Raw genomic sequence first — 274,449 nt, 5'->3', positions numbered from 1 at the left:
TTTGATTTGCATTTCTCTAATAATGAGCAATGTTGAGCATCTTTTCATGTGTTTGTTAGCCATCTGTATGTCTTCTTTGGAGAAATGTCTGTTTAGTGTTTTTCCCACTTTTTATTGGGTTGTTTGTTTTTCTGGTATTGAGGTGTATGAGTGGCTTGTATATTTTGGAAATTAATCCTTTGTTGTTTCATTTGCTATTCTTTTCTCCCATTCTGAGGGTTGTCTTTTCACCTTGCTTATAGTTTCCTTTGCTGTGCAAAAGCTTTTAAGTCTCATCAGGTCTACTTGCTTACTTTTGTTCTTGTTTCTGTTACTCTAGGATGTGGGTCATAGAGGATCCTGCTTTGATTTATGTCATTGATTCTTCTGCCTATGTTTTCCTCTAAGAGTTTTATAGTTTCTGGTCTTCTATTTAGATCTTTAATCCATTTTGAGTTAATCTTTGTGTATGGTGTTAGGAAGTGTTCTAATTTCATTCTTTTACATGTAGCTATCCAGTTTTCCCAGCACCATTTTTTGAAGAGGCTGTCTTTGCTCCATTGTATATTTTTGCCTCCTGTGTCAAAAATAAGGGACCCATAGGTGCATGGGTTTATTTCTGGGCTTTCTATCTTGTTCCATTGGTCTATATTTCTGTTTTTGTGCCAGTAGTATACTGTCTTGATGACTGTAGCTTTGTAGTATCATCTGAAGTCAGGAAGGCTGATTCCTCCAGCTCCATTGTCTTTCTCAAGACTGCTTTGGCTCTCTGGGGTCTTTTATGTTTCCATATGAATTCTGAAATTTTTGTTTTAGTTCTATGAAAAATGTCATTGGTAATTTGATAGGAATCACACTGAATATGTAGATTGCATTTGGTAGTATTGTCCTTTTCACAAATATTGATTCTTCCTATCCAGGAACATGGAATCTCTCTCCATCTGCTTGTGTCATCTTTGAGTTCTTTCATCAGTGCCTTATCATTTTCTGTGTATGGTTCTTTTCTCTCCTTAGGTAAGTTTATTCCTAAATATTTAATTCTTTATCTTACAATGGTGAATGGGATTGATTCCTTAATTTCCCTTTCTGATTTTTTAATTGTTAGTATATAGAAATGCAAGTGATTTCTGTTATTGATTTTATATCCTGGAACATTTCTAAATTCACTGATAGGCTCTAGTAATTTTCTGATACTATCTTTAGGGTTTTCTATGTCAACAATGGGTTTTTTTTTGTTTTTTTGTTTTTTTATTATTTGGAGGCTAATTACTTCACAACATTTCAGTGGGTTTTGTCATACATTGATATGAATCAGCCATAGATTTACACGTATTCCCCATCCCGATCCCCCCTCCCACCTCCCTCTCCACCCGATTCCTCTGGGTCTTCCCAGTGCACCAGGCCCGAGCACTTGTCTCATGCATCCCACCTGGGCTGGTGATCTGTTTCACCATAGATAGTATACATGCTGTTCTTTTGAAACATCCCACCCTCACCTTCTCCCACAGAGTCCAAAAGTCTGTTCTGTACATCTGTGTCTCTTTTTCTGTTTTGCATATAGGGTTATCGTTACCATCTTTCTAAATTCCATATATATGTGTTAGTATGCTGTAATGTTCTTTATCTTTCTGGCTTACTTCACTCTGTATAATGGGCTTCAGTTTCATCCATCTCAATAGGACTGATTCAAATGAATTCTTTTTAATGGCTGAGTAATATTCCATGGTGTATATGTACCACAGCTTCCTTATCCATTTATCTGCTGATGGGCATCTAGGTTGCTTCCATGTCCTGGCTATTATAAACAGTGCTGCAGTGAACATTGGGGTGCACGTGTCTCTTTCAGATCTCGTTTCCTTGGTGTGTATGCCCAGAAGTGGGATTGCTGGGTCATATGGCAGTTCTATTTCCAGTTTTTTAAGAAATCTCCACACTGTTCTCCATAGCGGCTGTACTAGTTTGCATTCCCACCAACAGTGTAAGAGGGTTCCCTTTTCTCCACACCCTCTCCAGCATTTATTGCTTGTAGACTTTTGGATAGCAGCCATCCTGACTGCCGTGTAATGGTACCTCATTGTGGTTTTGATTTGCATTTCTCTAATAATGAGTGATGTTGAGCATCTTTTCATGTGTTTGTTAGCCATCTGTGTGTCTTCTTTGGAGAAATGTCTGTTTAGTTCTTTGGCCCATTTTCTGATTGGGTCATTTATTTTTCTGGAATTGAACTGCAGGAGTTGCTTGTATATTTTTGAGATTAATCCTTTGTCTGTTGCTTCATTTGCTATTATTTTCTCCCAATCTGAGGGCTGTCTTTTCACCTTACTTATAGTTTCCTTTGTAGTACAAAAGCTTTTAAGTTTCATTAGGTCCAATTTGTTTAGTTTTGCTTTTATTTCCAATATTCTGGGAGGTGGGTCCTAGAGGATCTTGCTGTGATTTATGTCGGAGAGTGTTTTTGCCTATGTTCTCCTCTAGGAGTTTTATAGTTTCTGGTCTTACATTTAGATCTTTAATCCATTTTGAGTTTATTTTTGTGTATGGTGTTAGAAAGTGTTCTAGTTTCATTCTTTTACAAGTGGTTGACCAGTTTTCCCAGCACCACTTGTTAAAGAGGTGGTCTTTTTTCCATTGATTATCCTTGCCTCCTTTGTCAAAGATAAGGTGTCCATAGGTTCGTGGATTTATAACAATGGGTTTTTGAATCGCGTGTTGACTCTCTGTGGTGGGACGGCCATTGGCAGCACGCGCTGTATGAAAAGCAGGAGGGAGGCAGACAGAGAGGGTCTGCTCTGTGCTGTGGTGAGGAGACGGGTGTGCAGCCCAGGTGTTGGGGTCCTTTAATGGACCGGAACCTTGTGGTGCGGAGTCGACGATAAGAAAGTGAAAGAGAGAAAGAGAGAGAGAGAGAGACAAAAAGACCCGGGGACCTAAGCTCTGATGGAGCAAAGGTGCTTTAATGATTTTTCTATGAGTATATGTAGGCTGCAGTACAAGAAACTTCTTTCGGGAATGATGGAGATCAGAAAACCAAATGTACAGCAACTGTTACCACAAGGTCAGGAGACAATCCATATCTCAAGAAAGGGGAAGGAGATTAAGCTGTTTTGTCCTAAGGAGAATGTTTACTAAAGGAGACTCATGCTTGCCTCACGCAATGACCTCAGTCCCTGGGAGCAGCGTGCTGTTCCGCTTGAAGAGGGACAAAGGACTCATGAGAGATAGCATGTAGGAATCCTCCCGTCAAACATTCCCTGACAATTCCCCCTTATTTATTTATAATATTTGTAAGAAGAGTTCTGACCATCAGAGTTTGTTTAGTTTTGACAATCTTTGCATGAAGGCAACGGTAGACAACAAATATAATTGTTAAGACAATCACCAAAATTATGGTTCCAGATCCAATGCCATGAGTAAGACTTTGAAACCATCCACGTGGGTCTAGCCCAGATAATTGATCAGCTAATTGTTTAGCTAAAGTTTCCATATCAATGGAAGAGGGCAGATTATTAGAAAAGGTTTCAAATATTTCTTTTTGTAATAACTGTACATTCAGAGAGGCATTATCATGTATGTTTTGTAAATGATACTTGATTTGTTCCCAGTTGTAGGCACTATTATTAAAATGAACAGGAGTAACACAAAATTGAGTAGAATTCTAGTCACATTTTAGCATCACCTGTTTTTGTACATCTGTTAATTGATCTCCAACCCATTCGATGGCTGTTTTCAGTTCCTGTATTTCTTCTTGAATTTCCTCATCTATCTGAGTCTGAGTGGGCCATATAGTATGGGCATCTTTAGTCCAATTTTGGATAAAATTATGTGTTTGAATTGAGGTTTGTAAAGTAACGCTAGTCATGACAGCAATGGTGCAAATAGTTATTAATCTTATAATGCCAAAAATCAGCCATCCAATGAATCATTTACATCGCTAGAGCAATTTAGTAAGCAACCAGGAAGCAAGTCCAGCCATGGGACCTTCTTCCCAGGGCCGTTGGAGATTTATTGGTAACCATAGACTACGTTGAGATCGAAGAATTAAAAGAGAATCATATCTTAAGGAAATAGAGGAGTTAAGACAAGTACATAATCTGCAATTTATGCAAGTTACAGAACGTATAGTCTTATTGAATTGTAAGTTTCCTATAGCTGTAACAAAAGGAAATGGAACACAGGCTTGTATAAAATATGATTGATTATAGCAAAAGAAGTAATTGTTATAGCTATGATTGGTCCCTGTGGAATGTCTGGTCCAAGTCCTAAGTTCTTCGGTGTTTGCAGCAAATTTCCAGATGTCCCATTGTTTAGGCCCAATCTGTTTATCAAAGATGATTCGAGGATGAGGTGGGGGCCATTCCATCATCAAGCTAGCCAAGAAGTCCTCTGTCATGGTAATGTTCCATTGTAGTATTAGTAACCTTCCATGTTACTTGAGTAATATAATCATACATAGTATTGTTAATATCATCTGAGCAGTTCAATAACCACATACTATGGGTTCCTCAATTGACAATTGTATGATTAGCTATAAACATTAATTTTCCTGGTTTGGCCTGACATTTGTCCCAATGATCAGGAGTATATTTAAAGTTCTTATTAGTAAACCCTTGGCATGCTGTTCTTTGTTCTTTCCCTAATTCTTTCCCTAAAGTTTCAGTAGTATAAACATGGTTTACTGACAAAGAAAGGGCAGTAAATAATCCAAGTAGTGTCCGAAAATCCTTTTCTGGAGGCAGGACGAAAGCCCAAGTTTGTCGACTAATATTTATACATAATTCTGGGGCCCATACATAAAGGAAGGACTTCATAACCTAGAACGATATTAATTAGTTTTTCTTTTTCTTCAGGATGAGAGGGCCCCTCCAGTTCCAAGGAGGGGGCATATGTGTTGACTCATTAGTGGATGTGATTGGTTCTATATCTGTCCATTTTACAACCTACAATAAAAAAGGGGGGTTAGGTATATAAGCCCAGTAAGTGTGATCAATCAGGTCAGCCTGAGCGGGGGAAGCAAAAGCAAGCAAAGCAAGCATAGCGAAGAAAAATATTTTTAGGATTCTGAGGCATTCCCTGTTGAGAAATCAGGTTTTCAGTTTAATTAGTAAGGGTTTTTATCTGTCCCCAAGTAGGGAGATCATAAGGTCGATGACGTCGAGTGCGGCGTTTTTTGGAAATTTTTAATGTCGCCATGGCTTATATTGGAATTCTTTCTTCCTGGGTTTTTTGCTGTTTCATCTCTAGTCTGAATGCTGGGGGCCCCCTTAGGTTGAATCTTCTGAAGAGGAAATCATGTGAGCTCGTTGGATCTATCTGGAGAAATAGAAGCATATCCTTTCCCTGTAAGATTAGTTTCTTAGATTTCTATTGATTAGTTAACCCGTCTTGATATCAAATGGGCAAAGGAAAGGAGGTGTCCTATAATGTTTAAAAACTTCTTTTTTGGTTTGTTTTTTGCTTTTGTCAAAACATCTCTTTGTGGTAAGTTTAAAAACTTTAAAACAAATAAGGCTATATTAACAATAGTTATAAAAAGAGAGGAAAGCGATAATCATGAAAACATTCTTAGGAAATATTTCAGTCTAAAAGAGAAAAAAAAATCATTCAGAAATCTGTTTGGGACTGGTATTTGGCTGTGGTTTGTGTTATTTGGGGCAAAGGATTAGGAGTAACCATTCAAATATTTTTTCCTAAGTGAAATTATTGAAAAGGTGATGCAGAACAGCTTGACAAATGAAATGTTGCTCACATCCAAATATATTTGACCTTGTCCTTGAAAAAGAAATGCAGCTTAGCAAGTGTTGAATCTCACTGTTTAGTGTGTTAAAGAGGATGATTACACTTCCAAGACAGACCTGAAAAGAAGGCAAACATTCCACATTTCTGATATTCTTAGGAACAAATAATCCATTCGGGAAATGGTGTCTTTTTTTTTTTTTTTTTTTAATGCCGTTTTTGCCCTGCTTTAAGAATCTTACAGATTGGGAACAGAAATAAAGTCACACCAACAATAGTTATAGGCTTAAAGACTACACTACACCAGAATCTAGTAAAGTTTGCTCTGGACAAGGAAGACAAAAGTGTTCCTGTGTATTTTCTCTTATTTAATTTTTTATTTGCAGCTACAGTGTGTAATGTGTTTGTCCAATCATGTCTTGTGTTTGTGGACTATAAGGAATGTCTGCAATCTGTTTAATAGAGAATGAATGTAAAAATTGTTTGAACTGCTTAGAAATATAGGCAGAGTCATTGTCTGTTTTTATAGAATTAGGTGTTCTCATTATCGTGAAGTAAGTTGATAGGTGGGTTATAACATGTTGTGTAGTCTTACCTTAGAGAGGTGTTGCCCCTAGAAAAGAAGAATTTGTATTGATCGAGACATGTAAGAAGGAAGAGGAAGAAAGTTCAGGACAATGAGTTACATCAATTTGCCATAAAATTTTCCTTCATTTGTTATAAGCCTTTTTAAAATTTTAGCACTAAATATCTTTAAAAGTTAAAAGGCCAAAACAAAGTATGATAGCATAATAAACAAATGTAATGTTTATTTCAAATAAACATACCATACTTTGTGGTTTTCATTGTGATCCACCCAAGCATTTCAGCTGTATTTTTTAATATATTTGTAGTCTGAATGTATCTGTTGACCAAAGTTAATTTTGTTAAATATTGTTTTCTCAGAATTTTTCTCTTGTTTTTAATTTGGTTTAATTTGGAAAGAGAACATTTGCTGTAGCTAGAACAACAATGAAAAACTAGTCTAGTAAAGCTTATGTAAATACCACTTTATTTTATAATGTTTATAATGTTATAATGTTTCAACAATTAAAAAAAATATTTTTGTATTCATCATTTTATTTGCCATTTCTTATATCTTTCTATTAAAAGCATATATTTTACTTTTCTATAGCAACCATGAAATGTCTTGTATGTTAGCATTTTATAGACCGTTGAACATATTTCTCAAATCATATTATATTATATATATATCCATTCATATATAAATATATATTTATATTCATTAACAGCTCAAAATCTCTTCAGCTCTTCTGCAAGAAAAACCCCTTTTAAGAGTAAGCCAATGTTCAGCAATTAACGCTTCAAAATCCTACTTCATTTGGAAATGACCCAGCCATTCAACAAACTTCTACTACTTAGTTCAGCACAACTCTAGAAACCTAAGTTACTCCAATCCCAAGAGATGGCTCCAGATTATAGATAATAGATCATTCTATCAAAAATACAATTATTTCTAAGAGCTTATCTAAAAGTTTTTATCTCATCTATATATTTGTGTATATATATATATATAAAGAGTTACCTTTTTGTTGACAAACTTAGTTTACCTTAAACCAAGGCATAATAAAAGTATTATATAATGTTGATGACTCAAGACATGTCCAAACTAGATTAACAAATAATTATATTTAAATCACATTCACATTTAAATAAACATTATACCCAACATTGAACACCCTTTAGTTCATGTAAAGCTGAATCCAAATAGAGCTCATTAATTCCACACTATCCAAAAACAAAGACATACATTGAGACATAGATAATTTTAGATACATAGGCATAGTTCTCTGTTTGAAATTTAAAATATCCTTTTGTTTTATTTATTTTGAGCTCCACCAATTTGTTAATGGCTGGAGTCCTAGATAGAGTGGGCTGTGTATCCCAAGGACATGATAAGAGTTAACTTAAGGTTTTTTCTTAGGCCTATTTTTGTTTCCCAGGCAGAACTGGAGCTCAAAAAAAAAAAATTTTAACAAGTTAACCTTTTCTTAACTGCACGTGCAAGAAGAACCGGTTTTGCAATTTCAAAAAAGATTTTATTTTCATCAGGTTTCTCCGGAGTCTAAAGAATATCATAGCCATTCAGTGTCAAAAATATCATTTCTCTTTTTTGTAGCTATAGTATATTATTAATGATATATGCATGAGGGAATTGCTGTCACATAGAAAGTAAAGCCTTGGCTACAAAATTTTGACAAATACTAGGACTGTTATGGATACAGCGATGGCACCCTATTTTAGTACTCTTGTCTGGAGAATCCCAGGGATGGGGGAACCTGGCGGGCTGACATCCATGGGGTCGCATGGAGTAGGACACGACCGAAGTGACTTAGCAGCAGCAGTAGCAGGACTTTTAAGCATACCTTGAGGTAACATAGTCTATTGAGATCTTTTATGAGGCCCGATATGATTAGGATAAGGGAGAGAGAAAGTGAATCTCTCCCGGTCTAAAGGGTGTAAAGGTATATTTAAAAGGCAATCTTGTGAATCAGTAATAATAATGTGCCAATTTTGAGGAATAGTAATAGGTGATGGGATCTCTGGTTGCAATGTACCCATAGGTTTCATAAAAGAATTAACTTTTCTAAACTCTGTTAAGAGACACCATTTGTTATGTTTCCTTTTTATAACAAAAATAGAGTTCCAAAAAGAGCAAGATTTTTCAATATGTTTCAATTTTAATTGTGTGTTTATAAGTTTTTTAGTAGCTTGTAATTTTTCTTTCGTAAGGGGCCATTGCTTTGTCTAAATAGGCTCATAATTTTTTTTAAGTTATTTTAATAATTGTCTTGTTTGCTAAATGAGCAGTGGCCCCTAGGAAAAATGTGGAATGTATATCTGAGTTTGCCATTGTATAAGTAAGTTCCTTCCTATTAGATTAAAGGGTACATTTATCACATAAGGTTTTAATGTTGAAGGTTAGCCTTCTGGTCCCTCACATGAGTATATTTGAACACTTTGATAAACTTCTTGTACTTTAGTTTGAGAAATTCTTGCAATTTGGCAAGAGACCTTTTGTACAGGCCAGGATTTGGGCCATAAATGTTTGGAAATAATAGTGATATCAGATCCAGTGTCAAGGAGACCAGAAAATCTTTTACCATTAATTTTGATATTTATATTTGGTCGGGCATACTCAGATACTAATGATGTCCACAAAGATTGTTTTTGATCTGTACTTTCAAACCCATCTGTCCGTACATTATTAGAGGAATTAATAGAAATGTAAGGTAAAAGAAGTAATTGAGCAATTTTGTCCCCCTTTTTGAATTGCCATAGAATCTGAGATGACATCAGAATTTGAATCTCTCCTTTATAATCTGAATCAGTTATTCCAGGGTGAACAGTAATTCCTTTAGAAGTCAGACTAGATCAGCCAAGCAAAAGACCAAAAGTTTGTGGGGGCAGGGGTCCAAAAAGTCTGGTAGGCACTCTAGTAGGGACTGCTTGAGGGTAAAGGAAAAAATCATTTAGGGCTGGTATATCAACGGCAGTACTGCTGGATGTTGAGGGTTTGAGGGAAAAGATAGAATTTGCTCCTGTTTGGAGTTCCTTGGAATAGGTTTTCCATCAATATCAAATTTAAATTTACAACTTTTGGCCCAGTGCATTCTTCTATGGCAGCGAGGGCAAATTTTTTGGTATTTTATTAGCCTTCTTAGGGCAGTCCCTTTTTAAATGATTTTCATCTCCACAATTAAAGCATCCTTCATTTCCTTTTCTAAAGGTAGCAGCCATTGCCTCAACCAGCATTTGCATCTTTTGAGTTTCTGATCCTAGATTGCAACACGCTTTCAAATAATCAATAATAATTTTGGTCTCACAAATTGCAGCTATAGCTCTTTGACATTTCTGATTTGCATTCTCATAAGCAAGTAATTTCTCTAGCCATTTTTTGGTTTCTTCTCCGATTACAGCATGGGAAATAGCAGCTTCTAATCTAGTTTAAAAATTAGCATAACTTTTCATTAGGTTCCAACAAATGAGAGACTTGGAGTTGCGACTGTTGGCAGAGAAGAAGCATTTGGAGCAGCCGGGGCAGGGCTAATAAGAAAATTTTGAGATATTTTGTATTGTTTTAATTGGGCCTTTTGTAAAGTTTAATCATTTAATTTATATTTATGTAATAAGTGTTCTGTCGCTGAATATTGGAAGGGCTAGAATGTACCTTGAAATGGCAGAATTACAGCTTTAATAAGAGCCCATAGGGGCTAGAGATCAATTGGAATATTTTTTCCTTGTTTGGCTGCTCATTTAACATTTTCTTTGACCTGGAGCCAAATTTCTAAATCAAAACTGCATTTATCAGGAAACTAAGGATTATGTTCAACTACTGTTTAAAGGCAAGCCTCTATTCATTGCCGTGAAGCCAGAAGTCCCTGAAATTTAAACAAATGGTGAAGTAAAGTAGAAAAATAATGGGGCTGGCCAGCCGTTTAACCCATGCCTTAGTACTTACCGACCTCAATAGGTCCCTGAGTCACTCCGCCCGATATGCCACGTATACCAGTGTCCCTGTTCCTTGGCGCCATTTGTTGGGGTCCTTTAATGGACCGGAACCTTGTGGTGCGGAGTCGACGATAAGAAAGTGAAAGAGAGAAAGAGAGAGAGAGAGAGACAAAAAGACCCGGGGACCTAAGCTCTGATGGAGCAAAGGTGCTTTAATGATTTTTCTATGAGTATATGTAGGCTGCAGTACAAGAAACTTCTTTCGGGAATGATAGAGATCAGAAAACCAAAAGTACAGCAACTGTTACCACAAGGTCAGGAGACAATCCATATCTCAAGAAAGGGGAAGGAGATTAAGCTGTTTTGTCCTAAGGAGAATGTTTACTAAAGGAGACTCATGCTTGCCTCACGCAATGACCTCAGTCCCTGGGAGCAGCGTGCTGTTCCGCTTGAAGAGGGACAAAGGACTCATGAGAGACAGCATGTAGGAATTCTCCCATCAAACATTCCCTGACACCCAGGGACAGGGGGGATGGCCGAGGGCTGTGGGAGGAGAGGGGAGCAGGTGGGAGAAGAAGAGAGATGAACTGGGTTCTGAAGAGGAGGAAGCAAGGAAGGACATGCCTTCGAAAGGGAACTTCTTGGGCAAAGATGTAGCTCTGGGAAAGGGCATGGTTTATTCAGAAAAGCCTGGGCCCACGGGCCTATAGGAATGATAAATACAATTAGCAGGAGAATTCAGGGATATATCCAGCCCTGAGGGACAGACCGGGCTCTGATGTTTTCACAGGATACTGGCCTCAAGTCATCTAGGTGTGAGGGGATGGAGGGAAGTATAAATACATCTTCTGATAGGTTAAAATTCACCATCAGTTCCCATTCCTCCCTTAGAACAGGGATCACATGGGCTACAAGACAGCTTTCCATCTAACACTTGATACTTGTCTCCCTCCTGACACTGGCATTTCCCAAGGGGCTGAGACCAGCTCAGAAGAGACATGGAGGATCCTGGGCAAAGACTGTGGCCGCTTCCCACCCTCCCTTTATAGAGCTGGTCAGTGACCCAGGACACCTCTGCCAGATTAGAACCTGCCTTTCCCTCCTATGGAATATTATTGTCAATATCATTTATCCTAAAAACAGATCCCAAGAGGAGACTCACTTGGCCTTTAGGACCAGGGTTAAATGTTGTGACCAATGGCTCTACTGGGGTACATATATTCGTATATACTCTTGTAAAAATCAATGCATGGTCTCTGGTCTTAAGGACAGACACCTGAATAAGGCTTGTACGTCTTATGCAGTAGAAATGTTCAACCTTTATGCCCAAAGGAATGAGGTGACCATCACTCATCAGCCACCTGCCCTCCCAAGCTCATCCCACTTAATTTGAGAAAGAGGAGCAACCTTTGTTACAAATGTGGCATCTTTTTGTCCACGTAATTTTCTTTCTGCTATCACCGAGGACCTAAACACCCTGCACAGGGAAGGCACTCAACAAATCCTCAGTGAGTGATGCATCTGAAATCATATTGGCGTCATTAGCCACGAGGAGTCATAACCTAGGAAACGTGCTTCCTCTTAACAGCCAAGAAAACTGCAGATTCAAAAAGAGCTCAACATACATGAATTTTTTCTCTTGTCTCCCCTAGGTCAGCCTGGGGAGAAGAGAGAAGAGCCTAGGAGATTAGAATGGGCCACATTTCCTGTAAATTACACCAGAACTACAGAACTGAGGGGACTGGCTTGCAGACCTGAAGTCCCCTCTGTCTTTCTACCCATGGTGAAACTGAGCTGCAGACGCAAGGCTGACCCACCCCAGGTCACAATCCACGCTGCTTGGCTCCCAGGCCCACTGGTGCTTTACCCAACACGTTCATTGTGAAGATGGGAAAGGAGGGAGAATGAGATGGATGCAGACTGAGATGAATGGGGCAAACCAGACAGTCATGACAGAGTTTGTCCTGCTGGGGCTCCATGACCACCACAAGTTAGAGATGGTCCTGTTTGTGCTCTGCCTGGGCATCTACTCCATGAACGTGCTGGGGAATGCCCTCCTCATTGGGCTGAACATGCTGGATCCCCGCCTGCACACCCCCATGTACTTCTTCCTCAGCAACCTCGCCCTCATGGACATCTGTGGCACATCCTCCTTCGTGCCTCTCATGCTGGTCCACTTCCTGGAAACCCAGAGCACCATCTCCTTCCCTGGCTGTGCCCTGCAGATGTACCTGACCCTGGCGCTGGGCACCACGGAGTGCGTGCTCCTGGCCATGATGGCATGTGACCGGTACGTGGCCATCTGCCAGCCGCTTCGCTACTCGGAGCTCATGAACTGGCAGATGTGCATGTGGATGGCAGTGCTGAGCTGGGGGGCAGGCTTTGCCAACTCCCTTCTCCATTCCATTCTCACCTGGAGCCTCCCCTTCTGTGGCCACAATGTCATCAACCACTTCTGTGAGATCTTGGCAGTGCTGAAACTAGCCTGTGGGGACATCTCTCTCAATGCACTGCTATTAACGGTGGCTTCCGCTGTCGTGACACTGCCCCCATTGCTGCTCATCCTCCTGTCCTACGTGTTCATCCTCACTGCCATCCTGAGGGTGCCCTCTGCTGCCGGCCGGCACAAAGCCTTTTCTACCTGCTCTGCCCACCTCACAGTGGTGGTGATTTTCTATGGGACTATCTCCTTCATGTACTTCAAGCCCAAAGCCAAGGACCTCAACATGGATAAGCTTCTTGCATTGTTCTACGGGGTCGTGACCCCCTCGCTGAACCCCATCATCTACAGCCTGACGAACGCAGAGGTGAAAGCTGCCGCCATAGCTCTGCTGAGGGGAGATCTCTTCTCCAGGAAGATGTCCCGCTTTCCTGTTGTTCTCTAAGTCCATCAGGCAGGTGCGTGCGTGCTGAGTCGCGTTAGTCCTGTCCAAGTCTTTGGGAATCTATGGAATCTAGACTGCCAGGCTTCTTGGTCCATGGCATTCTCCAGGCAAGAATACTCAAGTGGGTTTCCATGTTCTCTTCCAGGGGATATTCCTGACCCAGGTATTGAACCAGAACTTCTTATGTCTCCTATATTGGCAGGGGGAATCTTTACCACTAGTGGCACCTGGGGAACTAGTTACACTGTGGTGAGACTTCATAACTGCAGAGGCTTCAAAAACAAAGTTCTGTTTCTTGCTTATGCTGCAGGTCCATCAGATATTGCATGGGGAATCAATTTCATCTTTTTCATCCTGTAGGCCTCAAGATGTCAAAGCATCTGCCATGTGGCACACTGCTGGTCAAATGGCAAAAGAAGAAGAAAAGATGACAAAGCCTGTGTGGATTCTTGCAGCTTCCACTCAGAAATGACCTCTTACGTCCACTTCCACTTCATTGCCCAATGTGAGGTATCGGCCAGAACTGACAGCAAGGGTTGGGCATGCCCACCGACCCCACATCTGGAAGGAGGAGGAGGACTGAGGAATTCCTGAAGAGCCTGGTGACAATGCCACTACTCTACACTCAACCCAGGAGCTACTAGAGAATTCTAGAGCTTCCATTTTCTGACCAGCTGTCCCTCACTAGCCGCTTCCAGGTTAATCACCCCGGGGAGCACTGGTTAGCTGACTTGTGTGTCTCTGGACTGGAGTATCCCGCTAGGTTAGAACCGGCCCTCCTAGCGCTTACGTTGCTCTCAGGTTCTGGGCTCGGGTTGAGCACGAGAGAGCCTGGAGGAGACGGGAAGTCCGAGGCCAGGCAGCCTGAGGCGGCGGGGCCTTGTCACTGCAGCCCCCGGGCTCCTGCCAGGCCGCCTGCAGCTGCTCCGAGCCCCGAGCGAGGGGCCCTCCAATGCAGCGAGTGCCAGCTCCTCCCGCACGTCACCAGTGTCGGGGAGTCCACGGCGGTGAGGCCAGACACGGGTTCCGTGTGTCCCCTGGTGCTGGCCTGTCCTCACCTCCCCCTTCACGCCACCGCGAGCAGCTTCAGCCCCGACCCCAGGTGCAGAGGCCGAGCCTGGCTCAGGCTTCTCCTGCAGCTCCACGGGCGGCGGCCCTGCTCTCCACAGCGAAGCCTTACGTCACTCACGCTGGGCCTGCTCCTTTGGCCAGACGCTGGCCGACTCACCGCTCCAGAACCTATGATGCCTCCACCTTACCACAGAAGGAAGACCACGATCTTCACCTGAGTCCTCGGGCCTCAGGAAAACAGCCCCCAGTGTGTGAGCCTAATGTTCTACCCAGCCCTGCACACCGCCAACCCCTCTCTACGCTGTCTGTACTGCCCCCATCTCTGTGTGCTGTTCATGCCGTTCTCAGGGGAGATCTGGGACTTGTTCTCAAGCCACCTCAGACACCATCACTTGCACACAACCTTTCCCAGCTCTTTAAAGGGGGTCTCTCCTTTCGGTACCTCCGCACTTTTTTGGGACATTTTGTTTGGTATCTAAGCCCTTCTGACTGATGTAGAAGCTGAAACTCCAATACTTTGGCTACCTGATGCACAGAACTGACTTTTGTAAAGACCCTGATGCTGGTAAAGATTGAAGGCAGGAGGAGAAAGGGACGACAGAGGATGAGATAGTTGGATGGCATGAGTTTGAGTAAACTCCGGGAGTTGGTGATGGACAGGGAGGCCTGGCATGCTGCAGTCCACGGGGTCACAAAGAGCCGGACACGACTGAGTGACTGAACTGAACTGAAGCCCTTCTGCTTTGTGGCCACAATATTTCATAACGCTATGGGTGCCTCAAGGGCAGGACTCTTTAGGGGCTTGTTTCTGGAGCTCCACAGAGCTTTCCCAACAGATGGTTATTGAACTGTCACTCAAATACACAGATGACACCACCCTATTGGCAGATAGTGAGGAGGAAATAAAGAGCCTCTTGATGAAGGTGAAAGAGGAGACTCAAAAAGCTGGTTTAAAAGTCAACATTCAAGAATCAAAGATCATGATATCCAGTCCAATCACTTGATGGCAAACAGACGAGGAAACAGTGGAAACAGTGACAGACTCTTTTCTTGGGCTCCAAAAATCACTGCATATGGTGACACAGCCATGAAATTAAAAGATGCTTGGCTACTTGGAAGAAAAGCTATGACAAACTTAGACAGCATATTAAAAAGCAGATACATTACTTTGCCAACAGAGGTCTGTGCAGTCAAAGCTGTGGTTTTTCCAGTAGTCATGTATGGATGTGGGAGTTGTACCATAAAGAAAGCTGAGCACCAAAGAATTGATGCTTTTGAACTGTGGTGTTGGAGAAGACTCTTGAGAGTCCCTTGGACAGCAAGGAGATCAAACCAGTCAATCCTAAAGGAAATCAATCTTGAATATTCATTGGGAAAATCTGATGCTGAAGCTGAAGCTCCAATATTTTGGCCACCTGATGCGAAGAACTCACTCATTGGAAAAGACATTGATGCTGGGAAAGTTTAAAGGCAGGAGGAGAAGGGGAAGACAGAGGATGAGATGGTTGGATGGCATTACCAACTCAATGGACATGAGTTTGAGTAAGCTCTGGGAGTTGGTGATGGACAGGGAAGCCTGGCATGCCGCAGTCCATGGAGTCACAAAGAGTTGGACACGACTGAGCAACTGAACTGAACTGAACTGAACTGTCACTCAGGAGCCGTCCCCTGTCACACCTGGGGACTGGATCCTGTGCTGCTCCAGGCAGTCAGGGGCTTAGTCTGAACGTGTGGAAAGACACGAGTGGGGAGCAGCAGGATCTCATGGCCATGGCGCTGCCTTCCTGAAGTCACCAAAACAAGTGAGGAGAGAGCAAAGGACCCCCATTTTTGGAGCCAGGAGACCAGGTTCCAGACCTGGTTCAGCTGCTCTGCCCGGGGTGGTCTTCCTGCTGGCCCTTCCCCTCCAGGAATCCCAAACGCCCCTCACACTTAAACTACCCACAGCTGAACTCACCCCTCTGCCCCCAAAGGGCTGTCACCCTCTCAGGGAACAGCACCCACACTCCCTAAGTCCCCAGCCAGAAACCGGGCAGTCATCAGGGGCGTCCTCTCACCCTCACCGCCCCACACAGCCAATCGCTCACCACGGCCCAGAGCGTCCACCTCACAGCAGCTCCTGGTCAGTCGTCTCCTTCCTCTGATGCTGCCAACACCTCCTCTCTCTCTCAGATACTGCAACAGCTATGCCAGACTCTAAAATCCGTCCTTGCACTAACTAAAAAAAAAGAAAAAAAAAAACCTGTCTGAGGAAAGAAAACAAGAAACGACACCAACCCAATATTACTACTCATCTGCTTAAATCCCTAAAGGTCACCATTGATCATCTCTCCTAGGATAAAACCAGATCCCATCCACCTGCCCAACCTTATCACTGGCTGCTTATCTCCACCCCACTCCACCCACAGACACCTTCCAGACCCAGTTCCCCGTGAATATCAGTCTTTCCTGCCCCTCTCTGTCCCCCTTGCTCTTGCCTCTTAAGTCCAAACACCTCTGGACCTTCAGCTAACATACATTGGACACTTATCACACACCAGGCCAGGCACTATACTAGAGTTCTGAGAGCTCTCCCGGCCGGGGATCAGATGGGGTGATGGAAATCACAGGTGAGGAATGCAATATGGACACTGGGGACCATAGACACCAGTCCCTCAGCATCTTAGCGCTGTGATAACTCATTCAATCCTCTCTCAATGCCTCCACCCAGCCCCCTTCCAGAAAGCCCCTTCTGACCCCTCCTTCCCGAGCAGGCTCTGTCTCAGCTCTGTCTCCCTCTTCAGGGCCTTCTGTGCTCAGCTGACTGGGTCCTGAATCCCAGCTATTTAGATTATGGGCATGAAGCAAGAGATTTTAAAGGTCATACCTTTTGACCCGACACCTTTACTTCTAGGAATTACTTTGACAAAATTACTAGAGGTGCAAAGATTTATGTAAAGTATATATATGGATGTTACTCACAGAGTTATCTGTGGTAACAAAAATTGGTAATTCTTAAAGGGAAACCATAGCAGAATGTTTAAATAAGTCCTGGTGGAACCCAATGATAGACTGTGACGCAGCCATTAGAAATCTTACTATTTGGAAGATGGCGGAGGAGTAGGACGGGGAGACCACTTTCTCTCCTACAAATTCATCAAAAGAATATCTGAACGCAGAGCAAACTTCACAAAACAACTTCTGATCGCTAGCTGAGGTCATCAGGCGCCCCGAAAAGCAGCCCATTGTCTTCGAAAGGAGGTAGGACAAAATAAAAAAGATAAAAAGTGAGACAAAAGAGCTAAGGACGCAGATCCGTCCCGGGAAGCGAGTCTTTAGAGGACGTTTCCAGACACCGGGAAACCCTCGCACTGGCGGGCCTGGGGGAAGTGTTTGAATCTAAGAGGACAACCTGACTGGGAGGGAAACAATAAATAAAACCCACAGATTACGTGCCTAAAAGCAACTCTCAGCAGAAAAGGGCCCCAGACACCTGCATCCGCCACCAGCAAGTGGGGGCAGCAGGGAGAGGAGCCGGCGGCATTGCTTGGGGTAGGGTCCGGGCCTGAGTGCCCTGAGGACAATCGGAGGGAGCTTTTGTGAGTTGCCAACTTGAATTGTGGGAGAGCAGGGAAGAGAGAGAAAATTGACCGGCCCGAACACACTGCCGGCCGTTCGCGGAACGGGGGGACCGAGAGAGTCTGGAGAGGGGCTCGCAGACTGCAGACCGGCCCGGACCTGCCGGAGGTGGGAGCAGGTCGCAGCGAGACACAGGGCGCAGGCACCCGACCGGCGCGGGCTGGGACTGGGGCTGGGGACGCAGAGGGCAGAAGGCGCACGCATCCGACTGGCGCCGGAAACCGAGATTGGGACCGCGGAAGGTAGTGGGTGCGCAGCACGCAGAGAGAGTGCGCCTGTCAAGCTCCTGGCTGCCTGGACCGCTCTGACGGGGAAGGCACAAGAGCGGACGCAGCCTTTTGTTCCGCGCTTTTGTGGAACACCCGAGGGCTGGAGCTGCGCACAGCGCGCGGCGCGCTCCATATAGAGCAGCCGGGATCCTGAGCAGCGCAGACCGAGAAAGTAGCGCCAGCCTCTCCAGCAGCGCCAGCCCATCCCCGCAGTGCCAGCCCCTCCCAGCAGGGTGACAGAACTAGCTACCTGAATAAGAGTCCACCTCCGCCCGCCTGTGTCAGGGCGGAAATGAGGCTCTGAAGAAACCGGCAAACAGAAGCCAAATAAACAAAGGGAACCGCTTCAGGAAAGAGCGGTGCAACAGATTAAAATTCCTGTAGAAAACACCGATTACACCGGAAGAGGCCTGTAGATATCAAGAAGTGTAAGCTGGAACGAGGAGCTATCTGAAACTGAGCTGAACCCACACTGACCGCCAACAGCTCCAGAGAAATTCCTAGATATATTTTTACTTTTTTTTTTTTTAATTAAAAAAAAAATTTTTTTTATTTTTTCTTTTTTATTTTTTCTCTTTTATTTTCCTTTAAAATTCCCTATTACTCCCCCATCACTCCTTAACTTTCATTTTCATAGATTTTTACGATTTTTTTAATTAGGGAAAAAATTTTTTTTCTTTTCTTTTTTTCTCCTTTTTCTCTTCTATTTTCTATTTTTCTTTTTCTCTTATTTCTTTTAAAGTCCTCTAGTACTCCTCTACTACTCCTTAATTTTCATTTTCAATACACTATAACCTTACCAAAAAAAAAAGAGAAGCCCTATTTTTTAAACTGAACTTCATATATATTAAAAAAAATTTTTTGTGTGTGTGTTTTGGTTTTTGTTTTTAATATAGTATTTTTAAGAGTCTAATCTCTACTCTAGATTTTTAATTTTTGTTTTTCAATATATGATATAAATTGTGAACATTTAAGAATCCAATATTCAGTTCCCATTTTTATTCAGGAGTGTGTTGATTATTCTCTCCCAATCTTGACTCTCTGTTTTCTACCTCAGAACACCTCTATTTCCTCCTTTCCCCTTCTCTTCCCAATCCAATTCTGTGAATCTTGGTGGGTGTCTGGGCTACGGAGAACACTCTGGGAACAGACAACTGCGTAGATCTGTCTCTCTCCTCTTGAGTCCCCCTTTTTCTCCTCCTGCTCAACACTATCTCCCTCCTCCCTCTCCTCTTCTTCATGTAACTCTGTGAACCTCTCTGGGTGTCCCTAACGGGGGAGAATCTTTTCGCCACTAACCTAGAAGTTTTATTATCAGTGCTGTGTAGTTGGAGAAGTCCTGAGACTACAGGAAGAATAAAACTGAAATCCAGAGGCAGGAGACTTAAGCCCAAAACCTGAGAACACCAGAAAACTCCTGACTACATGGAACTTTAAGTAATAAGTGACCGTCCAAAAGCCTCCATATCTACACTGAAACCAACCACCACCCAAGAGCCAATAAGTTTTAGAGCAAGACATACCAAGCAAATTCTCCAGCAACGCAGGAACATAGCCCTAAACGTCAACATACAGGCTGCCCAAGGTGACACCTAACACATAGACCCATCTCAAAACTCATTACTGAGCACTCCATTGCTCTCCAGAGAGAAGAAATCAAGTTCCACGCACGAGAACACCGACGCAAACTTTCCTAACCAGGAAACCTTGACAAGCCAATCGTCTAACCCCACCCACTGGGAAAAACCTCCACAATAAAAAGGAACCACAGACCTCCAGAATACAAAAAGCCCAGTCCAGACACAGCAATCTAAACAAGATGAAAAGGCAGAGAAATACCCAACAGGTAAAGGAACATGAAAAATGCCCACCAAGTCAAACAAAAGAGGAGGAGATAGGGAATCTACCTGAAAAAGAATTTAGAATAATGATAATAAAAATGATCCAAAATCTTGAAAACAAAATCGAGTTACAGATAAATAGCCTGGAGACAAAGATTGAAAAGATGCAAGAAATGTTTAATAAAGACCTAGAAGAAATAAAAAAGAGTCAATTAAAAATGAATAATGCAATGAATGAGATCAAAAACACTCTGGAGGGAACCAAGAGTAGAATAACGGAGACAGAAGATAGGATAAGTGAGGTAGAAGATAAAATGGTGGAAATAAATGAAGCAGAGAGGAAAAAAGAAAAAAGAATCAAAAGAAATGAGGACAACCTCAGGGACCTCTGGGACAATGTGAAACGCCCCAACATTCGAATCATAGGAATCCCAGAAGAAGAAGACAAAAAGAAAGGCCATGAGAAAATACTCGAGGAGATAATAGCTGAAAACTTCCCTAAAATGGGGAAGGAAATAGCCACCCAAGTCCAAGAAACCCAGAGAGTCCCAAACAGGATAAACTCAAGGCGAAACACCCCAAGACACATATTAATCAAATTAACAAAGATCAAACACAAAGAAAAAATATTAAAAGCAGCAAGGGAGAAACAACAAATAACACACAAAGGGATTCCCATAAGGATAACAGCTGATCTATCAATAGAAACCCTCCAGGCCAGAAGGGAATGGCAAGACATACTGAAAGTAATGAAAGAGAATAACCTACAACCTAGATTACTGTACCCAGCAAGGATCTCATTCAGATATGAAGGAGAATTCAAAAGCTTTACAGACAAGCAAAAGCTGAGAGAATTCAGCACCACCAAACCAGCTCTTCAACAAATGCTAAAGGATCTTCTCTAGACAGGAAATGCAGAAAGGTTGTATAAACGTGAACCCAAAACAACAAAGTAAATGGCAACGGGACCACACCTATCAATAATTACCTTAAATGTAAATGGGTTGAATGCCCCAACCAAAAGACAAAGATTGGCTGAATGGATACAAAAACAAGACCCCTATATATGCTGTCTACAAGAGACCCACCTCAAAGCAAGAGACACATACAGACTAAAAGTAAAGGGCTGGAAAAAAATATTTCACACAAACGGAGACCAAAAGAAAGCAGGAGTCGCAATACTCATATCAGATAAAATAGACTTTCAAATAAAGGATGTGAAAAGAGACAAAGAAGGACACTACATAATGATCAAAGGATTAATGCAAGAAGAAGATATAACAATTATAAATATACATGCACCCAACATAGGAGCACCGCAATATGTACGGCAAACGCTAACGAGTATGAAAGAGGAAATTAATAGTAACACAATAATAGTGGGAGACTTTAATACCCCACTCACAACTATGGATAGATCAACTAAACAGAAAATTAACAAGGAAACACAAACCTTGAATGACACAATAGACCAGCTAGACCTAATTGATATCTATAGGACATTTCACCCTAAAACAATCAACTTCACCTTTTTCTCAAGTGCACACGGAACCTTCTCCAGAATAGATCACATCCTGGGCCATAAATCTGGTCTTGGAAAATTCAAAAAAATTGAAATCATTCCAGTCATCTTTTCTGACCACAGTGCAGTAAGATTAGATCTCAATTACAGGAAAAAAATTGTTAAAAATTCAAACATATGGAGGCTAAATAACACGCTTCTGAATAACCAACAAATCATAGAAGAAATAAAAAAAATAAATCAAAATATGCATAGAAATGAATGAAAATGAAAACACAACAACCCAAAACCTATGGGATACTGTAAAAGCAGTGCTAAGGGGAAGGTTCATAGCATTACAGGCTCACATCAAGAAACAAGAAAAAAGCCAAATAAATAACCTAACTCTACACCTAAAGCAATTAGAGAAGGAAGAAATGAAGAACCCCAGGGTTAGCAGAAGGAAAGAAATCTTAAAAATTAGGGCAGAAATAAATGCAAAAGAAACTAAAGAGACCATAGCAAAAATCAACAAAGCTAAAAGCTGGTTTTTTGAAAAAATAAACAAAATTGACAAACCATTAGCAAGACTCATTAAGAAACAGAGAAGAACCAAATTAACAAAATTAGAAATGAAAATGGAGAGATCACAACAGACAACACTGAAATACAAAGGATCATAAGAGACTACTACCAGCAGCTCTATGCCAATAAAATGGACAACTTGGATGAAATGGACAAATTCTTAGAAAAGTATAACTTTCCAAAACTGAACCAGGAAGAAATAGAAGATCTCAACAGACCCATCACAAGCAAGGAAATCGAAACTGTAATCAAAAATCTTCCAGCAAACAAAAGCCCAGGACCAGATGGCTTCACAGCTGAATTCTACCAAAAATTTAGAGAAGAGCTAACACCTATCTTACTCAAACTCTTCCAGAAAATTGCAGAGGAAGGTAAGCTTCCAAACTCATTCTATGAGGCCACCATCACCCTAATTCCAAAACCAGACAAAGATGCCACAAAAAAAGAAAACTACAGGCCAATATCACTGATGAACATAGATGCAAAAATCCTTAACAAAATTCTAGCAAACAGAATCCAACAACATATTAAAAAAAATCATACACCACGACCAAGTGGGCTTTATCCCAGGAATGCAAGGATTCGTTAATATCCGCAAATCAATCAATGTAATACACCACATTAACAAATTGAAAGATAAAAACCATATGATTATCTCAATAGATGCAGAGAAAGCCTTTGACAAAATTCAACACCCATTCATGATTAAAACTCTCCAGAAAGCAAGAATAGAAGGAACATACCTCAACATAATAAAAGCTATATATGACAAACCCACAGCAAGTATCACCCTCAATGGCGAAAAATTGAAAGCATTTCCCCTGAAATCAGGAACAAGACAACGATGTCCACTCTCACCACTACTATTCAACATAGTGTTGGAAGTTTTGGCCACAGCAATCAGAGCAGAAAAAGAAGTAAAAGGAATCCAGATAGGAAAAGAAGAAGTGAAACTCTCGCTGTTCGCAGATGACATGATCCTCTACATAGAAAACCCTAAAGACTCTTCCAGAAAATTACTAGAGCTAATCAATGAATATAGTAAAGTTGCAGGATATAAAATTAACACACAAAAATCCCTTGCATTCCTATATACTAACAATGAAAAAACAGAAAGAGAAATTAAGGAAACAATACCATTCACCATTGCAACAAAAAGAATAAAATACTTAGGAATATATCTACCTAAAGAAACAAAACCTATACATAGAAAACTATAAAACACTGATGAAAGAAATCAAAGAGGACACAAACAGATGGAGAAACATACCATGCTCATGGATTGGAAGAATCAATATTGTCAAAATGGTTATACTACCCAAAGCAATTTATAGATTCAATGCAATCCCTATCAAGCTACCAACGGTATTTTTCACAGAACTAGAACAAATAATTTCACAATTTGTATGGAAATACAAAAAACCTCAAATAGCCAAAGTAATCTTGAGAAAGAAGAATGGAACTGGAGGAATCAACCTGCCTGACTTCAGACTATACTACAAAGCCACAGTCATCAAGACAGTATGGTACTGTCACAAAGACAGAAATATAGATCAATGGAACAGAATAGAAAGCCCAGAGATAAATCCACGAACTTATGGACACCTTACCTTTGACAAAGGAGGCAAGGATAATCAATGGAAAAAAGACAACCTCTTTAACAAGTGGTGCTGGGAAAGCTGGTCAACCACTTGTAAAAGAATGAAACTAGAACACTTTCTAACACCATACACAAAAATAAACTCAAAATGGATTAAAGATCTAAATGTAAGACCAGAAACTATAAAACTCCTAGAGGAGAACATAGGCAAAACACTCTCCGACATAAACCACAGCAAGATCCTCTATGACCCACCTCCCAGAATATTGGAAATAAAAGCAAAACTAAACAAATGGGACCTAATGACACTTAAAAGCTTTTGCACAACAAAGGAAACTATAAGTAAGGTGATAATACAGCCCTCAGATTGGGAGAAAATAATAGCAAATGAAGCAACAGACAAAGGATTAATCTCAAAAATATACAAGCAACTCCTGCAGCTCAATTCCAGAAAAATAAATGACCCAATCAGAAAATGGGCCAAAGAACTAAACAGACATTTCTCCAAAGAAGACATACAGATGGCTAACAAACACATGAAAAGATGCTCAACATCACTCATTATCAGAGAAATGCAAATCAAAACCACAATGAGGTACCATTACACGCCAGTCAGGATGGCTGCTGTCCAAAAGTCTACAAGCAATAAATACTGGAGAGGGTGTGGAGAAAAGGGAACCCTCTTACACTGTTGGTGGGAATGCAAACTAGTACAGCCACTATGGAAAACAGTGTGGAGATTTCTTAAAAAACTGGAAATAGAACTGCCATATGACCCAGCAATCCCACTTCTGGGCATACACACTGAGGAAACCAGATCTGAAAGAGACACATGCACCCCAATGTTCATCAAGCAGTGTTTATAATAGCCAGGACATGGAAGCAACCTAGATGCCCATCAGCAGATGAATGGATAAGGAAGCTGTGGTACCTATACACCATGGAATATTACTCAGCCATTAAAAAGAATTCATTTGAATCAGTCCTAATGAGATGGATGAAACTGGAGCCCATTATACAGAGTGAAGTAAGCCAGAAAGATAAAGAACATTACAGCATACTAACACATATATATGGAATTTAGAAAGATGGTAATGATAACCCTATATGCAAAACAGAAAAATAGACACAGACGTACAGAACAGACTTTTGGACTCTGTGGGAGAAGCTGAGGGTGGGATGTTGTGAAAGAACAGCATGTACATTATCTATGGTGAAACAGGTCACCAGCCCAGGTGGGATGCATGAGACAAGTGCTCGAGCCTGGTGCACTGGGAAGACCCAGAGGAATCGGGTGGAGAGGGAGGTGGGAGGGGGGATCGGGATGGGGAATACATGTAAATCTATTGCTGATTCATGTCAATGTATGACAAAACCCACTGAAAAAAATAAATAAATTTAAAAAAAAAAAAGAAAGAAATCTTACTATTTGAAGAATATTTGATAATTTGAAATGAACCCACTGTAATTAATAGAAAAAAGTAGTACATGTAACTTATACTCAGTATAATCCTAATTTTAAAGGTATTTTTCTTAGGATATTTGAATAAGTATGTATATAGAAAATCCTAAGACAAAGGATTAATCTTATAAATATACAAGCAACTCCTGCAGCTCAATTCCAGAAAAATAAATGACCCAATTGAAAAATGGACCAAAGATCTAAACAGATATTTCTCCAAAGAAGACATACAGATGGCTAACAAACACATGAAAAGATGCTCAACATCACTCATTAACAGAGAAATGCAAATCACAACCTCAATGAGGTACCATTACACGCCAGTCAGAATGGCTGCTATCCAAAAGTCTACAAGCAATAAATGCTGGAAAGGGTGTGGAGGAAAGGGAACCCTCTTACACTGTTGGTGGGAATGCAAACTAGTACAGCCACTATGGAGAACAGTGTGGAGATTCCTTAAAAAACTGGAAATAGAACTGCCATATGACCCAGCAATCCCACTCCTAGGCACACACACCAAGGAAACCAGATCTGAAAGAGACACGTGTACCCCAATGTTCATCGCAGCACTATTTATAATAGCCAGGACATGGAAGCAACCTAGATGCCCATCAGCAGACGAATGGATAAGGAAGCTGTGGTACATATACACCATGGAATATTACTCAGCCATTAAAAAGAATTCATTTGAATCAGTTCTAATGAGATGGATGAAACTGGAGCCCATTATACAGAGTGAAGTAAGCCAGAAAGATAAAGACCAATACAGTATACTAACGCATATATATGGAATTTAGAAAAATGGTAACGATAACCCCATATGCAAAACAGAAAAAGAGACACAGATGTACAGAACAGACTTTTAGACTCTATGGGAGAAGGCGAGGGTGTGATGTTCAGAGAGAACAGCACTGAAACAAGTATACTATCAAGGGTGAAACAGATCACCAGCCCACATTGGATGCATGAGACGGGTGCTCAGTGCTGGTGCACTGGGAAGACCCAGAGGGATGTGATGGAGAGGGAGGCGGGAGGGGGGATCCGGATGGGGAACACATGTAAATCAATGGCAGCTTCATATCTATGTATGGCAAAAACCACTACAATGCTGTAAAGTAATTAGCCTCCAACGAATACAAATAAATGGAAAAAATACAAAGAAAATTCTAGAAAAATAGGGCAAAATATTAGCTAACAATTATTTCCTCTGGGAGATGGGATTACAGATAAATACTGTTTTCTTAATTATTCTTTCCAACATTGTTCAATACTTCTGAATTGAACATGATTTTAAAGTTAAAAGATACTATTATTCTTGAGAACTAGAAGATCAGAGAGATCCAGATAGAGCACAGGGGAGAAGGGCCCCTGCCCAAGCAGGAAGTGAGGAAGCACAGATGGAGGCTGACCCAGATGGGTGGTCAGACAGAGAACGTGGAGCTGAGACCTCCTGGGGACATTGGGCAGATGGCAGAGATGGCTGCGGAAGGAGAAGACTGTGGTTTGGCACTTAAACTTCTGGGTTCTTTGGGTGGGTATCGCATCACCCTGAGAGCTGCCCTAAGAGATAGGGAAGAAAAGAGTAGGCTGGAGGTGGCGGGAGGGCGAGGGGGGAGCTTGTTTGTGGGCAAGACGGTCCTCAGCAGTCAGAAAACAAGTCACAATCTTCCAATGTTTTATTTTGACCTGTGTTCTTGACAAAAGGATATTCCAAGAGACATATCACAGTTTATTCAGAAAATTTGCAATTGCTGCTGCATTATTTAAGGCTGTTTTTAGTCCTTAAGCTCTGTCAAGTTGTCATTCTTTCTTGTGAAGGACGGAGAATGGCATGGGAAGGGAAACAGAAAAGGGGACCTGCAGACACTCACAGCCAGCTCAGCCCCTGACTTCACATCCGTCACGGGGGCCCAGGGCTCATCCTGTAGAGCAATCCCTTTCCTTAACCTCCCCTGCTGGCTCGGTGGTAAAGAACCCGCCTGCCAATGCAGGAGACACAGATTCGATCCTTGGGTTGGGAAGATCCCCTGCAGAAGGGAATGGCAACTCCAGTATTTCTTGGTAGGAAAACCCATGGACAGAGTAGCCTGGTGGGTACAGTCCACAGGGTCACACAACTCACAAAAAGAGTCAGATAGAACTTAGCGACTAAACTATAACAACAACCTTTCATGACGACAGGTTCCCACAGCACTCCTGCCAGGAGACACGCCATTTCATAGCCCCCAAGACTCAGGTCCAAGGGGCAGGGCTGCAGGGAGACCTGGTCTTCAGATTCCTATCCAGGGTCTCTCCTGTGCCCACCTCACCCAGCCGGGCCCTCCTGGGGCAGCACAGGGAACCGGGGGTCTCTGAAGCCCCATGGTGCCAAGACTACAGACTTGTGTCATTGCAGAGTCTGAACTTTAAATTGGACAGGGACTGTGAGGTCCCTGAGGGCAGGGAGCAGGAGAGATGTCTCCGTGGCAGGGGACCAGGAGGCTGGGCCTCAGGGGCTCGGGGCCTTGATCCTGGCCCACCCCAGCACAGCGTGTCTGCTGGGAATGCACTCAGCAGTGCCTCACTCTGCTCTCCCCAGCCTTGGGTCACCACACCTGTCATCTGCTCAGCCACTTGCTGACACCCAGCTCACTGGGCCAACAGGTAGGAGGCAAGGAGAATCCATCTGGCATGTTGACTAGTCTCCTGAAATCTTTCTAATCATACAGACACCAGAATACCTGCTTGGAGAAGGAAACAAAGTGATACTATATTACCCACTACCACTTACTGAATACTTATTCTGTGCAAACCTCAGTGCTAAGACCTTTCACTGAATCCTCAAAATTGCCCCACAAGGAAATATTATTCTTATCCCTACAGGTAAGGAGGCTGAGACTGAGAAAGCCATCAGCAAGTGGCAGGTCTCTGGCGGTCTGACTCCAAAGCCCACCCTCACCAGCTCTGCCATCACAGTGTGGACTGATGCAGGAATACAGATGCGGGAGCTTCTGGGTCATTCTAACAGGAACGTCTTCTTGTGCTCCTCAGCTTCCTTTTAAAATCATGTCTGAAGCTTAAAATAAGAATGAAATGGTTCAAACTAGATTTACCAGCCAATGAAACTGATATGATATTAACCTGTGTTGGAAGTTGCTAGAAAGATGAGGGAATATTTCAGGGATGGGACAGAGTATAAGAAATCACATATTGAATAATTCCATTTCACACAAGGAGAAACTCAATGAAGGTCATGGAGCAGAATGGGAACAAGGGCAAGAATCAAATCTGGACCCCTCACTCCCAGTCTAGGGCTCCTTCCAGGACATCACCTTGCCTCTCAGGAGGGCTAAAAGTGGGGAGAGAATTCGACAGTGATTCTCTGTAAACCTGACTTTCGAGGACATGATGGAATGAAAGACCTGTCAGACAGATGTTGGGGTGTTTTCCTGAGTCTACTGCAAAACACCATTGCAGCAAAATGCTCCGCAGCATGTCTGGTCCTCCTCCTCTGGGCATTTGTAGGATGACACAGGGCAGCAGGCTGTGGACAGATGGGACACATCTCACTTCTGAGTCGGAGCAGTGACCTGCTGGTGTGAGATGCTCTGCTGGGTTCTTCCCCAGCTGTGAGAACTGGTGACGTCCCAGATGGTGGAGCCAGGGTCTCTAAGGGTGACAACCTGGAACAGAGTCCCCTGAAAACCTGCCATGGATATGAAGGGTGAGAACTAAACCTCTGTCCTGGTAAGTCGCTAAAATCATGAACCCGTGTGTTACTGCAGCAAGGCTCTGCTCATCTTTCTTTTTCCACTGTAAGATCTTTTTCATTTGAAACTTTAAGCTTTTTATTTTGTCTTGGGGTATCGCTGATGAACAATATTGAGGTAGTTACATGTGAGCAGGGTAGGGACTCAGTCATTCAGATACAAGGATCCATTCTCCCCCTGCCCCTCCCCACCATCCAGGCTGGCACGTAACATGGAGTAGAGCTCCATGTGTTGTGCGATATGTCCTTGGTGGTTATCCATTTTGAGTGTAGCCAAAACTCAGCCCGTCTTGGTGGACCAAGAGAACTACAGCTGCTGTCTGTGGGACCAGCCTGAGCCCCTGTTGCAGTCCAAGCTGGTAGTAACCTGGCAACATGGTGTTTTCTAGACAGAGTCTTATTTCTTTGGGGTCACAAGCCTACAGCTTCATGGGCTTTCCTGATTCCCATGAATGTGTTCTGATCTGACTCTTAAATTGCAAGGAAACCCCCCTGTCTCCTCATTTAGCTCTTCAGAGAGAGCAGTTGTCCCTGCATGGAGGAACGGGCACCCCAGAGCTCTGGTCCTTGTAATCACATCCTGTGTGTGCACATTGGGGAAGGAGAAGGAGGGTGATCTCAAGGTCAGACATCTGGGATCAAGACTGTAGCAGAAGGAAAGCGCTGGATCTTAAACTGCAGTTCCTGGGTGGGGCGCTGGAGAGGCTGGGGGTAAACTGGACTCAGCCCTGTGATTTCCGTGGCTCACAGTCTCCTGGGTGAGAGGGAACGAACACACAACCAGGCGTGCTGACGACTGTGTGAGCGCCACGGTGTCAGGATGTCAGTGCTGTGGAGACGTCTCAGAAGGCAGCCCCAGGGAGGAGCGGGGTGTGAGCGGAGCCTGGGAGGATGAGTACAGAGAGAAAGGGGCTCCAGCCTGAGGAAAGCAGGAGAAGAGGGAGGGGACAGGAGCTGTGGGGTTCGTCCACCAGCGGGGACTGGTCTGCTGAGGTGGAGAGGCATGCCCAAAGGTACAGAAGGTGAGGCGGGGCTGGGGGGAGGCCAGAGCCTGATGACAAAGCCCTCCAATGTCCATGCCATTCCCACCTGGTCTCTCGGATGGAGACAAGGGTGGGAAAGAAATGCAGAGTTAGGTGGTTTCCTACCTTTTACTTGCCTGAAAACACCCCCACTCCTGTGTCTAGTGCCAGAATTGCAGGTTATCAGGACTCTTGGGCATAGACAAAGGCCTTATATTTGAGTCTGAAAAGAAGCGGTGGACTTAATCCAGCCTCATGAAGTCATAACCTAGGAGAGACCTGCCCTTTTAACTTCTGCTTTTTAGACCTCAAGTATTCCTCTGTCTTTACATTCCAGACTCAAAGAGAATCTAGATGTTTCTAAAGCCAAGTGAGAGGAAGGAATAGGCCAAGGTCACCAAGAGACAAGGGGATGACTGTAAACACCGCGAGGGAAGAAGGCACATGAGCCTCTGCTGTGTTGCCAGCATCAGTACATAGTAGGTGCTCAGTAATAACATCTTGGGTGTGTGAATTAATAAGACATCACACTCAGGCACTTATTTACCTTTTTGCCCAACTTCAGCAACAGAATCCCTACCTTAAAGTGTTTACGTGGGTAACATTTACGGTCAATGACGGACCCAGATTAATCACCTACCCGGTATGATCCAGAAACTTCCTTAACAATATCATCCTGATTTAGGCTGGAGGAGGAAAACCAGCAGAGGCTCTGGGGAGAGAGGGAGTCCTGACAGATGCTGGAGGTCCTGTCTGGGAGGAAGGGAGACGGATCCAACAGGTGCCTTGGCTGAAGGTGCAGTCTCTGACCTGAAGCCTTGCCGCTAGGTCATTTACTGGTACTTTTTTATGTGAGTCTCATCTGGACTACACAGAATCCCCATGTTTCAAAAGGAAATTGAGTCTCACAGGCCAAGAGACTTGGTCAATATTACACAGGTCCATTTAGTTATGAAGCTGTTCTGCAGAGCTGGGTTTTGAATTGACTGTCTGTTGACTGACTGGCCTTGGAAGCATTCGCAGGATGAGGTTCCTGGAGGAAGTAGACAGTTTGCTCTCAGGTGTAACAGAGGAGACCGGCGTGCGGCACAAGAAGAGGAAGGATGGCCAAGGGCTGCGGGAGGAAGGAGGGAGCAGGTCACTGCGCAGGGGGCAGGTGGGCGAGGAGGACAGATGAGCTGGGCTCTGCAGAGGAGAAGAGGGAGAGGACAAGGGGACTTCCCCCTACTGGGGAAGAGGGAGGACAAGCCTTCAGAAGGGAACTTCTTGGGCAAAGTTATAACTCTGGGGAAAGTAATGGTTTATTCAGGAAGAGTAAGCTTACCAGTTGATATGAATGATAGATGCAAATCTACAGGAAGAATGAGAGGGAGGGAACCATTGCTGAAGGACATAGAGGACTCTAGTGTTGTCATAGGACATTGGCTCCATGTCAGTCTAGGTGTGAAGAGATGGAGGGAGAGGTAATTTGATCTTCTGACAAGTTAAATTTCATTGTCAGCTCCTATTTATCCCTAAGAGCAGGGGGTCGCTTGGGCCACAAGACAGCTCTCCATCTAACACTTGACCCTTGTCTCCCTCCAGACACTGGCATTTCCCAAGGGGCTGAGACCAGCTCAGAAGAGACATGGAGACTCCTGGGCAAAGACTGTGGCTGCTTCCCACCCTCTCTTGATAGAGGGGGTCAGTGACCCAGGACACCTCTGCCAGATTAGAACCTGCCTTTCCCTCCTGTATAATATTATTGGCAATATCATTTATCCTAAAACGCTCTATGGAGGCCAAGAGGAGACTCAATTGGCTTTTATGACCAGAGGTAAATGGTGTGACAGTGGCTCTGTTGGGATAAGTATGTTCTTGTATATTCTTTTCAAAAGCAACGCATGGTCTCTGATCTTAAGTAGAGACACCGGAATAAGGCTTGTGCAGCTTATGCAGAAGAAATGTTCAACCTTTATGCCCAAAGGAATGAGGTGACCATCACATCACACACCTGCCTTCCCAAGCTCAACCACTTAATTAGAGAAAGAGGAATAGCACTGGTTACAAGTGTGGCATCTTTTTGTCCAGGTAGTTTTCTTTCTGCTATAGCCCAGCAGCTAAACACCCTACACAGGGTAGGAACTCAACAAATCCTCAGTAAGTGAATGAATCTGAAGTCCTATGGGCATCATTCAGCCACATGAAGTCATAATCTAGAAAATGTGCTTCCTCTTAATAGCCAAGAACACTGTAGATTGAAAAGGAGCTCGAGAAACATGAATTTATTCTCTTGTCTCCCATAGGCCAGCCGGGGGAGAAGACAGAAGGGCCTAGGTGAATAGAATGGACCCCATCTCCTGTAAATTACACCAGAACGACAGAACTGAGGGGGCTGGCTTGCAGACCTGAAGTCCCCTCTCTCACTGTACCCATGGTGAAACTGAGCTCCAGACGCAGGGCTGACTCACCCCAGGTAAAACATCCACGCTGCTTGGCTCCCAGGCCCACTGGTGCTTTATCCGAAACCTTCCTGGTGCAGGTGGGAAAAGAGGGAGAATGAGATGAATGGAGACTGAGATGAATGGGGCAAACCAGACGGTCGTGACAGAGTTTGTCCTGCTGGGGCTACACGACCACCACAACCTAGAGATGGTCCTGTTTGTGCTCTGCCTGGGCATCTACTCCATGAACGTGCTGGGGAACGCCCTCCTCATCGGGCTGAACATGCTGGACCCCCGCCTGCACATCCCCATGTACTTCTTCCTCAGCAACCTCGCCCTCATAGACATCTCTGCCACGTCCTCCATCGTGCCTCTCATGCTGGTCCACTTCCTGGAAACCCAGAGCACCATCTCCTTCCCTGGCTGTGCCCTGCAGATGTACCTGACCCTGGCACTGGGCTCCACGGAGTGCGTGCTCCTGGCCATGATGGCGTGTGACCGGTACGTGGCCATCTGCCAGCCGCTTCGCTACTCAGAGCTCATGAGCCGGCAGACCTGCATGTGGATGGCAGCGGTGACCTGGGGGGCAGGCTTTGCCAACTCCCTTCTCCAATCCATTCTCACCTGGAGCCTCCCCTTCTGTGGCCACAATGTCATCAACCACTTCTTCTGTGAGATCTTGGCAGTGCTGAAACTAGCCTGTGGGGACATCTCTCTCAATGCACTGCTAATAATGGCGGCTTCAACTGTCCTGACGCTGCCCCCTCTGCTGCTCATCTTCCTGTCCTACGTGTTCATCCTCACTGCCATCCTGAGGGTGCCCTCTGCTGCCGGCCGGCACAAAGCCTTCTCTACCTGCTCTGCCCACCTCACAGTGGTGGTGATTTTCTATGGGACTATCTCCTTCATGTACTTCAAGCCCAAAGCCAAGGACCTCAACCTGGATAAGTTTATTGCATTGTTCTATGGGGTCGTGACCCCCTCGCTGAACCCCATCATCTACAGCCTGAGGAATGCAGAGGTGAAAGCTGCCGCCATAGCTCTGCTGAGGGGAGATCTCCTCTCCAGGAAGATGTCCCGCTTTCCTGTTCTTCCCTAAGTCCGTCAGGCAGGTGCGTGCATGCTGAGTCGCTTTAGTCCTGTCCAAGTCTTTGGGAATCTATGGACTCTAGCCCTCCAGGCTTCTTTGTCCATGGCATTCTGAAGGCAAGAATACTCAAGTGTCTTTCCATGTCCTCTTCCATGGGATCATCCTGACCCAAGTATTGAACCAGGACTCTTATGTCTCCTGTATTGGCAGGGGTTTCTTTACCACTAGCGCCACCTGGGGAACTAGTTATCCTGTGGCGTGACTTCAAAATTTACTTCCCTGGTGTCTCAGATGGTGAAAGCACCTTCCTACAATGCAGGAGACCTGGGTTCGATCCCTGGGTTGGGCAGATCCCCTGGAGAAGGAAATGGCAACCCACTCCAGTATTCCTGCCTGGAAAATTCCTTGGACAGAGGAGCCTGGCATGCTGCAGTCCATGGGGTCACAAAGAGCCGGACATGACTGAGTGACTGAACTGAACTGAAGCCCTTCTGCTTTGTGGCCACAATATTTCACTACACTGGGGGTGCCTCGAGGGCAGGACTCTTTAGGGGCTTGTTTCTAGAGCTCCACAGAGCTTTCCCAAGAGATGGTTGTTGAACTGTCACTCAAATACCCAGATGACACCACCCTATTGGCAGACAGCGAGGAGGAAATAAAGAGCCTCTTGATGAAGGTGAAAGAGGAGACTAAAAAAGCTGGTTTAAATGTCAACATTCAAGAAAGAAAGATCATGGCATCCAGTCCGATCACTTGACGGCAATCCGATTAGCAAACAATGGAAACAGTGACAGACTTTATTTTCTTGGACTCCAAAAATCACTGTATATAGTGACCACAGCCATGAAATTAAAAGACACTTGTCTACTTGGGAGAGAAGCTATGACAAACCTAGACAGCGTATTAAAAAGCAGACACATTACTTTGCCAACAAAGCTCTGTCCAGTCAAAGTTGTGTTTTTTCCAGTGATCATGTATGGATGTGTGAGTTGTACCATAAAGAAAGCTGAGCACCAAAGAATTGATGCTTTTGAACTGTGGTGTTGGAGAAGACTCTTGAGAGTCCCTGGGACAGCAAGGAGATCAAACCAGTCAATCCTAAAGGAAATCAATCCTGAATATTCATTGGAAAAACTGATGCTGAAGCTAAAGCTCCAATATTTTCGCAACCTGATGTGAACAACTGATTCATTGGAAAAGACATTGATGCTGGCAAAGGTTGAAGGCAGGAGGAGAAGGGGAAGACAGAGGATGAGATGGTTGGATGGCATCACCAACTCAATGGACATGAGTTTGAGTAAGCTCTGGGAGTTGGTGATGGACAGGGAAGCCTGGTGTGCTGCAGTCCATGGAGTCACAAAGAGTTGGACACGACTAAGCAACTGAACTGAACTGAACTGTCACTCAGAAGCCCTCACATGTCACACCTGGGGACTGGATCCTGTGCTGCTCCAGGCAGTCAGGGGCTTAGTCTGAACATGTGGACAGACACGAGTGGGTCAGCTGGATCTTATGGCCAGAGCACTGCCTTCTAAGAAGTCACTGAAACAAATCAGGAGACACAAAGGACCACCATATGTGGAGCCAGGAGACCAGGGTTCCAGACCTGGTTCAGCTGCTCTGCCCGGCGAGATCTTCCTGCTGGCCCTTCCCCTCCAGGAATCCCAAAGGCCCCTCACATAATCTGCCCACAGCTGAACTCACCCCTCTGCCCCCAAAGGGCTGTCACCCTCTCAGGGAACAGCGCACACTCTCCCTAAGTCCCCCAGCCAGAAACCGGGCAGTCATCAGGGGCGTCCTCTCACCCTCACCGCCCCACACAGCCAATTGCTCACCACGGCCGAGAGCGTCCACCTCACAGCAGCTCCTGGTCAGTCGTCTCCTTCCTCTGATGCCGCCAACACCTCCTCTCTCTCTCAGATAGTGCAACAGCTCTGCCAGACTCTAAAATCCATCCTTGCACTAACTAAAACAAAACAAAACAAAACCTGTCTGAAAAAAAAAAAAAAACGAAAACCACACCAATCCGTTCATACTACTCACCTGCATAAATCCCTTAAGGTCACCATTGCTCATCTCTCCTAGGATAAAAGCCAGATCCCATCCACCTGCCCAACCTCATCACTGGCTGCTTATCTCCACCCCATTCCACCCACACACACATTCCAGACTCTCTGAACTCATCCCAGTTTCCCCATGAACATCAGTCTTCCTGCCCCTCTGTCTCCCCCTTGCTGTTGCCTCTCGTGTCCAAACACCTCTGGCCCTTTGGCTAACATGTACTGGACACTTATCACATACCATGCTAGGCACTATGCTAGACTTCTCAGGGCTTTCCTGGCTGGGAACCAGACGGATGATGCCAATCTCAGGTGAGGAATGCAATATGGACACCAGGGACCAGAGAGACCACCTCCCCAGCATCATGGCATTATGGAAATTCATTCAGTCCTCACTCAGTGCCCACACCCCACTTCCAGAAAGCCCCTTCTGATTCCCCCTTCCTGGGCGGGGTCTGTCTCAGCTCTGTCTCCCGCTTCAGGGCCTTCTGTGCTGGGCTGACTCTGTCCTGAATCCCAGCTCTCTAAGTTATGGGTATGAATCAAGAGATTTAGAAACATGAAACCTTCTGACCCAACCCTATACTTCTAGGAATTACTCTGAGAAAATTACTAGAGGTGCAGAGATTTATATATGGGTATTAATTCGAAGGTTACTTGTGGAAAAAAATATTGTAAGACTCTTCAAGTGCAACCATAGCAGAATGTTTAAATAAATCCTGGTGGAGCCCAATGACAGATTCTGACACAGCCATTAGAAATCTTAGCTTTTGAAGAACATTTGATGATTTGAAATGGTCACACTGTAATTAATAGGAAAAGACAGACAAATAAGTTTGTATTCAATATATTCCTAGTTTTTAAAGGTATTTTTCTTATGGATATATGAATAATTATGTATATAGAGAATTGTGGAAAACTATAAAAAATATTAGCTAACAATTGATTCCTCTGGGAGATGGGATTACTGATAAATACTGTTTTCTTGATTATTCTTCCCAATAATGGTCAATAGTTCTAAGATGAACATGGTTTTGAATTTTTAAAAATATTATTTTTGAGAAATGGAAGATCATGTGGCTTCAGATAGAGGAAAGAGGAGAAGGGCCCCCGCCCGAGGGCAGGAAGTGAGGAAGCCAGGATGGGGCGGGACCCAGGTGGGCGGTCAGGCAGAGACCCTGGAGCTGAGAATCTTGGGGACAGTCACCTGATGGCAGAGGTGGCTGAGGGAGGCAGGTACTGAGGGGCCGTGACAGGCTTCTGGCTGAGTTGGGTGAACAGCGCCCTACCCTGAGAGACACCCTGAGAGATTGGGAAGATCCGAGAAGGAGGCTGGGGGTGTGGGAGTGCTGTCAAGGAGCTTGTCTGGATGTTGGTGGGCATCCATGGGGTGCCAAGATGCGCCTGGTCCTAAGCAGCTGGAAAATAAGTGGTGAAAAATACCAATATTTTATTGGACCTGTGTTTTGACAAAAAAAAAAAAACATTCCAAGGGACAAATCACAGCAAATGTGGAGTTTACAAATGCTACAGTGTTACTTACGACTGCTCTTTAAGCCCTGGGCTGGGTCAAGGTCTCATTGTTTCAAGTGAAGGAGAGAGAACGGCAGGGGACAGGAGAAAGGCCAGGGGACCTGCAGAAACTCACCCATCCCTCATCCCTGACTTCACGTCCCCAGCAAGTATCCAGCGTGTCATCCTCTACAGCAATTCACTTTCCATAACCCTTCACGAGGGCAGGTGCCCACAGCACTCTTGCCAGGAGACACCCAGGACACCCAGGCCGAGGCCACGGAGTCACAACACTCGAGTCTCAGGTCCAGGGGGCAGGGCTGCAGGGAGACCCGGTCTTCAGATTCCTGTCCAGGGTCTCTCCTGTGCCCACCTCACCCAGCCAGGACCTTCTGGGGCAGCACAGGGAGCCTGGGGTCTCTGAATCTGTATCGTGCCAAGTCTGCAAACTTGTGTCTTTGCAGAGTCTGAACTTTAAATTGGACAGGGACTGCGAGGTCCCTGAAGGCAGGGAGCAGGAGAGATGTCTCCGTGGCAGGGGACCAGGAGGCTGGGCCTCGGGGGCTCGGGGCCTCGATCCTGGCCCACCCCAGCACAGCGTGTCTGCTGGGAATGCACTCAGCACTCCTCACTCTGCTCTCCCCAGCCTTGGGTCACCACACCTGTCATCTGCTCAGCCACCTGCTGACACCCAGGTCACTGGGCCAACAGGTAGGAGGCAAGGAGAATCCATCTGGCATGTTGACTCGTCTCATGATTTTTTAAACATACAGAAACCAGAATATCTGCTTGGAGAAGGGAACATAATGATATTAATAATATCAGTTACCACTTACTGAATATTCAACATGTGTCAAGATCTGTGCTCAGACTTTTCTCTGGATCCTCAAAATCATCCCATGAGGAGATGCTACTCTTATCTCTACAGGTAAAGAGGCTGAGGCTGAGAAAGCCATGAGCAAGTGGCAGGTCTCAGACCTGGGCTTGGTGGTCTGACTCCAAAGCCCACCCTCACAGGCTCTGCCATCACAATGAGTTCGAGTGACGTGGGTTGCGGATGTGGGCACGTCTGGGACATCGTAACAGGAGCTGCTTCTTCTTGTGCCCCTCACCTTCCTTTAAAATCATGTCTGAAGCTTAAATGAGTATTAAATTGTTCAAACTAGATTTACCAGAAAATAAAACTGACTTGATATTTACCTGGGTCGGATGTTCCTAGAAAGAGAGGGAATGTTTTGGAGATGGTCCAGAGTACCAGAGATCACATAATGAATGGCTCCATTTCACACAAGGAGAAACTCAACTAAGGTCATTCAGGAGAAAGGGAACAAGAGCAAGAATCAAACCTGGATCCTCATTCCCAGGTCGGGGCTCCTTCCATAGCATCACCCTGCCTCTCAGGAGGAGTAAAACTGGGGAGAGAATTAGACAGTGATTCTTAGAGACACAAAATCTCCTATCACTCTGTAAACCTGACTTTCCAGGACATGATGGAATGAGAGACCTGTCAGACAGATGCTAGAGTGTTTTCCTGAGTCTACTGCAAAACACCATTGCACCAAAATGCTCCTCAGCGTGTCTGGTCCTCCTCCTCTGGGCATACGGGAGGATTACACAGGGCAGCGGGCTGTGGACAGATGGGGCACACCTCACTTCTGGGTCAGAACAGTGACCTGTCAGTGTAAGATGTTCTGCTGGGTTCTTCCCCAGCTGTAAGAACTGTTGATGTACTAGAGGGTGGAGCCAGGGTCTCTGAGGATGACAACCTGGAACAGAGCCCCCTGCAATCCACAAGAAGGGGGAGAACTAAACCTCTGTCCTGGTAAGCTGCTAAAATCATGAGGTTGTGTGTTACTGCAGCAAGACTCTGCTCATCTCTTTTTTTTTCACTGTAAGATCTTTTTTATTTTCAAACTTTAAGCTCTTTATTTTGTCTTGGGGTATAACTGATAAACAATATTGAGGTAGTTTCAGGTGATCAGGGAAGGGACTCCGTCATACAGATGCATGAGCCCGTTCTCCTCCTACCCCTCCCCACCATCCAGGCTGGCACATAAGATTGGGTAGAGCTCCATGTGTTGTGCAATATTTCTTGTTGGTTATCCATTTTGAAAATAGACAAAACTCAGCTCATCTTAATCGATGGACCAAGAGAACCACAGCTGCTGTCTGTGGGGCCAGCCTGAGGCCGTGTTGCAGTCCCAGCTGTCAGTAACCTGGCATCATTGTATTTTGTAGACACAGCCTTATTTCTCTGAGGTCACAAGCCTACAGCTTCATAGACTCTTTCTGATTCCCATGAATGTGTTCTGATCAGATTTGCTTCATTGCAAGGAAACCCACCTGTCTCCTCATTCAGCTCTTGAGAGAGAGCAGTTGTTCTTGCATGGAGAAAATGGAACCCCCAAATCTCTCGTCCCTGTATCTCATCCTGTGTGTGCACACGGGGGAAAGAGGAAGGAGGGTGATTTCAAGGTAGGAAATCTGGGATCAGGATTTTAGCAGAAGGAAAGCACTGGATCTCAAATGGCAGCTCCTGTGTGGGGTGCTGGAGGGGCTGGGGGTAAATCACACACAGCCTGTGATTTCTGCAGCTCACAGTGACACGTCACACAAACACAGCAGATTGATCAAGCTCACAGTTGTGAGCATCGTGTATCAGGACGGTCAGTGCTGTGGGGACGTCTGAGAAGGTGACCCCGCAGCAGAGGTGGGTGTGAGCAGAGCCTTGGAGGATGGGTCGGAGAGAAAGGGTGCTCCAGTCTGAGGAAAGCAGGAGAAGAGGGAGGTAACAAGAGCTGTGGGGTTTGTCCACCAGCAGGGACTGGTGTGCTGGAGCAGCCCGCACAAAAGGATGTGTAAGAGGTGAGGGCAGGCACAGGCCAGAGGCTGATGACAAAGCCCTCCCATGTCCATGGCATTGCCAACTGGTCTCTCTGATGGAGACAAGGGTGGGGAAGAGAAAAGCAGAGTCAGGCTGTATCCCGTCTTTTATCTGCCTGGAAACTCCCCCACACCTGTATCCGGGGTCACTACTGGAGGTTACCAGTTCTTTATGCAGCAACACATCAAGAAAGACCAACTTCTGAGATTTGAATATTAAGTTGAAACATGAAGTCGCTCAGTCGGGTCTGACTCTTTGTAACCCCATGGACAGAAGCCTACTGGGCTTCTCCATCAATGGGATTTTCCAGGCAAGAGTAGCTGGAGTGGGCTGCCATTTCAAGAGGCAGGATTAATCTAGCCACATGAAGTCATGACCTAGGCTCCCTTTTTTTGTTTGTTTTATTATGCAGCATTTTATATTTTTTTAAAAATTATCTTCATGGAATACATTTTCACATCAGAAATTCCCAGTGGGAAAACAACAGCTTATCACTTATAATTTTATATTTGTGGACAGATTTTTTAGGACAAGTGAAATAAACACATTTGAGCATTAAGTCTTGGTTTAGAATCTGTAACAATTTGAAGCATCTATAAAGGGACCTCTTCCCTAAATGGAACTTCTATACATTCAGAAGCTCTCCAGGCTCTTCTTCCTAGGATTTAGAAATCAGTAATGTGAAATATCAGCATTTCTAATTTTCAAATTTCCCTAAGACATGTAACCCTCAGTAACTGGTATCAACTGAACAGAGGGGGAGGTTTACAAAAACTAAACACTGCCTAATTTTCTGCAGTCTTTACTTATGAATTAAGTCTTTCCCTTTCTCCATCATCCTAGGACAAATATAGATGTTTGATCAGATATTGAGGGTTATAAAGCTGAATTCCCTTTAAGAGTTTGATAAATTAAAAGACAAAAAGCTCATATATAATGTTCAGTTATACTATGAGACTTGTGAAAAGCTGAGACACTCCATTAGCTCCCCAGAATACAGAATTCAGTCTTATAATTTCTTAAGATCCAACTTCCCTCAATCTTTGTTCAAAGATTAAATGCTAAAAACAATCAGGTGATTGGGAGAAGAGGTTTGTCTCACCAATGTTTTTCCTTCTTATTGTGAGCTGTAATGGCATGACAGAGCAGAGGCAAGGAGGTGTACAATCAGTTCTCAAGGTATTAAGTCTAAAAGGTCAGAGTTTCCACAGCATAGCCACAGCTTTGCAGATGCCCACGTCATGATAGTTGACATAACAGAACATGCTGGACCCCCGCCTGCACACCCCCATGTACTTCTTCCTCAGCAACCTCGCCCTCATGGACATCTGTGGCACATCCTCCTTCGTGCCTCTCATGCTGGTCCACTTCCTGGAAACCCAGAGCACCATCTCCTTCCCTGGCTGTGCCCTGCAGATGTACCTGACCCTGGCGCTGGGCTCCACGGAGTACGTGCTCCTGGCCATGATGGCGTGTGACCGGTACGTGGCCATCTGCCAGCCGCTTCGCTACTCGGAGCTCATGAGTCGGCACACGAGCTTGTGGATGGCGGCGCTGAGCTGGGGGGCAGGCTTTGCCAACTCCCTTCTCCATTCCAGTCTCACCTGGAGCCTCCCCTTCTGTGGCCACAATATCATCAACCACTTCTTCTGTGAGATCTTGGCAGTGCTGAAACTAGCCTGTGGGGACATCTCTCTCAATGCACTGCTATTAATGGCGGCTTCAGCTGTCCTGACGCTGTCTCCGCTGCCGCTCATCTTCCTGTCCTACGTGTTCATCCTCACTGCCATCCTGAGGGTGCCCTCTGCTGCTGGCCGGCACAAAGCCTTCTCTACCTGCTCTGCCCACCTCTCAGTGGTGGTGATTTTCTATGGGACCCTCTCCTTCATGTACTTCAAGCCCAAGGCCAAGGACCTCAACTTGGATAAGCTTATTGCATTTTTCTATGGGATCGTGACCCCCTCGCTGAACCCCATCATCTACAGCCTGAGGAACGCGGAGGTGAAAGCTGCCACCATAGCTCTGCTGAGGGGAGATCTCCTCTCCAGGAAGATGTCTCGCTTTCCTGTTGTTCTCTAAGTCCGTCAGGCAGGTGCGTGCATGCTGAGTCGCTTTAGTCCTGTCCAAGTCTTTGGAAATCTATGGACTCTAGCGCGACAGGCTTCTTTGTCCATGGCACTCTCCAGGCAAGAATACTCAAATAGGTTGATGTGTCCTCCTCCAGAGGATCTTCCTGACCCAGGTATCGATCCAGGACCTCTTATATGTCCTGTATTGGCAGGGGTGTTCTTTACCACTAGCACCACCTGAGAAACTAGTTGTACAGTGCGTGACTTCAAAATTGGAGAGGCTTAAAAACACACAGGTTGTTTTTCTTGCTTATACTGCAGGTCCATCAGAGATTGGATGAGGGATCTACTTCATCTTTTCATCCTGTAGGCCTCAAGTTGATAAAGCATCTGCCGTATGGCACACTGCTGGTAAAATGGCAAAAGAAGAAGAGAAGATGACAAAGCCTGTTTGGATTCTTGCAGCTTCCACTCAGAAATGACCTCTTGCTTCCACTTCTACCTCCTTGGCCAATCATTCAGGGCACAGCCCAGAGCTGACACCAAGGTTTGGGCATGCCCACAGACCCCACATCTGAAGGGAGGGGTAAGACTGAGGATTTCCTCAAGAGCCTGGTGACAATGCCACTACCCTACAGTCAACCCAGGAGCTACTAGAGATTTCTAGAGCTTTAACTTTCTGGCCAGCCGTCCCTCACTGGCTGTGTCCAGGTTAATCACCCCGGGGAGCACTGGTTAGCAGGCTTGTGAGTCTCTGGACTGGAGTATCCCGCTAGGTTAGAACCGGCCCTCCTAGTGCTTACTTGCTGTCAGGTTTGGGGTTCGGGTTGAGCACGAGAGAGTCTGGAGGAGACGGGAAGTCCGAGGCCAGGCAGCGCTGAGGCTGCAGGGCCTCCCCCTTGTCAATGCAGCCCCCGGGCTCCTGCCAGGCCGCCTGCAGCTGCTCCGAGCCCCGAGCGAGGGGCCCTCCCACGCAGCGAGTGCCAGCTCCTCCCGCACGTCACCAGTGTCGGGGAGTCCACGGCGGTGAGGCCAGGCACGGGTTCCGTGTGTCCCCTGGTGCTGGCCTGTCCTCACCTCCCCCTTCACGCCACCGCGAGCAGCTTCAGCCCCGACCCCAGGTGCAGAGGCCGAGCCTGGCTCAGGCTTCTCCTGCAGCTCCACGGGCGGCAGCCCTGCTCTCCACAGCGAAGCCTTACGTCACTCACACTGGGCCTGCTCCTTTGGCCAGACACTGGCCGATTCACCGCTCCAGAACCTAGGTTTGCTCCCCATTATCAGAGCAGAAAGCCCAAATTCTTCAGCTGAGTCCTCAGAACTAGAAAACTGGGCTCTCTGCTTTCTCAGCCCGACATCCCTCTCACCTCTGCACGCAGTCGACCCCTCGCTCGTGTCTGACTGTGTGGCATCTTGGTTGGTTGCTCATGCTGTTCTCTGGTGAGACCTGGGACTTTGTTGTCAAGGCAGCTTAGACCCCGTCTCTCCCACACAGCCTTTCCTGGCCCTTTAAAGCGGATCTCTCCTTTGTGTCCCGCTGCACTTTGTTGGAAGCTTCCCCTCCGTATCTCTCCCTGTCTCCTTTGCATCCATGATATTTCACAACAATGTGGGTGCTTCGAGGGCAGGGCTCTGTAGGGGCCTGTCTCCTCGGCTTGCATAGAGCTTTCCCGAGAGAGGGTTACTGGACTGACTGTCACTCAAGAGCCGTCCCCTGTCACACCTGGGGACTGGATCCTCTGCTGCTCCAGGCAGTCAGGGGCTTAGTCTGAACATGTGGACAGACACGAGTGGGGAGCAGCAGGATCTCGTGGCCACGGCCCTGCCTTCCAGGAACTCACCGAAACAAGTGAGGAGACACAAAGGACCCTCATTTGTGTAGCCAGGAGACCAGGGTTCCAGACCTGGTTCAGCTGCTCTGCCCGGCGAGGTCTTCCTGCTGGCCCTTCCCCTCCAGGAATCCCAAAGGCCCCTCACATAATCTGCCCACAGCTGAACTCACCCCTCTGCCCCCAAAGGGCTGTCACCCTCTCAGGGAACAGCGCACACTCTCCCTAAGTCCCCAGCCAGAAACCGGGCAGTCATCAGGGTCGTCCTCTCACCCTCACCGCCCCACACAGCCAATCGCTCACCACGGCCCAGAGCATCCACCTCAAGCAGCTCCTGGTCAGTCGTCTCCTTCCTCTGATGCCGCCACAACCTCCTCTCTCTCTCCGATAGTGCAACAGCTATGCCAGACTCTAAAATCCATCCTCTGCACTAACTAAAAAAAGAGAAAAAGTAAATAAACCTGTCTGAGAAAAGAAAACAAAAAGCCACACCAATCCAATATTACTACTTATCTGCTTAAATCCCTAAAGGTCACCATTGATCATCTCTCCTAGGATAAAAGCCAGATCCCATCCACCTGCCCAGCCTCATCACTGGCTGCTTATCTCCACCCCATTCCACCCACAGACACCTTCCAGACCCAGTTCCCCGTGAATATCAGTCTTTCCCACCCCTCTGTCTCCCCCTTGCTCTTGCCTCTCAAATCCAAACACCTCTGGACCTTCAGCTAACATACACTGGACACTTATCTCACACCAGGCCAGGCACTATACTAGAGTTTTGAGAGCTTTCCCGGCTAGGAATCAGATGGGGTGATGGAAATACAGGTGAGGAATGCAATGTGGACACTGGGGACCATAGAGACCAGTCCCTCAGCATCGTAGGGTTCTGATAACTCATTCAATCCTCTCTCAATGCCTCCACCCAGCCCCCTTCCAGAAAGCCCCTTCTGACCCCTCCTTCCCGAGCAGGCTCTGTCTCAGCTCTGTCTCCCTCTTCAGGGCCTTCTGTGCTCAGCTAACTGGGTCCTGAATCCCAGCTATTTAGATTATGGGCATGAAGCAAGAGATTTTAAAGGTCATACCTTTTGACCCGACACCTTTACTTCTAAGGACAAAATTACTAGAGGTGCAAAGATGTATGTAAAGTATATATATGGATGTTACTCACAGAGTTATCTGTGGTAACAAAAATTGGTAATTCTTAAAGTGCAACCATAGCAGAATGTTTAAATAAGTCTTGGTGGAGACAATGATAGACTGTGACACAGCCATTAGAAATCTCACTTTTTGAAGAATATTTGATAATTTGAAATGCTCCCACTGTAATTAATAGAAAAAAGTAGTACATGTAACTTGTACTCAGTATAATCCTAATTTTAAAGGAATTATTCTTAGCATATTTGAATAAGTATGTATATAGAAAATCCTGAGACAAAGGATTAACCTCAAAAATATACAAGCAACTCCTGCAGCTCAATTCCAGAAAAATAAATGACCCAATCAAGAAATGGGCCAAAGATCTAAACAGACATTTCTCCAAAGAAGACACACAGATGGCTAACAAACACATGAAAAGATGCTCAACATCACTCATTATCAGAGAAATGCAAATCACAACCTCAATGAGGTACCATTACACGCCAGTCAGGATGGCTGCTATCCAAAAGCCTACAAGCAATAAATGCTGGAGAGGGTATGGAGAAAAGGGAACCCTCTTACACTGTTGGTGGGAATGCAAACTAGTACAGCCGCTATGGAAAACAGTGTGGAGATTCCTTAAAAAACTGGAAATAGAACTGCCATATGACCCAGCAATCCCACTCCTAGGCACACACACCAAGAAAACCAGATCTGAAAGAGACACGTGTACCCCGATGTTCATCACAGCACTGTTTATAATTGCCAGGACATGGAAGCAACCTAGATGCCCATCAGCAGACAAATGGATAAGAAAGCTGTGGTACATATACACCATGGAATATTACTCAGCCATTAAAAAGAATTCATTTGAATGAGTTCTAATGAGCCGGATGAAACTGGAGAGCATTATACAGAGTGAAGTAAGCCAGAAAGATAAAGACCAACACAGTATACTAACGCATATATATGGAATTTTTTAAAATGGTAACAAAAAATAAAAAATATAAAAAGATAGTAATGATAACCCTATATTCAAAACAGAAAAAGAGACACAGATAAACAGAACAGACTTTTGGACTCTCTGGGAGAAGGTGAGGGTGGGATGTTCAGAGAGAACAGCATTGAAACAAGTATACTATCAAGGGTGAAACAGATCACCAGCCCAGGTTGGATGCATGTGATGGGTGCTCAGGGCTGGTGCACTGGGAAGACCCAGAGGGATGGAATGGAGAGGGAGGCAGGAGAGGGGATCGAGATGGGGAACACATGTAAATCCAAGGCTGATTCATGTCTATGTATGGCAAAACCCACTACAATATTGTAAAGTAATTAGCCTCCAATGAATAAAAATAAATGGGGGGGAACAAAAAGAAAATCTTAGAAAAATAGGGCAAAATATTAGCTAACAATTATTTCCTCTGGGAGATGGGGTTCCAGATAAGTACTGTTTTCTCAATTATTCTTTCCAAAATTGTTCAATACTTCTAAAATGAACATGACTTTGAACTTAACAGTACTATTATTTTTGAGAAATGGAAGATCATGTGGTTCCAGATATAGCACAGAGGAGAAGGGCTCCTGCCCGAGCCCAGGAAGTGAGGCGGCCCGGATGGAGCCTGACCCAGATCGGCGGTCAGACAGAGAGGGTGGAGCTGAGAGCTCCTGGGGACATTGGGCTGACGGCAGAGATGGCGGAGGAAGGAGGAGACTGTGGTTTGCGCTTGAACTTCTGGGTTCTTTGGGTGGGTATCGCATCACCCTGAGAGACGCTCTGAGAGATGGGCAAGATGAGACAAGCAGGTTGGGGGAGGTGGGAGGGCTGGCTAGGAGCCTGTTTGGGGCATCCACAGGATGGCAAGACGGCCCCAGTCCTGAGCACCTGGAGAATGAGTGCTGACAATCCTCCAATATTTGATTCTGACCTGTGCTCCTGAGAAAATAAATGTTCCAAGAGACAAATCATAGTATAATGGGAGAATCTGCAACAGCTGCGGTGTTATTTGAGGCTGATCCTTAGTCCCCGAGCTGCCTCAGGTTGTCATGTTTCCTGTGAAGGAGAGAGAATGGCACGGGAAGGCAAACAGAAAGGGACCTGCAGACACTCACACGACCATAAACCCCCGACTTCACGCCGCCACAAGGGTCCAGGCCTCACCCTGACAGCAATCCCTTTTCTTAACCTTCGCTGCTGGCTCAGTGGTACAGAACCCGCCTGCCAATGCAGGAGACACAGATTCCATCCCTGGGTCGGGAAGAGCCCCTGAGAAGGGAATGGCAACTCAGTCCAGTATTTCTGTGTAGGAAATCCCGTGGACGGAGTAGCCTGTGGGCTACAGTCCATGGGTCCCTTAAGAGTCGGACACAACTTACAAATAAACTATAACAACAACCTTTCATGAGTGCAGGTTCCCACAGCACTCGTGTGAGGACACCCCATTCCATAGCCCAGGACGCCCACCTGAAGGACACAGGAGTCACAGCCCCTGAGCCTCAGGTCCAAGGGGCAGGGCTGCAGGGAGACCCGGTCTTCAGATTCCTGTCCAGGGTCTCTCCTGTGCCCACCTCACCCAGCCAAGCCCTTCTGGGGCAGCAAAAGAAACCTAGTCTCTCTGAAGACCCATCATGCCAAGTCTGCAAACTTGTGTCTTTGCAGAGTCTGAACTTTAAATTGGGCAGGGATTGCAAGGTCCCTGAGGGCAGGGAGCAGGAGAGATGTCTCCGTGGCAGGGGACCAGGAGGCTGGGCCTCAGGGGCTCGGGGCCTCGATCCTGGCCCACCCCAGCACAGCGCGTCTGCTGGGAATGCACTCAGCACTTCTCACTCTGCTCGTCCCAGCCTTGGGTCACCACACCTGTCATCTGCTCAGCCACCTGCTGACACCCAGGTCACTGGGCCAACAGGTAGGAGGCAAGGAGAATCCATCTGGCATGTTGACTCGTCTCATGAAATCTTTTTTAAACATACAGAAACCAGAGTATCTGCTTGGAGAAGGGAACATAATTATATTAATAATATCGGTTACCACTTACTGAATATTCACCCTGGGCCAAGCTCTGTGCCAAGACCTCTCACTGGATCCTCAAAATCATCCCATGAGGAAATGCTACTCTTATTGCTACAGGTAAGGAGGCTGAGGCTGAGAAAGCCATGAGCAAGTGGCAGGTCTCAGACCTGGACTTGGTGGTCTGACTCCAAAGCCCACCCTCACCGGCTCTGCCATCACAGTGAGGAGAAGTGATGGGGGAATGCAGATGCGGGCAATTCTGGGACATCGTAACAGGAGCTGCTTCTTCTTGTGCCCCTCACCTTCCTTTAAAATCATTTCTGAAGCTTAAATGAGTATTAAATTGTTCAAACTAGATTTACCAACCAATGAAACTGACATGATATTTACCTGGGTCCAAAGTTCCTAGAAAGAGAGGGAAAGTTTTGGAGATGGTCCAGAGTACCAGAGATCACATAATGAATGGCTCCATTTCACACAAGGAGAAACTCAACCAAGGTCATTCAGGAGAAAGGGAACAAGAGCAAGAATCAAACCTGGATCCTCATTCCCAGGTCGGGAGCCCTTCCATGGCATCACCCTGCCTCTCAGGAGGAGTAACACTGGGGAGAGAATTAGTGATTCTCAGAGACACGCAGGCTCCTATCACTCTGTAAACCTGATTATCCAGGCTATGATGGAGCGTGAGACCTGGCAGACAGATGTGAGAGTAGTCTCCCGAGTCTACTGCAAACTCCATCGTACCCACCGCCCTGCAGTGGGTCTGGTATGCCTCTGGGCGTGCGGTAGGATTACACAGGGCAGTGGGCTGTGGACAGAGGGGGCGCATCTCGCTTCTGGGTCGGCGCAGTGACCTGCTGGTGTGAGGTGTTCTGCTGTGTTCTTCCCCAGCTGTGAGAACTGGCGATGCCCCAGAGGGTGGAGCCAGCATCTCTGAGGGTGACAACCTGGAACAGAGCCCATGAAAACCTGCCATGCATATGAAGGGTGAGAGCTAAACCTCTGTCCTGGTAAGACACTAAAATCATGAGTTTGTGTGTTACTGTAGGAAAACTGTGCTCATCTTTTTTTGCTCCACTGTAAAATCTTTTTTTATTTTCAAACCTTAAACTTCTGTATTGGGGTATGGCCGATAATCAATATCGTGGTAGTCTCGGGTGAACAGGGAAGTGACTCAGCCATACACACACATGTAGCCATTCATCCCCAGCCCCTTCCTGTCATCCAGGCTGTCGCGTACCATTGAGGAGAGTTCCATGTCTTGCACAATCTGTCCTTGTTGGGTATCCGTTTTGAATATAGCCAAAACCCAGTTCATCCTCCCTGATGGACTGAATGAACTGCAGCTGCTGCCTCTGGTTCCAGACTGAGCCCGTGTTGCCGTCCGAGCTGTCAGTAACCTGGAAGCATGGCATTTCCTAAACACAGAATCTCATTTCTTTGGGGTCATAAGCCTATTGCCTCATGGGCTCTTCCTAATGTCTGAAAGAATGTGTTCTGATAAGACTCTTAAATTGCAAGGAAACCCACTGCTGTCCTCATCTAGCTCTTCAGAGAGAAGTTCTCACATGCAGGAGATGGCACCCCCAAGGTTGCACCCCCCATGCAGGGACCCTGTGAGCACAGGGGGGCATCCTGGGCCCTGAAATGGGGTGTATCCTGGCAATGGTGCCATGGGAACCTGCAGTCATGAGAGGTTGTTGTTTTAGTCCTCCCGGCAATCACATCCTGCGTGTGCCTGTGGGGAAAAGGAAAGGAGGGTGATTTTAAGGTCAGAAATCTGGGCTCAGGACTGTATCAGAAGGAAAGCACTGGGTCCCACACGGCAGCTCCTGGGTGGGGCACGGGAGAGGTTGGGGGTAAATGGGACACAGCCCTTTGGTTTCCGTGGCTCACAGTCTATCGTGTGAGAGGGAACGACAACACAAGAAACCAACTGTGCTAATGGCTGTGTGAGCGTCATGGTGTCAGGATGGTCAGTGCTGTGGAGACGTCTCAGAAAGCAGCTCCACGGAGGAGGTGTGTATGAGCTGAGCCTTGGAGGATGGGTGGGAGAGAAAGGGTGCTCCAGTCTGAGGAAAGCAGAAGAGGGAGGGAACAGGAGCTGTGGGGTTTGTCCACCAGCGGGGACTGGTCTGCTGAGGCTGGAGCAGGCCCGCACAAAGAGATGTGTAGGAGGTGAGGGCAGGCACAGGCCAGAGGCTGATGACAAAGCCCTCCCATGTCCATGCCATTCCCACCTGGTCTCTCTGATGGAGACAAGGGTGGGGCAGAGAAAAGCAGAGTTAGGTGGTATCCCATCTTTTATCTGCCTGAAAACTCTCCCCACACCTGTATCCAGGGTCACAATTGGAGGTTGCCAGTTCTTTCTGTAGCAACACACCCAATAAACACCAAGTTCTTATCATGAAATCTTAAATTAAACTGCAGGCTTAATCCAGCCACATGAAGTCATGAACTAGGAGAAATGCTTCCTTTTAAGTTCTGCTTTCCTGACCTCAAGTTGAATTTTGTCTTTATATGCCAGATTCAACAAAAATCTAGATGTTTCTAAAGCCCAGAGAGAGGGATATGACCAAGGTCACCAAGAGGCAAGGGGATGAGTGTAAAGACTGTGAGGGCAGAAGGCACATCTGCCTCTTCTATGTTCCCAGCACCCAGCACATAGTAGGGGCTCAATAATAATTTCCTGAATGAGTGAATGAAGAAGCCATCACACAGGCAGTTATTTACCTTTTTGCCAAATTTCAGCAAGAGAATCCCTACCTTAAAATGTTTACATGGATTAGATTTATGGTTAATGACTGACCCAGATTAAGCAACTACCCTTGTATGTTTCATGAACTCCCTTAACAATGATCTCGATTTAGGTTGGAGAGGAACAAACAGCATAGGCTCCAGGGAGAAGGGTGTCATGAGAGATGTTGGAGGTCTTGTCTCGGAGGTGGGGAGACAAATCCATCATGTGCCCATGGTTGAAGGTGTAGTCTCTGATTTGCAGCATTGCTAGGAGACTCCCCAGACCTTTTCTCTGTGTGTCTCATCTGGACTACACAGAATCCCCATTGCTCCAAAGGAAACTGAGTCTCAAAGCCCAGGTGACTTGGTCAGCATCACACGTCTGGTTAGTGGTGAAACTGTCATGCAATGCTGGGTTTGAATAGTGTGCTGACAATCTGTTGGGGGACTGCCCGTGGCAGCATCACTGTGTGAGATGCTGGAAGGAGGTGATGGAGTCAGTTCTCACGTGTGGCAGAGGAGACTGGTGTGCAGCCCAGGAACAGAGGATGGCCGAGGGCTGTGGGAGGAGGAAGGGAGAGGTAACTCGGCAGGGCTCAAGGGGAGAGGAGAAGAGATGCACCGCGCTCTGAAGAGGGGAAGCAGCCCCTTTGCTGGGTAAGAGACGGAGGACCGGCCTGCAGAAGGGAACTTCTTGCGCAAAGAGGCAGCTCTGGGAAAGGACGTGGTTTATTCAGAAGAGGGTGAGCCCATCGGCCCTACAGGGATAGATGCAATTGAGCAAGAGGAATGAAGGGGAGCTGGAGGGGGAAACGGCAGCCCGCTTCAGTTCTCTTGCCTGGAAAATGCCATGGACAGAGGGGCTTGGCGGGATACAGTCCATGGGGTCACAAGGAGTGGGACACGACTGGATGACTGAGCACGCACGTGGAGGACAGACACAGCCTGAGGACAGACGGGACTCTCAAGCGGACAGGACACTGGCCTCACAGGCGGGGTGGCTGTGAAGGGACGGAGGGAGGGGTCCTATGTGTCCCTCAGACCAGGGATCACAGGGGCCACAAGACAGCTTTCCATCTAACACTTGACACTTGGCTCCCTCCTGACACTGGCATTTCCCAATAGGCTGGGACCAGCTCAGAAGAGAGATGGAGGCTCCTGGGCAAAGTTGCGGCCTCTTCCCCTGCTCCCTTTATAGAGCTGGTCAGTGACCCAGGACACCTCTGCCAGATTACAACCTGCCTTTCCCTTCTGTGTAATATTACTGTCAATATCATTCATCCTAAAAAGCTATATGGAGGCCAAGAGGAGACTCACTTGGGTTTTAGGACCAGGGTTAAATGTTGTGACCTGTGGCTCTATTGGGATATGTATATTCTTGTATATTCTTTTAAAAATCAATGCATGGTCTCTGATCTTAAGGAGGGATACCAGAAATAAGGCTTGTGCATCCTATGCAATAGAAATGTTCAACCTTTATGCCCGAAGGAATGAGGTGACCATCACTAATCACCCACCTGCCTTCCCAAGTTCATCTCACTTAATTTGAGAAAGAGGAGCAGCCCTTCTCACAATTGTGGCCTCTTTTTGTCCATGTATTTCTCTTACTGCTATAGTCCAGCATCTAAAGAACACCCAGAAAAAGGCAGGTACTCATCAAATCCTCAGTGAGTGAATGCACCTGAAGTCCTATGGGCATCATTCAATCACATGAAGTCATAACCTAGTAAACATGATTCCTCTTAACTGCCAACAACACACACACAAAAAAAAAAGGAGTATGGGAAACGTGAATTCCACTCTATTGTCTCCACAGAACCCTCCTGGGGAAAAGAGAGAAGAGCCTAGGTGATTAGAATGGACCCCATCTCCTGTAAGTTACACCAGAACTATAGAACTGAGGGGGCTGGCTTGAAGACCTGAAGTCCCCTCTCTCATTGTTCCGATCGTGAACCTGAGTTCCAGATGCAAGGCTGACTGGCCCCAGGCCACACATCCACGCTGCTTGGCTCCCAGGCCCCCTGGTGCTTTACCCAACACCTTCCTGGTGCAGGTGGGAAAAGAGGGAGAATGAGATGAATGGAGACTGAGATGAATGGGGCGAACCAGTCGGTTGTGACAGAGTTTGTCCTGCTGGGGCTACATGACCACCACAACCTAGAGATGGTCCTGTTTGTGCTCTGCCTGGGCATCTACTCCATGAACGTGCTGGGGAACGCCCTCCTCATCGGGCTGAACATGCTGGACCCCCGCCTGCACACCCCCATGTACTTCTTCCTCAGCAACCTCGCCCTCATGGACATCTGTGGCACATCCTCCTTCGTGCCTCTCATGCTGGTCCACTTCCTGGAAACCCAGAGCACCATCTCCTTCCCTGGCTGTGCCCTGCAGATGTACCTGACCCTGGCACTGGGCTCCACGGAGTGCGTGCTCCTGGCCATGATGGCGTGTGACCGGTATGTGGCCATCTGCCAGCCGCTTCGCTACTCAGAGCTCATGAACCGGCAGACCTGCATGTGGATGGCAGCGCTGAGCTGGGGGACAGCCTTTGCCAACTCCCTTCTCCAATCCATTCTCACCTGGAGCCTCCCCTTCTGTGGCCACAATGTCATCAACCACTTTTTCTGTGAGATCTTGGCGGTGCTGAAACTAGCCTGTGGGGACATCTCTCTCAATGCACTGCTAATAATGGCGGCTTCAACTGTCCTGACGCTGGCCCCGCTGCTGCTCATCTTCCTGTCCTACGTGTTCATCCTCACTGCCATCCTGAGGGTGCCCTCTGCTGCCGGCCGGCACAAAGCCTTCTCTACCTGCTCTGCCCACCTCACAGTGGTGGTGATATTCTATGGGACTATCTCCTTCATGTACTTCAAGCCCAAAGCCAAGGACCTCAACTTGGATAAGCTTCTTGCATTGTTCTACGGGGTCGTGACCCCCTCGCTGAACCCCATCATCTACAGCCTGAGGAACGCAGAGGTGAAAGCTGCTGCCATAGCTCTGCTGAGGGGAGATCTCCTCTCCAGGAAGATGTCCCGCTTTCCTCTTGTTCTCTAAGTCCATCAGGCGGGACAGGCTAGTTACACTGTGGTCATGACTTCAAAATTTAAGTGGCTTAAAACCACAAAGATTTTTCTTCTCCCTTACGCTGCAGGTCCTCAGAGGTTGTTTGGGGCATGTACCTCATCATCTTCATCCTTTGGCCCTCAGGGTGATAAAGTAACTACCACATTAATGGTAAAAATGGCAAAAATGAAGGGAAAAATGACAAAGCCTGTGAGGATTCTTAAAGCTTCCACTCAGAAGTGACGTGTTACTTCCTCTTCCAGCACATACGCTAATGCAAGCACAGGCCAGGGAGGATCACGAGGGAGGGGATGCCCCCCACCCCACACATCTGGAAGGAGGGGAAAGACTGAGGAATCCTGAACGGGTTGGTGAGGACCCCAACCTTACAGTTCACCCAGGAGCTACTAGAGATTGCTAGAGCTTCCATTTTCTGATCAGTTGTCCCTCACTGGCTGCTGTCAAGTTAATCACCGCAGAGAGTGCTGGTAAGCAGGCGTGTGGAGGCTCTGGACTGGGGCGTTCCAACTAGGTCGGATCCAGGCCTCACAGAGCTCTCTTTGCTCTCAGGTTCTGGCTCGGGTTGAGCACGAGAGAGTCTGGAGGAGACGGGTAGGCCGAGGCCAGGCAGCGCTGAGGCGGCTGGGACTCCCCCATTGTCACTGCAGCCCCCGGGCTCCTGCCAGGCCGCCTGCAGCTGCTCCGAGCCCCGAGCGAGGGGCCCTCCAACGCAGCGAGTGCCAGCTCCTCCCGCACGTCACCAGTGTCGGGGAGTCCACAGCGGTGAGGCCAGACACGGGCTCCGTGTATCCCCTGGTGCTGGCCTGTCCTCACCTCCCCCTTCACGCCACCGCGAGCAGCTTCAGCCCCGACCCCAGGTGCAGAGGCCGAGCCTGGCTCAGGCTTCTCCTGCAGCTCCACAGGCGGCGGCCCTGCTCTCCACAGCGAAGCCTTACGTCACTCACGCTGGGCCTGCTCCTTTGGCCAGACCCTGGCCGATTCACCGCTCCAGAACCTAGGTTTGCTCCCCATTATCAGAGCAGAAAGCCCATATTCCTCAGCTGAGTCCTCAGAACTCAAAAACCGGGCTCTCTGCTTTCTCAGCCCGACATCCCACTCACCTCTGCACGCAGTCGACCCCTCGCTCGTGTCTGACTGTGTGGCATCTTGGTTGGTTGCTCATGCTGTTCTCTGGTGAGACCTGGGACTTTGTTTTCAAGGCAGCTTAGACCCCATCTCTCCCACACAGCCTTTCCTGGCCCTTTAAAGCAGTTCTCTCCTTTGCGTCCCACTGCACTTTTTTGGAACCTTTCCCTCGGTATCTATCCCTGTCTCCTTTGCATCCATGATATTTCACAACAATGTAGGCGCTTCGAGGGCAGGACTCCATGGGGGCCTGTCTCCTCAGCTCACACAGAGCTTTCTCGAGAGAGGGTTACTGACCTCAACTGTCACTCAGAAGCTGTCAGCTGTCACACCTGGGGACTGGATCCTGTGCTGCTCCAGGCAGTCAGGGGCTTAGTCTGAACGTGTAGACAGACACGAGTGGGTGCAGCAGGATCTCGTGGCCACGGCCCTGCCTTCCAGGACGTCACCGAAACAAGTGAGGAGACACAAAGGACCCCCATGTGTGCAGCCAGGAGACCAGGGTTCCAGACCTGGTTCTGCTGCTCTGCCCGGGGTGGTCTTCCTGCTGGCCCTTCCTCTGCAGGAAACTCGAAGTCACTTCACACTTAAGCTGCCCACAGCTGAACTCAGCCCTCTGCCCCCAAAGGGCTGTCACCCTCTCAGGAACAGCACCCACACTCCCTAAGTCCCCCAGCCAGAAACCGGGCAGTCATCAGGGGCGTCCTCTCACCCTCACCGCCCCACACAGCCAATCGCTCACCACGGCCGAGAGCGTCCACCTCACAGCAGCTCCTGGTCAGTCGTCTCCTTCCTCTGATGCTGCCACAACCTCCTCTCTCTCTCTCTCTCAGATAGTGCAACAGTTGTGCCAAACTCTAAAATCCATCCTCTATACTAACTTAAAAAAAAAAAAAAAAAAACCCTGTCTGAAAAAAAGAAAACAAAAAGCCACACCAATCTGATCATGATACTCATCTGCTTAAACCCCTCCAATGACACCATTACTCATCTCCCCTAGGATAAAAGCCAGATCCCATCCTCCTGCCCAACCTCATCACTGGCTGCTTATCTCCACCCCACTCCACCCACGGACACCTTCCAGACCCAGTTCCCCGTGAGTATCAGTCTTTCCCGCCCCTCTGCCTCCCCCTTGCTGTTGCCTCTCATTTTCAAACACCTCTGGATCTTTAGCTATCATATATTGGACACTTATCACACACCAGGCACTATACTAGAGTTCTGAGAGCTTTACCGGCGGGGGATCAGATGGGGTGATGAAATCTCAGGGGACGTATGGGATATGGACACTTCTGACCAGAGAGGACACCCTCTCCACAACTCAGCATTATACAAAACCCTTGGGACTTGGCTGTAACCTTTGTGGAAAGATAAGTATATCCAAAATGACAAAAGATCATGTTTCTGGCTCTGGGGCAAAATAGGGGCTGAAAAAGGATTTACAGTCTTGTGATATTTCTTGCACATCTGCGATTCGTACTAGCTCATCCCATCTCCTGAGCCCTCAGCTTCCCTCCCTGTGGAGTGAGGGCACCACAGAGGAGGTCTGTCTCACGGATTTGTACCATCTCATCACGTACACACACACACACTCCCAACTCTGTCCTCCAAGCTGCCGCAGCCTGACACAACAGGGCGACAGCCTCCGGCAGCTGCTCCAGAGGCTCACGCCAGCTGGCTGCCTCACCCGTTCCCGTCTCCTCAGTATCCACCTTCCCCTCCTCTTCCCCACACCCTTGCCCGCAGGAAGAAGGGCAGCACGGAACCAGGAAATTCTTCATTGGAGACACACCAGACTCCACTGTATCGCGTCAGGATCCCAGCGCCCCCAGCCCAGCCCCCGCCCTGTCGGTCCTGCACCCCCTCGCAGGGCCGCATGGCCCTGACCCTGCTCCCGGGAAGGAAGCTAAGGCCAGGGAGGCTGAGCGGCCAGGAGACGTGGGGACTCAGCTTCCCCAAGACGGACTCCATCTCCTTAGGGTCAAGGCTGTGTCCTGCCAGGGCTCTGTCTCCACGTCCTCAGCAGGTTCCACACCCTGGGCAGGACCCTCGGTCCTGAGGGGGCTCGGGGGCCCTGCACAGGCTCCAGTCCTGAAGATGCTGGAGGCCTCCTGGCCCTCAGGAGGTTGCCAGGTCCCCGGAAGAGTTCCACGTCCTTAAGAAAGACTCCATGTCCTCAAGAAACACAACTTGTCTCTTAGCCCTGAGCGGACTCCATGCTCCCAGGAGGAACCCCAGGAAGGGCTCTGTGCCCTGAGGAAGGGTTCCAGTCCTCCCAGGGCCGGCCCGAAGCCCCTCTCAGCTGGCACAGATGCTGCTGACAGTGGCCCCTCCCGGGCCCACAAGGCCCAGCTCCTCCTGCTCATTGATGCACAGCTGGTACCCGCAGCCCCGAGCCCGGGCTCCGGAGGGGACCCGGCGGTCAGTCTTGGCACGAGGGGGCAGCAGGAAGCCCACACTGCCGGCGATGAGCATGTGCCAGATGCTGTGAATGTAGAAGTAGTTGTCTCGGGTCTCCACGAAAGCATACAGCAGGATGGCACTGCCCGCGATGAGGCTGCCCGGGCACAGGCAGAACAGCCAGCGGCGCCACGTGGGCGGGTAGCAGTGCCGGCGGCGGACGCTACGCACTGTCTGGGGGAGGCAGAGGAGCGGGGCTCAGGAACGACCCCGGAACCCGGCCAGAGCCGGGCGCCCTCAGGTGTCCCCTGAGCCCTGGTGGTGACCCTCGGCATCTGCCGAGACTGGAGTTCGGCCCTGTGAGCAGCACAGTGATGACAACAAGGTCCGAGCCCACCGTAAACTGGAAAGCAGGTACCCACGTACCTGTCCCCAAGTCCTGCTGGGACCTCCCCTCCCCCAGCCCTCCCAGCCTTACCCAGGCTGTGGCCAAGATCCCCAGAGCAAAGAGACTCGGTCCAAGCAGGTTCCAGAGTCCATGCCGGTCAAGCTGCAGAGCCATGGACAGCAGCATCGCCCCCAGCAAGTATAGCACCTAGAGAAAGAGGTCTCCAGGGGCTGCGCCAGGGTGGTGAGGGTGCTTGGCCATGCCCCCGGGAGAGGTCGGGAAGTGAATTTAAGGTAGATCTGGGCGATGGTTGTTCCCCCGGGCCCTCTCCAGACTGACCTGCTTGACCACAGGCTGTAAGCGAGCCATGGCAATGACAGTGACCCACACGGACATGAGGGAGCCCAGGAAGTCACAGAACTGCAGCACGTCATAGTCCATGATGCAGAAAACCACAATGCCAGGCTGGTCACAGGCATGGTAGAACTGGAGGAAGAAAGGACAAGCATTGAGAGAACCCAGGGCAGAGGCCAGTCTGCAAAGCTGGAGAAGCAGGCCGTGGGGTGGGATGCTCTTGTCAGAAGAGCAGAGGGACAGGGTCCCAGCTGAGCAGCACTGGGAAATGCCTGACTCCCCCGCCCTGAGAGTGCAGTAAAGAGGCCCAGTCCGTGTTCTACTCTGCATGTACCTGGCAGCCCTGAACCTCGGCCTCACCTTCCTAATCTTCCTGCTTCCGGAATGTCCTGTGAGAGCACCAGGTCTGGGGGGGGGGGGGGGGGCGGGCAGGACTCTCAAGTTCAAGCCAGTCCTTGCCTCTATCTCTCCTTGTGCTCACATAGGGTCCCACATGTAATCCTCAGCCTGACCCAAGCTCTGGGGCTAGACTCTGACCTCTTGGCCAATCCAAACCCCAAGCCTCATTTGATAGCTCAGACTCTTGAGTTACGTTGCACCTTCAGATCTTGGACTAACTGGCCCTCTGCATCCCTTCCCACCCAATAACATGGAGGAGGAGGCAGTAATAAGAAGGGCAGTCTCTAAAGCCGTGGAGAAGGGCATGGCACTTTGCACCGTGGGGAAGGGGCAGTGTGCACCTACCCTACACTGTGGAAACAGCAGAGAATACAGTACTGAGGAGTTTGAGAGGAGAGCGTGCCGGGGACACAAGCAGAGCTGGAATGAGCTCTCTAGTATTCTAGGACTGACCTATGACTGATCCAAGTACACCAAAAAGTCAAAGAGATTGTTTAAGTTGCAGAAAACCCATAGGGCTAGAGTTACAGCTTCAGGGTGAGGTGAACAACATCATCTACATTTCACCAGGCCACTGTCACCTCTCAATGTCCAAAAGGCCATCAGTAAAGTCCACCACTGACTCCATCATGCAGCGCAATTTGTTAGAGGAACAAGCCAATAACTTGTGGCAGCTCACTTCATTAAAACTCAACCTGGAGAAGACAGCGTCTTGTCATCATATATTCTAGGCATATATCTGTCTCTTCTACCTGCAGTGCTTCAGCCTGCTTTGTTATGCATGGAGCAGAATCCATTATCGATTGCCATGGCACCCATTCATTGCCATCTCTAACCAGGAGACACAATTTATAGTAAATAAGGTTAAGCAAACTTCACTGGTGTAACCATTTACCCATCACCTAGAAGCAACTGGCTGTACCAAATATTGGAATGAGCTACAACATTCAAAAAACTAAGATCATAGCATTGGTCCCATCACTTCATGGCAAATAGATGGGGAAACAATGGAAACAGTGACAGACTCTATTTTCTTGGGCTCCAAAATCACTGCAGATGGTGACTGCAGCCATGAAATTAAAAGATGTTTGCTCCTTGGAAGAAAAGCTGTGGCCAATCTAGACAGCATATTAAAAAGCAGAGACATTACTTTGCCGACAAAGGTCCATCTAGTCAAAGCTATGGTTTTCCAGTAGTCATGTATGGATGTGAGAGTTGGACCATAAAGATAGTTGAGTCCCGAAGAATTGATGCTTTTGAACTGTGGTGTTGGAGAAGACTCTTGAGAGTCCCTTGGACAGCAGGAGATCAAACCAGTCAACACTAAAGATCAGTCCTGAATATTTGTGGGAAGGACTGATGCTAAAGCTGAAATGCCAATAGCCTGGCCACCTGATGCAAAGAACTGATTCATTGGAAAAGACCCTGATGCTGGGAAAGACTGAAGTCAGGAGGAGAAGGGGATGACAGAGGATGAGATGGTTGGATGGCATCACCGACTCAATGGACATGAGTTTGAGCAAGCTCTGGGAGTTGGTGATGGACAGGGAAGCCTGGTGTGCTGTAGTCCATGGGATCACAAAGAGTTGGACACAACTGAGCAACTGAACTGAACTGAATGCTGGGTTATGTATGGTGGCACCAAGGAGAGACTACCCTGAAAGTCTGGAATATTCTCCTATATGTTTGGCGCACAGTATGTGCTCAATAAATGTTAGTCATCTTATACTTTATATCACGTATATTCATGGGATAATATCCCCACACTAACAGACTTTCCCCTATACAAAAAATATATATATATTTATATAGTACTACTGTTGTCTCACAGAAAATTGTGGACTAATTTTTAGGTTAGTATTCCTTTTGCATTACCAATAAAAAGAAGTGGTAGAAATAACACAGAAAGACTGGGAGATTTAAGAAAACAAATTCAGACTATAAACTGGCTTCCATTAGCATAATCTAATTTGCCATCTTCCTCAATTTTGGCCATTTCTTTACTTATAAGGTAATTTTGGAAAATCATCCTAAATTGTTCTTTTCTGTGGAATTTTATATTTTTATAACATAACTATATAGCTCATCTAATGCTCCAAATAGAGTATCCTGGCACTACAGAATTTTAAATTGGAGATGCAAATATATTCAATCTGTACGAAGACTGGAATATTTGTACTCAGGATAGACTGAATCTTACTGCTCTTCTCTTATTTTCTGCTTGTTTCCTCTTGGAAACATCATGGCATTTTGCCAAGGGCCACTGAGAATGACTGTGCTGATGTGAGGAATAGAAGAGGGGGTGGAATAATGAGGAGGCGGGCTTTCAGCCAGGATCTCAGTCATCAGCAAGGAAGGCTGCGGGGACCCCAGAATGCCAGCTCTGTCTGGGTCTCACGGGATCCAGTTATGAGGTCTCTAGCACCGGAAAGGACACGTGGCTTGGGCTTGAGTGAGAGATGTACAACCTCCATGTCTGATACTTTCCCCTGTCCTTTCTGATACGAGGCTTGGTTATAATTTCTGACCTTTTGGCTGGCTCTCCTTCAATAAGAACTACTAACCTGAGGTCATTAGTATCTCCACATACTCCTGGACTTCTGAGAAGCTAAATTCAGGCTGGGAATGTATGCACGCATGCTCATTGCCTGGGGCAAGGAGAGCCCTACAGCTCAGTGATGACATGAGAGGGACCAGAAGGCAGGCTGAGTGACAAGTCCGGTTCCTCCGCTCAGCTCAGGCCTTAACCAGAGTATTTAAACTTTCCTCATCTGCAAAAAAGGGAGGATAATAATAATAGCAATACTTCTCCATTGTTACAGTGCTATGGGAAGGATTTGATGAGCAGTGTCTGACACACAGCATGTATCAGCAGATGCGGTTTTTCTGTTATCGTTATCTGAACTATCAGCTACATACAAAATCAAGTGCTGGGTTTGTAGGCTGTTTTTGTTGTTGTTGTTGTTTTAACACATTTACATTTTTCATTTTAAACTCCTGGATAACAAAGCTACTGTCTGCTCCCAGGCCCTGGACAGGAATCAACACACTACTCCCAGGTATAGACTGTCCTGGATTTAAAGACGGGCAAAGACTGCCGCCTCTGGTGCTGGTGCGGACACCTGCAGTAGGACCTTACACGGAGACTGCTGAGAAATGAATGACGTCTACACTAAATAAAGAACAGGAGAGAGGGACAACAAGGATCCTGCCTGGGAAAACAGAATCACAAGTAGCTCTACACTTTGGCACAAGTGGGAAAAGAACAGGACTTTAGGCAACCCCTGAGAGCCAGTATCTTCTCCGTGATCATTTGCTTACTGCCTCATTTACAAAAGTGGAGGCACTGTACGTGGGACCAGGCACTTTTGGCTCTGACAGTGTTCCTTCTGGGGGAAGGTCTTTTCTTTTCAGGATGATATGCCACCAAACCCAGATGATGAGGAGCCATCTGGTACTGAACGCCCTGGAGCCAGTTTTCAGGATGCCTTGTGAAGTGCAGGAGACTGGATAAACTCTCCTCACGTGCGCTAGGCTCCGGACTCACTTAGATGTTCTTACTACTTGTGAACCACACTATATCTGCACACAACTAAGAATATACTGGTGAAACTGCTGTTGCTAGAGGATTTGGTGAGCAACAGTATAAAGGGCATTTGGCAATAAAAAAAGAGAAAGGAGAATACTGAAAATAAAAGTATAATGGAGCACTGTCAGGACAGGTCTAAGGGGGGGCATTCAGACAAAACTGGGGTGCACTGTTCTCACGCAGCTTAAGGGGCCAAGGTCTCACTGCATGGCACCGTTACCACCACTGTTCCTCACCTGTGGAGACGTATCCGGGGCCTTAGAACACGACCCCGCCCCTCCCCCCCCCCCCCCCCCCCCGCCCCCCACCTGTCCCCACTTCCTCCTAAGATGACAGGTAGAATTCTTGTGATTTGGACAGAGGTCTGATCTATTAATCTCTAGAGAAGGGAATGGCAATCCACTCCAGTATTCTTGCCTGGAGAATTCCATGGACAGAGAAGCCCGGCAGGCTACAGACCATGGGGTCGCAAAGAATCAGACACGACTGAGTGATTAACACACTGATCTATTAATACTGGACAACAGGGAGGCATGGACTGGTTTCTGTGATATCCTTGTTCCTAAGAAATGTGGAAGTCTGAATCCATCTAAGACGTTTGCAGTGCTCATAGGCAGGCACTGACATCACAAGATGCCAAGAGCCCACAGCTGAGGTGAACAGATCCCGAGATGTAAGCACCTCAGGGGAACTGTGTAGACACAATTCCATATTGTAGGTCAGAGCTTCTTGGCCAGCGTGTTGAAGTAAAGGTCTCCTCAGCCCTTAGAGTGGACAGGTAGGGTGCGGGACGCTGAAGACCCCATGCTGCCTGCAGTGGCTGTTATCTTAAGTCGCAAACAGCCTTGTTCATTTATTCCCATGTGTCTTCTAAAAATTATCGTGTTCTATGCATGCCATGATAGGAAGCGGTGGGGAAGCCCTGCTGTAGAGAACAGCGAAGAGAGACAGCTCCAAACCCGGGGAGGCCCATGGTGGAGATGTAGACCCTCACCCACCACCACCGCTAAGGACTCGGTGCAGACATTAACGGCACCGCATACCGTGGAGAAGAACATGGTGAAGGTGTAGACAGCTGCTTCCAGCACATATCGGCTCCGAATGGCCAGGACCACGGGTGGCAAAAACATGAGGTTGCTCAGGCAGAGAAGAAGTGTGGACAGCAGCTGGAACCCGTAGGTGAGCGCGTCCGCGCTGTCCGTGCAGCCCCAGCCCCGCCACCCTGCAACGGCACGGGCACAGGACGGAAGGGGTCAGAGGCAGCCCAGAGCTCAGCAGACACTCCTGCTGGCCCCTCTGGTCAGGCCCTGCGTCACTGCCAGGGAAGGGTACCCTGACCCCGCACCACCCTCTCCACACCCTGCTACACAGGTTGCCACCTCCCTCCCCCGCGCCCCAGGAGGGCTCCCTCACCAGCCCAGCCTGCTCACCGGCCTTGCACTCGCAGGCCGCATACAGGTAGTTGTGCGTGCGCAGCAGCTTGCACTGGCCGTAGGGCCCGCAGTCATCTACGCACGGGGACAGAAAAGTTCGCAGCCGCACCTCCGCGGTCGCGTTTCGGCATCGCACGAACCTGCGCACAAACTCGCGGTCACCTGGCGTTCAGGCGCATCCTTCCCGGTCCGCCACCGAGGCCCCGCCCCGCTCGCCGAGACCCCGCCCCTCTCACCGAGGCCCCGCCCCGCACAAGGAGCGCAGGGTCAGGAACCATGTCCCTGTCTGCGGAAACGGGATTCTCAGCCTGGCCACTCTGGAGGCGGCACTGACCGTGAGGAGGAAGCCGGCCAGGGACTCTGAGGGGAGAAGGGAGAAGCCCGTGTGGGGTCAGGGCCTGAAGAACCCTCACCCGCCGGCCCCCAGTTCCCAGACGCCCTAGCCCATCTGTCCTCCATACCCTACCCCTGCCCCGGTCTTCCAGCCCCTCTTCTTCCCCAGTTCCTCACCCTACCTTTGGCACAGGTCACTGCGGCATCCCCCAGGCTCAAGGGCACCTCATGAGTCAGGCATCCAAACACTGTCACATTTTCCTGGCGCAGGGAGCTCTGGGCAGGCAGATAGAAACATGAGGCTCACATCCTCCAGGCCTTCCCACCACCCCCAGGTTCCTCCACCTCTTAACCCTTCCCTAGAAGCTCCTCCAGGCCCTCGCCTAACACCGCTGGTCCTGTAGGTGCTCCCACAGGAAGCACAACCACCCCTTCATGCTTACGACCAAAAAACAGGGAAACACCATCACCAGATCTTCCATAGCAGAGATCTTTCAAAGACTGATGAGAAGCCAAGGCCACTTCTAAACACTTTCTTTGGGCAGAATTGTTTAAATTCTGTCTAGGCAAAAGACAACACCCACTTTTTCAGTCCTACCTAGCTTTTTGGGGGGTGGGGGGAGAGGAAGAGCACTGTCGCTGGATGTAGAAACTAGCTGTAAAAAAAGGTCTGCAATTGTACGGCTCATCAATCATCATCACGTCTTCACATAAACCTGAAAGCAGGAGGTGTGTAAAGATATGCACGCTTCCTCAGGTGAAATGATTCTAGCTGCTAGTGGTAAGAGAACACCTGTAGGATTAAATGTAGCAGCCTGGCTGGGATTAAAAGAAACTGGATATCCACAGGACTAAATGAAAAGGGCTGTGTACAAGAATAAAGGTAACAGGATTCCATAAGCTCACATCATTCAAGAAGGATTTGGGGCAGCTTATTAAATACAAATAACAGGACAGAATAAATGCATGAGGGAAATTTATACATCAGGAGAGGAAAAGAAAGTCTGTACCTAGATGTGGGCCATATATTTGATGCTGACTTTCAAGCAACCAAAGCAAGGAAACGTGAGTTACCACATTTGTGAGTCCACTCGATAAGTTAATCAGGGTCTTGGGAGAAGCACTGCACCCAAAGGGATGGTTCTCAGTTAAATTCATATCAAAGAAGCACTGTGTGCTGCTCTGTCTCCAATGCTTAGCTGCAAGTGTGGATTTCATACAACTTGCTCCTAACTTCCCTCAATGCAAGCCCAGAACAACATGCCGAAGTTTTATTCAGCAAAAGCCACTCTGGTGGGAACCAGAAAATGTCCTCTAGGTATGCAGTTCTCTGTTCCAAATGTCCAGTTCTTGATGCAAGGGAAAACATCAAAATGCTAGGGGGAAAGATCAGAGTAGGTGTGCCAATATACCTCTCAGAATAAATAGAACAGGTGCTCTGAGGTATGTAGCAGTGTCATAGCAGGCAGATGACAGAATGTAAGCAGATGCCCTTTAGAGAAAATAAACAAGAATGCAGAGAGTGACAGCGCAAGACAATAGGGGAGGCAGGCCTCTCCTTTGCAGAGATGGAGGAAGAGAATGGGTGAGGCTGGGCTCTGACACAGGCTCTACAGTTTCAAGGTCAAATCGAGGCTTCACCATCACTGCCCGAAGGCATGGGAATAAGCCAACACAAAACACGTACAGTCTTAGCGATAGCGCCATCAGAGAAAACTGAGTATGAAAACAAGCACTGTCCGGGGCTGAAGAATCAGCTCTGTCCTAACCAGCAGGGCCACTACAAAGTTCCGAGCCATGTCCCACAAGCTACCACCTCAAGTCACAGACCAGCTACCAGATAAATAATTATATCAATGCCAACCCAAGACAGTTGCCAAAGGCCTGAAAGGGCTCTGCTCTCAGCCCAGTCTTGTTCAGTGCTAAAAATAATGACTAAGAGGCTTAGAAGTGTGTGAATTACACAAAGTAGTGAAGACCCACAGTTCAAACCAATGTTAGGCAATGCCTCAAAGATGAACATAAATTCTTCCACTCAGGTTAAAAAGTGCACTGCAAAAATACAAGACAGGAATTGGCAGCTGGTCACATGAACCATGCTCAGAGCATGAAAATGTGCGTGGTCCTTGGTTACAACTAGATACACACATCAGTTACTGTGGATAAGGACCAGGAGGACATATAACCAAAAAGCTAAGCAGTTGTGTTATGCAGGGTATCTTCCTCTATTTTCCAAAGCTTTTATATGTGATCCTATCATTTTTATAATAAAAAAGCAAATGTATGTAATTGTTTTGAAGCAAAAAAAGGAAGTAAAGAAAAACAATCCAGAGGTCTTAGTCTACCACAAGCCTCAGGTGAGGCAGCAGCTGAAAGAGGTAGCTTGATCTCAGGCTGCACAAACGCTGCCTGCCACCCAGGTCAGACCACCTGGGATCACTTGTTTCAGAGGCATGATGACCAGAAGTGTGACCAGAGGAGACAGCAGAGGAAGAGAAGTCTCAGATGTGGAGGTGGTTCAGCTTTGGCAAGGTTGAGAGGCATCTGAAAGACTGGATAGGGATGCAGCAAATGTACCACACTAATATAAAATGTGAGTAATAGGGGGAAACTGCATGGGGAAAGAGGGGGACTCGATTTACTCTCCTCAATTTTCCTGTAAGTCTAAAACTACTCTGAAAAATAAAGTCTATTAATTTTTTTTATAAAAGGACAGGAGTAGACTACTGGATATAGCTTCTAGGACAAAACAAAGATCAGTGAGTAAAAATCCACAAGACAAATTTTGATGGAATGCCAAGAATGCCTCTAGCAATCGGAGCTGTCTAAACATGGACTGCATGGCCTCAACAGGTGGTAAGCTCCCAAGAGATTCGTGAGAAACAATGGACACGTGCCAGAGAGAGGCCTTTAGTGAGCAGCAGGTAAGCCTATAAAACGGGAAATCTGGACCCCTCTGAGCTGCCCTGGCTGACCCAACCCATTTGCAGTAAATGCTCGGAGCACATTTGTTGACCAGAAGTGGGCTGAGGCATGGTCTCTAAACCATAAACTGGAAGCAACCTGGACAGGCTTCCTGGAGGAGGTCAGGGCCCCTTCACCCCTGACCCCTTCTCCTTCAGGCTCCCCCACAGGGCGACCTCCCTGCCCTCCACAAAGAGTACCACGTTGAGCTGGAGCTCCAGGCTGAGCACACCGCCGCTGTCCAGCAGTGGCAGCAGCCTCAGGGCAAACACGGCCGGGCGCTCGGGCGGGAGGGCCACGCTGGGGCCGAAGAAGATGTAGAAGTGCACGGAGAAGGTGTCCAGCTCGTTGCGCAGTGTCGGGCGGACCGGCCAGCAGTGCTCGGGCGGGGAGGTGGCCCCAGGCCCCTCGGCAGCAGCCCCGAGGGATGGTGGCTCTGGGGGCAGCGGCTGGTTGCCCAGCGACTGGGGCATGTTCATGGCAGCTCCAGGGACCAGGGCACGGGACAGGCTGGGCTGCGGGCACTCTGTGGGGCAGAGAAAATCGGAGCTGTGGCCTGCTGCCCTCCCAGTCCTGCAGCCCACCACACACTGGGTCTGAGCCACACAGGGTTTAAGAGAGGGTGGGGAGGGAGAGAACTCGAATCAAACATCCCTGTGTAGTTTGGCATCTAAGGTCACAGGACTGGGTCCAGGCACTTCCTAGTGGTCACAGCTAGTGGAATGTCATGTTGGAGGGACTGAAGGTCATCTCTCCCTCCCCAATGGCAGTGAGGGCACTGCTAAAGCAGAGGATGGACCCTCTCACTGACCTGCGAGGGCTCTGGCAAGAACCATGTCCCAAAGGTCCTAGCTGTCCCTGCCTGCCCCATTACACTGGGAGGTTAGATCAAGGAGAGTAAGTCCCTCCGTAAGCCTAAGTTAGGTACCAGAAGTGACCTGATGGCCTTCCCGTGACTTGAAGCTCCACGTGGGAGGGCTTTGGGGAAAAAGGGAGCCGGGTGGTGTCAGGGAGGTAACAGGGACATGGCCAAGGGCCAGTGAGCACAGCCCTCACGCCCGCCTCTTCCAGCCACGGATGCCAGCACAGGCCAGCTGGCTGGGGCAGGCGCGGGGCTTCTGACCTTGCAGCCACACGCACAGCTGGAAGCGGACGGTCCTGCCGGGGCCCCGGGATGGTGTCTCCACGCGCACGTAGACCCAGTGCCCCCAGGGGGGCAGTGCCAGCTCCAGCTGGCATACCGAGGCTCCTCCACAGGCCACAGAGCTTGAGTTGTGCAGGGGTGGGGCCTTGGGACGTAGGCGCAGGGTCAGGGGGCAGGCGGATGCCCCACGGCCCCCCACACACACCAGTTGTGCTGAAACCCTGTAAGTGAAGCTGGGCACGAAGACCCTGGGCAGAGGGGAGGGTGGACATGAGAAAAGACAGGGTACATAGAGGAGAGAGGGTCAGAGGATGAGGGGAACACTGGGAAGAATGGACGGGTGGGGGGACAGAGCAGAACAGGAGACCTTTTCTGGTCTTCCCCGCCATGCTAGGAGGGAGGGAGGCAGGGGTCAGACCCACCCTGGAGTTCTGGGTGGCCCAGCAGTCCAGGCTGGCCAGGGGAAGGGCAGGACCAGCAGGCAGCTGAGGCCAGGGAGGGGAGACGGGAAGGGCCCGGGTTGGGGGAGCACTCGACTTACTTGTACAGGGCTGAGCGATTGTGGACGGAGAGGGTCTGCTCGGAGGGTCTCCCAGGCACCAGCACGGCCACGTCCAGCAGACGCCGGACAATCAGCTGCGGCTGGAGGAGGTACTGACACTCATCCTGGAGACCCTGAGGCACAAGCAGGGGCGGCGGGAGGGGAGAGACAGCAACGCGCTACTAAAGCGAGGCCAACGGCCTGCGGGGGCGGACAGACCTCCTCTGGCCCTCCTGCTTCTGGGGCTGTGATGCGGTCTCTCTAAGCTCTGGGTCCTTCCTCGGTCTGCAGGGTCTGCTGTGATCCTCAGCATTGGCTGAGGATTGGGGTTTTGAGGGCCTCAAACCCCATTGAGGTTTGGGGGCGCAAATCCAAGCCCCTCCTGAGAAGCCCCGCCTGCTCCTCCTCCAGTAAAACCCCTCCTGCACACCCCTGGACAGCCCATTAAGGTCATTTCAAACCAGCCCATTCCCCTACCAAGCCCAGAGGAACCAGCAAGCACTCTTTGGGCACTAGCATGCCCCCCAGTAAAGTTCCTTAAAGGCCTTCAGTCCAAACCGCCCCACTTCCCCCATCTGAATCTCTCATTTCCTTTATTTTCCACCTGCCTTTCCCAAGTATTACCTGTCCAGCCTCTGCTTTAATACCCCCAGGGAAGAGTCACCCTACCTCCCCAGGCAAACTCCAGACAGACACAAAGCCTAATGTAAAGTGCACACCTCACAAATGAATGTTTGCTGAATAAACGAATCAACCCAGCTGGGGCAGCTGTGACCTTTCTGAAGCCAAAGCCTATCTTCTGTTTCCCCATATTGCTCTGCCTCAGGGGCCCCGGATACATCCACTTCTTCTGTCTAAGCCTGGGTTCCTTCTGTCACTGGAGAACTACCACGTCTCCCCAAGCTGCTCTTCTAGATAAAATCTTGGGGGATACCCGGGCCCAGGCAGCTGCAGCATCTCCAGTGAGGATGGGCTCATTAGTTCCAGCATTTGCACGTCTCTGAGCCCTCAGTCCCAGCAGTTCAGGGGAGCAGGGTGGCGGGGTGGGGGGAGGTGCTTACTAGGTTTCTCTCATCTTCTGGACAAATGGCCTTACACTAGCCCAATAAACTAGAGGCCACTGTTCACTTTTGTAGCTCTTCTGACCAAGACAAACCATTAGCCTTGATCTGGGACAAGAATTCCAGGCTCTGACATCGCACTGAGTTCCTTGCCATGGAACAAGCCAGCCAAGTCTTGTTTGCTGACTTGTAGCAAAGCTCCACAAGGCTGGAAGGGGGCCTTGATGGGTGCCAGGCCGGAACACCTTCTTACCCTGTGCCTGGAATTTTCCTGTGCCTTTTTTATCACTGCATTCCCAACACCTATCACACCACCTGGCACATACTAGGTGCTAGAAAATATCTGCTGAGTTAAAGAACAAGTGTCAAAAGAGGTCCCTTCAGAAAGCTCCTGAACCCACCTTGTTGCTCAGAAACCTCCATCTCTGATATACAAAGCAGATGGTCCCTCATCTTTGGTGAGGACCAGAAATACTCTCATGAGTTATTTTACTGACCCCACTTCCTAAGGTAGGAATCACCACCATAATAATCTTGTGGTTAATGACCCTGAGGGTGGGGACTCACACTCAGGAGATAGCCCCCCATCCTTACTAGACGGTCCAGAAGGAGGAAACACCTTGTTCCATGTCTTGCTTGCTGTTGGCCTAACAAAGGATCAGTGGACATGACCTCTTTGGTTAAGATGTGCTTCTTCCTGAAACTGTATTATGTGCATGTCCAACACCTCCCTTATTGTGGATGCAAGTGTTCAATCAGTGGAGACCAGGGAAGGTGTACAAACCTTCACCCTGACACAGAACCACAGAAAGGGCACCAGAAGTCAGGTCTCAGGAGCTGCCAAGGCAGAAGTCAAGCAAGAGCACCCAAACTCAGTGAACAGCCGCAGTCATGGGAAGAACCGGGCCAAAGCGAGGCAGCTTGAGAAACCAGGAGGGCCCAGAGTGGGAAGTGGAGTGAGAAGTGATCTGAAAGAAGCCGGCATGGAAGACCTTCAGTTGATTCCTAGACTGTACGGGTGGGCTAAGTTTCTATAGAAGCGCCTGAGCCTCTGGGTGAGGCTTGCAGGCTGAAGATGCCCAAAGATCTTGGTCTCTGTGGCCATCTCTGTGGGAATATTCCAGCATTCAGGACAGCTCCAGCCCACAGTAAGCTGGCACCAATCAACATGGAAATAAATGAGTGCTGAACAGATGGCAGGGGGCAGGAGTGGAAGCAAAGAGGCCACTCAGGAGGTGACTGTGATGGCCCGCAGATGGCTGAGGGAAGGTGCTAAGAGTGGGCAGAGAAGTAGATGTATCCGGGCATGCTTTAGAAAGAGAGTCTCAAGACTTTTTCTCTATGGATTAGTTGTGTGGAAATAAGGGGAAAAGAAGAATCAAGTATGACCCCTAAATGTGGGGCTTTGAGCAACTGGGGACTGGCTGTGCCATTTACTGAGAAGATTAGAGAATGCAGAGGCTTAGACTTGGGAGATGTGAATTAGGAATTAAAGAGATTCCTGATTTCAGGCTTTGTTTGGATATGTACTTGTTGAGACAGGTCTTAGACGTCGGAGATGTCAAGTAAGCCACTGGGTGTAAAATCTGAGATTCAAATAACTTAGGGCTCACTTAAAACTCTTGGAAGACATGAAATTATAGGTGATATTTAAAACTACTGTGCTGGAGACACCTAGTAAGAGAATGGAGAAATAAAAAGGAGTTATCCCGGGACCAAGCTTTTGGTACCACAACACAAACAGATCAAGCAGAGGAGAAGCCAGGAAAGGAGACAGAGGAGGGGGTGGTGGGCAGGAAGAAAACCAGGACGGCTCTATAAAGTCACAAAGGGCAAGAGGAGAAAATATTTCAAGAGGAAAGAGGTACTAGGTAACAGCTAGTTACTAGTTAACTCTGGAGAGAGAACATGGGGACCGAAAGGGGATGAAGGGAAGAGGAAGACTTACTTTTCACTGTATGCCTTTTGTACCTTTTGAATGTTGTACCAGGTGCATATATTACCTATTTGAAATACAAATAAAATAATTTAGAAGGAGGAGGAAGAGCGGAAGGAAGACGGTTAGCAGATCTGAACCCCTTCAGCTGAGATGCTGAGTGAGCCACACTTAAGTCTGAGCTGGTGGAGTCAACTGAATCTGCTCCTTTTCTTTCCTTATGGTTGTTTTTATTATTTTATCTGCTTTCATTTGCTTTCAAATCTTGGAGCTGGGAAGAGGAAGCATACAAGAGCTGTGCCCCAAGCATCTGGAGAACTTCTCCTAATAAGGCGTTTGGGTGTCAGATGTTACCCCAAACCCAAAGGCCAGCCTTTCAGGAAGACTGGCAGCTGGACCCCACAGGATGAACACATGCTCCAACACAAGACAGGCCAGGAGATGGAAGGCAGAGGCTAAGACAGAAGAGGTGGACGGAAAGAAGGAGAAATGATAACCGGTTTTGGAAACATGAGTTTGAGAAGACGGCAGAAGGGCAACAAAAATTTGCCAAGCCCCTACTATGTGCCACGCTCTGTGCTGGGTGCTAGGAACACAGTAACACAGTAACAAAGTAAAAATAACACACACAAAGGCCCACAGAAGTGTGGGACCAGAGCCCAGGAGAGTGGCCTGGACCACATAAGTCACCTCCCTTCTACAACAGGTTAAGGCTCCCTATCGCTCTCAGGATAAAGCTCTAACTTCTAGACCCTTGCTGATCTGGCCCCTGTTCACCACCCCAGCTCCCTCCCTCACCCTCACACTGAACCACTTCAGTTTTCCCTTCTCACCTGCAGCCCATGCTACTCCCAGCACCTGGAATGACCCCTTCCCTGCTTTCTCAACATCAGATCTCACTTCCTAACAGTTTCTTAAAACCTAAAACCAACTCTCCACCACACCACCCAGCTAAGTTATAAACCTCTCCTTTGTCCTCTTAAAATGCCTTCCATAAAAAAAAAGAAATGCCTTCCATATCTCACTAATATACATCTTATTTGTGTCCCTAGCACCCAACCCAAGGCCAGGGATAAAGCCGGTGCGCAAAGACTAAGGTCTAAAGGGAGCTTATCCCAAAGCTGAGGAACACTGCTGCCTTCTTATTGCTGGCACCCTTCAGTACCCACCCAAGGATATTCCTGAAACCACATAATTTCCTGGGGTTGCCAAGCCTCATGCGAAGTCAGGACCACGGGACAAGGAGGAGGCAAGGCGAGAAGTTGGAGCTCTGGCGGAATGCCCTGGACAACCCTCCAATAGGCTTGCTTCTAGAGAATTAACCAGAGAACTTAAGAATCCTTATAGGCCCAGGACTTCCCTGGTGGTCCAATGGATAAGAATCCACCTGCCAATGCAGAGCACATGGGTTCAATCTGGTCCCAGAAGATTCCACATGCCTCAGAGCAACTAATCCTGTGCACAGCTCCTGAGCCCAAGAGCCACAACTGCCGAAGCCTGTGTTCTGCAACAGGAGAAGCCACCGCAGCAAGAGGGGCCCACGCCCAGCGACAGAGTGTGGCCTCACTCACCGCAACTCGAGAAAGCCCGTGAGCAGCAGCCAAGACCCAGCACAACCAAAACAAATCAAAATGTTTTTAAAGTACACTTTTGAAAAAAGAATCCTACAGGCCCAAGTGAGATTCCAAAAGATAATCAAATTTTAGAGGAAACATAAAGAAGATCCTAGCCCCACCTCCCCCAACCTCTAACACAGGGCTGACTGGGGAGCTCCGTCTGTCATGGGGTCCACTCACAGCTGCCACTCCCAGGTAAGGGGTAACTGTGCCCTCTTCTCTCATCTCACCACACCCAGAGATCTCTCCTGGCGAGGACTCCAGCTTGCAGTACCAAGTTCCTCAGGCCCCACTGGCTCTATCTGGATGCACACGGGCACATCAGGCCCGGTTCTGACCTCGCCTAACCAGGCTTCAGCTCCCACTATCACGGCCCAGGCCGAGGCGCCAAAGTTCCTCTGGTTTAATCATAAAGGTTGTTGGGTAACTACAGCATGGCTCCCGGAGGATTTTCTCTTCTCACGGAGAGAGTCCAGGATCACAGCTGGGATCACAAACAGGCTCTCTGGGATTTGGCCAAAGACCTAAGAAGATATTCCTCCTAATATAAGAGACCTTGGATCTGACAGGAGTGCAGAACTTAGAGCCCAGAGCCACTTCCGGGCAAGTTCCCAGCATGTTCTCACCCAGATGCTGCCAGGCCTGGAGAGGAAGTCCTCCCGTCCTCCACTGTCTGGGAAACCTATCGCTTGAGGGCTTGAGACACTCCCTCAGCCTGAGTTCCCATCTCTGGCAACAGCAGGGCCAGCACACTTGTCCCTGGTAATTCTCAGCTCATTCAAAAGCACTCTAACACCTCTGAATGCCGGGCCTCAGCGGGAGGGGAAGGGGAGTCTGACACAGTCCAGAGCGCCTGTCCTCAAGGAACTCACCCTGGAGACAGACATCTGGTCAAATCCCCTCCTGACCGGGGATTTCCGCTCCTCCCCGTTCTCAGAGGCCACACGCCACTCCCTGTCTTGTTCTGTGTCCTGTTCTTTAAATCCTGCCCAGCTCACGCTGGCGCATGGTCCCCTGCCGTTACCGCGGGCGCCACACACCTGGCCATCCCACTCCGACATGGCCACCGCGTCCCAACCTCCCTCCCTGCTAACAGACAGGAATAAGAAATCCTCTCCCTGTGATGAAGAGGGCCAGCCTGCCCAGTATCTGAGAGTGGCAGGAAAACCCAGCAGCATTTCCTTCCCTTCAAACGAGAACAGAGAAGCGACCTGACCCTGACCCCACAATACTGCAGACTTTAAGAGGCTCTGATCTATGCGGTCACTGGTATTTGGGGGAAAGGAGGGTAACAGCCAGGTTGGACACCAGTTGCCCAAAGCCTCCTCTTAACAGGAAAGGGCTCGCCTACCACAGAGTGTTCTCTTACCCTCTTCCCTAAGGTGTAGGGACTGAAATTATGACAGAAGAGGAACACATACTCCCAGAGGGCCTAATGACTGGGCTGCAGCCTCCAAGACTCTGCAGGGCTATCACCAACCAAGATTTATGTAGAACAAGACTAGCCTTGGGTCTGTGCCGCAGCATCTGACCGGTCCCTGGCTGGCTTCTGACCGCCGTGATTAACCCTGCATCTTCCAATAGGAAGGGATACCATTCCCCAGTACCAGGCTTCTGGCGGCAGGCTCTGGACTTTCCCTCTAGCTTACCTGGACCCATGGTGTCTCCTAAGGCTCCCAAAGTGCCTCCTGCAGATCATGGCCTCTGACCCACCAGGTGACCTGCTGACCTCTAGCTGTGCCCCACCCCAGCCACCCTGAGGCTGTTTTCCACCCTGGCACAAGGCTGGAGTGCCAAGCAGCCCAGAGATGGAGAAGCAGCTCTGGCCCCTCCTGCCCTGGACAGCATCAACCCACCTTGACAGAGATGTGGCCATGGGCCTGGGGAAGGTGGGCAGCCAAGAACCAGTCCCCAGGTAAGGGGCTGCTGACGTTAAAGATGCCGGAGGTGCGATTGGGCAGTGTCCAGCTGAGAGTCAGTGAGAAGACCCCAGGCACAGCTGTGTCCCCTGGGAAGTGTGTGTGCAGGGGATTGATGACGGGGGGTGCTCCAGACCGGAAGTACCTGGGGGACCAGAATGGAGAGAGAGGGAGAGCAAGCAACGGGGTGGGAGATGGGAAACGGGAAAAAGAAAGAAATGTCACTCATCTCCAGTACAACAAATGGACTCCCTCTACTGACCCACACAATAAAATGGTTCCAGGTCAGGGGTCAGACATAAGGGGAAAAAGATCAGCTTGGGCATTCATGTAGTCATACAGAACTCAGGAATGGTCAGGAGACAGAGGTCTTGGCCTTCAGCCAGTCACACTTCAATCTGGACAAAGGCCAGGGGTCAGGAGGGCAGCTTAGATGCTCATAAGGTCTCATTTTAGTATGGAGTGTGGCCTGGGGTTGGCACAGGGTCAGGAGGTTAACTCAGACACTCACACAGTCACACTTTGGTCTGGGCAGTGGTCCCCAAAGGTCCCTCCCTGCTCTTTGAAGATGATGAGATTCCACACGGCCAGGAACGTGTCTTCAGGCACATGGAAGTGGAAGAGCTCGGTGCTGGCAAAGGAGCGGAAGGGACTCAGCTTGCGGGGTGAGCAGGTGGAGTAGTCGGTCAGGAAGAGGCCTCCTGGGGAGCAGATGGTAGAGAAAGGAGCAAAGTAGGACAGGCCATTCCCAGCCACCCCCAGGCCCACCCGGGTGAACCCCGCATGGCACCCATTCAAGGGTGTTGTGCTGCCCTTGCCATCATCTGCTTTAACCCTTACACTGACCTTGGGGGAAGTGACCTCTCTTTACAGGTAAGGAAACTGAGGCTCAAACCTAGATCAAACTGAGGACTCCAACCTTGATCTGTCTCAGTCCAAAACCAGAACCCTTTTTACAATCCCCACGGTTGCCCCTCACTTAGAAGCCATTGCTCTCCTCTTACCAAGCCTAAACAAAGCAGGTGTGGATGGTGGGCATGAGTCCGTGCGTTATGCACATGCGTGTGCGTGCACACAGTGACGTGGGTTCTCGGGCTACTGAGCAGCCTGGAACGCCACCTGGGCTTGGGAGTCAGCATGGAACTGTGAAACTTCCTTGTTTATTCTCTTCCCCTTTCTGTTCCCCTGTGGTCAGAAGCAATAAAAACTCTCAAAAGCTTCACAAGAGCTATCTGTACTCTGGCTCAGGGTGGCAGTGGGGAGGGGAAAGTGTGGTGAGGCAAGCTTGGGTGGCAGAGGCAAGGACAGGAGCTGGCAGGCCACACAAGAGCCCCGGCAGAGGAGTAAAGCAGAGGACCTCAGGGCCTCCGGGATTCAGAAGGCAGGGCTGGGGGCGCTTCCTGGAGGGAGGCCCCGGGAGGCAGTCAAGTGGTGAGACAATGGAAGCTCAAACTGCTTGGGAACATTCATATCCAGCGAAGCCAGGGGCGGGAGGTGGGGAGGATGTGGTGCTCGTAGCTGAAATGCCTAGATACCTGATCGTGGCCGTTAGGAGCAGAGTGCAACAGGTGGGCAGGACAGTCTGGTATAAGCAACTGCCAGGCAAACACACAGGCACCAGGGCTGCTATCACAATGAAAAGAACCCAGTGGCTCAGCTGGATAGAAAAGGGTCCAAAAGGACAAAAAGGGCCCCAAAGGACAAAAAGTTCTGGGGAATCTGACTGCTCTGCAGACTGAACACCAGCCCCAGAGAAGCACAGAAGGATGCCCTCAGGACAGATGAGAAGGTCGGGGACTTTAGCAGCTTCAGAGCAAGAGTAAGGGCAGTGGGTAAGGGAGACCCTGAAGTGGATTTTTTAGCCACGGAGGAAACACCCATGGGCCTTGCCTATGCTGACGGTCTCTCCCTCTGGAGATGGGAGATATAACTCCAAAATGAGGCATGTGAAATAACAGAGAAAGAAGCATCTGGCAAGGGAGGCTGCTGATGGAGGGAGCACGGGTCCAGGTTGGCCCTACTGAATTTCAACAACCTCAAGTCACCCTGCAGAGAGCCATCCTCTGTAGGTGGAGGTCACTGGCCCGAGATGGGCCTGTGATCTTCAAAAGTCGCAGTCACACCCAAGGCTAGTCTGTGCAGTTCAGATCACATAATCGCTCTCAACTGTCAGGAAGAAAGACCTGCCACCTTGCAAGCTGAGCACTGCCGAGGAACCGAAGAGGCTCACAGAGCAGCAGTGATGTATTCAAAAGGGATGAAGGGAAATGAAACAAGTGATGGGGAAGAAAGGTCTCCTAGGAGCCCTGGCAGTGACAATGGTGAGGCAGAAAGCCAAGAGCTGAACAGCCTGGATACTATTATTACAGGAAAGCGGAGTACTGAGCACCCCCTGCTGGAATTAGGAAAGGGCTCCTCCTTCTCCTTCTCAAGGCTGGTACCAGGGATGGGTCATTGGATGGGCCATTGCCAGTGTTAGAAAAAATGGTGGCCAGGCCCCCCAGGGCAGGTTCTCAGAGAGTTGATGGTGAAAGTAGCTAGTGACCTTTAGGAAATAATGGACAGATATGCACAAAGAGCCCTGTGGTTAAAGGAACAATGGCATGGCCTGCAAAACTGGGAACTAGTTAAGCCACCCACAAGTGGCTAGGGCCTACAAAGGTCACAGAATAGGCTGGTGGGAAAGGGGAGTAAAAAGAAGCTGGGGATGCTAGGAGGAAACGAGAAGTTCTGAGGGCAGATGTTTGAGAAAGCACCTAGAGCCCTGTTCACTGCAGGCTTTGGTTTGGGGTGTCACTAGGCCCACAGCTCTGTGACCCAGAGAAAGCAGGAGGAAGGCCCTCACCAAGCTCAGATGAACCTGTCCTGGATGCACCAGCACTTCCAAATGAGGCTAGGGTGATTCTCCATCACCACCTGAAACACACACAGACACACACCCGTGGGCTCAGGCTGGCCCTGCTAGTGACAGCACTCAGAACAAAAAGGTCATTTCCTGTATCGGCAAGGCGTGCCTGGGTTATGCAACTGCAGTCAGACAAGTCCAAGGAAAAGATCCGAGGGTGTGCTGAGACTGAGTGCCATCACAGGCCCGTGACACTGCCGCTGTCTCCTCGGGGAAACCCTCCCCGCACCAGGTCACAGAGCACCCCTGCGGGCCAGTGACCACTAACTGTACTCAGGGCGTCCCTGCCTGCGGTGCAGCCCAGTCAGTGCTCTTTTTCAGCCTCATTACCATCCTCCCGAAGCACTTGAACTGCTTCTGGGCAATCATGTTTTAATCCACATCTTTCAACTTTCTATAGCTCTGTGACTGATAATCACCTTCCTCTCCTAATGGGCTCACGAACAAAGAAGCTGGGGTTCTTGAAACCCATGAAACTATGAACTGGGCTCAACAGAGTGGATTCCCCCTCACCCAAACTGAAAAACTGACCTGGCTTCTGTCTCGGCTGAGTGCCCGCTCTGCCAGCAGCAGTAATCAACACTGAGCAGCTACCAGCACTGAGCCCTTCAAGGAACCTGGCTGGGGGCAGATGGATTACTTATACATATTGTGGGAGGCACCCAACACCGCCTCAACCAAGGAACTATCCACTTGGGGGTGACCCTTTGGTGATCTGTCTGCAGGAGGAGCAAGAAGAGCTGAAGAGGAACATGCATGGGCCACAACACATACCTCTCCCTCACACAATAACACAGACACCAGGACACACAGGCTCACACCACACAACAAACATATGCCTGTGCTTACCAGCTCACAAGCATGTATACACTACACATGCCCAGCATTCCCACAGATCCCTCAGGTACACATACAGACACATAAGCACCCAGATACCCATGAGAATCCACGCAGAGCTCGCACCTCTGTGGGAGCAGTGACCTTTGGCGTGCATCCGTCTCCTCGAGATTATACCCTGAATGCAGCCCACTACCTCCAATTGCTCTGCTAGCTGTTTTTGCCAAAGACTTCCTCAAGCACCTCCACATCCCCTCTAGAGTGCTACCCACCAGAGACGGGTGGGGGCTGGGGCCATGAAGACTCTTTATTACGGGGCCACCTTTATGGCACATGTCCTACAGCCGGAATCCCTTCCTCCACCCACCTTCCACCCATTAGGAAGCTGGTTATCTCCTTCTCCTGTCCCAGTCACCTCCTCACTAGATGGTGCCCTGGGCAGACTGCTGGCAAATGAGGGAAGTTTGTGGATGAAGCCCCCTTGTGGGCAGACGGGAGAGGACAGGTTGTGCTTGCAGCCTTTCCGCACTAGGATCTGTTTTCCTATTGGGCATAGATTACAGTAAAAAACACCACCACCACTAGGGTAGGGTAGGAATCAGGAAGCCTTTTTCTAGCCCCACACTGTCGCTGACAACATGTATGACCTCGGGCCAACTGATCCCTTGCTGTGCCTCAGTTTCCCCATCTGTAAAATAGTCTCCAAGTTTCAACCCTGCTCTAAAAGTGTCAGAAATAATTCCTTAGCAAATCAAGTTTATTTGGAACAAATTTCACTACAAGAAGAAAACTCATTATAATGGCAACTAACCCATAGCCATCTGTTTGCTACATGTTATTTTCAAAACCGCTTTCTTAACCCTGCTTCAATGTATGCCCAGTACGTCAAAGGTTTAGACCAGATCTTCCCACACTTGACTAGAAGTTCTCGGGTGGGGGACTCTCACCCCCATCAAACTTCACAAGCAGGTACAAAGCACTCCAGACTTCCTTGGAGAAGAGTCAAAGTGGAGTCCAGATAGACCCCCAGAAAGAAAACCCTGCAGTCTCTGTCAGCCACCTGCTGAGCCTCAAGCCCACAGCTACCACTCTTCTGACCCTGTCAATTCCTCTCAGTTACGTAAGACTTCTCTCCTCCTCCCTGTTTCCCTCTGCTTCTCCCCCAGCCATCTAGCTGCCAACATCCCACCCCTCCTGAATCCCTCCAGGCCGCCCCTCCCTGCCAGAACCCCATCCCTGCCTCACTCTCTCCTGCTCTGCACTCACCAGCCCCCGGGCCAAGGACAGACAACAGCAAGAGCAGCAGTAAGGCTGACGGCAGCTGGAGCCCAGACCTGAGTCGAGGCTGGCAGAGGGGCGGGGTATGAGAGAGAGGGGTGGGCGGTGGGAGAGACTCGGGTAAACACAGAGATGAGGGCGCAGACGGGGATAAAGAGTTGGGCTGGGCCGGACACAGGGACTTATGCAAGGGTATGGGGTGTGATGGACGGAGGGGCTGTGGTGGGGACTGGAACAAGGGCAGGCGTTGGGCCCCGGGCTTAAGCAAATTTTGAGAAGGGGGTTGGCACAGGGGCCGGGCTGGGATTTGGGGAAAGAGGTGAAACAGGGGCTGGGACTGGGATGGGGCCCAGGTCAGGGACTGGAGGGGGCGCCTGAGCTGGGACCCGGATCTGGACATTCGCTGGGACCCAGGCGGGAACTGGAACCGATTTGGGAAGCGGGGCGAGGGCGGGGTCGGGGGCCAAGGCCCAGAACGGGATAGGACAAGGGGCCGGGACAAGGGCTGAGCCATGGCCCGGGGCGGGGGCGGGGCCGGACAGGCCAGCGCGGGCGCTCGCTGAGCTGACCCGCGGCTCCGCTCCCACCCCCCGGGGGTGGCCTCCGGTGTCCTCGCGGGCCTAGGGCCGGAGTCGAGCCAGCTGGGGCCAGGTCGGGGACTGGGTAGGAGTTCAGGCCTGGGCGACTCCGGGCTGCGCTGGACAGGCGATAACCAGGCCCCGCGGCTGCGGCCTCGGCCTGACGTTGTACGACGCTCCGCCCTCCGATTAGGTCGATTGGTCCTTCTCACTAAAGCCCGCCCCCGGCCCTATTCTATTGGTCTCCTACCTGGCCCCGCGGGGCTCGAGGACAGACTCCGCCCCAGTCCCCGCTGCCCGAGTCCCCGCCTTTCTCACCCCAACCACCGAGTCCAGACACCCCCATAATGTCCTCACAAGCCTCACTGACATCTCATAGGAACCCTACAGAGACCTTCACAAACCCAGACACCCACGGACGTCCCCACAGATATCCGCAGACCGTACCCAGAGACTCTCAGAGTCTCACAAAGATCCCGCAAAAAACCACTCACAGAGATCCGGCAAAACCCCCTTAGCAGAACTGAACCCTCTAGGTTTGTCTCCTCCGGATCAACGCAGCCCCCTTAGGAGACCTCACTCACCGAGGGGGTGACGAGACTGCTGTTGCCACGGAGACTACTAAACGTTCCGGTTGCCCTGGTGACGGATCCTCCACTCCCGGCCAGGGTTCCACAGGCTTCAATCAAGCCTCTCCCTTATTCGGCCCTGGACCGCCTCGTCCCTTCCCCTCCCCCTTCCTCCCGACCCGAACTCCTTCACGAATTTCTGCAGGTGTCCAAGTCCTTTCCCCAAGCTGTAACTTGCAGGCAAGGCCCTAGCCTACAGCGCCTGCTGCCAGGGCTAGTCCACAACCAAGCCTTCTCTCCCCCGGGGCAAACACTTCCCCGTCCCGCTTCAGACAAGATCCTAACCTAAGGACTTGTAAGACAAAGCCTAGAGGTATGTAGTCTCTCAAATGGCCCCTCCTCCAAATCCACATCCCACTCCCTCCTAACACCTTCCTGTCCCTTCCCACCTCACTCCAGCCCCCTCCCATCCTCTGCTTTTCATCTTTATCCTCTCCCTCCCCCTCTTTTCTCCACTCAGTTCCCTCCTCCCCCTTTTTCCCTTTGGTCTCCTCCCGTCCTGTGGTTCTTCACCCTCAGGCCCCGTTTCTCCTCTTGCTGAATGTCTGGCTATCTTCCTCTCCATCATCCTACTTCTCCCCCTACTTTCTGACACAAACTTCCTCTTTGGAAAGGCCCTAATGAGTTTAAGAAATGATAAATGTAGTATTTGGGGAGCATGGACCAAAGTAGAGAGCAGGAGAAGGTAAGGCTGGAATTACCTTAGGCAGTGCTGCAAATGATGACAGGCCTTGAATGTCAGGGCCAAGAAATTTGGACCTAATCCTTAGGCTGAGTCACTTGATTGTTTTTAGGCAAAGGAATGCCATTTCAGAAAGGTCTCACCTGGGTCATTAAGAAGGACTGACACCCTTTGGACCTGGGCTTCCCAGGTGGTACTAGTGGTAAAGAACCCACTTGCTCATACAGGTGGACGTAGGAGACGTGGGTTCGATCCCTGGGTTGGGAAGATCCCCTGGAGGAGGGCATGGCAACCCACTGCAGTATTCTTGTCTGAAGAATCCCATAGACAGAGGAGCCTGGCAGTCTGTAGGGTCACATAGAGTCAGACATGACTGAAGTGACTTAGCATGCATGACCCCTTTTGGACATCTTTCCAAGATAAATTAGGCACACCCCAGTCCCCACAGCATCCTGGGCTTACCCCAGCACAACACCAACTCATTTGTATTGTCGTTTTGGTTAACTGGTCTCCTTTCCAGATTCTTTCAGCTGAGTCCAGTGCCTGAGTAAAAGTGTTAAGATTAGGCTCTTTAAAAGCATAAGTTACATAAACCAATGAAAGAATGGACGAGTGGATTAATATGCTAGGGAAGGCAGCAGAGGAGCAAGGGTATTACATAATCCAGGCAGAAAATAATGAGAATTTGAACCAAATTGGAGGGAGAGGAGAGGAGAGAATGGACTTGTGGGATATTTCAGTTCAGTTCTGTTCAGTCGCTCAGTCGTGTCCCGCTCTTTGCAACCCCATGAATCACAGCATGCCAGGCCTCCCTGTCCATCACCAACTCCCAGAGTTTACTCAAACTCATGCCATATTTAGAAGATAGGAAATATAGTCTTTGGTGCCCATTCTAAGATGTGGGCTGAGAGGAAAGGAGAAGACCACAATAATTCCCAGAGTTCAGTTTTGATGACCTGTGGGACATCGATTTAGCAATGTCTAACAGACAGTTGGGTATGACTGTGAAGTTCAGGGTCTGAGCTGGAAATATGGATTTAGGGGTCATCAACATACAACTGGAAGTAGCTGAAGCACTGAACATGAACAATATTACCAAGGGCAGGGAGGGGTCCTTAGACAAGACTAGACTGTGGTCATTGCATCCTTCTACACTCTCGGGAGCAAACCCCCACTTTGCCTTGGTCTTCCCAGTCTCTAGAACTTCACAGCCTGACCTCTATGGTCCTAAATTACACCCAGAACCCTGCTCTTGGACTAGCCAAGATGCTATGTTCAGGATCCCTTCTCTGCTACCATCTATTGATGGGATTCTGACTGCTTCAGACTTTCAGTACGCAGTTTGGGTCTAGGCACATGGGTGAAACTCCAAGCACCAAGCCCTGGCCCAGAGCTCATCTGGATTCCCCCGAGTCATATCTCAGGTGCACTAAAAACTTTATATAAATTCCATAGCCCCCTGCAAATCCTGACTCAAAGACCCTCTAATCCCGACCTAATGAAACATGTACCCTGTTCTACCACTAGATGGAAGCAGACAAGATCACAGAAGAGCCTCATACCGCCCTGGATGCAGAAGAGAGCCTTTCTTCGAAGGACCCCTCTCCTGAGGACGCACAGGAGCTCCCCATCCCTGAAAGCCCCTTAGAGCCCACCCTCTTTGAAGCCCTGTTAGAGTCCCTTGCCTCTGAATCTCCTGTGTTTCCCTCCACTTCCCAGACCCCTTTAGACATCCACACCTCTGAAACCCCTGTAGAGCCTTCCACCTCCACCGCCCCTTTAGAACACTCTGCCTCTGAGATCCCTTTGGAGACCCTTACCCCTGAGACTCAGTTGGAAACCCACATCCCCAAGGTCCTAGATCAACCACTTGCTTTTCAGACTTTGTCACTAAGCCGTGCCCCTGGGTCTCCCTCTGATAATCCAAAGGAAGATTTCTCTGAGTCTTCCTCCAGCGGGGGCTCATGGGTAAAGAGGCCCATCCAGACCTCTGAATTCGAAGGCTCTCCAAAGCAGTCCCTTTCAGGCTCTCCATCCCAGGTCCACCTGGACACATTTACAAAAGTGAAGGAAGAGGAAGAAGAGGGCGAGAAAGAGATGGATGCCACTGCCAGTAACGCTCATGCGGCTCAGCCTGTACACCAGCTGGGCAAGAAGAAGGCGAAGAAAGGAGTCAGCCGTAATTGCTCCTGCCCATTCCCCCTTTCTCAGCACCGTCTTTGACCTGCCTCAGGAGGAGGAGGTTGGGTTACTCTGTGACCTGGCCCCTTCTCTTAGGTTTGGGGCCTCCTCACTTCCCCTTAGTTACTCAGCCTTTCCCTCCCCAGGCTACACCATCCACCCAGTGGTCCCTGCTAAGCAGGCAGACCTGGTGGATGTGGCTAAGGCGATGCACAGAGAGAAGTTTGGTACACAAGTGAATTATCTTTTCCAATGGGAGAAGGATGCAGCCCTGAATGCCATCCAAACAGGTGAGCCCAGGCAGCCTTTCAGGGGCCTGTGACAGGCCCGTGGCCATCCCTCTATCCAGTGGGATCTAGGAACCTGCTCCTTCAGTGGATAGCCCTTGTGGAAAATGGCAATGCCACCTTCCTGGAATCTGGGAGGGGAGCAGATGGGTAGGCCAAAGTAGATGAGGGTGGATGCAGACAAAAAGTGAGGATATTCATATAAAGCCAGGCAGGAACAGGTGGCTGAACTAGGGCTCAGGGAGCCTGCACCAAACAGATCCTAAAGCAGAGATGGCCCAGGACCCTGGACAGTTTGCAGGTGACTTGCTGCTCTAACAAGGCAAAAGGCCTCAGTCCCCTTGGTGGAAATGTATTAAAAGGCTGTAATGGGGACTTCCCTGGCAGTCCAGTGGTTAAGACTCTGCACTTCCACTGCAGGGGGCGCAGGTTTGACCCCTGACACTGATATGGGGGAACAAGGATCCTGCCACATAGTACAGCTAAAAAAATTTTTTAAAAGAAGGCTGTGATCCCTGCATGCCAGACCCATGATCACCTGGAAATCCAAAGCTCTGAGTCTCCTCACCAAAGAGAGCCATGTCTTCTAGTCCTCTCGGCCCAGAAGTAGTATTGTAGACGGTCCTGTTAACGGCATGCCGGGCTTCTCTGTGTCTGTATATAAAGGGTGTGCATATGAACCATGTGAACACACACCATTCTGTGTGTGAGCACGTGCATGCGTCACTGAACTTCACGTCTATAGGTTTTGGGTAAGAAGGCCACCTGACCTGTTATGAGGATTCTGGGATTTCTAGACTGAATTCAATAGGTATCACTGCCTTTGGAGGAAGGGGGTTGATACTTCACTTTCCCTAATGATGGGAATAGAGTTGTGTTCTAACCATAAGAGATGTTATCATGCAAATGAGACTGTGTGATCATGGAAATGAATGTGTTGTGCAGTGAAAATGGCATCCCAGATAATGTCTCCTCCCCAGTCCCTGTCCATTTATAACGGGAAGAGGGTGTGGAATCAAGGCAGAGTAGAAGGCCCTACTCTGGAATGCACAGTCCACTCTGCATTGTCCCACTTTAAGGGGATTATAGAGTCTGAGGTATAATTGCCATTCCTCTAGCTCAAACGTCAGTCTTCTTCATCTGAAAAATGAGCAATGACTCCAACCACAGTGCTTAAACTTGACTCTCCCAGGCCCTCAGGCCAGGCCTTGATCTATGGGGCACTAACCCTTGCTCAACTCTGCACCTCACCTGTTCATGCACTGGATCCTGCTATTCTAAACAGAGCTCAGAATTCCTCCAGTGGAATCCCGGCCTCCACCAACCCCATTGTGACTCGGTCTAAACTCTGCTCCCTTTCAACCAAGCTTCCCTGGTGTGATGGGGCACGAATACCACGGGCTGGCGGTATAAGTCAGAAGCATCAAAGCCAAAAGCCACATCTGGACAGGCTTCAGATCCTAAGAGACCATGGGTAAGACAGGAAAACCTAGTGTGACAGGCGCAGAATTGTGGATTGTGGTCCTGGCCAGAGTCAAAGACCAGAGGACACTTGGCTCTTTTTCATTCTCCTTATGGAACTTCAGGGCTTTACCTGGAATACTGGGTCTCTCTTCCCTCCTAAAGGTATTTGCTCAATCACTTATTCAGTCAAGCGTCTATGTTCTCTGAGCACCTGTTTTGTACCAGGTCCTGTGTGAGGATTCAAGACAGTGATGAAAAGACTGACCTTTCCTTAGAGGAACTCACAGCTGAAGGAGAATACAAGTGAACAGGTCCACCAGAATGCACTGTACTCTGACAAGAGTCATGGAAGGCAGGAGGAGGGACTCCTAGACAGAAGGGGAAGTCAGGGACAACTTTTTGATGGAGATGACAGTTCACTGGAGCTTTTGAATAGGATTAAGAGTCCTAGAGCTGAAGGCCCCACTCCTGGGGGGTGGGGGGTGGGGGAACCCAGGATTGTTGACTTCAAGTTGGGATACGCTCAGCTCTCACAGAGGATGAGAAAACCTGAGTGGGAAATGCTCTGGGTCTCCTCCCACATTTACTCAGCACCACCCTTGCCTGGTGGTAAGACTAACTGTGAAGCCAGACAGTTTCTTATCTCAAGGGCAGCAGCCTCTGGCCGGTGCCTGCTCTCAGGGATGCATCCTGGGCTCCTCTTCCTTCCCACGCCTCCTTTCTTAGCCTCACAAGCCTCTGTTTCTGCTCTTCACCCCACTCATGACTTCTGGCCTCCTGTTTTCTCCTGAACCTTGGAGAACCAGAGGCAGCCCTTCTCAAGTTCACAGAGGGCATTCGTTCAGTAATCTCAGGAATGTGGAAGGGACGTATGATGGTGCCAGCCTGCAGAAGTGAGGGAAGCCCGCCTCCTTGTGGCACTGGGGCGGCCTCACCTCCTCCTCTTCAGGTCCTTTCAACACCACGCTCCTTAGGAGCCAATCCCCATCACCTGCTCTGCACCTGGCCCATCATCTTCCTTTCCTTTTGCCTTAGACACTTCAAGGAAACTAAGCAAAGGTGTGCTCTAGCATTGGGAGGGGAGGAGATGAGAATCCCACAGTCACAGAGAACACAGCTAGATACATGGGCATCATCACACAGAAGCTCACTTATAATAATCTTCCTGCTCAGAAATGAAGGCTGTCTGCAGTCACAGGCCAACACAGGTGGAGTGGATCCTCGGGTGGGACGGGCTCTGAAGACATTCGCAGGCTGATGAGCAAACCTTGAAAAAAAGTCTAAAGGGGCAGGGAGGAGGATGTGTGGGTGGTGACAGAGACACATCGGGGGAGAGATAAGAACAATTTGGGGGGAGTTTAGGCTATTTTTCCCTGTTACTTTCCCTTAGTACTCAATCCCTCCATACCCAGGTCTCTATATTGGCTGGCGCTGCCCCCATTATCTATGGGACTGTTTCCGGATTGGGGATGAGTCCAAGTGCTTTTGTGGACACTTGCTGAGACAGCACCAGATCATCTCAGGTGTGGAGGGTAACTGTCTTCTTTCCTGTGTTGAGCTGTGTGAGAGCATGTGTGTGTGTGTTGGTTTGGGGAGAGGTTGACATGGGAAGGCCAAGCCCTGTCAGTTGCTGGTCTAACCCTCTTCACAGACATATCCGTGCCCTGCAACGTGGGCCAGTGCCGCTGCCTCATGTTCTGCTTCATCCCGTCACGCCCAGAGGAGGTGGGTGAGTTCTGGCTCAAGAGACGGGCCACTTTTGACCCCAACGCTTGGAGGGCCCAGTGTCGCTGCAAACACAGCCACGAAGACCACACAGCTACCGGGTCCCATTCCTGCAGGGTCAAAGGTATCTTCTCAAGCAAGCGGCGTGCAGCGGTGGGCATGGGTTGGGATAGGCTGCACGTAGTTTGGGGATGCAGATGGGGAGCTGGGAGGAGAGACTTGGGCATGCAGTTGGTGGGGAGGATGTGAGGATGTGGGCAGCCCCTGGGGGAGCCCCAATTGCCTGCACCCTCCTTGGCTGCCCCCTCGCCTTAGGCTGTTGCTGCAGCTGCTTTGAGTCTAATTTCCTCTGTGCGGCCTGTGACCGGCGCTGGGAGGAGCACGAGACTTTCTTTGAGACTGAGGAGACCCGGCGGCGAGGAGGGAGGCCACACGGTGAGAGGGACACCTAGGATCAGGGCCCACTCAAGGGTCTGTAATCAGCCAAGCTGAAGGCACTCCGGCCCTCCGCCATCCCACCCAGGACTACTTTGCCCCTCCTTCCTGCAGCCCACACTTGCACTGACTTATACCCCCAGGAGCAGACTATGTGCCTTTTGCAGAGATGCCTACCCTCCAAGAAGCTGTCATCAACAACTCCGACTTCGAGGCCCTCCAGAAGCAGGGGCTTTCTGGCCATCCCAGCTCTCACCGTAGTCCCCCAGGGCTCCCTAGCCCACGCGATGTCCAGCCTGGCCCTCCATCTAAGCCCCGTATCTGACCCTTTCACCTCTGCTCTTCCCTCCCCCAGGGACAGACACTGTCAACACCTGACGCAGGCCTCTGTGAGCCTGGCCCAGATCAGCAATAAAGAGAAAACCACTGGAATCTGACTGACTCTGTATGAGGCAGATAGAGCCCAGCCTGGGGCAAACACCCTAAGACCTTGGAGTTAGCACCTCCAGGAGGGCAAGAGAGAGCTCCAGGCAGGAGACAGGGTAGATCTAACCATCTGCCTCCACCACACCTACATTCAAAAGGCTATTTCTGGCATCAGGAAGACAGAATGGCTTCAAGGAAGCCAAGGAGGGAGGGATTTCAAGAAGGAGCAGTGATTTCAGATATAGCTGGGGGCTCCAGGAAGATAAATACTGAAAATGTCCATCAGATCTGCAATTAGAAAGTCTGGTGACTTCAGAAAGTGCAGTTTCGGTGGTGCAGTGGAGAGAGGAACCAAACAACAGTAAGTGTGAAGGAATTTCTGTAAGAAGCTTAGATGAAAAGAGCAGGGAAGAAGTCAGACAATATGTACAGGGGGATGTGGAATCAAGGAAGCAATTTTTAGTTAGGAAAAAAGCATTTTTTGTAGTTAGGAGAGACCAGTAGAGAAAAAGACCTTGAAGGATACAGTAGAAAAAGAGAGATGCCTAGGGAAGCCAGATCCCAAAGACAGAAGGAGAGGATGAGGTAAAGGCAGAGGTGAAGGGATTCAGTCTGGACAGGAGAAACACCACTTCCTGGGACCAGGAAGAAGGAAGAAAGGATGGGGCCCTCACTGAGTTGCAGGGAGTAGAATTCTGTGGAAGTTCCCCTGTGAACACAGGAGACAAGGTCAGTTTCTGGTGGGAGAGGAAAGGGATGGGGGGGGGGGGAGCAGTAGAAGACAGGAAGAGGGATAAAGGCTTGGGAAGGTTAATGAAGGGAACTGGAGAGAAATCTGATGGGTGGGTAACTGAGGATTCAGGTATAGTTGGAAACTGGAACCAAGTCAGAGAAGCAGAGAAGCAAAATATTTAGATTAATGGTGGTGATGGGAAGAGCGTCAGGGAGGAAGAAAAAAAGCCAAAAGAAGGCTTGAGGATGTGGAGGGAGGTGACCACACAAATAAGAAAAAAAAAGTAAAGCCAGGATGCAATCAACAGATTTTTTTAAAAAGGAACAGAAGTCTCTAATGAGGCCCAGTAGCAGATGCAGTGGTAGGGATCAAAGTACAGGAGACAGTGGCCAGAACCCACAGAGTGCTGCAGCTTTCAGAGAGCAGCTACAAGTGATCACAAGAGCCTGAAGCAGAGAATCCAGGGGCCAGGGGCCAGAATGGGTGAGTGTATGGGAGAGACTAGGAAGCCCATACATGATTCTAATGGAGAATAGCAGATTCTGACAGTAATAGGCTCTATGATCTTAGGCAAGTCACTTTCCCTCTCAGAGCCTCTGTTTCTGGGTCTATAAAATAGGATAACCTATGTGCTACCTGTGTCTTTAAGAACCCAAAGAAATAACCAGTTTCAAAGTGTTTTGTACTCGTGTTACCAGTCCTGGCTGGTTTCCTCTTCCTACATCCCAGCACCTCTTATCTCCTGCCGGTCTCCACAGGCACACAGACTACTGCAGCCTCCAGGGCACAGAAAAGGCTAATGTACATTTCCACATTTAGTGAGATCATCTATTCTTCCAAGGAAAGGAATGCAACTTTGACTGCTAGAACTCCTGGGGGCAATCGCAGGGTCAAACGTCTGCGTTTGGAAGGAGAAAAGACTCTCTAATATGGCTATTCAAAAGAAATCATTACTATCTCCAGAAGTAGAATTTCTTATTACTAGTTATTATGGAATTAGCACCATGATGGCCATTAATTAAAACCAATTCAACTAGCAGTCAACAATAAAAAAAATGGTTACTGCAATAAACTCATTTAAAGAGGTATTAATATTATGCAGCCATTACAAAGTATTTATATAGACTATGTAATACTATGGGAAATTGTGAAAAGGAGAATAAGAATGTAATATATAATACATATGTATTATATATTATGGAAAAGGAAATGAAAGAAAACACCAAATGTTATCCATTCCAAATAATTCAGGCCATCCGCATTAAAACAAAAAAGACACAGTGGTGACTTTTGCCCTGTATTAAACATCAGACTAAAACTTACTTGGTTTGAGTATATTAGAGTATATTAGCATTTTGTGATCCCATGTTTCTGATGTCAAAAAATATATATTCCAGCAGAACAAAATATACTTCTAGCCCTAAGGCAATTCCCCTCATCTTTCGAACACGCCTGACTCACTGAAAATGCCAGGCACGGAGTGAACCGTATCACATACTTATTCTGAACAGGAAAGGACATTGGACACATAGTCCTTTGCTTATTAGTCGTGCAACAAAGACAGGACATTCCTGCCCCACCCGTTAAAAAAAAAGAAAGCAAAATGCAAAACCGCTCTGAAAACAAACTGCAGAACCTTTAGTCTTGAAGTGAACAAGCACATAAACTAAGGAGGAATTGCCCTCAGACGAGTAAGTTAACATTTTTGAGGGAGGTGGGAGGGGGGTTCAGGATGGGGAACACATTTAAATCCATGGCTGATTCATGTCAATGTATGGCAAAAACCACTACAATATTGTACAACTAATAAAAATAAAGGAAAAAAAATTTTTTTAAATCTTTGAAATGGTCAAGGGGCTGAAACTGTGGAGGAAATGCTGGGTAATTATCCCACCAGTTAAAAAAAGACCACGTCCCTATTCACCATCAGCCCTATTCGCCAGGCGTCCCCTATCCGCTTCTTTCCCCGGTACTCCTGCGGTCTGGAACTTCCGGACTAGTGTCCTGGAGCCAATAAGCACCGAGTGGCCACCTCTCCAAACCCTGCCCTCCTACTGGCCAATGAGCTTCTGAGCGGCAGGTGACGGAGCACCGCCCCCTTCCTCTCAGCCCACCAATAGGGGCCCGCGACCCGAATAGGCAGTGTCAATACGGTAAAAGCCCCACTACACCGGAGCCGCAACCTAAGATGGGCCGACTTTGTATTGAGAGCCAATTGGAGGCAAATCCCACCTCCAGGTGTCTCAATCCTTCCAATAGAGTGAGAAACTATCTCACAGCGAAAACTAGTGAGGGGACCCAATGGTAAATGAACTTTCACTCTGACTAGAGGACGCCGCCAATGGAGTAAAAAATTCACCTTCGAGTTGGCACAAGAAGCCAATGGGATGAAAAGATTCCGCGTCGACCCTGGCGGCGGAGCCAGCGGAGTGCGCCCAGGAACCCTACCCAATGGGATGACGGAGTTCCCTTCCGGCCTCGGCCGCAGCCAATGGCAGTGGCTCGCCGGCTCCCCGCCGCCCCACCTCAGCAGGCTGCAGAGCCCGAGTGCTGGCCCAGGTGGGAGGTTCCCGCGGCCGAGGGAAAGATGGCAGCGGCCCTGGTGCTGGCCGCCGGGCTCTGCGTGGCGCGTCGGGCGGTGGCGGTGGCAGGGCCTCGGGGGGTGCAGGTGAGAGGTGGCTGTGGGGCGAGGACGGGGTCCCGCGAGCTCTGACTCCCTCCAGGGCCGGGGACTGCATTCCTCCTCGGCTCCCCCCGGCTTGCGCAGCCCTAAGGCCTCGCGGGACCGCAGCCTGAGTGCCCGGCGGGGTACGTTGCCCCTCCCGAAGCGCAGGCTCCAGGGCTCTGGAGTTATGGTCGGACTGATGGTCGCGGTGGCCTCCCTTAAAACCTCGCCGCGGGAGAAACGAGCCGGCGATGACCGATGGCGTACACAGGCCCTGACCCCGAGGCCGACACAAGGTCACTGCACGATGTGCTGCCCTCTCCCAGCCAACCGAAGGCCTACCCGCCCGCAGCTCCTCAGTGCGCCCTGCAGAATTAGAGGGAGCCATTCGTTTTTTTCTCCTGGGAGCCATTCTTCTCCCCATTTACTAGAACGCTTCAAGGAGTCAGATGCACCTCATCCCTTTCTCCCACAGTGTGACACCGCTGACTTCAGCCTTCTCTCAGCCCCTGGGAACCTGGGACTTACCCTCAGTTCCCTGGGGCTGGGGTTGTGTGCGCTCAACTCCTCCCTCCATTGACTCAGGAAGACTGGAGGCAAAATTCACAGTAAGAGGTCAGGTGTGACACCCAGACGCCCTTGTGTCAAACAGGGCAGTTGTATTAAACCTAAATAAAACAGGTAACGCAGCATAAAGATCAGACAAAAAGTAATGGAAGTGGAAACTTATTACAAAGAGATCCAAAGTAGTCTTAAGAGATGGTACAAATCACCCCCTTTATATCTGACGCTGAGAGAAGGGATTTAGCTAAGGTAATTCAATAGTCCATGGGGTGAACAGGACTGAGTGACTAAACACACAATTAAACACACACTACTAAACAAAAAAAAAGCAGTAAAATAGGAACCAGGACGTAAGCCTCCGGGGTTCTCACTCTGCACCCTTTCCCCTGAACTGGGATAGATTTCCTTAGTGCTTCAGGAGTAGCACTCGGTCACACTGCTGAGTCCTGCCCTGTCATACTGCCTGTTATCTAACCAGGCCCAGCACTCTCTGGACCCACTCCCTGCTGCTGATACTCTGAAAGTGAGGAACTCTCCCCTTGAGTGGGAGCCACTAATAGGTTCTTAGAAGGGTGAAGTTAATGGCTGTCAGAGTCCAGCCTCTGCCAGCCCCACCTGAGGACATGAGAGAGGTATTGCCAGCTTCCTCCTTTGGGTGTGTCTGACCCGCCCGCAGGTCCGAGGAGCTGCAGGTGTGACTGATGGGAATGAAGTTGCCAAGGCCCAGCAGGCAGCTCCTGGGGGGGCGGCCCCAACCATCTTCTCCCGAATCCTGGATCGGAGCCTCCCAGCTGACATCCTGTATGAGGACCAGCAGGTGCGGTGCCCTTAGGACCCACTCCCTAGGAATTTCATAAATACCATCTAGCCTGTGGAAGTTAACATGGTGGCCTCTGGCCTGTCACTGCTCCCAGTGTCTCGTATTCCGGGATGTGGCCCCTCAGGCTCCTGTGCACTTCCTGGTCATTCCTAAGAAGCCCATTCCTCGGATTAGCCAGGCTGAAGAGGAAGACCAACAGGTGGGAAGGACAGGGCCAGGGTTTGGCTGGGGGAGCCCTGTATTCCTCTAGAAATTTTGCTCCCTGTAAATGAAGCAACCTGTCTCCCTCCCCTTCCCCTGCAGCTTCTAGGACACCTTCTCCTTGTGGCCAAGAAAACAGCAAAGGCTGAGGGGCTGGGTGATGGATACCGACTTGGTGAGCGATGTTTGGCCCCTGAGCCCCTCCCTCGACGGTGAATTCTCATACCTGCCCCTCTCTGTGACCATTCTTTGACCTTCCCATAATCCTCACCCCCTAACCCAAAACTCCATTTCAGTGATCAACGATGGCAAGCTGGGTGCACAGTCTGTGTACCACCTACACATTCATGTACTTGGGGGCCGACAGCTCCAGTGGCCTCCAGGTTGAACCTACCAAATGACCAGGGACTCCAGACCTGGATGTTTGGATGGGATGGGGGAAAATAGCACCCTGTGATGCTAATAAACTCGCTCTCTGTCAATTCTGGATCCTTGTCTTAAATATAAGAAGATTTATACTACAAATAGGAAAGAAAACTGATTCAAGGCTATGATCCCCCTTGACTATGGTCTGAAACACTTAAGGAAGCCCATTCTGTAAAGGAGCATTTGCCTATATATCTGTGAGCTCAAGACTCGTGGTCTACCTGGGTCAGGCTTCTAGAAAAGTAGTGGTAGGAATACGCCTGAATGAATAGAAAGAGATTGAATCCCAAGACTTGCTCAATTCACATACCAAGCCACATTCTAAGGGGGGTCTGTAAGGAGGATTATCAATGTGAGAACCTTTTACTGGAAGAGAAATAATCACACCAAAAAAAAAAGTGGCAACCCTTTGGCTAATCTCCATGTCTCACCATTTTGTTTTTGAGCTACTGTCTGATGTCTCTTCATCCTTAAAAGCTTTGAAAAAATGCCCCTGCATAAACACACAAAGAAGGCTTTTGACTGATACCATAGCCCTGTGCCTGTTCTAAAACACAAAGAACCACCTTGCTGCTGCTGCTAAGTCGCTTCAGTCGTGTCCGACTCTGTGCAACCCCATAGACGGCAGCCCACCAGGCTCCCCGGTCCCTGGGATTCTCCAGGCAAGAACACTGGAGTGGTTTGCCATTTCCTTCTCCACTGCATGAAAGTGAAAGTGAAGTCGCTCAGTCGTGTCCGACTCTTAGCGACCCCATGGACTGCAGCCTACCAGGCTGCTCTGTCCATAGGATTTTCCAGGCAAGAGTACTGGAGTGGGTTGCCATTGCCTTCTCCGAAAGAACCACCTTAGAAAACCTTAAAAAGGTCTGCTTAGGTACTGAAGCCAGCGGAACTTTAAGAGCCGGGCTGACGCGGAAGGGAATCCGGACGGAAGGCAGCCCTCCCAAACCACAGCGGGTTTAAGACTTCCGCCCCGCAGAGAACTTGCCAGCACGCTCACCCTCCACGTCCGCCCAGCTCTAGTTCTGCGCAGTCTCCTGGCATGATTTGCCGTCTCTATGGCAACCCGGTAGCTGGCGTTGGAAGATGGAGACCTCTGAGTCTACTGACAGATCGCAGTCGCGGTGAGAGCCACAGCTCTGGCTGTGGGTGGAAGGGGACAAGGAAAGTTAACAGACTTTGCTGCGCTTCTGACAGCTTTGTCGCTTTCACTTTTTTTTTTTTTTCCAGATCTTTAGACTTACAGCCCAGCTCGGACGGACTAGGGTCCAGTTCCGATCGCTTTTCTTCTTGGCATGGCCGTCAGAGATCGGCCCTGGTAGCTGCATCCGCCGCGGCTTCAGCAGCTGCTACAGCCGCCTCCACTGCCAGAGCAGCTGCATTATCGACCAAGAGCCCAGCCCCCTACTCTCATGGGAACCTGCTCGCGGAGCCCTCCTCTGACAGTCAGACAGAGCGCTACACTGCACCCAGATTTACCTACAAGACAAGCCGTGGGAGACTCGGTTTTCAGCCTGTCGGTGTTTCCCGTATTGCTCGGAATCCGTATACTACAAATGACCTTAGCTCTAGCCGTGGCCCTATTCCTGGCTCCAGTTCTGGCCCTGTTCCTGGCTCCAGCTCTGGCCCTGTTCCTGGCTCCAGCTCTAGCCCTGGTCCTGACTCCAGCTCTGACCCTGGACCTAGCTCCAGTTCTGGTCCTGGTGGTACCCCTGGTGGTGGCTCTGGTCAGGGTCCTGGTGGTGGCTCTGGTCAAGGCACTGATCTTGGTCCTGCTGTTGATTCCAGGCACAGACCAGGCCATGGGCATGGCCCTGGGTTCAACTTCTCTGCTCCTGTAGGCTACAGAAACCCCAGGGGAGATCTTATCCCTAATTATACCGGCTGCAAACACCACTGTCACTGGGAGCCGCAGAAACAATCCTGGAAATTTTTGAAAGTCTCAGAACCTGGTGCCCGAGGGCTGTGGAAGCCCCCCGAAGTTGAAGGGAAGAGTACAGTTCTCAGTGAAACACTGCCACGGGGCCAGTGCCTTCTCTACAACTGGGAGGAGGAGGTATTAAGGTTTGACCTGCTCCCTTTTCTTGAAGGCTGCCCCCAGTTGATGGGGGTGGGTACAAGGAAGGATATCATTGTCACTCAACTTGGGGCCTACAGAGAGCCACCAACTACCTGGATCAAGTCCCAGTCATGCAGGATGGCTCTGAGAGTTTCTTTTTCCGACACGGACACCGGGGACTGCTGACCCTGCAGCCACAGTCACCTATGTGCTCCTGCACCACCCAGAAAGACTCATACCAGCCCCCAACAAGCCACTCTCAGCCAATTCGAGGTATGAAACATGAGAGAATGGGCAAGAATGAGTCCAGTAGAGAAAAAAAGAGGGGAATATCAGGTGGGCCTATGGTTGTCCGAGGGGTATAAGGACAAAACCCAATTTTTCCTCATTTCCCCAACTTTGTTTCTTCTGGGTCTGTTTGTTAAGCAGCCTCCTCTATTCTGTCCATTCCCTGACCTCCCCCAGGGAAGCGTGAAGCCATACTGGAGATGCTCTTGCGCCAACAAATCTGGTGAGAGGCTGGGTGAAGGGAAATGGGGAGGGGGAGGACAAAAGTCAGGGGAGAATGCCCTTGACACCCCCCAGGCCTGTGTAGTAAAGAGGTGCAGGCAGAGCAGGAACCCACAAGGAAGGAGCCTGAGGTCGAGTCTGTGACACACCACGACTACAAGAAGGAGCTGGTGCGGGCAGGGCCTCCTGCGCCGACAAAGGTGAGAGCGCACGCACCCCACCCCCCACCCCACACCCCACACCCCCCACCCCCACCCCCACCCCCGCACAGCCCGGCCCTGACAGGCTGTGGGAAAGTAGCCAGCCCCGACGCTGAAGAGTTAACTCTTCAGGCCCGGAGTTATGCGGTATTTCCCTCACAGCTCCACGACTACCGGACAGAGCAGCCTGAAACCTTCTGGCTGGAGAGGGCACCACAGCTTCCGGTGTGTGAGGGTGACCGGGTGCTGGGTGCGGGTGAGAGGAGGGAAGGGGGCTGTTCTGTCCCGGCGTGGTGCAGAGCGGGCCCCGTCCTCATTCTGGCACCCCTCCAGGGTGTCAGTAACATCAGGACCCTAGACACGCCGTTCCGGAAGAACTGCAGTTTCTCAACGCCCGTGCCTCTGTCGCTGGGGCAGCCGTTGCCCTTTGAACCTGAGAGTTATTCCCACCAGGGAGAAATATCTTCCCTTGCCTGTCAGGGAGGGGGGCAGGGTGGTGGAGGGGGTTGAACTACTTCTGTCTAAGGGCTGAGGAGGCAGGTAGCTGTGGAATATGGAATCTCCTTCTCTCTGTGCTGGAGAGGTGGGGAGGAAGTGAATTTGGTCTGTACTTGGTGACAGGGTTTTACATAAAAAGTGTTCTCTCTCATCCTGAGACTGCTGATTCAGTGATTCTGTGAGTTACTGTGTCCATACCCCAGAACCTTTCCTTGGAGCCACCCCTAACGCAGACTGTGTCACCCATAACTGTTTTTGTTTGTTTGTTTTATATTTGGCCAAAATATTCTGGTTTAGATACAGATATTTACAGAAGGTAGGGAGGAAGGGGACCAGGCCAGAGAGGGACAGGTATATGTACAAGACTGAGCTGCAAAGGGCAACAGTTTCCATATAAGGTGGGGGTTTTATGCATGTTGGTTTCCATCTCATGTGACAATGTCCACTTCTGATGTGTGGAGAGATGATGGCTACTGCCCACCCAGGTACCAGCAGCAGGGGATTGTCTGACTTGGGAAGAAGTAGGGTTTATAGGAGCCCAGCAGGTCCTTTCCGCTCTCCTAGGAGCCAGTAAGTTCGCATCTTTCCTTTTCCCTGGAATTGGGGGAGCAGAGATAATTCAGATTCTTCTGTTATTCCTCATACCTCCCTCTCTTCCCCCATGGCCTCCACAGTCACGTTGATCCTCCCTTTCCATGATTCCCTCCCTGTGGCCTGCCATCACCTTCATCTCCACATCCCCTCGAAGCTCTAGCTGGAAGCATCCGAGCTCATCCAGGGCATCCTTGGTGGTAGAGGAGACATGAATCTTCAGGGCTGGGGCAGGACAGGAGAGATGACGGAAAGAAGAATCAAAGAAAAGGCAACCGAAGAACTGCAGTATCAGAGCTTTACCCGACCACCATGCCTCAGGGGGGTCTCAGTGTTCCCGGGGCACATGCACTAGAACCAAAATATGTCCAAGGGCAGGGCAATCAGGAACTGCAGTCTATCCAATTGAGAGATTTGGAGGAAGTCTGAAAGAAAGAAAAGGCCAACCCAGATGGAGGCTGAGGCTGATGTCTCACCTTGACCGTTAGACTCCATTCGGGAAGCAGTGTTCACTGTGTCTCCAAAGAGACAATAGCGGGGCATCTTCAGGCCGACGACCCCAGCACAGACGGGCCCTGTTAGAAGAAACAGGCTGGAAGAGCCTGGGGAAGGTGGGTACGAGGGCAGGAGGAAGAGTCAGCGCTACCTGTATGGACCCCTATGCGCAGCCGCAGTTGGTCGTGGGGTCGGTGGCGGATGCGGAAGGAAGAAACTGCATCCAGTAACGCCAGGGCCATACGAGCAATTTCTGGGGCATGACGCTGACCATTTCTGCCTGGGAGACCAGATACCACCATGTAGGCATCTCCAATCGTCTCTACCTGATTGAGAGGGGGATAAAAAGGTCATATCTATCTGTATCAATGGGGGTGGGGAAGAGTAAGAGGAGACAAGCTGAGTACCACCATGAGTCATCCTGGCAGCTGGGAAGCCAGACACTGACTGGCAAATAAGTGCCCCGGTCCTGAGAATCTGGGAGAAGCAGGCCCAATGAAGTGAGCCCTACATAAGCCCAAAGTGTCAAAGGAAAGAAAGCAGGCACTTGGCTTTGTTAACTGTACTGAAGCTGTATAAGAGAAGGCCCTGGTTTTTAGGAACTACACAGAGACTTATTTAGGAATGAAGGGCCACTGTGTCTGCCACTTACTTGCACAAGGTTCAGAAAATAATTATATGGATATATAGATAGATTTTTTTAAAATAAAGCAAATGGGAAATACAATTGGTAAATCCAAATAAAGGGTTTATGGGAATTCTTCATTATGGTAAATAAGAGATGGCAGAGTGAATCCAAAGGGAAGGGACAAGAGTGGGTATTTATTATCTACACAATGTTAGGCACTTATTCACAATAAGTCTATTATTCCCATCATACAGATAAAACATCTGAGGCTCAAGGAGCTTCTCTTACTTGCCCAAGGCCACACAGCCACAAAGTCAGATCGTTTTTTATTCCCAAGCACCATAAAGCCTACCTTAAATGACTCAATGACTTCAACAAAAAGCTTTCACTATGTATCTTGTCCTTCACCCCAATATATCATTCTATACCCACATCCTGTATACTTCCTCCATGTCTGGAGGGGATGAAGAGAAAAGATGGCTAGACTGACCATACCCTCAGTCAAAAAGTGGCAGACTAGATCTTGTGATGGTTCTGATTAGGGAAGGCTCAAGGATTCACAAGGGATTAGACTGGGATGTACAACTACAGTGCCAGAGCCTCAGCTGTCTATAAAGGGCACTCCAGCACTAGAATGCCAGAGACTCAAGCGGGAAAACTGACCACGGGGCAGGTAAGGCACGTGGGGTTCGGGAGACTGGGTTCTAAAGGTGTCAGTGGAAGGGCAGCCCCAGCTCTCACCTTGTAGACGTCAAAGTTGTCAATTATGGCATCGAAACACGTATACAGATCGTTAAGAAGTGTCACCACCTAACAGGGATGGGAAAGAAGAGGGCTTAAAACTTGTGACTGACTTTCTAAGAATTTTTAACATACGAGCCGTGACAAGATATGGAAACTCCAGAACAAGCTAGTCTTTCCTATTATCAAGGATCTCTATGCCCCAGTTAAGCTCCCCTAGGTGCCCCCCCACTGCCCCTGGCCCCTAACCTGTCTCTCACCTGCATGGGGGTGCTCTCTGCCGACAAAGCTGTGAAGCCAACGATGTCACTGAAGTAAATGGTAACGCTGTCAAAGGCCTCAGCCTGTACAGTCTCTCCCCGTTTTAACTGCTCTGCCACTGAACTAGGAGGCAAGGGTACAGTCCAAGCCAGACTCAGAGAAGGGGGCAAAGGGAGAGGAAAGGAGTGCATGGCTGGAGCAGAGATGGGTTCTAACGTGAAAGCTGAGCCTGGAGGAGGAGAAGGAAGGTGGCTGGGAAGTCATGACAGTCCAGAGCAAGATAGGGTAGACACGTGGTGGGGGTTGGAAGAGGATCCCTGGGCTGCAGGCCAAATGTCCTAAGATGGGACGGTTCTGCCTACATTCACTGGAGCGAAGCTCTGGTAGAGCAGCATCCTAAGAAGAAGGGATAGGAGGCCAGGAAGAAGGCAGCACAGCTCATTTGGAGACAGAATGAAAAACACGGTCTAGAGCCAGAATGGGCTCACAGTAGCAAGATGTGACAAAGCAGGGTTTGTTCTGAGGGTTGGGAAGGGAGTTGTCAGAAGCTGGATGAGGTAGAAAGCAATAGAGCAGATACCAAAGGAAAATTCAGGAAGGGGTCAGAAGTCTCACTGGGGTAGAATTTGGTAGAGCAGAGCCTCAGCCTTGCGTTTCTCCTCCAGGTAGGCCTGTGTGCGCTCCTCCACCAGCTTCTCCAGGTTGTTGGCATACTGCTCCATGCGCAGCAGGAGGTTGTCCAAAATGCTGGTGCCACCTTCCCTGGAAGGAGGCCAGGATATGGTACCTGCTCCAAGATGTTCAAGACTCCCAGGGCTTTCTACCCAGCCCACCCTCTTGGCCCCTCCAGCCCCACCTCATCCACTAAGACTGATGAGGCCTCTATCCCTGGGGAGCCCCTGCCCCGTCATGCCCTCTCACTTGTTAAAGCGGCGAATGAAGCCCTTAATCTGTCCAAAGTCTGGTCGTTCAGCTGGGTCCTGGGCCCAACATCGCTCCATCAGCAAAACTAGCTCTTCATTCAGTTGGGTCCGGTCAATACTTGGCCGGAAATAAGGCCGCTGACCATTCCGGACCTTCTGGACAATCTCTGAGAGTGATCAAAGGCTTGGTTGAAGAACAGGTCCTCCAGGTAGGGGAAGTGCTGGGTAGTATATTGACTCTTACCTTTGGGGCTGAGATCCAGGCCCTCCAAGTAGAAAGGCCCACTGCGAAGTGCTATCTCCTGTAAGATGATCCCAAAGCTATAGACATCAGCCTTCTGCATGCCTGTGGTCGGCAGGGGGTTCCCACTGAGCAGTTCTGGGGCAGTCCACAGCTTCTCTGAAAAGAGGAAACCAGGTCTTCAAAGATGGAATCCCCAAGCCCACGTGGGCTCATTCGCATAATGCTCGCCACAGTGCTGTCACTCCATCTCCCTCTCCCACCCTCCCTAGGTGGAAATGATCAGGGCCAGGGAGGGCAATGCAGAAGTGGGTTGTGGGGAAAGGCCTCACTGGCATAGAGGGCATGGCTGTCATCAGGTTCAGCAGTTGATCGGAAGCTGGCCAGGCCATAGTCTGTGATTTTGAGCACGAAACGACTATCCACCACACAGTTGGAGGACTTGAGACTCCCATGGGATGCAATAATGCTGTTATGGAGAAAGGCCATGCCCTGCAGGACACAGATCAAGTCAGAGGATCGGATCATATCTGGCTTAGGATACCCCCTCTCCACGAGATGGGCATTAGCTAGCTGTCTAAAGATCTCGGGGCCATAAAAACAATATGCTAATTTTGGAAGGCATCCTTTGTACAGTTTCCACTCAAAGAAGCAGGCAAAAATAGGAGAGTCATCTCTTCCATGGGTTTCCGTGGTGGTTCAGATGGTAGAGAATCTGCCTGCAATGCAGGAGACCTGGGTTTGATCCCTGAGTTGGGAAGATCCCCTGGAGGAGGGCATGGCAACTCACTCCAGTATTCTTGCCTGGGAAATCCCATGGACAGAGAGCCTGGCAGGCTATAGTCCATAAGGTTGCAAGAGTCCGACAAAACTTAGCAACTAAACCACCACCATGTCTTCCTGGTACCTTAAGCAGTATGTCAGCACCTAAGCACCAGGGACAGGAGACATGCGTAAGAAGAGGGACGAAGGGAGCTATCAGTCATTACCCTGGAAAGGGCAGTCTGTCTTCCGAGCAATGAAGGGAACAGAACTATGAGGGTGAACTCCAAGAATACTACACCCACGATGGCCTCAAATGCTTGGCCACTGCTCAGGAAGGCGTGCTTTGAGATCCAGATATTAAGAGTACCCAGATGCACCAAGGAAGATAAGCCAGTTGGAAACTTTAACGTATAACCGTGAACAGGCAGGCAGGTCGAGATGGAGGAGAAAAGTGATCTACTAGACGGAATGCGGACCAGAGAGAAAGTGGAGAGGATGGTAAATTAGGAAAACCTAGGACTTCCCTGGTGGCACAGTGGATGGGAATCTGTCTGCCAAGGCAGGGGACACAGATTCAATCCCTGGTACAGGAAAATCCCACATGACCCAGAGCAGCTAAGCCTGTGAACCGCAACTACTGAAACCTGAGCACCCAGAGCCTGGGCCCTACAACAAGAGAAGCTACTGCAACGAGCAGCCCATGAACTGCGATAAAGAGTAGCCCCTGCTTACGGCAACTAGAGAAAGCCTATAGGCAGCAACAAAGACCTAGCACAACCAAAAATAAATAAATAGTTTTTTTTAAAAAACCCTGGAAAATGGACCAAGGTAGGAGGTAGCTGCCAAGTCAGTGCAGAAGCCTGAAACTTCTGACCCCACAGGGCCAGAGCGGAGAGAACCTTTGCCTGTGAAGGACTCTAAGGCAGGTCCTTAGAAGACACAGTGGTGCTTCCCCTGGGAAGTCAGTTCGGGTGGAATAGAAAAAGGACACAGCGCTAACCAAAACTCCTCTAAATGGTTAGCTCTGGGCCTAAACAATTCAAAACTCTAGTCTCTGTCAACTCTTTCTTCTTATTTGTTTCATCTTGACATCAGCAAACCTTTGGAAATCTCCAAATTCGTGAATGTAGATATGATTAGGCTTCTGGATTTGTTATAAAACCTTTCCATCAAATCATTGTTCTCTTAAGAGTCATGTTTTTCTTATAATTTATCATCACACCTCCCGTTGAGCACCGCATCAACGTTACCTAATAATTTCTCTCTCATTTGATGGCAAACTTTACATTACACACAAAATTTTTAAAATAACTTCATTAGAACTAAGCAGAATAACCAAAGCCAGCTTCAGGTGTTGTACAGGTGATCCACTAGGCTAGCTCACTAACCCAGGGACTTGCTTCTAAACACCTGGGCAAGATGTAAATTTATACCTCCACAAATCCATGGACCTCTGGGTCACTTGAAAATAGCTGAAGCTTAGTATCTTGCTGCTGCTGCTGCTGCTGCTAAGTCGCTTCAGTCATGTCCGACTCTGTGCGACCCCATAGACGGCAGCCCACCAGGCTGCCCCATCCCTGGGATTCTCCACGCAAGAACACTGGAGTGGGTCGCCATTTCCTTCTCCAATGCATGAAAGTGAAAAGTGAAAGTGCAGTCACTCAGTCATGTCCAACTCCTAGCGACCCCATGGACTGCAGCCTACAAGGCTCCTCCATCCATGGGATTTTCCAGGCAAGAGGACTGGGTGGGGTGCCATTGCCTTCTCCGGCCTAGTATCTTAGAAGATACCAAATGATTAGCATAGTTTTCCTTGGCTTCTCAGTTTTATTTAGAGAAGTAAGTAAAACTTACTTTTTTATGTAAATGTAAACTTTACATTTACTTCGTAAAATGTTCTTTTTGAAAATGTTCAGTTTTTCTGAACAAAAGAGCAGATATGCCAAATATTGGCTAGAGAGTAAATGACAGAGAAAAATAAGGGTTAAAAAACCCAGACGATAAGTATGTTTGGAGACCACATTCATTTTTCCCTGCTAAGAGATTTTAATATAAACTCTTGGAGGTTAAAAAAATAAAAGGACGATGGAGAGAGATTTGAGGTGTCTAGTGTGGGAAAACAAAAATTTGCTACAAAGACTCTCTGTGGCAAGTAAAACTCATTCCTCCCAATTTAAAAGCCCCAGATCCCTTGTTTACCCATTATTACCCAACCTTCAGAATAAGGGGAAGTGGAGAGAATAGAATTTTTAGAGGACCAGGAAGAGAAATCCTAAGCAAAGACAGAAAAAAGGAGGTATTATTAAAGTGGATGAGCTCAAGGAGTAGGGAAGACTCACCTTAACAAGGTCATTAATGAGTGAATAACGAAACATCCAGTCCAGGTTGATGCTGTCATTTTCCAGAATATCCTGGTAAGTGACATGGAATAGATGATGTGACTATTCCAGCCCACCGTCACCCGCACAGTTGATGTAATCTTGGGTCTGTGTCCCTTGCCCCCATAATCCCCACCTAGATCCCACACCTGTAAACTCCCACGAGGACAATACTCGGTGACAATGCAGATGTTGGGAGGGTCTATGCAGGCGCCAATGAAGCGAGTGAGATGGTTAAACTGAACATCTCTCATCTAGCCAAAGAGGGAAAAAAGAAAGGAAGAAAAGAGAATTAAAAGAGCTAAAAATTAGATACAGAAATCTATCACTACAGGAGAGGACCTTTCTCTTAATTGTACTCACAACTCAAAGTCATTTATAAATGAGCCACTTGCCCTCCCAGCCAGTATTACCATTCCCTAGTCCTCTCCTTCCCCTTCCACATCCGTGTTTATCCTGGGCCCTCAATCCATACACCGTGACTTACATGTTTGAGTTCAAACAGAACCTGCCGGGTCAGCTCGATGCGCTTCTTATTCACATGTTTGATGGCCACAACATTTCCCTGAGGGTGGGAGTGAAAGGGGAAGAGGAACGTTAATCTCCGAAGGAGCCTCTGGGTGCTGGGAAAGACTAGAGAACTGTGGGAGCACCCAGGAGCTCAGCCAGACAGAGAGAGGAGGCTGGCGAGGGACAGAGGGCCACGGGAAGAGGTGAAGGATGCGGATGAGACAGGATGAAATGGTGGGGACCAGAATAAGCGGATGACTGTTCACCTTGAAGTGACCGGTGTTGGCAAAGATCTGGTATTTCCCATGGGCTGTCATGAGCGAGCCGTAACTGGATCCCCGCTGGGGCCAAGGGCAACATGGAGGCGGAAGGATGAAAGGAGCGTTAGGAGGTGGTGGCGGTGCAGGCGCTATCATTACAGGCTGATGTGCTGGGAAAGGTCCAGGGGACGAAAGGACAGGCACTCAGAGGGAAGCGGAGGGACAGCTGAGACCAGGGCTCACCAGCGACAGCGTGAGGCGGCTGCCTGCACCTTTGTGGCATCGCTCTGAATTGCCGAACTGCAGCTCTTCCCAGCGGATGCGCCACAACATGCTGGCCAGCTCCTTCTCCAGCATCAGTTTTCTGTAAGGACTGCACCCCTCAGCTGACTGGCAAGCCCGATCCTACCCCAGAAGCCAGCTTCGGGGTGGCGGGGGCTTCCCGGCAGCTCTCAAGGCTGCAGTTGTCACACCCGAGAGACAGGACAGAGAGAGAGTGAAGAGCTTCTGTGGGTCGGACACAAGCCCTGTGCTTAGGTAAAAACACAGAGACTGAAGATAAAGTACCTTCTTAAAATGCTGCCCGACTCTGTGCAACCCTATGGACTATAGCCCACCAGGCTCCTCTGTCCATGGAATTCTCGAGGCAAGAATACTGGAGTGGGTAGCCATAGCCTCCTCCAGGGGCTCGAACCCACATCTCCTACGTCTCCTGCATTGGCAGGTGCGTTCTCTACCACTAGTGCCATGGTAGCATCCATGGAAAGTTCACCTTTGCCCATAGAAGACCCCACTCAAAGTCACTAATTCTAGGCTAGTGCACCCAGTCTAGAACCAAAGTCGGGGAGGGGGAAACAAGACCAAGGCGGAAAGACAACTGACAAGAGAGGCTAGAGGCGGCGGAGTTACAGCTAAGGGGGCCTGTCAGCGGAAAGCCCAGAACTCACCGGAAGATGAGGAAGCTGGAGACACCAAACATGATGAAGGTGATCCCTGTGCCCAGCGCCACAATGGCCAGAGTTGAAAGTGGAGCTGAAGGGGAGAGGGGGGTCCCTGAGAAAGACTGTGTGTGGCCTTGTGAGCCAGAAGGGGGCGAGGCTCTTGGGTGCAGGGAGCAGACCCATCTCTTGAGGTAGAGAAGGAGGGAGCGGGTGGAGGAGACAGAGCCGAGAGTCGGGGGCAGGCGGGCATGAGCAGGAAATACGGGAACAGAAAGCAGAGAGAGGAAGGGCTGCTCCCAGTCCCTGCACACACCCACTTTTATCACAGGACGGGTCGTCCAGGTCAAAGGCACAGGGGGGATTGTCCAAGGGGGGGGCCCCCTTCACCCAGGGGATGGGCCGTCCTGTCCACCAAATCTGCTTCTCAGCTCCCGAGTAGTGAGCTGCAGGCTGTGAGGATGGAGAGAACGGGGCCCACGGGCCTGCTCCCACCAGCCTCCTCCCCCGATCCCCAGCTCCTCAGCTGCTCTTCTCCCCAGCCTGCCGCTCCCCCCACCACCGTCATGCAGCTCCAGGAGAGAAAGTAAGGCCCTGCCTCCAATGCCTTTGGTTCTGCCCCGGTAAGAACCCTAAAAGCTGGGCTTGTAGGCCCCACACTCTTCCCTGCCTCCTCCCCCATCACCTGAAAGTCCCCGGAAACCAGGTCTCCCATGGCCCACAGGACAAAATCGGTCTCCCGGTCGTTGTTCTTGTCCATAACGACCAGTCCAGTTACACCTAAGACAGAAAGGAGCACCCCTTACTTGGAGATCTGCCCTTGGCCCCTCTCCCATCTTCCCAAGCCCTCTAGTTACCTGGCGGTCCGCCCCTGCCCCCGTTCTAGCATGTGTCCACCTCAGCCCGGTGCTCTGACCCCAGCTAACTTTCTCTCCTGCCCCTGATGTCCGTTTGCCTCTGCCCATTCCACTGCTGAGCCCGCCAGCCACACTCTGGCCCTCATCTGACCCTCTCCATTACCACGGTATCTTCGTCCTTGCATCTTCTCGACAATTCGGAGTCCATCTTCCCGGGCGCCTCCCTCCCGTATGGTCTCATTCAGGACTTCGGCATACAGAAGGATCCCATCGTAGAAGCAGCCAGCAATGAGGTTCATCTGGGGGTGGTAACTTCAGCAGTGCTCTCCAAAGGTCCCGCCAGGCCCCTTCTCCAGCCCCCCTCCCATCTCTGGGGTCTCCTTCTTCCCCTCCTCCTGGCTCGCTTTCTTCCCTCCTCCCATAGCTAAGGGGCCATCCCTGCCTCGCCAGGGCAGAAGGGAAAAACCCAGATGGAAGCCGTCAGCCCCCACAGGAGGGCTGGCTCTGTGGCCAAGGCTGTATTCTGAGTTAGGGAGAAGAGCCTTTCCTCAAAGCCTGGCCTGACTCTCGGGGAAAGAGAGATCTGCTTACCAAGGAAGGGGCCAGCTCCACGCCAAAATCCTCCCGCGCTCTAAGCAGAAGACGATTCTGGAATTCCTGGTACTCAGGATTCGGGGGTTCTCGGTATGTGATGACCAATACCGTCTGGACCCACAGCACATGGGAGAGTGAAAAGGATTCAAGATGGGAATTAGGGGAAGAGAGGAGGCAGGAGAGAGAAACGTGGTGAAATACACATGATATAAAATGTACGTGGGTGACCCTGAAGGCTGAGAGGATGCTAAACACTGTGTGTGTGTGTGGTTAATACATCTGGGAAAAGGGGGGCACTCCTCACACAAGATAGATAGAACCATCTGTCAGTGGATGGTTCCGGGAATGTGGAGACTAAGAAACAGACAAAGCCGACTCCACCCACCAGGCGGGCTCTTCATCTCCCTGAAGCCCCTGCTGTCCCTCAGAGCTCCTCGGTCCCTTCCCCTCTGGGTACCTGTTACCGGCAAGGACAACCCTGAGCAACAGCTCCTCTCCCTGGTGCTAATACTGCTAATGCTATCAGCAGAATGTTGGCCCAGTGCTTCCACCCAGCGAGTTAAAGAGATTTCAGGTCCCGTGACAAGTGGGGGAAATACTTTGAGAGAATGATTCCATCTGCAAAAAGCCACGAGCCCATCCCTTTAACGTGTGCAGAACACCCACTGTGTGTAGTACTGCCCTGCATACCAGCCTAGTCCCACAAGTCATGAGTCACAAGGAAAGCACACGGGCCCACGCCCACACACACCTCACAGGTAAGCCAGTGACACATGTGGTCTTAGCTGTGTACACTTCTCCCTGGCCACAGTCAGCATTTCTCCATCTTCCACGGGGGTGCCTGCCTGGCTCCCACCGCCCTCACACACGTCCCCCTTCTTGGCCTCTGCCTGCACCTCGGGCCTCCACAATCACTAGCCTCTCTGCCTTGGTCAGAAAACCGGCATGACAACTTTGGGGAAAGACTGTAGATCAATATATTTTCTGAAATGGTAGATTAAAACAAGTCATTTCTAGCAATTGTGTTAATCCGTGTCTTTAATCCCTAAAGTATCATAGAGATACTAGATATATTACTTATGATCCATTCTAGATCAATTCACTCCGGGTACGAAATAGTGAAGTCAGCTCATAACACATATTCAGTATACAGACTAGAGTTTGCCTACTGAGGTAGTTATTCTTACTGGAGTGTGCGGATGATTGACCGCACATTGCTAACACTCTTCCACTGTCAGACAGAATTAAAAAGGAGAGGGAGACTGAGGGTGGGGCTGGAAGGGTTCATTCAGGAACACGTATTCAATGAATAAAATAAGAACAGAAAGGTAGGACATGGCTGACAATGTAAAAAGTTAGTTAAAAGACTCGAGGGACTTTCCCTGGAGGTCCAGTTGTTAAGAATCCACCTGCCAATGCAAAAGATACAGGTTTGAGCCCTGATCCGAGAAGGTCCCACGTGCCACAGAGCAGCTGAGTCCACGCGCCACGACTACAGAGCCTACGCTCTAGAGCCCGTGCTCCCCAGCAAGAGAAACCACTGCAATGAGAAGCCTGCACACCTCAACAGCAGCCCCGACTCGCCACAGCGAGAGAAAGCCCACTCGCACCAATGAAGACCCAGCACAGCCAAAGATAATAAATAAATACAATTTTTTAAACATTACCAAAAAAACCTTGAAAAGATCAGGCTTCACACAATTTATATTTCAATACAAATGTTGATGATAGATTTCCAGTGCTTTTTAAAAAAGTAATTCCCTAGGTTGGTTTGTTTGCTAGACCAGCAGTTCTCAAATGTTTTTGGTCTCACAACCCCTCACTACTAGAAATTACGGAGGACCCCCAGGAGTCTGTAATTTGGATTACATCTATCAATATTTGCCAGAGGAGAAATAAAAACTGACAAAGTTCTAAAGCGCAAGAATACACAAGCACACCTTCTATAGCTGCCAGAGTGATGACATCATCTCACATCACGTAGCCTCTGGAAAACTCCACTGTACAATCATGGAAGAATGAGAGTGACAAATAACATCTCAGTATTTTTAAAATAGTTTTGACCTCATGGTCCCCATAAAAGGATTCCAGGGGCCCCCAGGATCCCAAGACCACACATCGAAAACTGCTCTGCTAGACTCTTCTGCTGTGGTTACTAGCTACTAAAAAAGAGAGAGAGAAGCAGAAGAACCGCCAAAGAATTGCTGTTCTTGCTCAGGGGCTAGAGAGAAGGTAAAGGTAGGTCACTGTCCCGTTTCATAGGGGACCCCAGCTGGGAAAAAAAAAAAAACAAGCAAAGGCTGCCAAAAATGAGTGCAGCAGTGATGGAAGCCCGAAGGGCACCCAGGAAATGTGGAAGCGCAGCAGACGCCTGGCCCAGCCCATGGGCCCACCCGCACCCAACCCCGATCAATGGACAGAATGGTGGTCTCCAGAGGAGATGCTGCCCCACACAGCCCTTGGTTTAGTGCTGGCGTCCATTCTAGATGCTGGAGTCCCCGCTCTGTAACCTAGTCTCATGCTGGTCACCTAGGTGGTGGCTTTTGCCTGGATTTCTGGGCCAGTCTGTCCAATGTTCTAAAATGTCCAGACAGAGGCTCTGGGTCCTTAGAGCTGAGTCACTTGTTTAGCTCTACCATATCTACTTATTTTTCCCCTCTCCTGACTGATCATCTCGGTTTATAGTATCTGCCAGCTCTACTTCTATCTAGAAGAATTCCTGACTCTGTCCCCCTCTTCCCAACACACACCTTGATTTAACTCAGCAAACATGTGCTGGGCACACACACTACACAGGTAAGCATGATCCCTGCCCTTTAGCAGCTATGGTTTAATGAGGGAGAAAAATCATAGCAACAGACTCAATTTTAGGGTCCTCTCCCCCACGCTATCTAGTATCCGGCACAAGCTGGGACCCTTTCCTCGGGCACGACAGCCACCTGGAAAGGCTGTGGACATCTGTATCAGGGGCTCCTCATCTCTGCTGCCACCTTCTCCAGGCTAGCCCAGTCTGGGACCACAGTGGGCCAGGTATGTCTGGGGTGAGGCCTCTCTGCTCTTTCATCCTTGTCTGAAACTGACCACACAACCTCCCTAACCCCCTGCCCGGCTTTGGGATCAGAAAAGGCTAAGAACAGCTTTGTCAGAGGATACCCCATCACCCCCGCTCCCCACCTCACCACCTTGATGGTCCATTCGGCATGTTCTTGACTGCCCCTTCTCTTGTACTGTAGCAAAACCTCCCTCTTTGCTTTTCTGTCTGAATAACGCCTACAGTGAGTGGGAGAGCTGAGAATTAATTTACAGTCAGCCCTTGAACAACATGGGTATGAACTGCATGGGTCCACTGATAATGCGGCCTTTTTTTTTTTTCCCAGTAAACACAGACCACAGTACTGTATGATCCATGGTCGGCTGAATCCACAGATGTGGAACTTCTGATGGGGAGGCCCGGCTATAAAGTGATGCTCAGATTTTTGACTGCATGGAGGGGTGGGTGTCCCTGATTCCCACAACGTTCAAAGATCAATTGTCTGTAACTAATTGTTAGTGGACTATATCCCTCCTCCCCTATCCTAAATGCTGGGGCCTCTTGGCTGGTAGAAATTCTCCCACAAGAGAGAAAGTTGTTCCCTCCACAAAGAAAATGTGGCCCAGAAGGCTGTGGAATCTTGCTATCTGGGAGGGTCAGGGAGACGTTCCTTGACCACGGTAGCTAAAGCACAGTTCCCTTGTTACTCTCTTCTCAAACCACTCCATTGGTTTTTTTTAAGTACCATACTACATCACAATTTGTTCTATGCTAGTATTGTTGCTTATTTGTTTATGTTGGTCTACTCTACTGAATGTAGACTCCAAAAAGGCAGGGACTATATCTGTTATGTTCTCTGCTGTATACTAGTACCTAGCACAGTGACTGGGACGTAACAGGTGCTCAATAAACTCTAATAGAATGAGTCAGTCTTCAAATGAATCAAACATTGGCTGAAGAGTACGTTCCAGAGGAGATAAAGTTAGTCACAAGAGTGGGAAATTCAGTCCAGCCTGAGGATTCAGGGATTGTTTCCAGAAGGGAAGATAACTGATCCGAGTCCTAAAGAATGCCTTATTCAGACAGACAAAAGGTGAGAGGGCCATTTTAGGCAAAAGTCACAGCATCAACAAAACCTGTCCTGCCCCTGCCTGTGTTCACGTGTGACAGTCACAGACTCATGCTCAGGAGTCCACACAGATACGTCATTCACAGTCAGACACAACCAAATACAAAATCACAGCCACAGCCACGGGGCGCTCAACCCAGCGCTCAGTGACCACCGAGAGGGGTGGGCTGAGGAGGGAGATGGGAGCGGGGTTCAGGAGGGAGGGGACACACGTCTGCCTGCGGCTGGCTGCTGATGTGTGGCAGAAACCAACACAAGTATCGAAAGCAACCATCCTCCAATTAAAAAAAAAAAAAACAGTCATATTAAAACCTCACTTACTAGAGAAGGTGGCCAAACAAGTCCAGCACTTATACATACCTACTTAGAGTCAAACAATCTAAGGGTTGAAAGGACCTTAAGGTTATCCCATATGCCACCTCAAATCCTTTTGGGAAAAGGAGGGATACACATAAATAAGTTTTAAAAAATACTTATGCACACAAATCAGTGAAAAATTGGTGGGAGGAAAGGGGAGCAGTTCACGGGTATGATTTTAACAGGCAGAGATTTGGGGTGAAGGCAGGAAGAGCCCTGTGAACAGAAGGAGCAGGGAGCATCAAGACAAGGGGAAGCTTTTGGTCGCGGGTTTGAGAGAGGTCTAGCCGCCGACGTACTCAGCAGTACTGGAAAGTAAGATTTTAAAAGTGGGTTGAGAACAGACTGTAGGAAATCTTAAAGGTCATGAAAAGGAGTCAGGACTTCATTCAGTGGGAAATCAGTCATTTAAAGTTCTGAGCAGAGATGTGAACAGAGTCATATCAGTTCTCCCTACAAGTTGTTTCTCACATCCATTTCTTTTCATTCCTGCTACCATCACCACCCCCTGGAGAAGGAAATGGCAACTCACTCCAGTATTCTTGCCCTGGGAAACCCTGTGGACAGAGGAACCTAGCGGGCTGCAGTCCATGGGGTCGCAAAGAGTCAGACACAAATGAGCACAGACACATCATCACAGCTCAAGCCACACCTCTGTGCCTCATTCTAACCTGTTACATACAGGTGGTCTCACTGCGTCCAGTCTTCTCCTCTTCCAATCCAACCTGAATTCTGTCAGTATACTTCTCATCACACACACACCAAAAAAACTCGAAAACTTGGCCATTCAAGTCCAAGCACCTCAGTCTTAGGTTCAGGGCTCTTCTTAATCTGAGGCTACCCCTGCAACATTATTTCTTATAATCTGTCCCCAAGTGAACCACTCTTTCTTGTCAGGTCAGTTTGCCTTGAACCCCCAAACAGATCCATTCCTGTCTTTTTCTCTTAGCTGCCTGGATCCTCTTTCCCACTCTAACTAGGAAAACAACATCTGTCTTTAAAGTCACAATAGAGTCTTGCTTCCTTTATCAAAGCCTTCCCTAAACCCAGCCCACAGTGACTCTCTCCTCTGAACCACTCATGTTCTTAGCATCTCTTCCAGGACCTGTAATCACATCCTATCTCTTACTTATATCTAACCGTACTGGAATCATGCCTCACCTCTGCAGAAAGGGTGGAAGCCCTCCTAGGGGCTGGGACTAAGTCTTCTCCTGAACTTTTCTCCCTGACAGTATATCTACCATTGGTACTTAGGAAAGCCAGCCATTCCAGGATCTTAAGAGGTTGCCTTGGCAGGCACACGGAGAGAGAGCCACAAAGGTGAGGCTAGGCTAGAAAATCCCCTGTCCATTTCACCCCTATGGTTTACAATTCTCGCCCTATTGCTGGGGCTTCTGTGGGGTTTTGTGAAAGAGAATTCCCCCAAAAGTTCCTCTCCTGCTTCAAGTTTGGTTCAGATGATACCTGAAATGCTTCTCTGAGGGCCTGGGCCTGTTCCCGGGTGCGATTATCCTGCCAGGGCCGGCCCATGGAGCGTGTGGGGCCCGCGCGGAGACTCTCCCCAAAGACGTCCAGGTAAAAGAAGACGTAGTCCCCGTTGGTCAGGTTCTCCCTCTGCGCCTGCAGCAGGATGTCGTGCAGCATCTCCAGAGGGCCGCAGATGTACACAACTGGGAGCAGGCACACGGGGGGCCTGAGAGAGGGGCCAGGGCCCCGACAGCCCCCTCTGACCAGCTGCCTCTCCGTGCTTGGCGAGGAGCAGAGGCCCTGACCTACCAACCACCCACCAGATGTCCCCCAGCCCTCCCCTTGGGAGTCTATGTCATAAGTACCCTGGGGCCATAAGGACCATCTGGCAGAAGTCAGAGCCTGACTCCAGACTCCAAAGGAAGGGAGCTATCCCTCAAGCCCCTCCTCTTCCCAGAGCCCCGCCGTCTGCCTCCCACCCGACCTCCTCACTCCCCCACTCTGCCCTGCCTCTCCCTAGGCTCAAAGGCACGGATGGCTCAGAATTTCTCTCAGTGTGAGCTTTACCTGTCTTTCCCCACCAAATCTGCTGTACCTCAAAGCCCATTAACAGAGTCCTCACTCTTCTTATGCCTCCAAGGGGTCCTGGCAGCCCAGTCTGAGAAGTCTCTGCTCACAGACAGGCACACATTTTGGAGTGACCATCCACTACATTCACCACTCCGGGGCACTCACACTGCTGTCCAGATTCAACTTCCCCCAGCCCCACACTCTCCCTGACCCAAGCGTCACCCTCCATGCTATCTTCTTCCTTGTTCACATCTACCTGTGAACAGCCACCAGCAGCCCCCCCTGCCACCCAATACAATGCCTCAGGCCTCTCCCAGGGGCTCCATCCACATCTGCTTCTCGATCCCAACCACCAGCATCAATCAGCTCCTCAACACCCGTGTCCATCTACAGCCTCCCAGTGCCAAGCCCCAGGGACACCGCGACCCTCCTCGCCTAGCCCTAACACAGCCCCGGCCACACTCACTGCGCCCGTTGGCCCGGATGAAGTGGGTGGCCTGCTCAGGGCCCCCCGGCTCACGGGCATACACCTGGTGCTGTACACTGAGGTTGATGCCCTGCAGGGCCTCAAAGACGCCCTCGATGGTGAAGTAGTGAGGCCGGTCATCTGTGCGAGCATCCAGATACAGCAAGGCAGCACGGGCGGTCCAGTTGAAGTGCCCGTGGAGCATCACTACAAACTCACCCAGTTTGGGAGCAGAGGGGCCAGTGCGCACCAGGGTTCGGTAATGCTCACTCTTAGCCGAAAACCCAGAGGCCACAGCACCCGCGGTCAGCAGGGGAAGGCGCCAGTGTGAGGCAAAGCGAGCCACAGAGGCGGCGGGGTACACGCAACCCGGGCCCAACAGAAGGTCGGGGTCATGGTACAACTTGAGATCCACAGCGCGCAGAGGGGCCAGGTACTCAGAGCAGGCGCCGTCCAGCTCCGAGCTGACGAAGCGGAGGTCCACGGGCAGCGCCCGGCCCAGCGCCTCCACGGCAAGGGCCACAGCGGGACCCACCCGCGGCCAGGCCCAGGCATAGCTCAGGTTGTGTTCGGGCAGCACCACCGCCAGCGTCAGGTTGCGCGCCCCGGGAGGGCGCACCCCACCTGCCAGGGCTGCCACGACCAGCAGGAGAGATGGCAGTGCCATGGGGAGCAAGCGGGGGCCCCACCGCCCCCAGAAGCCGGGGCCAGGCGGGCCTACGGGGGAGGCCCCAGCACCACCCAGCCTGGAACCAGGGGAAGACCGCCAGAAGAGAAGTGATGATGAGCCAGGAGGGCTGGGACACAGGAGAGGGGCAGGGATGGGCGAGGAAGAGGACGGAGGAAGGGAGCCCCGGGGAGCGGGTGAGGACTGGGTCCAGCAGCCCCGGGCTCGGGCTGAGGAGGACTAAGGGTAGGGTGGCAGGGGGACGGAGGGGCCGAGGGGGCCTGTGACTGGGATGTGGACAGTGAGGGGTGAAGTCGCCTGATGAATCTGAAGCTGAGAAGGAAAAGGGGATCCGAGACTGGGATGGGGTGGGGGTGGGGGGCAGGCTGGTACAAAGAGAAGGCCTGGGGGGCACCTCACAGCCGAAGGGGCTAGGAGGGCAGAGAGCTGCGGAAAGGAGGACCAGGGGGATAAGGTGGGAGGGGGCTGGCGCGGCGGAAGGACTGGGACCATGGGCGGCGGGGAGCGAAGCGAGGCCTGGGCCCGAGGGGAAGGAAGGCAGGGGTGAATCTCCCTGAGAAGGCTTCTCCCGAAGCTCCTGCTGGGACTAACGGGCCCAGGGCGCTGGTCCCATCCGGAGCTGCGGCGGCCCCGCCCGTGTCCCAGCTCCTCTCTGCTCCGCTTCTCCTGGGCCCGGGCGGCCCGCGCAGCCCCGCGCTTCCTCCCGCCCCCTGCCTGGGCCCCCGGGCGCGCCGCTCGTCCGGGTCAGGTCGCCGCGGCCCGGCCGTCTCCGCTCGCTGCGCCGGCGGCGGCCGAGTGCGACTCCCCGGGCAAGCCGCCCGCCCCCGCCCCGCGCCGTCCCCGCCCCCGCCCCGCGGCCCCTCCTTCTCCCCGCCCGGCCCCACCCTCCGGCGCCTGCTGTCTCCCCCAACCCGCACCCCCGGCCCCCCGCACCCTCCACCCCTACCCGGCCGCCCGGGGCCCTCCCAGGTCTCACGCCCACCCAGGGGGCGCCGCGCAAGGGCCTCCCAGGCCGGCGAGGTTCCGGGCGTCCCCTCACTCTGAGGCCTGCCCGGTCTCCTCCAGGCCCCCCGGGCCACCCCAGCGCGCGCTGTCCATCTCACTCCCAGGAGCCGGGGCCTCTCTACACGGCCCTCGCGCATCCTGCTCTTCTGAGGGTCTCCTTTCTCAATTCCCCCGAGTCCCTCAGACACTCCAGTCTCAGGAAGAAGTCTGGAACCCCCACGTATTTGGTATCCTCACTTGTCCTCCACCTAGCGAGCCACACCACCCTTCTCACTGCCGGGAACGCTCTCTCCCCGTCACCAGCAAAACATGCTTGCTCTCTGGAAGAACAGGCCCCTCCAGGACCAGGGCGTCCCAAGGACCGATTTTTCCTGAGTCCTTGCGAAGTCCGTAAGTCTCCCTTTTCCTTAAGACTCAACTCTTCAATCTCTCTCTTGCTGGCCCTACGCCCCGTCTGTGCCCTCCCGGGTCCTCAGAGGCCACCACAGCCCACGGGGCTTCCATCACACCATCTGCTCCTGGGCAGGACCCCAGAACAGCCTCTTCTCTTTGTCTCCCTTCACGGCCCAGGCTCGCACCAGAGAAAACCTCAGGGGATGACTCAGCAGAGCATTTCCAGCAGTAGAAGCCCACTGTGTCCCCTTCGGGTTCCACCCTCCCTCCTAAGCGTCCAGCGTGGAAGGCTCACCCCAGACACCCCAGATCTGGAGGAGCTGGATCTGATTGCGAGGACCAGCTTGGGAGGGGTGAAATCGCGGTTGCTGGGAGGAACTGCCATGGGACCTTAGGGCGTTTTCCTCACATTGTCATTGAGGAGATGCACATCAACCCATTTCCCTCCCCCTGCCGAGAGCCACAGGGCATCTCCTGCTTCAGGCCACTTCTCCAGCAATCACGATGCCAAGAAGCTGAGAGCTCCCGGGACGAGCCAGAAGGGTGGGTGTGCAGGGGGAGGAGGGGCCCACTTTCTCTGAGGTGGAGGCGACACCTAGTGGTTTGGGGAGGGAACTAAAGAACAATGCCATTTTATTCTCAGGTACAATATTTCTTTATTGAACACTGTCTGCCTTGCACAAGCTATGGGGGTGAATGCACAAAGCTGAATGATACAGGCTTACCTTTGAGGAGCATTCATTTGGAACCCCTTGGGCTCAGAGGCCAAAGGCAAGCCCCCCAACAACCTCTTTTGCCCTCAAGCCAGTAGAAATGGAAACCTTTGGATAGCTCTTTAATACAGACATGTAACTCCAGTTCCAGCTCCTGACACTGTTAGTGCAAAGAAACTTCATCCTATCTGAGCAAGGAAAAGGATAGACCAGACAAACGGGTAATGAGACAACCCGAAAAAGACATGACTCTTAACTTCACATACAATCAACCAAATACTTTTCAAGCAACTACACACATTTTAATCAGAGAAGCAAATCCAAATGACACAGTCTCTGCCAGAATCACAGAATTTCAGTGCTAGGAGGAATCTTATAAATATATTGTTCACTCCTCTTCAAATATTTCAAGATATTTCACTTCAATTATTTAAAGATAATTGAAAACTGAGTCTCTGAGAGAGAAATCCCATAGCTTCCTCTCCTGCCCCTCTCCCCCAACCCTACATGGTTTTTTGTTTTTGTTTTTTTTTAATTTTCTGCTCAGGGTCTTAGCTGAGGCACACAGGATCTTTCATCTTCCTTGCAGTATGTGGGATCTTTAGTTGCAGCATGTGAACTCTTAGCATGGCATATGGGATCTAGTTCCCCAACTACTGAAGAAGGAAATGGCAACCCACTCCAGTATTCTTCCCTGGGAAATCCCATGGACAGAGAAACCTGGTGGGTTACAGTCCATGGGGTCGCAAAGAGTCGGACATGATTTAGCAACTAAACAGCAACAGAAGTTAAGGTAGTTTCCAAGTTGCTCTGTTCCTTAGCATGAAGAAATCCTGACGCCTGTCACACTCTGGCCAAAGGAGCCTCAAGACCCTTGCTGAGTTCTGAGACCAACATGGGATTTGGGCTCATGACAATCTCCATGTTAAGCCTTGATGCCCCAAACAGACTCCCGGTTTAGTACCGAACTTGTAACACTTGTAACTTACCTGATTTCACAGCTAACTCTGGACCCTCTGGCTTGCTATACACCAGACTGTGCCTCCAAGCCCATAGGATTCCAGAGAAATGAAACACCTTGCCGCCTTTTCTCTGCTTAACCAACCTCACTTGCGGAAAAAGGCTTTGACTTATACTAGCTTGTCGCTTGCACACAAGACAGGTCCGAGGGAACTTGCCAACAGAGGACAGAGAGCAGTTATGGAAAGTAAGATAAAACAAGACAGGAAAGATACATTTGCAAATGCAGCATTTCAGTAAGGGAGAGGAGAAGGCAGTATAAAAAAGAAACATGGTGGAAATTCCCTGGGAGTCCAATGGTTAGGACTCCACACTTTCACTGCAACGGTGTGGGTTCAATCCCTGGTCAGGGAACAAAGATCCCACAAGACCCCACACGCCTTGTGGCTGCAGTGAAAAACCAAAAAAAAGAAAAAAAATGATAGTGAAACATATTAAAGGCAGAAAAGACCTCACTAAAATTCTACATTATTTCTTATAGCCCCAGTGAGGGAAAGAGACAATCCGGAAAACAAGTCAAACCCCCATTATTGCTTATGTGGCCCACTCCCATCCCCCTCCTGACTCCCCTGCCCCTCCATACAGCATGGTTCTAGACTTTGAGGTCACCTTCTCATCATATTCAATATTCAAAGAGCTGCTATTATTGTTTAAAGGGTCAAAGGTTTTTTACTTTGAGTTTACACACATTTTTCTAAGTTAAATGTTTTAAAATATTTTCAAATCAAATCCCGGCTTCTAACTTACCTATCAGGATATGTATCCTAAAAGCTGAAGTGGTACATACTGCGAGGGTCACAAACACAAATTTTGTGAAAAGATGGCGCAGAAGAGTAGTTTTTTTCATGGAGAGCCAGTGATTTCCTAAGAAGCCACTTAAGAATTGTCAGGAGAAGCCACCATGCGCTTTGATCTCTGATTCTCCATGGAAGCTGTGCTTTGCAACATGTTGTTTTTAGCAGCAAAACCCTGCCTTCAAACACAAGTTTAAATGTAAAACAGAAAAGCAGCCCAGGTGCCCCAGTGAAGTAGCAGAGGTGAGCCCCCAATCCTTACCCTCTGCCCTTGGCACTCTCTCAGACAGAGCTCCTAGGCCCTGAACCCCTGGGCAGAAGCTTCTGAACAGGGAGAGAACAGAAGGATGTTCCACGGGCCATGTATTTACAGATGGTTCAAGGGAACTCATTTCCAGATCCTCGTCTTCCACATGTACTGTTGCCAAAAATTCACCTGCCGGAGAATGAACTGGTACTCACACAGTCCTTCCCTCACTTGACAAAGAAAGGCCTGTCCCTCACTCCACCAAACTTTACTAGGATGAATTATTCTAGAGTGTCAATACACCCAACAAACAGATATATAAATGAACACATTGGTCTAGGGAGACATTTAAAGGCTAGCTAATGCCTTAAACTACTGGGGCTTCCTGTCTTTCCCACCAGATACAGACTTCTATTATGGGTAAAACCTGGCATTGGAAATGGGGTGTTAAGCCCATTCTGAGATTTCCTACAATTGGCATAGGCAAAGGAAAATACATTAGTGACATACTTTCTTCTAAAAGTAACCAGAGTACACATTTGGGTTTTACCATCTATAAATTATACCTCAATAACCTGACTTTAAAAAAAAATGTAATTGGAAAGTTTTATGGGCCACCAAAAAATGCAGATACACTGAAAAATATCCATGGATAAAAAATCCAGTAACTTATTTTATATTTGGCATGCATTATTCTATAAGATAGTTAAAATCTACTTCATCAAATCATCATGAAATATTTTTTATGATTACAATCAGTCCTCAACTTATGAAGTGATTAATATTTTCTGTCTCCTATTAACTTGAATAGTAAATGTTAGATTTCAGTGTAAAGCTGTGTGAGGAGGTTATTGCTATTTTAGGGAGCTCATGAGCAAAACATCTGAGCTCTGTGGCTTCAAACAATACTTTGGAAACCAGTGGCTACCAATGATGGTGGCTCTTGATCCTATCAGACCTAAGTCTCCCTTCTTCTAATAAACATTTTAAATAATAGCACCCTTACTATCCTAGAATGGAATACATAAGTGGTCTATACACATAATTTCAAAACACCATTACAATGCCCTAAATCTAATACAAAAGAGACATAAAAAACAATAGCTTATAATGAAATACGGAAGACTTACTGAAACACTCAGTTTCTTGTACCTAATTGCACGGAATGAGTAAGTTAGGGTTTAAAAGAAGTAAGATTAGAAACCATATCATTTAAAAAATGTACTAGATTATACATCAATATTAGAATTAGTAACAATAGCCCAGATTCAAAAATTATGCTGAACTCAGCACATTTGACATCAAAAACATATTGCTAGTGTTGAAGTACAAAGATTAACAGGATAAAAGTCCTTAGACTGTGCTAGTGGCCTGGTGGTTAAGACTCCAGGCTTCCACTGCAGGGGACAAATGTTTGATCGCTGGTCAGGAACTAAGATCCCACATGCTGTGTAGTGTGGCAAAAAAAAAAGTACTTCTCCCATAAAATATATGACCTAGCGGGATAAGCAGATATCTACTTTAAAACAATATATTCTTAACTGTGTGGAACTATTCTCACATTGTAGAGTCTAGCATCTGTGGCCCCTAACTGCTGAAATGCCAGCAGCACCCACCTTCTATCACATCACAGTGAAAAATGACCCACAAATGTCCATGATGCCCCTCCTGGGGCAGTACCATTGCTATGAAGCACCATGATCTACAGGATAGAGAACAAGCAGGTCAGCCCATCAGGATCTGCCTCCTGCCTTTCTCCCCATCCTCGTCTGCTGCCAAGTCTGCCTTCCCAACACACTGAGCCGTCTGTTGTTCCCCAAGTGGACACAGTCCCTGTAGTCCATACCCACTGTTTTTCCATCAGCCTGAAATGTCTTGTCTTCTTTTGCTTTCTGACTATTATTCTTCTTTGAGACCTTCCAGGCCCCTTTTAATAACTCTTAATACATTGTTTTTACAGCAGGTAGTCACCTTGTACTCTACCCCACTAATCTGTGCATTCCACAAGGGAAAGAATTCCTTCATGTTCAACCTTTGTACCTCAACACTGGCAATAAATTTAAGACATCAAATAAATGTTCTCTCAATGAATAAACAAGAGTACAGGTGAAGGAACTCACTTTACAGGAAAAGAATTATTTCCTCTTAGACTGCAGGGGAAGATGGGACAGTGGATTCAGGGATGGGTTTAGTGATAGATCAATGTAACTGTTGGTTGAGCATTGAACTTAGATGGGTATGAACACTTCCACCCACCCCAGAGGAGTCTTCCTCTGTGCCTTGACATGTCTCACAACAGCACAAACAGATTCCACGTCTCTCTGCTCCCTTTTAGTTATGTGAAAGATTGGTCCAACCCAACTCATTTAAACTCCAGTCTCAGATCCAACACAGAAATCATGTCCTTCCCTCTTCCAGCCCAACCTGAGCCATGGCTGAAGGAGCCTGAAGTGGAGAGCCTGTTCCCTCCTATGGCTTCTCCATCTTCTCTTCTGCTTCTCTAGAAGGTTCTCTAGAAGGGGGTCTAGCTTCTAGGTAATTGTTACTACAAACCACTGTTGGCTGTGGGTGACAGGCCAGCCCAGCCTGTTGTTTGACAGACATCAAAATGCCAGATCTCTTATGGCACTTGCGAGGCCTCTCCACTGAGCTGTGCCCCAGTGTAGACCATCCTGCCCCTTTAACCCTCTTAGCCTCTGTCCGGCAGGGAGCCTCTTGCATGGACTACCCGCAGAATGGCTCAAGTCCAGCTATCTTCCTCCATGTCCCCAGAACCACAAGAAACTCACATTCCCATGCTAAGACAAACAGGAGGAAAGCAGGCTATTCTACTGCTAAGCCCCTTCTGTCTGTCCACGCTTAATTGCCTTCCTTCTTAGATAAATGCAGAGCTAAATAAGTCCATTGTCCAAACAGAGAGTCTAGCCAGGGAAACAGAAATTAGTCTCTTTCTGTAGACTCTCTTTGATACCCTCCTGCTTGGTCTGGGGGGCAAAAGAAGGGGGAGGTACTGGCTGCTAGGCTCATGACTCCCTCCCTTGAGTCATCATACAATTTGCACAGACTGGAAATGAGGTGAGGTGATGAGGTGATGAGGGATGGGTGGGGTTAGTGCTTAGGGGTACCAGGACCAGTTCTGCTACCTCGAGAGGCTGACTGACCCAGGCCATTAGCAGCTCTCTCCAGAATGTGTGATGCTTAGTGTTTCTCTGTCCTCATTTTTAGACCCTCGTCACCAACTCCAGGGCAATAGGAACTCAATATCTTCTACAGAATGCTGAAGTGAAGGAAAAGTTAGACGAAAGAAAGAACTCAACTGCATTCCAAGATGAAGGTGCAAAGCTATCTTCTGAGTGAGGGAAAGAACTGGGAGTTGAAGGTTTAGGCAGAATAAAGAAAGAAGATAGAGCTAGGTTGGGGGCAGAACACTGGATGAAAGCCATGGACACTTTCTCTCCTCACCCCCACCCTCCCCAAAAAGGCACATATACATATTACACACAAAATTTTGCATTATCATTTTGGGGACACATTGACCCAGGCTCTTCTGAAACCCTTGAAGGCCAAAGGACCCCAGATTAACAAGTCTTAAGCTAAGAGAAAGCAGTCAGGAAGAGACAGTTCACTGTTGTAATGTAAGAGGAAGGAGTAGTATCTGTGCAGATAAAGCAAATCCTGGAAGGTCAGACATTTAGCGACAGGCATACACTCAGAAGCAGTCTGTGCTAGATGTCAGTTTTCTAAATGAAATGTTTAATCCAAACTATTCTGATTACTTAACACTATTCAACTTATTTTTCAGTATCATGCCATGATATCCACTTACACGCAGATTTTTTTTTCAATTATATCGGTACTACAGTACTACACAGTTGGTTGAAACCACAGATGAGGAACCACATACAGAGGGCCAACTATGTAGTTATGCATGAATTTTAGACTGCCTGCAGGGTTGGCGCTCAAAAGCCCCGCATTATTCAAGGGTCAACATATATACATATTTGGATGAGAATAGGGCTCTAAAAACAACAGGTGTGCTATATATGACTGCAGAGACTCTATGTGAGTATATGAGACAGTCACTGCCCTCAAACACCTGCTAGATCTGAGAGAGAAAGATGGAGCGGTAATGTGATGCCAGTCTCTCCCACCAAACAGCAGCTGAGGACATGACCCACCAACTACTGAGAGTAACCAGATTGTCTGTCCAAAAGGGCAAGAAGATGGTCCAGTACCTGTGATTCAGAAGAAAACAAGAAGAGAACCCTGATGTGTTTCTTTCAAACCCAAACTTTATGGTAATCTGACAGAGGACAAATAAACAGATTCCAGGATCCCCAGATTAAAACCTACTCATGATGAAAATAAATGTAAAAGTGTGTTGTAAGTTGTACAACACGATATACATGTTCATTATTATGTAATCATTACAGATGTTTCCTACCCAAAGAAGAGGAACTAGACCCCAGCATCAGCAGTTTGAGGTCATATTCTGGAAAGGTGAAATCTTTGAAAAGAATGTGTCTGCTTGTTTTCATAACAAATGTGCAAAGGTTTTCAAAATTTTCATCTCTTCATTGAAAAGCCTAAGAAGAGGAGCCAGTCAGTGATATGTGACCAGGAGTTAGAAACTCTAGTTTAAATTTGGTTCAGTATAACAAATATTTTATTGAGAGGTCTTCAGAGGACACAAAAATAAGTCAGAATATAGCTCCCTGCCTGACCACCCCCACCCCCCAAGAAGTGTACGGACTAGGAAGGACAAACACCAGTTGCCGTGGCAAAGTGTTGACAGGCTCCTTCCTGCCCTACCCACGCCTTCGTCCTTGGCCTGTTTCTTATCAGATCCACGCCGCCCCCTCTCCAGCAAGTCTGACACTCACAGACTGGGCCCTTGGCTCCTGGAGTCCCCGCTGAATCCCGTCAACAAAGGGCACTGGCAGAAGAACAGAACTCAGTCAGAAGTGAGAGAGCGAGAGTATTGCCTCCCCTTCTCCTTCCACCTTGGCCAGCATCTCCTGCAGAAGCTGTGTGTTCCCGGTAGCTGCTGCTGCCCTCAGGTAGGCGCTCCCGAGTTCCAGCTTCCAACTCATCCTTGTTCCCCCAGCCTAGGGATGACAGAAGATTCCTGCTGTTGCTAATCTCTGGCGTGCCTTGCCTTCCCTTGAATAACTTCCCAGGTCTCTCTTCACTTGTATAGCTAGTTCTCTGGATGAAATTCCTTCTAATTTAAATACTTACAGTAGTTTCTGTTCTCCTGGCTGAACACGACATGTGGCAGCTAAACCAAAAGTGAACTGACTGCTATCAAGAGCAAAGACCCTGATGTCACCATTGCTAAATTCAAACCCACTGCTATTGGTACAGGTCCAGACTGAATTACACAGAGGAACGAAGAGACAGAATTGACTTTCCTCTTCTCCCAAAAGAACACACAAGAGTAAGAGAGAAAAAGAATTGGGGGAAAGAGAGAGGAAGAAGCATTATGGACTGACTACTTCCCTGTCTTCAGGATAATATGGGGAAAAGGCTGCTGACAAGGACAAGGAATATCCTCCCCCCTCCTAAAATTCCGATAAATTAAAGAGGAGAATGGACCTGCATACAGCTAGCTTAGGGTCTTTAGAAACTAAAATTTAGATTATGGTATTCCACCTGCCAAAAAATCAATGAAAATAAAGTCAATCCTTTATACTTATAATACAGCACAATGTAAGTGTAAATATTAAGTACAATAAATTTGACTTTTTCCCATAGTAACTGCTTGCACATTAAAATAAATATATATATATATATCTCAAAATAATTTCCTCCAAATCTGTTTGGGGGCCCTGCTTTGTCCCAAGCACACACCTAGTGGGCCCACTGGATGTGGCCCATCCAGTGACGGGCCTGGGCAGCCTGCCTTGTCCGGAGCTCCAGTGGCCAGCCTCTCAGGGATGGTACATGTACTATTATGGGGGTGCAGGGTGCTGAAGGCTGAGTGTCCTGAGGACCCAGGAGTGTAGAGAATTCTTAAATTCATATGTGCCCAGGAAAACTGAAGGCTTTAGAAGGGAAAGTGAGCTGCAGCACTAATCCTAGGAGTCTCTGAAAGAGGAAGAGGATGCACGGGTTCACCCGCTGGTGGTGAGGTGGACAGCGGCTGTGTCTCCAAGAGGTTATCCACGCACCATCCATCAAACCACCACTGACCGTCATCTTCTTAGAATCAGCTACGGGTACTCAGCCATAAAAAGAATGAAATGGTGCCATTTGCAGCAACATGGATGGTCCCAGAGAGTGTCACGCTGAGTGGAATGGGTCAGACAGAGACAGACAAATATCATATCATATCGCTTATATGAGAAATCTAAAACACAGCTGGACACACGAAATACTTACAAAACAGAAACAGAGTCACAGATGTAGAAAACAGACTTATGGTTACCAGGAGGGAAAGGAGGGAGGAGGGGTAAATTGGGAGATTGGGATTGACATATATACAATACTATTAATATAATAGTATAATATAATACATTAAAATATGAAGTATGCAACTAATAATGATTTATGGTATAACACAGAGAACTCTTCTCAATACTCTGTAATGAACTAAATGGGAAAAGAATCTAAAGAAGAGTAGATACATGTGTAACTGATCCACTTTGCTCTATACCTGAAACTAACACAACATTGTAAATCAACTATACTCCTATAAAAATTTTTAAAAGTATACTATACTCAAACATTAAAATCCACACAGCCCACTAAACACTGTTTCAGAGATGTATGATATCAAAATTGTTGACCATACATCACTACATGAAAACAGAAAGTTGAAAAATGTATGGAATGAGCCCAGTTTCATTAAACATGCACACATATACATATCTAGTAGAAATGCGGGATGAATAAATCAAAATGTTAAGGATGACTATTTTGGGGGGATACTATGTTATAATTTATAATTTTATGTATAACTTAACTTTCAATGACTATGTATCACTTTTGTAGTAAGAAAAAATTATATGAGGGCTTTTCTTTAAAAAAAAAAAAGGTATCATAGGGATGAAAGGATACCAAAAGATGTTCTTTAAATGTCACTGAACTATGTCTCTAGTTTGCATTTAACCAATACACCAGTCAAAATTGATGGAGTTTTTAATTTACAAGTTAACCAGGAGATTTATTTATAAAGACATATGTTTGGGACTTCCCTGGAGGTGCAGTGGTTAAGACTCCGAGCTCTCAATGCAGGGAACCTGGGTTCAATCCCTGGTCCGGGAACTAGATCCCACATGCCACAACTAAAGATCCCACATGCCACAACTAAGACCTGGCACAGCCCATAAATAAGTAAAAATAACCTTTTTTTTTTTTTTTTAAAAAAAAAGACATATTACTTTAAGACACCTTCCGCCTCTTTTATACAACCCCACCACAGTTAGTATGCAGTTCAATAAATACTTGTTGACTAGAACTGAATCATCTAGTGTAAAATTTTTATAAATGGTTGAGAGGAGGAAGAGCCCAGTGAAGTTCATACTCTACAGATGAAGCAAGTTCCTCCATTCTACTTCAAACACACTTGGCACTGTCTGTCAGCATCACCTTCTTGTTAAATCTCTTACCATGGCTTCCATCGCAGCTCATCCTCCCAGTCATCCTTCCGTTTCAGTGTCCACTGATCACTCACTGTGCTGGGGATCCTCTTCCTCCTCGGAACTGTGGTCGTCCCCTCCACACTACCCCCATGCACTAGCCTGCCGCTTTCTGCATTCTTCTCCCCATAAATCATTTCCTCGGTGAGTTCATCCACAGTCATGGCATTATCTACCACCTGAGTTTCAGGAGGAACATGACCTTGTTTCCCTGGGTGTGCGCTAGTGTGCTGTCATTGTGACATATACAAGGCATTTTGATATTGCGCAACACTAATGATTAGAATTTTACAGTGTAACTCACCAAGGGGAAGACTGTTTGGAGGATGTGAAGAGGAGTTGTTGGCATCAGTGGCCGTAAACTCCTTCCTCCATGCCATAAAGTAAACCAAATAACAATACACAAATAGAAGAGGTCAGCAAAGCATGCGTTTAAAACTCTCAGGATAATGGTATCATACTTTGTTTGGAGAAGGAAGAAACTAAGTAAATGAAACAATTAGCCAACAAAATATTTTTTAAAGGCCTTAGATTCTCTATTTATAAAACTCACTTATATGAACAAAGTATATATTTTTATTAATCATAACTCTGTTTTTTATTTTTCTGGTGGTTGGTCCTAGTTGGCTGACCACCTTACTCTTATGGATTCAGCTTCAAAACAAATCTCCTTAACTGCCTCCCTCCCCTTCCAATCAGATTTCTTCCCTGAAGATTCTATATAGAAATTGCAAGCCACCACTGGGCTTATAGATTCATTATTTAGACCCAGAGTATGTATAGATCATAGGTCCTGAAATAAGCTAAGGGTTACAAGCATCCCTCAGACCCAGTACATGGAACATAGAGGTTATAGACTTTTGGAATAGGAGGATGGCAATTTGGGGCCAATTTTTGAATAATCCTGGCAGGAAAGAAAGCACATGATAGAAAGTGCCACAGAATACTACTACACAGGAAAAGTCGTCAAAAGCCTTAAGGCCATGAGCGAGACTGAGCCCACCTAACCTTGCACCTAAAGCAGTTAGAAAAAGCGCAACACCACCCCCCACAAAGATCAGAGCAGAAACAAATGAAAAAAGAAATGAAGACTGGGCCCAGATACGAGTCCAGAATAACAGATATAAAAGCCAAGCTTCACTGAAAGGTAGAACCACTTTAACATAATGAATATGTTTCAGTCAAGCAAGAGAAGATGACGACTGAGAATAGAACTGTCAAGGCCCAGAGCCACCAGCGCCCCAGAGAGGGTAAAGGAAACACCTACATCACCTCGGCCTATGAAGCTGGGCAGTGCCCTGTGGTGACTGCTCATTAGGGGTGCATAAGGGGGTGCCTTCCAGGGCTGGCCAGCCAAGCAGAGGGGTTATTAGAAATATGTATATCTGTACACACTGCTGCATTTAAAATAGACTACCAACAGTACCTACTGTCCAGCACAGGGAACTCTGCTCACTGTTAATGACCTAGTGAGAAAAGAATTTGAAAAAGGATACATGTATCTGTATAACTGAATGCCGTACACTTGAAACTAATACATTGTAAGTCAACTATACTCCAATATAAAATAATTTTTTTTTAAAAAGGGAAGTATGTATATATGGAGGCTACTTCTCAGAAAGGGCAAGCTAGCTAAACTAAATTAAAGATCAAGAACCAAGGCGAGGACTTCCCTGGTGCCTCAGTGGTAAAGAATCTGCCTGCCAATGCAGGAGACTCAGGTTTGATCCCAGATCTGGGAAGATCCCACATGTCACAGAGCAACTAAGCCCGTGTGCAAAATAAATAAATAAAATTATTTTAAAAAAAAAAGAATCAAGGGGAACCAACTGGGCATCAGAATCAGAGTGGTGAAGACAGAGAAAAACATGAGAATAAAATTCTAGGAAGTGATAAGAACACAACAAAATCTGTGGGAGGTCTCAGGTCCATTGACTGGGATTCACTCTGATTCTTCTGAATGTCTCACCAGGTTGAAGGCAGAGCCTTGAGAGGAACACATCTGTGTGGGAACGATTTCCTTCTCCTGAGTCCCTGCTAGCTTCAGATTTGACAGACAGAAGGCTGCCAGGTCACTGAGGCAGCCAAGGAGCTCCAGCTGTGCTCCCCTGGTCCTCTGTCGGTCACCTACCCCATCAAACATCATAGGTAGCTTCAGCACCATCACAAGTCCAGCCAAACGCTAACACGTCTCTAGAGTAAACTATAATAGCACACCTTCTGTGACACCACACTTCGAGCTTCTTCCAACTGACAGGCAGTTATCTCCCAGTTTCTAACTGACTCTTCCTTCTCTCGGGTCAATTAGTGTTTCTTGAGGCTCTACTCTGGATTTTCTCTACCCAACCCTCTGTCTACAATTATATCTATACTCATAAATCCAATGACCATTTCTACATCTTAAGGATGAATCACCAGTCCATTTCTGACAGATCTAAATTAACATATCCAGTTGTATACTGGATCTCTTCGCTTGATGGCCTTGCAAGCACTTTGAACTCTGATGTCCAAAACCTGACATGTGATTTCTTCCCCAGATATCTTCCCACCACAGTGTTCTTTTACTCAGTAAAAGAAAGGATGGTTCTTTTACTACCATCCACTCACATGCTCAAACCAAAAACCCAAGTCATCCTTGAATTCTCCACTTCCCTTACTTTCCAAATCCATGTCTTGCTGGATATACCCTCAAATATATCCTCAAATCGACCCACTTCTCCTTTGCTTCTACCCTATAGAGTCCAAACCACCATCATCTTTCACATGGACTGACGTAACAGCCCCTCAGCTTGTCTCCCAGCATCCAGTGTTGCTCCTCTCCAGTCCTCTGTCTGTAAAACAGCCAAAATGCAGTGCTGGCAATGTCCTTCCTCTGCGTAGAACAAGGATGAGCTACAAACACCTACTCATGGATTTCACTGCACACCATGATCCAGCCCCTGCCTACCTCTTGAGCCTCATCTCACATCACATCCCTTCCCTCCCCGTCTAGGCTCCAGAGGCACTGAACTTCTTTCATTCCTTTCATATCTGTCACCTTTGCACATACTGTTCTCTCTTCCTGAAACGTTCTTTCCACCTCTCACCCGATCACCTCAGAATCACTCCTAAGATCACAGAGTAAACATCACTGCTTCCTTTGTGGACAAGATCCCCCCAAAAATGTGTTTTCCAGTAATGTTTTGTGCTTTCTCGGTAATATTTTCCAAACCTAATATTGCTCAAACTTTATTATAGTTACTTGTGCTTATTCCCTTATTTCTTACTAAAGGTTATATCCTCAGCGCCCAGCACACTGTATGGCATAAAAGACTCAGTTAGTATTAGAATAAATGAGAAAATGAGTCAGTGACAAAATCCAAGTAATTTGGATATGACTCTTCAAAAAAGGGGCTCCTCAAGGTGAGTCAGATCAGATCAAAGGCAGATGCCAGGGGAAACAGCAGATCACAGGACTCTGTCCTCCCGTGTCTGACCAGGCTAGGTGAGTGGATGTGTTCCAGCTGTCTGGCTCTTCCTTGGAGATGGGTGCCCCAGGGCTGAGTCACTGGTGGTGCTGAGGCAGGCGCACATGGGAAGGCAGTCCCGTTGCACCTGAGCGCACAGAGCACCCATCCTAACCTCCCTCGGAGGGGCCGCACCAGCCCCTCTCGGAAACACATACGCAGGCCTGCATCATTCCATACTCAGTCCCACACTGCTCAGGCTCCCCTGGTGGGTCAGCGCTAAAGAATCCGCCTGCCAATGCAGGAGACACGGGTTTGATGGGGAAGATCCCCTGGAGCAGATAATGGCACCCCACTCCAGTATTCTTGCCTGGTGGGCTACAGTCCATGGGTTTGCAAAAGAGGCAGACACGACTTAGCGACTGAGCAATGACAAAGATACTGCTGAGACTCTCTTGAATGAAAATATCCGTCTCTCACACAGTTGCCTCACCCTGCTTCTCTAATCAGGGATAGATCTGGATGCTAGATGGGAAGGGGACTTCGTAGCAGCAGGATAGAGTTGAACTCCTTGAGCAGGTGATCCTCTGGCTTCCTGCATCTCTAGGACAACGTTCCTTTGCCCCTGTTTGCTGCATATTCTGCTGGCTGGTACAACTCTTGGGTCATCCTGAGCCTAGAAATAGCCTGAGTAGCACCCTCTGGCAGATGAAATCGCACTGTCTTTCCCAGCACTATCTTCCTGAGCCTCGTTGTAAAGCCTATCACACTTCTCAGATGCTTGTATTTTCAGCACAGATGCAACAGGAACCCTTCACAGTCTCTGTACCAAGGGCTTCCCTGTCCCACATGGAGATGACCCACATCTTAACCTCCAGGGTCAAACATTTTCACTGATGCTTCTCTCCACTTAATGTCTACATTTTTCCACTTATTATCCAGTTCCAGTCTTACTGGGCTATGTCCAGGCTCAGTAAGAACGAGGGCCATGATGGTCTAGACATCCGCTATTGATAGATGAAGGTGACTGATGATACACACGATGTGTGTGCTGGCCCTTAATCTCTTCTTTCTTGAATCCTTTATCCAAGTTAATCAACCCTCCTCATTCATATCTGCCAAATTCCAACTTACCTTTCAGGTCTAGTTCAAGATTTGTTTCTTCTTTAAAGATCAGCCTAAGCCACTGGTCCATAAAGAAGGCAGAGTGCCAAAGAATTGATGCTTTTGAACTGTGGTGCTGGAGAAGACTCCTGAGAGTCCCTTGGACAGCAAGAAGATCAAACCAGTTGATCTTAAGGGAAATCCACCCTGAACACTCATTGGAAGGACTGATGCTGAAGCTGAAGCTACAGTGTCTTGGTCACTTGATGTGAACAGCCAACTCATTGCAAAAGTCCCTGATGCTGGGAGAGATTGAGGGCAGGAGGAGAATGGGGTGTCAGAGGACGCAATGGGTGGATGGCATCACTGACCCAATGGACGTGAACTTGGGCAGACTTCGGGAGATGGTGAGGGAGGGAGGCCTGGCGTGCTACAGTCCACGGAGTCGCAGAGAGTCAGACATGCCTGGGTGACTAAACAACAACAAGCCACACTGATCTCATTCCGCTCTGGATTAACACCACTTCCTCTCTGGTTATCCAGTGTTAGTACTAGTTTATAAATGTTCATAGTAAGCAGTGATTATTACTGATGTTTGCGGTGGCTTGAACAATGGTGGAATAGTTAACAGAAATAAATTATGGCTAGTTTTAAAGAACATATGAATGGTTTGTTATAGAAGATATCTGGCTCTCTGGTTATCAGGAAAGAGACTGAGGAGTTCTTTGAAGATACAATTACTGAACTCTTTTGGCAAAGACATCAGAAGTAGGATTGGAGACAAAGATACTCCAAGATACTGTTTAGCTCAAACCAAGGAAGATAACGTAAAACACAGTCTCTGTACCTTAGTAGTACCAGGAGCACGAGCCCGCTTATGATTTTCCATCCGGTACTGCGACACCGCTTCCTGTATTGCATTATAGCAGGCTGTACACAGCCTGAGATTCCCTTTTCTCTACAGATCAGTGACCCTTTGTGCAAAGAGGTTCTTGCTCAATCATATAATGAGTATATTGCCAAGGATCTACTACTTGGGGAATCAGAGATAGAGGCAGTAATGTTTTCTTGACTTTGCCATGCACACAGTGGCTACTCACTAAAACACAGCCTCTCCCATTAATACGTGAACTCTGTGGAGCAAGGATGTTGTCTAGTGTGTTTACTAATGTATCTCTAGTGCCCGATTCACACAGCAGGTGATGATACATATTTTACTAGTGAACAGATAGTACACAATATTAGATGAAGAGAAGACACAGAAGAAAAGTTTAATAATTCTGTTCTAGAGTGTATCAGTTTTTGAGAGAGGTCTTTATTTTAGATTCTTCCTTTCCTGCTGCACCTGCTGTGCAGTGAGGACAAAGTGACCAACATGGATCATAAACATAAACAGACTCAAATGTGAAAGTTAAAACTATAAAACGTCTACATATAGAGGAAAACACAGGAGAAAATCTTTGTGACTTTGGTATAAACAAAAAAAGTTATACAGGTCACAAAAAGGACTAACTAGATAAGGAAAAAGTAAGAAATTAGACTTCATCAAAAATTTAAACTTCTGGTCTTCAAAAGATACCATAAAAAAAAAAAAAAAGGCAAGTCACTAACATGGGCAAATACTTTCAATTCATATACTCACAGAAGACTTGTATCCAAACTATTTTAAAACCTTTATAATAAAAAGAATATATAAAGAACTCTTACAATGCAATAACAAGAAGCCAGACATTCCAATTCTTTAAATGGGCAAAAGATTTAAGAAGACTTCACCAAATTTAAGATAGGTGGCAACCAAGCACATGAAAAGATGTTCAGTATCATTAGTCATTGAGAAAATGCAAACTAAAACCACAATGAGATACCACTGCACACCTACTAAAATAATTGTTTTTTAACTGACAATACCAAGTGCTGAAGGAGATGCAGAAACCTGGAATTTTCACAGAATGCTGGTAACTATAAAATCGTACAGCCACTTTGGAAAAATTTGGCAGTTTTTTCTTTATCAAGTTAAACATTCACTTACCACAGGACCTAAGATTTCACTCCAAGGTATCTGTCCAAGGAAAGTGCATACATATCTACAAAGACTTGTATGGGAATGTTCAAAACTGGAAGGTGGAAACAAATGTCCATCAACAGGTGAATGGATAAACTGTGGTTTATTCAACAATGAAATACTGCCCCACAACAGAAGGGATGAACCATTGATATACACAGAAACATGGATGGATATCAAAAACAACACTGAATTAAAGAAGCCATACACAGGATACATACCATACGATTCCATTTATACAAAGCTCTAGAGTAGGCAAAACTGATCTATGGAGAAATCTGATCACTGGATGTCTGGGGTGGGTAGAGAGAGATGATTGCAATGGGCAAAGAGGGATTTTGGGAGGGTGACAGAAATGTTCTACATACTGACTGCAGAGATGATTACACAGATGTAGATACCTGTCAAAACTCACTGATCACACATTTCAAATGGGTTCATCTTGTTTGAATTTTTCACAGATGTGTATTACTTCTGTAGTTTAAAAAGATCTGTTGTCCTTTTAAAACTCTTCTAACTGGTCAGGCTTGGTTAGTGAGAGAAGCAGGTTTTTAAGATGCTTATATAAAAGGGATTACTGTGAGTAATTATATAAACAGACTATAATCACTAAAAGTTGGCTATGAGCCACCAGATATTACTAGCATGTTTTTGTCACAAAGTTAACAATAATTCTGTCAAACTTACCTGATAGACAATTTAAAATTTTTTAAGCAAAAAAATAAAATTAAAAAATAAATAAAATGGGCACATCTTCTATGTAAATTATATTTCAATAAAATTGAAAAAATAATTATTTTACAACAGTTAAGGAGTTAAGTCTTTTTTGTTATCAATAGTGGCTGGCCAACAAGTTACTACAAAGGTTAATCAGTCCATTGTAGGATAAGAGTATCCTTGATCCATCAGCCTCTGAAACATATCAGAGGAACAGCTTCTCTTACCAGCAGAAAATCAAGGAATTTGCTTTGCAATTCACAGAAGTTAGAGTGTGAATTTGTACACCCTCTTGTGATTAACTGGAATTAATTTTCAAAAAGTCAGGCCTAAGCTATGTTAAAGTGAAAGTGAAAGTCGCTCAGTCATGTCCAACTCTTTGCGACCCCATGGACTATAGAGTCCATGGAATTCTCCAGGCCAGAATACTGGAGTGTAGCCTTTCCCTTCTTTAAGGGATCTTCCCAACCCAGGGATCGAACCCAGGTCACCTGCATTGCGGGTAGATTCTTTACCAGCTGAGCCACCAGGGAAGCCCATGTTAAAAAGTGAAGAAAGGTATTTTTTATCAGGTTAATGCTTCAAAAGTAAACAATTCCCACTGTGAGAAAACAAAGAACTTCTGGCATGTACTCTGATTGGCGTCTGGACCTTCCAAAGAGGGCAGCACACACGCATGGCAGGCAGATGGACAGAAATGCCTCCCTGACCACACTCTATGAGGCACACAGTGGAAGAATAGCCTCTCCATCAGAGGAGCAGGTTGTTAGAACAGCCAGAGGGATAAGGTTTTTATTTGTAAGTGGGCTCACAAACGTTTATTATTATGGTCTTTTTTTTTTTTTTTTTAACTGTCAGTCACTGAAAAGGCTTTCTCTGCAAACACAGAAAGGGAAGAAAGCAAAGTAAATCTGCCAACTTCCCTCTCCAGCTGCCTTCCCTTACCCTTCTCCTTTCCCCCATCCCCTTAACTCAATACCCCTCAATCACTAGCAAAGGTTAAAACCACACCAGGGGGCTTGGTTGAACCAAAAGAAAAGGCAGGCCTAGGATCTGGATGACTTGATAGATAAGAAGTGGGGGAGGGTGACTGCATTCAATGAACTCTCATTTCTAGTTCCATTTCTAGTTCTCATTTCTAGTTCCAGCATCTTAATAGCACACGAATGTCCTGTCCAGCGATTAACTCTTCTGCTCTGTGCAAAGCCCTGCTGGGAGAATAAAATGAAATGTCTGACCTCCCTTGCCAGAAACCAAGGGACATCCTAGGGACTCCTTCCCCTAGACCTTTCTCTCTCTATCCTGATGGAGCCATAGATGGCCCTTGACTTAAGCTTGGCCAATCAAATAATCTCATGGAAATTTATTTCTTTCAGAGTGATGCAAGAGGCAAAGACATGGCTTGCAGTGGAGCCAGGCAAGACAACCAAGCAGTTTCTTTCTCTTGTCAGTTCCAAGCCTGGATCCTTAGGTTTCCCATCCATCCTGTGAGGCTTTCTTCCGTGGAGAAATACATATTTTAAGTTTCCCACCTCCCTCCCCTACCCCTCATCCTTTTTTAATATCCCCCCATCAGAGTTAATGTCTGGTTTGGTGGTGGTGGTGGTGTTTTTTCAATTTCTATATATCCCATTTTCTATATATCCATTTTTAAAAAATGCATGTATGTGTCATATAAATTGGATTATATTATACATGTTGTTACACAACATGCTTTTCCTGAGCTGTGATCTTCTACTTCTTTTGTATTGTCTCATCATTTCTGATTAAAGATGTACACAAAAATCTTACCAAAGTTGGAGTCTATGGACAGGGTGGGACTCAGTTAATCTATTACATAGCCCATTTATTACTAATAAGAGAATGGGCTCAAGTTCATCTGGCTGAACAAGGATTCTAAAGAATGCCAACTATGTGTGAGGCTCTGAAGTTCTTACAGGCAACATAAGGGTTCTTGAGCAGAGAAATCTCATGATGAAGACAATGTTTCATGAAGAATAACATCACAACAGCAAGTATAAGAGACAAGACAGAGACCCTGGACAGCAGAGAGACTAGTTCAGTGGCTAATAGAGGAGTAGATCTAAAGAAATAACACTCTATATTACAGTGGTGGTCAGAAAAATGGAGAGAAACTTTACTGAATATTAAGAAGGTAGACTAGTAGAGTGGAAAAAACAATGTTTTGCAGTTAGAAGAGCTAGATTTCAATTCCAAGACTGAAATTTATTAGCTATGTGATATTTGGTAATATATTTCCTTGCTCCATATCTTTTTCTCTGTCAATAAAATGAAGAACCTGGAATATCAGGGCTTTAAGTTTCAGGGATTTTTTCCCCAGCAAAACACCCGCTCCTCACATAGGGACAAGGTTCAGAGCCCCAGCTCTCCTTCATTATACCTCCCAGCCACTTTGTTGCAACTCTGAGGCATTCTTGAGGAATCAAGAAAGGACTAGGATACAACATTTGAGAAATCTTTAAAGGCTCTACTATCAACTCTAATATTCAATGACTCAAGGGGGTAAGTTTGGCAGAGATGTCTAGAAAAACAGTAATGATTTTAATAGTTACCACAGAATCAAATTAGAAAGGATGAACTGACTTCTGATAAATCTACCTGTTTCTCTTTACAGGTCAAATCCAGCTTAATTTCCAAAATCTCATCTAAATCTTGTGCAAATGGTAATCTAACCTCTATGCAAGCAATACAGTCACAAATAATTCACTGCCTAACAATTCAGCTCACTTCCACTTGAGGTCCTCTAACTGTTCAAATGTTCTTCCCTGTTAAGTCAAAACTGGTTCCCCATCACTGTCATCTGAAATGAAGGTCCTTATTCCACCTTGTGAAGCTAAACCAAGTAAATCTAAGCTCTCTCCCATAGGACAGTCCTTCAGTTGTTTGAGAAGAGCTCTCAAGTCTACTTTATTTCCGCCCCCCACCACCCCACTTATTCTCTCTTGCTCTGGCCTGCCAGGAATATTCCACAGAGGTGGCCAGCTCCACTTCTGGATCAAATCAGCAATTTCTAAGCATCTACCTAAAAGGAGATCTGCACTTCTTCAAGGCTTTAAAGAGTTAATCAAATCAGATGGTCTTCCTTGAAACAAATGACTAGCTTTATAATAAAGTGTAAATAGAACCTACATTCATTATCTGGAAACCATTATTTTCTTACTAAACTTGGAAGGAAAGTTATGACCAACCTTGACAGCATATTAAAAAGCAGAGACATTACTTTGTCAACAAAGGTCCATCTAGTCAAGGCTATGGTTTTTCCAGTAGTCATGTATGGATGTGAGAGTTGGACTATAAAGAAAGCTGAGTGCTAAAGAATTGATGCTTTTGAACTGCAGTGTTGGAGAAGACTCTTGAGAGTCCCTTGGACTGCAAGCAGATCCAACCAGTCCATCCTAAAGGAAATTAGTCCTGGGTGTTCATTGGAAGGACTGATGCTGAAGCTGAAACTCCAGCACTTTGGCCACCTGATGAGAAGAGCTGACTCATTTGAAAAGACCCTGATCTTGGGAAAGATTGAAGGCAGGAGGAGAAGGTGACAACAGAGGATGAGATGGTTAAATGGCATCAGTGACTCAAAGGACATGAGTTTGGGTAAACTCCAGGAGTTGGTGATGGACAGGGCGGCCTGGTGTGCTGCAGTCCATGGGGTCTCAAAGAGTCGGACACGACTGAGCGACTGAACTGAACTGAACTGAAACATTAGCTGGTCCCAGTGTATCAGAAGTAGATTGCTAAATCTTTTAACCCAAAGCAAACTGTGAAAACATCTAGCTAGGGATTCAAAAAGATTTAAGACTCAAGCTCCAAAGAAACAAGTATAAATAATACAAATAAATGGAAGCAGCCTGACTCCAAGCTTGTAATCTCATCAGTTCTCGGGGGAATGTAATTCTCACAGGTAACAAAATTTAATTATCACCAAGGTGACCTGGAATATCATTGTTAGTAAGAAAGCTTCATTCACAATTCTTCATCCCACCCATTCCATATTCCACCATGAGGTCTGCAAAATCAGGGTGTGTGGCTTAGGCATGTTTCTTCCAGTCTGGGTAATCTGGGGATGGGGACTAGGAAGTAGGACCGAGTCCCTAAGGAGAAAGCAAGCTGGCGTAGCCAGTCTGTGATGCCTGTGGGAGTGCTGAGACTTTATGGTTTCCTGTGCCCTGGTTGTCCTAGTAACCTGAGGCCTCCCTATTTGTGTTGGCATTGTGGGGCCAAGAGCGGAAGCAAAGCTGAAGTACCAGGAAGACTTGCAGGGAAAAAATGCGGGTAATGCAGCAGTTATGCCACAGAGGGTCAAGCCTAGGGCATAAGAATTACCAGACTTTGGGGAAGGGGGGGTAGTATCTTATAAAAATCAGATCTCCAGATTCTACTTCAAGCGTTTCTGATTCAGGAGATATAGGACGAGCTCAGGAACCTGAAATTTTAAGAAGCTACCTCCTAAGACAAAGATCACACTTTTGAAAACTCAGGGTAAGCAAACACATCAGCAGTTGAGGAGAAAAAGTCTCACCATCGATCAATTTCCGAAAGCTGATATTCTAGCATGGTAGTTCTGAATGTGGTAGGGGCGGGGGACAGAATTTCCCTCCAGGGAACACTTGGCAACGTCTGGAGATGCTTTAGACTGTCACATCTGAGAAGGTACCTCTGACACGCAGTGGGTAGAGGCTAGGGATGCTGCTAAACATCCTACAATATACAGAACCGCCCCTGCAACCAAGGATTATCCAGCCCAAAACATTAGTAATGCCATGGTTGAAAGGACATTCTGCCCCTCAACCCCATCACCTCCCAATCCACAGAAATCAATGTTACCTACGTATTCTTAGGTCATGGTACAGAGACTTATATGAGATCCCCTGGAAACCGCTTGAGAGGCCTAAATGATTATTTTAAATAGTGGTTTAAAAAGAATACAGATTGGGGCGGGGGCACCTCCCAGGTGATGCCAGTAGCAGAGACCCCGCCTGTTGGTGCAGGAGCCATGAGAGACGCGGGCTCGTTACCTGGGTCGGGGAGATCCCCTGCAGAAGGGCATGGAAACCCACTCCAGTATTCTTGCCTGGAGAATCCACTGAACAGAGGAGTCTGCTGGGGTACAGTCTGTGTGGTCACAAAGAGTCGGACACGACTGAAGCGACTTAGTACACATGCAGATAAGGAGGAGATGAAAATAACAGATAATAGAGAGAGGCAGGTATGGACAACAGTGGTGAGCTAAGAGGGGAGTCAAGGGAGGACAAGGCACTGGGTGACCTCAGAGGGAAACTCCTGGTGGATGTAGGCCATGAAGACCAGGGAGGAGAAGATAAACCTGTTAAGACATCATAGAACCAAAAAAAAGAAAAAGAAAGAAAGAAAATGAAGAAACTGTGAAGAAGTAGTTTTAGAATTTGCCAAGAACAGATCTGGAATGAAAAGAAAATGTTAGAGACACTTCTTCTCAAGAGTGATAAATAAGGATTTCTCAGCAATGATTTAAAAAAAAAAAAATGAGAGGCCCCTTAGAAAGAAATCAGGAATTATGTGAAGAAAGGAAAAATATAATTATTTATGCCCTTCTAGCCCTAATCACCCCCCAAGAAAGATGGATCCAGAAAAAGTTCCCTGGCCTCACTGAGCACAGACAATGAACGGGAAGCGGGGCTGGAGGACGAAGGGCCTGCCCAAGAACGCTTCTTTAAGGAGAAGGGGGCAGAGGTGGTGCTCAAGGAGCAGGAGGAGCAAGGTCGGAGGAGAGAAGGAGGGGCAAGGATGGGCAAGAGGGACTTCAGGGACTCCTGGGGACAGAGATCAAAGGAGGGGTTTTTGTTTTCAGTGTTGCTTTTGACATATGGGAGATGAGATAGAGCCTTCCTCTTCCATCTCTTCTGAGAAACGTCCAGTAAAAACCGACATTACTCATCAGGGCTCTGGGGTTGGGTTTGTGTTTCCCAGTTGTGACCACATGCAAGACTGGCCTCCAGACAGATAAAAGAGCTCAGTTACATGTTTTCACTATGTCTGAGGTGACCGTAAGATTTCTGGAGCAGCCGAAAGACAGCCAGTCCTGTGACAGTGTACCAACTCCTGGAGTTTGGGGCTACACTAACACAAGAGTCACATCTGGCCTCTTAAATTTAAATTAACTAAAGTCTAAAACTCCAGTCCTCAATCACAGTAGCCACATTTCAAGTGCTCAACAGGCACATGTGGCTAGTGGCTACTGATTAGGCAGGACAGGGAGCAAACACTTCCATCATAATAGAAAACTTCTACTGAACCGTGTGAAGAGTAAAGGAAAAAAGCTTAAATAGCTAACAAATAGCTTTCAAATTTTTAAAGAGCTGCTGCATTGAAAAAGAAGTCAATTTCCCCATACTGTTTCAAAGAGCAGAATTGTGGGAATGGATGAGATGCTAGCAAGGCAGACTTCTGCTGAACAACACACGAGTAGCTTAAAGCTAGCTGACCACAGAATGGGCCGCCTCCACTGCAGATGGCAGTAATCCATCCCATGCAGTAGAGACAGTCAAGCAAAGACCTCCTTGGCCATATTTCAGAGATAATAAAGAAGTAGATGCCTTCTCAGTATCTAGTGTTGGGTCTATAACTTTAAGAAAAGAGCAATTTACAAGTGAGATAAAAATGAAAGTCATAAATGGAATTTCAAAGGTTACTACTACCACAAGTAGACTGTGGGGCAAGCATGAAAAATTAAACCATCTAAATAGATAAGGAACTCAATCAGAATTAATGGTGTTTAGCTGGGGGTTAATTATTAGTGGTGGGGGCTATCATTTACATAGCAATTCGTAAGCAGAAAAAGTTAAAAAGAAAAATTTGGTAATAGTCCCAATGGTACAGTGACAACACAGGGCAATTTCAATATAGGTTATCAATGGAAACCTGACTATGGTTGAAATTGGTACTACAACCAAAGAATCTTTTATGTTCTCTGCCAGAGAGAATATGAGTTGTCTGGGTACAGCAACCATCTATTCTTGGGACTCTGGCCCCTTCATCTCATCCTCTCGCCATTCACCACAGCCTTACAAGTCATCTCTCTCAACTCTTGAAACTCAGTCGCCTCCAAACTGTCCCTTCATCTCCAGGAGAATGATTCCTCTCCTCCTCATCTGAATATAGAATGGCAAAGGATATTGTCTCTTAACCTTCTATCCTAGCTATGAATCTACCCACCCTCATCTTCCACTCCCAAATCTATTTGGCTTGCTCATAATGCAAAATATACTGAATAGACATATTCATAGCCATATACTGACTTATGGTTCTATTGTCTGTGTACTTTGGTATGTACATGTATATGAGAACATTCATGCACACACACATGATAACACCTGTTACTGGTAAGAATTTAGGAATCAGGCACCAGGCTAATGAAATGCACTATACACTGCCTAGCACAACGCCAAGCTTAAGTGGTCACTCAGGGGACTTTCCAGTAATAGCCCAGTCATGCTTCTGGATGCAAAACGTGGGAGGATGAGACTGAAGTAGAAGTGAATTTGAAAACTGTTTTTTCTTGCAGGAAATAAAATGGGGGAAAAAAGAATCTTGTGCTGTATCTACTGGAAGAATGTTTAGTCACAAGGAGAAGGTTGAACCCATGCTGAAAGTAAGCATAATAAGAGTGTACAGAATTTAGAGTAAGAAAAAGGTGATAGAAGAGGAAAGAAGACAGAAGTGGATCATGCAGAATAAATAAGGCCTAACCCTTTAAAAATCCCAGGTTTTACCAAAGAGAAAGGAAGAAAAAGATTTTCAGTACGAGAGAGTTTAGAGTTTAAGATGGAAAAGAGACAGAAAGGGCTGTAGGCTTTAAAAAAAAAAAAAATCAATGAAGAAGCAGCGGTGTATGTTGGCAAAGAGAAGTGTAGAGTTGAGAGGAGGGAGAGAATTTATGGTAGAGGAAGTTGGTGTGAAGTTTTCCTCTAAAGACGCCCAGCAGAGCAAAGAAGGAATGAAGGTAAAAGCCACTGGGAATAAGGTAGGGCTGGGGTTGAAACAGCACGAGAGAAAGGAACAGAGCCCAAAGTAGGAAATTATTTTCTTTTAAAAAAAACTAACTGACCCAGATTTCCTTGTTTGGGGCCAAAAGTAACTGGAATTTAAGGATCTTTAAAATAAACCACAACGATCCTAATCCTTGCAATTGCCTTTGGCCCAGGATAAAATAAAAGATCGTGATAGAATTAGTGTAAGTTTTTGACACTGTAGAGTTGATTTTAGAAGAGAAATCAGACAAATAAATTGCTATGTTTATAGAAATATTATTGAATAACACAACTTTAGCTCTATCTCTTTTTATCAGCCACAAGGTAAATATAGAAACTTTGTAGTTACATGTCCACAGAAGATAATAAGTAACCTAACATATATGGTAAAGTTGTTACTTGTCTTTCTGTACTGAATGCCAATGAAATGTTTTAATGGATTTAGGATATATAGTGCAGGTTAAAGGGCTGCACAGACAAAAGTTAGAGTTAAGAATAAAGACCATAAGATGGGGGACAGGAAAAGCAGAAGTTCTATGCCACTGACACAGAACTGGGGCATTAACAACACAAGAATTCCCACATGTCGGTGACAGGAATGAGGCGCAAAAGCAAGACAAAGGAAAAGACTCGATCTCATGTAACTGATCTTTGAGTTTTAAATCAAATACTGAATCAGATTCTTCAGCTTTTCTAGTTTTAAAAATTCAAATAACTTAAGCTGTTTGACAAATGTAGCCATGCAATTTTAAATGACTATAAAAATTAGAGGATCAATGCCTAGCCCTTTGGCAAAGACCAAAGATGGTAGTAGCACTAGACACAGATAACCTTGCCTCTAAGCTCCTCGTTATTACTTAAGTGACCATCGATTCTACTACCCACGAGGCCAATCCGCACTCCTTATCTCCATGCCTTAATCAAGGTCTTTAACGACTTCGTCACGATGGGACCCTGAGAGCCCTAACTCCCACTCGTCTCTAACCTGTTTCTCACTCTCGGGGTGCACCGGCATCTGGGGGGTGGCCATTTGCCCTTCCCACCTGGGGGGGGGGTGTCTTCCATCTAACACTCTGGTGAGCCTGTCCCTCGCTCCAGCCAGCAGCGCTCTCGCTCCACAGCCCCGCACTCCTCGCTGCCTTCCCGGGCCCTCCTCCCCGGGGCCCCGCTCCCTCGGCTGGCGGGGGCCGGCGGTTGGCGTCTCAGGTGTTCAAGCCCTGGGCGAACCCCAGACCCCGACCCCTCGGGGCCCTCCCCCCAGCTCTCTCTCGGCGCTTACACCACCCTCCCCGGGCTCCTTACTCCCAGCCGCCCCTTGGGGCTCTGGCCCCGGAATCTCCCCACGGCCGCTCCCAGTCCCTCCGGTCCTGCCCGGCTGGGGCGTCGGAATGCGCTCACTTCCTCCCGCCGCGCACCTGCCCGGCGCGGTTGGAGCGCCGCCCGGCCGGGCCTCCGGCGGATGTTTTTCTGTCCCCGCGTGGGCAGCGCGAGCCAGCCGTTCCTCCCGGCCCGAAAGCCAACCGCCGCGCCCCCCACAACTGGCATCCCCGCCAGCCATGCCCTAGGCATGCACGCACGCGCGCGCGTGCACACACCCCCTCCCCCGCAAGGGTGGCCCTGGTCCTGAGAAGCTCCACAGATGCACGCACGAGCCCGCACACCAGCAGGTGTTCAACCAACACCTCCCCGCCACGCACCTACCCCGCAACTTCTTGGAGAGGGCTCCTGTCTCCGCCCCAGACTTCCTGCAGAAGCAGCCCCCTACTCCTGCCCCTGTATGCCTACCTCCTCTTCACTGCAGGTCGGAACTCACCCCTGTCCCGTGACCTCACACACCAATACCCACTGGGTCCCCTCTGCCTACAGCACGACCACCACTCCCTTCAAGCTCTAGCTCTCTCACTAGCGTCTGCCCCCCATGGGGTTCGCTCTAGGTTGCAGGAGCAGAAGGAAGTCTATGGTCCAAGCATCAAGAGTGTCAGCTGGTGTCCCCACAAAGGCAGCAGCAGAACTACTGGCCATTGACAGGATTTCTGGGCCCTTGTGTTGGTCAAGCCTTTGAATCCACCTGCTCCAGCCCAGAGAATTCCAAGGCCATGCCTCCCACATGCCAGCCTACATCAGGGCACCCTGCTCCCCTGTTTGTTTGTTTTTGTTTGTTTGTTTTCCCCTCTTGCTGCTCCTCTGAGATGGAAAGTATATCAGACCTGACTAGGGAGGGCAAAGGTGCGGTACAGTCCTCATCTCCAGCCATGTAAGCTGTCTTCTTGGGAAAGGATAGGGAATTCGGAGGACTGATGAAGCTGTTTTTGAATGGTGACAAGGTGAGGGGAAGGGCAGTCCTCTAGAAGTCAGCCAGAAGTAGTTGGATTGGAACCCCTGGGTTACAGTGGGAGTCTAGAGGTAAATGGAACTGGAGACTTAGAAGGAAAAGAGAATAAATGCCAAAGTGATTGACCCTGTGGGTAGGAGAGTGATAGCTGGAACAGGGGTCTTCGGAGTGTGAAATAGTGAAAGAAATCCGGTGTGGCTGGGGCAGTTAACACCAAAGGCCGGCACTAGCCTCGTCAGAAAGGAGAACTGGAGAGCTCACAGGAGGATGGGAAGAAACTGTTCAGGACCCTTATGAGAAGAAGCAGGGGTCCCAAAGTTAGCTGGAAGGATGGAAAAAGGACATGTCTTCCCTGGAAGAAGTGGGGGTACTGACCTAGGAAAAGCAGGCTTATCAGCAACAGTTTCTCAAACTGGACATTTAGTTTCAAGGACACAAGGACCAAAACCATCCTGGAGGTAATTTTTGAAGGAAGTGGTAGGTTGCAAGGAGCATATGTGTGCAAGTGAAAGAAGTCTATAGCAGTCCCAACAGAAGCCGTGGGCCGTGCACACAGGACTCCTCCACATCACTCAAAGAATGGAACGTCTAGCACCGACCACAGCAGTTTACTCTTTCCGGAGGGCTATGTGCCAGGCACAGCGCTAGGAGCATGACATGCATTCTCTCGTGGAATCCTCTTGATGATCCTATGAGTTGGTATCACTATCCCAATTTATAGATAAGGGAACAGGTTTAGAGAGGTGAACTAATTTGCTCAATGACACATAGCTCTTTAGTAGAATTAGGATCTAAATCCAGAGTCCGACTCTACAACCTATGCTCTTAATCACCTCTCTTCAGGTTCTCCAGAACCTACAGGAAATCCAAAAGAGGATGTCAGAGGATACGTTCCTAAATCCTCATTCCGTAACGTACAGGAGAAAAGAGGGGCCTCCCTTGTGAAAGCTGGAATGACCCATACCGTGAGGGCACTTAGACATGTTCCTCTTTGAAAAGAACCATTCTTTGGTATGGCGAGATCTTTTATTTGCTGTGTGTTTGGGGTGATGAATAATCGATAGTCTTATCTCTGGGATGCCTATGAAAAACAAGAGACACCTGCCCCCAGCCCCCCACCCCTAGCCTCTGAGGGGCAGCCATGTCTCTAGGATACGGCAAGGAGACCCTGCCCAAGGGTCTGAGAGAAACATTCCCCACACCAGGTGCCCGCTCGCTCTCCTGGAGCCTCTGGCCGTCGCACCCTACTGCATCTCCTTGGTTTGGCTGGGGCACAGGATTAGCCATCCCCAGGAAATGCCTCCCTCCGGTCCAGGCAGGGATCCCAGCGTACACACCCCTGGAGAGAGAGTGTGTGAGTGTGAGTGTGTGTGTGTGTGTGTGTGTGTGTGTGTGTGTATTACGGGGCGGGGGGAGATGGTGGAATGCTTCCTTCTCTCCAGGCCAGGGAGAGTTCTGGGGACCACCTGGGGGCCCTCACCCCGCCCCCTCCTTGCTGGGGAAGTGCCCAGTCCAGCGCCCCTTCCCCGGCCACCCTCCTCCCCCTGGCTGTGCGGGGGCATGAATCAGCTCTCACAGCTTGTTAAAGCTAGACCTCTTGTTTTCATGCCCTCACCCCAGGAAACAGAGTTACGGCTTTTCCAGCTCCACTCAGCAGGGGGCCAGGGTCCTCACTTTATAAACATCCCCAAGCCTGCGAGAACAGAGGGCACGGAGATGGTGTGAGACAGGCGCCCAGGGGAGAGAGGCAGACGCTAAGGCTCAAGGAGAGGAACAGAGGAGAGCCGAGGAGACGAGGCCAGAGCAGCCGGAACGGAAACCAAGAGGGTCCGAAAGAGCTGTGCTGCCGGGATGGCCCCGAGGACGCTCTGGGCGGGACAGGCTACGGGAACGCGGGGAGGCTGGGGGGTCATCTGCTTGGTGGTATCTCTGCTCCTCCAGCACCCGGGCGTCCACAGCAAGTGCTACTTCCAAGCTCAAGGTAAAGCTGGGCGAGGCGTAAGGAAGGATGCGTGCTGAGGGCACCGGGAGGAAGGGCTCCGAGATGGTCCCCTGGCAGCAAACCCAGACTCCCTGGCGGTGGGACGCAGGAGAGGCCACACATGGGGGCAGCGTGCCCTTACCCCTCGGCTCTGGCACTAACATCTCCTGTTCTTCCCCAGCCCCCTGCCACTATGAGGGGAAGTATTTCACCCTGGGCGAGTCTTGGCTCCGCAAGGACTGCTTCCACTGCACCTGTCTGCATCCGGTCGGTGTGGGCTGCTGTGACACGTGAGTGACCAAAGGTGGCCAGAGAGAATGGCTCCGATGTGAGGGACGGAGAGCTGGCCAGGGTGTGACTAGATTGCTCTGATGTGAGAATGAATGGAGAAGCAGCCAGAGGCTGGCTGAACTTGACGGTACCGACAAGAAGGGGTGAGAGGCTTCAGGCTACAGAGTGAGGGGAGTTAGGTGGATCTGGAGGGAAACTATTCCTGCTATGAAATGAAAAAAATCCATATATGGCAGGCAAGAGAAATCCTGCAGGGCCGGGGGCACTGGGGAGACACGGGAGAAGCGCTGGGGAGGGGACGCGGGGCAGGGACAAAGGTGGACCTTCACTGTCCTGACCCTTCCCCTGTCCTTCGGTTCCCCAGGTCGCAGCATCCTATCGACTTCCCGGCGGGCTGTGAGGTACGCCAGGAGGCAGGAACATGCCAGTTCTCCCTCGTGCAAAAATCTGACCCTCGGCTGCCCTGCAAAGGGGGGGGGCCCGACCCAGAGTGGGGCTCAGCTAACACCCCTGCGCCTGCGGCGCCTGCTCCCCACTCCAGCTAAACGCGACTGACTGCCCTGCTGCTGACCGCCCACTGCTGCTGCCACTTCCAGGGAAACCACTAGCAGCTGCCGATCTATTCTGAATAAATAAGTTAACGCTCTAGCCGAAAGCCCGCCTCTCGTTATCTGTGCCACTGGACCCCAGGTGGAAACAACGGGCCCTACCAGAGCCCAGGGGCTGAGTTCTCAGGATCCTGAAGAAGGCTGTGGGCCAGGGTCAGATGGTTATAGTGCTGGTGCTGGGGCCGGGGGCCGCGTAGGAGGCCAGGGCAGGGCTTGTCGGCAGCACCTTGATGGGCAGGTCCCAGCTGAAGGTGTCCACGGGCACTTGCTCAGGCCCCGTCCAGGTGGCGGGCTCGGGCTGCTCCATGGGAGGTAGGAGCACCAAACCGGGTTCTCGGGAGGTGACAAACTCAAAATGCAAACGCCACTTCAAGGACACTGCGGTGGGGGGTAAAGATAAAGGCGGAAGTATTTAGAGGCCAGGAACAAAAGCCAGTGACAGATTGTGGTTAGCAAATTAGAAAACAAAAACAAAACCCTGTATTCAGGAAGAGCAGGTAAGTCATGGGGCAGGGAGCCAGGAGAGAGGATTTCGCTGAAGAAATCTAGTGTGTTGTCCCTGGAAATGTGACAATAAGGACAAGAGCATCAAGTACCTGAGAACCCAAGTGGGGGACAGTCAGGACTTGGTAGCTTGAAGCAAATGCTCTGCAGAATCAGAAGTAAGTGCACCACAGGGTCCCAGTGGGCAGGGGGAGAGGAAATCTGAGCAGCTGTTAAGAATTTAGGGGTCCGTGCACCCAAGAAACAGGCTGAAGGTCTGAGGAAGTGTTAAGGGTCAGAGGTTGGATGTGGAAACTTCTGGGTGTGTGTTAGGAACCAGGGTCCATTATAGTGTACCAAAGCACAGCGTTTTACCCTAGGCCCCAGCGATGGTCAGGGTCTCACCAATGGCTGTGCAAAAGCCTGGGGTGGAGCTGAGCGGGATGGGGAGAGAGAAGCTGGTTCTGGTCGTGTGTAGGCAGGACTCCTGGTGCCGGGCATGAGTGACGTGGGACACCGAGGGGGCACCTCCGGCCCCGCGACGCCGCTGGTAATCAGGCTGCACACGCTCCTCCGTCTGTAAGCTCACCGAGAACTGCGATCAAGAAGACAAGGGTGTGCAGGCAGGCGCGGGGACGCGCCGACTCTGGGCGGGAGGGCAGGCCGGCCGCACGCTGTTTCCCCAGAGGGCCCTGGGTGATGCCCACCTCTCCATGCCGCCTGTCTTTATGCAGGCCCGCTCCTTCCACCCTGACCTTTCAGACCCAGTTCCCCCAAAGCTCCTGCTCCTCTCTCACCTGCAAACAAGCTACAGTTCCTTCCCCTAAGTTTAAGGTCCCCACCACGTCCTCGCCAAGTCTGTATACAGATTTGAAGATGCCAAATGTCCCAACTTTTCCTCGGCCATCACTGATGTTGTACAGATCTGGGGAGAGAGGAACAGAGTAAGCCTGGGGTCCATACTGGGGAGTCCAAGAGGTGGGCCTTCCTTTATAATCATGAGCTATCTGTGGGTCCTCAGAAGAATGTGGCGGTTAGGAGAGTCTGGCTCTGAGACAGGAGTACTACGGGGGAGGAAGGGGCAGGGCAGTTCTGGAAGGATGCTCACGGAGGCTGCGGCAGGACGTGGCGGCCATAAGACGCTCCCCAGCAAGCTCGGTGAGCCACGAATCCTTCTTCCCACCTTCATCCTCCTCCAGGAACGGGCTGGATGGGGCTACAGCCTCATCCTGGGGAAACCGGACATCTTGGAGGCCTAGAGAGAGAGTGAGTGGAGGGGTGGTGGGAGAGAAGAGCAGTGGTTAGGGTTTTAGACTCCAACCTAACAGGGCTGAAGGTACAGGGCGCCACAACTGAGGGGCAGGCATCTCACCTGCGCTCCAGGACTTTATCTCCCCAACTCCCTCACACCTTGACTAAGATCAGGAAGCTTCCCTCCAGCCCCTTTCACAAACTCTCTAAAGAGCATTACTGCTTTGGTGAGGCTCTTCCCCAGCCCCTTGCTCCAGGAACCCTTGCTTACCAGTGAGCACAAGAACCCTCAGAGGGACCCTGAGTAAAGTGATGGGTGAGTTGACACGCTGGCAGCCAATGGTCAGTTTGTAGACATACTTGACTGACTGACCCCGAAACGAGGGTGGTCCCTCCACAGGCAGCACTTCGCTGTAGGAGTCTGGTTGGGAAGCAGCAGTCAGGGCAGCTGGAAGGAGCCAGGGCCCCTCCAGGAGCCGTGGAAGGCAATCCAGGGGCCAGGGGGCAGTCACTCACATGATTTGGACTCTCCAGGGTCTAGCCTCAGGTCACAGAAGAGGATTTTTGGTGGAGTAGAAAGGATACACTGACCCCTCTCACCTAAAAAAATAGAAGACTGCAACTTAATATCCACATTGTCTAGCAGTGGAGAAGGTGAGCACAGCAAGTGGGGGCAACCCTAACTAAGCCACCCCTCTTTGCTCAGGGAGAGACAGGAACAGCTTTATGCCCCCAAAGCAATAATTACACTCCACCACATCCCCAGTAGGACAGAGACTGGAATGACCCACCGCAACAATCTGACAACTTCACCCATCTGTAACAATGATTCCATCCCCTCTGAAGCCAAAGCCCCGCCTCTAACCTCGGTGTGGAAGAAAGACAGTCTGGCTCTCGGGCTGGGCATCGGGCTGGCTGGAGTCGGGCGGAGGTACTGCCACTCGACTCTCACTGGCGTGGAACTGGCAGTGGATTTGGGCGCTGGCCCAGGCCAGAGCCTCACTACCGGAGGGGGAAAAGAGGGCATCAGAGGGCAGTTCCTGACCTCACAAATGCTCTCCCAAACTCCCTACCACACTAAGACCAACGCAGTGAGCTGGCTGTCCTTCGGATCAGAGAATCCAGAACCCCAAAGAGAAACCATCATACAAAGAGAAGTGTGCCATGGGTAGCAGGGGGAGGAGAGAGGAAAGGCGAGCCGACGGCTGTGGCACCCGCACCTTCTGTTAACTAGCCCTTCCCTACAATGAGGGCACAATGAGCAAGGTGGTGGTGACGCAGCCCCAGCACAGCCTGAGCCCCGGCTCAGCACCACAGACCCCAGGCTTCCTCCCCGCAGGGCCGCCTTCTTCAGTACCAGTGTCCCCACCTGGACGCAGAAGTGGCCGTCGGGGGCAGGGGGTTGGTGACGGTCACCACACACTCCAGGGCCTCCCCTGCCAGAAACACTGGACCTCTGCTCAGCTCCGCCACCACTTCAATCATGGCAGCTCCGGGATCGGATCTAGAAGGAAACAAGGGGTGTCAGAGGTCAGTACCACGGCAGCGAAGGGCGTCTCGGGCGAGCCTGGGGGTGAGGACCGAGGAAACGGGCGTTCAGTACCACGGTGTCAGAGGGAAGCGCCCAGGTTTGGAGTGCGGGAAGGCGGAAGGCAGGTACGGCGGCAGCTGACCGGGCACTGCAGAGGGAGACGGCGCCGCTTAGGGTCCCAGCCCCCCGCCCCTATCGGCGCCAGGTCATCCCCCGTCTTCCCCGCCGGGACCCCCAGGCCGCCCCCGACCCCTTCCCTGGAGGTTCCACGTCCCAGCCCGGGGCCCCGGCCGCCCGGCACCTCGCGCCCAAGCCCGGATACCCCTCAGATCGAAACGGGGGGCCAGACTGAAACAGGGTACTCGGTGCCTCGAAGGCCCCGGCCGCCCGCCCCTCCGGGCCCGGGCCAAGTGCGTGGCTGCGGCCGCGGCAGAGGCGGGACTTCCCTCCGAGCCCCTTCCGGCCGGAAGCGCCGGGCCGGCTAGGCCGGAAGGGGCTCGGGGCGGGGGGGGCGGCCGCCCTGGGTCACCTTCCCACGGGCTGGTACCCGGGCGCGGGCGCCGCCCCGGACACCGGCCGGCGGGACCCGGCGCCCACCACTGGGGTGCCTGGTGCCGCGGCCCGGGGACGGGGCCTGGGCTGCCGCGAACTCCCAGGCCTGCCCCGGGGGCGGTGCCTGGAGGGCCGGCCCCGGGGGCTCCTCCCCTCTCCGCGGGCCCAGTCGCCCTTTGGCCGGGCCAGCTAATCACCGCGGCCCAATGACGTCGAGACCCGATCCTTCCCGCCCAGGACCCAGAGAGACAACCGAGGGTGAGACCGTGGCGGCTTTATTGCTGTCGCCGCCGCCGCAGCAGCAACAGCTACCTGGTTGCACGGAGACGTCAGCTCGCCTCAGCTTTCCCCAGTGGCCGGCTCTCCGAGACAACACCTAACAACCATCCACGCCCGCATCTGGGCTTGGCTGGCCAGATACTTGGTACCAGAAAGCTCGGGAACGGAAGCCACCGAGGTCCTGGAGACCCAGGATCCAGGGAATATGGGAACCGGAGTCCCAGCCTCGGAGCAGACCAGCTGTGCCAAAGGGGATCCACAGGCTTCTTGCCCTGAAAATGGCACGGAGGCTGTGCAGGTTACAGACTGTCCGATCCCTGAGGACAGTCAACCCCAGCATGAACAGGCTTACAGCAGTCCGGAGGACTCCGGGCAGCTGATGGCTTCCTACGAGGGGAAAGCTAAGGGCTACCAGGTGCCTCCCTTTGGCTGGCGCATCTGCCTGGCTCACGAGTTTGCAGAGAAGAGGAAACCCTTTAATGCCAACGACATCTCGCTGAGCAACCTGATGAAGCACTTGGGCATGGGCTTGAGGTGAGTCGATCCCCTTGCCTAGAGGACCTTGCGCCTCACTTTGTTCCAGCAGAGGAGGAAAGGGTGAGAAAGCAGCAGGGTGCCTTGTCCTGGTCAGGTGGCCCCTATTCCCATCATCTAAGCCCATAGTTTTGGAGGGTGAGACCAGGTCAGGTCTCTTTGCAACCCACTTCCTTCCAGTAGCTAGTCTTTTTAGCAAGAAAGGGCACTTGAGCCTTGGAGGAAGCCTTACACATCTAGGCTCCTTCTCAGGTGCTTTCTCTTCTCTGAAGACTGCCCTTTGGGATTAGTTATACTTTGTGACAAGGTAGGAAAGATACTCTGGTGGTTTCCGTACTGATACAATGTTGTCTTCTGGGAGGGGAGGGTTCTCAACTCCAGATCCTCCTAAGCAACTGGAGTATTCATTGAACCTCACTTAGGCACAGCATTTAACAGTCCCAACACCCTTTGGCTTCTTTCCTCAAACTCTGGCTCCAGGGAGTGGCTGAGAGCCTGCCTGCTCTCAACCCTAAGGAGAGGGTGATGAAAGGTAATATTCACTCTATTCGGGAATAGATGGCCCCTGATATAAAAAGCAAAGAAGACCTTTGACCAGAATGGCCCTGACTTAGGTGTTCCTAGAGATTAGTTATAATCTTCCAGAGCATTTCCTGGTCCCCCACCCCAGCAAGGGGTTGCAGACAGGCTGAGAGCTTATCCTGGGCTGTAGGACTCCTCTGGATCCTCACTGAGTGTTGGGACCAAGACCCAGTAACAGGGCCAGGTGCCTGTGAGGACAGAAAGCGTCACCCTGAGGTCACCCTGAGTCAGTTGCCCCAGTAAACACAGCAGTGCGGAGGGAGGCTTCAGGTATGGGAAACCTAGCTTTGACAGCCTCTTAAGTAGAGGTTCCTTCTCTTCCACGGTCAGTGCTGTGGGGCTGGGGTGGAGAGCCCATGGACCTAACCCAAGCCCTCGGCAGTGGGGAGGGCCTGTTGCCGCCTGGGTGTCTGACTCCTTTGACAGTTCCTCTGGGTGGCCTGTACCAGAGCACTGTAATTCCTCCAGGCTGCTTCTGAAACTGACTGGGCTAGTTTTGACCCTAAAAGGCTTTGGGTCAAAACAGGATCTGGGGCCAGGGTACTGAGAGAAGCACCTTGGGGTGCATGTGGTGGGAACACTGAGGTCAAGAACCTGTCCGTAGGCATCTTAGCCCCTCCATCCATAAGTATAAGCTGAATCACAGATGCCTGAAGCTGTCCTCACCCCCCTGGACTCAGCTCCGCATCCCAGGACAGGGTGGGGATCACTGACACAGGGGTTTTGAGATGAGATGAAGTCCTGCACTGAGGAGAATGCAGGGGTGAGACAAGAATTCTGAATGATTAAGTTGAGGTTGAAGTCATGGAAAAGGACAAATAGATCAGGAATAGCCAGCTGCTCAATGGTGTGAGAGAAACGTAGGCCCTAAGAGGGAGCTGACTTGGGGGTACACTGACCAGGAGCCCCAGCAAGACAGAGGTCTCTTGGCCTTAGAATGGTAAGAACTCAATTTTGGTTGCTCTCCCTTTCAGCCAGAATCCATCCATTCAGTAAATATGTACTGAGTGCTTGTTCTGCGCTAGATACCTCTTTGTTCTGCTATCTTCACATCTTGCATTTCTCCCTCACCGCCCTAATCGGAGCTGTGCCCTCCCTCCCTTTGGCAATCCTTTCTGGCCACCAGTTTCAAAGTCCAGTTTCCTCTAAGCTGGCAAAGAAGAGCTGCCTTCCCACCATCCCATTGTTCGTCCTCCCTCCATCTCCTGTCACTCCCAGAACGTACCCTCCCTGTTCTTTAGTCATATTTCTCCTCCACTTGCTCCGTCCCTGTTCATTTCTCTTATGTTCCACTGTTCGTACATATGTTCTTTATAAATCCAGCAAATACCTGTTGACTGCACAGAGGTGCCCTGCCCTGTGCTTGAAGCTGTGGGTAATAAGCAACAAGTCTTTGTCGCTGTCCCTTTCCCCAGGGAACTGCGAAGCATGTCAGACCCACATGAGGAATACTAGAGTAAGAGGACAGTGTCTGATTGGGAGCTGAGTTAGTGTAGGTACAAGTAATGATAATATGTGACACGGATATTCCACTTTGTAGCTTTCCTATCGTGTCATTTGTGACCTTAGAAGGGCACAAATGTGCCAATAGAAGGGCATCTATTGTGCCCTTCCAACCATCCCTTGAGGTAGGAAGAGCAAGTGTGTCCCCATTTTATAGATGAGGAAACTGGAGATTCAGCAGGGTTACTTACCCCATTACATGGTTATAAGCAGTGTGCTTGAACAAGGGGAATAAAAGAACTGGCGAGGGGGGAGAGTGGAATTGGGAGAGAGCCGGGCAGGAAGGGGTTGCTTAGTGAGGACCCACTCTGAATGGAAGCTGTAGGAAGTAAGATAGGCTGGGGCTTTCCCGGTGGCTCAGATGCTAAAGGATCTGCCTGCAATGCAGGAGACCTGGGTTCAATCCCTGGGTGGGAAGATCCCTTGGAGAAGAAAATGGCAACCCACTGCACTACTCTTGCCTGGAGAATCCCATCGACAGAGTGCCTGAAGAGTTACAGTCCGTGGGGTCACAGAGTCCGACACAACTGAGCAACTTGCGCGCACACACACACACACACACACACACACACACACTCTCTCTCTCTCTCTCTCTCTCTCAAGATAGGCTGAGACAGATGTCAAAGCCTTGAATCCCAAACAGAATCATTTGCCTATTGGATACAGAACTGTGATAAGACCAGGATATGTTGGGGTTTTGAGAAGGCTTTTCTGGGATATAATAAGAGAACAAATTAGAAAACTTACAGTGTAAATGTTGAGCTTAAAAAGAGAGACAGAAAAAGGACAGGGAAAAAAAAAAAGACTTAAAAGAAAATGGCCCAAAATGTATATGGGTGGGATTTTTTTCACCTTCCACCTAGTCCATTCTCCAGATTTTCACCTTTCATAATCAGAAGAAAAATCATTTCAAAAAAGAAGAAAGTTATCGCAGCAGCCTATGCCTGTTTATGGGGTGGGGGTGAATATAAGTCAGGAAACTAACTGGCCCTTTCAGCACCTCAGACGGAAGCTCCCGGAATAAATTAAACCAGTGGTGGAGTTAGAGGTGAGGAAAGATCAGAAGGCTCCTTCTAAGGAGAATAGAGAAGAGAAACAAAGATAGTCCCATGCCATGACCAGGGGTGACTGGGAAGATAAGAGGACCTTGAACTACAGAGAAGTCGAGAGGAGAAGTTTGGAAGTGAAGGCAATGGGTCCTTGGAACAGTTACATGTGGGAAGTCACGGCTGGGTGTCCAGAGAGAGAGAGGTGACTGCAGCCCCTTGCCCTGACCCACAGAACCCCTTGCTCCTCAGGTACTTGCAGTGGTGGTACCGGAAGACCCAGGTGGAAAAGAAGAAACCTTTCATCGACCTCATCAACTCTGTGCCCCTGAGACAGATCTATGGTGAGCCTCACTCCAGCCCTGCCTAGTCAGAGAGGGCAGCGTCCAGGCCCACTTGGAGCTAGGCAAAGAAGCCTTCAGCTTCTTTCAATTGCACTGACCCATTCCCTAGAGTTTCCCCCCACCCAAGCTTTATTGAGATATAACTAGCATAGAACACTGTATAAGTTTAAAGTGCACAACGTGTGAATTTGATATTCTCCCCTGACCCCCCACCCCAGGTTTAGGGGAACCCATCTCTATAGTCTAGAAAGTGATAAATGGGCTTTTTTTCGTCTCCCATGCCCCTCTAACATCTTGATTCTTTCTCTAGGTTGTCCCTTGGGCGGCATTGGGGGAGGCACTATCACCAGAGGCTGGAGAGGCCAGTTCTGTCGTTGGCAGCTTAATCCTGGAATGTACCAGCACCAGACAGTCATTGCTAACCAAGTAAGAGCCAGGAGGTAGAGCAGAGGTCCCGGACAATCCCTCCCAGGCAGGAAGGGTCTCTTGGCTAGTGCAGGACGTGGCAGTTAGAGATGTCCATGATTCCATCTAGTATCTTTAGGATGCGTTCTGTGCCAAGCCAAGTTCTGTGCTGGGGTGTACTATAGGAATGAGACCCTCAGAGTCCATGTTCCTTGAAAGAGAAAAGGCACCCTGTGCCCTTTATTTCTCTAGTAAATGCCTCCTACCTGCCTTGCTGCCCCAGCTCCACTGGTTGAGCCTGTCCCCAGCCACAGAGAGTCAGACAATTCCGGGATCACTTAACCTGCTTGAAAGATCAGAAGGGAAAACAAACCAAAAGTCTGCAAATGCACAGATGCATGCCCAGAGCACCCACTGCTTGCCCTGATTTGCCAGCCGTCAGCCACTTCGTCACTGCTAGGCCTTTGATTGCCAGAGGCACGTGGGCTACCTTTCATCATCTCTCTCTAGTGCCCTCCCATGTTGAGCTGTCCACCAAGTTCCTGTTTCCGGTCTGAGGGAGGCCTCCAGCTCATCTTCAAAGGAGAAATGACTAGCAGACCTTGAATCCTATTAATGACACTGCCCTTCCTAGTTCAGGTTCACCAGCCCTGCCCAAGGCACCAGGCTTCCTCTCTGGCTCATCCCTGAGGCATCCTGAGGCAAATGCCTTCCAGAATCATGACTCTTTTTTTACATAATATTTAATATGTAAAGACAGTCCTATAAGGGAAGTACCATTATTATGCCCATTTTACACATGGGGCAACTAAGTACCATGCCCAAGGTCACATGGTTGGTAAATGGAAGCACTGGGATTCAGAACCAGTTTTCTCTGTGATTACAAGCCTGTAATGTTAACCATTACCTACTATTCCAACAACATTAAAAAAAATTATTTGATGTATGCATTAAAGATATTAGGCGTACTTTGAACTGAGGGAGGAAGTATTAACCCCCCACAGCCCGTACCCTCCAGAGCAGTCAGGGAGTCAGAATGTAAACACATTATCACATGCTGGACTAGAAGGGTAGGGGGACACACAGGAGACTGGCTCACTGCTTGAGGGGAGAGATGGCATTTGATCTAGGCCTTGAAGCATGAGGGGTTTTACCAAATGGAGAATGAACTCTAGCAAAAGCATGGAGGAGGAAATGTATTGTGCTCAAGGAATAGTATTTGATATGACCAGAATATAAGGGCTTGAACAAGTCATGAATCTGATGGGCGGGGAGAGGCCACCTCAAGAATGAAGCTTTGAAAGCCAGGTAGGTGAGTTTAGATTTTAGCCTGAGGGCCACAGGAGTCATTGAAACATTACAAACACAGACTAACACATCTTGAGTTCTCTGTAAGAAAGATCAGTCTGAAATCCAGATGGGGTGGGGCAGAGATGGTGCACGCCTGTCTTAGGGCAGTTAAGACCAGAGCCGTGGGCAGGGAGAGCAAGCAGCGAAAAAGACGGAGGAGGAACGACTTGCAGCAGTTCACTGAGTGTAGGGGGAAGGCCTGGGGGAGCTGAGTGAGGCTGTGGGGCGCGGCTCACCACTGTGGGGTCTGGCAGGGGAGGAGCTACTCCGAGGAGAGGGGTCTCGTTTGAGATCCCTGTTACCTCATTCCAGCCTGCGTACCTTCCTGGTTTAGTTCACAGTGTGTTTGCGCCGGAGGGGACAGACGGTGTACCAGCAAGTCCTGTCGGTGGAGCGCCCGAGTGCCCTGCGCAGCTGGAACTGGGGTCTGTGTGGGTACTTTGCATTCTACCACGCCCTCTATCCCAGAGCCTGGACTGTCTATCAGCTGCCTGGCCAGAACGTCACCCTCACCTGCCGCCAGGTCACACCCATCTTGCCCCATGACTACCAGGTGAGGCTCCCCCTTGGTTTCCTCTGTGCTCTCCCTTCCCCAGCATCTCTCCCCCCTGGAAGTGTCGTGACTTGTGCAAGAGAGGGGGTGGGGCATGAACTTGACGCTGGTTTCCTAGGACCACCACCCGACTGGTCTTCTGTCTCCTAGTAGACAGCCTGCCAGGCAATATGGGGAGATGCAAGTGGAAGACACTATATTAGCAGGTGTCTGAGTCAGCTCCTCAGTGCCAAGGACTGATCCTGGGAAGTGGAGCCAGAAGGGCTACACAGGGACCATCTGAGTCTGACCTTCTGCTCCCAGGACAGCAGCCTGCCTGTAGGAGTCTTTGTGTGGGATGTGGAAAATGAAGGGGATGAAGCCCTGGAAGTGTCCATCATGTTCTCCATGCGGAACGGACTTGGTGGTGAAGATGATGCCGCTGGGGGGCTGTGGAATGAGCCCTTCCGTCTGGAGCGCGATGGGGAGACCGTACAGGGGCTGCTGCTGCATCACCCAGCCCCCCCGAATCCCTACACCATGGCTGTGGCTGCGCGACTCTCGGTATGGGGGAGCCGGCCCCGTAGCATTGCCCGCAGCCCTGCTCTCAGCCTGGCCCGAGCCCTATCCCATACCACTGTGGTCTCTTCACTTCCTCAACTCCTGAGCGGCACCCTCACCATAGCTCTCGATCCTGTGGAGCTTGGAGGCGGGAAGATGTAGAGGGGAGTTAGTCAGGAGCCACGCACCTGTGGAGCTTCTCCTCACAAAGCCTTTGACCCCTTAACAGGCAGACACAACGGTAACCCACCTCACAGCCTTTGACCCTGACAGCGCTGGGCAGCAGGTGTGGCAGGATCTACTTCTGGATGGACAGCTGGACTCCCTCGCTGGTGATGGGGGGTCTCACGGGGAGGTGGGAAGAGAGGATGTCCCTGTCTCCAGAACAGGGCTGGGAGGCCTGGTAACAACAGGCCTTCTTCCCATGTCAGGGATTCCTGTGGCCAAAGTGGGTCCTCACTCATTCTGTGCTTCTCAGGAAAAAGCCTCCCTTCGCAGAAAGGAGTGGGCATCGCTGGGGCTGTGTGTGTTTCGTGCAAGCTGCCACCGCGAGGCCGGCACCGCTTAGAGTTCTCACTGGCTTGGGACATGCCCAGAATCATGTTTGGAGCAAAGGGCCAGGTCTACTACAGGTGACGGGAATGAGCATGCACGGATCACGGTGCTGGGGCTCTGAGCGGAGCCCATGTCCTCATCCCTCTCCTTCTGTCCACCCAGGCGGTACACGAGGTTCTTTGGCCCAGATGGTGATGCAGCGCCCGCCCTCAGCCACTATGCCCTGAGCCACTATGCCGACTGGGAAGAGAAGATCTCGGCCTGGCAGAGCCCGGTACTGGAGGACAGGTGCCAGTGCAGCCCATCCCTTGCCTTTCTCCCAGGCCCTCACACTCTAAGACTGCTTGATTCACGCTCCACCACCACCATCAACGGAGCTGATCTGGGATTCACCTGGGACCCCTACTCCACTGAACCACAGAATCCTCCCTTTCCTGGAAGCGCCACCCTCATGAGACCGTTCCCTCCTCCTGCCTCCCCAGATCCTTGCCTGCCTGGTACAAATCTGCACTGTTCAATGAGCTCTACTTCCTGGCTGATGGGGGCACAGTATGGCTGGAAGTTCCTGAAGACTGCCTGCCAGAGGAGCTGGCGGGCGGCATGGGTCAGCTGCGCCCCCTCCTACGGGAGTACGGCCGGTTTGCCTACCTTGAAGGTACGGGCTGCCGGGGGCGTGGTGTGTGTCCACGAGGCCAGTCAGTGCCCTGCGCCGGGCAGGAGGATGGGTTCTGCCTATCCCAGGGCACTGGCTAGAACATGGAGTGTGATGGTGCCCTGCACGCCAGTTCTAGAGGTGGGCTAGGCAGGGCGGTAGGAAGCAGCAGCAGGCGTTCTGGCAGCGGTGTTCCCTCCTTCGTTTCTCCAGGCCAGGAATACCGCATGTACAACACATACGACGTCCACTTTTATGCTTCCTTCGCTCTCGTCATGCTCTGGCCCAAACTTGAGCTCAGCCTGCAGTATGACATGGGTGAGGGTCCCTTCTGTGCCCCTCCTGCTTCACCCCCACAGCCCTGAGCCTGGTGGTCCCTGGCACCTCCTCCACTCAGACATGTGGATCCTGCTCACTGGTTCCCCTCGAGTCACACACACAGTTCTGTGCCCCACCCCAAGCCTACCCATGCCCTGCCCCGCACCCCCCCTTGTGTATCTGCTCCCCCAGCTCTGGCCACTCTCAGGGAGGACCTGACGCAGCGACGGTTCCTGATGAGTGGGATCACAGCACCGGTGAAGCGGAGGAACGTCATCCCCCATGATGTTGGGGACCCAGGTACAAGTCCCTCCGCCACAAGGGCACTTCTCTTGCTCGGTTTCTGCGCCCTCCGCCTGGGCCCGCAGTGCAGGTGACCGGATTTCCTCGCCTCCCCAGATGACGAGCCATGGCTCCGGGTCAATGCGTACGAGATCCACGACACTGGGGACTGGAAGGACCTGAACCTGAAGTTCGTGCTGCAGGTTTATCGGGACTATCACCTGACGGGCGACCAGTGCTTCCTGAGGGACATGTGGCCTGTGTGTCTGGTAAGGGACGTGTGTGCAGTGGTCTGTGTACAGGGGCATGTGTCTGTGTGTCTGCGGAAAGCCCAGCTGGCTACTGGGGTCTTTTCTTAGTATCTAGGTCTTCAGTATCTTGATCCCTCTCTAGGCCGTGATGGAGTCTGAAATGAAGTTTGACAAGGACCACGATGGACTCATCGAGAATGGAGGCTATGCAGACCAAACCTATGATGGATGGGTCACCACAGGCCCCAGGTTGGGGGGTAGGGGTTTCCAGGGCCTGAGGTGGGGACTGGGCATCGAGGGGCTGTGGGCTCAGTGTGCCTAGGACACTGTGTGAGGGTGGCTGGAATGGCCGGCTGACTCCCCCAACCCGTGTCCCTCATCAGCGCCTACTGCGGAGGGCTGTGGCTGGCGGCCGTGGCTGTGATGGTCCAGATGGCTGCTCTGTGTGGGGCACAGGAGGCCCGGAATAAGTTTTCTTCCATCCTTAGCCGGGGCCAGGAAGCCTATGATCGGCTGCTGTGGAATGGTGAGCTGGGGGATCCTAAAGAATCGCAAGGCGGCTCTGGGAGGCAGGAGACTCACTTTGTCCTCCTCTCCAGGCCGCTATTACAACTACGACTGCAGCTCGCAGCCTCAGTCCTACAGCATCATGTCTGACCAGTGTGCTGGCCAGTGGTTCCTAAGGGCCAGTGGCCTAGGAGAAGGAGACACTGAGGTGAGAGACTAGCAGGAGAAGTCCTGGAGAAGGGGTTTTTCCTGGGGGTGGGAAGCAAGTATAAAAGACCATGTTTCTTCCCTGTCCCTCTAGGTGTTTCCTACCCAGCAGGTGGTCCGTGCTCTCCAAACGATCTTCGAGTTCAACGTCCAGGCCTTTGCAGGAGGGGTCATGGGGGCTGTGAATGGCATGCAGCCCCATGGTGTTCCTGACACATCCAGCGTCCAGTCTGATGAAGTCTGGGTGGGCGTGGTCTACGGGCTGGCAGCCACCATGATCCAAGAGGTGACTCACTCCCTTCCCCGGCTCTCTGCCATCTGTACCTTGGCTATCAGGCTTCTGATAACCTAATTCAGTGCCATCTTATCCATCCAGAGAGCCTCCCCTTCCTTGGCATGCATTCTATTGCCTGTCTTCAGGCTTCTGCCTGTGAGCCAAAGTTATCTCCCCCACTGGCCAGGAACTCCCTGAGGGCAGAGACCCTGTTATCTCCATCTGTCCAGCTGAAATAGCTATCCAAGGGTTGCCAAGTAATGACTTCCCTCTCTCCCTTACAGGGCCTGACTTGGGAGGGCTTCCGGACAGCCGAAGGCTGCTATCGCACCGTGTGGGAGCGCCTGGGCCTGGCCTTCCAGACCCCGGAGGCCTACTGCCAGCGGCGGGTGTTCCGCTCGCTGGCCTACATGCGGCCGCTGAGCATCTGGGCCATGCAGCTGGCCCTGCAGCAGCAGCAGCAAAAGGCCTCTGGGCCAAAATCCGGACGGGGCACAGGACCGTGCACCAGGCCCAGCCACGGACCCGAGGCAGCCGCGGCGAAGCCGAGCCCAGAGTGGGCCGCGTGAGCTGTGGAAGGGGGCGCTGACAGCCCAGCCGTTAGCCTGACCTTTCCTCTGCACCACCCCACCCCCGTCTCCTGCAACCCTGAGCCACCGGGACAATCATGCCCTCGCTCCTACCTACCCACCGCGCCAGTAAAGAGGGGTTGAGGGTGAGAATCACTTATTCATGAGAATCACTTATTTATTTCTTTCTTCACCCCATCCCCTCACTGCATGAAGTGTTCAGGGAGGTCATCTGATTCTCCTAGGCCCTTTCATGGGGTGACAGACATACACAGGTTCAAATAAAAGACCCAGAAAACCAGTAAGTGTGGTGTGTTTGAGTCCTCAGGCTTCCTGACAGGGCACAGGACCTGAGGCTAGCCCTCTCCCCTTCCCTTTCCTCTGAACACAGACTGGGGGGCACCAGACTCTGACGGAGGCCCCCCCACATCCTCACATCTAGCCTGAATATCTGCCCTGCAAGATGACAGATGTGGGGCTGGGAGTAGGGAGCCATCCTTCCGCTCCTGTGAGATTTGCATGCAGGGGAGATATGGAATCTGGGCAGGAGCACTCTGAGAAACCATCAGGCAGCGGCAATTGCAGGGGAGGCTCTGCTCTAGGAGCCTGAGGCATGAGATGCAAGAGGCAGCAAGAGTTGCTAGGAGCCTGGAGCTCACGGTCCAAGCTGTCTTTTGGTACCTCTGACTGCAGGGCAGGTGGCTCCAGCTGCGGGGGGTCCTCGCTGCGAAGGGCCCGAAGCTGACGGGACAATACTGAGGAGACAAAGCCTGATCAGGGGTGGCTGGGGCTCTCCCCAGCCCGTCCTCAGTGGCGTCCTCGAGGCCCTCACCTCTGTGCTCAGCCGGCAGGCTCCCCCTTGCGTCCGAGGAGTACATAGCAGGTACGAGGAGGAGACAGAAGGAGAAGAGCAGAACCTGAAGAAACACAGGAGGAAAGAGATGAAGAAGGGTTCTGCATCGCACCCCTCTCCCTGCCAGCTGAGAGAATATCTCCTTCTGTCACTGTCCTCACCAAGACACACGTGCTGCCGCTGCTGGCTTTGTTTGCTGTCTGAATCACCATGGCCTGCAGTCTCCTCAGCTGATCCAAAAGGGACCTAGAGAAGGGGACAGTGAGCACCCCCAGCCTGGCACCTTGCCATACAACAAAACCCTCCTGTTAAGGCCATCCCCTCCACGTGTGCACTGGATCCTCTCTTACTTTCTGCAAGTGATCTCTTTCTGTGAACAAAATACCAGACCTCATTAACACAAACACACACACCTCTGCCCTGACTTAAAACTCCTTTTGCAAACCCCTTCAGTGGTTCTCCACTGCCTGATCAGCTCTGTACACAAGCCTCACCAGGGATTATATTCTCTGTCTTCTGGCCCAACTCACCTATGTTAGGGTTCCAGCCAGACTGGACTAGAGACTGTGTCCTCTCTGCCTAGAATGCTCCCCACCCCCATCCCAGAATTGTATCTACTATCAAATGCCATCTGCTACATGAGGTCTTACTCCCTCTCTTCCTTCTTGATACTTTATACTTCTGAGCTTCATGGAATCAGAGACCCACTGAAAACCAAGCATCAGACATTATACGTGAGAGATGCCCGGTGAGAAATCAAGTATGGAGCAGGAAAAAGACTGAGACAGTATTAAGTGGGAGGGATGAGAAAAGCCTGATGTGAAAGAGTTGCTTACAGATTCTGTTCCTCCAGGAGCTGTACTTTGTTCTGTAGCTCCAGATTCTGGGCTCTGTATTTCAGGACCCTGGAGGAATATCAGGGATGTGGGGACATGGCCTGCATCCTCCCTTCAAAAACCTCACACTTCAAATTACCTGTTTCTCCCGTCCAGCTCCATTTCATACCTGCTTTCTAAACCCCCTACATACACCTTCTTCTTCCTGCGGCTCTCTTGAGCAGACTTTTTGTTTCGAATCTTCCTCCGCACTCGTTTCAGAATTTGTTCCTCCATCTGGGAGAAGACAGGAAAAGGGATCCCATCAGAGAAACATTAGACCAAAGAGTTTGAAGGCAACTGAGTTCAATCTTCTCAAAGCCGAAATTCCTTCTACAATTTCCCTGATCAATAGGCACTCTGAATGCTTCTGAGGACCAGGTGTTAATGCCCTCACAAGCCAAACCATTGTAACAATTTTATTAAACAATAATTTTTTAAAAACTTCCTTATCATGAGCCAACATCTACCTCTGTTTTTTTCTACCTGTTGGACTTACCTAGCACCTAATCTCTGGGGCCATAAGAGAACAAAGGTCTTCAGCTATTTTAAAGCACTTCACATTTCTTCAGTGTTTAAAAAACAAACTGGGCAAAAATTTAACTCATCATCTTATCTCTTCTCAGGATGGACTGCATCTTCTTAATATCTGTCAAAGATAATAGGCTCAAAACTTAAGAAACTTTTTGGCCAATATAAAGGAAAACAAGATGGTTACTGCCCTTCAACTGGCAACACTATTAGATAACTGGTATCTGATGATACAACTGGGCATCCCCAGTGCCTCAGCAGTAAGGAATCCACCTACAATGCAGGCGACTCAGGAAACACAGGTTCTATCCCTGGGTCTGGATGATCCCCTGGAGAAGGAAATTGCGACCTACTCCAGTACTCTTGTCTGGGAAATCCCATGGACAGAGGAGCCTGGCAGGCCATAGTCCATGGAATTGCAAAGAGTTGGACACGACTTAGTGACCAAATAACAACAACAACAACTAAATCTGATGACACTGCTGCTAAACCCCATTCACTTCCTTAGTAGCCATATCACACTGTTGACTCAACTTGTACTTTTTTTGGCCAGCCTCGCAGCTTGTGGGATCTCAGCTCCCAGATCAGGGATTGCACCCTGACCCTGAGCAGCGAAAGCACAGAGTCCTAACCACTGGATTGCCAGGGAATTGCCTCAACTTATATTTTTAAGAAATTAAAATTCAGTTAACCTTTCTGTTAATGGACATTGATTTCATCACAGTATCACAATACCCTGCATGTGAAGTTGCCACTCATTGCTTGAAACTCCAAATTTTACATTTATTCTTGTAATACTACTTAATCCAGCCTTGATGAACTCTAATACTTAATTTACTATTCAGCTACAAGTAAATTAGCATGAAACCAGTAAAATATAAGTATCAGAGCTTGTATAGTACTTTCCAAATCCCTTTACTAATATTACCCTGATAATTTTGAATTCTTAGTTAAAAAGAACACCAAAATTTATACAAGCCCTACAAACCAGGATCTGTCCTTGCAAGTAGTATACTAACCACATGCTCCAGCTTCCTACTCACAAATGTGCTAATCCCTCACCTCAGTTCCTTTTCAAGTTACAAAATTAACAGAACTGGCCTACTTGGAACTCACAACCCCGCGTCCCCACAATGGGAGACTTACCTTAGTGAGCGGAAGCATCCCAGGCAAAGTAAGCCCCTCCTTCTCCAACAGCCTCTTCTCCTCCTCAGTCAGTATCAGCCTAGAAAACTCCTGCGGTTCCAGGGAGGTGGGCAGCAGAGTTGCAAAGAGATTTCAGAAAGTAACGCGGAATACAGCCCCGACCCGCGCAATACGGGAATAACCCTCCTGTAAATCAAGTCAAGTACCTGATCTGGCGGCTCCTCCACACGCAGTGGAGTCATCTGAGCCCCCTCTTTTCCATAGCTCTCATTACCTGCAAAAGGGAAAATATGAATAGTCAGGCTCCGGGGTCCTCTCCTTTCCCAAACTTCACTTATTTCAGGCTTACCTAGATCTATGGAGACATGCTCTTGTGAGAGAGAATAGGTGTGGTCATGCTGGACAAGACAGGGATTAGAGCTGCTGAAAACGTTCAACGATGCTGGGGGACTCGGCAGGCAGCTCAGGAAATCCTCCACGTCCCAATCGCTCAGAGACTGCACAGGGTTCAAATTAACAGGCTTTGGTCATCACCACCCCCTGCCTCAGGGACACCCCCCCCACCAACCCGTCTCACGCCTCCCCGACTCAGATCTCCCCCACTCACCTCAGAAAGTGGCAGTTCCCAATCCGGCGGAGACTCCAAGGCCTCGTCGGGCGCCGCACCCAAACCACCGCTTTCCTCTAGCAGGAAGCCTAGCAGCTCATGGTCACCCGGGTCCAACGCCAGCTCCATATGAGACATTTACGGAAAAGATGTGCAGAAACACAGGAGTTCACCTCGCCACCCGGGCCCTATCCCCAACCAGGCGTAACCGCGACCGACTGTCAGCCGGCCCCACCTATCGGCTTTCCGGCGGCGTAGTCCTCCTAGCTGCTGGCGATGGCTCTGAAACCGGGACACGCCTCCCACACTCAGCTCCCCGCTAGGCCTCCAACAGAACACAAGTGACGCACCTCCCCGCGAGGCATGCTGGGAGTTGGAGTCCCCCCACCCACCCCGACGCCGAGGCGGCCGCGGTAGGCGCCACGTCCAGGGCGCTATGCAAATAGAGAGGACGTGCCTTCCGCCCCCGCAGGCCCTGAGGGCGGGCCTTCTGAGGAAGCGGCTCCGCCCCGGGCTAGAAAAAGGACCGATTAGCGCCTAAAAGGGAACTAGGGCGCAGTTCGGGCGCTCCCTCGGAACTGCGCCGCACCCTCGCTTCCTGCTGGGGAGGGGCTGCCGGTCGTCGGCGGGCTCCCGAGCATCGAGAGCTGGGGCCAGAGCAGCTTCCTGCAGTGCCCGCGACCATAGAGCGCGGGCCCAGGGCGCCGCCCGCGGGTGGGGGACGTTCCCGGGACGGAAGTGGCGGAGAGTGTCGAAGGGAGGGCGAGGCCGCAGCCCGAGAGCCACCGGGAGAACGAGCGGGTTAGCGGGCCGGCGGGCGGGGCACAGAGCCGGGCAGCGCAGGTAGGCCGGACCGGGCGAACTGGGGCTCAGGGTGGGGCCGCGACGCCAGGCCTGGGAGGCGGGCGGGCAGGGCCCCTGACCTCGGCGTCTGTTTCGGGTCCTGTTGGAGAGGTCCGCGTCCGGTGTGTCTCGGCTTGTGCTCTGGAGTTAAATAGGCCGTTTTTAGGCAGCCAGGCCCTTCCTGGAGCCGTCCTCGGCCTGGGATAGGTTTGGGGGACGGTGAGGAGTGGGTGGCAGTGTGGCGCAGGGCGGGGATCGGCTTTGAGGTTAGCTGATAGCGGGTACGTGAGTAGGAACGGGTGAGTTGGGGATTAAGTGGAGTTGGGTTTTAGGAGTTAAGGTTAGCTTTAGGAGTGTAAAGCTGGGGTTAAATTTTAGATTTATTAGTGTGAGGTGCGTTTTGCGTAGGTGAAGATTGGATTAAGGGCTTTATTTTGTTTTCTGTAACGACCAAGGTCAGTTCGAGTTCAGGTTCAGGTTAACGTACGTCAGAGTTCAGGTTAAGGGTCAACGACAGGAACTAGGTTAGAAATCCAGTTTTGGGGATTAGAGAAGGTTAGCATAGCCAGGACAAGCGATAAACAAGAAAGGGGTGAATCAGGAATCAAGTGACAAATGAACTTTAGGTTTAGGGATCAAGATTTAGGGTTAAAGGTCCAGAGTTGGTGCTACAGGTAAAAATTAGATCAAAATTAGGGGCCAGGGATTGGATTCATATATGTGGTAGGACAGGGATCCCTGTCAAATCCAGTACTGGGAATCAGGAGACAAATTACGGTCAGCGTTAATGTTATAAATTTCAGGCAGTTTTCCCTGTTGTAGTTGAGGTCAGGGTAGTTGACCTCAGGCAGGTGATATTTAAGAGACTGGCAGTAGGTAGATGCCCTTGTTTTGTGGGGAAGGCTTCTTTGGCCCAGGGAAATGACAAACTAATTTCAGGCTAGGGTTCTGGGCTAGCTGGAATTGCTGGCATCAGGGATTCCAGTTTAATTGTATTCTCTAAGCTTCAGGCTCTTACTGTGACCACCACAGTTGAGGGGGAGGGGTTCTTGAATCCTGTTGTTTACAAGGTAGGAGTTAGAAAAGAGTTAGGGACCCAGGACATGTACAGGGCTTAGTAATAGTGGCGGAATGCCTAGGGGAGAAGGGACTGGTGATTAAGGGGTGATTAAGGGAGGCAGACCAAGGAAACTGTTCCCGTGCAAGAAGGGATGGCCTAATTCTCTGAAAGTTCAGCCCTTCTGCCTCCAATGTCCCTCAGTCCCTCGAAATTAAGCCTTCCTCTCCAACTCTCCTCCCTGGCCCTGCATTTCACACCCTCAGGCATACCCACTGACCGAATACTTTCCTTGCCTTTAGCTCTCCCATGCTGTTCATGTTACCTTCTCAGCTTCAGTTCTGCCTCCATTCCCACCTCTTAATCCACATATCCCACCTTCATCTACCCTCATCCACACCTGAGCTTTCCCATCATTTTAAAGCCCTCTCCCACCATATTCACCCGCTCATTCACCTGCATACCTCCTGGTTATCTGCTAAATACCCCACCACCAGCCCAACACTACTGCCAAGCCCTCACAGTCCCTGCTATATGCCATTCCCTGATTCTAAGCCTCCTAATTTCTTGGTCCAGTTATAGATCCCCTTCCCCCACTCCCCCAACAGAAAAGAGGAAATGAGACCCAAAGAGGAAACTGGGTCTTGCTGATCCCACGCCCAAGCAGGCCACTGACCACACCCCCTTTCACTCCCAGCCTGACCCTGCCACTGACCACAACACTGTCCCCTACCCAGCCTGACCCAGTCACTGGCGTCAGCCCATCCCCCTCAACTCCATCTTTACTTAGACACTGCCAGCATCTCTTCCCTGTCCCCCGTCCCACTCATTTAACCTGATTTAGCCACTGACCACACATCTTTTCTTAACCTCCTACAGCCTGACCTGATCTCTGACCTCATTCCCTGTCTTAGCCTCCATCCACGTAATTATTCTTCCTCTTCCCCCAAGCTGATTCAGTAGCTGATTATATCCATATTTTTCTTACTGTTATCTTCTCTGGCCTGTCCTTGCATTTTTCTCTTCCCCCATTTCCAGTCTGATAGTAGTCACTAAGCCCATCCTTTCTGCCCCTACCTGACTGCTAACTGCATCCCCTAAGGCAGCCTCATGTTTGCATTCTTACCTCCTCCTGTCCTTTCTTTCCCCGCTCCCCAGTACCTTACCTAAATTCAGGCACTCTTGAGTACCTGCTGACGACTGGAAGCTGTGGGCCTCCAGCCTCACTTGGGGCCCCGGTTCCTGAGTTCAACCTGTCATCAGATCCTGTTGGTTCTACCTCTTCAGATTTCTGATGAGTGACGTCCTCCTCTCTGCCGTTCTAACCCTGGCCTCATTGCCTCCTACTTGTGCCTGTGCAGGGTCTTTATAACCAACCTCCCAGGTAGCTGCCAGAGTGAGCTTCCTGAAGTCGAGTTCTGCTTGCGTCCCTTCTCTGATCACAGCCTCCCTTGGCCTCCTGTTGCCCTCTGGTGGGTGGAAATCCCGCATCATCCTGCTGAGTCCACGCCTGCCTTTCCATCCTAACCTTGACTTCCCCATCACTGCTCACTTGCAGGTACCCTGTGCTTCAACCAGCCTGCTCCTCACTTCCCTGAATGCTCCTCCGTGATTTCCTGCTTCTCCACCTTTGCTTATGCTATTCTCTCTGCCTGGAATGCCACCCCTGACTCATCTCCGGCTGGCTGGAATAGTGGAGAGAGCTTGGGCTTTGGAGTCAGAAAGACCTGGGTTTGGATCCTGACTTCACAACTTATTAGCTGTGTGACTTTGGACAAGCACCTTGAGCAAGTGTTTAACTTCTTTGAGCCTGAGTTTCCTAATCTGTAAAAATGGAAATAACGACACCTACCTTGCAGGGTTGTTGTAAGGATTAAATGAAATTGTGTACACAAAGCAATTGACATATCGTCAATAAAAGATAGATCATTGTTTTTTCTTATTATCTTTATTTGTTTAAATCTTGACTTCAAATGACACTTTTCATGGAGACATTTTAGTCCCCTTTCCCTGACCTGAAAGGGATCTCTCCCATGAGCACGTACTGCTTGGTTCTTACCTCATCCTGCCTTCTATTATAACTCTGTATGTAGCTATCCACTCTGCTGAGGGCAGACGCGAGTGCTTACCCTTCTTGGTTCCCAGCCACAGAACCAGGGCCTTCCCCCAGCAGGCCGTCAGAACTGCTCCCTAGAAGACTGGAAGGAGAATGCCCACGAGAGAGACGTTGGGGCTGAGTGTTGTGTGCTTGACGACAGAGGTAGTCCTTATGAGAAGATAACGTTGTCGTGATGGAGCTGTGTAGGGGCTGTGTGCTTGAGATAATGTGTGTGTATGTAGAGACTATAAGTAACTTTGGGGGAAAGAGCTCTGTGCATAGGCTGGGGTGCGTTTAGGGAGAATGCACATGCATGGATCAGGATGGAGGTAGGGAAGGGCTGTGCTGGGGAGGTCAGGTCCAGCCCTAAGTGAGCCTGCCGCAGCCCGAGGCCGGATATGTCAGTCTCACCCACAGCCCTCCCCCCCTCCCCGCGGTTACAGACTCAGAGGCCAAATTTGGTAACAGACTTAAGTGTTACTCCCCCCAACCCTCTTACATTCTGAGTCTATCTTCAGCTTTCTCTCTCCGTCTGTCCCTCTCTGTAACTCCCTGCCTCTCTGCAGCTCCCTTTGTGGGTATCTGCTCTGACTATATTCTCTATGTCCCCCAAATTCCTTACCCCCAGTACACTTACATTCCATTCCTTGCTGGGATTTGACCTCTGTCCTCTATCCTCCCCCCACCCCCCCAATTGCCCAACTCCTCTGGAATGCATCTCAGGAATGTCTTGAGGGAGGAGGAGCTCTCTGGGAGGGGGACACAGAGGGGGGAGATTGTTGCTGTTCCATAAAACGTGACAGAAAGTAGAAAGGGGAGCAAAGTTCTCCAGCCAGAACAGGAATTGGATAGCTTCTCCCCTTAACTTCCAGGGGCCCGCTTCTGTGCTCTCACTGCCCCCAACTCATTCGATTCCTTTTGCTCCTTCACCCACTTGCGGCTGTGTGGGTGTCCACTCAGGACCAGCCTGAAAGTGAGGGTAGCCACGAGTCAACTCCCTTATCGGGGTCTCACCAGAGGTTTCCGTGCTTCAGGAGGAAGGGGGGTGTCCGTATGTCCGGAGGAAATGGGGGGAGATGTGCAATTTCAGCTGAGGCTGGAAGGTCTTTTCAGTCTGTCCTCAGCTTGACAGACCTTCCAGCCTTCCAGCGACCCAACAGCCAGGTCTGTCCAGCTATCGGGAGAGGTGTGCCAGGGATGGGGAGGGGGGCAGAGACCTAGAACTGAGGAGAGTGGGAGGGTCCCCTCTTGTTGGGAGTAAGGATTGAGGGCGAGCTGTGGTTTCTTCTTTTTGGAGACTCGAGATTATTTATAAGGTCAGAAATTGTCTGTCACACTCCTGATCCAGACCTTGGCCACATCTGCCTCCTGTCTCCTGTTTCTACCTAGATTTTCAATCTCTCCTCATCTCTTCACCATCCAAAAACATACCCCTTCCCAGCTTCCCTAGTTCTCAGCTGCTGCCTTCTATTTCCTACCTTCTTCTTCTAAGACCCCGACCTCCGCTTCCAAGCTTCCCTCTAGCCGTGCTTTCTCCCCCTTGGGGCTGGCAGTTTGCAGAGGGGGGAGTGGGCTGCCTGGACCTGCTCACCTCGCCTGGGTAAGAGGCACCAATCCCTGGACGGAGCTGGTCACATCATCAGCTGCCAGGCAGACTTGTCTGGTGCCCTGTGCGCCACCTGCCACCTCCATGGAGGGTGGAGCCTGGAGGGCGGGGGAAGGCTGGGTGGGACTAGTGTCCCCAGCTGTAAGGAAGACTGTCAGGAGAGGCAGCTGAGCTGGAGGGCAGTGTTTGAGAAGGACTTACTGAAGAGGACAGAGCATAGGAGGAGTTATGGTGGGAACTGGGTATTAACCTGCTGTCTTAGAAGGAGCAAGGCCTGAGGAGTTAAGAGGGACTGGGCTCTCTCTCTGAGCTGCCTTGAAACACATATCCAGTCTGATTCCCCTTCTGCAAAATTAAAGAGTTGACTAGATCACTTTTGAGATCCCTTTGGATTAGAAAAACCATGATTCTGGCTTGACTGCTGGGGGAGCCAAATGTGGACCAAGCTGCTCCGGGAGGCCCCCAGCATGTCAAGTTACTGGGGAGCTGAGACGCGTAAGCCAGGATGGCTTGAACTGCAGTGTTGGGCCTCCCTGCCAGACCAGCTCAAGTCAGTGTTTGCAGGGCTCAAGAGCCCTTGGGGATTATCTAATATAACGTCTTCATTCTGCAGAGAAAGAGACTAAAGCTGTGAGAGGAAAGATCACGTGATGAGTCAGGGCAGCGCTCTGGAAATCCCAGACAGGGAGAAGCCAGAAGGATCTAGTAAGAGACAAAGAGAAAAAGACTGAACCAGGAAGGGTGAAAATAGGGCAGAGACAGGACTGGGAAAGGAGGTGAGCAGGGACGAGGGTAAGAGAGAAACACTTGGAAGAAAGAAGGGAGGCCCAGATTCCAGTGCTGGGAGTGGGGTGGTGTCCTCGGGTAACACTGTTTCAGACCTGCCTTTGTGCCTTGCAGACCAACCTCTCCTTCAGAGATCTCAGACACCTAAGACTAGTCCTTTTGATACAGCTCATCTTTCACTCTTTAATATCATTAAATAAAAACAAAAACACGCTCACTGTTTTCTGCTTTGGTAACTCCCTTTCCTGGGTCTCCATGTGGGGGGCTCCTCTCCTCCAATGAGGGTGTATTCTAATGCCCTGATGCCATGGGCCAGGTATAGCCAGGCTGGAGAGAAGAAGCCGCCACCATGGTTGCACTTTCGCTGAAGATCAGCATTGGGAATGTGGTGAAGACGATGCAATTCGAGCCGTCTACCATGGTGTATGACGCCTGTCGGATCATCCGCGAGCGGATCCCAGAGGCCCTGGCTGGCCCTCGTGAGTCTGACTGCCCGGGTGCCTGGGACGGGAGCCCTTGGTCCCTTCTCGTTCCCAGGCTCTTGGCCTTGGGAGATGACTCTGTTGTGCCCCAAGTCTTCTCATCTCTCAGGTCTGTGTTCCTTGGCCCCCGCCCTCCTCTTTAGGCCCGGGATCACTGGGAAAATAATAAGTGGTCGTGGTGTAGCCATTCAACTACACTGGGGTTTTTATAAGCCTAAGCTGACCCATCTTCTCTTTTAGCCAGCGACTTTGGGCTGTTTCTGTCAGATGATGACCCCAAAAAGGGTATATGGCTGGAGGCCGGGAAAGCTCTGGATTACTACATGCTCCGAAATGGGGTGAGTATCCCTTCACAAGGACCACCAATATCCTCTGCCATCACTTCCCTCCTTCTGCCTCCTATTCAGCACCCATATCTGTTGTCTTCGAGCTCTCCCATGCTTTCTAATACAGGCAGTCATAATACCCTGTTTTCAAGCAAGCCACCACAGTCTTCCTTTTAGTAATCTACTTTCCTTCCCTCTCTGGCTGCCTGAAAAGAAAGTAATATCTTTAGCTTAAAGTGGGCCCCTCCTCTTCCTGACCCAACAGGACACCATGGAGTACAGGAAGAAACAGAGGCCCCTGAAGATCCGCATGCTGGATGGCACCGTGAAGACTGTCATGGTGGACGACTCAAAGACCGTCACCGACATGCTCATGACCATCTGTGCCCGCATTGGTAAGGGGCGCGCGGGGCGGGGGCTCGGAGGGAGGCCTCAGAACTCTGCCGGGCCTGTGACCAACCCGCCCCCTCCCCCAGGCATCACCAACCACGATGAATATTCGCTGGTCCGAGAGATTATGGAAGAGAAGAAGGAGGAGGTGACGGGGACCTTACGAAAGGACAAGACCCTGCTGCGAGATGAAAAGAAGATGGAGAAGCTGAAGCAGAAGTTGCACACGGATGACGAGCGTGAGCAAGGGGGCTGGCGGGGGCATCCGAGATCACGGGGGTGTCGGGGGCGCCCCTTCTGCGTTACTCTCTGAGTTTTCTTTTGCAAGGCACTGTTTACACTCTGGGGCTGCATCTGTGCTAAAACCAAGTCCTACACTCATGGAATGGAACGTATTAGTGGGAGAGGGTGGGACATGAAGAAACAAAAAATGAAAGACTGACGGTGTAAGGGCTGCAGGGACCGGGCACTGAGGGGACCCCCTGTGTCCCAGTGAACTGGCTGGACCACGGCCGGACCCTGAGGGAGCAGGGGGTGGAGGAGCACGAGACGCTTCTGCTCCGGAGGAAGTTCTTCTACTCAGACCAGAACGTGGACTCCCGTGACCCCGTCCAGCTGAACCTTCTCTACGTGCAGGTAGGGGGCTCGGTGGTGGGCGGCAGGGAGAGCGGCAGGGGCGTGGCGGGGCGACCCCGCGCCCCACACAGCATTGTCTCCTTTCTCTGTGCTCCTCAGGCACGAGACGACATCCTGAACGGCTCCCACCCCGTCTCCTTCGACAAGGCCTGTGAGTTCGCTGGCTTCCAATGCCAGATCCAGTTCGGGCCCCACAATGAGCAGAAGCACAAGGCCGGCTTCCTCGAGTGAGTGACCCTCACCCCTCACCTGTCAGGGCCCAGGACTCCTTGCCACTGCGGCCCTAGCATAGTGCACCTGTCTCCATCCCAGGCCTTCTCCCCTGCTTCCTCTTCTGAGTTCCCAGGGCCTGACGCCCATGCGGGCCTTTTCAGCCTCCGTCCTCCACGTGTCTCTTCCCATGTGGAATGTGAAAGTAGTCCAGACTCTGTCCCTGCCCCCTACCTCTGATGCAAGCATGTCACTTTTTTGAAAGTCTCTGAAGAATTGTGCTGCAATAGCCAGAGGCAAACAGGGTACATTTTTGTCACAGGGAACCTGAGATTTCAGAAGTCTCATAGGTCTCATCCACTGGTATTTCTCAGCTTCCTACAAGCATGGTCATCCTTCTAGTGAGCCCCTTCTGCTCTTGATTCCCTAAAACTGTGATCTAGTCTTTCTTTTCCCCAAGAAATGAGCCTCCAACTCAAGTTCCCTCAGTCTTTTTCTCTGTAGAGAGAGAGTCAGGCTGCATTCAAGAGTTAGTACTAAGTCACTTCAATTTCAGGGACAATCTAGACTCTCGTGCCTTGAATCTTCCTTCTCCCCAAATATAACACTCTCCTAGATATCTCGTCACACCCCCAGGCCCACAGTCCATGGCCCACATAGCCCTGATGCTGTCCACTACATGCTGACCCTCCCTTTTCTGGTATAGCCTGAAGGACTTCCTGCCCAAGGAGTATGTGAAGCAGAAGGGAGAGCGTAAGATCTTCCAGGTGAATGGGGGCAAGGGACATGTTTGGGATGACCTGGGAGCTTTGCTGCCTAATCCTACTGACTGAATGGAGCCCTGCTCATCACCCCTGCCCTGCTTCCACCCTCCAAGCTGTTCTCCTCCCTCTCTCGCGCCAGGAAAGCAAAAGACCTGGGCTTCTGGCCTGGGCTGCGTCACTGCATCTGCTGTGGACCTCAGTTCAATAATCTTGTTTTCTTTCCTTTCCCTCTAACACGGGATAACTCTCTTCCCTGAATAGGACTGATAGGGAATCACTGTGAAGAGCAGATCTTTGTACAGACAGAAGGTGTTATCTCAGTTCTTTGAATCCTCATCCCAAAAGGCCTTCTGTTTGACCTTCTACTTCCTAACTGTCCCTTCACATCTATAGAACATCTGCAGGTCCCTTAACTGTATCCTTTGCTTCTTGAACCATTGCTTCTGCATATTCTATATCAACCCATCCCGTCACCTTCTCATTTCTCATAGCCTGCTCCCCTAACCTTTACTGTGTTCCCATAATACTCTCCTACCATAGTTCACATCCCAACTTAACCTCTAGTCTGCTGTGTCATCTCACTCAGATTTTGCTAAAAGTTTCCCCATTTTATACTCGAAGGCACACAAGAACTGTGGACAGATGAGTGAGATTGAGGCCAAGGTACGGTATGTGAAGCTGGCCCGTTCCCTCAAGACGTACGGCGTCTCCTTCTTCCTGGTCAAGGTGGGTTACTGACCCTTCTCCCTGCCCACCCTTACCTCTGCTCTTACCCTTTCCTCTCTGAGTCTCTAGCCCTGCCCTGAGTCACATTTTCTGCCATTCCCCAAGAGTTTCATTTTGTCCCTTGTGAAAACTTGCCCCTTGTCAGCACTCCCCGCCGGCGCTGCGTTTTCCCTCCCTCTCCCTTTATCCTAGCGTGGCCTTGTCCAGGTCCATCCGCAGACACCCCAGTTATATCTCCTGCCTCCATCAGCACCCCTTGGTGGTCTGGATCTGATCCCCTGACTAATAACATCCACGACCTCTGCCTCACAGGAAAAGATGAAAGGAAAGAACAAGTTGGTGCCCAGGCTTCTGGGCATCACTAAGGAGTGTGTGATGCGGGTGGATGAGAAGACCAAGGAGGTGATCCAGGAATGGAACCTCACCAACATCAAACGCTGGGCTGCGTCTCCCAAGAGCTTCACCCTGGTGAGCTGGGGTCTTGGGGGGCAAAGGGCTGTGTAGTTCCCGGAGAAGGGGCAGCCGCAGAGGTCTCCCCAGCCCCTCTGTGCAGGGCTAGGTACCCTGAAAGTGATTCCAGAACAAAGGAGAACTTTGGAGCTATTATAGGAACTTGGAGTTTAGAATAGAGGAGAAACTCTGTCCTGGAGAATGAGAGAAGCTAAAAATAAAACATTTTTAAAAATCAGCAGAACCAAATTGTAACCAGCAAGCTGAGATCACAGGCCACTTGGAGTGAGGGAAGAAAAAGATGATAGAAAAATAAGCCTCCCTTGTTTCAGCAGCAACTCCTTACAGTAGCCCGGCCTCTAGCTTCCTGTTTCGGCTTTGCAAATTGAAGACTGATCCCACCTTGAGGAAGTGCCCCACTGAGAAGGGAAATTAGTGAAGGCGATTTTTCCATTTTGGATATTAGTGCTCATCCTTCACTCTGGTCATTTAATGATGAATGTGTCCTCCCAATTTTATCATCAGGGTGACAGAAGAGAGATTTCCTAAATGTCATGTATTTGAAACTGTGTAGGGTAAAGGATAAACTCCTTAGAAATAAAGTATTTCCCTCCAAGGGAAATAGAGAACTCGGAGACTGAAGAAGGGCTGTTGTCCCAGAGGCTGCTCACACGGGAGGGCAGCCTCAACAGCTCGGCCCTGGGCTCTTGCCCCACCCGCTCCTGTCCCGGGTTGACTCAGGCCTCCCCGCTGAGCCCCGCCCCATTGCCCCCCTAGGATTTCGGGGACTACCAAGATGGCTACTACTCGGTGCAGACGACCGAAGGGGAGCAGATCGCTCAGCTCATCGCTGGCTACATTGACATCATCCTGAAGAAGGTGAGCACTGCCTCCCGCACCCCCGCCGCCTCCGTCTCTTACTGCACCTTGCCCCCGCGCAAGGTCCTCTAGAAACTGGGACCCAGGCTCTGGAAGATGGCTGACTGGGGAAAGAAGAGGCTGCCTTTTCCACTTCCCTCTTCTTTGATACTTGTTCCTTTTTTCTCCTACAGAAAAAAAGCAAGGATCACTTTGGGCTGGAGGGAGACGAGGAGTCTACTATGCTGGAGGACTCGGTGTCCCCCAAAAAGTATGAAGGGAGCGGGGCTGACCCCATTCCTCGGGCAGGGAAGGCAAGGCATGACCCCCAGGACTGGGGGGTGGGGGTCCTTAGGATGGCTCTCTAAGTCTCAGGCTGTGATGAGGCCTCACGCACCCCCGAAGCGCAGGACAGGCGGAGGCGGTAGAGCAGGTGGGCAGGGGATGAGCGGAGGAGGCCCTCGGAGCGCTCCCTGAACGTCTCCTCTTCAGGTCCACTGTGCTTCAGCAGCAGTATAACCGGGTGGGGAAGGTGGAGCACGGCTCCGTGGCCCTGCCCGCCATCATGCGCTCCGGAGCCTCGGGTCCCGAAAATTTCCAGGTGGGCAGCATGCCGCCTGCCCAGCAGCAGATTACCAGTGGCCAGATGCACCGAGGACACATGCCTCCTTTGGTAAGAGCGCCCCCACTGCAGCCTCGATTCCAGGCAGACCCTCCTCTGCTGGGCCTAGCTGGAAGCTAGGCGGTCTTTTCCTGTGTCCCGATGAGTATTCCTCTCCTTGGCCTCAGGCTGTCCTTTATCTTCTCTCTCTAAAGGTTCCCTGTTACTCTTCTTGTCTTACAGACGTCAGCCCAGCAGGCACTGACTGGGACCATCAACTCCAGCATGCAGGCCGTGCAGGCCGCCCAGGCCACCCTGGATGACTTCGACACTCTGCCCCCTCTGGGCCAGGACGCTGTGAGTGTGGGACAGAGGAGGGCCAGTGGTGCTGAAGCTGGAACTCCAGGGACCAGGGTTGGGGTTGACTGGAGCAGAGCCAATCCTGAGGTTGGTTTCTCTTCCCCTCAGGCCTCAAAGGCCTGGCGTAAGAACAAGATGGATGAATCCAAGCATGAAATCCACTCCCAGGTGGACGCCATCACCGCCGGTACTGCCTCTGTGGTGAACCTGACCGCAGGTAGGCTGGATGCTGAGCTCTCTGGGTAACGGGGGCGGGAGGGCGCGTGTGTGCAGGCGTGAGTGTGACTGGCTCGGATGTGACTGCACCTTGACTCATGGAAGGGACTGTGTGTGCGCGTCTCCCTCAGTGTGGGGGCGGGCGGTGAGTGGTGGTGTCTGTGTGTGTGTGGCTAACTGCCTGTGACTGATCCCGTCTTCCTCCTCCCCAAGGGGACCCTGCCGAGACAGACTACACGGCAGTGGGCTGTGCGGTCACCACCATCTCCTCCAACCTGACGGAGATGTCCCGTGGCGTGAAGCTGCTTGCCGCCCTGCTGGAGGACGAAGGCGGCAGCGGCCGGCCCCTGCTGCAGGCGGCCAAGGGCCTGGCGGGGGCGGTGTCGGAGCTGCTGCGCAGTGCCCAGCCGGCCAGTGCCGAGGTCAGGGGCCAGGGCTCGGCCCGAGGGAGAGGAGAGGCTTCGAGCCCAAGGATTGCAGGGTGGAGATGGGGAGCCATGGGCGTGTAGGACCCGGGGACATCTTGGCAGAGACGGGGCAGCTTCTGACCGGTGTTCACTCTCCACAGCCCCGTCAGAACCTGCTGCAAGCAGCTGGGAACGTGGGCCAGGCCAGTGGGGAGCTGTTGCAACAAATTGGGGAAAGTGATACTGACCCCCACTTCCAGGTTGGTGACTCACCCAGCCCCCAGAACCCCAGCTTCTAGGAGGTGACCTCTGATCCTGAATCCAGCTCTAGTCCAGCTACTATAAATTGACCCCTCAGAGCCAACCTGAACCTCTTTCCAGGAATCACACTGGAACCCCCCCAGTCTGTTTCTGGGGGGCTAAGAATTCAGAACCCCTGAATCCCAACTTAACCTATTAGTTCACCCTTGGCCCTTATTGAAGAGTTTTTTTTGGCCACTGTCATCTTTCCCAGGCTTCCCCATATGTAGCCCTCACCCCAACTTGAGGGCCTCTTGACCCTCCTTCTAGTCCTTTAACCACATACCCAGAGGATGCGCCCCCCTTCCCACCCCATGCCAGTTTCCTCAGCTGACTTGTCATCCTGGATTTCCCATGCAGATCTGTGCACCCAGCGGGGCTGGGTTTCCATCTCCCCCCGGCCCCCCTACGGTAACGGCCTCTGGCCTGGGCCTTCCCAGCTCTGTCCTCGCTGAGCCGCATACACTCACTCTGCCCCCTGCCCTGGCCTCCGGGGAGCAGAGCACGACGGGAGCTGGGGAGGCGTGGTGCAGGCGGGACCCCAGAGGCTCGGACAGGGACTTGTTCCCGAGACGCCAGGGGGACTGCATCCAACCAAAGACAGAGAAGGAATAGAGAAAAATCGCTGGGGGCGGGGGGACCCCCCTCCACCCTGTCGTGACAGCACCGCCTGCCCTCCCTCCCCATCGCCGTCCGAGTGTATCCGCCTCCCTTCGGTGTACCGTTCCTCTCGGTGTGGGTTTGTTCCTTGGTGGGGGTTCTGTCCTACTTGGTGCTCGAGGCAGGGGCTTGGGTAGGTTCTGGTTGCTTCTGCACACAGTTCTGTGATTGGAGGCAGGGGGACTAATGAAACAGCTTACGCCTCTGAGAAGGGCCCTTGGACCCCAAGCTGGATCTCGGGCCCTGCTGACCGCTGGTTTCTCACAGGACGTGCTCATGCAACTAGCCAAGGCCGTGGCAAGCGCCGCAGCTGCCCTGGTCCTCAAGGCCAAGAGTGTGGCCCAGCGGACGGAGGACTCAGGGCTTCAGACCCAGGTCATCGCTGCAGCCACACAGTGTGCCCTGTCCACCTCCCAGCTGGTGGCCTGTACCAAGGTGAGCCCCGAAGGTGCGCCAGCCCGCGCCAAGACGTGATGCTTCCACACACCCTGGAGCCTCTCATCTAATCCCTCTGGCCCCCAAGGCCTCATTGCCCAACCTAGTCACTGTTGTGAACACCACAGAACCACAGATACCACACCTCACAACTGCTCTCCCTCACCTACGTCTCTGACACTCACTTTGCCCGCAGGTGGTGGCTCCTACTATCAGCTCCCCAGTCTGCCAAGAGCAGCTGGTGGAGGCCGGGCGACTCGTGGCCAAGGCCGTGGAGGGCTGTGTGTCCGCCTCCCAGGCCGCCACAGAGGACGCGCAGCTGTTGCGGGGGGTAGGTGCGGCGGCCACAGCCGTCACCCAGGCCCTGAATGAGCTGCTGCAGCACGTGAGGGCCCATGCCACAGGGGCGGGGCCTGCCGGCCGCTACGACCAAGCCACTGACACCATCCTCACTGTCACCGAGAACATCTTCAGCTCCATGGGTGATGCTGGTAAGGACACCCCCCGGGAAGACAAAGAACCCCGATGAGGTTCTCTGAGCCTGCTGGACTCTTCCTTGCAGACCTGCCACCAGCCCCCCTGAGGACTCAGCACGGGGCTGGGCGTTCAATCTCTGAAGTCTCCAGTTCCCCGTTTGTTAGGCAGGAATAGAATCACTGCCCTGCCTTTCTTGGTGCAGTTAAAGAACATACCAAAGTACCCACAAAAATAGATGGAAAGTGGCAGTATTAAGAGATGGCTGTCCCGCCTCCACTCCCTCACTCCCAAAATCCTTCACAACGAGCCTCATCCACTTAAGACTGCGGAAAATACCCATTGGAGACTGTCTTCCCCATTGTCACCCCACCCCATCACCCCTGCCCCTATTAAAACCCACCAAGAGATCTCTCCCTTTCCAAGATCCTGAACCCAGAAAACAGTAACTCCAGGGAAATCAATTCAAGAACTTCAGCATCTACCTTGTCTGCATCTCTTTCCCCACCCTGACACCCTCTCAGCGTCTCTGGCTCTGTTTGCTGACTGTACCTATGCTCTCAGGTGAGATGGTACGACAGGCCCGCATCCTCGCCCAAGCCACCTCTGACCTGGTGAACGCCATCAAGGCTGATGCCGAGGGGGAGAGTGATCTGGAGAATTCCCGCAAGCTGTTAAGTGCCGCCAAGATCCTGGCTGATGCCACAGCCAAGATGGTGGAGGCTGCCAAGGTGGGGAGCCTTCTGTGCAGACCGCCAGACTGGGCCCTGTGGGAAGTAGGAGGGTCCAGATAATCACCTTCATTTATGGGAGCAACTTGGGAAAAGCAGAAGATACAAGAGAACAAATACAGGAGCACTGAGGAAGTAGACGCGCCTCTCGGCCGTGAGCGGATGGCGCCAGGCTTTCAGCCAGTGTGACCCAAAGAATCCTTGCTGACAGACAGACTGTGCCCCTCTGCTTCCTCTTGAGTCCAGGGCCTGGGGTTCCAACTGTTCCCTACTGTGCGGCCACCGCTTGCCTGCTCCCTGAATGCTTGCACACGGGCATTCAGTCCCAGGGATCCGTTGCTAGCAGCACAGAGAAGGGCCAGGCAGTGGGACACAGGAACACCAGGTGTAGAAGACAGCAGGAAGAAGCCAGAAGATTCTTGGGTCCCTGGACACTGGACTCTTCACTTTGCAGAGTAACCAGGGCCCCTGCTCTGGTGTTCTGAGATCCCTGCTCTAAACCGTGTCCTCCTTGTCCCCAAGAGCCCTGCTCACTCCCCTTTGCTGATGGCATTTTGTGGGGAGTGGGGAAGAACTATGGCCACTTCCCCGGGGGGAAGCAGAAACAGTCCTGCCTAAGGAGGGGCTTTCAGCATCCCAGAAAGAAGCCAGGGCCCCGACGACTCCCCATTTGCCCACCTGAGGGAGCTTGTCTCAATACCTTTCAGTGGGGGTGGTTAGCAGTGACTTCAAGAAAAAAAGTGTGAGCATGGAGACGTCAAAGAAGCACTTACTTAGGATCCACAGGGATCCTGGGTGGTCACTGTCTCTCTTGCCACCTCTCAGGGAGCAGCCGCCAATCCAGACAGTGAGGAGCAGCAGCAGCGGCTTCGGGAGGCAGCGGAGGGTCTCCGCATGGCAACCAATGCTGCTGCACAGAACGCCATCAAGAAGAAGCTGGTGCAGCGCCTTGAGGTGAGGCTGGGGAGTAGGCACGGGTCGGTGCTCTGGGAGGAATGAAATCAGGAGGCGTGTGCGGGGACATGCCTGGCATCCTCGGTGCCAACAGTTATTATTTCCTCAGGAACAGCAGGGGCAGGGTAAGCCAGGGACGGGGAACAGGAACGTCTGAGCCTTGTCCTTACTGTTTTGTCCTTAAAGCACGCAGCCAAACAGGCTGCAGCCTCGGCTACACAGACCATCGCAGCAGCCCAACATGCAACCTCCACCCCCAAGGCCTCTGCTGGCCCCCAGCCCCTGCTGGTACAGAGCTGCAAGGTGAGACGCCAGGAAGCACATGGGGGCCGGAGGTGGCACGGGAGGTGGGGACTTTCCCCCAGCCTGTGGGGAGGTGGTGCTTATGACATTTTCACCCACAGGCTGTGGCAGAGCAGATTCCACTGCTGGTGCAGGGCGTCCGCGGGAGCCAAGCGCAGCCTGACAGCCCCAGTGCTCAGCTAGCCCTCATCGCCGCCAGCCAAAGCTTCCTGCAGGCAAGGCCTCCTCGTTGACCACTCAGACCACACCCTTCCCACGCTGCTCAGGGCCTCTAGATCTCGTCAGTTTAAGTCTCTGCCAGTGGTCTCTCTCGCTGTTCCGAACCCCAGTGCTCAGCACATCCTGACCCTCACCCCTCCTGTACCCACGCCCAGAGGGCATATGGTGTGCCTCACGTGCCCCCCTGTCCCCCAACAGCCAGGCGGGAAGATGGTGGCAGCCGCAAAGGCCTCCGTGCCAACGATTCAGGACCAGGCGTCGGCCATGCAGCTGAGTCAGTGTGCTAAAAACCTTGGCACCGCGTTGGCTGAGCTCCGTACTGCTGCCCAGAAGGTATGGGAGCTGGCTGTCCTTTTGGAAGATGAAGGGCGTGTCCCGGGATGATGGAGAACCTGTTCAGGCTATCCTCAGATGGATAACTAACCTGAGGCATGAGTGAGACCTTGTGTGCCTCCTACCCCTCAAACTCTTCCCCCCTCACCCTGTGTGTTTGTAGGCTCAGGAAGCATGTGGGCCTTTGGAAATGGATTCTGCTCTGAGTGTGGTGCAGAATCTGGAGAGAGATCTGCAGGAAGTGAAGGCAGCTGCTCGAGACGGCAAGCTGAAGCCCTTGCCTGGGGAGACGGTAAGTGTTTGTGAGGTCTGAAGTCTCCTTCTCACCAGAGCTGCCCTGAACCTTTGTTGAAACTGCCTGCTGACTCTCAGTAGCTTCTCAAGCTCTTTCTTCCCCATTCCTCCTGTGGCTGAGTCCCTGAGTCTCCCTGTCATCCCTAGATGGAGAAATGTGCCCAGGACCTGGGCAACAGCACCAAAGCCGTGAGCTCCGCCATCGCCCAGCTGCTGGGGGAGGTTGCCCAGGGCAATGAGAATTACGCAGGTACACGAGCGGGGCCAGGATGAGGCCTGTGGGGGCAGGCGGGGGAGTGGGAGCTGCAGGAGGGGTGGGGTGACACAGGAAGCCCCCAGCATCAGGGCTCGGCAGTAAAGGTGCCTTTTCCCCCCTTTCTCTCTCATCGTCTCCACAGGCATTGCAGCTCGGGATGTGGCAGGTGGGCTGCGGTCACTGGCCCAAGCTGCAAGAGGCGTAGCTGCCCTGACATCAGATCCTGCGGTGCAAGCCATTGTGCTCGACACAGCCAGCGATGTCCTGGACAAGGCCAGCAGCCTCATCGAGGAGGCGAAGAAAGCAGCCGGCCATCCAGGGGACCCTGAGAGCCAGCAGCGGCTTGCCCAGGTTCGGTTTTGGGCCAGGGCTGCTTCCTCCCTCTCCCCCGACCCCCTCAGAAGGCTGTCTCGAGGGGGCGTCTCATCAGCGTTGCGACTCCTATCTGGATTTCACTCTTCTCAGTCTGAGTAGAAGAGTCTCAGCAAAAGCGAGACCTGGGCCCAGCCAAACACCGCATTTGGGGAAGTTTGATACCCTAACTTGATACTCTCGCCTGTTCAGCTACAGCACCCCCTTTCCGCTTTCACTTTCAGAGGCTCCCATGGGTGGGGGCGGGGATCCCCCAGTTGTTTCTGCTTTGGCCACCCTGTCTCCTTTCCCACCTCAGGTGGCTAAAGCTGTGACCCAGGCCCTGAACCGCTGCGTCAGCTGCCTGCCTGGCCAGCGAGATGTGGACAATGCCCTGAGGGCAGTGGGAGATGCCAGCAAGCGACTCCTGAGTGACTCGGTAGGAGGACAGGGGTGTGAGGGGACACGGGGACAAAGGACCCCAAGTATCTACCCCGTCACCCTAACTCCCCGGATGCACCCCTCCCCTCACCGCTCCCCCAGGCCTGTGCCCACCTCCCCGAGCTCCTTCACCAGGCTCCCCCACACGTCACTCCCGTCCTTGCTCCTGACTCTCCCTCTGATCCTGCAGCTTCCCCCCAGCACTGGGACCTTTCAGGAGGCTCAGAGCCGGCTGAATGAAGCCGCTGCCGGGCTGAATCAGGCAGCCACAGAGCTGGTGCAGGCCTCTCGGGGAACGCCTCAGGACCTAGCCCGAGCCTCAGGTCGATTTGGACAGGACTTCAGCACCTTCCTGGAAGCCGGCGTGGAGATGGCAGGCCAGGCTCCGGTATGAAGGGGCACTGGGTCCGGTTCAAGGGTCAGAGGCATCTCTGTGACCACAGAGTCCTGACCTGCTCCTGGCCCCCTCCCCTCCCCAGTCGCTAGCAGTACTTGAGTGTCTGGGACAGAGAATCCCTTTTGGAGACAGACAAGAAAAGACTGAACAATGCATTGACCTTCTTGCCCTCAACAGAGCCAGGAGGATCGTGCCCAGGTCGTGTCCAACTTGAAGGGTATCTCCATGTCTTCAAGCAAACTTCTTCTCGCTGCCAAGGCCCTGTCCACAGACCCTGCAGCCCCAACCCTCAAGAGTCAGCTGGCTGCAGCTGCCCGGTAAGTGGGAGCTGGGAAACCAAGCCCTTGCATGTTAAGCAGACTGGGGAGGGGACGTTTCGTAAGAAGTCTCTGGCTCAGGAATTGTTCCAGACAAAAAAGAAATAGCTAGAGACTTACTTCCTACGTGAGCAGGATGCAGAAGTGATGACCTGTGCACTCATTCACTCGACTTCCCGTTCCTCCCAGGGCGGTGACTGACAGCATCAACCAGCTCATCACCATGTGCACCCAGCAGGCACCAGGCCAGAAAGAGTGTGACAATGCCCTGCGGGAATTGGAGGTGGGCCTAGGCAGGCTAAATGGGGTTGAGGTTGAGGAAAGGGTTCTTGGCTAAGGGCAGTGAGGGGGCGTCTTGGATCTCACTTCACCACCAACTGCCTCCCCTTCCCCCACCCGACAGACGGTCAGAGAACTCCTAGAGAACCCCGTCCAACCCATCAATGACATGTCCTACTTTGGCTGTCTGGACAGCGTCATGGAAAACTCAAAGGTAGGTATACCCAGTCCCCTCCCAAGGAGGGGAGAGGGTAGGAAGATAAGCCAGCCAGGGGCTGCCCTCTCCCTCTGAGGACAATCTCTGACTCTCCCAATACCCTCTGTCCCCCAGGTGCTGGGTGAGGCCATGACCGGCATCTCCCAAAATGCCAAGAACGGAAACCTGCCGGAGTTCGGGGAGGCTGTCGCCACAGCCTCCAAGGCCCTCTGCGGCTTCACTGAGGCGGCTGCGCAGGTTATTCTCCGGGGATGGTCCCTGGGACTGCCCTGTTGTCCCTACCCCAGCTCCTCGCAGCCTGACACACACGCACAAAAGACAAAGTTATGCTTGCAAAGCCAGCTGTGTGGAAAATGGGGATCTTCCCCCACCCAAAGTAGAGGTGTTTGTCAGCAAGCATCGAACAGCCACAGTTCTGATCACTGTCGCCGCCGAGCCCTGGGGCTTTCAGTTGTGATTACACTGTCCAACCACTGAATGTGGCCCCAGCTCTCTCGGTATATTCTGACTAGCATATGCAAGTTAGTTTCATATAACTAGTACCTGTTTTTTTGCTGAGCCACACGGCATGCTGGCTTAGTTTCCCAATCAGGGATCAAACTTGTGCATCCTGCAGTGGAAGTGCAAAGTCTCAACCGCTGGACCACCAGGGACGTCCGCACGTAATTACACTATGAGAATAGCACAAGAGGCTAAATTCCCTGTTATCTGAGTCACCACCTAACTTTTCCTTTTTCTACATTCTGAAGTATAAAACGATCCACTGGCTCAGAGTATTTTGCTTTTGTATATGAATCCTTAAAACAAACTGACTTGAGAGCTCATCCTCTCAGCCTCTTTCCCTCAATCTCCCTACCTCCCTCTGCCCTATTCTGTTGGGTGGCCTGCTCTATATGGCTTGACGTATTTCTGGAAAAGCATGAAGAAGAAAATCCAAAGCTACCATGTGTTGGGTGAAGTAAGAATCAAACCTTACGATGATCTTCCCAGCAGAAACAGTTTTTGGCAACCATCCCTTCCCTCTTTCCAAATCTCTGAAGCTTGGAGGTATTATGTGTTAATTAGCCTAACACCACCCACAGTTTTATTAGAACTATCTCTAAAAGAGGCTTTGTGTGTGTGTGTGTGTGTGTGTGTGAGTGTGTCTTTCAAACTTTTTTTTACCGACACTTAAAATAAGCACTACTTTTTACCTTAAGACTCAACATGCAAACACATAAACATGGGAACTGAATTTTGATAAAAACCTTACTGTGCTTCTTCCTTTTTTTTTTTCTTTCCATTTTTTAATCTTCTGAAATGTTTGAACACATTTAACAAAACAGAAGAGGTTTTTCCCTCTTTTATAGTATGATCGCAGCTTGCTAATGTATCTCCACTCAGGTAGAACCCCGGCCACTGAACCAACCCCTGCTCCCCTTTGTCCCCACGTGGCTATTCCATTCCTGCCTCAGGAATGTTCCTTATTCCCCACCCCACTCCTCTCTCCCTCCAGGCTGCATATCTGGTTGGTGTGTCTGACCCTAACAGCCAAGCTGGACAACAGGGGCTGGTGGAGCCCACGCAGTTTGCCCGAGCAAACCAGGCGATTCAGATGGCCTGTCAGAGTCTGGGGGAGCCTGGCTGCACCCAGGCCCAGGTAACCTGGGGGTACAGTCACTGTGAGCAAGCCCGGCAAAGACTGCTTAGCCAGGACAGACCACCCCCGCGGTGGGAGGAGATGCAGGACGAGTGGGGAAGGAGGGTGGAGCCCCAGCGCTGACCTTCCCACAGCTTCTCTGGGTCATTGTCTTCTCTGGCTGTGTTTCTCATCATTCCCTCCATTACTGCCAAGCTCACCACTTCTCTATGGAGGTTTGAGTTCACTCTCCCTCTGAGCCTGTTAACAATTTCTCTAGTAGCGTGTCGGCTTTTCATCTTCCTTTCTCCTAGACCCTGCACGTCTTTGGGTATCTGTCTCCCAGATCTTGACTTTCCAGTGACTCTGTCTTTCCTAAGGAGACTTCCGAAGGGTTGCTGTCCGTCCCCCAGCTGGAGGGGCTGCCTCCCGGTGTAGACGCGGCCCCCTGCCCTCACATGGCTCTCGCACATCTCTGTCTGCTCAGGTGCTCTCCGCAGCCACCATTGTGGCCAAACACACGTCTGCACTGTGTAACAGCTGCCGCCTAGCTTCTGCCCGAACCGCCAACCCCACCGCCAAGCGCCAGTTTGTACAATCAGCCAAGGAGGTGGCCAACAGCACGGCCAATCTTGTCAAGACCATCAAGGTTTCCAGCGTTTGAATTCTCAACCTCTCCCTGACCGTCCAGTCTTACCCCCCCCCACCTGACCCCTACACCCCGTCACCCTGAGGCCTTCACCCAGTTCCCCCTGCCTGAGCCCAAGGTCTTTCCCGTCCCCACTGGTCACCACCAGCCCCGCCCCGTGCCCTCTGAGCTCAGGAGGGAGACCTGGGCCTCGCCGCCTTTGTCTACAGTGCTTCCTGAGCTCCCCCTTGTCACCCCGCCTCAGGCGCTGGACGGGGCCTTCACGGAGGAGAACCGCGCCCAGTGCCGAGCGGCAACAGCCCCTTTGCTGGAGGCCGTGGACAATCTGAGCGCCTTTGCGTCCAACCCTGAGTTCTCCAGTGTTCCTGCCCAGATCAGCCCCGAGGTGAGGCAGGGTGCAGGCATGGACTGCCGGCCACCTCTTCTTCTTTCCAGGAGTCTTGAGACCCACCCCTCTGCCTCCCCCTCCCCAGGGCCGGGCTGCCATGGAGCCCATTGTGATCTCTGCCAAGACAATGTTGGAGAGTGCAGGGGGCCTCATTCAGACAGCCCGAGCCCTGGCCGTCAATCCTCGGGACCCACCACGCTGGTCCGTGCTGGCTGGCCACTCCCGTACTGTCTCGGACTCCATCAAGAAGCTGATTACAAGCATGAGGTAGGGGGCAGGGTGGAAAACCTTGTCCTGGGGGATGCACATCTCTCTGACAGAACAGTGGGATGGGCACTGTGGTGTGGTGAGATGGGCCAGTTTTGGAGGGCACCTGTGGCCCAAGATTCGGGGGTGCAGGGGAAAGTGGGCCAGCCTTGTGCGCAAGAGGTGCACTTGGTGTTGGAGTCTGTGATGCTTCTGCAGGGACAAGGCTCCAGGGCAGCTGGAGTGTGAGACAGCCATCGCAGCTCTGAACAGCTGTCTGCGGGACCTTGACCAGGCTTCCCTTGCTGCAGTCAGCCAGCAGCTCGCTCCCCGTGAGGGGATCTCTCAGGAGGTAAGGGGAGGAGGGAGGGCAGGCTTAAGGAAGGTGGGGGATCTGGGAGTGAGTTCACAGACACATGGAGGGTATGGAACATGCTGGGTACTGGGTCGGTTGGGTGTGGAAGGAAGAGTGGGGTCCTGTGCGGGTCACAGTCAGGGCTAAAGTCCACTTCCTCCCCAGGCCTTGCACACCCAAATGCTCACTGCGGTGCAGGAGATCTCCCATCTTATTGAGCCGCTGGCCAGCGCTGCCCGGGCTGAAGCCTCCCAGCTGGGTCACAAGGTACCTGGGGTACCATGTGGGCTTGGGTAGGCTGAACCCCGTCCCTGCCGGGGCTGACTCCCGTCCCCACCTCTTGCCGCAGGTGTCCCAGATGGCCCAGTACTTTGAGCCGCTCACTCTGGCTGCCGTGGGTGCTGCCTCCAAAACCCTGAGCCACCCACAGCAGATGGCGCTCCTGGACCAGACCAAAACCTTGGCCGAGTCTGCCCTGCAGCTGCTGTACACGGCCAAGGAAGCCGGCGGTAACCCCAAGGTACTGAGCTGGGGGGCCGCTGCTGCCGAAGGAGAAGCAGGAACCCCTTCTCCCTGCCCCACCTCACTCACTCTGCCCCACAGCAAGCAGCTCACACCCAGGAAGCCCTGGAGGAGGCTGTGCAGATGATGACAGAGGCCGTGGAGGACCTGACAACCACCCTCAACGAGGCGGCCAGTGCTGCCGGGGTCGTCGGTGGCATGGTGGACTCCATCACCCAGGCCATCAACCAGGTTGGAGCCTTGGGGAGCCTGTAGACAGAGGTGCCTGTGGACAGAGGTGCCTATGGACCATTGTCCCTGAGCCCACCATCTTTCCCCTCCGCCATTCTCCCCCTCAGCTAGATGAAGGACCAATGGGTGAACCAGAGGGTTCCTTTGTGGATTACCAGACCACCATGGTGCGGACAGCCAAGGCCATTGCTGTCACCGTCCAGGAGATGGTGAGTCTGGGAGAGTATAAGAGGCCTGCTCTGGGAGAGTTTGGACATTGAGTTTGGACATCAATTCACTTCTTCCTATCACCAGGTAACCAAATCAAACACAAGCCCTGAGGAGCTGGGCCCTCTCGCTAACCAGCTGACCAGTGACTATGGCCGTCTGGCCTCCCAGGCCAAGCCTGCAGCTGTGGCTGCTGAAAATGAAGAGGTAACTTCCCCCTGCCCCTGACAGAAAACCCAAGGCGTGCCCCTTGTCCCATGATGTCAACCTCTGGGAGTGTCCCATCCTCGGCCACTCGGGTCTTTGATAGGAAGGGGAACTCATCCTCAGGGCTGCTCCATGAAAGAGTGATCAGGGCTCCATAAAGGGTGGGATCAAAGCCTCCATCACAGGGATAAGGAGTAGCCCAGGATCTAGAGATTGCCTGGGCTACCACTATTTCCCCTGCTGGCCCTGATTGCCTGCGGCTGCTTCTCGGCTCTGCTGCAAGCCTTTGATCCCTTCCTAGTTCTTCCGTGTTGCAAAGCCCTGAAGCGCTTCCTTCCCTAAGCTCCTGGCTTTCCAAGAAAGCAAGTAATTGAATCTTAGCATGACACACCTAATCCCCAACCCAAACCCCTCCACAACCACACAAGCCAACCCGTAAGCCGTGGCCTCTGCTTCAGATAGCCCAGCATGAGGGCTTCTCCCCCTCCTGCTCGCTGCGCTGATGAGCACGGTCCTCACAGCTGGTGCCCACAGGCTAGTGTTTCCCGTGTGTGGGAGGAGACCTCCTGACTCACGGCTGTGGAACAGGGCAAGTCCGTGCAGGGCACTCGCACTCCCGCTTTAGTCCTCTGTGCGTGTTTTAGGTCCTTAGTGCCTCCTCCAAGTGTAGTGGACATCCCTGAATCCCCTCATAAAACGCACCTCCTGTTTGACCTACCCGCAGATCGGCGCCCACATCAAGCACCGGGTTCAGGAGCTGGGGCACGGCTGCGCCGCCCTGGTCACCAAGGCAGGCGCCCTGCAGTGCAGCCCCAGTGACGCCTACACCAAGAAGGAGCTCATAGAGTGTGCCCGGAGAGTCTCTGAGAAGGTGACCGAGCCCGTCCCCACGGCCTGGGGGCTGTGCTCCCCAGCCCTTTCCCCTGTCCCGTCTCCCAGACCCAGGACCTGTCCTCTCACCGGGCCCCTACCCCGGTCACCACGGGACTCGCCTCCCGCAGGTCTCCCACGTGCTGGCTGCGCTCCAGGCTGGGAATCGTGGCACCCAGGCCTGCATCACAGCCGCCAGCGCCGTGTCCGGCATCATTGCCGACCTGGACACCACCATCATGTTCGCCACTGCCGGCACACTCAACCGCGAGGGCGCCGAGACCTTCGCCGACCACCGGTGAGGCGGGACCTGGGCCTTGTGTGGTGGAGGGCCAGAGGGGTTGGGCAGGCCTGAGAAGGGCTGACTGGGCTGGGCCGTCCCCCAGGGAGGGCATTCTGAAGACCGCCAAGGTGCTGGTGGAAGACACCAAGGTCCTGGTGCAGAACGCAGCTGGGAGCCAGGAGAAGTTGGCACAGGCAGCCCAGTCCTCCGTGGCCACCATCACCCGCCTCGCCGATGTGGTCAAGCTGGGTGCAGCCAGCCTGGGAGCTGAGGACCCAGAGACCCAGGTATCCGCCCCACACGCCTCACTCTGGCCAGAACCACTTCCTGTTCCCCCTTTCCTCCCACAGACCGGAGCCTCTGCTCTCGCCCACAGGTGGTGCTGATCAATGCCGTGAAAGATGTGGCCAAGGCGCTGGGAGACCTCATCAGTGCCACCAAGGCCGCGGCTGGCAAAGTCGGCGACGACCCTGCCGTGTGGCAGCTCAAGAGCTCTGCCAAGGTGGGAGGAAAGGAGAGCAGCTGCCCGGGGGGCGCGGACCAGAGTGCTTCTGCCCGTCCCTTCAAACGGGGCCGCCCTCCCTCCTCTGGTGCCCGCAGGTGATGGTGACCAACGTGACGTCCCTGCTCAAGACGGTGAAAGCTGTGGAGGACGAGGCCACCAAGGGCACCCGCGCCCTGGAGGCCACCACGGAGCACATCCGGCAGGAGCTGGCGGTGAGCGCAGGGCGGTGGCTGCGGAGCGGGGCTGGGGGGCCGGCACGGCCGCCGCACTCACGCTTGGCCTCCTCCGCGCCCGCGCCGCCCGCACTCACGCTCGGCCTCCTCCCCGCCGCCCGCACACTCACGCTCGATCTCCTCCCCGCCGCCAGCGCCGCCCGCACACTCACGCTCGGCCTCCTCCCCGCCAGCGCCGCCCGCACTCAGGCTCGGCCTCCTCCCCGCCGCCCGCACACTCACGCTCGATCTCCTCCCCGCCGCCAGCGCTGCCCGCACTCACGCTCGGCCTCCTCCGCGCCCGCGCCGCCCGCACTCAGGCTCGGCCTCCTCCCCGCCGCCCGCGCCGCCCGCACACTCACGCTCGGCCTCCTCCCCGCCGCCCGCGCCGCCCGCGCCGCCCGCACACTCACGCTCGGCCTCCTCCGCGCCCGCGCCGCCCGCACTCAGGCTCGGCCTCCTCCCCGCCGCCCGCGCCGCCCGCACACTCACGCTCGATCTCCTCCCCGCCGCCCGCGCCGCCCGCACACTCACGCTCGATCTCCTCCCCGCCGCCCGCACGCCGCCCGCACACTCACGCTCGATCTCCTCCCCGCCGCCAGCGCCGCCCGCACACTCACGCTCGGTCTCCTCCCCGCCGCCCGCACTCACGCTCGGTCTCCTCCGCGCCGCCCGCACTCACGCTCGGCCTCCTCCTCCCCGCCAGCGCCGCCCGCACTCACGCTCGGCCTCCTCCGCGCCAGCGCCGCCCGCACTCACGCTCGGCCTCCTCCCCGCCGCCCGCACTCAGGCTCGGCCTCCTCCCCGCCGCCCGCACACTCACGCTCGGTCTCCTCCCCGCCGCCCGCACTCACGCTCGGCCTCCTCCGCGCCGCCCGCACATTCACGCTCGGCCTCCTCCCCGCCGCCCGCACACTCACGCTCGGCCTCCTCCCCGCCAGCGCCGCCCGCACTCAGGCCCGGCCTCCTCCCCGCCGCCCGCACACTCACGCTCGGTCTCCTCCCCGCCGCCAGACTCCTGCGCGTGCTGCGCTGAGTCTCCCCTTGCTCGCCTGTTTCCTCCTGGGCGTGTGACACCTACCCTCTTCGTCACCCCCCACTTTCTCTGGCCTCTCAGTTGCCACATTCAGGGGTCACTTCCTGTTCTTCATCTTCTTCAGCACCTTCTTCATTTCCAAGACAGCGGACCCCCTAACAAACACGCCTCCCTTTGGAAGCCCTGCTTCCTTTGGTCTTTGTGACACTGGCTTTTCTGTTGCCGCCCACGTCTCTATAGTTGCACTCACCTTCAGCCAGGTGAATCTTAGAGGCCTTCCCGGAACTGCACCGATCGCCCTCTTACTCCTTTTTGGCAGACTCAACCCTCTCATCATTGTTCTCTGACAAGTAGACTTCCAGTTCTGAGTTCAGTCATTTTCAGCCTCCCGTTTGACCTTAGCACCGAGACGCGGTGCCTCCCCACCAGCCGCTCTTCCTGACGTGCTGCTTCCCACTCAGCGTGCTCACAGCCTCCCGGTCCGGGAGGCCGCCTCCCAGGCCCCCTAGGCTTCACTGCCTCAGCACAGCCTGCGGCCTTGGCCAGGCCCTGCCCGCCCCGCTGCAGTCTCTTCCTGTCACTCCTTCCCCAGCCCGCAGGCAGCGCTCCCCTCACTGTGACCCCTCTGCCAGGCTTCTGCCTGGCCTCCTTGCTTCAGGCTTTGTCACTCTCATCCTTTTTTTTTAACTTATTTTTTGGCTGTGCTGGGTCTTCTTTGCTGCACGTGGGCTTTCTCTAGCTATGGCGAGCCGGGGCTGCTCTTCCTGGCGGCGCACAGGCTGCTGCTTTCAGTGGCTTCTCCTGTGGAGCACGGGCTCTAGGCACATGGGCTTCAGTTGTGCTCAGGAGTTGTGTGCACAGGTTTAGTTCCTCCACTGAATGCAGGATCTTCCCAGACCAGGGATCCAACCCATGTTCCACTGGCAGGCAGATTCTTTTTTTTTTTTTCATTTATTTTTATTAGTTGGAGGTTAATTACTTTACAATATTGAAGTGGGTTTTCATACATTGACATGAATCAGCCATGGAGTTACATGTATTCCCCATCTCGATCCCCCCTCCCACCTCCCTCTCCACCGGATTCCTCTGGGTCTTCCCAGTGCACCAGGCCCAAGCACTTGTCTCATGCATCCCACCTGGGCTGGTGATCTGTTTCACTATAGATAATATACATGTTTCGATGCTGTTCTCTCGAAACATCCCACCCTCACCTTCTCCCACAGAGTCCAAAAGTCTGTTCTGTACATCTGTGTCTCTTTTTCTGTTTTGCATATGGGGTTATTGTTACCATCTTTCTAAATTCCATATATATATGTTAGTATGCTGTAATGTTCTTTATCTTTCTGGCTTACTTCACTCTGTATAATGGGCTCCAGTTTCATCCATCTCATTAGGACTGATTGAAATGAATTCTTTTTAACGGCTGAGTAATATTCCACGGTGTATATGTACCACAGCTTCCCTATCCATTCGTCTGCTGATGGGCATCTAGGTTGCTTCCATGTCCTGGCTATTATAAACAGTGCTGTGATGAACATTGGGGTGCACGTGTCTCTTTCAGATCTGGTTTCCTTGGTGTGTATGCCCAGGAGTGGGATTGCTGGGTCATATGGCAGTTCTATTTCCAGTTTTTTAAGAAATCTCCACACTGTTCTCCATAGTGGCTGTACTAGTTTGCATTCCCACCAACAGTGTAAGAGGGTTCCCTTTTCTCCACACCCTCTCCAGCATTTATTGCTTGTAGATTTTTGGATAGCAGCCATCCTGACTGGCGTGTAATGGTACCTCATTGTGGTTTTGATTTGCATTTCTCTGATAATGAGTGATGTTGAGCATCTTTTCATGTGTTTGTTAGCCATCTGTGTGTCTTCTTTGGAGAAATGTCTGTTTAGTTCTTTAGCCCATTTTTTGATTGGGTCATTTATTTTTCTGGAATTGAGCTGCAGGAGTTGCTTGTATATTTTTGAGATTAATCCTTTGTCTGTTGCTTCGTTTGCTATTATTTTCTCCCAATCTGAGGGCTGTCTTTTCACCTTGCTTATAGTTTCCTTTGTTGTGCAAAAGCTTTAAAGTTTCATTAGGTCCCATTTGTTTAGTTTTGCTTTTATTTCCAATATTCTGGGAGGTGGGTCTAAATCCTGCTGTGATTTATGTCGGAGAGTGTTTTGCCTATGTTCTCCTCTAGGAGTTTTATAGTTTCTGTTCTTACATTTAGATCTTAATCCATTTTGAGTTTATTTTTGTGTATGGTGTTAGAAAGTGTTCTAGTTTCATTCTTTTACAAGTGGTTGACCAGTTTTCCCAGCACCACTTGTTAAAGAGGTTGTCTTTTTTCCATTGTATATCCTTGCCTCCTTTGTCAAAGATAAGGTGTCCATAGGTTTGTGGATTTATCTCTGGGCCCTCTATTCTGTTTCATTGATCTATATTTCTGTCTTTGTGGCAGGCAGATTCTTAACCACTGGACCACTGGGGCAGTCCCCACCTTTCTAACTTCTAAATTTGTCTTTCTCATCTTCTGTTTTCACTTCTCCTCAGAGATGTTCAAATTGAAATTCCTTTCTACTTCCCAAACCTGATCATTCAGTCCCTCCTCTTTCCCATATCACTAAACAGCACCATTCAGTAACTCAGTTCCTAAAGCCAGAAACTCCGTTTTAACATCTTTCTCTCCTTGTTCCCCACATCTGAGCTCATCAGCAGTTCTTTTAGTGGTCCCTCCAAGTAGACCTCATTTTCTCATTTCCCATCTCTGCTACCAGTACCTTGTCCAAACCATCATCAGGCCTTAGCTGTATTTATGTGACAGTGTCTATGTAAACTCCCTGCTTCTCCACTCACCTCCCCCTCCCCAGTCAATCCTCTCTACACAGAGGATAATTTTTTTGGGGTGGGGGGTGCTTGTGGGATCTTAGCTCCTCAACCAGGGATTGAACCCAGGGCCATGGCAGTGAAAGTGCTGGGTCCTAACCACTGGACCACCAGGGAATTCCCAGAATAATCTCTTAAAAATATAAATCAGGTTATGTCACTTCAGTGCTTACGACCCTCCTGTGACTGCCCTGGCATCTGTGGTAAAGTCCGCTCTCCTTACCACGGCCTTCCAGGCTCCAGGGCCCCTGCTGCCTTCCCAGTCTCTCCTCACCCTTCTCTCCTCCTGGCCAGGGCCCAGGCCCCTGCATTCTCAGCTCCGCCCACTGCAGACCCTTGTTCTTGCTCTTTACTAGTTTTTTGAACATCTGGCCCCTTCTGATCCTTCAGGCTTCAGCTTAAACATCCCCTCCGCCAGAGGCTTCCTTGACCACCTTTCTGAAAAAGAACTTCTTTTTTCTTTCTCATCACAGCACCCTCTTTTTTTTTCCCTTCCCTTCACAGTGTAGTTTCCCTGCTCGTTCACCTATTTATCATTTGTACCCAAAACCAGAACGTAAGGTCCATGAGAACAAGGACCTTGTCTACCTGTCCCCCACTGCACCCCCAGCACCTCACGTAGTCTCCCACCTAGCTGATCTTCAGTGGGATTGAATTTGTTGGGTGAACACATACAGCACAATATCTTCATGACTTTTTACATACTGTGTAAAAGTCTAAGTTCCTTGTCCTGATATCCAAGGTCCCAACAGCCTTTGCTCTGCCGTCCCTGTACTGGAACATTCCTCAATCCTCTCTCACACTTGACAGCCTGGTTATTTGTGCTCTGCCACTTACGTCAGAGCACTCCTGTTACCCGTATCCTTGAGACCCAGCTCCTTACCCACCTTCGCCACTCACCACATTAAGACTTCTCTTTAGGAATGAAAAGCCAGCGCAAAGGTACTTCTTTAATTTCAAACAAATACACTTTCCTCGATCACTTTAGTCAGAAATGAGGACCAGCTGCCTTCTATTGTATCAGCTGTGAATGTGTGAAAGTCTCCAAGTCTCTACAATAACTCCTCAGTGGCTGCTTGTTGACGGAACACGCAGATGAATGAACCAGTCACACAAGTGCTGCATCATCTCACAGCCTCACTCACTGGGGAGTTTTTCTTCTTGTTCTACCTCAATAGGTCTTCTGCTCCCCAGAGCCACCTGCCAAGACCTCTACCCCTGAAGATTTCATCCGCATGACCAAGGGTATCACCATGGCAACCGCCAAGGCCGTTGCCGCTGGGAACTCCTGTCGCCAGGAGGATGTCATTGCTACAGCCAATCTGAGTCGCCGTGCTATTGCAGATATGCTCCGGGCTTGCAAGGTAGAAATCCCGGCGGTGAGGCCGCAGTGTGCGGCAGCCTGAGGGCAGCACGGTAGGGGAGAACCTGCAGGGACTTGGGAGCTCTCTGGGATCCTCAGGCTGACGTATACTCTGTGCTACAGGAAGCCGCCTACCACCCGGAAGTGGCTCCAGACGTGCGGCTCCGAGCCCTGCACTTCGGCCGGGAATGTGCCAATGGCTACCTGGAGCTGCTGGACCACGTGCTGCTGGTAAGGCGGAGGGGTCTGCTCCTCACAGCGGCCCCCCTGAACGCACAGGCCTCAGGCCCTGCACGCTAACCTGTGGTTCAGATCTCCTCCCCGCCCCACCATCTGTTCCCGAGTCTGTCCTTGTTTCCACGTCTCCCTTCCGCTGGGGCTCCATCGGTCTTAGCATCTTTGGTTCTCCCACTCACCTCCTCCTCTCTTCTTGTCTCCTTTCTTCCCGCCTGATTGCCCCCCCCCCCCCCACCTCATCATCTCTTCTTTCTCCTCATTTCATCCTCCTGGCTCCTTGTCAGCCTGTGAGTGACGCACTGTCTTCACCATGCATGCAGTGTGATGTCTGGCGTGCACCTGGATAGGCTGTGTGCTGTTCCAGGCTGTGGTGTGGAGCGGCCTACGGTGGGGGTGGCGGGAGGGGGCGGGGTCTGCCCTGTTTCAGGGGTCAAGGTAGAAGCTGAGATCTGCTGCTCTCTGCCCCTGCCCCATCTTCCCCAGACCCTGCAGAAGCCAAGCCCAGAACTGAAGCAGCAGTTGACGGGGCACTCAAAGCGCGTGGCTGGATCAGTCACTGAGCTCATCCAGGCTGCTGAGGCCATGAAGGGTGAGGGGCGACCAGGGGCAGGCAGGGAAGGGAAACCCTTGTTCTGGGGAGAGCTCTGCTTCCGGGAGGCTGCTCAGAGATGGCCTCCGCTGAGTCCTCACAGATGCCAGGGCCTGGGGACAGTAAGCACGCTGCCCACTGCTCCTGATCTCCCTGCTCTGCCTTAGCCCCTTCCCTCCTCGCTTCGTCCACCAGGAACAGAATGGGTGGACCCAGAGGACCCCACGGTCATTGCTGAGAACGAACTCCTGGGAGCCGCGGCTGCCATTGAGGCTGCGGCCAAGAAGCTGGAGCAGCTGAAGCCCCGGGCCAAACCCAAGGTCAGCCCTGCTCCCTTCTCCCCTCCGCTCAGAATGTCTGCTCCTTCGGCCTCCTCTTACTCTGCATCTCTCTCTGCCACTTCTCTCTCTTTTTTGCAGGAGGCGGACGAGTCCTTGAACTTTGAGGAGCAGATACTGGAAGCTGCCAAGTCCATCGCAGCAGCCACCAGCGCCCTGGTGAAGGCTGCCTCAGCTGCCCAGAGGGAACTGGTGGCCCAGGGGAAGGTAAGGACTTGGATACCAGCAGCTTTGCCTTCCACATGCATGATGGTCTCCTCCGGGAGGCTCTTAGGAGGGCATACGTCTGAGCAGACGCCTGCTCTCCTCCGCAGGTGGGCGCCATTCCAGCCAACGCACTGGATGATGGACAGTGGTCCCAGGGCCTCATCTCTGCTGTGAGTGCATAACTCCCCGTGTGCCCCTCTGCACTTCAGGGACTTGAGAGGCTGGAGAGGGGATGGACCAGGGCTGGAGGCACGTCCTAACCTAATCTCCCTGCCTCAGGCCCGGATGGTGGCCGCGGCCACCAACAACCTGTGTGAGGCAGCCAATGCAGCTGTCCAAGGCCACGCCAGCCAGGAGAAGCTCATCTCATCGGCCAAGCAGGTCGCCGCCTCCACAGCCCAGCTCCTCGTAGCCTGCAAGGTCAAGGCCGACCAGGACTCTGAGGCAATGAAGCGGCTTCAGGTGAGGCCCCCTGGCCCGTCTCTTGTGCCTTGAGCTTCGCTGCTTTCAGCTGTCACCCCCAGCACGCTTTCTGCGAGGGAGATGAGGGCCTTGCTCATCTGGGACCTTCCCAAGTTCTCACCTCACACTGCCTGCTCTCTCTCTCCGCCCAGGCTGCCGGCAACGCAGTGAAGCGAGCCTCAGACAACCTGGTGAAGGCAGCCCAGAAGGCGGCAGCCTTCGAGGAACAGGAGAATGAGACCGTGGTGGTGAAGGAGAAGATGGTCGGGGGCATTGCCCAGGTAAGCTCTGAGGGATGTCAGCAGGGCAATTGCGATGCCTGCCCTGGTTCCCACTCCCCCAGACCCTGAGGCACATACTCACTGACCGAGTCCCTCATCTCTGTCCCTCAGATCATTGCCGCCCAGGAAGAGATGCTCCGGAAGGAACGGGAGCTGGAGGAGGCACGGAAGAAGCTGGCGCAGATCCGGCAGCAGCAGTACAAGTTCCTACCTTCAGAGCTGCGAGACGAGCACTAGACAGCCGTTTGTGTGCGTCACAGACCCAGCCCAGAGACTGCGCCTCACTACCAAAGCCTCCGGGGCTGTCGGGCCCAGCCGGCCCAACCCCAGCACCCCCAAGTGCCTGCCAAGCCCCGGGCCTGGCCCCGCCCAGTCCTGCCGCACGCTCCCTGGCCCTTCCCGGACTCCCAAGTGCCTTCAAGCCCTAGGGCCCCCTAAGTGCCTGCCCCTCCCCAGAGTATTAACGTTCCCAGAGTATTATTAACGCTGCTGTACCTCAGTCTGAACCTGCCAGGGCCCCAGCCCGCGCCACCCTGCCAGCAGCTTCCAGCCAGTCCCCGCAGCCTCCACTCTACTCATCCCTTTTTATACTATCCGCCCCCCACCCCCAACTACCTGTGGGGGCCGGGGGTGTAAGCCCCAAACAGGTCATGCTCCAATAAAGGTGATTCTGCCTGCAGCCTCGGCCTGGCTTCGTGAGGCGGCACCCGTCCCGAGGGCAGGCGGGGAGAGAATGGGGTGGAGTGCTGTGGCCCAGCTCCATGGGCTCAGAAGCCTGCCCCGAGGCCCCTTGCTCCCGCTCCACGCAGAGCCCTAGAGCCCTCCCGGCCAGGAAGCTGCCCGGCGCGCTCACGCTCCTGGTGTCCCTTGCCTCTCCGGCCGCGCCCACGCCACACCGAGTGTCACTTTTCTCTTCCTGGGCGGGCAGCTGCCAGTGCTCTTCGTGGCTACCAGGGACACTGTTCTTCATCACCGCTCACATGAACAAATCTAGTCCCTCACCAAGTCTGAATTTTCAAGAAGCAGCTTTGCTGAAAACAAGCCTATGGATACAAGTGTCTGAGCCTAAGAGAACTATGACCAGATTTGGCTGATGCAGTTAACAGGCCAAAATTCCAACCTGAGGCTGCCTTGGGGAGGCTCAACCGTTGACCGGGTTGGGCGCTTCCAGCCCCTCCCAGGCCTTGCTGCCACTCCTGCCCACAACAGAACCAGAAGAAAAGGAACTGAAAAAGCCAGACCCAAGCGTGAGGCCGCATCAGCGGGCCAGAGCTCCCCTAGCGGCCAGGCAGGTGCTGGGAGCCCTGTGCCAGCTGCTCACCTGGAGGCTGAGTGGGCGAGGTGGGGGGTGCCGTGTGCTTCCACTTCCCCCCACATCTGCCCACGTTGCCCACGCCGCCTGGACCATCTGGCAGCCCTCTCAGCTCTGCCCCTGTTTCCATGTACGATTCTCCAACCAGCCCTATCGCTCAGCATGTTACTTCCTTGCTTCTCCCTCCAAGTAGAACACAAACACCACCCAATCTGCTGCTACTCTTGTCACCTCTTGTCACCTCCTTAAAGGCATGACATCTCTACTCCTGCCCCATTAGAGTCGGTTTAAAGCAGAATGACTCTGTCCTCCCCAGGGTAGCCATAATGGGAGGTGCCAGCTTCCTACTATCATCTGTGTCACCTGTGATTAATTCATTCAATATTTACTAAGCCAGGCCCAGGCTAAGCACTGGAAAACAGAGATGTATTATCACCTCTCTGACGCAGATTGGCAACTCAGTCCGTGTGGCTGTGGCCCCCTAACCCCAGATTCAATGTCCTGGCATCACTGAGGACCTTAGAGATCAAATCCCTTTTACCACTTCCCCAACAAGTGGTAGTCCAGACCGTCTGAACTCCTCCAGCTAAGAGCCCAGACAGCTGCTGACTCCTGCTACCGCTTCCCTGCCATATCCTCAGGAACTGTGACCAATCACGTTCCTCTCGATACTGATGCCTCAGGGAGCCTTCTGGGGAGAGACCCAAATACCTATTAGACCAGCAGTTCTTACAATGCGGTTGACCCTCGGGCCTCTAGGGGTGCCCAGGATCCTTTCAGGGGTCCTTATGGCAGCTTCCCTGGTGGCTCAGTGGTGAAGAGTCCGCCGGCCAATGCAGATGACAGGCTCGACCCCTGGTCAGGGAAGACCCCAGACGCTAAAGAGCACCTAAGCCCTGCACCACGGCTGTCAAACCTGTACCCTGGAGTCCACGAGCCACAGCCACTGAGCCCACACGCCGCAAGTGATGAAGCCCACGCACCCTAGAGGCCATGCGCCACAAGAGAAGCCACTGCGATGAGAAGCCCAGACACTGCGGGACGAGTGGCCCTCGCTCACCGCAACTCAAGAAAAGCCACGAAGCAATGAAGACCCAGCACAGCGAAAAATAAACAGAAAAAAGATGACTTTCATAGTCATACTAAGACATTGTTTTCCTTTTTCAGAGCGTCAGCATTTGCACTGACAGGGAAAGAACATTTGGCGGGTAAGCTGCCTTAGTACAAACCGAGGCAGTAGCCCAAACTATAGTCACTGTACTCGCCACCACCATGCACTGACAATGTAAGACATAAATGCTGGCTTCTTGCTGAAGAATGTCCTTGAGGAAGCAGCAGAAATTATTCATTTTGTGAAATCTTAGTCCTGCAGGAACAAGTGTTTCACTGTTCCATGTGATCAACTGGGGAACATGTGTAGAACTTCTCTGGTGCACACCAAAGTAGGATGGTGTCTCAAGGAAAGCACCTAGACAGTTCTTTGAGCTTAACTAGCTGCTTTTTTTCATAGACCACATTTACCTGCAGGAATGACTGACAGACTTGGGTAGCTGGCAGATTCTTCTCAAAAACAGAACGTGTCACTTCAAGGAAAAGCCTGCCAGCACTTGTTGCCAATGATACAGTTCAAAGTTTCAAGTGAAAACTAAAATTTTAGAAAACTTATATCTGCCACCATGAGCTTTACGGCTTCCCCAAACTTAAAACAAGCTTTTCTGTTGAAACCATCAGGACTTTTTAAATAATAAATAATGAAATGTGTTGACATTTGGAACACCTGCATAGCTCAGTGAATCATTTTCCAAATGACCAATGCATACATGCTGTTACAAAATTATCCCTGAGTAAAAAAAAAATGATCCAACCAAAGTCAATACAGACCAATGGATTTTATTGATACGGTCAGGTTCTTCACTGCAGCTAACCTTTAAGAGAATAGTCAAGTGTTGATGTAGTATCAAAGAATATCCACAATTGCCCAAAAAGGTTACACATGCCATTGACACTTGAACAGCATGGGTTGTTCCATTTATATGGGGATCAATAGATAATTACAGTACTACATGATCAGTGGTTAGTTGAATCCAGGGATGCAGAATCATGTATATGGAGGAAGCAAGCAAATAGAGGGTTAAGGTATGGATTTGCAACTCCACAGACCCCTGTCATGTTCAAGGGTCAGTGAATTCTATTCTCTTTTCCAACTACGTATCTGTGTGAGACTAGATTTTCTTCAAACAACCAACACATATAGCAACAGATAGACAGCACAAGTAGATTTTGAGAATCCAGCTGTCTATTAAGCCAGATATTAAAGAGATTTGCAAAAGTGTAAAACAACTGCCATGTTCTAATTTGGGGATGTGAATATAGTTATTTTTCATTAAACATATGTTAACACAGTAATGGGTTTGTTTTATTTTTAATGAATTAACAAACAGTGAATTTTTTGTTTGTTTTAATATGATAAGTATTGATAGATATAACATACTTCAACAAAAGCTTTTTCAATCTTCAAACCCCACTCTCAATTTCTAAGAGTGTATAGGGTTCTAAAATGAAAAGGTTTGAGAATTGCCCCACTAGACCATGAGTCCTCCACAAAGTATCTTCATGTATTCTGAACCTGGTGCACAAAAAATTCACCTGGCAAATGTTTATCAAGTGCCAACTCTATGCCTGATGCTATGCCACAGTGGGGACTCAGAACTGAAACAGAGTCCCTTCTCTGGAGGGGTCACAGACAGGTGGAGAAGCAAACGGGGACAAGAAGTATAAGGCGGACTGTGATGAGAATGTTAGTTAGGAGCCTGCAGGAAAAACAGGCACCTCTGAGGTGGAGAGGGTGGGAGGCAGGAGTGGACAGAGAAGCCTTCTCAGAAAAGCTGGCACCCAGTCGTCTTTGCAGCCACGGGCAATCAGCCGAGGGAAGGGAGGGGACAGGATGCTAAAAGGTGGCAGCTTTAAGAAAAGTCTGGCGATGTCCCGCTCCGGCACTGACCTCAGCATGAGTGCTACGCAAGTACAAGTCTGCGCCCTGGGGGTGCGTTTGGAAGTGAAAGGAGTTGGTTAGAGCTGAAGCAGGCAGGAGCAAAAACAAAGGGCCTTGTATACCATATTAAGAGATGTGGATTCTTAACATCAAAAGAGGGAGGGCCAAGGGAGGCACTGGCAAGGATTTTAGGGTCCCACTCGCATCAACTTTATTTTATTTTATTCCCATCAACTTTAAAAAAGATTTTTCTGTAACAATGTCAGGAGAGTTGGGGAACCAGGAGCAAGACCACAACAGACTCAGGCAGGAGGTAATACAGGCCCAAGGCAACCCCAGAGAAGTCTGAGGAAGTCTTCCTCATCTGGAGGAAGAAGAACCTACAGGATTAAGGGGATGTGGGGAGTGAGGGACAGAGGAGCTCTTAATGACTCCCAAGGGTTTGACCCTGGCTACAGGGTGGCTAGAAGCGACTTTTTAAGAGTTTGGGGGAAACGGAGTCAGTTTAGTCCATATGCAGCAGCAGCGGCCTAAGCAGATCTATACATTTCCCCGCCCCCTACCTCCCCGCCCTGACCTCGCCCAAGCCGGGGACCCAGGGTTCCCACGGCTTCCACCCCACCAGCAAAAGCCAGGCCTCCCACCCGCCTGCCCCTGGGGAACAAGGCTTCCTCCGCCTGGTCCCCCCCTCCCCCCTCCAAGGCAGCTCTCCACTTCCTCTCCACACACCCCCCCCCACCCCACCCCGAGGAAAAAACGAAAACAAAAACAAACAGCTTCACGCCCGTGCCCCAGATTTCCCGACCCTGGGCCCCGGCTCCCAGAGCTGTTTGTGGCGCCCGAGGTCAGTGGGGGACATCTCCCCCCACCCTCGGCTCCGGACGCCCAGCAGCTCAGAACTCTTACCCTTGCCCCTGCCTTCCTCGCCCCAGCCTGGCCCCGCCTCCCCACGGGAAACATCCCAAAAAAGGGCAGAAAAGAAATTTCAGCGTAAAGTTGGCTCACAAGGGAAGAGAGGAGAGTCCGCCGGGAGAAGGGGAGGAGAAGGGAGGGCGCCCGGGGAAGCTAGGGGAAAGCGGGGGTGGGTGGGGGTGAGTGGAGGGCGGTGGGGCGGGGGAGGTCCCCAGGAGGGACGCGTCCCGGGTGGAGGTGGGGATGGGGGTAGGGAGCGCGCCGCGTCCTGCCTGGCAGAAGCCACGTGGAAAATATGCGGGGCACGTGGGGGGCGGGGCGGGCGGGCATGGAGCTGGGATCCGAGGCTGGTCGACAGTAGAGCAGGGGGTAGGGGCTGGAAGCGGGGAGCGAGGGGAAGAGAGGTCAGGCCCCCCTCGGTGACAGCGAACCCGGCCTCGATCAGCACTGCAACCGGGTTTCTGGGCTCCCCTCCTGCCTCAGTTTCCCCAGGTCCCTGGTGAGACTCATCGCTGTCACTGCCGTGTCGGTAACGCGAGGCCAGAGTCTGGAACTCAGGGTAAACTGAGGCACTAAAGCGGCAGAGGAGCCCCGCCTCCCAAGAGACATTTAATCCGAGGGGATTTACAGGAAACTTCTAAATTAAGGGCAGCGGCTGCTGCAGTTGAGGGGGGGACACTCTGCACTCTGGTCCCTGTGCCCGGGCAGCTGCCGTGAGCTCAAGCCCCGAAATAGCCCCAGGGGCCCCAGCCGCAGCTGCCATGGGGCCGCGCTGTCACTCAGGAGAAGCGCGGAGCCCCCAGCCCCAGGGTCCCCTCCCCTCCGCCGCCGCTAGTTTTTTCAGCGAACTATCCATCTACTTTCCCTTCCGACGGCTGCGGGCGGGGTGGGGGTGGGAAGGAGAGGGGTGGGATGGAGGCGAGAGGCGGGGCCCCGAGGGGGCGGTCCCCAGGGGGTGGGCGCAGGGGGTGGCCGCGCCCCCCGACCCTGCAGTGCTTCTGCCCCTACAAGGTTTGGGACGCAGTGGGGGAGGGTCTTGGCCCCCGGCTCCGCCCGGTCCCTCCCCGCCTTTTAGGCGCCCGCGCGGCAGGGACATCCCAGTCCCGCTTGGTGCTCCTCGCCCGCCACCCGTGCGCCCAGTCCGCGAGGCCAGCCCAGTTCTCCCGGTCCGCACTGCCCGCCGGCCGGCCCGTCCCCCACCGCAACCATGGACGCCATCAAGAAGAAGATGCAGATGTTAAAACTGGACAAGGAGAATGCCATCGACCGCGCAGAGCAGGCCGAGGCCGACAAGAAGCAAGCTGAGGACCGCTGCAAGCAGGTGGGGGGGTCCCAGGCCCGGCGCAGCCCCCGCCCCACCCCACAAAGAGGGCAGGGTCGGCCCTGCCCTATGCCCCCCCAGCCACTGGCCTGCTCTCCAATGCTCTCTACCGTTCAGCGTGGGGGCTGCTGGGCCTTCACAGTACCCTGGAGGGTCCCTCGCCAGAGCCACACTTCATTCCACCCACCTTAGCCTGGGGAGCCCCAGTCCCCAGATTTCCACTCTTGCCCTTAGGGAGCCCTGATGGGCCTGCTCCTTGGGGCTGGGAGCTTTCTCTCTACTCCCACCAGGTCCCCACACACCCCTGGCTGCCCTGTACCCCGCTGTCCTCCGATGTCCCTCTTCCTCTCTGACAGCCTCTAAATATCTCAGTACCCCCTCACACACACCCCTGACTCTGGCCTGGGCCTGGGCCTGGGCCTGGCTGACTGAGGTTTTTCTCTCCCAGCTGGAAGAGGAGCAGCAGGCCCTCCAGAAAAAGCTCAAAGGGACGGAGGACGAGGTGGAAAAGTATTCTGAGTCAGTGAAGGATGCCCAGGAGAAGCTGGAGCAGGCTGAGAAGAAAGCCACTGACGTGAGTGTGGACCTGGGCTGTCGGAGAACTAGTGCACTGCCAGGGGTCCCAGACGGGGATGGAGGGGACCTTCTTCACCAGGGCTGAAAGGGTTTCCTTGCAGGAACCCAGGCTAGAGCAAGCTAGCACAAATAATTCAAGACAGTGGGTAAATCAAAACCACTTACCACTTCCCCCAAAGGACATAGCATTGCAATTCCGTTGGCTTCCAGCTCTTAGAATGTACAGTGATCAAACAATGAGTCATAGTGGGGGTGGGTGGTACAAGAATTTACCCTCCACCTCAACTAATCCTCCAGTTGAAAATGGAGAGAAGACTGCAGCTACATTTTGGGGGTGTGGGCTGTGGGTGTAGGTGCTGTGGGCAGGGGGAGAGAAGACGAGTCCAAAGATGGGCCCTGACTTGAGTTACACCCGTGGGGGGCCATTAGAAATTCCCTGGCCTTGACCTCTGGCTCCAGTGGCCCTGCTGTGCACTAGGGCCCCAGCTCAGGTTCTGTCGCTCCCTTATTTACCCTCATTAAGCTGTCAGCCTCAAGACCATGCCAGGCCACAGGGCAGAGGGACAGGGCCACAAATGCCAGGGCAGCCACCTTGGCAAGTCCTGCTCACTCTGAGATTTCTCTGCCCACCCCACACCTAACCAGACGTCTCTACCTCCTGCCAGTCCCAACCCCCACCTTGAGGTAGGAGAATGGCCATAAGACTTTGGACCTGGTACTTTCTCTGCCTCCTGTTCCCCATTTGCCTTCCACCCAGGATTAAGGTTAAAATGAGGCTTCAACTTGGATGGATGGGGGGATTAGCATAAGCATGGTCTGAACATCCAAGATCAGAAATGATATTATTGTTTGTGTTGACCATTATCCATGTTCCCCATCCCCCCCTGCCCCCAAGGCTGGTTTCTCTGACCTCCAGTCTTTGGTTTTGGGTCTTCACCCACCCTGGCACTTGGAAGGGAACTGACCTGCAGCTGCTGGTGAAGGCGACCCTGGGCATCTGACACTCTATAAATAACTACGGCCCAGTGCAGCTGGAGGCAGGACTGGAAACCCAAGGAGCCGGGTGGGGGCTGGAGAGGAGGAGGGGAGGACAGGGACAGAGCTGGGGAAGCAGGGCAGCAGCGCCAGGAGTGGAGAGGAAGCACTGCCCAGACTTATTGTATGACCTTGAACACAGCGCTTAACCCATGCACTGCCTCAGTCTCTCCTTCCTCTCTTGCTTCCCGCTTGTGCAATGGGGATGGCACTGCCTGTCCTGTGGCTAAGAGAGCAGCATCCATAACTGGGAAGAACTCGAGAAGCACAAAATGCCAGAAGTCAGTCCTGTTCTGCAGGCCCCAGGACTTCCCAGGTTCTCCAGAGTCACTTGTTACCCCATGACCACAGAGAGAGTTTCCCTTTTATAGTCTCACCTCTCTCCAGACCTCCAGGATTCCTCAGAGTCATTCTTCCCAACCCCCAGTGCTGTCCCCAGAATCCTTCCACACTGAGTCATCCGGCCTTGTGCCCAGGATGGGTTCCTGTCCCTCTAGGTGGCCTTCAGCACCTGGAGTGTAAGGGCAACACCACTTTCTACATATGGTGTTGTTTCCCCTGTCCTACCCCCAGCGCTGCCACCGTCTCTCCCCGCTCCCTCTCTTCTTCCCCTGCACTGGTCCCTTCTTTCCAGTCCTGAACCTTAGCGTCTCTATGTTTTGTCTTTGAGGGAGAGACAAGGGATGAGCTAACGTTTATGGGATGGGGACTCTGCAGGCACGTGCTCGAGTGCTTTCTCTGTGTTGTTTTACTATTTCCCAAGATTGCTCATCATCAGAATCCCTTGAGTGAGTGAGTGATGCTCGCTCAGTTGTGTCTGACTCTGCGACCCCCTGCCAGGCTCCTCAGAATCCCTTGAAAGCTTAAAAAAGAAAAAAAGAAGGATTTCCAAGCCCCTGCCCTGGAGATCTCAGTTCAGTGGCTCTAGCATGGAGCTAAAGAACCTGGATTTTTTTTTTTTTTAACCTCTCTGATGGTCTGTTACTAATCCAGCATTAGATGCACTTCATTATCTCAGAACATTCTACAAAGGAGGAACCAAGGCTTAGAGAGACGAAATAAGTTACCCAAGGTCACACAAGTAGCTCAAAGACAACAGTCTCACTCAGAGCGGATGCTCTTAACACCAAATTGCACTGCTTCTCTCCTTTGCCTTTTTGGGATCCTTCTTTGCTCCGTCCTCTTTTTCTCAAGGTATCATCCATTTCTATGGACCATCTCCAAAACCTCCACGATTTTGCCTCTATGTTGCAGGGTCAGTGGCAGATCTGCCACTCACGCTGCCCTGGCACTGCCCCCACTTGCATCCAGCACTGGCAAAGAGCCTCTAGCTACAGCCCTGGGTTCCTTAGCCAGACTTGCTGCCTAAGCCTCCTGCTGTGAGTCTGCCCGGCAGCCAGTGACATCACAGAGCGTGATTCTGTGATTGGCGGATTTTAGCAGCACTGTGGCCTGGTTGGCCTGATTCTTTCCCACCCCTTGCCTGGGCCAGACTCCGCTGAGGAGTCAGGGCTACCTCAGACCTGATCCCAGCAGTTGGAGTGCTCTCAGACAGGACGCGGGGGATTTGTGTGCAGATATCCACTGGAGACTATGCACAGTGCTAGAAGAGGCCCTGCAGCAGGGGAATGGAACTTGTCCAAGAGTGCATGTTTTGGGCTGGAGCATAGGATCTGCCAAGAAGATGGTTTGGTGAAAAAAAAAAAAAAAAATAGGTTGAATGTCTGGAGGCCAGAAAGCTTAGCTTTGTTCTGACAAGCATAACCATAACCATCCTCTGATGCCTCTCTGGTCCTCATCCAAGGCAGACACAGCCTTTCTGACCTCTGACCTTTGACTCACAGGCTGAGGCAGATGTGGCCTCCCTGAACCGCCGCATCCAGCTGGTAGAAGAGGAGCTGGACCGGGCGCAGGAGCGTCTGGCCACAGCCCTGCAGAAGCTGGAGGAGGCTGAGAAGGCAGCTGATGAGAGCGAGAGGTGGGCAGGGGTGTCCTCAGAGCATGGGGCAGGGAAGGAGCCGGGAGCCTGTCCCTGCTGGTCCTAACTGCACCCCCACCACTCACCCTGCCTCTCAGAGGAATGAAGGTCATCGAAAACCGAGCTATGAAGGATGAGGAGAAGATGGAGCTGCAGGAGATGCAGCTGAAGGAGGCCAAGCACATCGCCGAGGATTCGGACCGCAAATATGAGGAGGTGACCGCCCTGCCCCACTTTGTTCTCACACCCGAACCCCAGACACCCCCAGTCATTCACCAGGGATCTCCTCCTCGCTCCCCCATCCCCACAGGTGGCCAGGAAGCTGGTGATCCTGGAAGGAGAGCTGGAGCGCTCTGAAGAGAGAGCTGAGGTGGCTGAGAGGTAAGGACACCCCAGGGTGGCAAGTGAACCTTGGCCTGAGCCCAGGCTGTGGGGCAGTCTGTGCCGCGGGGAGGTGCTTCCCCAAGCAGGGGACCCCAGGGACGGGTCTTGCCTCTGACCCCTGCCCGCTGCCCCCAGCCGAGCCAGGCAGCTGGAGGAGGAGCTTCGAACCATGGATCAGGCCCTCAAGTCCCTGATGGCCTCAGAGGAGGAGGTAGTCACCTCTCTGGACCTTTCTGGCCAGTGGCACCTTCTCTCGGCTCACCTTCCCCTCCACCTCAGGCTGCGCTCTCTCCACCTGCTGGGGGTCGGGACGGGCCTGGGGCTTCCAGACTCTGCCAGCTGTCACTCTCACGACTTTGCTCTTCTCTTCTCTCCTCCACCCCTTCCCCGCTGTGCCCCCTCCACCGCTCCCCCACTGCGCCTTCACACCCCGCCCTGCCACACACCCCCCTGCAGTAAATGTGGGGACCTTGAGGAGGAGCTGAAAATTGTTACCAACAACTTGAAATCCCTGGAAGCCCAAGCGGATAAGGTAGAGGGCGCAGAGGGGCAGTGAGGACGGCCCTTCAGGGGAGGGAGGCCACGGGCCAGGCGGGCGGGGCGCGGGGCTCCATGGAGACAGGACCAGAAGTCGCCTGTGGGGCTCCGTGGAGAAATGAAGGCTTTGCGGGGGTGCTGTACTGATGGCCTGTGTCTGTCCCTAAAAGTATTCCACCAAAGAAGATAAATATGAAGAGGAGATCAAACTGCTGGAGGAGAAGCTAAAGGAGGTGAGAGTCCTTCCAGTCCGAATGGCCCGCAAGCCCCCCAGTCTCTACCAGAGACCTCCTGTGGCAGGGAATTGGGCACAGGGGCGGAACAGAAGGTTGACTTAAGTGATGGTGTCTGGGAGGGCCTACATTTCTGTCATTTTTCCCCATCTTGCCTTTACACCCAGGCTGAGACCCGAGCAGAGTTTGCCGAAAGGTCGGTGGCCAAGTTGGAGAAAACCATCGATGACCTGGAAGGTAAAAAGTATATTCCTCTGTACCCCCGAGACTTTCACAATAGGTCCATACTACCCATGACTTACCTTCCTATCCCATGAGACTTGCCAGCAGTAAGTTAGGACTGGACCCCTCTAGGACTCCACAGGTTTTGGCAGTCTGTACCTCCCATCCAAGTAGATAGATGATGTAGCCCCATCAACTCCAGTGCTTCGCAAACTTGAGTAGGCATGAGAATCCCCTCAGAGAGTTTTTAAAAAATACAAATTCCTGGGTCCTGCTCTGAAGTGACTGCTGACTTTGGACTGAATCTGTGTCTAACAAGCGCCCTGACAATGCAGATGCTGCTGGTCCTCAGACCACACTCTGAGTAGCACTGATCTAGATAACATTGTCTCCAAGTACAACACCCTCTTTATTAAATAGAGAGCTGTTTGGTTTAATATCTAGGTTTTTGTGAAAACATTAATGGAAAATACTATTCTAAGCTAGATTTGATGAAAACAAATATCTAGGTATTTGCTAGTCTGTAGCTACTTCTCACTCTTATCAACAATGTTGTGCCTAAAACTGTCTTTCCCTTTTATTTCACTCCCACATCTCTTGCTTCCAGCCCTCTCAGGCAAGCCTCAATTTTCTCTCCAACTTTAGGCCTTTCTAGCTTGAGTGTCCTCCCTTTGAAGCAAGCACTCCTGCTTATGCAAAGCACGGTGCCCCCAGGTCCCTGGGGGGAGGCAGGAGCTCCTTGGGGAAGCACCAACTTGGGGTACAGAGAAGGACAAAAGACATAGGGGTACAGAGAGGCGAGGAGGGGGCCCTGATGGCTGTCCAGCCTGTTCTCTGGCCTGTCTCCCTTATTCCATCTTCACCCACCTCTCTCTCTGATTCTTGTTCTCTCTTTCCATTACCCTCTGTCCTTCCACTCCGCTTTCCCTCCATTCCTTCTCCCCACACTCCCGCCTGGCCCCCCTCCCCTGGACCCCCACCAGATGAAGTCTATGCACAGAAGATGAAGTACAAGGCCATCAGTGAGGAGCTGGACAACGCGCTCAATGACATCACCTCCCTCTGAGCCTCTCACCAGTGCGGCCCGCGGCCCCCTCTCTCTTCTCCTTTCCATTCTCTCTCTGGGAAGCAGGGCCAGCAGGAGGAGCAGAAATTGCCAACACTGCACAGCCAGGCTGGGTGCAGCCTAGGAGAGCCCCCGCCACATCCGCTGCCCATCCTGGCACTTGCTTCATCCTTCTATATCCGTCCACTCCTCCCTCTCCCCGCCGGCCTCCACCACTCTCTGCTGCTTAATAAACTCCATTTGGTCTCCACGCTGTTTTCCTGCCCTCTAAAGAGCACTGGTTCACTGCTGAGACCCTGGCTCCTATGGGCACCCCTAATCTTGTGACTCCCTCCCACACTGAGCTCACCCACAAAACACTGAGGCCCACCCCAGAACCCCCTCTGCATGAGTCTCACTGCTGCATGTGGGCACGTATGACTGTGTCAGTCACTGCGGGCCCTCTGGTGCCTCTGAGATACACGCCCTTCTGCAAACCCAGGCATGTCACTGCCCTTGGAGTGCTCAGCTGAGATTCCAGGATATAAAGGAATGGCTGGAAGGGGAATGGGCTGCTGAGGTGCAAGGGAGGGGTGCAAGGTTGTGAAGGGTCCGGGATGACGTCTGGAATGACGCTGGATGCCAGCAACGTGGGGGCTTTTCGCTGCAGGTCTGTTTTCTGCCTCGAGTTTGTCTATCTGTCGGACACTCCCTTTCCTGACTCAGTCTTTGTCTTTCCTCCTGTTTCCAACTCTCTTGAACCTTCTAAAAAAGGAGGGTAAATTAGTTTATGACTCGGGCCTTCCCATTTCACCTCCATGGCCCCGAAGCCTTGAGTGAGGCATCCCTGTCTTGGTCAGTCCGTCTCTCTGTCCCACCCAAGGGGTCCTCAGATCCCTAAATGTTTGTGTTTGTCTGCCTCCAACCCACTCCGTGTCTGTTCGTCACACCCCCTGTCCATGCCTCCCCACCCCACCCCTGCTCACGGGTTGCTTCCCCTCGCAGAGACCTTGGCCAGTGCCAAGGAGGAGAACGTGGAGATCCACCAGACCCTCGACCAGACACTGCTGGAGCTCAACAACCTCTGAGGGCTGGCCCTGCCCCAGCCAGGCTAGCTGCCACCCCACCAATAAATGGATGTCACCAGCATTATGGGGCCCTTTAAGCCTTTCTTGGGTGTTGGCAGTGGTGGTGGTAGTTTTCCAAAGTGGAGACGGCGGAGAGGATGCCTCAGGGGAAGAGTGAAGTGGGAAGGAGCTCTGAGTGAGCCCGAGGGATGGGGGCATGAGGGTCACCGAGGAGGGGTTGTGAACAGGCTGTGTGGGGCAGAGGAGCCTGGCCCTTATTCCCCACAGGGCAGAGGAGCTGCCGTCAGCGGCACTGCCCCATTCCAGCAGGTGGCTGGGCACAACACAGCTGGAGGCAAAACCACAAAACTACATTGGTTTTACTTGAGCAGGGTGAAAACCCAGAGCCTCACTGATTTTAAGCCTAGAGACTGAGCCTGCCCTATAGACAGACAGACAGACACACACAAGGTCATTCCAACACTAGGTCATTTCTGCCCGCTTCCTGATGACATCTATGTTAGGCAGACTCCTGCTGCCTCATCAAAGATGTCCACACCCTAGTTCTGTGAAATGTCACCTTACATGGGAAAAGGGACTTTGCAGTCAAGTTAAGGATTCTGAGGTGGGGAGATTATTCTAGGTTAACTGGGTGGGCCCAACATAATCACAGGGGTCCTTATAAGAGGGCAGCAAGAAGGTTCAAAGCAGTTGTAGGTGATGTGACAATGGAAGCAAGAGATTGGAGTGATGCAGGAAGGGGTCACAAGCCAAGGAATGCTTGGCTTCTAGAAGCTGAAAAAGGCAGGAAAATATTCTCCCCTCAAGAGTGTCCAGAGGGAACCATCCCTGACGACACCCTGACTTTAGCCCATAAGATTCATTTTGGACATCTGACCTCTAGAACTCTAAGAGAATAAATTTCCATTACCATTAAGTTTGGGGTAGTTTGTTATAGCAGCAGTAGGAAATGAATGCACCATCTTTTTGATTTAGGAGACAAGGATTTGCTTTCCACAGGTTTTATTAGAAATATTCATTTTTAAAAATAATCTTTGGAGGTTTAAAAGGAAGTGGTATAGCGAACAGGACAGAGTCTTCAGCTGCCCTTCAGATTCCTCTGACCAGCTTCTCTGCATATTCTCCAAGTGGCAGGCCTCTAGGCAACAGTCTCTGTGACCTCTGCTGGGTGGTAGCTAACACTCCCTTTGGTTTCACTTGGGTGTCTACACAACAGGGAAGCCTAATCAGAAATCTCACCAGGGATGAACTCATTTGCATGCAGTTTGCATGGAGCTGCTCTGGACTCCACTTGGGGAGGTGGGGGCTGGGCCTGAGGGAGAGGGTCGGTATAATACCTTTGCTGCCTTCTCATTTGCACAAGGAAGGCGATGCTGGTAACAGCAAAGAGGAGGCCAAAAACCAGGGCCAGGATGTCGCCTGGAGGGAGGAGGAAAGAGACTGCCTCAGGGGGTGAAGAAGAGCCTGGAGGATTCCCTCAGAGCCGCTTCCACCTGCACCCCACCCCGCCAGCTTTGTCTCTAGCAGGGGCCAGCTAAGGGATGGGGTGGGGACACAAGGAGGGGTGAAAAAAGCACCTTTTTCCTCCTTAAAGACAAAAGAGGTTGCTTGGGAAGGAGGATTGGAGGGGTTTTTTGAGCTTCATTCTGACCAACTCTTGCTCCGGGGATGACAGGGTAAGCCCCACCTTGATCCAACACTATCCTATTGGGCTTGGAGTCTGTTCTGCAGAAACGCAGAGGTAGCAGTGGTGGTCCTGACTAGCCCCTGGCTGAACAGTGCCAAGGGAGGGGGCACTCACCAGCAGCGAGACAGGAATTCAGGTGGACTGAAGAGAAAAAGCAGATGTTAGAGCTGGGGCCTGTGACCACCAGTGACAGACAAGAGAGGATGAGGGCCCTGTGGCTGGAGGGGGGCCCAGCATCAGTAGACAAAGCGGCACCTGGTTCAACAGTCCTAGGGCTGCCATCCACACCAGCAGGGAAGGAGGCCTCAATGATTCGCCCATTCAAAGGCTGCGCGGCTCGGAAGTTCAGCTGTAGCCGAGAGTCGTCAGGTCCCCACAGGGAGTCAGAGAGGGTGTGGAGCTGGGGAGGTCAGCAGACAGTGGGGGGTGGGCTCATAACACAGAAGCAAAAGGGTCCACTGGCCGTGTCCCCCACTGCCCCGACACGGCCCCTTCATCTCTCTCTGCCTCCTCATCCCCAATGTCACCACCATACCCCAACCCCACCTGCTTAGCACTCAGCTTTACTGTCTGGTTGAACACAGTCCAGATGACCCCCTGGGCACAGGGGGGTGTGGTGAGAGACCCCTCGTATCGGAAGTAGCGGCTGAGGTCAGAGGGCAGCAGCGCAGATACATCCAGTCCTGGGACCCAAGTCTCAGAGTCTGTGGAGAGGATGTGTGCTGGGGTCCAACCTCTCTTGACCTCCCCTCATACACACACCAAAGCTCTGGGGTAGAGGGATACATTTTTAAAAATCCCAGAAACCAAGCTGACCCAAGTCCCTGAAACTATTTCTTCACTGAGTGTATCCCTTCCCATAACTCAGCACAGAACATGACTCCGTAGCAAGTAAAAGGCTTTGGGGCTCAGAGTAAGAGAACTGCCCCCCTGGCCCTCCTTCTGGGTCTTCACTCTTACTTTGCATACTGTGATAACACGCTGGAATGCAGATGTAAGCCCAGAGTGAATCAAAAGAGAAAATGAGTAATTTTCTGAATAATTTGTAATTTGAATAATTTGTAAATAAATACCTATAACTATAAAAGACAGACACAAAAGCTCAAAAGGCACAGTTTTCTTCAGTTTAGCAAAAAGTAAGATCCAGCTGGGTGAGGTTTAAAATGAGCTAGGGTGACTAAGAAGGAAAAGAAGATTTCCAACAACATTATTTACAAATTTAAAATATTTGATGCTGCGCTTCCCTGGTGGGTCAGTGGTAAAAGAATGCCTGCCCATGCAGAGGACACAGGTTCAGTCCCTAGATCTTACATGCTGCAGAACAACTAAGCCGGCGCACCACAACTATTAAGCCTGTGCTCCAGAGCCTGGAACTGCAACTACGGAACCTGCACGCTGCAAATACTGAAGCCCACATGCCCTAGAGCCCGTGCTCCACAACAAGAGAAGCCACTGCAATGAGAAGACTGCATACTGCAACTACAGAATAGCCCCCACTCGCTGCAACTAGAAAAAGTCTGCACAGCAGTGAAGACCCAGCACAGCCAATAATAAATAAAATTATTTTAAAAAATAAAATCAAATATTTGATGCTTTAAAGGAGTAATAGTCCTCAGAAAAATTTTAGCTCTCCAGACTCAACCCCTGGAGCTCCAAACACTGTGTTTTGGTTTTATTTGGTTTTCATCTTATCTTGGTTTCTGTTTGATTTTTAAACAAAAAATCTGTGGGCAGCAGTTTGCTTTGCCTGTTTGCTATGTTCAGCTTCATAGTTATTATCAAGGTCACAGTAAGCCAGTTCACACTTCAACCCCCTTCTCTGTGGGAGGGAGCCCATCTCCATCCTCAGACCTGAGGCTCCCCAAGGATGGTTCTTTATGACAAGGGTAAGGAGCCAGACCAACAAACTGACCTTCCTCGGTGATTTCTCCCAAACGTGACAGCAACTGTTCATAGGCACTGTTTTCTTCTGGGCCTTCCTAGGAGATGACCGTGCAAGATAAATGAATACATGTATCTAGAGTCATGGCTGGAGGCCTGTAGGTGATGTGGATTCCCATAATCCTCCCTCATTCCCCAGCTCTGAGAATGCTGGGAAACACAAAATCTTATGTATTTAAAAAAAAAAAAAATCTTATGTATTATTACTCAAGATCCATTTACTTCTACTTTGCAAACTGACTTAACCAGGTGGACTCATTTTCAGTGGCAAATTGGAGGAGGAGGAGGACGCTGGGCCATTTTACTAGGATACAAGGCTCAACGATGGCCTCTACTTACTTTTCCAGGCTCGATTATCACTAACTCTATACATATTCCATGGGCCTGCCACAGACAACCCCAATAACCTTTGTATTCATGGTACCTCTGCATTCACCTTAATAATTAATGAGTTTGACTTTTGGACCCAGGACAGGCTATTTCCAAGGTGCTTCTCTGCAGTGCTGTGAGGCTGGTGTTAATGAATCAGGAAGGCAGTGAGTCTAACAGATGTTTCACCATCCACAGGTGTCTCACCATCCTTCCTTCCTACTAGCCTCTTCTAATCATTGTGTTTGTACCCTTGATCAGTACAGGTCCAAAGATGTCAAATGCTTCTCTAGACTCAGTGCATTTTGCAAAGGGGAAATTATGGGTTATAAAGGTATTAGAGAAATGACTCTCCTTTTTGACCAGTCCCCAAATGGGCCATATTCTGAGTCTTCTCGTGTACTTGGCTCTGCGTGGAGTATCTCTTTTTCTTTCCCACCAGTGAAGGCTTCAAGTTTTGCCTCCTCTGTGAGGCCTTCCCTGACTACCTCTTTGACGATGTGTCCTGTGAATATGTCTACCCTGTCAGCCTCCCTCACTGGCTGTGGGGAGACAGGATCCGCGGTTTCAGGATCTTTTTTTTTTGTGGCCCAGAGCCTGGCTCATAGTGGGCGTTAATGAAAGAATTAATGAGTGAATGAAGATGACAGCCAGGTGCGGGGATGGGAGTTTCTGGGGCAAGAAACTCTGAGCCCAAGGGCATAAAGCAGCAGAGGTAGGGGGTGTCTAGGGCTGGTACCTGCAGAAAGGCGGCCAAGACGGCCAAGCCCCCTGGGCGCCCCAAGGCCTCGTCAGATTCCTCAAATGCAGTGCTGAGGTGAACCACGTGAATCTGGAGAAGACACGGGAGGAGTCGGCGAGATCCCTTACCCGGCACTCCACTTCGACCCTTCGCGGACAGCTGCGCGCTCACCTCGGCAGGAAAACGGTGACCATCAACCGTGTGTTCCGAGCCCGGGCGACCTGGGGCCCCCCAGTGCAAATGTAACTGCAGGGCCCGGTACTCCTGCCCGGGACCCAAGGCCATCTTCAGTCCGGAAGGCAGGCTCAGCTGCACTGTGTGGTGAGAGGCAGGTGAGCCGGGGCCCGCCCACCCTCAGCCTCACTTCCAATCACCGTCCCCAAACCTCCAGGTAGACTCCGCCCCTGCCCTGAGGCTCCGCCCGAGGCCGCCTCACCGGTGTGGCCATTGTTGCACAGGCGCAGTTTTGGTCGTGGCGGGAGCTCAAAGCCAAGGAGTTCCAGGGGTCGCAGGGCTGGACAAAAGGCGGTGAGCTCCGGGCGGATGTCTACCGGGGATTGAAAACGGCCAGCGCAGGCTGGGGACACCTGGGGCCATGGCGGAGCGCCTGGAGTGGGCAAGTGTACACAGGAAGTTTGAAGACAAGATCAGGAACTTTTAGGGCAGCGGAGCAGGAAAAGTGATGCGGTCGAGTCAGGAGGCATCCCGGAGGGAAACGGAGATAAAGGATGCGGGGGTCGGGGTGGGCGGGGGACAGGCAGCGGGTGATGTCGGGGACTGGCAGACGTGGATGCGGGGTGAGAGGGATGCGCGTGCGAGCATCAGCAGAGCTGGGTGCCCAGATTGGGTCTGTGTAGGGGGTGGGTGTCTCACCTCCATAGCGCCAATGACTGTGGCCATCCCCTGCATAAACGAGAAGAATAAAGAGACTGATCTTCGAGCCCAGTCCCTCCCCAGCGGCCAAAAAGAGGTGGGTCTTCCTCACTAGCAGCGTTCACAAACTCAGATTCTTAACAAAAGCATAGCAGGTAACAGAAACGCCAGAAACAGGCACAATAGGTTGCAGCCAAATAAAAATGCCACAGCGTGATGGGCCACACAAAGGTTCTGCTAGCCCCGCTTGTAACCACTGTCATAGGGTCTGTAAAAGTGGGTGGAGACCTCAGTTCCCAGGCCCAGATTAGTAGACCATCTTTCTCCTTTAGAAATCCCTCCTCCCTACTCTCCCTTTCCTTTCTGATCTCCACCTCCTTTTCCAAAGTTCCTGCTTGAGGATCAAGATACCAGGTTCCTCTACCTGCTGTTTTCCTGCTTCCGAGGTCTCACTTTCCTCATCTGTAGACTGAAGATGCAGTGATTCCTACAAGCCCTTCCTGCTCTTCCTCTGGTACCAACCCCCCATCCTTCCTCTTCTGTCTCCTCATACTTTGCTCTCCACATTCCTCTCTCTTTCTGCTCCCCAACCTCCCCCTTGCTTTTCTGTCTCTTCCTGCTTACCTCTCCCCGTGTCCTTTTTTTTTTTTTTTTTTTTTGTCTTTTCATCGAGCTCTGAAAGGGGGTAAGGGGTTAGTGGCAACGGAGCTCCAGGGGTTAGGAAAAATCACTGTTAGCACAGGCTCCTCTTCTTCCCTGAATAATCCCTCCCTGGGCTGGGGTTTAATGAGAGGAAGCACCAACCTCCTGGAGGCCAGGTTTGCAGAGCTGATGACCACTCACCTTTTTCGTCTCTGTGGGCGTTATTCTGGGGGCCTTGAGTGTCCCCGGGTACTTCAACGGTTGGCAGATCCTCTGACTTCAGAGAATTCTCTTCTCCTGCGTCTGTCTTCAATCCAGGTAGGTCCTCTTCTCCAGGTGAGTCCTCCTCTCCAGGCATATCCTCTTCACTGGGCAGGTCCTCCTCACCGAGTGGCTCATCTTCCCCAGATGAATCTCCCGCGGTGGGCACACCCCGCATCCAGAGCAGGCCCTGGGGATGGGCAGGCACCAGAAGGAGCAGGAAGAGCAGCACTCGCGCAGCTGGGCCTGGGGCAGGGGCGGGGATCCACAGAGCGAGCCGGGGGCTGGGGCACGGGGGAGCCATGCGGCTGACTGTGGGGTGTCCTGGGACACGGTGTGTACGGGCTGTACGTGCATCGGAAACAGGAGGTGGGTAGGGGAGGAGCAAGCCTGGAGGGGAGCAGGCTGACTCACAGAAGGCCCTTTTGGAGATGGAGCCAAAGTCCTGTGGGTCTAACTGGCCCTGTGCCCCCTCCCCGATAGCAAGGTGGGAATGGGGTGGAGTGAGGGGCAGGTATGTGCCCAGCCAGCAGGTTATCGGGGTCATGGGCTCAGCCTGGAACCCAAGGCACCACCTGGCACTATACAGGTTCTCCCTGGCACCGCCCGACTGCTAGTCAGCCAGCTTCAGCTAACCCTGGCCTGTTTCCCAGCCCCAGGCAGCTGGGGCCCCCACATCCCCTGGCTGAGAGGGGAAGCTGCCCATATATACATCCCTGGCTGGGCCAGGGAGCAGGGAAAGGGGTAGGGAAAGCTCCCCGGGGGAGTCTGGGGATGGGAGATTGGATGGATGGGTAGGTGGGATGCGAATTTGAATATGAACGGACAGCTGCATATATTCATGAGTCTCTGATGGGTTAAAACTGAATGTAATATTCATCATCTTACACCTCTGCTCAAAAACCTTCATTGGCTTCCCACACTCTGCAAAGTATCTTGCATCTACCTACCTTCTCCCTCCAGCTGACTTCAAGTCCCTTCAAAATCTTACCCAAGAGACTTTTCCATCTTATTTCCTACACTCTCCCTCATATTCTAGCCAAATCATGTCAGGCTAGAGATATGGAAACAAGACACAGTCCCTGTTCTGAGGAGCTCACTGTCTGGTGAGTGAGGGCAAAACTATCATAATATTTGGAGGAGAGGGATGAATTCTTCCTCAGAAAGTAACACAGAAGTTGGCAAAATCTGATCAGGGTTTAAAGAAGTAGCAGTTCAATTGGTTAAAAAAAAGGGGGGGGGGATGGGATCCTGGGCAAAAGAGAGATATCAAATATTTTGAACCGGAGAGTGACAGAATCCGTATCTCACACTAGGTTATGTTGAGAGGTGGTGTGAAGCACGGATTAGAGGGGGAAAGTGGGTGCAAAGAGGTGAAGAGTGAGAGGACCCCAAGAATGGGCTGGGGGTTCCCAGTCTGCCTGTTCACTTAACATTTGGTGAGCCCCCTCCAGTCCTCCAGGCTCGGTTCTAGGCCCTAGGGAGGCAGCAGTCACCTGGAGAGCAGCCCCTGCTGTTCTGTGGCTCACATTCTAGTAAGGCGCCAGTGGCTTCGACAAACCAGAAGACAGTAAGCCCATCTCAGGAGATTCTTCTCTGGGGCTCATATTCAGTAGGTATGTACACCATTACGGTTGCATAATTAGATATGTTGAACATTTATAATCTGGTTTGTAACTAGCCCCTAACTCCAGGGTGCTCCTGCTACCCTACTCCGCTCTGGGGACACTCCTGGCCTTAGGAGCTCTTGTCTAAAGGAGTAATGCTTGGCACAGCATAGGCTCTAGGACACCACTTGAGTGTCCCATCCAGTTTCCACTCTGGATCAGTGCTTGTATACCCATTACCGTGTTATACAGTTTTACTATCTGCTCTGTGCAAATCCCTTTTATTATTCAAGACTCAGCTCATACAACCACTATGGAGAACAGTATGGAGCCTCCTTAAAAAACTAAATAGAGCCATCATATGATCCAGCAATCCCACACCTGAGCATACGTCTGGGGAAACCCATAATTCAAAAAGATATATGCACCACTCCAATGTTTACTGAAGCACTATTTACAATAGCCAAGACATGGAAGTAACCCAACTATCCATTGACAGATGAGTAGATAAAGAAGATGGTGTGTGTGTGTGTGTGTGTGTGTGGTAATACTACACAGCCATAAAAAAGAAGGAAACAATACCATTTGCAGCAACATGGGTGTATCTAGAGATTGTCACAGTTAAGTAAGTCAGAGAAACAAATACCACAATATCATTTATATGTGGAATCCAAAAAAAAAAAAAAAGATACAAATGAACTTACTTACAAAACAGAAACAGATTCACAGAATTAGAAAAGACACTTATGGTTACCAAAGGGGAACAGTAGAGGGGAGGGATAAAATAGGAGGTTGGGATTAACACATGCACACTACTATATGGAAAAGGATGGATATATGTGTATGTATAACTGATTCACTTTGCTATACATCTGAAACTAACACAACACTGTATATCAACTATACTCCAAATTAAAAAAAAAAAAAAGACTCAGATCAAAGGCTACCTCCTCCAGGAAGTCTTGCTTGACCAACTCTACACCACAGGAAGAGATTTCTGGTGACTCTGAACCACCACACTTCTTTGCCTGCCCTAATAATCTTGCTTACCATCCAATTCATATTAAGGTGATTTATGACATTATATCTGCTCTAATAGCCTCGAGGTTCATAAGGACAGGGTCCAGTATTTGACTGAGTCCATCTTATATTCAACAGTCTTTTATTATTGATCATTTTTCTCTTTTCAGATCACTGTCCAGGGCTTAAGAAAAACCAGACTAAGATAGCTTCCCTGCCTTCAGGGAGCCCAGTGACAATGACCTGTGTATGTCAAACCACAATTATTCCAGGAGTAGGACATCACATTTCTACAGCACCCTAAACTGTGTGCCTTGTCAGAGTGACTGTCATACTGTATGTCAAAACTTGTATGGTTGAACAACAGCTGTGCTCCAAGCAGTCATCTTAGGAGGTAGTCAGTTTACCAATCTAGGTTGCCATTTCTGGAGCTAAATTAAGAGCCATCCATGGCAATCCAAGCAGGCACTCCTGATGGTCAGCTAGCTCATTGTCTTGGGCAGCTGTGTTATCAGAACTGTGGTTGGACCCAGACACATGGAAGGTACATGATAATATCTAAATTGGATAGGCCTGGATAAGACAGAGGGTGATAATGACTAATCTAATTGAGATGGGGGAGGTCATGGGAAGGACAAAGAACAGGAACACCATGCTACCTGAAGTTTGGAGTTTGCATGTCTAGAATTTTCTCCAACACCAATCATAGTTTTATTTCATATCCCCTTTCCGAATGTTCTGAATGTTTGCATCTTTGTATGTTTTAGGTCTGTCAGGGTCTCCTTGTACACTTCTCTGTGCTGTCTGCACACGCCTCCCCTCCGTCTCTGCTGCTTTTTCTTAGTATTTCAGGGTCCAGATCTACATCGAGGTGCAGCCCTGTGCCCCGGCTCCCTAATTTCCCAAGTGCCATTCTCCATGGGTGCTGTCTCTTGAGCTCTCTGTCTCTGTGTGTGACTGTGTCTCTGGTCTGGGTGGGGAATGTGGACTCTGATCCTGAAGCGAGCCTGTGCAACTGGGAGTCTGCCAAACTCTAGAACAGGTTTGAGCTCCCAGAGTCTTGTTTCCTGCGTCTCCCTAGGTTGGGACAGAGTGTACTCAGGGCTGATTGACTAGGTCACCCCCCTTCTCCTGCCTTGGTCTGGCACACACTTCTCTGTGGTTGCTTAAGGTCAAGCCTTTGGTCATTAGGGTCTGTGTCTTAAGACATCGAGAGCCATGTCACTGCTTATCCCATGGCTGCAGAGAAGGGAGCGATTTACCGGTAAAGCAGGAGAAAAATCCCCCTATTCCCCAGACGTGGACCAGAAGCAAAGACAAATCCCAGCCCTTCTGGGGATCTGGGGACTGCCCTGTAGTTGGAGCCCACCTCACCATCTGTGTTATTTTCCTAGGACTGCTGTAACAAATTTCCACAAACTGGGTGGCTTAAAGCAACCAAGATTTATTCTCTCACAGTTCTGAAGGTGAGGAGTCTGAAACTAAGGTGTTGGTAGGGCCCTGCTCCCTCTGAAGGTTCAAAGGCCTCTTTCAGCTTCTGGCAGCTCCAGGCATTCCTTGGTTTGTGGCTGCATAACTGCAATCTGTGCTTCCGACTTCATGTGGCCTTCTCTTGTCCGTGCGTCTTCTACTGGCTGTCTCCCTCTTTTTTTTTGACAGGTAAGAAGGAGGTTTACTTAGAGGGAACACACTCCACAGACAGAGTGTGGGCCATCTCAGAAGGTGAAAGCGGCCCTGGCTGTCTCTTATAGGAACACTTATCGTTGGATTTAGGGCCCACCAGGATAATCCAGGATGATCTTAAGATTCTTAATTTAACTGCATCTACAAAAACCCTTTTTCCAAATAGGGTCACATTCACAGGTTCGAAGGGTCAGGACATGGACTTATCTTTATGGGGGTCACCATTTAGCCCACTGTACCATCAGCCATTTTGGAACTGAACACACAGGGTGATGTGCTGGAGACCTTCATGCCTTCTGTCTACATCTCTCTTCATGTTGTAGGCAATTCCATCTACTCCCATGGCTTCTGTAAACTGATGACAGCCAAGTATCCCCAGGTTGGACTCTGCTCATCTCAGATATGTAACCACCTGCCTAATGGATGTCCCCACTTGGATCTCCCACAAGTATCTCAAATTCAACAGGCCTCTAGCCAAATTCCTCTGTCCCCAAAACTACTTCTACCCTCTACCAAGTGGTGTAAGTCAGAAACCTGGTACCATCTTTTCTTTAATTTTTTCCTTCACCTCTGACATTGTCATCAAGCCCTATGGATTCTACCTTCTAAGCTTTTCATCCTTGTGTTTCATCCTAGTCTACAAATTCCATCACCTCTTACCTGGATAACTACATCTACCTCTTAATGGGTCTTGCTGAGTCCAGCTAGCCAGGGTGATCTCTCTAAAATGCACACATCATCTCACGCTCTATTTAAGACCTTTGAATGTTTCCCATTGCCCTTAGGATAAAGTCCATAGTATTTGACATGGCCTTCAGAGGCCTGCCATTGCCTTGTTTTCCTTGATGTGTTTGAACCTAGATGGGGCCAATCAGAATGAAGCTCTATGTTTCAAATATTTGATGACAGAGGAAGCTCACTTTCACTTTGTCCAAACATGGATAAGGAAGCACACAACCTCTGGAACTGTGGGCAGCCACCTTGTAACCTCAACGGAAGCCAGCCTTACGATGAAGATAAAACCAGGGAAGATAGAGAGGGACTGTGGAAAGCAGTCCTTGGAGCTTAACTAACCCTAGAGCCTGTATCTGGACTGTAACCTGCGTCTGGACTTTTCAGTTACATGAGCCAATAAATTATTGTTAAGCCACTTTGAATTGATTATTTGTGACATGGTCTTACTAATGTAAATTCCCTCTATAGCCTGTGTCTATGACTCCAGCCTTCTTTCTCATCACGCTTTCCTTTGCAATCTGTGCTCCAGCCTTACTAAACTTCTAGCAGTTTCTTGAATCACGTGTGTGTGTGTGTGTGTTTTATCTCCAATCCCTTATCCATGCTATTTTTCTTTCTACCTCACCCACACTGCCAGCTCTGCCTAGTCAAGCTTTGTCCTGTTTATCCTTTTGGCATCCTTTAGTTCACATGTTACTTCCTCTGAGAAGCTTCCCTGACCCCTGGATTAGGGTCAGTCCCTTCCCCCTGCATGCATAGAAGCCTGTATTTTCTTTGGAATGTGTATCTCACTTTGTGGTGATTCCTTACCATGTCTCTCATGCTAGACTAAAAGCATTCATGAGCGTGGGTCACATTTCTCTTGTTCCCCATCTTCATGCCTAGCATAGGACCTGATGCATGAGAGGCATGTAATATTTTTTCAACATTGATTTATTTGGCTGCTTTGGGTCTCAGTTGTGGCACGTGGGGTCTTTGTTGCCTCTTGTAGGATCTTCCGTTGGGGTTCATGAACTCTCTAGTTGTGGTGTGCAGCCTTTGCAGTTGCGGTGCTCAGGTTTAGTTGCCCTGCAGCATGTGGGATCTTAGTTCCCCAACCAGGGATCGAACCCGCATCCCCTGAATTGCATGGTGGATTCTTAACCACTGGACCACCAGGGAAGTCCCAAGGCATTTGATTTTTGTGGAATGGCTGGTGGTTATTGTTAAAGCATCCTGAGAGCTTCTCCAGCAGCCAGTTAGTTGAAAGCAGAGGTTAAAGGTAACTAAACAATAGAGAAAAAAAAAATTTTTTTTTTTTTTTTTTTGACTGTGCCACACAGCTTACAGAATTTTAGTTCGCTGACCAAGGATTGAACCCGGGCTCCAGCAATAAAAGCACCAAGTCCTGACACTCGGACCACCAAAGAATCACCTTCACTCCTTTATTATTTTAAATTAAAAAAAAAAAAAATATATATATATATATATATGTATTTTTTTTTAAGAATAGAGAGACTTCCCCAGTGGTCTAGTGGTTAAGACTCCACCTTCCAATGCAGGGGGTGTGGGTTCAATCCTTGGTCTGGGAACTAAGATCCCGCATGCCACAGGATTTTATTTTAAAAAATAAATAAATTTTAAAGGATAGAGAGGTTGTTGACTGCTCTGTGATGCTCTTCCTTGTCCCCTGCCCCTTCCTTTAGCTTTAGGGGAGACTGTGGGTTGAGTCAATTCCAGGCAGACTATGGTGTGCCTGACATGCTCTGTGGGACACTTGGTCTCCAGGGAATCAGTTGTCTCCAAGTGTCCTCAATGTGTCTTGCTCAGCTTTGCCCTCCTCTGCCTCAAAAGTTGAATGATTTCCCCACCTGAGCTCACAGTTGACTCTATTCCCATCACCTCTTCCGTCCACCTAAAGTACACTCACACACTGGCAGGACACGCACACACCCTCATCACCAACTGCACCCCCAGGGTCTATGCTCTGTTCTCATCACCTAGGCTCATGGTGATGCCAGTTATCATGAGATGACCTGTCCCCTTCCACCCTGCAGCTCTTAGTGTGGACTGTCCGACATCCACCTGAGACAGTGTAACCAGCGCTCCACCTATATGGTATCACCAGTTCCCCTGTGACCCGTCCAAGGTACAGTCTGACCCAAACTCTCTTACCTCCACCAAGCCCTTCAAGTTGTTTTTCCCTGATCCAAGTCCAGCATTTCTCCTTCCTCAGAATTCTTATAATGTCAGACAGCTAGAGGTGACCTCAGAACCCTGACAATACTCTGGTTCTTGGCTTTGGGCCTGGATTCCTATGAGTCCTCAGTGGTAGTAATCGGGCCTAAGGTTTCTAACTAACATTGTGGTTTTTAATAGCACTTTTTTTTTTTCTAATTACAAAGTAACACATGCATGCTCAAGCAGAAAACTTGGGAAAAGCCGAGAAGTATAAGGGAATTTTAAAAAATCACCCTTTTTATCCCATTCACCCCTTTAACCTTAGTGATCCAGTACCTCTTACAGCTTAGGTGCTTATTATTTACGGAATAAATTATCTTTGGTCCCATCACCCTGAGATAAAAGCCACAACTACCTTTCAATTGTTTGTCCTCCTAGTAATATATTTTGTTGTTGTTCAATCACTTAGTCATGTTTGACTCTGCCACCCCATGGATTGCAGCATGCCAGGCTTCCCTGATTATACCTAAATAGATTGTATTATACAGTTTTAATGGCCTGTTTTTTTCCTCTTGGCAATATACTATGTGTTTCCCAAAATTAATGGCTTCTTAACATCATCTTCAATGCTTTCATATTATTCCTTCAAATGGCTGTACCATAATTTTCCTAGCTAATTCTCTATCATTGGGCATTTAAGTGACTTCCAGTTTTCTGTTGTTACAAACATTTTGCCACCCATGCTAGTATATATATTTTTGTCTGCATATCTGTTTTTTTTAGGATGCATTACTCGAAGTGGAATTGCTGGGTCATAAGAGTAGGCACATTTTAAGATATCTCATACATACTGACAAAATGGCACTGCTAATTTACCTTTCAGGGCTATAGCCAGTTTTTCAAAAGCCCTAATTAAGTAAGGAAAATATAGTACCTTTTAACTCTGACTAGGTAACACCGACTAATCAACTCCAAGCTTTTACCTTTGGCCAGAATTAGCAATTCCGACCCACCACGTTAGTTACTGACATTTGCTGACCTGCAGCTAACTGGCTATCAGGCTTTGGATCAGTATGAAAGGAGAAAACGAGTTAGCGACTTAAAACCGAGGAGCTTTTGTCCAGAGGCCAAAATATCAAAACCTGGTGACCCGTGAGGATTCCTAATGATGAAAGGACTGGGGACAGCTGGACCCCAGCGTTTGGCACGGGTCCACGACAGAAGCTCAATTCTACAGGTGGGACACTGCGACCCTGCCAGTGTCTAAACCCCAAGTATCCTGACCCGAAGTCCGGGCTGCTGTCCCAACTTAGTGCCACTCAAAGGAGGGCCGCCCACTTGCCGCACCCTGCCCGGCCCTAGCAGGAGGCGCATACCTGCAGCGCCGCCCTGGCGCGGACCCGATGCGGTTTAGCGAGCCGCTCGCTGCGCACGCCCTCGCCTGCGCACAGCCTCCAGGCGCCAGGGGGCGCACTCCCCCAAGGGCCCGCCCCCGGGTCCGTTGGGATTTGAATCTCCGGCGGGCTGCGTCCGGAAGCGGCAACGCCTCAGTCCGGCATGGAGAGCCCGGTCCCCGGTGCCCGGTGCCCCGTGCAGGAGCAGCGTGCCCGCTGGGAGCGGAAGCGCTCCTGCACTGCCCGGGAGCTGCTGGAGACCGAGCGGCGCTACCAGGAACAGCTGGGGCTGGTGGCCACGGTGCGAAGCCCAGTCTCCCGTAGGGGGCGGGGACCCCAGGGAGTGGGAGCGTGCCTACCAGGTGGGTGACCTAGCGGCGCCTTGGCACCAGCCCTCTCTTTCTGCGGACTACGTACCGGTATTCTCTCCTTCCGCAGTACTTCGTGGCAATTTTGAGAGCCAAAGGCACCCTGCGACCACCAGAGCGCCAGGCCCTCTTTGGGCCCTGGGAACTCATTTACGGCGCCAGCCAGTGAGTAGAAGGGGAGTGGGGAGACAAGCTGGGGAGACCTGTTTCTGGCAGTGCAGAGAGCTCAGAGTAGGGGAGATCCAGGTTCACATCCAGAGTCTGCCAGTTACCTCCCCTGTGGTCTTGGCCCAGCGCCTTAATCTGCCCCAGTTCTCCAGCCACTTGCTGTTCAGTCGCTAAGTCGTGTGGGAATCTTCGCGACCCCACGGACTACGGCACGCCAGGCTCGCCTTCCTTCACCATCTCCGAGTTTGCTCAGATTCATATCCACTGAGTCTCCTCCCACAAAATGGGGCTGTACTACCTCCGGAGCAGGGTTATGAGAATTAAGAGAGGTGGTGCTTGAGTAGTTCTTGGGCTCCTCTTTTATTGTCCTTACCCGCACAGAGAGCTGCTTCCTTACCTCGAAGGAGGGCGCTGGGGACAGGGGTTGGAGGGCTTCTGCAACCACCTGGAGCTCTACACCCAATTTGCTGCCAATGTTGAGAGGTCCCGGACCATCCTGCAGGTAACCTGATAACTTCAAGTCCTTCCCCTTGTCCTTTGTACATTTCCTCTTTATCTGGAGACCCAAACTTCATTCATATTGTTCTTGCATTTATAGAGCCCTGTGGGTGCCCAGCTCTATGTGAAGTTTCCAGTAGGCAGCCGGGGTTCTCAGGAGCATACAGCTTCCTGAGGACCTGGGATGTGTACAAAGAAGAATGCAGTATAAGGAGGGGGCTTCTCTCCCTGCTGCCAACCCTTTCCTCGTCATTCTAGGAGCAACTGAAGAAGAACAAACATTTCCGGAGATTTGTGCGACTTCAGGAAGGCCGCCCTGAGTTTGGTGGCCTTCAGCTCCAGGACCTGCTCCCTCTGCCTCTGCAGAGGCTCCAGCAGTGAGTGAACTCACCCAGACTCAGCCGACTTTTCTGAGGACTCTGCGTCTGTACGATGGCTGCTCTGTCTTTGTGGGATTTCATGGGATCTGTCCCACTGTCTCTCTCCTGGGACAAACTGCTCCTCACAATTTTCTGCAAGAGTAAATGTGAACCCACTGGAGTACCTGGGCTGTGCAGCCTCAGGCCCTTAGCTGGGATTGTTTAACTTAAGCTGAAGTGAGGGGTCTGTGATAAGGCTAGTAACAAGGTTTCTGAAGATGAAAGGCTTAGAATTTCTGTCCCTGGGAATGAGTTGAGAACTTATAGTGGTTGTTCCTGGCATCCTCCTTGGGTTGATTAACTTTCACCTTGGGATCTGGTCTGCCTTCCTGACTGTTCAGTGTGGGATAGAAGAGGGCCACATGGAGTGAACCCAGGTTCTGAGTCCCAGATGGAAGAGGGGGATAACACAGCCCCAGGCAGGTCTTTCCTGGCTCCCCAGCTGAAGTTTGTACAGGGGGTGATCTGTGTCAGGCAGAGGAAATTGTGCCTAGCTCTACTTCCCCCTCATAGACTTCTAATTCCAGGTATGAGAATCTTGCTGTGGCTTTGGCTGAAAACACAAGTCCCAACAGCCCTGAACACAAACAGCTCACAAGTATGTTCTTGCTCTTCCACAGCATTTCTTGGAGATTGCTTCTGTTCCCTTTCTGTTTCTGGCCTCCAACCATGTATGATATGCCCCAGCCTTCCAATGATGTGTATACAACGTTCCTATTGCCCTGCCTCTACTCTTCCAGAAATTAGACTCTGACCCTAGTCCTGTCTGGATTAGCCTTTCACAACCACCATTCACCCAAAGCCAAAGTTGTGCTGGGAGTGGGGCGTGGAATATCATTCTAGGGGCTGCCCAGCTGATAAGTGAGACTGCCCAGAGAGTCCACACCATCGCTCAGAAACAGAAGAATGAACAGCATCTCCAGCGTGTCCAGGCTCTGCTGAGTGGACGGCAAGCAAAGGGGCTTGTATCAGGTAGTCCATGTGCATGCTTCCCCTCAGTCTGCAAACTGCCCTTTTCTCACCCCATCCTCTCTATTGCCAGCACACACCAGCCGCCTCTCATTTTCTCAGCCTCCCTTTCCTTTTATCCTGTGGGTTGTAGTCCTGAAGCTGCACCAGAATAACCATCTCCCACCTCTCAGGTCGCTGGTTCCTACGCCAGGGATGGCTATTGGTGGTGCCTCCCCGAGGGGAGCCTCGGCCCCGAATGTTCTTCCTCTTCTCTGATGCACTCCTCATGGCCAAGCCTCGACCCCCATTGCATCTGCTGCAGAGTGGCACCTTTGCCTGCCGGGCCCTCTACCCCATGGCCGAGTGTCAACTCCACAGGGTCTTTGGCCACTCAGGAGGCCCTTGTGGTGGACTGCTCAGCGTAAGTAACAGGCGAGAGCCTTAGGCAGGGTAGGAAAGGCCCAAACAGTACCAGGCGCCTGTGTACCACTCATCTCCTTGGCCTAAGCCCCCCTCATAGGAACTGAGTCACCTGCGTTGAGAGGATACCAGGGCTTGGGGTTCATGCCTGGTTCTCACTTCAGCCCTAAATTACTGCCATGGAAATAGCAGGGCCTTTGGCTTAAGGCTGGACCTTTCTGAGCCATGTGCTAAGAGGTGATCTCTCTCTAGCTGTCCTTTCCCCAAGAGAAGCTACTGCTTATGTCCACAGACCAGGAGGAGCTGTCGCACTGGCACCACAGTCTGACTCTGGCCATCAGGTAAGTTGTTTTCCCCCAGGAAGAGTGCTGTGGTGAGGCCCAGGAGCTGGAAATGGCACTTCTGAGCCTATTTCATGTCTGGAACCCACCCCCACCCCCCAAGCACGCCCCTGTCCAACACCCCAGGTGATTTTGTCGGAATAGAGTGCTCATGCCAGTGCCTGAGCTGTTTTCTCTCCACAGCAGCCAGAAGAACTAGAGGAATCTTACAAATTCCAGAGTCCAGGATACCATGGGGATAGGTCAGAATCAGGGGTACAAAGGAATCTTACTAACAAAACACAGACTCTTCATGGTTTAAGAAGAATCATTTTGTGTTTGCCTGAGACCAAGACACACCATGTCCTCTGACCAGCTCTTAAAGAATCAGGACACCAAGTCTGACTCAGCTGAACCAGCCAATACAGAGGAGGGGATCTGGGGCTGATAAGTTTGGTGCTGTGTCTGTGGACAGCTGTTTATCAAGTTTGCAGCTTTGCAAGTGTGGCTGTTTTTATGTTGTATATAGTTTCTATAATTTATTTTCCCACCGGATTTCAGTAAAGTTTTTTCTTTTTTGGTGAAGCCATTTTGTCTCAGCTATGCAATACGAGAAAAGGGATTTTTGTGCCCTCAAGGCTGGCATGACTGTGGCCTCAGGAATACAAATAAAAGAACTGGAGCTCCCTCTATCTTCTTGGCTCCTGCACTGGAAGGCGGCCTCTTTAAGTCCTAATAAGGGAAGCTTTTCAAGAAGGCCTGGTTGTTCTTAGGCACCTAGTAAGGGGGGGTGGGTGTGGATGTGTGTGTCCGTGTGTGTACAGCTGGAATGGAAAAAGCACACAGGAGCATCCAGTCACAGGAACAGACTCTGTTTTACTAAACCATCCACTGTTTTTCCTTCTTTCCAATGGGGGCTGTGACTGCGGCCCTGTGCTGCAGACTTCCTGCATCTTCTCCTTAGCGTGGGCTCCATTTCCCTCGGAGGAGCTAAGTTCCTTGTCCCTGTGTTCCAATTTAGGGGCTCCTCCCAGGCCTGACTGTCACCAGCCTCTTCCTCATCCTCCTCTATACAGAAGTCCTCAGCAAAGGGTATGCTGGCCTCTGTGAGGGGGGAGATCAGGCATGTTCCAGTTTCAGAGGCTTTGTCTCTACCTCCAGCAGACTGTCACCTCCCAACCCTGTACCTGGTTCTGGAACCTCCACACCCTTGTTCGGTTTGCTGTCTTGTAACAGCTGGTGGATAGTCTGTAGCTTCATGTGTAGAAGCTCCTGCTGGGCTCCAGCCAGGGTAGTCACACTGCAGACATGTCCATTCAGAGGCTGCCCAATCTCTGTCCCCACCTCTCCCACCCACCACAAGTTCTCTCTAGCCACAGGGTCATTGCTCTCCTTACCGCTCAAAAAGGGGGTCCAGCTGGGCCATCAGACTGTTCAGGTGTTGCTCTGTCTGGACAAGCTGTTGTGTCAGCTGGGCCAGCTGTTGCTCTGGGGGTATGGGAGAAAAGAGCAACGGTTACTTACTTTCTGCTGTCCCTTAATCCCCCACCAAGCACAGACCTCTGCAAAACCCACCTGACTGCAATGAATCCTTCTTGCCTTCCTCCTCTTGGAGAACAGCAGCCTCATCTTTCCCCTGCTGTGGAAAAAGGCAAGGGGGATACTGCAGCAACAAGGACCTCAATAACTTCAGTCTCCAAAGCCAGATAAAGGCCAAGGATAATTTCAGATAGACAAAGCTAGTGGGGTTTTTTTTTATCTCAGAGAGTCATAATATCTATTCCAGCTCCTCACTCAGGACAGGAAGCAATATGTCAGTACCCACCATGTGTGGTTGCTGTTCAATCTACTAAAACACCTCCAGGAAGAAGCTCTGTTGTTTGATAAAGCTCTGGTTTAGTTTATACACAAAGCCAGACACAATCCATCGCGTATCTTCTTTTCATGGTGCTGAGTAGAGCCTTCCAAAATCATCTTTTCAACATCACAGCCGCTCAGGAATTTGAAGGCAATGGTCAAACTCCCTGTCTTCTCTGATTTAATAGCACCAATGTTTTTCAGTCAGTGCTCATTTGACATGGTTTTCTCTGGGTGCTTTACTCTGGTTTGCTGCTGCTAAGTCATTTCAGTTGTGTCCGACTCTGTGTGACCCCATAGACGGCAGCCCACCAGGCTCCCCCGTCCCTGGGATTCTCCAGGCAAGAACACTGGAGTGGGTTGCCATTTCCTTCTCCAATGCATTAAAGTGAAAAGTGAAAGCGAAGTCGCTCAGTCGTGTCCAACTCTTAGTGAACCCATGGACCGCAGCCTACCAGGCTCCTCCATCCATGGGATTTTCCAGGCAAGAGTACTGGAGTGGGGCGCCATTGCCTTCTCTGTTACTCTGGTTTAAGAGATGGCATTACCGACTCAATGGACATGAGTTTGAGCAAACTCTGGGAGATGGTGAAGGACTGGGAAGCCTGACACGCTGCAGTCCATGAGGTCGCAGAGTCAGACACAACTTAGTGACTGAACCACAGCAATGCTTTTAAAACAGTGCCCTCAAGAGAATTAAGTTTCTTTCAGACTATACTTGGGTCCAAGAATAGAGTTTATCTATCCTTGTAAAATTTCACCATTAAATTCAGCCCCTCATCCTAGCCTGTTAAGTCTACTATGGATCATGATTAGCTAGCCCTCCTAGTTTCATGGCATCTCCAAACTGGCTCAGTCCTCTATTTCCCAATGTAAGTGACAGGGCCAGGGCTGAAGAGAAAGCCCTGGGAGGTACTACTTTCCATTTCAACAGTTTTAAGCAACCAAAATGTACTGTCAGTTCACATTTCAGGGCCTCCTTCCCAAGGATAACTTGAGACTACTTAGTTCCTTGAACTCTTAAAAACTCCGGCTACAGCAATCAACTGCTCGTGCCAAGCTTGGAAACTCACGAGAAACCGTACTTACTATAGTATGGACATTTGCTGGGTTGAAATCTTAGCGCCACCAGTTACTATCTCTGCGTGACCTTGAGCAAGTGACAACCTCTTCAGTGGATTGTTGGAAGGATTAAATGTGATGGTTACTATTTAAAATTAACCAAGAGCCCTTCACATCCACTACCTCGCTGGATGCTTTAACTAACCCCATCATGTTGGAAAGTCAGGGAACTCCTGTCTTCATTTTACAGAATGACGGGAAAACGTGTCTTGTTCTTGGCACCATGGCGCCCTCATCGAGATTCAGGGCCGGGCATCCCCACCCCTGGCCGTCCCGCACCTGCAAACACTTGTACAGCACAAAAGCCACGGCGGCCGCGGTGTACAGCGCCCCCAAGGGCAGCGGCCCGGACCGAGCCCGCTCGCGCTGGTTCTTGGACGGCGGCGAGTGCCGCCGGGGCTCCGCGGCCCCAGGGCCGACCTGGGCGGCGTCGCCTGAGGAGGAGGGCAGAGGCGGGTCAGTACAGCTGGGGCTTGGGGCCCGGGGGCAGTCCCAGCCTCCCTCCAGCAGCCCTCGCTGGTACCTGGGTGTGCCCGGCGGTCGGGGCTGCGGCGGTCTCCGAGCACCTCGGGCAGCGCAGACACAAGTAGCAGCCCCAGCGTACCCGCGAGCGACACCACGCTCGCCATCGCAGGCCAACAGGGGGAGAAGGCGGCAGGCGCCGGCGTTGTCGGACGCACCGGTGCACGCGCACGCAGGCGCGTCCCCCAGCTATTCCCACTCCGGGCCTCCCAGGGAGGTCACGCCCACCTAGCGTCTGGGCGGGGCCAGGCCTTATTTGCATAGGTCTGTGGGCTTAACTTAGTTCATTTGTGAAACTAGTTCATTCCTTATCCCTGGATAGGTATTCTGTTAGCCAGAATGTCTCCAGAAGCCTACATTCTTAGAAGGCGATACCGGGAAGTGGTTTTTAAGTGCTACGCCACCGATCTCCTCACCCTAACCGTAAAATAAATTTTCTTCTCGCGCTATAAAGGGCTTGAACGCGAGCAAGGGGACGAGGTTCGTGCTGAAGGCCTGCTTCCTAGGCTACACACGGAGGACTAGTTCCTTGTTAGCGCCTAGGGGAAAGTCCCCGGACCTGGGGCAGAGAGTGCCACGCGCCCGTGCGCGTAGACTTACCCCGCTTCTCACGACTAAGCCCGCCAAGAAGCGATCCTCCTGCCCTCGGGGTGGGGAAGCCGAGCGGCGTGTTGCGGGGGTGTCATCCGTCAGCTGCTACAGTTACGCAGGCAGTGCGCCTCCACGCGCACCAACCTCACGGGGCTCATTCTCAGCACGGCTGCTTTTGCACTTTAGTAAAGCACGTCCCATTTTAAGCAGCGACTATATAGCCAGACACAAAATAACATTAACTGTCCCCGAGACTGTTTCTGCACAGTTAACATCTATATACAACTTTCAGAACTCACTTTCCTCCCGTATGTGCGTGTTCCCTTCATAAGTGGAAGTGAAAGTCGCTCAGTCCTGTCCGACTCTTTGCGACCCCATGGACTATATACAGAACCCTTAACTTCTGGCTTATTCATCAGTGCAGCTATTGTACTTTCTTCAAACAACTATTGTACGTCAATTATATTTCAACAAACCATTTAAATTACTCAAAATTAACTAATCAACTAAAATTAATTACAAAAATAAAATACAGCTAGATTGTAAATTTCATGAGAGCAGGGGCCATATCTCTTTTTCTTTACCATGTTATTCCTATAGCCTAGCACAGCACTTGATGCTAGCAGGCACTCAATGAATCCTGGTTGAATGAGATTAATGTGTTCAAAACGACCCAACAGGTAAATATAAAGTTTTTTTTAAAGAATGAGGAAAGTAAGGTTCAGGAAGGTTAAGTTTGTAATCAGGTAAGAGGCTGGCAGAGATTTCAACCCTCTTTTGTCTGTCTGCATAAGATCTGCCACTCATCACCACCTATCCAGGCTCTCCTGCACCTCCTCCAGTCAGAGCTGAGTAATCTCTCTCCTTTCCACACTGTCTTTTAATTGTCTAGGATGCATAGGGCCCTATTCCTAATTAGACCAAGAACTCTTTGAGGCAAGAAACCATTTCCCACTCACATTTGTATCTCCAGAGCTTGGTATATAAGCAAGCAATTGGTACGTATGTATTAAACAGATGAGGTATAGGTGTGTTAAATAAATGAATGAAATACAGGTATATATTTTTGTCCTTCCAGAAAGGGAGTGGGCAGGGCAGAGGGAGACCCTCACTCAGGATAGTTGTCCTGTCTAGCGGAATACCCAGAGGCAACCTGGCTTGGCAGTCCAAACCCTGACACTAAGCCAGTTGACATAATCAATGTAAACAAGTGATTCAGGCCAGCTGTAACATGATAAATGGCCCCCAGCTGATTGTTGCCTTTAGGGAATTCGGGCCCACTATTGCCCTTCTGATTTTTTTCCAATAGATCAATGAATCGGGATTTCAAAAAACTGGAACTCCAGTTTTTAAGGTTGACAACGAATCAGTGGCATACGAGAGTCGCCTCAGTCATGTCTGACTCTTTGCGACCCCATGGACTGTAGCCTGCCAGGCTCCTCTGTTCATGTAATTCTCCAGGCAAGAATACTGGAGAGGGTTGCCATTTCCTTCTCCAAATAAATAGTAAATGAAACAAATTAACAGGGCCCAGAAAATAATAAGGGCCAGAAAATCTGACAGTGAATTATCTCTTTTATTGGAGTCTGTAGATATAATCATGACAATATAAAAAGAGTTAAAATTGAAGAGTTACATTACAGAACAAGAAAGGGTAATAAATGTCTTTGCTACATTATTGTATTTTTTGAGAAAGGGGTAAAAAACTTGTACCTACATAGTAACCTAGCTGAGTAATGAATAACTCTAATTTCTTTTTCTAAAGTTAACTTCTGAAAATTTGTCAAAAATAATTTTGGCATATTCATATTCAATAGAGAATATAGCTACATTTGTCAATTTCCACCCATAGTTGATTAAAGAGTACCTTTTATTAATTTTCATTTCAAAAAAGTTTCTTTCATATGAAGCAACAAACATACAAATGGGAAAAGAAAGTCTTAAACAAAGGGATGTTTGGCAGAGATTCATAAAAATTCCATTTCACAGTAAATTCCAGACATTTTCAATACAAACAAAAACTTAAGTGGTCACCTAGAATGACAGAATTAAACTACTCAAGCTCTGTTTATTTGACTTTTCAATCACTTTTCAAATCACTGTTTGTTTTTAAATCTATTGGTTAGATGCAGGAAAATATAATATCGTAGGAGTTGGACACAGAAATTGTGCCCAAACCAAAGAACAATTAAAAACTGTTAAGAACTAATTCTGGATATAAACACATGTAGCTCAACCTTGTGTCAGGAGCCAGCTGTATACCTAGGATTATACAGCTGTATAACTAGGATTCTACAGATTAACTTCCATGCAGATTATAATATATACATTAAAAAAAAAATTTGGCTGTGCCAGTTCTTAGTTGCAACATTCAAACTCTTAGTTGCAGAATGTGAAATCTAGTTTCCTGACCAGGGATGGAACCTGAGCCCTCTGCACTGGGAGCATGGAGTCTTAACCACTGGACCACCAGGAAAGTTGTGGATTATAATATTTTTAAAGGGTAAGTAACACAAGTGTGCTAATTTGAAGTTTCAGTTCAGTTTACTAGCTCAGTTGTGTCCGACTCTTTGCGACCCCATGGACTGCAGCACACCAGGCTTCCCTGTCCGTCACCAACTCCCAGAGCTTACTCAAACTCATGTCCACTGAGTCAGTGATGCCATTCAACCACCTCATCCTCTGTTGTCCCCTTTTCCTCCCACCTTCAATCTTTCCCAGCATCAGGGTCCTTTCAGATGAGTCAGTTTTTCCATCAGGTGGCCAAAGTATTGGAGTTTCAGCTTGAGCATCAGTCCTTCCAATGAATTTTACATATTTGAAATTTGAATTTTACATAGTATTAAAACTCACCAGTAACCACAACAATTTAGAACATATATCTACAAAACATTTTTCAGAGGGCTTCCCTGATGGTCCAGTAGTTCGGAATCGGCCTTGCAATGCAGGGGATATCAGTTCGATCCCTGGTCAGGAAGATGCCAGCGGAGCAACTAAGCCAGAGCACCACAACTACTGAGTCCTCGCTCTAGATGCCGAGAGTGCAAGCCCCTAGAGCCTGAGCTCCGGCAGCAAGAGAAGGCACCGCATTGAGAAGCCTGAGCAACACATTTAGATAAAGCCCATGCGCTGCAACGAAGACTCAGCACAGCCAAAAAATAATTTAAAATACATTTTTCAGAAAGGAATATTTTATCATTGATTTTTTCTTTTTTTTAGAATTGCTGGAACATGGTGATAATGAAAAGGACACTGACTTTTAGTGAGCTTTGTTTTTAAATTCTTTAGAAACAATACCCTCTTATTGATTGCTTAGAGTGGCAGGACCTCTGCTACCATGCCCACCCCAGGCACACTGCTACAGTGATTTTAAATCTTTGGAAAAAAAAAAAAAAACCATCATATGGGCTAGACAAAACAGATCTCTGACCTCTGGTCTAAGGTTTATATTTGGAACTTAGAATCCCTCTTCCCACATCAGTAGCCTCCCATGTGGCTGAGCTGTCTCCCTTGGCCGCTCCCTGAAGTGTACAAGTGCAAACACGGGGCTGCTTCCCAGGACAGGACTGGGGCAGAGGTTTCTTTACTTCAACTAACTTTTGAGGTTCACAGTTCTTAGGGACAGCTTGGATGAACTGGACTGGAGGAGGGAATCAAGCTTCCTCTATCCCCTAAATCTATTACACCAGTTACAATAACAATAACAAGTCATTCTTAACACCTGTCCCTTGGTTGGGGGGCAGCCTCAGCATGTGGTGGGATTGTAGGCAGAAGGGGGCCTCCTCATCCCGTTTTCACTTTGTAGCATGCCCACTGAGGATTATGCCCTCCCTCTCCTTATTCTCTGTCAAGGGACTCAGCGCTGGAGAGAAGGGGCAGACATCCTGGGGCAGAAAGTAATCTCCATCATGAGGCCTGGCTTGTCTTGTAGGTCCTGCCTCAGGCCACTTCTGGCCGCCTTGGGGTCTTCATGAGCTCACGTGCCCGGCGCTCGGTAAACTCAGGCCTGCCTTTTTTCTGACTGAGATGGGTACAGGGTACAGGGGAAGGGTGGGGTGGGGGCGGAAGCTTAAGAGCTCGGGGTGGCGCAGGTGCAGGCACAGGGCGGTGTCTTTGTTCTTCAACTCATCCCTCCCCTCCCCCTCCTCCCCTCCCCCTTCCTCCCCGGAAATCAGCGACTTTGCCACCACCGGTATTGAAGATGCTGAGCTGTGGGGGTCAGGCCCGGAGAGGGGTGGGAGTCAAGGGGGCTGCCACAGCTGTCAGATCATAAATCAGGCTGATCCTTTGGCTCCGGGCAGGATGTCTACAGCAGGCCAGCGCAGTTACCGCAACTGCACGGAGCTACTGCCCGGTGAGCTGGGCGGGGCAGGGGCAGGGGGAGGGGTCACGTGGCCCCGTGTCCCACTTGCCGGGCCCTGGAGGGTTAGGCTGGGCAGTAACACTCCCTCCCCTCTCTCTCACATCCACAGGAATCCCCTCTCTGAGCGACGGCTGGGGGCTGTGGGCCCTCTCAGGGGCTGTGACCCTGCTGCTCCTCATCTCACTGGCTGTGCACTTGTTCCACTGGACCAGTGGCCGGAGCAGGAGCCACCCAGGACACGGACGGTGAGTGGGGGCCAGAAAGATGGGCTGATGGAGAGTCCCCCCTTACCAACAAGCCGCCTCTCATCCCCTAATACCTGTGTTGCAGCTCTGGGGAGTCTGTGGAAGACGTTCCTCTGTATGGGAACCTGCATTATCTGCAGACAGGTAGGAAGCTGGCCAAGGGGAGGGGTGCAAGTGGCCAGGTCCTGGGTGCAGGGGAAGAACAAGAAGTGACCAGACTCCTGTTCCCTGCCCCAGGACGGCTGTCTCGGGAACCAGGGCCAGGCCCACAAGATGCAGCCCCTGGAGGCCCTGCCGGGGTGAGTCAGCTGTGGCTGAAGAGGGGAGGGAAGGTAGTGGGGGATTTCTCAAGGGTCCCGGGAGCTTCTAACAGCCTTGCATCTCCAGGCTGCAGAGGAGGTGATGTGCTATACCAGCCTGCAGCTGCGGCCTCCTCAGGGCTGGGTCCCCAGCCCTGGAAGCCCTATCAAGTACTCGGAGGTGGTGCTGGACTCCGAGCCAAAGCCCCAGGCCTCAGATCCTGAGCCAGAGCTCTACGCCTCTGTGTGTGCCCAGGGGCGCAGGGCCCGAGCTTCCTTTCCAGACCAGGCCTATGCCAACAGCCATCCCGCACCCAGCTGAGACAGGGGGCCTGGCGCATCCATCTCCCCAGCCTCCTCGGTTGCATGGGCTACTGCTACCCTGTCTGGGGCCATGACTGTTTCCTGACCAACCCCTGAAGACAGACAGCCCTTCCTCAGTCACAGGAGTGATGGTCCCCGAACTTTCTATCTGAGCTGTGAGGGAGACCTCTCAGAGGAATGGCAGGCCCCGATTCTTGAGGATGGAGGAAGAAAAGGCAGTGGCCCCCATCTCCACCCCCTTTTCCCCCCCGCTCTATCTGTTCCTCTCAAGCCCCAAACTCCAGATCCTTTCCATTCCACACCCTTTAGTCTACCCCTGACACCTCGGTGTCTTACACCAGAAGTGGGCAGTAGGGGAGGGGGAAAGAGTCTGCGAGGTCAGTGAGGGGTATCCTCCTCAGGAGCCCACAGGCAGGTCCTGGAATCCGGTGACCTGAGAAACCCAAGCCTGGTCTCTGACTTGAGAAGCCTGGCAGAACACCAGTCTCCATCCTGCCGTCTCTGTCGTGTGCCAAAGTTTTTAAATAAAACTTCTGAAAAAAGCGTTTCGATTTGACCTAGAGAGTGAGACACACCTGCAACAGGCCCCACATGGTGGGCCTGCGAAATCTGCTCTCTGCGCAGAGCGCTTCTGGGAGCATCTATCTGGGAAAGAGGGGCCGTAGCATCACTGATGCAGGGGTGGGTCTTACAGGTGGGGGCCGGAGTCCAGTTGCTGCTAGACCGTCCCCAGGATTTGCACACAGAGCCTCTCCACTCCCATCACCTGGGGTCTGCAAGCTTCCCAGCCTCTGACCTACCTGCCCAGGGCCATCACCCACCACCTGAGGTCTGGGCCATTTCCCCCTTCAGCCTTTGTCGATCTCCTGACAGACTTTACTGAGGTTTGAGTGGAAAAGAGGGAGAAGCTGAGGCTTTTACTTCCAAACTTCTCTCCTTTCCACTTAGAGTTCCAGAGAAAACCACAGAGTAGGTTTTCTAGGGTTCCTGGACCTTTGAGGACCCCAACCTGGGCCTCCCCAGAAGAGGTCCCGGTCGCGGTTAACAGCAGGCAGCTGGGGCTGCGTAGGAGGGAAGGTGGCTATAGGGGCGGGTACCGGACGTGGGGAACCGCCGGCAGCTGGATGTGGGGTTCTAAGAGCTGCTGTGCTAAAGACGACTCGGTGTGCTCGCGGCCCAGGAGACATGAGACCCTGACCTTGGGAGACGCAAAGGCTGGGGTCCAGCCAACCTCCTGGGACGAGCCGGGAACCGCGGCGGAGGTCTCAAGCGCCCGCAATCCAGGCCGCAAACCTCGGCCCCTAGACGCCGTGTCGTCGCGGGATTCACACAACGCCCGCGGTCTCGGCTCGCTCAGGACTAAACCGCGAGCGCCCCCTCCCGACGCGACGCGGCCTCGCCACCACCTCTGCGCAGGCTTAGTGCAGCTCGGCCCACAGCATGCTGGGAGATGTAGTCCCGACCGGGCGGGACCGCCCTTCCGAGTCTCTCCTGGGACTTCGCTGAGCTCTGGCCGTGTGGTCTCAGAGAGGCGGCCGTCCGTCTGAAGATGGGTGCTATATAAACTTTGTTCTCCTTCCAGTTACCAAAGCCTGGATCCTCTGCCTTCCCTTTCTTCTACAACTCTTGGATTTTTCTTACCTTCTCATCTCGTTTATCACCGAGACTCGTGCCCTAGCCTAGGTCCTCATGCCTGAACGCCAGGACTGTGGCAACTTACTGAGTGATCTCTACATCTAGGAAATAGTCGGGGCAGCCAGATCCGCCTCCGACACCTTCGAAGCGCCACCCCCCCCCTCCCCCGCCACGTCTCGTTAGCTGATCATGAAATAACTGACAGTTCTTGCCCCTTCTACAGCTCCAGGTGCTTTTCTTAGCAGCTTCCCTTCCCTCCCTGGTGTCTATTTCCAGCCCGTAGGAGCGCCTCGTCCTACGCAAATCCCCAGGGGTGGAGTCTTAGGGGAAGTCCCCGGGGCCGGGGTGGGTGTGTGTGTTTGGGGTGGGGGAGGGAGGTGCGTGTTGCGGGGGCTGGGGTGGAGTGGGGTGAGGAGGAGGTGGTGGTGGCAGAATCTCTTTCTGAGATTCCAGCTGGGAGGATAGGATTACGCTAAAGATGCGAAGAGGCAGGGTCTTTGGGACAATCAAAGGCGCAATCATCTTCATAACTCTGGGAGATGATGAAGGACAGGGAAGCCTGGCGTGCTGGTGGCAAAGAGTCACACAACTTAGCGACTGAACAACGAAGGAATTACTTCTAGGTGGGGAAGGGCCGCAGAAGCCCTTCAGCCAAGGTCCCTCGAGCGTTGACCTTGCTCTGCACTGTCAAGATGACCCTAAACTTACAAGCTAGTTTTGGCTACAAAGAAAAGGAAACAAAGCTGAGACATGGAGACAGACCAAGTCTTAATAACTTCATTTGAAGCCTTGGATTCAGCCATGCCCAGAGCTAGACCAGCCTCCTCAACTTTTCGGTTCTGTAAGCTAATAAATTCCCTTTTTTGCATAATTCAGACTAAGTTGGATTTTTTTCTCTCTCGAAACCACAAGTTCTGACTAATTCTGTGGGGAAAGACCAGCTGATCAAGGCCAACTGAAGATGCTAAACCTCTGAGATCTTTCCTTATTGTTTAACTCGACCAACCACCCTCCTCTGATTTAATAACTAAATATTCCATCATGCCATTTGAGCCTAAGAGAGTTCTGCATATGGTGTGAGTTAATCTAGTCTCTCTCTTGCCAAGCTTTTACATTTCTAGATGTAAAGGAAGCTGAGAGACCTGACCCAAACTTATACCCACTGCAGGAATCACCCTATGAGCTTCCAGAGATTGGGAACTCACTTCCTTACCAAACACTGCTTCCACGCTTTCTTATTGTTATAGCTTCTTTTTTTAAGGGGAATATACTTCCCTGTTACTTTTGTCATCAGTTCTGCCCCCTGAGCTAGAGTTATACCGTCTTCTCCCTCCTGTACACGACAGCCCTGGAGGAATTTGGAGCCAGCCTTGATGGATGGCCGAGGTCTCCCCCCTCCACCACCACTTCGTCCCAGGAAGCGCTTTCTAAAGTTCCTTTTACAGTTCTTTTGTAGACCATATTTGCAGCCTACTCATCCTAAGAAGTGGGGGCCCATCTCTTTATTGGGCACTTAATCTACAGGACCTTTGTTGTAAAGGAATACACTCATTTAGCCTAGCTTAAGTAAAGGGGTGTTTATTGTAAGGACACCTGGGTAATTAAGAGGCTGGATGGAATGGGAATCCCATAACAGTGTCTGTGATCTGACTGGGCATATGCAGACTGTTATTATCTCTGATTCTGGCATCACTGGGGACCTTGGTGACAGGAGGATGTGGGTCTTCACACTCCTTCTCCTCCAGCCCTGTGAATCACTCTGTCTCTGCTTCTTTTATTTTTCCCCCAAATTTCTTACCACTTTGCTAACCTGCTTCCTATCCCTTAATGTGTATTCTCTACTTTATGCTTCTGCTTCCTCACAACAGTTTTCTATTTCCTCCTCTGTCTCATGATCTCAGTTACATGTTTAATTATAGGAATAATGTGAACACATGATTAAAAAAATAAAACAGATCTAAAGGGTATACAACAGTGGTTCTCAACCAGAAGTAACTTTGACAACCCCAGGAGACATTTGGCAATATCCGGAGACAGTTTTGGTTCACAGCTGGAGAGGGAGTGCTGTCAGCCTGTAGTGGGTGGAAGCCAGGGATGCTGCTCAACACTCAGATCAGTCACTCACAGCAGACAATTGCTGGCCCCCGAAGTTAAAAGTGCCAAAGTTGAGAACTCCTACTAGAGGGGGAAAAAACAAAGTAAAAGGCCATCCCCCGCCCACCTCATTCCTACGCCCAGGTGTACCTCCCAGAGGTACCTACCGTTCATGGCTTCTATTTTTAAGTCTTCGGTAAACATCATTGTGCGCCTGTTCGAAGTTGCTGCAGCCATGTCCCACTCTTGGTGATCCTATGGACTGTAGCCCGCCAGCCTCCTCTGTCCGTGAGATTCTCCACGTGAGAATACTGGAATGAGCTGCCATGCCCTCCTCCAGGTGATTCCCCAACCCAGGGATTGAGCCCAGGTATGTGGCTCCTACATTGCAGGTGGATTCTTTACCACTGAGCCACCACCGGGGAAACCCAGAATATCACTGTATCTGTCCATTAGACTACCCAGAGTGAGGAGATTCTGGGCATGTAGCAACCCTACGGGAGCTTCCACACCTCTCTGGCAACTCTCAGCTACAGGTGATAAACTTTACAAGGGCTCTCCTGAACTGGCTGAGACAACTCCCTGCAGACAAGTTTCTGGAGAGCAGCCTCAGGACGGCAGGAAGTCTCAGAACAGTCAGCTCCCCAAGGACAATGAATGGCTTAGCCGAGTTTCCCTGACTCTCCAAAAAACTCATGGTGGGATCAACTTTCTCAGTCCTTGAGGCTGGGAGAATGCAAGCAAACCAGAGGGCAGACAGACCTGCTAGAGGAAACAGACAAACCTCCTACTGAAAAAATGAGAGCCTGGAGGAGATGTGTGTGAAACTCAAACACAAAAGATTTCCCTGAACCTGGAAATATGTTATCAAAACTAAAAATGTTCATAGATAAAGCAAAGGTGAAGCTAAAACTCAAAAACAGGTCTAGAAAAATCAAATAGATGAAATATCTCAAAACATGTAACAAAAACACGTGGATGCAAATCAGGTGGTCAAAGATGGGAAACTGGAACAGACCCAGGAGAGTTAACTGCAAATTCTATGAGTTCCTGGAGAAAAAGGAACAGGAGAGGAGAGGTCATAATTAAATCAGTTCAGTTCAGTTCAGTTCAGTTCAGTTGCTGAGTTGTGTCCAACTCTTTGTGACCCCTTGGGCTGCAGCACGCCAGGCCTCCCTGTCCATCACCAACTCCCGGAGTTTACTCAAACTCCTGTCCATTGAGTCAGAGATGCCATCCAACCATCTCATTCACTGTCGTCCCCTTCTTCTCCCGCCTTCAATCTTTCCCAGCACCAGGGTCTTTTCAAATGACCCTTCGCATTAGGTGGCCAAAGTATTGGAGTTTCATCTTCAGCATCAGTCCTTCCCATGAATATTCAGGACTGATTTCCTTTAGGATGGACTGGTTGGCTCTCCTTGCTATCCAAGGGACTGTTAAGAATCTTCTCCAACACCACAGCTCAAAAGCATCAATTCTTCGGTGCTCAGCTTTCTTTAAAGTCCAACTCTCACATCCATACATGAACACTGGAAAAACCACAGCTTTAACTAGACAGACATTTGTTGGCAAAGTAATGTCTCTGCTTTTTAATATGCTATCTATATTGGTCATAGTTTTCTTCCAAGGAGCAAGCGTCTTTTAATTTCATGGCTGCAGTCACCATCTGCAGTGATTTTGGAGCCCCCCAAAATAAAGTCTGTCACTGTTTCCACTGTTTCCCCATCTACTTGGCATGAAGTGATGGGACCAGATGCCATGATCTTAGTTTTCTGAATGTTGAGTTTTAAGCCAATTTTTTCACTCTCACTTTCATCAAGAGGCTCTTTAGTTCTTCGCTTTTTGCCACATGCATTGGACCATTGAAAAAGCAAAAGAGTTCCAGAAAAACATCTACCTCTGCTTTACTGACTGTGCCAAAGCCTTTGACCATGTGGATCACAACAAATTGTGGAAAATTCTTAAAGAGATGGGAATACCAGACCACCTGACCTGCCTCCTGGGAAATCTGTATGCAGGTCAAGAAGTAACATTTAGAACTGGACGTGGAACAACAGCCTGGTTCCAAATCAGGAAAGGAGTACGTCAAGGTTGTATAATGTCACCCTGCTTATTTAACTTATATGCAGAGTACATCATGAGAAATGCTGGGCTGGATGAAGCATAAGCTGGAATCAAGATTGCCAAGAGAAGGGGACTTCCCTGGTGGTTCAGTGGCTAAGACTCTCTGCTTCCAATGCAGGGGGCCCGGGTTCAAACCCTGGTCAGGGAACAAGATCCCATGTGCTGTAACTAAGTCTCTGTAACTAAGACCTCATGCAGTCAAATAAATAAATAAATAAATATTTTTAAAAAGATTGCCGAGAGAAATATCAATAACCTCAGATATGCAGATGACACCACACTTATGGCATGATTAAATAGTAGATGAAATATCCCTGAGCTGAAGAAAGACTTAAGTTACAGACTGGATCTATAGGAAAAGACACACTTATGAAGGCAGTTGAAAGGCACAAACTTCCAGTTATAAGATAAATACTAGGAATATAATGTACCACATGATAAATATAATTAAGTCTGCTGTGACATATGAAAGTTGTTAAGAGAGTAATTCTAAGAGTTATCACAGGAAAACATTTTTAAATACTTTAAATTTGTATCCATATGAGATGATGAATGTTCACTAAACTTATTGTAATAATCATTTCATGATGTATGTACATAAAATCTTTATTTGTATACCTTAAACTTATAATGTTAATTATATCTTAGTAAAACTAGAAGAAAAACCACACACTTAGCTGTACAGAATTGAAAATTTCTAAGCTCTAAGGATATGGGAACTCATACATTTTCAGGCAGAAAGAAGTTCCTTTCTTCTTATCTGCTACTTTGCAAGTTAAAAGACAGCAAAATTGAATGTGAGCTAATGAAAGAAAAGGCCTGCAATCCAGAATCAGCCAAGGAAGAAAGAAAGGTATTTGAAAATTTGCAAAAATCACTCAGTATCTTATGTGAGAAATACTTTTAAGATTTTAATGAAACAACAAATGAATCGGAACAGAGACTTCAAGATAGGGGAAGATAAAGAGGAAAGAAAGCAGTGGGGAGCAACGAACCATGACGTATATATTTATACCTATATGTGTATTTATAACATGTAATAAATTGCTAAATAAGGACTCTTGAAACAGATGTGAGGGGCACACTTCGGAACACTCTGTGAGGGAAATTCTAATAAGGACTAAATTACATCAATAAAACTCTGGAATCAGGTGGTGGGAATAAGGGGAAGGTAAGTGTTCTAGTACCTAAAGGGGGAGGGGTTTGGAGGATGAAAGGGGAGATAGGGGGCAGGGAAAATAAGGAAGTGCAAGATAAACTGAGTAGGGTGGAAATAGCTGTTCTGGGTTTACACACGGAAGAGGCATGTGTGCCTATATAGAGGGCAGGGCAGGAATTGTTATTGCTGTTGTTTAGTTGCTAAGTTGTGTCCAACACTTTTGCAACCCCATGGACTGTAGCCCGCAAGTTCCCTCTGTCCATGGGATTTCCCAAGCAAGAATACTGGAATGGGTTGCCATTTCCTTCTCCAGGGGCTCTTCCCCACCCAGGGATGGAACCCACGTCTCCTGCATTGCAGGCAGATTCTTTACTGCTGAGCCACCGGGGCGAGGGATGATAACTATTAATAGAAGGATAAACTCCAAATAACAAAGGGGAAAAATGAACAGCCATTCATTCATTCCAGCAAAGGTAAAGAGAAGAAGAGTTCACAACAGTGTTCAGAAATTTAAAATAAGTAAGATGGAAATTATAAATCAAATACATCACTCATTACAGTAAATATGAGTGGACTGAATTCCTCCATTAAAAGGCTGTCAGATTTTGTTATAAATCAAATTCTGGTTCACAGTATTTAAAATAAACACACTTTTAAAAAGTGGTAAAGAAATGTTCAAAATAAGGATATGGGAAAGTGATATTAAGCAAATAAACAGAAAGCAGGGGTAAAGCTGATCTCCAACAAAGAGAACTGAGGTTCAGGCTGAAACTGCTGTGAAGACTGCCCACAAAGTGGTAGCAGGCTCTTCTCTTTCTTGACTGTGGTTACACGGCCAAGTACATACGGTAAAACTCATCGGCTTGCACGCTTAAAACTGATAACATTTCATGTGTGTAAAAGATTTTAACATGTGTAAATTGCAATTCAGTAAAGTTGGCTTTAAAAATAGAACAAAACTACTGTGTTCACAAAATTTAAATGCTGAATGAAAAAACTGTAATGCCAGAAACCCTCTCAATTACCCTGCATCCTATATTATTCAGTCTAGCCCTGAAGTACTGTAAAGATACCAAGCTTTAAAAAAAAAAAAAGAGGAAAAATAAAGGGATTACTTATTTCAAGAAATTAGAAAAATAACAAGAAAAGAAACCAAAGTAATCAGGAAATAACAAATGCTGACATGAATGGAATGGAAAATAAACAAAAATACTAAAAAGCATACACTTTTTTAAAAAGTTCTTTAAAAGGGCTAATAAAATAGAAAAACATCTTGCAAGCATAAGTAAAGAGAAAATAAGAGAGTTAAAAATAGCAAAGATTAGTTATGAGGAAGAAAACATTATTTATTATAGATAGAAGAGAGGAAGAGTTGTTTAAAAGATTTATTTAAATTTATTTAAAATTTAACTTAATATTCCTCAACAGCCAATTTGAAATTTTAGAGGGAATGGATACATTTCAGGAAAAATATAAATTAGCAAAATTGACCCAAAAGAGAAAAGTTTGAAAAGCTCAACTAACCTTAGAAAAAAGTAGAATAGAAAGGTGATTAGGGATCTACCTTTGAAAAAGACTGCATTTAATTGATGCCACAACTGAGTATTATCTAACCATCAATAAGAGTAATTCCCATGCTATTTCCATAGTCAAGATTATGGAAAAAAGAAGAAAGTCTCCCATATTTAATAAACAGAGCCAGTATAACTCAATACCCATCCCCAGTAAAAACTCTAAGTAAAAAGTATTGTCCTTAATAGTGAAACACTAAAATCACAATATTGAAATAAAAATTTAGACAGAAATGCCTGCTGTTACCCTTGTTTATCATATCTTGGAAGTTTTACCAAATGCAGTAAAACAAGAGAATGGATTAGTGTGATTATCTGAAAAATTGTAAAGCTGTCTATCGTTTTTGCTGATATGATTGTATTATCAAAAACTTCAAGACGAGTTAAAAAAAAAAACTAGTAAAAAGACAACACTGGGGCCTGGTGATCTAGTGCTTAAGAATTGCCTGCCAATGCGGGAGACACAAGTTTGATCCCTGGTCAGGGAAGAGCCCGCATGCCGTGGAGCAACCAAGCCCATGCACTGCAACTGCGGAGCCTGTGCTTGAGAGCCCACGAGCTGCGACCACCGAGGACCACGTGCCTAGAGCCCTTACTCCACAACAAGAGAAGCCACGCAATTCGAGGCCCGCCCTCCTCCCCGCCCTCACTGCAAATGAGCGGGAGGCCACTTGCAGCAACGAAGACCCAGGGCAGCCAAAAACAAAGATGTAAACCAAGTAGATATGTATGTATTTATATATATACATATATAGTGTGTATATATAAACACAATACAATTAGGAGAGTTGACTGGATACAAGATAAAATAATGAAAACAAATTGCTTTTTACCTCAGTTCAGTTTAGTCAGTCATGTCTGACTCTTTGTGATCCCATGGACTGCAGCACACCAGGCTTCCCTGCCCTTCCCCATCTCCCAGAGCTTGCCCAAACACATGTCCATTGAGTCGGTGATGCCATCCAACCATCTCATCCTCTGTCGTCCCCTTCTCCTCCTGCCCTCAATCTTTCCCAGCATCAGGGTCTTTCCCAAAGAGTCAGCTCTTCTCATCAGGTGGCCAAAGTATTGGAGCTTCAGCTTCAGCATCAGTCTTTCCAATGAATATTCAGGGTTGATTCCCATTAGAATTGACTGGTTTGATCTCCCCGGCAGTCCAAGGGACTCTCAAAAGTCTTTTCTAACACTGCAGTTCAAAAGCATCAGTTCTTCCTTGATCAGCCTTCTTTATGGTCCAACTCTCACATCCATATATGACTACTGGAAAAAACCATAGCTTGACTATATAGACCTTTGTTGGCAAAATAATGTCTCTGCTTTTTAATATGCTTTTTTCTTACTCTAGCAATAAACTCAGCTTAAATTGAAAATGGGGAAATATGCAATTTATAGTTATAAAATAATCAAATTCTTAGAATAACAACTATAGTCAGCATCATAATTCCATGCACTCTTCTAAGCAATCCTCACAACACCCTCTTGAGATAGATTACTACTGCCAATCTTGATTTGCAGAAAGGAACACTGAGGAATGGGGAGATTAAGTGATTTACCCTGTATCACTAGCTAGTAATGCATTAAGAGTTGAAATTTGAATTCTAGTAGCTGGCACTGAGATAACCCTTGTAACCACTATAATACTGTATGTTAATTTTAAAAATTGACATATAACATTATATTAGTTTCAGATATATAACATGATTTGATATTTGCATATATTGTGAAATGATCACCACAGTACCTCTAGTCAACATCCATCACTGCACAGAGTTGTTTTTTTTTTCTTGTGATGAAAACTTTTAAGATCTACTTAGAAAAACAAAAAAACAAAACAAAACAAAAAAAAAGATCTACTTACTCTCTTAATAGGAACCTACCATATAGTACTAGGGACTCTACTCAGTACTCTGTAATGGCCTATAGGGGAATAGAATCTAAAAAAGAGTGGGTATATGCATATATATAACTGATTTACTTTGCTGGACAGCAGAAGCTAACACAACGTTGTAAATCAACTATACTCCAAAAAAATTAACTGTAAAAAACCTTAGTAACTTTTAAATATACAAAAGAGTATCCCTGGTGTCTCAGACGGTAAGAATCTGTCTGCAATGCAGGAGGCCCAGGTTTGGTCCCTGGGTTGAGAAGATCCCCTGGAGAAGGGAATGGCTATCCACTCAAGTATTCTTGCCTGGAGAATCCCACGGACAGAGGAACCTGGCAGGCTGCAGGACGTGGGGATGAAAAGAGGCTGCCGTGACTGAGCCACTGACACTTTCACTTTCACAATATTATTAACTACAGTCATCATGCTGTACCTTACATTCCCAGGACTTCTTTTCAAAGTCTTTATTCAATTTGTTACAATACTGCTTCTGCCTTATGTTTTGGTTTTTTGGCCGCTAGGCGTGTGGGATCTTAGCTCCCTGACCAGGGATTGAACCCTCCCCTCCTGCATTGAAAGACAAAGTCTTAACCACTGGACCACCAGGGAAATCCCTAATTTTTAAATTTTTTTAATTGACTGGAAGTTTTATAGTGTGTAAATTTAGTCAAGAATTGACTTCATACACACTCATATGAAGTTATACAATATAAGATGCAAAGTGAGAGTGGGACAGACAGAAAATCAGCCCTCTCCCAGGGAGTGAGAGTGCTGAGTCCTAACCACTAGACAACCAGGGAACTGTCAACCATCTCCTTGGAAGGGAAGATAAAGTATCAGAAGAAGGGACTTCCCCAGTGGCCCAGTGGTTAAGAATCCTCCTTCCAATGCAGGGGAAGTGGGTTCCATCCCTGACTGTGGAAACTGAGATCCCACATGCCACCGGGGCAACAAAAAAAGTTCCTCATGACTCAACCAAGATCTCACGTGCCGCAACTGAGACCTGATGCAGCTGAATAAAGAAATAAATAAACGTTTTTTAAAAACCAGAAAAAGTCAATTCTCCCCAAATGGTATACTAAAGTATACCGTTAGTTAATATAGCACTGATTTGTATCTCAAAGAACAGTCAAGGACAAACATCTTTTTAAAAAGAAATAGATTTGTCTTCCCAAATAGATCAGAACATGTGCTAAGACTAGTTAATCAAATCAATAAGTAGAAGGGAATCAATAAGTAAATAGGAATAAAAAATTAGGTATTTATGTACATCAGAACATGGCAATTCAGTTCATTGGAGAAAGTAAGGATGACATAAGAGACAGCCCTGGAACAGGTGGCTGTCCTTACTGAGAGCCAATGCCCAGCTGGGACTGCGTACCTGCTGGGCTTTTGTTCCAAAGCGGTGGTGCCTCGTGGGGGAGAACACAGCTTCTCTTGCAGGACACTCACAGCATCAAAACTGAGGTGCTGAGACACTGACTTGGGTTGCAGGCTGTCCCTGTGGGTTCTGGTCTATCCTTTCTCCCCTACTTTTCATCCACCTGCTTCCCAGTTGCCTGCCCTGCAGACCCCACACTCCAGCATCAGAAGCAGAGATAACAGCCTTCCATAGACTGTCTAGCTCTTAGAGTTAGTTGCTCAGTTGTTTCTGACTCTTTGCGACCCCATGGACCATATAGCCTGCGAGGTGCCTCTGTCCTTGGGATTTCCCAGGCATGCATACTGGAATGGGTTGCTATTTCCTTATCGAGTAAGGGCAATTTCCTATAGGGCTTCCCTTGTGGCTCAGCTGGTAAAGAATCCACCGGCAATGCAGGAGCCTTGGGTTTGATCCCGGGTTGGGAAGATCCCCCGGAGAAGGGAAAGGCTACCCACTCTAGTATTCTGGCCTGGAGAATTCCATGGACTATATAGTTGATGGGGTCTCAGAGAGCTGGACACAACTGAGAGACTTGCACTTTCACGTTCCTGTAACAAATCAATTTTCTTTTTTTTGGACACAGAGCAAGCTTTATTCAGTGGCCAGAGAATGGAGAAGCAGTAACTAAGTTCACAGATCAACTTCTCATCCACATGGGGAAAGGCATTTAAATTTAAAGGGTAAAGATAAAGGCAGGAGTTGTTGTTTAGTTACTAAGCTGTGTTGAACTCTTTTGCAACCCCATGGGCTGTAGCCCGCCAGGCTCCCCTGTCCATGGGAATTCTCAGGCAAGAATGCTGGAGAGGGTTGCCATTTCCTTTTCCATGTAACAAATCTCTTAATTGAAAAAAAATTATGTGTGTATATGTATGTGATAGTCACTCACCTGTGTCCGACTCTTTGTGACCCCATGGACTGTAGCCCAGGCTCCCCTATCCATGGAATTCTCTAGGCAAGAATACTGGAGTGGGTTGCCATTTTCTTCTCCAGGGGATCTTCACAACTCAGAGACCGAACCCATGTCTCCCGCATTGTAGGCAGATTCTTTACCATATATATATGTATGCATGTATACGCATACCCTAATGGTCTGCTTGTCTGTGCCATTGTTTATTGAGATATAATTGACATACAGCATTATATAAGTGTAAGATGTATAATGTGTTGATGTGATACATTTATATATTGCATTATGGTTACCACCATAGTTAGCTAACACCTCTATTATGTCACATAGTTAACATTTCTTTTATGTGGTCAGAACAGTTTGAGCTTTGACTGATATACTAGATGAAAGATATATAAGCTTTCACTGTATTATTCTTTCAACTTTCCTTTAGGCCTCAAATTTTCAAAATAAAATTCTCAGGGGGAGGGAAATACAAAGGATCTTACATTAATAGAAGAGTAAATTCAACTGGTTAGCAAACTTGAAATATGTTCAGGTTTGTTAGGAGTCAGGGACATGCAATTTAATAAGGAGGTACCACTTAATGTCCACTCGGGAAATTTCCCCAGTGGAAAACTGGGGCTCACAGTTCCCGGAGGACTCTGAAAGCCAGGGTAGACCATGTGCCCCCAGAGTTAGCCCCCCAGGGTGAGCTGCTGGGATGTATACCAGTTCCCACCAGTCATCAGTTAAGAGCTGATCTGGCAGGAGGCACTGATTTCCAGCAGCTTCTCACTGCCTGCCAATAAAAAGCTGCAAAGATCCTGGCAGTTGGAAGAAATGCACCCAGTGGGAAGGCCCGAGGGCCAGGGATGTCTGAGGCTCTGTGTGCCTGCCCCTGCATCGCTCAGGTCCATTCACGCCCCTCCTGAGGTCACATTGTGACCACGTCTCCAAGGTCACAGCTTCTCACAAGCGGAAGAGGAGATGGGGCTTCTTTGGTGGTCCAGTGGCCAAGACTTCATGCTCCGCATGTAGGGGGCCAGGGTTTGATCCCTGGTCAGGGAACTAGATCCTGTCCACCACAGCTAAGCCCTGAGCAGACAATGACATAATTTTTTTTTTTTTTTGGTAAGTGGAAAGGTATAAAAAAAGAGGAAGAAAAACTTACTCTAGGAGGGTCAGTGGGACAGTGGGACAAATTACAACGCTGTGGTTGGTGCTAAGGCTGCAGCTGAGATCCTTTCTCCTGTACGTCCATTCTGGACTCCCCCTTGCTCTCAAGCAGCACTTGAGGGTAGTCTGGATGGCTTGGCCCAGGGGTAACCCAGATTGTCATTTCCAAGGGGGTCTGAGCCGTGGTGGCCATCACTGCCCGCAGTGGATAATGTATCACCGGGCACAGGGCACAGAGCACCAAGGGGTGCCCATGAATCTCCTGGGTCCTGACGCATTCCACCTGCTCCCATTAGGTAGCAGCAGTCCTGTCTAGGTTGGATTACCCAGGGAATAATCACTCAGCTCTAAGAGTGTGAGACAGGAGGAGCCAGGCACAACTGCTAAGCGTGGAGGGCTCCGGGTAGCACATCATCCCTCTCTCTGCATCCTTTCACCTTCTGCTCCCACTGCTACCTAAGGGCTCATCTCCACATTCTACCATTTAAATTCTTGAAAACTAAATTTTTTTTTTCCTTTTTGGCCATACCACAAGTGTGGCATGTGGGATCTTACATCCCTGACCAGGAATCGAACCCACATCCTCTGCAGTAGAAGCCTGCAGTCTTAACCACTGGACCACCATGGAAACCCCCTGAGAGCTAGCGTTTGATAACCTCACATCCTCCCTCATTTCTAGGCCAGTGACCCCAGAGGGGTGGTCTCTGGACTGATCAGCCTTGAATCTGCTGCCACTTGCTTATCTCAGTCAACTGCGGTCAGAGGGGCTGGGGGGAGGGTCACATAACACAACGTTGGGGGTCTAGGGCTGCCTCATCAGGAGGGGTCTGCCCCCCTTAGAAGGGGCTGTAGGTGTGGCCGGCACAGCATTTGGCATCCGTGGTGAAGCAGCTGTAGTCCCACAGGGCAGCCTTCTGTCACCTGCCCTCCTAGTCATACGGCTAATTCTTAGTGAACTTGTAGCTGACTGGGTGCAGTTCCGAAGTTGTAAAATAAGTGAGCTGACTAAGATTCCTTCAAGCTCCAAAATGACTGATAACTGCCTCTTGCCTCAAACATTTATACATACACTATCATTAAGCCAGGACTGCCTCCAACTGATGCTTACATAAATTTTTTAAGCCCCAAATTTCATTTCTTCAATATATGCTAGCTGTTATTACTTATCTTTATTATATCTCCTTCTGTGGTTGGAGCCATCATTTTGCTCTGCAGCAATGCTTGAATCATGAGTTTGCCTTTTGGTGTATTTGCTTTTCTTTAGAGCTGTGTGCCATCACCGTATATGAATGTGCTTTCTGGGTCGCCATTCAGGACAGAACCAAGCAGAGGCCTAAGGTAGTCACTGGAGACCTACTGGCCCTCTGGCTTCCGTGATCAAAGAGCTGCAAACCCTCTTAATGATGCTGTCAGATGGCCCATGGTCCTCTCTCCTGACTCTGAAGCGATTTAACAGACTTTCAGGGACACTTATGCTAAAATCGACATCTACAATATCTCCAGACAGGATCCCCTTAACTGATGTCAGATATCTAGACAATCCCATAGTTTACAGATAGGAAATTGTGACTTGCCCAAAGGGACACACTGTGGCCCTGCTGGCTTCTTTATCTATACCAAGTTCTTTCCATTACATCATGCTTCCTCCACAGTTCAGGGAACTTATCTCCTGCTACTTGAAAAAATTAGCATGAACTCAGTGGCTTAAAAAAAAAATACCAGTTCCTAATAAATGCTGGAGAAGGTGTGGAGAAAGGGGAAACCTATGCTGTTGGTAGGAATGCAAATTGTACAACCATTATAGAGAACAGCATGGAGACTCCTTACAAAACTAAATATAAAATTACCATATGATCCAGCAATTCCACTCCTGGGCATATATCTGGAGAAAACCATAATTCAAAAAGAGACATGCATCACCTCAATGTTCACTGCATTGATTTACAATAGCCAAGACATAGAAGGAACCTAAATGTCTATTGACAGAGGAGTGGATAAAGATGTGGTACATATATACGATGGAATATAACTCAGCCATAAAAAAGAACAGAACAGTGCTGTCTGCAGCAACATGGATGGGCCCAGAGACTGTCACAGCAAGTGAAGTAAATCAGAGAAAGACAAATATCATATGATACGACTTATATGTGGAATCAAAAAGAGCTACAAGTGAACTTATTTACAAAACAGAAATAGAATCACAGATGTAGAAAACAAACTTACAGTCACCAGTGGGGAAGGATGAATCGGGAGATTGGGGTTGATATATGCGCCCTACTATATATAAAATGGAAAACTAATCAAGACCTACTGTGTAGCACAGGGAGCTCTGCTCAATACTCTGTAATGATCGATATGGGAAAAGAATCTAAGAAAGAGGGAATATATGTATATGTATAATGATTCACTTTTTGATACACCTGAAACTAAGACAACATGGTTAATCAGCTATCCTCCAGCAAAAATTAAAAAAAAAAATACAAGTTTCTTATCTTACAGTTCTGACACATCTCACTGGCTTAAAGTCAAGGTGTCAGTGGGCCTGGTTCCTCTCTGGAGGAGAGGTGAGGATCTGTTATTTTGCCTTTCCCAGCTTCTGGAGGCTGCCCGCATTCCTCAGCTTGTGGTCCCCTTCTTCTGCCTGCAGCATCTTATTCATGTCACATCTCTCTGCCCTGTCTTCCAAGGGGCAGGAACTTTCAGGAACCTCTTTCCTCCCATGGCCCTGAAAACTTCTTCCTTTCAAGGACTTATGATTAGATTGACCTTCAGGGTAAAACAGGGTGATCTCCCCATCTAAAGATTCTCAAGTTAGTCACATTAACAGTTTCATCAGGCAAAGTAACCTATGCACGGGTTCTGGGGGTTAAGATTGTGAACACAGGGGCGAGGCCACTTTTCGCCTATCACACCCTGTCCCTAGATCAGAGCCTCCTGGAGTCAGTGGGTTACGCTAATGAAGGTGGACAGAGCCTGACTTTCAGAGTCTTGGGAGACTTCCTTGACTTCCTGATATTAGCTGCACTTCACCAAGCCCTTTTCCACACAGCAAATTCTTTCCCGATGCTCCGAGCTGAGCCCCCTCCTCTTGTCTACCGTAGAACCACTCCCTGAAATGAGCATGCAGGATCAGGAGAGGACACAAAATGGGCTCTGGTGTTTGTCCTCTAGGATCTCAGCTGAAATTATGATCCTGGAAAAGCTGAAATGTACAGCACTGGCCTCTCAGCTCTGAGAAGCCCCCAGGCATTCCTGACATTTGAGCAAGTGAGGTGTGGCTCAGACTTTCAGATGTCCTTTCTGATGTCCAGCCTCAAAGATATCACAAAGATACCACGTGACATATTTGGGGAAGGAGACAGACTCTGCTTTTATAACCATCTTCCATATGATGATCTAGGACTGAGGGAATGCAGAGAGTCATAAGGAGATGTGTATCCATCACTAAAAGGGCTAAAGAGGACAGAGACTCAGGCCAGCTGGCCTAAGACATCCAAAGCATTATGAGCGTGAAGCTCGTTCAACCCCATTTGGGCACCCTGCCTCCTGAAGCCTCTCCAACAGTCGAATCAGGCAGCATGCCCATTGATTCCTCTTTTGAACACATAGTGGTAGCTTGCTTTTGACATTTTACCTGGCACCCAGGCCCTGTTGCATACGGGTTCTGAAAACTGGGACGTTGTCTCCAATTTACAGAATTCCTGCAAGTGTTCCTGCAAATGAGTTCCACACCTGCTGTCCCCGCCCGTAAGCCCTGTGCCCCACAGATTCAAGTGCCCCGACCGCCCCGCTCACCGCAGCTGCTCGGTACCCTCCCACTCACCCTCGCAGGCCCCCAGGGCCCAGGAAGTCACAACATGCGCGCTGTGGCTGTCTGGGGAGGCCTTGACCCTGTTCCTCCCCAGCGGAGGGGGCTGGGTTGTTGGAAACTTTAGTCAAGCAGGGACAGTTAACAGCTGCTGGGAAACACCTTAGGAAACCATGCGCTTTACAAGAAGGAAACACTTATAGAATCTGTCCCCATGACCTTTAGGGACTTCTGAAGACGGCCAGTCGTTTCCCACCCTGGGAAAAAACCACAGCCTCCTCCGGGCTTCACCCCGCAACAGGCTCGAGCAGAGATGGTCACCCCGTACAGACACCCCGACAGCCTGCAGAGGCCCGGGGATGCGTGTGCGTGCCTACACACTCACAGCCTGCGAGTCACAGGCCTGCACACTCACACCCCCGTGGACGTCTGCCTCTCCCCCGACACGTTTCCCAGGTGACGAATCTATTCCTCTGTGTCAGTGGCACTTTTTCTGGGGCAAACGGGTGTCACCATCGGGCACAGCTCCCATCAGACCCACAGGCGCATCTCAGCGCCCCTCCACACACCACTAACCATACACTACAAGCTGCTAGCGTGTGTCGAGGACCGCTTTCCCCTTCCTTTTTCCTCCTCACAGCTGCGGTGATGGGGGAGGGGGTTCTGAGGGGGCGGATGTCACCCACTTGGGGTGGGTTTTTCCCAATTCTGTACCTCTTCTGTCCCAGCTTCTTCTCACCCGCCAAGTGGGCCCCTTTGGGGGGGGGTCACATCCTGGTAAAAGAACTTTAGGGAGCACTTCTGCTCAGCAACCCCACCCCCCATTTCCTGTCCTCCATCTGCCAGGCCTCCCGGTCCCTGGTCTTCCCCCACAACTGCCCCCCTTTTTTATTGGGGCTGTGTGTAAAACAACAGTATAGGGACTTCTTTTTTTGACCATGTCACGTGGCTTGTGGGGTCTAAGTTCCCTATCCAGGGACTGAAACGGGGCCCTTGGCAGTGAGAATATGGAGTTCTAACCACTTCTGTGGATGCTAAGTCACCTCAGTCATGTCCTCTTTGTGACCCCACGGAATGTAGCCCACCAGGCTCCTCTGTCCATGGGATTCTCCAGGCAAGAACACTGGAGTGGGTTGCCGTTTCCTTCTCCAGGGGATCGTCCCAACTCGGGGGTTGAACCTGAGTCTATTACCTCTCCTGCATTGGCAGGTGAGTTCTTTACCACTAACACCATCTGGGAAGCCTCCTCAACCACTGGCCCACCGGGAAATTCCTGCAGGGATTTTTAAAGGAAGAATTTTACTAGGAAAGTAAGACAGATACCAGTACCCAACTAAGAAGATAATAAAATCTTGGTTGGTCCAAAGTCTTCCCGCTCAGAACCCAGCCATTCTCCCTCTGAGAAGCTGCAGTCCATCTTCATTCCTATGCAAGTTCTTTGTTCGTCTGTTCCTTGACCCCCAACAAGATGCGTGAACAGTCAGTGGTGTGGGCACACACACGGGGGTGTCCCTTGCTCTCACCCCCAGCCCTGCCTGTCCCAGAGCTTCTGCCTCCTGGACTCAGCTTGTTCTGTCTAGCTGATATCAGAACACAGGGGTCGCATAGGCTGCCAGGCAGGATGGGATGAGGAAGGGGCTGATGGGCCACAAGGGTGACCTGTAGGGCACCAAAGGTGGTGAAAGATTGTGGAGAAAGACTGTGGAGTAAGAGCCTGGGGGTGTTTACACAGGAGACGCAGTTTGGTCCCAGGTCCTCTGCATCCTCCACAGGGCTGCCACACCTCCAGGAAGGGCTTGGAGTGAAGATTTCCCCAAGTGTGGGATTCCTGGCAGCTCTGTAGGACGACAGCAGAAAGGGAGCCAGGCCCACCCTGAAAGCCCCCAAACTAATGGAGAGAAAATGCCCACCAAGTAAGGGAACCCCATTCTGGGAACTCAGTGAAAGTGAAAGTTGCTCAGTCGTGTCTGACTCCTTGTGACCCCATGGACTATACAGTCCATGGAATTCTCCAGGCCAGAATACTGAAGTAGGTAGCCTTTCCCTTCCCAAGGCAGGGATCAGACCCAGGTCTTCCTCATTGCAAGCGGATTTTTTCCAGCTGAACCACGAGGGAAGCCCAAGAATACTGAAGTGGGTAACCTATCCCTTCGCCAGCGGATCTTCCCAACCCTGGAATTGAACTGGGGTCTCCTGCAGGAACTCAGATATGCTGGGAATCCCAGGATGAAGGAGAGCTAGGGTTCCAGACCAGGAGCCCCCAGTCTGATGGGAGGGTGGAGCCCCACCCTGGAGCAGTGATTAGGAGACCCTCTGTGGTCAGTTGAGCACAAAAGAGCTCCGACTGCACGTAGAAAGCCCAGGGACTGGGCAGCCAGGAAAGGAGTGTGGGGCAAATCAAGTGACCAGGGTGCGTTGTTGGAGCCCAGCACTGTCAAGGCGGGTCTGGGATGCAAGAAGGAGGGGCACGGCAAGATGCAAGGCCAGGCCTGAGTACCGGCTCTCTGACCCCCCCGCTCTGACCCGTGCTCTGGGCCTCAGTCACCCCTCCCCTGCCCCTCTGCCCAGGGCTCAGGGATGCCATTTGCTTCACTGAGCCCATCTGTCTGACACGGGTTCACATCTTCCTCTTTTGTGACTGGAAGTCACAGGGCAAGGCGTGAAGCCGTCAGTCACGGAGGCAACACAGAGCCTCACTGTTTGAAGGGGTCGAGGGGACGGGGCAGAGGGGAGAGCAGCCCCGGGCTCCTCCGGACGAGGAGGGGGACCAGTGGGAGCAGAGGTGCCCGGGACCATGGCTGAGGCCATCACCTATGCAGACCTGCGGTTTGTGAAGGCTCCCCTGAAGAAGAGCAACTCCAGCCAGCTAGGACACAGTAAGGATGGCTGCAGCGGCTCCTTGATTCTGCAGCTCCATCCTCCTTTGAGACCCCACTCCCACCCCACAGACCCCCATCCTGACCCCACCTTTCCTCTCCTCTCCAGACCCAGAAACTGATGAAGACGGCGAACTCACCTATGAGAATGTGCCCCCAGGCACAGGAGGACCCTCGGGCTTGGCTTCCTCTGGATTACGGGATAAAGCAGGTCTGGGGAGCCTGGGGGATGCGTGTTTGTGAGGGGCTGTGTTTTGAGTTGGGGGAGTCTATAGCATTCTTGGGAGGACAGTATCCTTGGAGAAAGGATGGCGGTCCTCAGGAAGAGAATGAGGACCAATCACGGGAACCAAGGAAGAATAAAGCTTCCAGTGGGGAGTGAGGGCTCTATGGAGGGATCAGGGCAGCCCTGTTGGGGTGCAGAGCTCCAGTGGGAAATGGGAGTCCCTAGGGAGAGGGGGGAGAAGAGAGGGAAGGGGGAGGAAGGGAGAGCACTCCTGGGGAGAGGGTTTTGGCAGGCAGATGAGTGGCCCCAGAGGGAAAGATCAAGGGAGACCCTGAAGGGTTATAGAGGGTCCCCGGGGAAAGGATAAGGCAAGACCCAGGAGGGGCACGGGAGCCCCAGGGGAGATGAGGCGCTCCGGAGAGCGCTAAGCTTGGCCCAGAGCGGGGCTGAAGGCTCCTTAGGACAGACTGGAGTCTCGGCGCGGTGGAGGGGGTAGGGGTGGGAGGAAGCGGGCATTTCCTCGGCTTTCCCACCTTCACAGGAGTCTCCCCCTTCCGCAGGGGCCCAGTCGGAGCAGCCAACAGCTGCCTGGAGCCCCGTGACGTCACCCGCTGCCGGGCGGATTCTCTGGTGTGAGTACCCGGTGCTCCCAGCCCCGCGCACGCCTCCCGCTGCCCAGCTCGTGTTCCACGGCCTTCGCGGGATGCTCTTTCCCGCGAGTCTCCACCCCTACCCCCTCGGTCTATCCATTTTCGTGGGGCTCACTGCACCCCCGCCCCCGCCCGCTGTCTCCCTAAGGCCATGCAGCCTGCATGCGGTACCTGGTTCTGGGCCTGCTCCTCACCTGCCTGCTCTGCGCGGTGGCTGCCACCTGCTTGGGAGTGCGCTGTGAGTATACTGCCCCTGGTTTCCCACTTGCCCGGAACCGCGTTCTCCCCCACTCTTCCCAACAGCTGCCCTTCCTCCGCAGGGCGGGAGTCACTACCACCACAGCCTCCGCTTTGGGCTGGTTTCTAGCCAGGTCTGTTTTCAGAGCACAGTGACTTCTAGATTGTCCTGACCTAACCCAGTGCCCCCTGAAGCTTTAGGCGGTCAGATCTTATATTCCATTCCAGCCTGTTAGGACAGACTTGCAAGAAGCAGAACAGGGACCGATGCTGAAGCCTCGGTTTACCGGGGCATGGCTGATGATGTCCTGAATCTCTCTTTATGGCCAAACAGATCTGCAGGTGTCTCGGCAGCTCCAGCAAATGAACAGGGTTCTGGAAGTCACCAACAGCAGCTTGAGGCAGCAGCTGAGCCAGAAGATAACCCAGCTGGGGCAGAGGGAGGAGGATTTGCAGGGGTCCAGGAAGAAGCTGGCCCAGAGTCAGGAAACACTACAGGTGGAACAGAAGGCCGGCCAGGCTACCAGAGAACAGTTGCAGGTCTGCCAGTCTGATTGGGAGAAGACGAAAGAGGCCTTGAGAAATAAGGAGACAGAGAGGATGAACTTGGAGCAGAGGCTGAACAGTATGCGGGAAAGACTACAGCCCTTCTTCAAGTGCCCCTCCCCAGGTATCTGCTCTGGGAAAGGGGAGATGGAGGACCTGCCATGAGCGATGGATTGCAGCGAGGGCTCTGTCTATTTGGGTGCCATTGAGTTGTTCAGGAAAGGGGTGGTGAACCAGAGTGCTGGCTGACACGGACATGAGTCGTGAAGCCTTTGCCAGCAGGGGGAAAGATCTAGCGACCTATTGGATTTAGGGTTCGATCCCTGGGTTGGGAAATCCCCTGGAGAAGGGAAAGGCTGCCCACTCCAGTATTCTGGCCTGGAGAATTCCATGGACTGTATAGTCCATGGGGTGGTAAAGAGTCAGACACGACTGAGCGACTTTCACTTTCACCCAGCTGTAAGGTGGGATCCTCTTGGGGAGAAGAGGGTGGCAGCCAGCAATGCAAATGATACAGAGCAGCAAGCTCAGGGCTCATCTGGCTCATCTCAGGGCTCAGGGCATATCAATGTCAAAGATCTGGAAACTCCCTGAATTTGGATGTGAAATTGATTGTTCACGTGTTTTTCTATAGAGAGGACCTATAGCTTTAATTCTTGCTATAGCTGAACTTCCCCCCAAAATTAAGAATTACTGATGGTTGTGGTACAGTCTGGAGTTGGGGCAAGGCAGCTGAGGCTCTCTCAGAGAGCTTGTAGGGCAGTAAACTAGGGTGGAATTGCTCACCCCTTTTGAGAGGAGGAGTGCAGCAGTATGTGGGGGTCAGGGAGGGGGACACACAGAAGGTCTGCCAAAGTAGGCTCAGGTTGAGGGAGGGTCCCCTGCCCAAGAGGACGGGACTGCTTGTGGACTGGTTGTCTAGAGGTTAGGCTCTGTCTAGTTCAGGGGCATCTGGATACTCCCCCAAAGCTTTAAACAAAGAGCTCATGTACAGACACCTGCAGCCCTGGGTTCTTTAACCTTCTCACTCTCTACAAGCCTCACTTTCATGCCAGTACTGCCCACCCCCACTGCCATCCCCCATCCCCACAGCTGAACCTAGACCTCAGCGTCCCACACCACACTTCCGCTGATAGGACGGTTCAGATCTTCGCTCTGACCACGACGGGCCCCCACACTCCTTCAACCTCACAGAGGCCTTCTACCTGCGGGCTCCCCTGTTTCCTCCCTTCTCATCAGCCATCACCTGTCTTCACTTCTTCCTCTACCCATCTTGATTTGGGGGCCTGTCCCATTACTTGAGCCAGCCCACCCACTCCTTGGTTCCAGTGTCCTTCTGGTATATCTGACTAGCAATATCTCAACTCTGGATGAACAGCCGTGGCTGCACCCAGGGGTGACAAGCTGAGCGGCCATCCTGCTTTGGTGCCACAGAACTCTAGTCTCAACCTCTGGTGGGACCCCACACACTGGCTCTCCGTACCCCACTACCCTCCCGCTCCCTCTCAGCAGGTGGCTCTACTCTGCCAGAGAGGAATTGCCTCTGTTTTCCACCACCAGTTCGTGTATCTATTTGCATTTCTGCCCATCCTTATCTCTTGCAAGGATAACTGCAACAGCTTGCTGAATGTTTTCTCTAAACATCCCTCCTCCAAATCCACTTTTCATATTGCAGCCAGGGTGATCCTTTAAAAACAAAAATCTGATCATGTCATTCCAGTTAAGATCATGTCAGTTAATTAATTATATCAAAAGTTATGGAATACATACTCTGTGTCCAGCACTGTGCCCAGGCACTTGGGATACAGCCAGAGAAAAAAATGCCTCAATGTAAAACCTTACATTGACTTTCTCTTGCTCATAATCTAAAAATAAAAAATTCTCAATCTGGTCCCCATGGCCCCTACCTACCTTTTAGTGTGCTGCTCATCCCCTCACCCTCATTCATTTGGCCACACCGACTTCTATATCCCTTTAAGTTGCTGTAGGACAGTAACTCAAATGAGTAGCTGAGTGGGGATGAGAAAATACGGCCAGAAGAGAGGGAATTGGAGGGGAAGGAATGATTTTTGGGGAGGTAGGATGGATGGGACAAAGCAGCAGAGAGAGGTGGGTTGGGATCAGGAGCACAGACTGGACTGTGGGATGTTAAAGAAAGAGGGAGGTTTATTTCTGACCAATAGTCAGGAAGAGAGAAAAGAGACTAATTTTGAGATGGAGGGGAGGAAAATGGAGAGAGTTCACATGTCAAGTGTCTGACAACTTCAACAAAGCAGGAAGCAAGGTTGTCAACTTGTGGAAGACTTGGAGGGGAAGCTAGTGGCTAGCAGCTTGAGGGATGAGGAGAAGTTTTGAATATGCGCTGGGGAATGTGTTAGGGAGCTAATGAGGCAATGAGATGAATGGGAGGCCCATTGATCAGTTGTTTATTGGGGACCCAGGTAAGGTTAACCAAAATGGGGGGTAGACTGCAATTGTTCAGAAATTGGGGATAGTACCACCAACCCTTTTCAAATAAGCCTCCCAGAATTGAAAAAGAAAAATTGATTGGTTGCTTTTTGGCTGTGCTGGGTCTATGTTGCTGTGTGGGCTTGCTCTAGTTGCAGAGACCGGGCTACTCTTCATTGTGGTGCATAAGCTTCTCTTTGCAGTGTCTTCTCTTGTTGCAGGGCATGGGCTCTGGGCATGCTCAGGCTTCAGTAGTTGCAGCACGCGGGCTCAGTAGTTGTGGGCTCTAGGGCACGGGCTTAGTTGCTCTGTGGCATGCAGAATCTTCCCAGACCAGGGATTGAACCTGTGTCCCCTGCACTGGCAGGCAGATTCTTATCCACTGTGCCACCAGGGGAATCCAAACCTTCTAGGTTTTAAGGAGTAAAACTGTTGAATGTTAAAGGCTTTCACTAAGAATGCACAGGTATGGCATTTCCAGGGTAGTCGAAGAAAAAGTGACTGCAAAGTTTAAGGGCCAGAAGTCAGTGAAGGACTGAGGTTCCACTCCGGGGACCATTGTTAGCAACGAGACTGCTGAGTGTTGAGATCCCTCTCCCGGGTCTGGGCGGCGCAGTGCTGTCACACTCTTTCTGATTTTTAGATTCCTGCTGTCCCTTGGGATGGATACAGAATGAGAGGAGTTGCTTTTACATCTCAGTTACTAAGAGATCTTGGTTGGAAAGCCAAAGCCATTGTAAATCTCTGTCCTCTGATTTGGCCAAAACCAGCGACAGTTCTCAATCAAATACAGTAAGCGAATCCCTATTCAAAGACTGTGGTGGGTACTGATGGGTAAAGGGACATATGTCATCGAGTCAAGGACGGCAGTGCACCCAGGGCGTTGCATCCCTTTTCTGTGCAGCCTCTCAGCACGGGGCTCCAGGTGGCCCTAGCTACTGATGAGGGCTGGCATGGGAGTTGAAACTTACAAGCCACCTTTACTTTAACCTGTTTTGCATCTCAGCTTTTTGGTCAGTTCTGGGCTGCTCAACAGGTTCTTTGAATTTCATGGTCTCCCAGGCAGACAGGTTCCATACATGGTGCGCTGGATTGTAGGGAATGGCTCCTTGTGACAAGAACCGTCCACAGAATGACTCTTCACAGGCTGGCGGAAATTCTTACCCAGCATGTGCGTGTGGGTATGCATGCATGCACGTGTAATGAGGGGTCAGCTTGTATCTGCAGGGTGGTACTTGAAGGGGGCGGGGATGGTCACCAATGAGGTGATGTCATGCACCAAGGTTGGGTACAGTCCTCTTGCTGAAGCTCATAGCCTCTCTAGTATTTCCTTCCCCTCCTCTTGACACCCCCTCTCTCCCCCTGTTCCAGTATTTCCCATCACTCCTCACGCACCTCTGGTCTCTTATTAATCTCCCTTCAGATTTCTCAGACTTATATCAGAAACTTACGGAAGGTGGTGCCACAAGGCGGTTCAGCTGAATCATACTGGGTTGGCCACAGAAATCGGTTCTGGCAGCCTGATCATACAAAATACAGTTGGTAAGTTTGTTAGGACTTTGGGGCAACAAAAATCCTCTATAATCCCTTTGTAAAGACATGGTAATGAACTCTCCTGCCAGGTCATCCTCTCAAAACTTTTGATGTTATAATCACCCATGTGTCCATTTCTTCTATTTGATTAATAACTCTCAGGGCAGGCATACTCTGTATTCTATCCCCAGTACCCAGCAGTCCCTGGTACATGCTTTACTTTAAAAAAAAAAAAAAAGACTAGTTTGGGACCTTATGTCATCTCTCTCTCAGAGGGATAAGTTGAGGATTTAGTTAAGGGTCACAGCTGATGAAGAACCTCGGGTCTTCTAACTTTACAGTCGACAAGGCTGCCCAAACTGAAGTTGTACTTTTTCAGTCAAGGCCACTTGGGGCACCAGAGTTGCCCCAGAGAAGTGAGAAAGGAAGTAACTGGGGTAACTTAGAGGACCAACCCCAGGGACACTGAAGCAGGGTAGTTACCTAACTGAAGTTTCCATCTTTGAAAACTTGGGCACTTTCCCCCTCCCTTGGTCCTACAGCCTCTTTGGGTCGGAGTCCAGACACCTGGCCCTGAACCCTCTCTCACACACAGCAGGCAGGGCGGGTTAGGACGTGGGTTAGGTTTGTGCGGGGTGAGAGGAGGGAGGATGGGATAGGAGGGCCAGAGCTTAACCCTGTGCTACTTCACTACCCTTTAGGTATTCCAGTCGAATAAAATGTCCCAAGCTAGAAACCAAGTGGATGAGTATGGATACAGCGGAGTGTCAGGCTCCTCTTCCCTCCATCTGTGAGATGTCAGCTTTCAGGTCTCCAGACGGGGACCACTCTTTGCACTGAGCTGGGTAAGTGTGGGGGATGGGACTGAGGCATGGAGCCTGGGGCAGAGGGTCTCACACAGAGGACAGGGGGAAACTTGTTCCTGGCGGTGGCAGCCATGTCACAGCCTCCAGGGGCTTGGTCTGCTTATGGAAGGGAGAGTTGGGCAGGGGAGGCCTGGAACTGAAGGGAGGCTGGCGATGTGGCTGTCCAGGTTGCTGGGGAGGAGGTGGGGTGAGCTGGATGAGCATTCTCAGTGGCAGTCAACCGTGGAGCTCACTGATGCTTTAATCCTCCAGGTACTCAACAACAGGAGCCTGTGCCCTTCAGCCCTAACCTGTAGCCTGTGGGTCCTAAGAGCTGCCTTCCTCCAGTGTGTCTTCACTCTGCCCAGACAGGGCAGACCCAGGCCCAGCATTTCTAGGCAAGCCTGCTGGAGATCCTGTCCTAGAAACTGGACTGTTCCCAGGGAACAGGGAAGAAGCGTCTAGAAGAGATTTCACCCCCCCACTCCAAAACCTCTCACAGTAGAATGGGTGGGGAGGGCGCACGGGCTGAGCGGATGGGGGCAGCCCGGAGCCAGCCAGGCAGTTTTATTGAAATATTTTTAAATAATTTGCACGTGTTAGTCTCGTGTGTCAGCAATGCGTTGTCTGGTTCAGTGATCCCCACGGGAGAGCAAGCCCAGGGGTTGGAAAGGAAATGTTCTGTTCCTCGCGTCCATGTTGAGCCTCCCCTGTATGGGGCAAGAGCTGCTCAGCCCGCCCAGGGCTGGCGCGGTCCAGCGTGTGCTCTCCGTCCTCACGGGGCATCCTGACGGCCAGGGTGGAGGCCAGAGACCACAGGCCCCACTGCTAAGAGCGTGCCCCGGGCAGCTGCAGGCTGGGGGTGGGTGGCTTGGCGTGGTGCCCTCGGTGGCAGAGGAGACTGCCCGCCTCACAGTTCAGGTTGCGGTAGCGGGCCACAGCTGGTGCGGGGCGGGGGCACATGGACAGGAAGCCAAAGCTGAAGGGGCCGAGGCAGCAGCCGGGGCAGGGCAGCCCCTCCTCAGGCTCCCGGGCAGCTGAAGGGGGCGGCGAGGGTTCTGTCCGCTCTAGGGCTGCTGCGCGGGGCAGACTATGCTGGGCCCGGTTCCAGGGCTCCCCTGCCCAGCCCTGCGGGGAGTTCACCACCACGGCCGGGGGGTTGTTGTTAAGGGGAGGCCCCGACCTAGGGGACCAGGGCTGCGAGGCCGGAGAGCAGGTACTGATGAAGTTGTCTGTGGCCACGGCCCTGGCCAGGGGCGGCTGCAGGGCTGGTCTTGGGGGCTCCGGCTCAGGGCTGCTGCCCTCACACTCCATCTGCTCTTCAGCTGATGGGCCCACAGCAGGAGGGCCAGGACCCGGCAGTGCTGTCTCCATCCGTCGGGGCAGCTCAGGGGATGACGGCAGCGAGCGGCAGCGGCGGGCAGGTGTCCCAGGCTGGACCAAGGTCTCCGGAGTGGTCACCAGGGGCAGCTGGGTGGAGGGCAGTAGCGATGGTGGTACAAGGGGTAGAGGGGCCACTGGCTTGCTGGGTGTGTCCAGGAGCTTGATCTTGCCACCTCTGAGGTCTTCCCGTAGTGAAAAGGGGTTGACTCGAGTCAGATTGTCCCCCCAGTTGGGGGGTGATTCTGGCGATGGGGGTAGGAAGAGGTCTGACCGGCTTCGGGAGAGCCGGGGGTCTGGCCTGGGGAGTGTGGCAGAGGGACCCCCTCTTGGAACAGACCCTGTAGACAGAGAAGTCTGTGGTCACTGTCCTCAGCACTCATCAGAGTTCCCTGAGGGCCTCATAAACTGGCTGGGAGGCTGGTGGGACTAGAGCTGAGAAAAGGGTGCTCTGGAAAGAGGGAGATGTCCCCGCCAGCCTCCTGTACCTCTTCTTCCCTTGTTCCCCTCCCTCAGGCTCTAGAATTAGAAAACTATATGCTTAGAGATGTCCTCTCACCGCACTCCCGCCCCCAACCTTCTCAACTAATAAAACACTCAGTCTCCTCAGATAATTCCGAGTTCTAAGGAAGAGAGGAGCAAAAGGACTCCAGTGGTGCTCACTTACCCTGACCGCGTGTCAGGGGGACCCGGGGCAGGGAGGCTGGCTCAGGCAGCTGCTCCAGGATCCACTCCAGGTGCTGGGTGATTTCAGTGAAGGGAGCACGAGTGCGCGGTTCCATCTGATAGGGAGAGACAAACAGCTTCACTCAGAGCTCCAAAAGAGTGTCCCTGAGCGGTCCTCCCATCCCCTGGGCTGGTGGGGGTGGAGGGCAGCGGAGAGTGAGGCTCTTACACTGCAGCAGTGGATGGCCAGGAGCAGGAAAGGCAGTGGGCAGTCGTCCCCTACCAGGGTCCTGAAAGCAGGCACATCCAGCCCAAAGTCCTGTGGGCACAGAGATGAGATGCCTCTGAGTCAGCCTTCCTCCAGTTTTCCTGCTGCCCCCAGTTAGGGCCTCACCCTTCTGGGAACCCTCCTTGGTTATGGACTGCCCGGTCTGGAGGGCGTCCTTTTAAACCTGGGCATGTCGCTCACCTCGGTCCGGGGCAGGTAGTCAGGGTCTGCAGGGACCCGGGCGATGAGCTCACAGAGGACAATCCCAAAGGCAAAGACGTCAGCCTGGGGCAGGAGAGAACGTCAGGGGTGCGCTGACAGTGCCATGGCAAAATAGGCCAGAAGCCGGGGGAGTCCGGACAGTTGCCATGTGTTGGAGGGGATAAGAGGGGTAAGGTCTTGGGTCTTCCGAGTATCTCGCAGAGCTGCTGAGGAACTTGGGATGGGGCCTTACAAGAGAATCTCCAGGGTCTCTGGAAGGCCTTGGGGACCTCAAGGGTTGACGTCTTACCTTCTCATCATACAGCTCGCCTCGCAACACCTCTGGAGCCATCCAGTACGGGGAACCCACCACAGCCAAAGGCTCCTTCCTTGCCCCTTCCCTACAGGGGCAGAGTGGTCAGGAATATCCCATCCAAACACCCTTCCCAAACAAAAAGGGGTGAGGTCAGCCCACTCCCCACCCCAAAGGAAATGTGCCTGTGGGCTTTGCTTAGATAAGGGCCTTCCGGGAGGTTTAGGGGGACGGGGCGTTCACCTCACCTATACACAGGAATCTTTTCAGCCAGCCCGAAGTCACCCACAACAGCTGTGAAGCCTCGGTCTTCCCGTCGGATCAGACAGTTCTGACATACACATATAGCATCCCCGCATACCCATCACCTTCTGTTCTCTGATCTCCCACTATGCACCTCAAAGACCTGTCATTCCAGAATAACCCCATCTTCTCTGATCTCCCAGTTCTCCAATGTACCCCAATCTTGCAGCGTCACCCATCTCTTGGTTTAAACAGAATGGTTCTCAGTCCCTCAGAGCACTCCCCCTCATCCCATTCCCCCATACTCCAATGTCTTGCTACCCCAACATCCTAATGTTGCCTGTTATCCACTTTCCAGTATCCATGGGCTAGTTACAATCTAATGAATCTCAAATCCCCTTTCACACCTCCACCCACCTGGCCCGCCTACCTTGGATGTGAGGTCTCGGTGGAATACCCCTTTGGCATGCAGGTACCGCAGGCCACGGGCGATGTCCAAAGCCAGGCGGAGCCTGACAGGCCAGGATAGGGGTTCAGGGGAGCTCAGCAGCTGTTCCAGGGTCCCCCCGTTCATATACTGGGACATGGGGGGAGAAGGGGAACGAATGTCAAAGCTTCAGTCTGTTCTCTAGGTCTCCCACTTTTAAGCCTGGGGACACTGAGGAGTATCACAAAGGTCAATAGGCGAGTCTGTGCTCTAGGGTCCACCATTCATATCCTAAGGCTGTCCTGACCCATACATGTACATCTATTTAAATTTAAATTATTAAGTTTAAAGAGAATTAAACATTCAGTTCCTGTCACACTAGTCACATTTCCAGTGCTCCTCAGCAACTTGTGGCGAATGGCTATGGTTTTGGACCGCACAGATACAGAACATTTTTATCACTGCAGAAAGATACGTTGTTGGACAGCACCCTTCTAAAAAGTACCAAGGATGGGACCAGCTGATGCCTTTTACTCGTGGTTTGCCTAAAGGGACGTTCTGGGAAGCCTCCCCTGATTCCTGCCGCCTCCCACTACTCCTCTGCAGATGCACGGGCCGCTGACTCCCTCTCCCCTTGGTGGTGAGGGGGTCTATCCTCACCTCTGTAAGAGCGTGCAGCTGCCCTTGGTGCACGCAGACCCCCATGAACCTGGAGGAGAATGGGAAAGATACCAGGGTAGGCTGGAAGAGTCTCGGCCTCTCCACAGTTCCCACTTTTCCCGCGGGATCTCTCCCCTCCCCCCCAGCAAGCTTCCCAGCAAGGGGCTGGGGCCCGCTCACCTTAGGATGTTGGGGTGCCGAAGCCGGTTCATCAGCTGCACCTCCCTTAGAGTGTTTCCCCGGTTACTGGGGAGCCTGTTCATTTTCAGCACCATGACTTGCCCTGACTGTCGGTGCCGAACCTGCGGGCGGTAGCGGATGGCTAGTCCCGCGCAGGTCGGGAAGACTGCCAGGGTCCAGGCCCCTAGTTCCAGCCTCGCGTCTGAGGCTCGGTCCCGCCCCTCTGCCCTCTCTGCTGGTCCTACCTTGTAGACCTCAGAGAAGAAGCCGGCCCCGATCTTCTCGGCGCAGTGGAAATCGTCCACGCGTGCCAGGCTGGACACGGCGCTGCGGAGAGCCCGGTAGGAGGAGGGGCGGCCCCGGCCCGGGCCTCCTCCCGCGCCCCCCGGCCCCGGGGGCCCCTCCCCCGGCGCCTCTCCAGGCCCGGGCCCAGGGCCCCGTAGTGGGGGCCGTTCCCCGGCCATGGCCGGGCCCCCAGGCCGGGGCCTGCCTCACATGGCAGGGTCCCCGGGCCCCGGGCAGGCCGCGCTCGCCATGGGAGCGGGCCCAGACGGATCAGGGGCGCCCGGGATCCCGCTCCTGCCCTAGAGAATAGAAGATTCGCCGAAGATCCTGGGCCCGCCCCCGCCTCGCCGGCTCGCTGGGCCCGGGTGGACGCCGCTCCGCTCGGCTCTGCGCAGGGCCTGGGCCTGGGCCTGGGCCGGGCGGTGGAGGTGGCGCTCCCGGGCGCCGGCGGGCAGGCGGGCCGGCTCCCCGCAGGCGGAGGCGGGCGGGCGGGCGGCGGCCGCTCCGCTTCGCCGCTGGGGCTCAGGCTCCGCGGCCTGCCGGGGGCGGGGCTGAGCCGGGCCTCTGATTAACTCCTTCGAGCCTGGCCGCCGGGCAGCGGCCACGCCCCCTCAGGTGCGCACCCCGCAACCGGAAGCCACTATGCCCTAGGCGAGTGGGTCTGGGGCGTCGGGGTCAAATGAGGTCAGGCCTGAGCTGAATAACTGAAGGGAATTAAGGGCTGATTGTGCGTACGCGCAGTTCAAATGTCTTTTAACTGCCCTGGGAGTCCTTTCTCCTCTCCCTCCTTCAGGTCACTGGCGGTTGACAACTCGGCTTAGGGAGCCGCGCGATTCCCGGGCTCAAAGGACCCGCAGGGCTGAAAAATGGATCCTTTTGGCCCAGCCACAAGCGGAGGTAGCCCAGCAACCTACCTACCTTCCCAGCCTCCGCCTTGGCCCAGCCTGCCCATTTCCCAGGTCTCGACCTTTACACCTTAAACCTCCGGACTCCCTGACACTTTCTACCTTCTCGGGGGGTGGTGGTGCCCTGAGACTGCAGCGAGCCCTCGGCCAGCCCATTCCAAGTGTGGCCCCGCCTCCTCATCCATCCCACCTCCCTCGAATAAAGTTCAGATTCCAGAGCCTCGTCAAGCGACCACCCAGCCTGCATCTTCCTTTTACAATTTCGTCCGAATGCCCCTCTCTCAAAAGAGTGGACTCCACCTGTAGGGACGCCCCTCTAAGCTCAAGATCCCACCCCTTAGCAAAACCCCGCCCCTCAAGGAACTCTTTTCTTCGGGGACTTCTCTCCGTGAGACCTCTCAGTATGACACCGCCAACCAACGCCAGAGGGTACCAGAACCCCTCAGAGTGACAGCCCTCCTTAGTGTGTTCCTTCAGCCCAGCGAGACCCCACCTCTCAGAGTGACTCCACCAGCCATTGTGACCCCTCCTCTCGACCTGACTCCTCCCCTCAGTGTGGCCCGTGTCAGAGTGACCCCTCTAGACAGGTACCGCCCCCATTACGTAGGAATCGGGTCTGCCGTCCCGGGCTGGCGGAAGTTCTGCCAGCGGCCGCTAGAGCGGCGCGAGGTCCCGAGTGCGCGCGCACCGCGTCAGGACCGCTGCGCTCGCCGTACCCAACGCTTTCTCTTCTCCGCTGGCTCCGCCCCCCTGTCCTCGGCGGTATAGCCAATCATCGCCTGGGATGGGTGACGTCACACGATCCCGGTGACAGGTCTGGGAAGAGAGGTGGTGGGCGTCGGTGAGCCGCTTGCCACCTAGCGGCGGAGTGGAGGCCGGCAGGAGCGGAGGCTGCGGGCCTGCGGCGAAACATCTGCGACAGAGCTTTGAGGGAGCGAGTCTGAATTCTTTTCAGAAACTCTAAAGTACTATTTTTATTTCTGTGATAAGCTGAAAAGAAAATTAATTGCACAGTCAGCATCCGTGTGGGTGACTACCTTCTAACAGAGTCTTATCCCATGTTTATGGAGTGAGAGCCTTGTATTACTTAATTGTTAAGAGCTAATGAGAAACGAATAAAGATATCTTAAATTATAAACAGTGCAGGAGGGTCGAGAGAAGGTCTCGGTACAAGGGAAGTTTTCGCACAAGGTAGGAGAAAGAGTCAGAGTGATTCACAGTCCTTCCACTGCCGGTATAGACAGGCCATATGCATCATGTTCATTCCTCCAGAGGCAATTTTGTCTCAGCAAAACAAGCTCATTTGTC

The 274,449-nt window shown here is 50.4% G+C and overlaps 19 protein-coding genes, 1 long non-coding RNA gene and 2 pseudogenes across 65 annotated transcripts; 15 read left to right on the top strand and 7 right to left on the bottom strand.

Annotated features, from left to right (window-relative positions):
- Window positions 1-12,128: 12,128 nt before the first annotated feature.
- LOC122686239 (olfactory receptor 2S2-like) lies at window positions 12,129-13,109 on the top strand. The gene has a single exon (XM_043891414.1). It carries the CDS (start codon window positions 12,129-12,131, stop codon window positions 13,107-13,109), a length of 981 nt encoding a protein of 326 aa, XP_043747349.1.
- A 19,255-nt stretch (window positions 13,110-32,364) lies between these two features.
- On the top strand, window positions 32,365-33,348 carry LOC122685913 (annotated as a pseudogene).
- Window positions 33,349-41,058: 7,710 nt separating this feature from the next.
- Window positions 41,059-41,874, top strand: LOC122686086 (olfactory receptor 2S2-like). Its single transcript, XM_043891185.1, has one exon. It carries the CDS (start codon window positions 41,059-41,061, stop codon window positions 41,872-41,874), a length of 816 nt encoding a protein of 271 aa, XP_043747120.1.
- Window positions 41,875-52,646: 10,772 nt separating this feature from the next.
- On the top strand, window positions 52,647-53,630 carry LOC122686186 (annotated as a pseudogene).
- Window positions 53,631-56,547: 2,917 nt separating this feature from the next.
- TMEM8B (transmembrane protein 8B) lies at window positions 56,548-80,636 on the bottom strand. 3 transcript variants are annotated; one of them, XM_043891163.1, is made up of 13 exons: window positions 79,871-80,636; window positions 75,374-75,563; window positions 74,800-75,007; window positions 68,331-68,464; window positions 67,769-68,037; window positions 66,846-67,171; window positions 63,864-63,957; window positions 63,585-63,708; window positions 63,346-63,488; window positions 62,959-63,137; window positions 57,913-58,059; window positions 57,664-57,780; window positions 56,548-57,415 (listed from the first exon to the last, which is right to left on the bottom strand). In XM_043891163.1, the coding sequence occupies exons 1-13, from the start codon at window positions 80,394-80,396 to the stop codon at window positions 56,942-56,944; spliced, it is 2,931 nt and encodes a 976-aa protein (XP_043747098.1). In that variant the 5' UTR covers window positions 80,397-80,636; the 3' UTR covers window positions 56,548-56,941. The 3 variants fall into 3 exon arrangements, with proteins under 3 accessions (XP_043747098.1, XP_043747099.1, XP_043747100.1); XM_043891164.1 differs by having other exon boundaries at window positions 56,548-57,419; window positions 79,871-80,635; XM_043891165.1 differs by lacking the exons at window positions 68,331-68,464; window positions 74,800-75,007; window positions 75,374-75,563; window positions 79,871-80,636 and having other exon boundaries at window positions 67,887-68,019.
- A 579-nt stretch (window positions 80,637-81,215) lies between these two features.
- Window positions 81,216-88,291, top strand: FAM221B (family with sequence similarity 221 member B). Its single transcript, XM_043891166.1, has 7 exons — window positions 81,216-81,402; window positions 83,299-83,950; window positions 84,099-84,242; window positions 87,116-87,226; window positions 87,355-87,552; window positions 87,744-87,863; window positions 88,219-88,291. Exons 2-7 carry the CDS (start codon window positions 83,299-83,301, stop codon window positions 88,239-88,241), a joined length of 1,248 nt encoding a protein of 415 aa, XP_043747101.1. The 5' UTR covers window positions 81,216-81,402; the 3' UTR covers window positions 88,242-88,291.
- A 3,249-nt stretch (window positions 88,292-91,540) lies between these two features.
- Window positions 91,541-93,754, top strand: HINT2 (histidine triad nucleotide binding protein 2). The gene is made up of 5 exons (XM_043891413.1): window positions 91,541-91,690; window positions 92,928-93,068; window positions 93,166-93,270; window positions 93,375-93,447; window positions 93,569-93,754. The coding sequence occupies exons 1-5, from the start codon at window positions 91,610-91,612 to the stop codon at window positions 93,658-93,660; spliced, it is 492 nt and encodes a 163-aa protein (XP_043747348.1). The 5' UTR covers window positions 91,541-91,609; the 3' UTR covers window positions 93,661-93,754.
- A 679-nt stretch (window positions 93,755-94,433) lies between these two features.
- Window positions 94,434-97,116, top strand: SPAG8 (sperm associated antigen 8). 12 transcript variants are annotated; one of them, XM_043891035.1, is made up of 7 exons: window positions 94,437-94,822; window positions 94,929-95,754; window positions 95,856-96,030; window positions 96,223-96,268; window positions 96,353-96,467; window positions 96,630-96,692; window positions 96,801-97,116. In XM_043891035.1, exons 1-7 carry the CDS (start codon window positions 94,785-94,787, stop codon window positions 96,975-96,977), a joined length of 1,440 nt encoding a protein of 479 aa, XP_043746970.1. In that variant the 5' UTR covers window positions 94,437-94,784; the 3' UTR covers window positions 96,978-97,116. The 12 variants fall into 12 exon arrangements, 4 of the variants coding, with proteins under 4 accessions (XP_043746969.1, XP_043746967.1, XP_043746970.1 ...); XM_043891034.1 differs by having other exon boundaries at window positions 94,434-94,822; window positions 96,630-97,116; XM_043891033.1 differs by having other exon boundaries at window positions 94,440-95,754.
- A 99-nt stretch (window positions 97,117-97,215) lies between these two features.
- Window positions 97,216-115,662, bottom strand: NPR2 (natriuretic peptide receptor 2). 8 transcript variants are annotated; one of them, XM_043891024.1, is made up of 23 exons: window positions 114,168-115,635; window positions 113,699-113,800; window positions 113,129-113,334; window positions 107,145-107,258; window positions 106,717-106,852; window positions 106,382-106,476; window positions 106,017-106,149; window positions 105,706-105,790; window positions 105,002-105,131; window positions 104,765-104,839; window positions 104,476-104,553; window positions 104,138-104,242; window positions 103,950-104,021; window positions 101,178-101,337; window positions 100,849-101,004; window positions 100,603-100,771; window positions 100,297-100,443; window positions 99,681-99,804; window positions 99,421-99,489; window positions 98,203-98,377; window positions 98,033-98,131; window positions 97,690-97,781; window positions 97,216-97,559 (listed from the first exon to the last, which is right to left on the bottom strand). In XM_043891024.1, the coding sequence occupies exons 1-23, from the start codon at window positions 114,832-114,834 to the stop codon at window positions 97,494-97,496; spliced, it is 3,255 nt and encodes a 1,084-aa protein (XP_043746959.1). In that variant the 5' UTR covers window positions 114,835-115,635; the 3' UTR covers window positions 97,216-97,493. The 8 variants fall into 8 exon arrangements, with proteins under 8 accessions (XP_043746959.1, XP_043746960.1, XP_043746963.1 ...); XM_043891025.1 differs by having other exon boundaries at window positions 105,002-105,122; window positions 114,168-115,634; XM_043891028.1 differs by lacking the exon at window positions 113,699-113,800 and having other exon boundaries at window positions 114,168-115,662.
- A 29,708-nt stretch (window positions 115,663-145,370) lies between these two features.
- On the bottom strand, window positions 145,371-150,982 carry RGP1 (RGP1 homolog, RAB6A GEF complex partner 1). 14 transcript variants are annotated; one of them, XR_006338529.1, is made up of 12 exons: window positions 150,805-150,982; window positions 150,579-150,651; window positions 150,342-150,476; window positions 149,838-149,974; window positions 149,489-149,572; window positions 149,244-149,393; window positions 148,830-148,976; window positions 148,519-148,646; window positions 148,127-148,316; window positions 147,341-147,616; window positions 145,974-146,051; window positions 145,600-145,697 (listed from the first exon to the last, which is right to left on the bottom strand). XR_006338529.1 is itself a non-coding variant. In XM_043890577.1 (11 exons), the coding sequence occupies exons 3-11, from the start codon at window positions 150,455-150,457 to the stop codon at window positions 146,034-146,036; spliced, it is 1,122 nt and encodes a 373-aa protein (XP_043746512.1). In that variant the 5' UTR covers window positions 150,458-150,476; window positions 150,579-150,651; window positions 150,805-150,982; the 3' UTR covers window positions 145,371-146,033. The 14 variants fall into 14 exon arrangements, 9 of the variants coding, with proteins under 9 accessions (XP_043746512.1, XP_043746504.1, XP_043746505.1 ...); XR_006338531.1 differs by having other exon boundaries at window positions 147,465-147,616; XR_006338527.1 differs by having other exon boundaries at window positions 145,371-146,051.
- Window positions 145,912-147,175, top strand: LOC122685723 (microseminoprotein, prostate associated). The gene is made up of 3 exons (XM_043890591.1): window positions 145,912-146,339; window positions 146,521-146,629; window positions 146,995-147,175. The coding sequence occupies exons 1-3, from the start codon at window positions 146,210-146,212 to the stop codon at window positions 147,173-147,175; spliced, it is 420 nt and encodes a 139-aa protein (XP_043746526.1). The 5' UTR covers window positions 145,912-146,209.
- A 489-nt stretch (window positions 150,983-151,471) lies between the features above and the next one.
- On the top strand, window positions 151,472-162,107 carry GBA2 (glucosylceramidase beta 2). The gene is made up of 17 exons (XM_043890563.1): window positions 151,472-151,868; window positions 155,252-155,343; window positions 155,654-155,769; window positions 157,433-157,651; window positions 157,955-158,194; window positions 158,421-158,523; window positions 158,670-158,823; window positions 158,909-159,034; window positions 159,229-159,401; window positions 159,612-159,716; window positions 159,909-160,016; window positions 160,116-160,267; window positions 160,392-160,498; window positions 160,633-160,775; window positions 160,849-160,964; window positions 161,058-161,249; window positions 161,522-162,107. Exons 1-17 carry the CDS (start codon window positions 151,540-151,542, stop codon window positions 161,804-161,806), a joined length of 2,760 nt encoding a protein of 919 aa, XP_043746498.1. The 5' UTR covers window positions 151,472-151,539; the 3' UTR covers window positions 161,807-162,107.
- On the bottom strand, window positions 161,967-166,271 carry CREB3 (cAMP responsive element binding protein 3). Of its 2 annotated transcripts, XM_043890579.1 has the most exons (9): window positions 165,819-166,271; window positions 165,561-165,708; window positions 165,418-165,485; window positions 165,212-165,301; window positions 163,665-163,771; window positions 163,496-163,564; window positions 162,821-162,905; window positions 162,639-162,723; window positions 161,967-162,561 (listed from the first exon to the last, which is right to left on the bottom strand). In XM_043890579.1, the coding sequence occupies exons 1-9, from the start codon at window positions 165,954-165,956 to the stop codon at window positions 162,245-162,247; spliced, it is 1,107 nt and encodes a 368-aa protein (XP_043746514.1). In that variant the 5' UTR covers window positions 165,957-166,271; the 3' UTR covers window positions 161,967-162,244. The 2 variants fall into 2 exon arrangements, with proteins under 2 accessions (XP_043746514.1, XP_043746513.1); XM_043890578.1 differs by having other exon boundaries at window positions 165,418-165,708.
- Window positions 166,272-166,371: 100 nt separating this feature from the next.
- Window positions 166,372-199,951, top strand: TLN1 (talin 1). Its single transcript, XM_043890562.1, has 57 exons — window positions 166,372-166,661; window positions 172,525-172,687; window positions 172,931-173,028; window positions 173,282-173,411; window positions 173,493-173,645; window positions 173,900-174,042; window positions 174,142-174,269; window positions 174,959-175,019; window positions 175,638-175,742; window positions 176,055-176,210; window positions 176,970-177,071; window positions 177,245-177,321; window positions 177,543-177,723; window positions 177,895-178,008; window positions 178,120-178,228; window positions 178,441-178,649; window positions 178,796-178,894; window positions 179,862-180,029; window positions 180,226-180,520; window positions 181,068-181,234; window positions 182,060-182,188; window positions 182,375-182,491; window positions 182,593-182,706; window positions 182,909-183,043; window positions 183,207-183,335; window positions 183,485-183,587; window positions 183,736-183,944; window positions 184,264-184,383; window positions 184,576-184,773; window positions 184,960-185,099; window positions 185,289-185,382; window positions 185,503-185,592; window positions 185,710-185,832; window positions 187,091-187,234; window positions 187,701-187,862; window positions 188,107-188,247; window positions 188,336-188,517; window positions 188,716-188,848; window positions 189,017-189,118; window positions 189,201-189,371; window positions 189,455-189,604; window positions 189,712-189,813; window positions 189,899-190,018; window positions 190,743-190,889; window positions 191,020-191,186; window positions 191,275-191,458; window positions 191,548-191,673; window positions 191,772-191,888; window positions 196,974-197,159; window positions 197,282-197,389; window positions 197,879-197,984; window positions 198,180-198,304; window positions 198,404-198,529; window positions 198,637-198,699; window positions 198,809-198,991; window positions 199,144-199,272; window positions 199,384-199,951. The coding sequence occupies exons 2-57, from the start codon at window positions 172,558-172,560 to the stop codon at window positions 199,507-199,509; spliced, it is 7,626 nt and encodes a 2,541-aa protein (XP_043746497.1). The 5' UTR covers window positions 166,372-166,661; window positions 172,525-172,557; the 3' UTR covers window positions 199,510-199,951.
- A 5,506-nt stretch (window positions 199,952-205,457) lies between these two features.
- Window positions 205,458-212,968, top strand: TPM2 (tropomyosin 2). Of its 5 annotated transcripts, none has more exons than XM_043890585.1 (9): window positions 205,458-205,809; window positions 206,258-206,383; window positions 209,265-209,398; window positions 209,497-209,614; window positions 209,709-209,779; window positions 209,918-209,993; window positions 210,490-210,552; window positions 210,720-210,789; window positions 212,825-212,968. In XM_043890585.1, exons 1-9 carry the CDS (start codon window positions 205,696-205,698, stop codon window positions 212,905-212,907), a joined length of 855 nt encoding a protein of 284 aa, XP_043746520.1. In that variant the 5' UTR covers window positions 205,458-205,695; the 3' UTR covers window positions 212,908-212,968. The 5 variants fall into 5 exon arrangements, with proteins under 5 accessions (XP_043746520.1, XP_043746518.1, XP_043746519.1 ...); XM_043890583.1 differs by lacking the exon at window positions 209,918-209,993 and adding an exon at window positions 210,239-210,314 and having other exon boundaries at window positions 205,482-205,809; XM_043890584.1 differs by having other exon boundaries at window positions 205,482-205,809; window positions 211,758-212,968.
- A 924-nt stretch (window positions 212,969-213,892) lies between these two features.
- Window positions 213,893-228,884, bottom strand: CA9 (carbonic anhydrase 9). Of its 4 annotated transcripts, none has more exons than XM_043890567.1 (11): window positions 228,662-228,884; window positions 219,363-219,612; window positions 218,520-218,549; window positions 218,083-218,253; window positions 217,818-217,960; window positions 217,644-217,736; window positions 216,507-216,573; window positions 215,141-215,298; window positions 214,709-214,994; window positions 214,245-214,326; window positions 213,893-214,112 (listed from the first exon to the last, which is right to left on the bottom strand). In XM_043890567.1, the coding sequence occupies exons 2-11, from the start codon at window positions 219,598-219,600 to the stop codon at window positions 214,046-214,048; spliced, it is 1,335 nt and encodes a 444-aa protein (XP_043746502.1). In that variant the 5' UTR covers window positions 219,601-219,612; window positions 228,662-228,884; the 3' UTR covers window positions 213,893-214,045. The 4 variants fall into 4 exon arrangements, with proteins under 4 accessions (XP_043746502.1, XP_043746501.1, XP_043746500.1 ...); XM_043890566.1 differs by lacking the exon at window positions 228,662-228,884 and adding an exon at window positions 228,439-228,548; XM_043890565.1 differs by lacking the exon at window positions 228,662-228,884 and having other exon boundaries at window positions 214,709-214,735; window positions 214,850-214,994; window positions 219,363-219,813.
- LOC122685724 lies at window positions 219,348-224,731 on the top strand. Its single transcript, XR_006338532.1, has 3 exons — window positions 219,348-219,479; window positions 224,056-224,180; window positions 224,594-224,731. It is a non-coding gene; the product is annotated as an uncharacterized LOC122685724 (long non-coding RNA).
- Window positions 228,121-231,857, top strand: ARHGEF39 (Rho guanine nucleotide exchange factor 39). Of its 2 annotated transcripts, none has more exons than XM_043890581.1 (9): window positions 228,121-228,322; window positions 228,460-228,554; window positions 228,939-229,059; window positions 229,314-229,432; window positions 230,002-230,072; window positions 230,318-230,446; window positions 230,617-230,846; window positions 231,098-231,186; window positions 231,373-231,857. In XM_043890581.1, the coding sequence occupies exons 1-9, from the start codon at window positions 228,185-228,187 to the stop codon at window positions 231,383-231,385; spliced, it is 1,005 nt and encodes a 334-aa protein (XP_043746516.1). In that variant the 5' UTR covers window positions 228,121-228,184; the 3' UTR covers window positions 231,386-231,857. The 2 variants fall into 2 exon arrangements, with proteins under 2 accessions (XP_043746516.1, XP_043746515.1); XM_043890580.1 differs by having other exon boundaries at window positions 228,125-228,322; window positions 231,370-231,857.
- A 159-nt stretch (window positions 231,858-232,016) lies between these two features.
- CCDC107 (coiled-coil domain containing 107) lies at window positions 232,017-234,943 on the bottom strand. 3 transcript variants are annotated; one of them, XM_043890588.1, is made up of 6 exons: window positions 234,668-234,849; window positions 234,424-234,578; window positions 232,741-232,804; window positions 232,563-232,653; window positions 232,353-232,465; window positions 232,017-232,269 (listed from the first exon to the last, which is right to left on the bottom strand). In XM_043890588.1, the coding sequence occupies exons 1-6, from the start codon at window positions 234,771-234,773 to the stop codon at window positions 232,022-232,024; spliced, it is 777 nt and encodes a 258-aa protein (XP_043746523.1). In that variant the 5' UTR covers window positions 234,774-234,849; the 3' UTR covers window positions 232,017-232,021. The 3 variants fall into 3 exon arrangements, with proteins under 3 accessions (XP_043746523.1, XP_043746525.1, XP_043746524.1); XM_043890590.1 differs by having other exon boundaries at window positions 232,741-232,801; XM_043890589.1 differs by lacking the exon at window positions 234,424-234,578 and having other exon boundaries at window positions 234,668-234,943.
- A 4,340-nt stretch (window positions 234,944-239,283) lies between these two features.
- On the top strand, window positions 239,284-241,033 carry SIT1 (signaling threshold regulating transmembrane adaptor 1). Its single transcript, XM_043890955.1, has 5 exons — window positions 239,284-239,611; window positions 239,730-239,865; window positions 239,951-240,009; window positions 240,103-240,164; window positions 240,253-241,033. Exons 1-5 carry the CDS (start codon window positions 239,284-239,286, stop codon window positions 240,484-240,486), a joined length of 819 nt encoding a protein of 272 aa, XP_043746890.1. The 3' UTR covers window positions 240,487-241,033.
- A 19,884-nt stretch (window positions 241,034-260,917) lies between these two features.
- CD72 (CD72 molecule) lies at window positions 260,918-268,027 on the top strand. Of its 2 annotated transcripts, none has more exons than XM_043891147.1 (9): window positions 260,918-261,128; window positions 261,238-261,326; window positions 261,911-261,986; window positions 262,153-262,242; window positions 262,576-262,911; window positions 265,879-266,027; window positions 266,659-266,777; window positions 267,470-267,613; window positions 267,887-268,027. In XM_043891147.1, the coding sequence occupies exons 1-8, from the start codon at window positions 261,047-261,049 to the stop codon at window positions 267,606-267,608; spliced, it is 1,080 nt and encodes a 359-aa protein (XP_043747082.1). In that variant the 5' UTR covers window positions 260,918-261,046; the 3' UTR covers window positions 267,609-267,613; window positions 267,887-268,027. The 2 variants fall into 2 exon arrangements, with proteins under 2 accessions (XP_043747082.1, XP_043747083.1); XM_043891148.1 differs by having other exon boundaries at window positions 261,114-261,128; window positions 261,238-261,339; window positions 261,896-261,986.
- Window positions 268,028-268,142: 115 nt separating this feature from the next.
- Window positions 268,143-273,458, bottom strand: TESK1 (testis associated actin remodelling kinase 1). Its single transcript, XM_043891146.1, has 10 exons — window positions 272,197-273,458; window positions 271,952-272,073; window positions 271,772-271,820; window positions 271,115-271,261; window positions 270,690-270,772; window positions 270,439-270,529; window positions 270,129-270,212; window positions 269,889-269,978; window positions 269,661-269,775; window positions 268,143-269,334 (listed from the first exon to the last, which is right to left on the bottom strand). Exons 1-10 carry the CDS (start codon window positions 272,413-272,415, stop codon window positions 268,442-268,444), a joined length of 1,893 nt encoding a protein of 630 aa, XP_043747081.1. The 5' UTR covers window positions 272,416-273,458; the 3' UTR covers window positions 268,143-268,441.
- Window positions 273,459-274,449: the final 991 nt, after the last annotated feature.

Source organism: Cervus elaphus, chromosome 29, assembly GCF_910594005.1.
Source record: "Cervus elaphus chromosome 29, mCerEla1.1, whole genome shotgun sequence".
In the NCBI taxonomy this organism is placed as follows: domain Eukaryota; kingdom Metazoa; phylum Chordata; class Mammalia; order Artiodactyla; family Cervidae; genus Cervus; species Cervus elaphus.
The sequence above is the reverse complement of the archived record's forward strand: the minus strand, read 5'-3'. Positions and strand labels throughout refer to the sequence as shown.

Excerpts from the sequence above, each read along its gene's own strand:
- LOC122686239 (XM_043891414.1), top strand. The coding sequence starts at position 12,129 with ATGAGATGGATGCAGACTGAGATGAATGGGGCAAACCAGACAGTCATG.
- LOC122686086 (XM_043891185.1), top strand. The coding sequence starts at position 41,059 with ATGCTGGACCCCCGCCTGCACACCCCCATGTACTTCTTCCTCAGCAAC.
- TMEM8B (XM_043891163.1), bottom strand. The coding sequence starts at position 80,396 with ATGGCTCAGCCCTTGTCCCGGCCCCTTGTCCTATCCCGTTCTGGGCCT. Across the intron at positions 68,038-68,330 it reads AATCGCTCAGCCCTGTACAA|GGTCTTCGTGCCCAGCTTCA; the intron begins GTAAGTCGAGTG and ends CCCTCTGCCCAG. Across the intron at positions 57,781-57,912 it reads TACAGCCTGTGGTCAAGCAG|GTGCTATACTTGCTGGGGGC; the intron begins GTCAGTCTGGAG and ends CTCTTTCTCTAG.
- FAM221B (XM_043891166.1), top strand. The coding sequence starts at position 83,299 with ATGGAAGCAGACAAGATCACAGAAGAGCCTCATACCGCCCTGGATGCA. Across the intron at positions 83,951-84,098 it reads GGCGAAGAAAGGAGTCAGCC|GCTACACCATCCACCCAGTG; the intron begins GTAATTGCTCCT and ends TTCCCTCCCCAG. Across the intron at positions 87,864-88,218 it reads GCGAGGAGGGAGGCCACACG|GGACAGACACTGTCAACACC; the intron begins GTGAGAGGGACA and ends TCCCTCCCCCAG.
- HINT2 (XM_043891413.1), top strand. The coding sequence starts at position 91,610 with ATGGCAGCGGCCCTGGTGCTGGCCGCCGGGCTCTGCGTGGCGCGTCGG. Across the intron at positions 91,691-92,927 it reads CAGGGCCTCGGGGGGTGCAG|GTCCGAGGAGCTGCAGGTGT; the intron begins GTGAGAGGTGGC and ends ACCCGCCCGCAG. Across the intron at positions 93,271-93,374 it reads CTGAAGAGGAAGACCAACAG|CTTCTAGGACACCTTCTCCT; the intron begins GTGGGAAGGACA and ends CTTCCCCTGCAG.
- SPAG8 (XM_043891032.1), top strand. The coding sequence starts at position 94,741 with ATGATTTGCCGTCTCTATGGCAACCCGGTAGCTGGCGTTGGAAGATGG. Across the intron at positions 96,269-96,352 it reads CTCTTGCGCCAACAAATCTG|TAAAGAGGTGCAGGCAGAGC; the intron begins GTGAGAGGCTGG and ends AGGCCTGTGTAG. Across the intron at positions 96,468-96,629 it reads GGCCTCCTGCGCCGACAAAG|CTCCACGACTACCGGACAGA; the intron begins GTGAGAGCGCAC and ends TTTCCCTCACAG.
- NPR2 (XM_043891024.1), bottom strand. The coding sequence starts at position 114,834 with ATGGCACTGCCATCTCTCCTGCTGGTCGTGGCAGCCCTGGCAGGTGGG. Across the intron at positions 98,132-98,202 it reads GCGCATAGGGGTCCATACAG|GGCCCGTCTGTGCTGGGGTC; the intron begins GTAGCGCTGACT and ends TTCTTCTAACAG. Across the intron at positions 97,782-98,032 it reads AATGGAGTCTAACGGTCAAG|CCCTGAAGATTCATGTCTCC; the intron begins GTGAGACATCAG and ends GTCCTGCCCCAG.
- LOC122685723 (XM_043890591.1), top strand. The coding sequence starts at position 146,210 with ATGGCCCCGAGGACGCTCTGGGCGGGACAGGCTACGGGAACGCGGGGA. Across the intron at positions 146,340-146,520 it reads GTGCTACTTCCAAGCTCAAG|CCCCCTGCCACTATGAGGGG; the intron begins GTAAAGCTGGGC and ends GTTCTTCCCCAG. Across the intron at positions 146,630-146,994 it reads GGTGTGGGCTGCTGTGACAC|GTCGCAGCATCCTATCGACT; the intron begins GTGAGTGACCAA and ends TCGGTTCCCCAG.
- RGP1 (XM_043890570.1), bottom strand. The coding sequence starts at position 150,457 with ATGATTGAAGTGGTGGCGGAGCTGAGCAGAGGTCCAGTGTTTCTGGCA. Across the intron at positions 149,975-150,341 it reads ACGGCCACTTCTGCGTCCAG|TGAGGCTCTGGCCTGGGCCA; the intron begins GTGGGGACACTG and ends CCCCTCCGGTAG. Across the intron at positions 148,647-148,829 it reads CACGTCCTGCCGCAGCCTCC|ATCTGTACAACATCAGTGAT; the intron begins GTGAGCATCCTT and ends CTCTCTCCCCAG.
- GBA2 (XM_043890563.1), top strand. The coding sequence starts at position 151,540 with ATGGGAACCGGAGTCCCAGCCTCGGAGCAGACCAGCTGTGCCAAAGGG. Across the intron at positions 155,344-155,653 it reads GCCCCTGAGACAGATCTATG|GTTGTCCCTTGGGCGGCATT; the intron begins GTGAGCCTCACT and ends TTCTTTCTCTAG. Across the intron at positions 160,499-160,632 it reads TGGGTCACCACAGGCCCCAG|CGCCTACTGCGGAGGGCTGT; the intron begins GTTGGGGGGTAG and ends GTCCCTCATCAG.
- CREB3 (XM_043890578.1), bottom strand. The coding sequence starts at position 165,956 with ATGTCTCATATGGAGCTGGCGTTGGACCCGGGTGACCATGAGCTGCTA. Across the intron at positions 165,302-165,417 it reads TGGAGGAGCCGCCAGATCAG|GAGTTTTCTAGGCTGATACT; the intron begins GTACTTGACTTG and ends CTGGAACCGCAG. Across the intron at positions 162,724-162,820 it reads GCGGCAGCACGTGTGTCTTG|GTTCTGCTCTTCTCCTTCTG; the intron begins GTGAGGACAGTG and ends GTGTTTCTTCAG.
- TLN1 (XM_043890562.1), top strand. The coding sequence starts at position 172,558 with ATGGTTGCACTTTCGCTGAAGATCAGCATTGGGAATGTGGTGAAGACG. Across the intron at positions 173,029-173,281 it reads ACTACATGCTCCGAAATGGG|GACACCATGGAGTACAGGAA; the intron begins GTGAGTATCCCT and ends CTGACCCAACAG. Across the intron at positions 187,235-187,700 it reads CTGGCTGCACCCAGGCCCAG|GTGCTCTCCGCAGCCACCAT; the intron begins GTAACCTGGGGG and ends CTGTCTGCTCAG.
- TPM2 (XM_043890585.1), top strand. The coding sequence starts at position 205,696 with ATGGACGCCATCAAGAAGAAGATGCAGATGTTAAAACTGGACAAGGAG. Across the intron at positions 209,615-209,708 it reads CGGACCGCAAATATGAGGAG|GTGGCCAGGAAGCTGGTGAT; the intron begins GTGACCGCCCTG and ends CCATCCCCACAG. Across the intron at positions 210,790-212,824 it reads AACCATCGATGACCTGGAAG|AGACCTTGGCCAGTGCCAAG; the intron begins GTAAAAAGTATA and ends TTCCCCTCGCAG.
- CA9 (XM_043890564.1), bottom strand. The coding sequence starts at position 219,726 with ATGGCTCCCCCGTGCCCCAGCCCCCGGCTCGCTCTGTGGATCCCCGCC. Across the intron at positions 215,299-216,506 it reads GGGAGAAATCACCGAGGAAG|ACTCTGAGACTTGGGTCCCA; the intron begins GTCAGTTTGTTG and ends TCCTCTCCACAG. Across the intron at positions 214,327-214,708 it reads GAATTCCTGTCTCGCTGCTG|GCGACATCCTGGCCCTGGTT; the intron begins GTGAGTGCCCCC and ends TCCTCCCTCCAG.
- ARHGEF39 (XM_043890580.1), top strand. The coding sequence starts at position 228,185 with ATGGAGAGCCCGGTCCCCGGTGCCCGGTGCCCCGTGCAGGAGCAGCGT. Across the intron at positions 228,323-228,459 it reads AGCTGGGGCTGGTGGCCACG|TACTTCGTGGCAATTTTGAG; the intron begins GTGCGAAGCCCA and ends CTCCTTCCGCAG. Across the intron at positions 230,847-231,097 it reads CTTGTGGTGGACTGCTCAGC|CTGTCCTTTCCCCAAGAGAA; the intron begins GTAAGTAACAGG and ends ATCTCTCTCTAG.
- CCDC107 (XM_043890589.1), bottom strand. The coding sequence starts at position 234,928 with ATGCAAATAAGGCCTGGCCCCGCCCAGACGCTAGGTGGGCGTGACCTC. Across the intron at positions 232,654-232,740 it reads GAAGGATTCATTGCAGTCAG|AGCAACAGCTGGCCCAGCTG; the intron begins GTGGGTTTTGCA and ends CCATACCCCCAG. Across the intron at positions 232,466-232,562 it reads CTGGACCCCCTTTTTGAGCG|TGTGACTACCCTGGCTGGAG; the intron begins GTAAGGAGAGCA and ends ACATGTCTGCAG.
- SIT1 (XM_043890955.1), top strand. The coding sequence starts at position 239,284 with ATGGGTACAGGGTACAGGGGAAGGGTGGGGTGGGGGCGGAAGCTTAAG. Across the intron at positions 240,010-240,102 it reads CCTGCATTATCTGCAGACAG|GACGGCTGTCTCGGGAACCA; the intron begins GTAGGAAGCTGG and ends TCCCTGCCCCAG. Across the intron at positions 240,165-240,252 it reads CCCCTGGAGGCCCTGCCGGG|GCTGCAGAGGAGGTGATGTG; the intron begins GTGAGTCAGCTG and ends TTGCATCTCCAG.
- CD72 (XM_043891147.1), top strand. The coding sequence starts at position 261,047 with ATGGCTGAGGCCATCACCTATGCAGACCTGCGGTTTGTGAAGGCTCCC. Across the intron at positions 262,912-265,878 it reads CTTCAAGTGCCCCTCCCCAG|ATTCCTGCTGTCCCTTGGGA; the intron begins GTATCTGCTCTG and ends TCTGATTTTTAG. Across the intron at positions 266,778-267,469 it reads GATCATACAAAATACAGTTG|GTATTCCAGTCGAATAAAAT; the intron begins GTAAGTTTGTTA and ends ACTACCCTTTAG.
- TESK1 (XM_043891146.1), bottom strand. The coding sequence starts at position 272,415 with ATGGCCGGGGAACGGCCCCCACTACGGGGCCCTGGGCCCGGGCCTGGA. Across the intron at positions 271,262-271,771 it reads AGCTGCACGCTCTTACAGAG|TATATGAACGGGGGGACCCT; the intron begins GTGAGGATAGAC and ends CCCATGTCCCAG. Across the intron at positions 270,213-270,438 it reads GCGAGCTGTATGATGAGAAG|GCTGACGTCTTTGCCTTTGG; the intron begins GTAAGACGTCAA and ends CTCCTGCCCCAG.